This window comes from Macaca thibetana, chromosome 16 (assembly GCF_024542745.1).
Source record: "Macaca thibetana thibetana isolate TM-01 chromosome 16, ASM2454274v1, whole genome shotgun sequence".
Taxonomy (NCBI): Eukaryota; Metazoa; Chordata; class Mammalia; order Primates; family Cercopithecidae; genus Macaca; species Macaca thibetana.
The window spans coordinates 13,979,832-14,217,233 of NC_065593.1; the positions used below are offsets into that span (position 1 = coordinate 13,979,832).

At 53.5% G+C, this 237,402-nt stretch overlaps 19 protein-coding genes across 54 annotated transcripts; 10 read left to right on the forward strand and 9 right to left on the reverse strand.

Moving 5' to 3' along the window:
* Positions 1 to 3,547: 3,547 nt before the first annotated feature.
* Positions 3,548 to 8,351, forward strand: PLSCR3 (phospholipid scramblase 3). 2 transcript variants are annotated; one of them, XM_050765417.1, is made up of 8 exons: positions 3,548 to 3,602; positions 3,812 to 3,989; positions 4,258 to 4,493; positions 4,585 to 4,627; positions 4,730 to 4,950; positions 5,141 to 5,302; positions 7,297 to 7,458; positions 7,650 to 8,351. In XM_050765417.1, exons 2-8 carry the CDS (start codon positions 3,983 to 3,985, stop codon positions 7,704 to 7,706), a joined length of 888 nt encoding a protein of 295 aa, XP_050621374.1. In that variant the 5' UTR covers positions 3,548 to 3,602; positions 3,812 to 3,982; the 3' UTR covers positions 7,707 to 8,351. The 2 variants fall into 2 exon arrangements, with proteins under 2 accessions (XP_050621374.1, XP_050621375.1); XM_050765418.1 differs by having other exon boundaries at positions 3,554 to 3,602; positions 3,808 to 3,989.
* TNK1 (tyrosine kinase non receptor 1) lies at positions 8,336 to 18,725 on the reverse strand. 2 transcript variants are annotated; one of them, XM_050765315.1, is made up of 13 exons: positions 18,448 to 18,725; positions 16,224 to 16,477; positions 15,993 to 16,063; positions 15,697 to 15,888; positions 15,449 to 15,604; positions 15,052 to 15,335; positions 14,549 to 14,819; positions 11,744 to 11,838; positions 11,242 to 11,406; positions 10,938 to 11,017; positions 9,374 to 9,672; positions 9,195 to 9,290; positions 8,336 to 9,107 (listed from the first exon to the last, which is right to left on the reverse strand). In XM_050765315.1, the coding sequence occupies exons 2-13, from the start codon at positions 16,384 to 16,386 to the stop codon at positions 8,994 to 8,996; spliced, it is 1,986 nt and encodes a 661-aa protein (XP_050621272.1). In that variant the 5' UTR covers positions 16,387 to 16,477; positions 18,448 to 18,725; the 3' UTR covers positions 8,336 to 8,993. The 2 variants fall into 2 exon arrangements, with proteins under 2 accessions (XP_050621272.1, XP_050621274.1); XM_050765317.1 differs by lacking the exon at positions 18,448 to 18,725 and having other exon boundaries at positions 16,224 to 16,499.
* Positions 18,726 to 23,243: 4,518 nt separating this feature from the next.
* On the reverse strand, positions 23,244 to 23,577 carry RPL41 (ribosomal protein L41). The gene has a single exon (XM_050765593.1). It carries the CDS (start codon positions 23,528 to 23,530, stop codon positions 23,453 to 23,455), a length of 78 nt encoding a protein of 25 aa, XP_050621550.1. The 5' UTR covers positions 23,531 to 23,577; the 3' UTR covers positions 23,244 to 23,452.
* Positions 23,578 to 31,765: 8,188 nt separating this feature from the next.
* On the reverse strand, positions 31,766 to 34,278 carry TMEM95 (transmembrane protein 95). 3 transcript variants are annotated; one of them, XM_050765531.1, is made up of 7 exons: positions 34,047 to 34,278; positions 33,778 to 33,834; positions 33,501 to 33,581; positions 33,370 to 33,390; positions 33,143 to 33,223; positions 32,940 to 33,019; positions 31,766 to 32,819 (listed from the first exon to the last, which is right to left on the reverse strand). In XM_050765531.1, the coding sequence occupies exons 1-7, from the start codon at positions 34,213 to 34,215 to the stop codon at positions 32,697 to 32,699; spliced, it is 612 nt and encodes a 203-aa protein (XP_050621488.1). In that variant the 5' UTR covers positions 34,216 to 34,278; the 3' UTR covers positions 31,766 to 32,696. The 3 variants fall into 3 exon arrangements, with proteins under 3 accessions (XP_050621488.1, XP_050621487.1, XP_050621486.1); XM_050765530.1 differs by having other exon boundaries at positions 32,940 to 33,027; XM_050765529.1 differs by lacking the exon at positions 33,778 to 33,834 and having other exon boundaries at positions 32,940 to 33,027; positions 34,047 to 34,274.
* A 190-nt stretch (positions 34,279 to 34,468) lies between these two features.
* On the reverse strand, positions 34,469 to 37,333 carry KCTD11 (potassium channel tetramerization domain containing 11). Its single transcript, XM_050765488.1, has one exon. The coding sequence runs from the start codon at positions 36,446 to 36,448 to the stop codon at positions 35,750 to 35,752; it is 699 nt and encodes a 232-aa protein (XP_050621445.1). The 5' UTR covers positions 36,449 to 37,333; the 3' UTR covers positions 34,469 to 35,749.
* Positions 37,334 to 37,919: 586 nt separating this feature from the next.
* On the reverse strand, positions 37,920 to 52,530 carry ACAP1 (ArfGAP with coiled-coil, ankyrin repeat and PH domains 1). 3 transcript variants are annotated; one of them, XM_050765302.1, is made up of 22 exons: positions 52,256 to 52,530; positions 51,675 to 51,732; positions 46,709 to 46,828; positions 46,448 to 46,501; positions 46,302 to 46,360; positions 45,461 to 45,644; positions 45,284 to 45,328; positions 45,078 to 45,173; positions 44,910 to 44,984; positions 44,386 to 44,495; positions 42,787 to 42,838; positions 42,591 to 42,691; positions 42,155 to 42,278; positions 41,852 to 42,063; positions 41,125 to 41,194; positions 40,895 to 40,989; positions 40,640 to 40,809; positions 39,915 to 40,087; positions 39,353 to 39,462; positions 39,169 to 39,279; positions 38,398 to 38,447; positions 37,920 to 38,102 (listed from the first exon to the last, which is right to left on the reverse strand). In XM_050765302.1, exons 1-22 carry the CDS (start codon positions 52,306 to 52,308, stop codon positions 38,002 to 38,004), a joined length of 2,223 nt encoding a protein of 740 aa, XP_050621259.1. In that variant the 5' UTR covers positions 52,309 to 52,530; the 3' UTR covers positions 37,920 to 38,001. The 3 variants fall into 3 exon arrangements, with proteins under 3 accessions (XP_050621259.1, XP_050621258.1, XP_050621260.1); XM_050765301.1 differs by having other exon boundaries at positions 42,591 to 42,727; XM_050765303.1 differs by lacking the exon at positions 51,675 to 51,732 and having other exon boundaries at positions 42,591 to 42,727; positions 52,256 to 52,318.
* A 7,489-nt stretch (positions 52,531 to 60,019) lies between these two features.
* LOC126939648 (G protein pathway suppressor 2) lies at positions 60,020 to 76,663 on the forward strand. Of its 5 annotated transcripts, XM_050765192.1 has the most exons (34): positions 60,020 to 60,314; positions 61,471 to 61,915; positions 62,125 to 62,190; positions 62,346 to 62,644; positions 62,807 to 62,918; positions 63,012 to 63,100; positions 63,641 to 63,713; positions 63,879 to 64,143; positions 64,374 to 64,555; positions 64,874 to 64,959; positions 65,084 to 65,246; positions 65,345 to 65,543; positions 65,635 to 65,711; positions 65,796 to 65,874; positions 66,235 to 66,410; positions 66,492 to 66,623; positions 67,360 to 67,505; positions 67,583 to 67,810; positions 67,911 to 68,009; positions 68,098 to 68,259; positions 68,448 to 68,612; positions 69,915 to 70,073; positions 70,449 to 70,529; positions 73,973 to 73,996; positions 74,210 to 74,372; positions 74,733 to 74,842; positions 74,927 to 75,039; positions 75,171 to 75,250; positions 75,342 to 75,424; positions 75,606 to 75,759; positions 75,858 to 75,947; positions 76,037 to 76,116; positions 76,204 to 76,299; positions 76,484 to 76,663. In XM_050765192.1, the coding sequence occupies exons 1-34, from the start codon at positions 60,033 to 60,035 to the stop codon at positions 76,565 to 76,567; spliced, it is 4,842 nt and encodes a 1,613-aa protein (XP_050621149.1). In that variant the 5' UTR covers positions 60,020 to 60,032; the 3' UTR covers positions 76,568 to 76,663. The 5 variants fall into 5 exon arrangements, with proteins under 5 accessions (XP_050621149.1, XP_050621150.1, XP_050621151.1 ...); XM_050765193.1 differs by lacking the exons at positions 73,973 to 73,996; positions 74,210 to 74,372; positions 74,733 to 74,842; ... (6 more) ...; positions 76,204 to 76,299; positions 76,484 to 76,663 and adding exons at positions 70,759 to 70,846; positions 70,943 to 71,050; positions 71,187 to 71,331; ... (1 more) ...; positions 71,713 to 71,878; positions 72,999 to 73,694 and having other exon boundaries at positions 70,449 to 70,628; XM_050765194.1 differs by lacking the exons at positions 73,973 to 73,996; positions 74,210 to 74,372; positions 74,733 to 74,842; ... (6 more) ...; positions 76,204 to 76,299; positions 76,484 to 76,663 and adding exons at positions 70,759 to 70,846; positions 70,943 to 71,050; positions 71,187 to 71,331; ... (1 more) ...; positions 71,713 to 71,878; positions 72,999 to 73,694 and having other exon boundaries at positions 66,235 to 66,404; positions 70,449 to 70,628.
* On the forward strand, positions 73,628 to 157,146 carry GABARAP (GABA type A receptor-associated protein). 13 transcript variants are annotated; one of them, XM_050765565.1, is made up of 5 exons: positions 73,628 to 73,631; positions 155,132 to 155,317; positions 155,890 to 155,968; positions 156,109 to 156,227; positions 156,646 to 157,146. In XM_050765565.1, exons 2-5 carry the CDS (start codon positions 155,228 to 155,230, stop codon positions 156,709 to 156,711), a joined length of 354 nt encoding a protein of 117 aa, XP_050621522.1. In that variant the 5' UTR covers positions 73,628 to 73,631; positions 155,132 to 155,227; the 3' UTR covers positions 156,712 to 157,146. The 13 variants fall into 13 exon arrangements, with proteins under 13 accessions (XP_050621522.1, XP_050621532.1, XP_050621525.1 ...); XM_050765575.1 differs by lacking the exon at positions 73,628 to 73,631 and adding an exon at positions 76,861 to 76,864 and having other exon boundaries at positions 155,176 to 155,317; XM_050765568.1 differs by lacking the exon at positions 73,628 to 73,631 and adding an exon at positions 79,651 to 79,654 and having other exon boundaries at positions 155,138 to 155,317.
* EIF5A (eukaryotic translation initiation factor 5A) lies at positions 76,866 to 82,133 on the reverse strand. 3 transcript variants are annotated; one of them, XM_050765532.1, is made up of 6 exons: positions 81,915 to 82,133; positions 79,859 to 80,044; positions 78,514 to 78,618; positions 78,162 to 78,293; positions 77,682 to 77,755; positions 76,866 to 77,511 (listed from the first exon to the last, which is right to left on the reverse strand). In XM_050765532.1, exons 2-5 carry the CDS (start codon positions 80,021 to 80,023, stop codon positions 77,693 to 77,695), a joined length of 465 nt encoding a protein of 154 aa, XP_050621489.1. In that variant the 5' UTR covers positions 80,024 to 80,044; positions 81,915 to 82,133; the 3' UTR covers positions 76,866 to 77,511; positions 77,682 to 77,692. The 3 variants fall into 3 exon arrangements, with proteins under 3 accessions (XP_050621489.1, XP_050621491.1, XP_050621490.1); XM_050765534.1 differs by lacking the exon at positions 81,915 to 82,133 and adding an exon at positions 81,779 to 81,828; XM_050765533.1 differs by lacking the exon at positions 81,915 to 82,133 and adding an exon at positions 81,554 to 81,702.
* On the forward strand, positions 101,581 to 107,885 carry YBX2 (Y-box binding protein 2). 2 transcript variants are annotated; one of them, XM_050765371.1, is made up of 9 exons: positions 101,581 to 101,903; positions 102,601 to 102,664; positions 104,082 to 104,115; positions 104,973 to 105,062; positions 105,622 to 105,906; positions 106,086 to 106,189; positions 106,444 to 106,621; positions 107,314 to 107,398; positions 107,501 to 107,885. In XM_050765371.1, exons 1-8 carry the CDS (start codon positions 101,630 to 101,632, stop codon positions 107,362 to 107,364), a joined length of 1,080 nt encoding a protein of 359 aa, XP_050621328.1. In that variant the 5' UTR covers positions 101,581 to 101,629; the 3' UTR covers positions 107,365 to 107,398; positions 107,501 to 107,885. The 2 variants fall into 2 exon arrangements, with proteins under 2 accessions (XP_050621328.1, XP_050621329.1); XM_050765372.1 differs by having other exon boundaries at positions 101,599 to 101,903; positions 107,668 to 107,885.
* On the reverse strand, positions 108,098 to 114,173 carry SLC2A4 (solute carrier family 2 member 4). Its single transcript, XM_050765337.1, has 11 exons — positions 113,878 to 114,173; positions 112,476 to 112,592; positions 112,192 to 112,364; positions 111,975 to 112,099; positions 111,748 to 111,863; positions 111,458 to 111,620; positions 111,165 to 111,352; positions 110,909 to 111,013; positions 110,659 to 110,760; positions 109,928 to 110,131; positions 108,098 to 109,409 (listed from the first exon to the last, which is right to left on the reverse strand). Exons 1-11 carry the CDS (start codon positions 113,908 to 113,910, stop codon positions 109,206 to 109,208), a joined length of 1,530 nt encoding a protein of 509 aa, XP_050621294.1. The 5' UTR covers positions 113,911 to 114,173; the 3' UTR covers positions 108,098 to 109,205.
* On the forward strand, positions 133,821 to 136,892 carry CLDN7 (claudin 7). Of its 2 annotated transcripts, none has more exons than XM_050765505.1 (5): positions 133,821 to 133,874; positions 134,692 to 135,209; positions 136,043 to 136,207; positions 136,302 to 136,386; positions 136,492 to 136,892. In XM_050765505.1, the coding sequence occupies exons 2-5, from the start codon at positions 134,987 to 134,989 to the stop codon at positions 136,652 to 136,654; spliced, it is 636 nt and encodes a 211-aa protein (XP_050621462.1). In that variant the 5' UTR covers positions 133,821 to 133,874; positions 134,692 to 134,986; the 3' UTR covers positions 136,655 to 136,892. The 2 variants fall into 2 exon arrangements, with proteins under 2 accessions (XP_050621462.1, XP_050621463.1); XM_050765506.1 differs by lacking the exon at positions 133,821 to 133,874 and adding an exon at positions 134,456 to 134,539.
* Positions 137,118 to 145,139, reverse strand: ELP5 (elongator acetyltransferase complex subunit 5). Its single transcript, XM_050765414.1, has 8 exons — positions 145,079 to 145,139; positions 144,862 to 144,922; positions 144,694 to 144,774; positions 142,857 to 143,077; positions 140,633 to 140,814; positions 138,371 to 138,466; positions 138,128 to 138,228; positions 137,118 to 137,481 (listed from the first exon to the last, which is right to left on the reverse strand). The coding sequence occupies exons 1-8, from the start codon at positions 145,122 to 145,124 to the stop codon at positions 137,367 to 137,369; spliced, it is 903 nt and encodes a 300-aa protein (XP_050621371.1). The 5' UTR covers positions 145,125 to 145,139; the 3' UTR covers positions 137,118 to 137,366.
* On the forward strand, positions 146,357 to 154,032 carry CTDNEP1 (CTD nuclear envelope phosphatase 1). Its single transcript, XM_050765444.1, has 8 exons — positions 146,357 to 146,479; positions 150,316 to 150,382; positions 150,477 to 150,595; positions 150,796 to 150,867; positions 151,283 to 151,399; positions 151,516 to 151,627; positions 152,988 to 153,072; positions 153,378 to 154,032. The coding sequence occupies exons 1-8, from the start codon at positions 146,378 to 146,380 to the stop codon at positions 153,436 to 153,438; spliced, it is 735 nt and encodes a 244-aa protein (XP_050621401.1). The 5' UTR covers positions 146,357 to 146,377; the 3' UTR covers positions 153,439 to 154,032.
* Positions 157,147 to 158,031: 885 nt separating the features above from the next.
* PHF23 (PHD finger protein 23) lies at positions 158,032 to 162,510 on the forward strand. Its single transcript, XM_050765370.1, has 5 exons — positions 158,032 to 158,318; positions 159,888 to 159,919; positions 160,071 to 160,163; positions 160,779 to 161,616; positions 161,708 to 162,510. Exons 1-5 carry the CDS (start codon positions 158,285 to 158,287, stop codon positions 161,920 to 161,922), a joined length of 1,212 nt encoding a protein of 403 aa, XP_050621327.1. The 5' UTR covers positions 158,032 to 158,284; the 3' UTR covers positions 161,923 to 162,510.
* Positions 162,511 to 162,996: 486 nt separating this feature from the next.
* Positions 162,997 to 172,596, forward strand: DVL2 (dishevelled segment polarity protein 2). Of its 2 annotated transcripts, none has more exons than XM_050765308.1 (15): positions 162,997 to 163,481; positions 167,081 to 167,150; positions 167,450 to 167,595; positions 167,726 to 167,835; positions 167,938 to 168,073; positions 168,204 to 168,294; positions 168,438 to 168,507; positions 168,667 to 168,806; positions 168,895 to 168,971; positions 169,888 to 169,955; positions 170,150 to 170,278; positions 170,398 to 170,529; positions 170,664 to 170,843; positions 171,301 to 171,519; positions 171,627 to 172,596. In XM_050765308.1, the coding sequence occupies exons 1-15, from the start codon at positions 163,288 to 163,290 to the stop codon at positions 172,073 to 172,075; spliced, it is 2,211 nt and encodes a 736-aa protein (XP_050621265.1). In that variant the 5' UTR covers positions 162,997 to 163,287; the 3' UTR covers positions 172,076 to 172,596. The 2 variants fall into 2 exon arrangements, with proteins under 2 accessions (XP_050621265.1, XP_050621266.1); XM_050765309.1 differs by having other exon boundaries at positions 163,013 to 163,481; positions 167,726 to 167,823.
* Positions 172,597 to 172,671: 75 nt separating this feature from the next.
* ACADVL (acyl-CoA dehydrogenase very long chain) lies at positions 172,672 to 178,342 on the reverse strand. The gene is made up of 20 exons (XM_050765310.1): positions 178,168 to 178,342; positions 178,016 to 178,091; positions 177,678 to 177,743; positions 177,522 to 177,594; positions 177,372 to 177,436; positions 177,144 to 177,278; positions 176,550 to 176,694; positions 176,148 to 176,277; positions 175,925 to 176,050; positions 175,365 to 175,563; positions 174,992 to 175,096; positions 174,192 to 174,278; positions 174,047 to 174,109; positions 173,856 to 173,957; positions 173,683 to 173,780; positions 173,533 to 173,605; positions 173,374 to 173,446; positions 173,218 to 173,290; positions 173,048 to 173,123; positions 172,672 to 172,976 (listed from the first exon to the last, which is right to left on the reverse strand). Exons 1-20 carry the CDS (start codon positions 178,227 to 178,229, stop codon positions 172,836 to 172,838), a joined length of 1,968 nt encoding a protein of 655 aa, XP_050621267.1. The 5' UTR covers positions 178,230 to 178,342; the 3' UTR covers positions 172,672 to 172,835.
* A 1,239-nt stretch (positions 178,343 to 179,581) lies between these two features.
* DLG4 (discs large MAGUK scaffold protein 4) lies at positions 179,582 to 209,038 on the forward strand. Of its 7 annotated transcripts, XM_050765300.1 has the most exons (21): positions 179,582 to 179,680; positions 179,943 to 179,983; positions 189,970 to 190,035; positions 193,799 to 193,852; positions 193,993 to 194,043; positions 194,236 to 194,360; positions 194,459 to 194,628; positions 194,727 to 194,863; positions 195,009 to 195,153; positions 201,773 to 202,068; positions 202,250 to 202,352; positions 202,493 to 202,607; positions 204,327 to 204,503; positions 204,783 to 204,819; positions 204,912 to 204,939; positions 205,069 to 205,116; positions 205,199 to 205,300; positions 205,665 to 205,837; positions 206,772 to 206,881; positions 207,450 to 207,541; positions 208,101 to 209,038. In XM_050765300.1, exons 5-21 carry the CDS (start codon positions 194,014 to 194,016, stop codon positions 208,205 to 208,207), a joined length of 1,995 nt encoding a protein of 664 aa, XP_050621257.1. In that variant the 5' UTR covers positions 179,582 to 179,680; positions 179,943 to 179,983; positions 189,970 to 190,035; positions 193,799 to 193,852; positions 193,993 to 194,013; the 3' UTR covers positions 208,208 to 209,038. The 7 variants fall into 7 exon arrangements, with proteins under 7 accessions (XP_050621257.1, XP_050621250.1, XP_050621251.1 ...); XM_050765293.1 differs by lacking the exons at positions 179,582 to 179,680; positions 179,943 to 179,983 and adding an exon at positions 180,917 to 181,096 and having other exon boundaries at positions 189,970 to 190,134; positions 193,984 to 194,043; XM_050765294.1 differs by lacking the exons at positions 179,582 to 179,680; positions 179,943 to 179,983 and adding an exon at positions 180,917 to 181,096 and having other exon boundaries at positions 189,970 to 190,134.
* Positions 209,039 to 219,943: 10,905 nt separating this feature from the next.
* ASGR1 (asialoglycoprotein receptor 1) lies at positions 219,944 to 226,233 on the forward strand. 3 transcript variants are annotated; one of them, XM_050765426.1, is made up of 9 exons: positions 219,944 to 220,178; positions 220,712 to 220,857; positions 222,060 to 222,176; positions 222,315 to 222,410; positions 222,489 to 222,560; positions 225,196 to 225,282; positions 225,369 to 225,520; positions 225,593 to 225,699; positions 225,826 to 226,233. In XM_050765426.1, the coding sequence occupies exons 2-9, from the start codon at positions 220,788 to 220,790 to the stop codon at positions 225,998 to 226,000; spliced, it is 876 nt and encodes a 291-aa protein (XP_050621383.1). In that variant the 5' UTR covers positions 219,944 to 220,178; positions 220,712 to 220,787; the 3' UTR covers positions 226,001 to 226,233. The 3 variants fall into 3 exon arrangements, with proteins under 3 accessions (XP_050621383.1, XP_050621382.1, XP_050621384.1); XM_050765425.1 differs by having other exon boundaries at positions 219,945 to 220,182; XM_050765427.1 differs by lacking the exon at positions 222,060 to 222,176 and having other exon boundaries at positions 219,945 to 220,182.
* The last annotated feature ends 11,169 nt before the right edge of the window (positions 226,234 to 237,402 follow it).

Below are 237,402 nucleotides of genomic sequence, written 5' to 3' on the forward strand. Positions count from 1 at the left end.
GGTTCAAGCGATTCTCATGCCTCAGCCTCCTGAGTAGCTGGAATTACAGGAATGTGCCATCACGCCTGGATAATTTTTTTGTATTTTTAGTGGAGACAGGGTTTCACTGTGTTGGCCAGGCTGGTCTCAAACTCCTGATCTTCAGTGCTCTGCCTGCCTGGGCAGAGTGGGATTAGAGATGTGAAGTGCTGGAATTAGAGATGTGAGCCACTGTGCCCGTCTGAGCCTAGGAGTTTGAGGCTGCAGTGATCTCTGATGGTGCCACTACACTTTATCCTGGGTGACAAGAGCGAGACCTCAGTCTCATAAATAAATAAATAGGCTGGGTGTGATGGCCCACACCTGTAATCTCAGCAATTTGGGAGGCTGAGGCAGGTGCACTGCTGGAGCCCAGGAGTTCAAGACCAGCCTAGGCAACATGGCAAAACCCCGTCTCTACAAAAAGTACAAAAATTAGCTGGACATTTGAAGGGGTGGCTTGCCCCTCCACACCTGTGGGTGTTTCTCGTTAGGTGGAACGAGAGACTTGAGAAAAGAAATAAGACACAGAGACAAAGTATAGAGAAAGAAAAGCGGGGGCCCAGGGGACCGGCGCTCAGCTTACAGAGGACCCATGCCGCACCGGTCTCTGAGTTCCCTTAGTATTTATTGATAATTATCTTTGCCATCTTAAAGATAAGGGAGTGGCAGGACAATAGGATCATTGTAGGGAGGAAATCGGCAGTAAGACATATGAACAAAAACCTCTGTGACATGAGTAAGTTTAAAGGAAAATGCTGTGCCTTGAGATGCATATGCAAACATCTCCATAAACCTCTTAGCATTATTGTTTCAGTCTATCACATGGGGAGAAACCTTGGACAACACCTAGCTTTCCTAGGCAGAGGTCCCTGTGACCTTTGGCCGTGTATGTGTCCCTGGGTAGTTGAAATTAAGAGAATGGTGATGACTTTTAACCAGCAAGCTGCCTTCAGGCACTTGTTTAACAAAGACACATCCTGCACAGCCCAAAATCCATTAAACCTTGAGTCACCCCAGCACATGTCTCTTGCAAGGACAAGGTTGGGGGTAGGGTCACAGATTAACAGCATCTCAAATACAGAACAAAATGGAGTCTCTTACATCTACTTCTTTCTATATAGACAGAGTAACAGGCTGATCTCTTTCTTTTCCCACAGACATTGTGGCACACGCCTGTAGTCCCAGCTACTCGGGAGGCTGAGGTGGGAGGATGCCTTGATCCTGGGAAGCAGAAGTTGTAATGAGTGGAGATCATGCCACTGCATTCCAGCCTGGGCAACAGAGCAAGACGCTGTCTCAATAAACAAATAAATAAATAAACAAACCAACCCTCAGAGGGGACCTCCAGAGTGGCCTAAAGGGGCTGGGTACGGTGGCTCAGGCCTGTAATCCCAGCACTTTGGGAGGCCAAGGTGTAAGGATCACTTGAGGCCAAGAGTTTGAGACCGGCCTGGCCAACATGGTGAAACCCTGTCTCTACTAAAAATACAAAAATTAGCCGGGTGTAGTGGCTGTAGTCCTGGCTGCTTGGGAGGCTGAGGCAGAAGAATTGCTTGAGCCTGGGAGGTGGAGGTTGCAGTGAGCCAAGATTGTGCCACTGCACTCTGGGCTGGGCGACAGAGCGAGACTCTCAAAAAAACAGAAAAACCAGAGTGACCCAAAGGTCCAGTGGCAGAGCCAAGGCTGGGTCTGCAGGCTCCTTCCTCCCAGTCCACTGCTCTCACTGCATTTCCATCCTTCATCTCAGGTGGCATCTAGGGCCCAGGGGGAACCTCCACATGGAGAACCACTGTTGCAGTACTCTCACATCTCTTCTCCCTCCAGACCCTCCAACACTTACCATCTCAGGGTATAATTCAGTGAACTAAAAGGCCATGTGTGATCTGGCCCCCTGTGACCTCTCTGACCTTCCCCTTGTTAACTCCATTCCAGTCTCACTGGTCTTCTGCCTCAGGACCTTTGCCCTTGCTGTTCCCTCTGCCTGAAACACTTACCCAGTAATCTGCACAGCTCAGTCCCTCACCTCCTTTAGGTTCTGGGTCAACTATTGCCTTCTTTTTTTTTTGAGACGGAGTCTTGCTCTGTCCCCAGGCTGGAGTGCAGTAGCAAGATCTCGGCTCACTGCAACCTCCGTCTCCCAGGTTCAAGCGATTCCCCTGCCTCAGCCTCCGGAGTAGCTGGGACTACAAGCACCTGCCACCACACCTGGCTAATTTTTTTTTTGTATTTTAGTAGAGACGGGGTTTCACCATGTTGGCCAGGATCGTCTCCATCTCCTGACCTCCTGATTCACCCGCCTCGGCCTCCCAAAGTGCTGGGCTTACAGGCGTGAGCCACCGCGCCTGGCCTAACTATTGCCTTATTGGTGATGCCTTCGTAGCCTGACTTTATTTATTTATTTATTTATTTAGAGATGGAGTCTCGCTCTGTTGCCCAGGCTGAAGTGCAATGGCGCCATCTCGGCTCACTGCAACCTCTGCCTCCCGGGTTCAAGAGATTCTCCTGCCTCAGCCTCCCGCGTAGCTGGGACTACAGGCGCCTGCCACCACGCCCGGCTAATTTTTGCATTTTTAGTAGAGATGAGTTTTCGCCATGTTAGCCAGGCCTGGTCTCAAACTTCTGACCTCAGGTGATCCGCCCACCTCTGCCTCCCAAAGTGCTGGGATTACAGGCATGAGCCACCGCGCCCCGCCACGATCTTTCTAAAACACACATTTGAACTTCTTTGTTCTAAAAATGTCTCGGTGGACTCCTTGCTGCCCGTGGGGCCAAATCCCAGCTTCCGCACAACCCGCCGTGTATGTGGACTGCACTCCGTCTCTAAACTCATCTCTTGCGCCACTGAGCCAGTGCTCCCCAAGGCCAGGACTGGTCCTGGCTTAGGATCCAGTCGAAGAGACTCGTCTAGGGGGTCTTTTCTGACCGCGCGTCCTCCTCTGGCCCTCTAGGCGGCCTGAGCACGCTCACTGACACCGTTTGGCGGCTTGTCACCTGCGTGGCTTGGGCACCTGCAGAAACTGCTGTTGCTGCGAGGTGCCCGTGTGGGTCACCGCTGCGCCAGTGAGAGAAGACGGCGAGGTCGCCCCTGGGAGGCAGAAGGCGAGCCAGGAGCCAGTCCTGGAAGCCAATGAGTGAGTGTGAAGGGTGTTCCGCTGCGTCAGCGAGGCCCGACCGCCCTTGGGAGGAGGAGCCCAGGGGCCAGCGCGGCGCTGGCCGCCCTCGCCTCCCACCAAGGGCGCTGAGCACGCAAGCCGCCGACCTGGCGGGGTTCGCGGGGCCCGGGCCCAGCCGCCGCCTCCCCCAGGCGCTCCTACTCTCCGGGCATCTGCAGTCCGAGCGGAAGGGGCGGGAACGCCGGCGACGCTGAGGAGCAAAGCACACGCTCGGCCTCCCGGGGCAGCTGACCGCCTCCTTCTTCCCCGCACAGACGCACCGCCCAGGAGGGGGCGGGCCCGGCGGGTCGGGGGGCGGGGCCGGGGTCGGGGGGCGGGGCCGGGGTCCGAGCTCCGGCCCGCCTCTGCCTCCGCCAGCTCCTGTGAGCCGCCGAGTGCTAGGCACCTGGGCTGTTCTGAGGGCTCCAGGTGAGCGGGGGCACAGAGGGGTCAGGGAGACCGCCCTCGAGGTGGGGCTGTCGGTCTGACCGCGGGTCCGTCTGTCCTGCCGTCCGCCCACAACCTCCTCCGCAGGATGGGAGAACAAAGGGAGGGGGCGGTTCTGGGGCCCCCGAGGGAATCCTGGGTCCCAGGTACCCAGCCCCGCCCGCTGACACTTTGGTTTCTCCCCGAGTCAGAGGCGCCGCCCAAGAGACCCTGGGCCCGCGCCGGGCGCAGCTGCCTCTCCGCATTTGCCTGTCCGTCTTTGTGTCTGTCTCTGTGTCTGTCTGGCTATCTCCGAGTTTGCCTCCGCTTCCAGAACTAAGCCATCCAGACACCATCATCCCGAAACCTCAAGCCCTTCTCCCATGGCAGGTAAGTGTGCGCGCAAGTCCGGGGGTCTCCGTTATCCCCCCACGGACTTGAGAGCCGGGTGCGAACACATCCTCCCGGAATGTGCTCGGACTGGCTGGGTGGGGCCCCTCCCTTCCTTCCGGGGAACCTCCACCCTGCTCCCCTGCCCCATCTTTCTCTGCGTCTTGCCACCACGTTTCCCCCGAAGCCTTGCGGCCCATGGGCTGAAGAATAAGGGGATGAGGCCTTGGGTCCCTTTCTAATCCATCCTGCCCCCACCGCTTTACAGGCTACTTGCCCCCCAAAGGCTACGCCCCTTCGCCCCCACCTCCCTACCCTGTCACCCCTGGGTACCCGGAGCCGGCGCTACATCCTGCGCCCGGGCAGGCGCCAGTGCCTGCCCAAGTACCTGCCCCAGCTCCCGGCTTCGCCCTCTTCCCCTCGCCCGGTCCCGTGGCCTCGGGGTCTGCTGCCCCCTTCTTGCCACTGCCTGGGGTGCCTTCCGGCCTCGAATTCCTGGTGCAGGTGAGTGGGAAGGAGTGAGGGAGGATGACTGGGAGGGGACCTGGGCGTCCAGATGGGCCAGCTGATGTGCGCGCCGCCCCTCTCTTTCCAGATTGATCAGATTTTGATTCACCAGAAGGCTGAGCGAGTGGAAAGTGAGTAGAAGGAGTGGGAGGTTGGACCTCATGATGGTGGCCCGGATGGTGGGCTCCTGGGCGCGCGAGGCTCTATAAGTCTCCTTGTGTCACCCCGGGCAGCGTTCCTAGGCTGGGAGACCTGTAACCGCTATGAACTGCGCTCTGGGGCCGGGCAGCCCCTGGGTCAGGCGGCCGAGGAGAGCAACTGCTGCGCCCGTCTGTGCTGTGGCGCCCGCCGGCCGCTGCGTGTCCGCCTGGCCGACCCCGGGGACCGCGAGGTGCTCCGTTTGCTCCGCCCGCTGCACTGTGGCTGCAGCTGCTGCCCCTGTGGCCTCCAGGAGGTGGGAGGAGGAATGGGTCCAGGAGGGCGGGCCTTGGTGGGGCGGGACAATGATGAGGTCCACCTGAGATGAGGCCTGGATCAGGTGGGAGTGGGCAGGTGGGAATGGGAGGTTTAGTGAGGGCCAAGTAGACACATGATAGAGCTGGGAACCCTGCCTCCGCAGTGACCCTGTCTGCTTCCCACTCCAGATGGAAGTACAGGCTCCCCCAGGCACCACTATCGGCCACGTGCTACAGACCTGGCATCCCTTCCTCCCCAAGTTCTCCATCCAGGATGCCGATCGCCAGACAGTCCTGCGAGTGGTGGGGCCCTGCTGGACCTGTGGCTGTGGCACAGACACCAACTTTGAGGTATCAGGAATACTAGAGGTTCTTGGGACCTTCGTAAACCTAGATGATGTTTTCATGAGGCAGGATAGTTAACACTAAGGTCAAGACCCTGAGCTCATCAATCCAAATCCACTGTGACTCCGACCACATTTGCAGCATTCCTCCATTTGGAAATAGAATGGCCCCGTGGTCTTATAAAAGTGTAACAACGAGGATTTCATCTTCAGGAGCAATGTTGATTATTACACGTGGCCCTGAGATGGGCAGAAAAAAAAAAATCTAAGGCCAGCCTGGATTTGGGGTGAAGGATGCTTAAGTCTGTGTGGGCTGGGCCCATGTGGCTGCTGTGTATGAGTTTGTGAGCCCAGGCCCTGGAGCAAGCACGATTTTAACATGTTAACATCCTGTGGCCTGCCCTGCTACAGTAGAATCCACATGCCCCTGCCATTCTGATATCCAATATATCCTTCTCACATTCCTGTCACCAACCTGGAAGCTGGAGATCCCAAGTGGTGAGAATTTCAGAGAAAGGTGAGGCCTGGGAAGCACCTTGGTTTCTAGAAGACAAAGGCACTCCACAGACCCTTGAGTTCTTTTTTTTGTTTTGTTTTTTTGTTTGTTTGTTTTGAGACGGAGTCTTGCTCTTGTTGCCCAGGTGGGAGTGCAATGGCATGATCTCGGCTCACCGCAATCTTCGCCTCCCAGGTTCAAGCAATTCTCCTGCCTCAACCTCCCGAGTAGCTGGCATTACAGGCATGTGCCGCCATGTCCGGCTAATTTTGTATTTTTAGTAGACATGAGGTTTCTCCATGTTGGTCAGGCTGGCCTCAAACTCCTGACCTCAGGTGATCCACCCGCCTCAGCCTCCCAGAGTGCTGGGATTACAGGCATGAGCCACCACACCTGGCCGACCCTTGAGTTGTTTAAGGGATAATTCCTTGTGCATATAAGGGAGAAACAACTGGTATAATCCAGTAGACTTTCCAACGCTTCTAATGAGGTACCTACCTAAGGTTACTTTGCAAAAATGAGTCACCTTGGTAGCCAGAGGGAGATTCCGTGATGGGAACCAGTTGGGAATAAGATGTAATAACTGTGTGATCTCCGGATGGGAATGTATAGGCTGTGGGGTTCTCATAGGGCCAGTGTCCCTTTTACATAATTATAAATGATCCATACTTGAGGCTGCACCCTTAGGACCACGGCAGGAAGTGCCCCAGAGCTGTAGGACAGTGCAGGAAGGGGATGGGAATGACACAAAAGGAAATCACTCCAGTTCTAATCCCAGAGAATGAGCACAGGAAAAGGACCAGGAAGTCACGGGGAGTAACTACCCACATCGGCATGGCCTGTTGCTGTGTGGCTCAGAGAAGCCAGTGGAAATTGTGGTTCTCAAAGGCTACTGACTGCTGCCCCTCCCCACAGTAGATAGGTGTGTATCCCCTCTAGATGAGGCTCTCATGCAGTGCTGGGCAAGACCCTCCCCTACTTTGCAGATTAGAGAAAAGGTATTCTTTGGGGTAGACAGCCTTCTAGGAGCCTTCTTGGCTGGTGAAGTACAGCCAGGATTCTGGTAGCTTTCCTTGCCCTTTTGGCCAGGTTACTTTGTGCAGGGCATAAACTGTGCCAGTTGTGGGTGGCAGGGGCATTGGGAACCAGAGCAAACCTAGCAAACAGCCATACCCTAAGGGGGCTGGATGATATCATGCTTCCATTTCTCCCACCACTGATGTTCAGTTATGTCATGCATCGCCTTTGGATAGCAGCAGATCTGAGTCTGAATCCTAATTTTGGGTACAGACTCACAGCGTGATCTAGGGTGCCTCAGTTTCCCCAGCTGTCATACTCTGTGATGGGAACCTGTTGGGAAAGCAATCACTGGGTGACCTCTAGAGGGGAAGATTCACTAGTGGAGACCCTGCAAATCCATACACGCGACTGTGGGAGTGAGACTGGAGCAGGTGAGACTGGCTGCCTCCTCCTTAGTTGGGTCCTTCCTCCCTCCCGGCTAACAGGTGAAGACTCGGGATGAATCCCGCAGTGTGGGCCGCATCAGCAAGCAGTGGGGGGGCCTGGTCCGAGAAGCCTTCACGGATGCAGATGACTTTGGCCTACAGTTCCCGCTGGACCTGGATGTGAGGGTGAAGGCTGTGCTGCTGGGAGCCACGTTCCTCATTGTGAGTTGGCTGCCCCTGCCCCTACCTCCTGCCTGTCCTTTGCTGTCATTCGAAGCTTTATGCATTTCTTGGCCTCTTGCTAGGGGAAAGTCAGGGATAGGTGTTGTGGGGGTTGAGGTTCCAGAGCTGGCCTGTGACAGCTGAGCTGGCTGGCCCAGCCGAATCTCCCGTTGACAGTGGCCTCCTCTTAGGACTACATGTTCTTTGAGAAGCGAGGAGGCGCGGGGCCTTCTGCTGTCACCAGTTAGAGGCCACCATGGTGTGAGGAGACCATCACCTCGACGAGAACTCCAGATGGTCGCCTGCCCTGGCCCCTCCTCCGGGCAGCCCCTTTCCTCCATGTACACTGCAGGGGACAGAAGGGGGCCCCCATCCCTACCCTGCTCCCTGGCCTCCTGCCCCTGTGGTACCCAAGGAGGGGTATGTATGAGAGCCCCTCTCCTGCTACCTCCCACCATTGTCCCAGCAGTCCCTTGGCACACAGGCATATCAGCTTTCACACTTTCCCCATGCACTCCCTCCCACCCCCTTCCAGGGCCTCTGCTCCAAAGGAGGCCTCTGGAACCCAGGACTCTGGGGTTTTACAAGAGGGCTGGGGTGGGGAAGGGCAAGCTGCACCAAAGACGGTGGACATAGCCACTCCCCCAGCATCTGCTTGGCCAATTAGTTCAGCCTCAGACCATGGCACTTCAACGGGGTCTCCACCTCCCCATCAACAGCTGCAGGGGGACCCCAGTGCCAACTTCCTCTCCCACTAGGGCCCTGCCCTCAGCTGGTGCTTGCTGCGATTCCTGTGCCTTATGTAACCGCCCTTCCTTCCCTTGCCCTAGGAAAAAGGCTGCATCTTTATATGTTACATTCATATAAACTTTGTAACTTTTTGGACATTGAAAGATGTATGTAATAGGGGAGGGTAGAAGGAGTTGATATGGGAAAAAACAAAGGGGAATGTGAGAGCTGGGCTGGGGCAGGGGCTAGCCCATCTCATAATCCATACTACCCGCATCAAATGTCCTTGAGTGCAAGAGAGCAATCGTCATCACCCACGATGGCCCTGGACCAAATGAAGGCAGTTTGGGCCTATACCTCAAGTCAATATGGCGGCTTCCATCATCCAGGATGGCTGCCCCACAGAGTCCAGTGTGGTAGCTGATGGCAGTTCAGGATGGCTGTTCGCATGGTCCAGTGTGACCCCTTGATCCTCTGTAGTGAGTAGAAGCTTCCTCTGGATATGATGTATAGCAGCTCTTTTCCTCCAAGTCCTCTTGTTTGAGAATGTAGTGGGCAGACTAGATCCTTCTTGGCCGAGCCAAAGGAGCTTCAGCCTTCAGAAGCCAAGGAGCATAGGAGGGAGGAGACATTTGCCAGTGCCCAACCCTGGGCTCCTCCTCCACGTGCCTATAGCAGGTAGGATCTCCCCAGGTGGAAAGTCTACCCCCGTCAAGACCTTGTTCTGGTTCTGCTTAGTCCCATGTGGCCAGGCCCTCAGGGGCCTAGGTGTTTCATGCTGGTGTCCAGGCTCGCAGAAGCTGAGCTCAGGGCCTGGCTAGGACATAGCGGCTGGCAGCTGAGAGGTCCCACTGGTAATGCTCCAGGATGCGCCGGCAGTCAGCTCTGGACCGGCTACTCAGGTGGAAGAGCTGGTCTACCTGTGGAAGCAGGAGGGTGGGCTGCAGCTGACTGCCAGGTTGCAGGGGCAGGAGAGGAGGGACCCCAAGAGAAGGGACTGGCTTTACCTTGAGGTTCCGGATGGCAGAAACCACATCTCCGCCAGTGGCTCCTAGTGCTGTCTGGCACTCCTGGTGGGTGACCCCATGTACACTCAGCTCCACCTGTAACAGACAAAGCCCCACTCAGGCCCCTGCGCCTGCCTGTAGCCCCTTGTGGCCACGAGGCCACTTCAGTGAGACCTCACCTCCATAATCTTCCTCTGCAACTCAGGATCAGGCAAGAGGCCTCCAGAGAGGGCGGCGGCTTTACTGGCTCCAGGTGCTCCCATGGGGTGATTGTGTGGGGGTTTTCTTTTGGGCCAGGGAAGCCTCTCCCTAGGGGGCTGGCTGGGCTGAGGAGAGCTAGAGGATAAAGGTGGGCGTGGAGGCAGGCCAGGGGGTCCCTGGGGCACAGCTCTGGCTTGTCGAATTTCGGGGGGGCTTGAACCACCCCCTGTGGGGCGAGGACCCAGGGACAGAACTGACTCCAGACTCCTGGAAATGCCTGCACAGTTGAGAAAGAAACAACTTGATCTCGGCTCGCTGCAGCCTCCACCTCCTGGGCTCAAGCGATCCTCCCACCTCAGCCTCCCGAGTAGCTGTGACTACAGGTGCATGCCACTACGACTGGCTAATTTTTGTATTTTTGTAGAGACGGGGTTTCAGCACATTGCCCAGACTGGTCTCAAACTCCCGGACTCAAGCCATCCGCCCACCTTGGGCTCCCAAAGTGCTGGGATTGCAGGCGTGAGCCACCATGCCTGGCCCCACTCTCTGTCTTTGTCTGCGCGGAGCTGGATGGTTTTGCAAGCATTTGCAGATGAGCTAGCCAGCCCTGTCCCTGGGTGGTTCATGTGTCAGGTGGGACAATGAGACAGATGTGCAAATGGACACCAAGGCCTAGGCAGAGGGCCCAGAGAACTCAGAGCTCAGGGCCCAGAGTGTGGAGGTGCTCTACAGTAGGGAAGGCAGGAGGGCTTCCTATTTTTTAAGATTCCACAGTAGGCCGGGCGCAGTGGCTCACACCTGTAATCCCAGCACTTTAGGAGGCCAAGGTGGGTGGATCACGAGGTCAGGAGATCGAGACCATCCTGAAAAACCAGTGAAACCCCGTCTCTCCTAAAAATACAAAAAATTAGCCGGGCGTGGTGGCGGGCGCCTGTAGTCCCAGCTACTCAGGAGGCTGAGGCAGGAGAATGGCACAAACTTGGGAGGCAGAGCTTGCAATGAGCCGAGATCACGCCACTGCACTCCAGCCTGGGCAACAGAGCGAGACTCCGTCTCAAGACAAAAAAAAAAAAAAAAAAAAAGATTCTGTAGTATAGGGCTGGGTGCAGTGGCTCACGCCTGTAATCCCAGCACTTTGGGAGGCCAGGGTGGGCGATCACCTGAGGTCGGGAGTTCAAGGCCAACCTGGGCAACATGGTGAAACCTCATCTCTACTAAAAATACAAAATTAGCCGGGCGTGGTAGCGCATGCCTGTAGTCCCAGCTAGTCGGGAGGCCGAGCCAGGAGAATCACTTGAACCCGGGAGGTGGAGGTTGTGGTGAGCCAAGATCACGCCATTGCACTCCAGCCTGGGCAAAAAGAGTGAAACTCTGTCTCAAAAAAACAAAAACAAAAAAAGATTTCAAAGTATAGCTAGGATGCCAGGAGACAGAATTCAGAGGAAGGCAATAATAGATGCAAGGGCATGGATCAGGGCAGGGGGTCGGAATTGAAGGGCTGGTCTTGATCTCCTCAGGGACTCTGGAGTCCGCCACACTCACCTTTCATCCTCTCCAGGGGCACGTTTCTCCTCTGGCCCCGTGCTGGGGGCACATCCCAAACATTTGCCTTCTTTCTGTCTCTGTCAGAGAGGGATCCAGTTCGTCCTCCACACCAACCCTCCCCACCCCACAGATCAATACACCCTCCCAAAAAAACTCACGGGGGAACCTAGGAGACCCAGCGCCCAGGGTGGAGGCTGCAGCTTCATTCTGGTCCTGTCCCCAAGCTTCCTTTCCAGAGAATCTCCTGGACTTCATCAGTTTTCCCAGCCCACCCCTGTCCCCCACCCTTTCAGGTCCTCACCCATCTATGTTTCCTGGGTGTTGATCTCCCCGGGCAGGGGTGCCTCTGTGAACTGGACGGGTGACTGGCAAGCCCCCCGCATCTGCCAGCGTCACCGCTGAGGCTGGGAAGCTGCCCACTTTGAAGGTGCGACCATTCTGGCCCTTCCAGATTGTAGAGTCAGGGCTGTGGAAAGAGGAGCTGGTAAATGGGATAGGAATAAAAGCAAGAGTTAGGGCTGGGCCCTGGCCCACAGTCAGCTCACTAGGCTATGTGCCTTGGAGCTGCATCTGCCTAGAGGAAGGGAAGCATTTTTCCTAATGCAATAAGGCTCTATGGGCCAGCAGTGGCTCCAGCAGGGAGGCCAGGACCATACTGGAGCTTTCAGGACCCAGTGGGGAGAGGAGATGAGACAGAAGATCCGGGTTAAGGAGCTGGAGAGAAGCAGAGAAGGAAGGGATCAGGAATTAGGTTGGGAGGGTATCCTCCTCCTGAGGATGCTTGGGAGGTACAGGACTGTCACCTGCCCTCGATGACTGTGATGGGGTCACCAGTCTCCATCCTCAGGGCACCTGGCTCTGTGACGTCCCTCACACAGCATCCTTCCGAAGGCCAGGCCTGTGGAGACAGGAGGAAAGGGTGGCTGGGCTTGTGGCCTGAGTCAGAAAGGTAATATGGGAGCAGGAATAAAGAAAAACCCCGGCCGGGCGCGGTGGCTCAAGCCTGTAATCCCAGCACTTTGGGAGGCCGAGACGGGCGGATCACGAGGTCAGGAGATCGAGACCATCCTGGCTAACACGGTGAAACCCTGTCTCTACTAAAAAATACAAAAAACTAGCCGGGCGAGGTGGCGGGCGCCTGTAGTCCCAGCTACTCGGGAGGCTGAGGCAGGAGAATGGCGTAAACCCGGGAGGCGGAGCTTGCAGTGAGCCGAGATCGCGCCACTGCACTCCAGCCTGGGTGACAGAGCCAGACTCCGTCTCAAAAAAAAAAAAAAAAAAGAAAAAGAAAAACCCCGTTCTGTATGTCATCTGTGCTGGGCCCAGGGTGGGACTCTCCCTGTCCCCCAGTTGTAATTCAGTGAGGGAGGCAGACCTGGATCTCATGACAAACAGGTCAGGGCTCAAGGAGCAAGCGAGGGCCCTAACTACCTAGGGGGACTAACAGGAGTGTCATCCTGTACACGGCTTTCACTCCTCATCCAGGCCCATCAGATCAGCCTCCGAAGCCCCTCTGGGAAATTTCCACTGCCTCTACCCTCACCCAGACCTCCTCATCTCCCTTCTGCTTCACAGCCACTGTTGCCTACCTGGTCTCCCAGCCTCAGCATCATCCCTCTAATCCATTCTTGCGCCACACCAGAGTGCCGTCACGGGCAGAGTGGCTTGTAACTCCCCTGTTTAGTAGGCTTCCCTGGCTCCCAAATGCCTTCAGAGTAAAGACTAAACTTTAGTGGTAGAGTGTAGCAGCTTAGGGAACAGCTCTGAAGTCAAATTGACTGGCTCAAATCCCAACTCCTCCACTTACCATGTGACTTTAGGTAACTCTCAGTGCCTCAACTGCCCATCAGTAACATGGAGATAATAATAATTACCTCATCCAGGCCGGGCATGGTGGCTCATGCCTGTAATCCCAGCATTTTGGGAGGCTGAGGCGGGTGGATCATTTGAGGTCAGGAGTTCGAGACCAGCCTGGCCAACATGGTGAAACCTCATCTCTACTAAAAATACAAAAATCAGCCAGGCATGGTGGCAGGCGACTGTAGTTCCAGCTACTCAGGAAGCTGAAACAGGAGAATTGCTTGAACCCGGGAAGTGGAGGTTGCAGTGAGCCAAGATCCCACCATTGCACTCCAGCTAGGGTGACAGAGCAAGACTCTGTCTCAAAAGAAAATAATATGGCCGGGCGCGGTGGCTCAAGCCTGTAATCCCAGCACTTTGGGAGGCCGAGACGGGCGGATCACGAGGTCAGGAGATCGAGACCATCCTGGCTAACACAATGAAACCCCGTCTCCACTAAAAATACAAAAAAATTAGCCGGGCGTGGTGGCGGCGCCTGTAGTCCCAGCTACTCAGGAGGCTGAGGCAGGAGAATGGCGGGAACCCGGGAGGCGGAGCTTGCAGTGAGCCGAGATCGCGCCACTGCACTCCAGCCTGGGCGACAGAGCGAGACTCCGCCTCAAAAAAAAAAAAAAATAATAATAATAATAATAATTACCTCATCCAATGGTTGAGAGCATTAAATGAGCGAATCTGCATATGCGCCCATGTGAAGCTCACAATGCAGTGTCCTGCACAGGTTAAGTGCTCTACGTGTTAGCTTACCACGCTTTGCAAAGCCCGCCATGACACAGCTCCTGCTCACTCTGCTGCCTCATTATTATTATTATTATTATTATTTTTTTTTTTTTTTTTTTTTTTTGAGACGGAGTCTCGCTCTGTCGCCCAGGCTGGAGTGCAGTGGCGCGATCTCAGCTCACTACAAGCTCCGCCTCCCGGGTTCACGCCATTCTCCTGCCTCAGCCTCCCGAGTAGCTGGGACTACAGGCGCTGCCACCACGCCCGGCTAGTTTTTTGTATTTTTAGTAGAGACGGGGTTTCACCGTGTTAGCCAGAATGGTCTCGATCTCCTGACCTCGTGATCCGCCCGCCTCGGCCTCCCAGAGTGCTGGGATTACAGGCGTGAGCCACCGCGCCCGGCTATTTTTTTTTTTTGAGATGGAGTTTCGCTCTTTTTGCCCAGGCTGGAGTGCAACGGCGCGATCTCGGCCCACCACAACCTCTGCCTCCCGGGTTCAAGCAAATTCTCCTGCCTCAGCCTCCCAAGTAGCTGGGATTACAGGCATGCACCACCACGCCCAGCTGATTTTGTATTTTTTAGTAGAGACAGGGTTTCTCCATGTTGGGCAGGCTGGTCTTGAACTCCCAACCTCAGGTGATCTGCCCACCTTTGCCTCCCAAAGTGCTGGGATTACAGAGGTGAGCCACTGCGCCCTGGCCTGCGGCTTCATTACTTCTATTTCCCCCTCCCACACTGAGTCCTTCTCTTCCTCTGCCTGTCAACATGACTGTAACTGAGTGCTGTCTCCTCTATGCCCCTTTTCTGGCCCAGACACAGACCCCAGCCTTTCAGTCTGGGGTCTGTGTATCCCCAAGTTGCCTCCTTAGGGCCCTGATCTCCCTGCAAGTAGGGACTGCATCTGTTTCGCTCAGAGCTGAATCCCAGAGCCCAGCACAGGCATCTGGATATGTTAGTCCTTGCATGGAACCCTGGGAGAGCGAATGGAGGGAAGAGGGACTGTGTATCTAGTGCGGTAGGGGGTTCCCACCTCTTGCAGCAGCCCCTCCAGGTGGGAAAAGCTAGGCCGGTCAGCAGGGTGGGGGGCCCAGCAGCGCAAGGCGAGGGAGTAGAGGGCCCTGGAGCAGACGGGAGGCCTAGGCAGCCTGGCTCTGTCCTCCAGCCGCTGCAGGATGAGGTAGGGTGGGACCCCGGCCCAGGGTTCCTCGCCCCCGGAGAACATCTCCCACAACGTCACCCCAAACATCCACACGTCCGAGGCAGACGAGAAGGCTCCGTGGCGCAGGCTCTCTGGGGCACACCTGCGGAAGGAAGTGGAGCTGAAAGGGGGCTGGACACGTGCTCCTCGGCGGCTCACCTTCCACGGAGCACCCCCGAGTGCTCCCATCTTTCACAAAAGTCCTCTTTTCCTAGGAGGATAACCCTTCTGGTCCCAGCTTCCCTCAGAAGCCCGGCCCCCTCCGATCTCCCTCGGCTGCTGCCCTCCGGATTCGCCCGGCTCAGAGCCCGATGCCCCCGCGGGCCCGCGCTCACCATGCGTAGGGGATGGGGCGGGGCCCGCCCATGACGTAGCGGCCCCGAGTGCCGCCCAGAGGCCGCACCAGCCCGAAGTCAGCCACCTTGATGGTGCGGGGCGACGCCAGCAGCAGGTTGCGCGTAGCGAGGTCTCGGTGCACCAGCCCGCGGGACCCCAGGTACGCCATGGCTCCCGCCAATTGCCGCAGGAAGAGGCAGAGCAGGGACACGGGCAGCGGGGGCGTCGGGGCCGAGGCCGTTAGGCGCGCGTGCAGGGAGCCCAGTGGCGCCAGCTCCATCACCTGCAGGAGGGAGCACTGCGTCGCGTGAGCCGGACCCACTGGTCCCAGCTTCCCTCCTGCCGCACTCTCCTGCTGCACGGCTGTCCCGGGAACCAGCGGCTGGATCTGCTCACCATCTGCAGGGGCTGGCCCAGTACAAGGCCGTGCAGACGCAGCACGTGTGGGTGCTCCAAGTTCATCATGACCGATACCTCTCGCAGGAAGTCCCCCAGTTCTGTGCCCATCGGGCCTTGGGGACCTACCCGGAGGGACTTGACAGCCACTGGGACCTGGAGGTAGGGGGAAGCAACTTTAGGCATTGTGGGCATGAAGAACAGAGGGGACAGCCGGCCTGGATGAAGTGGGCTCCCTGGACACTCACACTCTTGCCATTGGGCAGCGTCCACAGCCCTCGGTGCACCACACCGAAGCAGCCCGAACCCAGCAGCTCCCCTCTGCAAACAGCACCCTCTGGGATCAGACACTTGAGGCCCCCCTCTGGCTCAGGGAGGTGCGCTGGGCTGTCGGAGGGCAGGGTGGGCTCCTTGTGCTCAGGAGCAAAACCTCCAAGGATCTGCAACAGGGATGGGAAATCCGGTATGCAGAGCCCTGCACCCCCCTCCCTGCCCCTCAAGCCACCTCATTCCCAGGCCCAAGCTGCCCACTCACAACACACACCTTGTAGACCCAGTTCTTAGACTTAGGCCCGGAACGTAGCCTTTTCAGAGCTTCGGACAGTCTGCGCTGGGCTGTGGGAGGCCAGAATCAGGGCTGGGGTGGAGGTGGGGGTGGGGAAGAGTGCAGAGAGACTTACAGGGAAGAAAAGGGCTGGAAGAGGGTTGTGGTGGGGGAAGGCAACTGATAGGCTGTGGACCGAGACACCAGGGCCTCGGGGCAGGGGTCTCTCACCAGGCCGGCCCATGCCAATGCCGTCCAGGTCCTCGGGCTTTACAAAGTCAAAGTGCTCTGGCCGAGTGACATTAAGCTCCTGAAGGATGGGCCAGTAAAACTGGGCCAGCTGGATGTCCCGGAGCAGCTTCAGTAGCCACAGGGAGCCGGCCTCAGGAAGCATGTCCGGAGAAGGAGTCCCGAAGGATGAGGGCACTCTCCTTCAGATGTTCGGCCCAGGGTAGGCCCTAGAGAGACCGGGTCTCCAGCTCCACCTGCACGTCATCAGAAACACTCAGGTACAGAGGGAGGGACACAGCGGAGACAGCCAGGATCCCTGCCACTCACACACACAAATACCAGGTAGAATATTCCCCGTGCCCACGGCATCTGGGTACTCTGTCCCTTCACCTCTGAGTAACCTGCCCTGCTCACACCTGCAATTTTAGCATGCTGCCTGCTCCTACTACAGACTCCAGGTATGTTACCATCCTGACTCTGAAATATCATGGCACATCATACACCCGGACACCCAGAAACACTGCCCTTTTAGACCTGAGCTACACGGTGGCACACACTCACTCATACACACCTGAGACATCTCCCTTCCTCCAACATGAGACATGTTTGCCTACCACACACACTAGAGATGCCCAGATATGACAACCACACCATACCTCAGGCATGTAGGTAGAGCACACACACACACGAAGGTACACTGCCTCCCACACACTGCCCCACACACACTGAAACCTACAGATATACTGCAAAACATGGCCGAGGCTCCCAAATACATGTCCTCCTTTTTTTTTTTTTTTGAGATGGAGTCTCGCTCTGTCGCCCAGGCTGGAGTGCCATGGCGCTATCTCAGCTCACTGCAAGCTCCGCCTCCTGGGTTCATGCCATTCTCCTGCCTCAGCCTCCCATGTAGCTGGGACTACAGGTGCCTGCCATCACTTACGGCTAATTTTTTGTATTTTTAGTAGAAACGGGGTTTCACTGTGTGAGCTGGGGTAGTCTCGATCTCCTGACCTCGTGATCCGCCTGCCTCGGCCTCCCAAAGTGTGTCCTGTTTTTTTTTTTTTTTTGAGCCAAGTCTCGCTCTCTCATCTAGGCTGGAGTGCAGTGGCATGTTCTCGGCTCACTGCAACCTCTGCCTCCCGGGTTCAAGCAATTCTTCTGCCTCAGTCTCCTGAGAAGCTGGGACTACAGGCGCGTGCCACCATGCCCAGCTATTTTTTGTATTTTTAGTAGAGACAGGGTTTCACCATATTGGCCAGGCTGGTCTTGAACTCCTGACCTTGTGATCCGCCCACCTCGGCCACCTAAAGTGCTGGGATTACAGGCGTGAGCCACCGCACCTGGTCGATATATGTCCTCTTAACGCTGAGACATTCCAGCATGTGGCCACAAAACGCCCAGGCTCATCCATGTCCTTCCATGAGATGTTCCTTGTACATACATGTCACATCCATGGGGCACAGCAGTTCACTGCCTCCAAACACCTAGATACACTGCCCCACACGACTGAGACACAAAAGTCCACATGAACACAACACAGAGACATGGAGGTACAGTGTGCACACAGCATACCTGAGCTATAGGGGCATACATAGGGCCACCTCAAGCCAAAAGAGGTCCAGGGGTCCTTGCCTCTACTCCACCGGAGGCAGCAACATTTGAAATCAAATCAGGCACTTGTGATGGCCGCTAGGCTTAGGTGCTGCCTATGGAGTCACGGAGGCTGTCAGGTACACAGTCCCACACCTACCTGAACTCAGCCCCAGGCACAGATGCCTGCCGGCAGTCTGAGTCACTAGGTCTAACTTGGCTTCAAAGCAACTCCACCAACCTTTGTTAAATAAGGCTCTGGGCCTCTGGATACTGGCAGCCTGCTCACACTTTCCCTAATACACACCTGGACCCGTCCTTTCCCCTACAATATAAGCAAGGAGGAAGAGGATCGAGGCTGGGCCTAGCTGGAAACTCGCAGGTGGGCTCAGAACCGGGCGCGAGCGGGGGTTGGGTTGGGAAGGAGAAAGCACAGGACCCTGGGGAACCCGGCCCTGCGCGCTCGGTGGGAAGTAGGGAGCAGCAGGAGAAGGGAGACAGGAGGAAACGCGGCTGCGGGAGGGAAGGACGTAGGAGAAGGGGACAGGCCCAGCGCCTCCGGGACGCGCCCCCAGCGACGGCTGCTCCGTCGGCCCGCCCCAGCCCGGGCCCCCTGCTCGGTCCGGACCCTCACCTGGTCAAGGCGGAAGCGGCGACTGCGGAACCTCCCAGGCTGCCTGGGCTAAATCCGAGAAGGCGGGACAGGAGTAAATCCCGCGGAGGGCGGGGACCTGGCGGCTGGCCCGGGGCTGGCGAGAGCCGCACCCCGAGTTCCCTGGTGGGACAAGGTGACGGTCGCCAGGGCGGCTGGCAGCCCCTCCCTCCTCTAGACCAGATCGCCCCGACTGTGAGAAGACCCTTTCCCTTCTCCTCTGCTCAACTTCCTTCACGTCTTTCCAGCCTCCTCCGAATAGCTTCCCAGCCCTCCCCAGACTTCACTCCTCTGTTTCTGTTCCCCGTGCCCTCTCGCCAAATCCTTCACCTCTCAGCCAGGACCCCACTGCTTACCTGAATAAGCGCCCGGTAGAGCTATCCTGTTCATGCACAGAGAATATAAGGCTAAATAGGACACAGTTCCTGCCCCATGGCAGGGGGTTCACTTTCCTAGCATGCTTTTCTTAATGAACCCTGGAATGGGGCCAGGGCAGAGTTGTTGGTGTTGGTAGGGAGAGTTGGCCCTGGCCTAGACAGAGTCTACAGTTGAAGCTGTTGTTGATCACGGGCAGCATTCCATGCCTCAGGGCACGCTTCCCCATTACTGACACTCCTGGGCTTCATTCCAGCATAATGCCCGCCCTCCATGTAAGCTCTGCAGAACCCAGGGCCCTGTACACTTCTACCTAGCCTGTGGCCACCGGGACTCAGTCCAAACCTTGAAGAAGGCTCTGAGAAGGAGCATTTGTCCCCGCGTCTCTCAGGGGTCCCAGAGAGGAAGCTGCCAGTCTTAGGACATCTAATCTGCCCCCTGTCCCAAGGAAGGATGCGGGAACATAGCAGCTGCTGTCCCAAGGGTCCCTTGGAGTGAAAAGCCCTCTGGGTCTTGGTAAACATGTAGGATGTTTGATCCCAACTACCACCTCCGTGTTTCCCAGCCTGGGGTCCTCTTCTTCCTCCTTGCTTATAATGAGGGGTAAGGGAGGGGTCCAGATGTCTGTAAGGGAAAGTGCGAGCAGGCAGCCAGCACCCCGAGACCCAGAGTCTTATTTAATAAAGGTTGGTGGAGTTGCCTTGAAACCAAGTTAAACCGAGTGACTCTCAGGCTGCCAGCAAGGATCTGTGCCTGGGGCCAATCCCTGTGTGGATCCTAGGTGGGATAGGAAAATCTTCATAATGCTGTTCTATGGTATTGTTTTCTTGCTGATTCTTTTGCCCTCCAACCAGGATCGCTCATCACACTATAATTGTTCCTGCACATCTGCGATCCCTGATAGAGGTTCTGTAGCTCCACAGGGTAGGGGCTTGTTCATGCTTGTGTTCTAAGTACCTAGGACAGTGTGGGCATATAATAGGCATGATACATGTTGGTTGTAAAGAAGTCTCCTCAGTCTAATCCTCATTGTTGTGTAGATGATCTCTCTTTACTCCTTGCTTTTAAGATGTCATTAGTGTTTTGCAGTTTTATTACAATGTATCTAGATATTTATTTATTCTATTTGTTCTGCTCAGTATGTTGTATTTCCTGTATGTATGAATTCACATGTTTTATCATATTGGAAAGTTCTCAGAAACCATCCAGATATTATTTTTCCTCCATCCTCTGTGCTCTCCCCTTTGCCAACTCTGATTAGGAGTGTTCTAGACCTTTTCATTCTGTCCTCCGTGTCTTTTAACCTGTCTTCTGTAGTTTTCATCTCTTTGTGTCTTGGTGATACATTCAGGTAATCTCTTCCAGTCTGTCCCAGTTCACTGATTCTCTCTTAGGTTACATCTGATGTGCTGTTTAATCCTCACATGGAAGGTTTTTTAATTTTATTTTTTGATTATTGTTATATGCATATGAAAATTACTCTACTTGGCCGGGCGTGGTGGCTCACTCCTGTAATCCTAACACTTTGGGAGGCTGAGGCAGGTGGATCACGAGGTCAGGAGATCGAGACTATCCTGGCTAACATGGTGAAACCCTGTCTCTACTTAAAAAAAAAAAAAATTAGCTGGGCGTGGTGGCGGGCACCTGTAGTCCCAGCTACTTGGGAGGCTGAGGCAGGAGAATGGTGTGAACCCAGGAGGCAGAGATTATAGTGAGCTGAGATCGCGCCACTGCACTCCAGCCTGGGTGACAGAGCGAGACTTTTTTTTTTGAGAAAAGGTGGCATGAGCCACTGCGCTCGGCCCCTACTCTACTTTAATTACACTATTTTACTGAGCTATAATCTATAGTCAGTAACATGTACACATTTAACTGTACGATATGATGAATTTCAACAAATGTACACATCTATTAATGTGGCTAAAGATCCAGAACATTTCTTTCATCCCATAAAGTTCCCTTGTATCTATTTTTAGTCAATTTCATCCCCCAGAGGGAACTACTACTCTGATTTTTAAGACCCAGTGATCTAGCCAGGCACAGTGGCTCACGCCTGTATTCCCAGCACTTTGGGAGGCCGAGGCAGGTGGATCACTTGAGGCCAGGAGTGCAAGACCAGCCTGGCCAACATGGTGAAACCCCATCTCTATTAAAAATACAAAAATTAGCCAGGCGTGGTGGCAGACACCTGTAATCCCAGCTACTTGGGAGGCTGGGGCAGGAGAATTGCTCCAACCTGGGAGGCAGAGGTTGCAGTAAGCTGAGATCATGCCACTGCACTCCAGCCTGGGCAACAGAGTGAGGCTTTGTCTCAAAACAAAAACAAAAACAAAAACAAAAAAACACTGGGCACAGTGGCTCAAGCCTATAATCCCAGCATTTTGGGAGGCTGGGCGGATCATGAGGTAAAGAGATCGAGATCATCTTGGCCAACATGGTAAAAACCTGTCTCTACTAAAAATACAAAAATTAGCTGGCTATGGTGGCGTGTGCCTGTAATCCCAGCTACTTGGGAGGCTGAGGCAGGAGAATTGCTTGAACCCGGGAGGTGGAGGCTGAAGTGAGCCAAGATTGCACCACTGCACTCCAGCCTGGGCAACAGAGTGAGACTCTATCAAGAACGAAGGGAGGGGCCGGGCGCGGTGGCTCAAGCCTGTAATCCCAGCACTTTGGGAGGCCGAGACGGGTGGATCACGAGGTCAGGAGATCGAGACCATCCTGGCTAACACGGTGAAACCCCGTCTCTACTAAAAAATACAAAAAACTAGCCGGCGAGGTGGTGGGCGCCTGTAGTCCCAGCTACTTGGGAGGCTGAGGCAGGAGAATGGCGTGAACCCGGGAGGCGGAGCTTGCAGTGAGCTGAGATCCGGCCACTGCACTCCAGCCTGGGCGACAGAGCGAGACTCCGTCTCAAAAAAAAAAAAAAAAAAAAAAAAAAAAGAACGAAGGGAGGGAGGGAGGAAGGAAGGGAGGGAGGGAGGGAGGAAGGAAGGAAATTACATCACAAAGGATACAGATGAATAACCAGGTGGATGAGATGCTTCCAGCAAGGTTTGCGGGAGGGGTATGGAGCTTCCATGCCCTCTCTGGGCATGACATCCTCCCAGCACCTCCAAGCCTTCTCCAACCTGTAAGTTCTCTGAACTCCATTGTTTAGGGTTTTTATGGAGGCTCCATTATGTAGCATGATTGATTAAATCATTGGCCTTGGTAATTGAACTCACTGTCAGCTCCTCTCCTCTACCTGGAGGCTGGGGAGGGGGTTGAAAGTTCCAACCCTCTAATCACATGGTTGGTTCCTCCGGCAACCAGCCCCCATCCTCCAAGAGTCACTCCATCAGCATCAGCTCAGGTGTGGTTGAAAGGGGCTTAGAAATAACAGCAGATGCTCCTGGCACCACTATCACTCGGGAAATTCCAAGGGTTTCAGGAGCTCCGTGCCAGAGACCAGGGTAAAGATTAACCATATATTTCCATCACAGACAGAGGGGAGGCCGAGGAGACAGGGCACCGTGGGATGGACTCCAGGCTCAGGTCCTCTTCACCCTATCTTGCCTCAGCGGGGAACCGGAGGCAGAGACTCAAGCCTGCTTTAAGTTTGGGCTTGGAAAAAAAAAAAACAAAAAACCCAGGGAATTAGAACCCTTTTTTTTTTTTTTTTTTTTTTGAGATAGAGTCTCGCTCCTGTCACATTCAGCTCACTGCAACCTCTACCTCCTGGGTTCAAGCGATTCTCCTTCCTCAGCCTCTTGAGTAGCTGGGATTACAGGCGTTGCACCACCATACCTGGCTAATGTTTTTTGTATTTTTAGTAGAGACAGGGTTTCACCATGTTGGCCAGGCTGGTCTTGAACTACTGACTTCAGGTGATCCGCCCACCTCGGCCTCCCAAAGTGCTAGGATTACAGGCGTGAGCCACTGCACCTGGCCTAGAAGCGTTTTTATTTCTCCCCTTCTCCTTATTTATTTCTTACTTTTTTTTTTTTTTTTTTTTTTTTTTTTTTTTGAGATAGAGTCTCACTCTGTCGCCCAGGCTAGAGTGCAGTGGCACGATCTCAGCTTACTGCAACCTCTACTTCCCAGGTTCAAGTGATTCTCCTGCCTCAGCCTCCCAGGTAGCTGGGACTACAGGCACCTGCCACCACGCCAGACTAATTTTTGTATTTTTAGTAGAGACGGGGTTTCACCATGTTGGCCAGGCTGGTCTCGAACTCTTGACCTTACCTGCCTCAGCTTCCCAAAGTGTTGGGATTACAGGCGTGAGCCACCGCGCCGGCCTATTTTATTTTTTTATTTTTATTTTTTTTTTAATTCTTCAGCTAAAAGAGTGGAAGAGGTGATTTATTATAGGGTTGTTACACTCGGCCACAAATAAACACAGATATAGTCCAGAATGTCACAAGTCCAGGGCAGAGGACCAACATGGGCAGTTTTGTTTATGAGCAAGGTGGGTCTCAGAGGTGATCGGCGATCAGAGGGCGATGAAGTTCTAGATCCATTGAGACAAGCTCTAGACAGTAGCATGCAGTCCCACAACTTGTACCAGCATCCCCAGCGCCCGGCATTCCCTGTTTCTGTTCCTGTGGCCTCCACGGTGCAACAAGCTAGCGGTTTACTTGGACCTCTGCCTCATCTTTCTTCTTTTGCGCTTCAGCCTGCGCATTCGCTTCTTCCTCCACTTGGCTCTCATGGCGCAGAGGTTTCCAAGAAAACGACGCTGAGGCCGCGAGGCCGGCCTATTTTTTAACTTTTGGATTTAAGTTTCTCCCATTGCCACCTTTGCCCATAAAGAGGGTGGGATGTGGGGGAAGCACAGCCTGGTCATCCTAATCGCCATTAGGGAGCATCTCCTTCAGGCTGGGATGCAGCACCCATTAACACTCACACCTGGAGACCCAGATGGGCACCGCCCACTCCGACTGCCCTTCCCTAACCTCTGCCCCGCCCTGCAGGCTCTGCATCCGGGACTGAGGACCACATTCACAGCAGGAGGGCCAATTCTTCCCCCACGGGGAAAACAAGCAGAGAGGGTACTCAGCTGCCTGGCGGCCCTCACCGCCTTGGATGGGGGTGAGATGGGGGTGAGATGGGAGAGGCACAGATTGAGGGAGGCCCATTCCTGTGCAGAGGCCTCTCCATGCCAGTGAGGAACCACATTAGTACCTCCTTAGCTTCTCCTTCCCTGCTCTGATCCTGAGATCACCGAACTCTCCTCCTTCCACCTCCCACAAGCCAGGCTCTCAACAGGGGAAAGCACTTCGGCATCTTGGCCCGCTCTCCCCTGAGCCTCTGCTGGGAAAAGTCTTCCCAATCTGGCCTACCCTTGTCTCACTTTCTAAATGGGAAACACCTATCCCTGGCCAGGCGCGGTGGCTCAGGCCTGTAATCCCAGCACTTTGGGAAGCCGAGGCAGGTGGATCACCTGAGGTCAGGAGTTCCAGACCAGTCTGGCCAAGATAGTGAAACCCCGTCTCTACTAAAAATACAAAAATTAGCCAGGCATGGTGGCAGGTGCCTGTAATCCCAGCTACTTGGGGGCTAAGGCAGAAGAATCGCTTGAACACAGGAGGTAGAGGTTGCAGTAAGCTGAGATCGCGCCACTGCACTCCAGCTTGAGTAACAGAGCGAAACTCCATCTCAAAAAAAAAAAAAAAAAAAAAAAAAAGGAGAAGATTCAAGAAGCCCTATGGAGAGCTCCACGTGTCAAGGAACTGAGGCATCCTGCTCACAGCCAACACCAACTTGCCAGGCATACAAGTGTGCCTATCTTGGAACCTGATCCTCCAGCCCTAGTCAAACCTTACATTTCTGCAGCCCTGACTGACATCTTGGATACAGCATCATGGGAGACCCTGAGCCAGAACCACGCTCCCAAATTTTTCTTTTCTGTTCTTTTTTTTTTTTTTTTTTTTTGAGACAGAGTCTTGCTCTGTCGCCCAGGCTGGAGTGCAGTGGCGAGATCTCAGCTCACTACAAGCTCCGCCTCCCAGGTTCACACCATTCTCCTGCCTCAGCCTCCCGAGTAGCTGGGACTACAGGTGCCCGCCACCACGCCCGGCTAATTTTGTGTATTTTTGGTAGAGATGGGATTTCACCATGTTAGCCAGGATGGTCTTGATCTCCTGACCTCGTGATCCGCCCACCTCGGCCTCCCAAAGTGCTGGGATTACAGGCGTGAGCCACCGCGCCCTGCTCTTTTTTCTTTTCTTTTCTTTCTTTCTTTCTTTTTTTTTTTTTTTTTTTTTTTTTTTGAGACAGAATTTCACTCTGTTGCCTAGGCTAGAGTGCAGTGGTGCGATCTTGGCTGACTGCCACTTCTGCCTCCCGGGTTCAAGCAATTCTCCTGCCTCAGCCTCCCGAATAGCTGGAATTATAGGCGCCCACCACCATGGCCGGTTGTTTTTGTATTTTTAATAGAGACAGGGTTTCACCATGTTAGACAGGCTGTTCTCGAACTCCTGATTTCAGGTGATCTGCCCGCCTCAGCCTCCCAAAGTGCTGGGATTACAGGCATGAGTCACTGTGCCCGGCCTTTTTTGTTCTTTTTTTAGACCCGGCGTCTTACTCTGTCACTCAGGCTAAAGTGCAATGGCACAATCATGGTTCACTGAGGCCTCGACCTCCCAGGCTCAAGCGATCTTTCTGCCTCACTCCCAGGTAGCTGGGACTATAAGCACACACCACCATGCCTGGCTAATATATATATATGTATATTAGAGATGCAGTCTTGCTCTGTTGTCCAGACTTGCCTTGAACTCCTGGCCTCAAGCAATCCTCCCACCTTGACCTCTCAAAGTGCTGAGATTTATAGATGTGAGCCACCCCACTCAGCCCCAAATTTCTAATCCACAGGCACTGTGAGAAAATAGTTATTCCTTTAGGCCCCTGAGTTTTAGAAAAACATGTTACATAGCTACAGATAACTAATACAGTGCATAAACTGCTTAGAATGGGCCAGGTATGGTGGCTCACGGCTGTAATCCCGGCATTTTGAGAGGCCAAGGTGGGTGGATCACCTGAGATTAGGAGTTCAAGACCAGACTGGCCAACATGGTGAAACTCCATCTCTACAAAAATACAAAGTTAGCCGGGCATGGTGGCACACGCCTGTAATCCCAGCTATTTGGGAGGCTGAGGCAGGAGAATTGTTTGAACCCGGGAGACGGAGGCTGCAGTGAGCTAAGATCGTGCCACTGCACTCCAGCCTGGGCAACAGAGCGAGACTCCATCTCAAAAATAAAAATGCTTAGACTGTCTGACACGCTGTCTCCGTACACATTAGCCATCATTAACTCCATTTTGCAGGCAGTAGGACTGAGGCTCAGCTTGCTGAAGTAATGTGCCCCGTGCACATGGCTAGGATGCACCTGGCCAGCCATGTCATAAACCCAAGACATTTAGTGCCACGTCCTAGGCTCCTTTTTCTGTCCCACTGAACCAGTTATCTGTTTTGAAGGAATAATACCTAGTGGCATAAAAATCACTGTTTGATCATTCTCCTGGACTTTGTGAGTCAGGAATTCCAGCAGGACACTGTGCGGATGGTTAATCTCTGCTTTACAATATCTGGGGTCTTAGTAGGAAAATAAAAGTCTGGAGGTAACTGGACATCTGAGCGCTGCAATATCACTCGTATGTGTTTCAGGAGATGCTGGCGTTTGGTTGGGACCCCTCATAGGGACCCTTCCTGAAACCTGGGCCTCCTCAGAGATGGTGACTAGGTTCCAGACTGAGTACCCCAAGAGACAGCGGAAGCTGCCAGTTCCTTAAGGGGTGGGCCCAGAAAGTGGCATAGTGTCACTTCTCCCACATTCTATTGGTCAGCCAGACACAGACCCCAGATTCAAGGGAAGGATCCGTAGAACCTGCCTCTCCATGGAAGGCAGGTCAGAGAGGATTTGGGGGCCATTTAAAAACGTTTCTGCACCCACAGCAGCCTCCCTTGTTTGGGAGGTGTTCAGAAAAACCAGCCCTGCAGACCATACTCCAGTAGACTGGCTTTATGTGCACAGAAAGAAACACAGGCCCGGTGCTGTGGCTCTTGCCTGTAATCCCAACACTTTGGAAGGCCGAGGTGGGCGGATCACCTGAGCTCAGGAGTTCAAGACCAGAATGAGCAACATAGTGAGATAGTCTCTACCAAAAATTTCAAAATAGCCGGGTGTGGTGACATGTGCCTATAGACCAGCTACTTGGGAGGCTGAGGTAGGAGGATTGCTTGAGCCGGGGAGGCTAAGGCTGCAGTGAGCTGTGACTGCACCAGTACACTCCAGCCTGGACTACAGAGTGAGGCCCTGTCTCAATAAATAAATAAATAGGCTGGGCGCAGTGGCTTACGCCTGTAATCCCAACACTTTGGGAGGCCGAGGCAGGCGGATCACAAGGTCAGGAGATCGAGACCATCCTGGCTAACTTGGTGAAACCCTGTCTCCACTAAAAATACAAAAAAAATTAGCCGGGCGTGGTGGCGGGCACCTGTAGTCCCAGCTACTCCGGAGGCTGAGGCAGGAGAATGGCGTGAACCCAGGAGGTGGAGCTTGCAGTGAGCCAAGATCGCGCCACTGCACTCCAGCCTGGGCGACAAAGCGAGACTCTGTCTCAAAAAATAATAATAATAAAATAAATAAATAAATAAATAAACAAAATGCTTGAGACTGTGCCCCACGTATACTGTCACTCATTCAGCATTAGCTGTTATCTCTTATTTAAAGACATGCCTGCGCCACCATGCCTGGCTAATTTTTTGTATTTTTAGTAGAGACAGGGTTTCACTGTGTTAGCCAGGATGGTCTTGATCTCTTGACCTGGTGATCCGCCCGCCTCGGCCTCCCAAAGTGCTGGGATTACGGAGGTAAACCACCGTGCCTGGCCTGGCCTCTATTTACCCTGACATTCAGGGCTCTCCATCAGTAGCTCCCACTTGTTCTATCTGCTCCTCAGGCCAGAGCTGTTCAAAGGTAGCCCTACCTGGAATCTCCACTTGAATGCCCCTGCCCGGGCATCTCAGATTCTGTATGTTCAAGCTCACCTTCCTCCCTGAGCCCGTCACCCCTCTGAGAACTCTATGGAGCTTCATGGCAGTGCCAGCTGTATCCTGGCCATTCTCTTCCTTCTCTTCCTGCCATGCCCACATGCCTGCTTCTCATCAGTTAGCAAGTGACCTACCTGTATAATACTTCCTGGAATCTGGCCCCCACACGTCCCTGTGGCTTTCTCTCTCAGCACTGCCCACCCAACGCATCCCCCACGGCCACACTGAATCACCTGTAGCTGCCCAAACACCTCCTGCTTTTTCATCTCTCATTGCCCAGGCTTGTCCTTATACCTGGGGTGTCTTTCTCCTTTGGCTCAGGCACAACCTCTTCTGAGAATCCTTCTCTGAGCCCCTGGGGGTGTCCCTTCTCTAGATGTCCCTCAGCTGTGTCACATCAAGGTGGTGCTGTTTCTTTACCAATCCATCTTCCCTCCGAACCATGCCCTGCCCTATTAAACCCACAGCTAACAGGTTTTTTGTTTGTTTGTTTTCGAGACCGAGTCTCGCTCCATCACCCAGGCTAGAGTGCAGTGGCGCAATCTTGGCTCACTGTAACCCCCTCCTCCTGGGTTCAATAGATTCTCCTGCCTCAGCCTCCCGAGTAGCTGGGATTACAGGTACCTGCCACCACACCCGGCTAATTTTTGTATTTTTAGTAGATACGTGGTTTCACCATGTTGGCCAGGCTGATCTCGAACTCCTGACCTCAGGTGATCCAACTGCCCTGGCCTCCCAAAGTCTGGGATTACAGGCATGAGCCACTGTGCCTGGCCACCTAATGGTTTATCTTTGTTTCCACAGTGTTTAGCACATGGCAGCCTCCAGGTTGTGTCCCTGACAACCCCAGTCCCTTCTCTGAACCCTTGTGATATACATTCCCCTAGTAAGCTCTTCATAAGCATGTGGCACAAGAGATTGTTGGAGTTTGTGTTTCTTTCTTTCTTTCTTTCTTTTTTTAAGACAGGGTCTCACTCTGTCCTAACCTGGAGTGCAGTGGTGTGATCTCAGCTCACTTCAGCTTCGACTTCCTAGGCTCAAGCGATCTTCCCACCTCAGCCTCCTGAGTAGCTGGGACCACAGGCATGTGCCATCACACCCAGCTATATTTTTTTTGTTTTTTTTGAGACGGAGTCTTGCTCTATCCCCTAGGCTGGAGTGCAGTGGCGCCATCTCTGCTCACTGCAACCTCCGCCTCCCAGGTTCAAGCAATTCTCCTGCCTCAGCCTCCCAAGTAGCTGGGATTATAGGCATGTGCCACCATGCCCAGTTAATTTTTGTATTGTTAGTAGAGACAGGGTTTCACCATGTTGGTCAGGCTGGTCTTGAACTCCTGACTTCATGATCTACCCACCTTGGCCTCCCAAAGTGCTTGGATTACAGGCATGAGCCACCGTGCCCAGCCAACACACCCCACTAATTTTTAATTTCTTTTGTAGAGATGGGGTCTCACTATGTTGCCTAGGCTGGTCTCAAACCCCTGGGCTCAAGCAATCCTCCTGCCTTGGCTTCCCAACATGCCGGGATTACAGGTGTGAGCCACTGTGCCTGGCCCCAAGCATTTTATATTAGCTTATTTAGACTTCACAGCAATCCCATAAAGTAACTACTACTGAATTTCATTGAATTTATCATGAATTGTAATATATCATCAATTGTAATATATACCATTATTTTATTTAATTTTTTAATATTTAAATTTATTTATTTATTTATTTATTTTTGAGACGGAATCTCGCTCTATTGCCCAGGCTGGAGTACGGTGGCATAATCTCAGCTCACTGCAACCTCTGCCTCTCAGGTTCAAGCGATTCCTCTGCCTCAGCCTCCTGAGTAGCTGGGATTACAGGCACCTGCTACCACGCCTGGCTAATTTTTGTATTTTTAGGAGAGATGGAGGTTTATCATGTTTTTCAGCTGGTCTTGAATTCCTGACCTCAAGTAATCCACCTGCCTTGGCCTCCCAAAGTGCTGGTTTTACAGTTGTGAGCCACCGTGCCCTGCTGATATACCATTATTTTATATACTAAGAAAAAAATACTATCCATTAAGCCATGGCATACCTTCAGTTTAAGATGCATTCTGACTTCAGAGATGTTCAAATGTAAACAGATTTAAAACGTTATATAGAGTCAATAAAATACATTTACTGCATTTAAAAGATGAGGCGGCCAGGTGCGGTGGCTCACACCTGTAATCCCAGCAGTTTGGGAGGCTGAGGCAGGCGGATCACCTGAGGTCAGGAGTTCGAGACCATGCCAGCTAACATAGTAAAACCCCGTCTCTACTAAAAACATAAAAAAATTAGCCCAGGGGGACTGTAGTCCCAGCTACTCTGGAGGCTGAGGCAGGAGAATCGCTTGAACCCGGGAGGCAGAGGTTGCAGTGAGTGGAGATCGCGCCACTGCACTCCAGACTGGGCGACAGAGTGAGACTCCAACTCAAAAAATAAATATATAAATAAAATATGAGAAAACAGGCACAGAGAGGTTAAATAACTTGCCCATGATCCAGTAAGAGACAAAGCCAGGATTTGATTGAAACCAGGTAGCCCAACTCCAAAGCCCAAATTCTTGATCATCATTTGATGCAGGGCTGGGGGTTGTGAGCAGTGTGGAAGTTTTCAGGGAGGCCAGCGTGGCCGCTGAGGGTAAAGTGCATTCCACGGGAGCAGGCAGTCTGGTGGCGCCTCTGGGAGACTGGGGTCCACTGTGAGAGGGTTCTGGGTGGGCTGGGGCTATGGAAGGATGGGACAGACAGGATAGAGATCCTTGAAAACTGGGCAGGACTGACCACGCATGGTGGCTCATGCCTGTAATCCCAGCACTTTGGGAGGCCAAGGCAGGCGGATCACTCGAGGTCAGGAGTTCCTGACCAGCCTGGCCAACACGGTAAAACCCCGTCTCCATTAAAAATACTAAAAAAATTACCCAGGTTCATGCCTGTAATCCCAGCACTTTGGGAGGCCGAGGCAGGAGGATCACCTGAGGTCAGGAGTTTGAGACCAGCCTGGCCAACATGGCGAAACCACATCTCTACTAAAATACAAAAGTTAGCCGGGCGTGGTGGTGCATGCCTGTAATCCCAGGAGGCTGAGGCAGGAGAATCGATTGAACCCAGGAGGCAGAGGTTGCAGTGAGCTGAGATCGAACCACTGCACTCCAGCCTGAGCAACGGAGTGAGACTCTGTCTCAAAATAATGATAATAATAATAATAATAATAATTTGTGAAAAAAAAATATATTGGAAAAAAGGGAGAGGTACGGCCAGGTGCAGCGGCTCACGCCTTAATCCCAGCACTTTAGGAGGCCGAGGTGGGTGGATCACCTGAGGTCAGGAGTTTGCCACCAGCCTGGCCAACATGGTGAAACCCTGTCTCTACTAAAAATACAAAAATTAGCCGGGCGTGGTGGCAGGCACCTGTAATCCCAGCTACTTGTGAGGCCGAGGCAGGAGAATCGTTTGAACCTGGGAGGTGGAGGTGGCAGTGAGCCAAGATCGTGCTATTGCACTCCAGCCTGGGCAACAAGAGCGAAATTCCGTCTCAAAAAAAAAAAAAAAGAGAGAGGGAGAGGTACTACTGTGGAAGGGGTACGAGTTCTTCTTCCTATCATTAGGGCCTTTCTGGGCACCCCGGAACAATGATTCTAACCCTGGCTGTGGGTTACACTAACCAAGGCCCCATATAGGACCATTTATTCCAGAATCTCTGGAGATGGGGCCAAAGCACAGCAAGTTTTAAGGCTGCCCAGGTGGCTCTGATACACAGCTAGCTGAGAACGCTTACCCTGGAGCCTCGAGGTATCCAGTTTGAAAACCCCTGGGCTGGGATCCCTGCCAGGCCTAGGCACTCAGACTGTGCCTTGTGGTTGGCAACAGACCTCTCTTCTCATGTTCCATGTCCCATGTCCCACTCCCAAACCAAAAACTCCTGATAGGAAAGGGACCAAACACCAGGGTTTCTCAACCATGCTCTGACATTTTGTGTCTTTCTTTTCTTTCTTTCCTTTCTTTCTTCTTCTTCTTCTTCTTCTTTTTTTTTTTTTTTTCCTGTCTCCCTTTCCTGGTAAACACTGACATTTTGGACGGGATAATTCTTTGCTGTGGGGACTTTCCTATGCATTGCGGGATGGTTAGCAGCATCTCTAGTCTCTACCCACCAGAGACCAGTAGTTCATCTCCCCAGTTAAAACAAAACGACTCCAGATGTTGCAAAATGTCTACCGGGGTGCAAAATCACCCCCATCTGAGAACCACTGTGCTACTCTGAGAGCCTCCCATCCTTCCCCTGCCCTCCCCAGTTGCAGACAGAGGCTAGGCAAAGGCAGAGGCCACGAACAGCAAGTTTAGTTAGGTGGCAGGACGGAGGCCTCTGAGGGAGGTCAGGGTTTGAAACTGTTAACACGATGGAAGGAGGGCATGCCCGCGAACCCACCGACGTGATCTCACTCTAGCGGGGTGAGTTTTCCAGAACACGCATTCCTGGATTCCTAATCAGTCACAGGAGGGCCTGGAATAGCTTCTGGGGCAGATGCCCCCGCTTTCCCGGAACAGGCAGAAGGGGGTGTGGGTGTGGTGGGAGTGGCGTAGGGGATTCTTTCCTTCTGTAGATATTTTCCTGGCATTGTTGACAGCTGTGTGATTGGTTGAGTGCTGGAGGGGAGGAACTTTCCAGCTGTGGGTGCCTGGGTTCCTGGGAAGCCGTCTGACACTGGGATTGTGGGGGGTCTGGGTTTTGGGGGATTTTCTTGTTTTTCATTATCTCACCAACCAGAAGCAGGGATGTCTGGGTTTTAGGGTCCGGAGACTGTTTTTGGAGCTGGGACTAAGGGGCTGGCTGGTTCTCCTCCAAGGGATGTAGAAGTTGTGAGTGCATACTCCTTAGAGCTGGAGGCTGGGAGGCTTTCAGCGTCTTCACAAGCCACTTTTTGCTTGGAGGTGGTGGGACCTGAGGGAAGACGGAGAATGGGAAGCCTATGGGAGGGGCCTGGGAGGGACAGAGGGAGGGAGGGTGGGCGGTGGAAGGCACTGGGTAGGGTAGGATTCCTGTCCTTATCCCAAAACTCACTCCACCAGGAGACTCAGAACACCCAGAAGCAGGACAGCTCCAAAGACGGAGAGGAGCAGAATCTTGGCTTCCCAAAGATCCTGACTTCCTGCAGGGCACCCAGGAGGCAGTGAATGATTGTGGAACGCACACTCACCGACGGGGGAGCCCAAGGGCTCAGGGATCTGGGCAAGGTGGGGCGGGGCCAGGGTGGGCGTGAGGACCTGGGAAGCAGCGCTTTCGGGGCCAGCAGGACACCTCCATCGCCTTGCAGGTGGAGCAGTTGTACAGCGTGGTGCTGCCCCCTGCAGGAGACAGCAGAGGCAACGCTGCGGAGGGGAGGCCGGGCCTCCACCCTGCCTGGTACCCAGCTTCTTCCTGCAGCTGCCAGGCCCTCCTCTGACACCCTGCAGGCCCCAGGTCCTTACTACCCCTTTCCTTTCCTACTCACGGCAGGCAGGGGGACAGAGAGCTGAAATGAAAGACAAGGAAGGGGTGAGGGTGTGTGTGGATGAGCTGCTCACCACACATCCCTTTGGCTGAGACGCTAGGCTCCCCTTGAGGCCCATCCCGCGTCGGTACCTTCCCTGGTGTACTCGGGGAGCTTGATCTTTCGAAGCCAACTCCAATATGAAGGGAGTGAGGAGAGAGCCTCTCTGATCTCTGGGGAGGCAGAGAGCAGCTCCGTTGCCCTGGGCCTCGATGGGGCCAGTGCCCCCTCCCTTCACCCAGCCCCCTCCCTGATCAGCCCTCCTGTCTCTGCCCCTCCACCCTTCCCCTCCCACCCCAGCCCCTGTCACCCACCCCTCTCCTTGGTGTCCTCCCAAGCCCCTAGGTCACTCTTTCCCCTTGACCTCACCCATGACCCTCAGGACTCTGTGAGTCTTCTCTGTGACTTTGTTCATGGACACCTCATCTGTGGAGATGGGCAAGGACCAGCAACTCCCTCACCAACTCAGGTTCTGGGGTCGTTCCTGACTTTCCCGGATATGGAGCTCTCTCAGAGAGAGAGGCCAGCATGTCCAGAAAGGGCCACAGATGGAGGGCACAGCTGGGAGGTCACATGCCACCCTCTGGGGGTATGGGGGTGAGTGCTTGCCGGACCCATCCCTGGATGTCTGATCCTACCTAAGGCAAAGGCCGAGAAGTCCGGGGAGGCCCCACATTCCTTCTGCCCGGCCTCCATCCGGCTGCAGAGCCGAGCCAGGCGGCCTGACAAGTCGTGGGCTGGGAGGCGGCAGAAGACACAAGCCTGGGCGGCTGCCAGGAAAACCCCGCCCAGTGCCAGCCTCCACATGAGGACCACTGGGGGATGGGGCGGGGCTGCCCCAGCTGGGCCGAGGAATGCTCTGCAGCCCTGGCTCCAGCCCTTGCCTGGAGGTTCTAGAGTGTTCCAGAACAATGGCACTGCCCATCCTCAGCCAGGGTAAAGCTGGGGCTCAAGGAACTGGGGTCCAGAAGACATCTCCAGCAGGCGATGGGCAGAGAAAACAGGGCTTCTGTTGTGAGGGGACAGCACCCCCAACCTGGCCCTCAACAGCCTTCACAAGTTTGTGGTTCCAAAAGCAGTTTTATTTTTCTCTCGTAAATCATGACCAGTGAGAAATAATGCGTGCCCCCCCCCAGTGAAGAAGCTGTGCATGAGTATCCCACCTGCTCTGGGACCCAGAAATCCCATCCTTTCCCATCTCCTCCCCCACTGTCCCAAACTCTTCATCTCCTCTCTCTGCCCTGGGCAGCCTTGGGCCTTCCCCAGCTATCTCCTAGCAACAGGCCCATGGTTGCCTCAGCAACCAAGAGTTCCATACAGGCCTCAGAGGCCCAGCTAAGCCCAGTGACTTCTCTTACCTCTCACCGGGAAGATCCCAGTGACTCAAACCCCAACAGGCCCCTCCTGGCTACGTGGTGATGCATATACATGCGTGCACATAAACACACACACACACCCTGTGATTAAACTACTAATTGTCAGCCACCTCACAGGTATACCACAGACACACCCTGTGCCAGAAGAGTCGACTAGGCAACCCCAAACAGGCCTGGACATGCAGACATCACAGACACTGTAGGCAGCAACACAGATAGGAACCAGGATGCCATGGACCTATACATCAGTCAGACACACGGGCTGATATGCACGCACACATGAGGGAAGGCCAGGACCCAACAAATACTGCCCTCTTCCCCCTGGCCAGCCCTGCCATCAATAGAGGATTCTTCCAGATGAGGGATGCTCCAGCCCCATTGCCGTGGGGACTCTCCTAGCTCCCGTGCATCAACCTAGGGTGGGTTGTGGCCTTTCCACCTCCCTCAGTAGGTGGCTTGGAACACAGCAAAGAATTCCTCTTCCCATGTTCCAGAGTGCTCTGGCCTCTCATTGGTCAGGCCAGGCCAGGCCACCCAGCTTCAGGAGGAAAAGCCATGGTCCGAGAGACCGCACTGGGGAAATGCAAAGTCCTCCCTTTTCCCCAGACCTCAATATCCTTCCAGGGTTTTGCCAGGTCTGGTCTGGGTAAAGAGATGTTCCCCCCTTTTCCAGGCCCTTAAACACTGAGATCCAGATCTAGGAGAGACTGGAAGTCCCCAGCCTTAGGTGAGAACAAGCCAAGAGAACCTTCCCTACCCTCCCAGGGGCAGCACAGGTCGAGACCTTCTGGATCCTTTGTGAGTCCTTGCTGGGCCAGGTTTGGGAATTCCTGCCCACATCTGAGCTCCAGTCAGGTGCAGGAGGACCCCGACTCTCATAGCTCCTGAAGCAGAGCTGGAAAGAGGCTTCAGAGGTGCCAGTACCCCATTCTCTCTCCTTCCCACAATCAAACTGAGAAGAGTCCTCAGTGCCGGACAAAGCGCAGAGACCGGGAGTTGAGCAGGTCTTCGGGGTCGGGGAAGACAGAGTCTAGGCGGAAGCCGTGCTCGAGAGCCACCCGCAGCACCTCCTCCAGGAAGCTCGGCGTGCCCACCACCTCCCGCCGCGCTCCTGGCCCCCCAGTCCACAGCGGCTGCAGCCCCAGTCTCCCATACTCCACCTCGGGGAGTTCCACGGGGCGGGGGGCCCACTCCAGATGAAAATGTGGGCTCCCCTCTGCCCTGTCCCCACTGGCCACACCAAATCGGGCTCGCAAAGCACCTAGACACTCCGGGTCGGTGCAGAAGAGGTTGGCTCGGAAGGTGTCCACCTGGGCGGAGCTCAGCTCATAGTGATGGGGTCCCCGGCGAGCAGAGAAGTGCACCAGGCGGGGGCTGGCATCGACATCTGCGTGGAGCAGGGCAGCTGTGGGTGCGGGGGTCCCCCGAGAGGCCTCCAGTTCCCGCAGCGCGTCCAGGAGGGGCCGGATCTGGTAGAAGTCAGCCTCTGCCCTGAGCAGCGCTGTCTCTCCGTACCCGCGGGGGAGGTCCAGGCGGCCCAGCCTCAGGAAATTGAGGATGTGCCGGAAGGCCTTGCCATCCCGGTCGATGAAGTAGTGGCCGCCTCCTTGCGGATTGAGGTTAGGAGGCATGGGGGTGCCGGCCCTAAACATGGCCCCCAGCATGGAGTCTGGGAAGCGGGTCAGGGTCTCCAAAGTGGTGGAATATAGCGTGCCCCCCACATTCAGGGTCACGGGGCCCCCAAAGGAGGGGGGCGAAGAGGGCACAGGAGGAGGAGAAATTTTGGGAAGCACAGGAGACACCGAAAGAAAAGAAAAGGCACAACTTCCTGGGTGTGTGCAGAATTGGGTCGAAGCTGTCAGATTCGCTGGGTTGGAGGCACAGGTGGAGCACACGCAGTAAGGTTTGGGGCTCACCCCAGCTACTTTGGTGGTGGATGGGGAGCTCGTCTCAGGACACAGAAATCCCCAAAGGGTTGAGAGAAGAGATTGAAAGAGCAGAGGGCAGCCAGAGAGGGGAAAGGAGCTTGAGGTTTGGACGTATCCGATTTGAGGTGGTCAGCGACACCCCTCTGTGATCTTCAGACAGTGGGTTTCCGGAATCCAACCAGCAGATGACGGTGGCGAGCACAGGGCCGACTCCGAAGAGCTGGTTTCCGAGACCCCGGGCAGATCGCTGCCGCCGTGGACGAGTTCCCCAGGGCTCTGGGGCCACTCAGAGGCCTGGCCTGGCTGCCGGCGCGGGTCCCAGGAGATGGATAGGGAACTGACGGGAGCTGATGGCGGAGCCCCCTTATATCCGCCGGGGAGCGACGATGCGTGTGCTCAGCCCGGGCTGGGAGTGTCCGAGGGCTCTGATGGAAACAGCCAGGAGTCTCGGGACCCGGCCGCGCCGCCTTCCCTGGGTGTCGCCGCAGCCGCTGAGGCCCTCTCCGCCCCCAGGAAGTGGCCTAAGGGCAGCGGCCCGGGGCCCTTTAAGAGACAGCCCCGCCCCTTGGCGCCCCGCCCCCGCCCCCGCGAGGCTCGCGCTGCTCTGGCGGAGGCGGGAGGCTGGAGGCGAGTCTCGGACGCGAGAGACTGGGCGGACTGGCTGGACTGGCAGACGCTGGCGGGACGGGGTGACTCAGGCACGTCGCCCCGGATGTGGCCGCGACCTCCCCGCCGCCCCTACAGGTGTGCTCGACCTCACGTCCGCAACTCGGCGGGGCTGGAGCCTCTAACCCCACCGCTCAGAGCCCGAGGCCCGGCCGGCCCGGCCCGGAAGCAGCGTCCCTCCCAGCGGCTCCCCCGGGGAATTCCCGAGGGGGCGGGTGCTGAGCCGCCGCATTCCGGGGATGCCTTCCAGCCGGGGTGGCCCGGGCGCGCTCTCTCCGCGGCGGCGGCGGCGGGGCCAGAGAGCCCCAGGGCCGGCCCCACCTCTCGGCAGGACTGGGCTGGCCACGTCGCCCAAGCCCAAGAGCCCCCGCCCCGCAACGCCCGGCGCTCGGGTCGCGGCCGAAGCTGCCGCCTCGCTCCCTGGAGTCGCCCCTTGCTGGACTCGAGGTCGCAAACCCCCAGCCGCTCCCCGCACCCCGGGAGCCTCAGCGCCCAACACCCTACGGGTCCAAAGGTGGCGCCCAAGAAGTGAACCAGAAGGGAAGAGCGAAGCACGGAAGCTTTAATGGCAGAGGGCCCGGTGACGGGGAGGGGAGGGAGGCGCAGACCCTTAGGGCCTGGGGTCACAGCGTGTGGAGGTCGTGACTGCGCCGGCTCAGCTTCTCCGGGTCGTCTGACGCCATGAGGGAGAAGTCGCGGAAGATGTCAAGATACGTCTCATCTCCTAGGGGAGGGAGGAAAGGCCGGGAGGCGGCTGGGCCCCAGTGCAGAAGGGCAGGGTCCAGCGTTTGGGGCCCGCCTGGGGACCTCGCGCTCCGAGCCTGGATGGGAACGTGCGCGCCGCGAGCACCGCGCCAGCGCCCATGCCTTGCCAGGGTCTGGCACGTCTCTTGCGCCCAATACGCGTTTGTTAAATAACGGAATGAATGCAGTTGGGCACTAGGGAGAGAGGTCACCGTGGACCAGAAGCCCAGAGTTCAGGTGTTGGGCCTGGGGGATGGGGTGGGTGTATTCTTTACCTGCCTGCCCCTGGGCCGCTTCAGCTTCCCTCATCTTTGCCAGTCGTAGCCTGAAGGGAAGGGAATTAAGACATGAACGACACTATCCTTGGCCGGGCGGGGTGGCTCACGCCTGTAATCCCAACACTTTGGGAGGCCGAGGCAGGTGGATCACGAAGTCAGGAGATCGAGACCGTCCTGGCCAACATGGTGAAACCCTGTCTCTACTAAAAATACAAAAAATTAGCCAGGTGTGGTGGCGGGCGCCTGTAGTCCCAGCTACTCGGGAGGCTGAGGCAGGAGAATCGCTTGAACCCGGGAGGCGGAGGTTGCAGTGAGCCGAGATCGCAACACTGCACTCTAAAGTGGGCGACAGAGTGAGACTCCGTCTCAAAAAAAAAAGTTGTCTCAAAAAAAAAACAACAACACTATCCTCACCTCCCCCGCCAACTTCCCATTCTTTGAGCTGGGTTGCGTTCGTTCATCTGCCCACCCGGGGTCACGTCTAGTGCTAAAAAGATGCCTGACGGCAATGTTGATGGGCGAATGACGCCTCTCAGGGTGGGCCAAGCGTCCTCGCACCCTGCCCGCCCTCCCGCCTGCCTTCTACTCCACGCCCCCCAATGCACACTTGGCGCAGCCTTTCTTGAGCCTGGCCCAGGCGCTGGCCCAGCCCTTCCCCAGGCCCCACCGGGCAGGCTCCTGTTTCTGCATCAGCCCGCCCGCCCGAAAGTGGGCGGGGGGTGGTGGGGCTCCAGCGCCAGGCAGCCCCTCCCCTTCAGGCATTCTCACAGGGTGACGATGTCAGCGTTGGCTGTTTCCATGGCGATGGTCAGAGGGTCCCTGCCTTCAGAGTCTCGAGCCCCCAGATCAGCCCCCCGTTTCAGGAACAGGCAGGCGAGCCTGGAGAGAAGAGCCAGGGTCAGCCGGCCACCCAACTCCTCCCAGCCTTCCTCCCCATGGCTGTCATCCCTACCCTGTGTGGCCAAGAATGGTTGCATGGTGCAGCGGGCCCCGGCCCGTACTGTCTGCTTGGTTCACATTCGCCCCGTTCTGGAGGAGAAACTCACAGGCCAGAAGAGAATTCTGCATGGAGAAATCGAGAAGGGGGGTTGAGGGTGGCATCCCTAGTGGTGGATTTCAAGATGTCTTAGGATGGCGCCAGTTCAGAGAATGGGAGGGTGGGGTGTGTTAATCAGGAGTGTAGAAGGGGTTATAGCTAACTCAGGCTTGACTCTAGCTCTTTGCATGTATTCACATATAAATCTGTAGTACAAGCTTATGAGGCATGTTACTATTTTACAGATGAGACTGAGATTGTTAAAAGTCTCCTGTAAGGGATGAGAGCCTGGGTTCAAACTCGGGTTCTCTGCCTCCAAATCACACACTCTTAGCAGCCAGTCTCTGTTGCTGGTGTCTCTCTATGGGTGGAGGCCCTAGGGAACAGGTGGTGGGAAGAGGAGGTAAGGGCAGGGCCTAGAGTCAGGAGTACGTGTCAGAGCCCTAGGGTGGGGTGGGGAGGTCGGCAGGGCTCTCACAGCAGCTGTGGCCTGGATCAGCGGCGTGGCATTCTCTTGGCCCCCATTGACCCAGTTGACATCAGCTCCGTGGGCAAGGGCATCGGCCATGGTGGGAAGAGATGGAGGATGCCCAGACGCTCGAAACAGCAAGGCCCCGGGGTGCAGGCTTCCCAGGTCCTCAGAGGGGGGCTCTGTTCGGGGGATTTGGTTCTTTTAGGGGGAAGCAGCTCTGAGTCTGGGAAGAAAACCCTCAGCACAGTGCCCGGATGCTATAACGGGACATGTCTCTTCTAAATGGTGGGGAGCTTGGGACTGTGGAGGGAATAGAGTGTGCAGGCGTGGGTATGTGTAAGTGTGAGTATGCATGTGTACGAGTCCCTAGGGTGTTGGGGAGAGACGGCATCACCACCTCATCCAGTCCAACCACCCCAACTGCTGGGATGACACAGGTGAGCTGACTGCCTGACACTCGGCCTCAGCTCTCAAGCCCTGCCGCTCCAGCCTAACCCACCCCCCCTTTTCTCATGCTGCTGGCACCCCTTACCCTACCTGCCCACACCCAGCCCCACATTCCTTCCCATTCTTCATGTCACACTCCACTGTAATCCCTGAAGACGGCAGTCCGGTCCCTCCGACATTCTCCAGGGGAGGGCCTGGGCTTCACACACTGTGCCTCCCTGCGGGACCCAGCACGGTGCCAAGTACACAGCAGGTGCTCAATGAATGCCCAACCAACCCTATACCTGGCTTGGTTCTCAAGCTCCCTGGCCGGGGCCTGATGGAAGGCTTTGGGGGCACAGGAGGCTGGCCCCTTGGGGGCCCCCGACCACCTCTTCGCCCTCGAATCTCAGGCAGCTTGGTCAGGAACTTCTTCTCCACATATTTAGCATGAATCCAGGCCTCCTTCTCCTGCCTGTGGGAGGGGAGAAGCACACAGTCTTCCCTCCTCTTGCTCCAGGTATCCCCCATTCCCCTGGGAGGCTAAACCCCAAGATTACCGGGAGCAGCTGGGCCCTGGTTTCTTCACTGCCATGGCCTCCACGCGGGCCTCATAGATCTGGTTGATGACGACATTTCCCAGCTCACACATGAGCTTCGGGAGGCCCAGGCAGAGGCAGAGACAGGTAAGGTGGGGGTGAGTGATTCTTCAGGGGTCACGCCCCTGCACCCCCATGTCCTTGCCCTGCCCCAAGTTCTTGCCCCCAATCTTCACAATACCCCAAGTTACCTTCACTAGTTCTGGCTCCCATGAGTCAAGGGTCAGAGACCGGACTTTGGAGAAGTGAACACCAAGGCTCCTGGAGGGCCAGAGGGGAGGGTTAGGCCCTGTGCGGGGCAGTGGCCTGGGCAGCTGCTGCTGCTCCTGAAGACACTGGGAGGCAAGGCTGGCATAGGGGCCCATGCGGAGGTGCTGGCCCAGGAAGCAGGGCAGCTGCGGCCATGTAGCCTTGACCTGGCCCTGGCAGGACCCTGCCTCGTCACTGATTCCTTCTTCCTTAGGTTTCATTTCAAGGCTTCAGCCACCTCCCTTCTCTAGTGACACTTTGGCCTGGACAACCTCTCCCATGTCACCTCTCTTCCACCACACTGAGGCAGGGGCAAGGGCCTTACAAGGGCCTTAGACACTTGCTAAGGCCTCATGACTGTTTCTCTGCCTAGTCTTCATTGGCTCCCCCACCCTCAGCAGCCTTGACCCCACACTTCTTCCAACCAAGCCAACAAATTCTGGGTATCCCCCAATTCTGGCCAGACTAGGACACAGAGGGGCCAGGCCCACCTGGGTCCAACTGGCACCCCACAGGCTTGGGCCCAGGCCTGGTACCCAGTGACAAAGCCAGAAGCTAAAAGAGGAAGCCAGGACAGGGAAGGAAGAGGGGCCGGTGTGATGAGCTCTCTATTGGAGCCGCACTGCGGCCCGAAGGAGTGGGGCTCCCGCCTGGGCCTCATGGAGTAACCTGTGGATGCCGGAACACTGAATGCAGAGGGTGACACCAAGGTTGATGCTGGCCCACTCCGGGGCTGGCTCCCGGCAGTCGCAGCACTGGGCATTGCCATCCACACTCTGGACCTGTGCCACCACGTGCCCAGCTCCCCCAGGCTCCCTTCCCCTGGCCATTCCACCGCAGCCCAGGGTGGCAGCAGAGCCTATGGCCAGGTGTCCCGAGCCCTGGAGAAGAGAAAAGAAGAAAGGGTGGCCTAGGGTAAGGGGTGCCCCATCTCCGTGGGCAGCCTGGCTCCACACCCCCAGGTTAATTTACCTGGCCTGGACCCCGGGGGCTGTCATCAAGGCGAGCCTGACTGAAGGCAGAAGCGATGCTGCTCTGCACAGCACTGACCCACAGCTGCAGGAGGCGCTCTGAGTCAGCCTGGAGGAGGCAGGACCTAGGTAGGAGGGTGAGGGAGATGGCAGAGGGGTCTGAGGCCTGGGAAGCAAAGTGGCAGGATGAGCAGGATTCAGCCAGTGTTCAACCAGTTCCAGTTGCATTGAAAGACTTCTGTACCAGTTGGTAATAGTCTCCTGAATATCCCCCATCACCCTGTACCCTCCTCCACAATGGCCCCCCAGTACAGCCACCAAAGGATTAAATTAAGGTCTGGAGCTGCATGGGGGGGCCTCCATTGTCGTGGGCCCTGCCTTTCAGATTGGCAACTGTTTAGATATATTAGAGTATCACCCCTGGGGATTGCACTCACTTGCTGGTGGACACCACTTCAAAGCAGAACCGCCTTTCTGAGTCAGGACAGAGTTTCACTGTGCAAAGACGAAGGTCATCCACCACCACAGTCACAGGGTCCTGGCAGGATAAGGTGATAAGGGGGCAGATGTCCAGCTGCAGGCAAGGGCTGAGTCTCCCTGGGGCCCAGGCATCCAGGACCCAGGCCCACTCACCTTGTACTTCTTCTGGTAAACCAGTTGGTTGCTCTGAATGGTGAACCAGCGTCTGTAAGAGAAGGAAATCATTATAGATATGGGCAGCTTTAGGATGAGGGACGGAAGAGAGGCTGTGCTCTTTGCCCATGAGGATCTTACTGAGAGGTGAGACACCTGGGCTGACTGTTCCACGAGACATTCCAGAGAAGGGTGGACAGTTGTGCAGCCTAGAACATCTAAAGGATGCTATTTAGTCATATCTTGGACAATCTAGATTTCATATAGTTATGAAGACAACTTTCCAGCAGATGGCAGTAAAATTATTTTTCTAATAAAATGTCTATTGCTACAATTTAAAAAATACTATTTAGGCTGGGCTCACACCTGTAGTCCTAGCACTTTGGGAGGCCGATGAGGGCAGTGGATCACCCAAGGTCAGGAGTTTGAGACCACCCTGACCAATATGGTGGAACTCCGTCTCTACTAAAAATACAAAAATTAGCCGGGCATGGTGGCGGGCGCCTGTAATCCCACCTACTTGGGAGGCTGAGGCAGGAGAATTGCTTGAACCCAGGAAGCGTAGGTTGCAGTGAGCCGAGATCGCACCACTGCACTCCAGGCTGGGCAACAGAGCGAGGCTCTGTCAAAAAGAAAAGAGAAAAGAGGCCGGGCGTGGTGGCTCACGCCTGTAATCCCAGCAATTTGGGAGGCCAAGGCGGGCGCATTGCTTGATGTCAGGAGTTTGTGACCAGCCTGGGCAACATGCTGAAACCCTGTCTCTATCAAAAATACAAAAATTAGCCAGGCATGGTGGCGCACACCTGTGGTCCCAGCTATTTAGGATGCTGAGGAGGGAGGATCACTTGAACTCAGGGGGCGGAGGTTGCAGTGAGCCAAGACTGCACCACTGCACTCCAGCCTGGGCAACAGAGTGACACCCCATCTCAAAAAACAGAAAAAAAAAAAAAAGTATCTTGGGGAAGCGGCTCCATTCTCTAATTTGCACAGAGATCCCATATGGGCTAGCAGTGGCCCTCGAAGGAGAAGGAGTCAAGTCACAGCATGCTGCCATCCTGTTCCAAACCCTATAGCGGCTCCCAATTGCCCTCAGAGTAGACCCCAAATCCCTACAAAAATCTACATGGCCCTATAATGACTCGTGCCCCCATTAGCTCCAGTTTCATCTCCTACACATCCTCCTCCCTCACTCTGTCCAGACCCAGGGCCACCACCCTGCTCTTCCAACTCCCCAGCTGTCTCAGGGCCTTGGCACTGGCTCTTCCTTCTGTCTAGAACTTTCTTCCCCCAGATATCCTTCAAGTCTTTGTTCAAAAGTTACCTTCTCATGAAGCCCACACTGCCCAGCTATTTAGAACTGCAACCCCTACCCAGCTCCCCACATTCCTTGCTTTATTATCTTTCTCCTATAGCACTATCACTTTCTAACATAGCCCGTGATTTACTGACTAGGTTTATCGTCTGCCTTTGCTGATGGAATGTAAACTCTACTAAGGCAGGGGGGTTCGTCCGTTTTTTCCTTGCAGTGCTTAGCGTGCTATTACCACTCAAAAATACATAATTGGGTGGGGTAGGCTGATTGGGGTGTCCTCTCCTCACCTGCTCCAGGTCTTAAATGCGTTGCTGGCCCGTTTGAAGAGATGTCCTTCCATCACCAGGCCACCGGGCCCCTCTCTTAAGCTTGGTTCTGGCTCCTCCCCACCCAGCTCCTGGAGGCACAAGAGGATCGAAGGGCAACTGAGATGGGCAGAGACCAAGGCCATAGGCATCTGCCTCCTGCCCACAGCCCTAGCCCTCACTTTTTGCTTGTTGAAATATTTTTAAAAATTTATTTTTAGAGACAGGGTCTTGTTCTTTCACCCAGGCTTAAGTGCAGTTGTGTGATCATAGCTACTGCAGTCTTGAACTCTTGGGCTCAAGTGATCCTCCCACCTCAGCCTCCTGAGTAGCTAGGACTACAGGTGCCTGCCACCACACCAGCTAATTTTAAATTTTTCTGTAGAGATGGAGTTTCACTATGATGCCTAGGCTAATCTTGAACTCCAGGCCTCAAGCGATCCTCCCACCTCAGCCTCCCAACATGTTGGGATGACGGTCGTGGGCCACTGCACCTGGCCCCTCACCTTCTGTTTCAGCAGCACGTGTCTCTGCTCCATGTCCCTCTTCTCTCGTGCGGAATTCAAGACCAGCTGGTGCAACTGGGCACAGGAAGGGCATCTCAGATGCCCAAGGCCCCCCAGTTAGGAGTCCCTAAGCTCCCTCCACCACCTGCTGTGCCCTGGGGGCCCCACCTGGGCGCCCAGCTCCTTTCGATACTGGGACAGCCGGCTCAGCTCCTCGTGGCCCTGCTGGAAATGGGTAGCCTGGGCTTCCACCAAACGCAGCACCTGGGGGACAAGGTGGGCAGTGGGTGGGCTGAGGAAGAACCCCTCTCCCCTTTCCCTTGTGCTGGCAGCAGGCTCCTCTCCACCCTGCCCTCACCCCCGCCACAACTCACAAACTCCATGATGTCAAACTTCCTCTTGTCCTCAATCACATTGATCTGAGGACGTAAAAAGACCCCAGGCTAGTCTTGAAAACACAGCACCCCTTCCCACTGCACAGTGGGGACCCCCCAGCCTCAAGGTGACACCTGAGGCTCTGGTACCCCAGGAAGACAGGTTGGGGCAGGCACCTGCAGGGCATAATCCAGTGCCCGTCCCCGGTAGCCAGCTCGCGCCGTCCTCAAAGCAGCTCCTGCCTCTTCTGCCTCCTGGACCCGGCGCCTGGGAACCTCCGCGTTGTGGGTCAGGGCAGCCTCCAGGCTCTCAGCCCCCCGCCAGAAATCCCGGCGAGCCTCTCGGAAACCCCGAAGACCTCTGAGGATGGGAAGATGACACAGAATCGCAGCTAACACCCACCTGCCCCAGCAGAGCATTCCCAGGGTAAAGCCCTCATGTCCTTTCAGTTAGTCTCTGCATGTGGGAAACCCAAGGAGATCCCTGGGATGGAAGTCAGGACACCAGAAACCTCCAATCTCACAACTCCACCACTGGGGTGGAGCCACCGCGCCCAGCCTAATTTTTGTATTTATTTGTTTTTTTTTTTTTGTTTTTTTTTTTTGAGACGGAGTCTCGCTCTGTCGCCCAGGCTGGAGTGCAGTGGCCGGATCTCAGCTCACTGCAAGCTCCGCCTCCCAGGTTTACGCCATTCTCCTGCCTCAGCCTCCCAAGTAGCTGGGACTACAGGCGCCCGCCACCTCGCCCGGCTAGTTTTTTGTATTTTTTTAGTAGAGACGGGGTTTCACCGGGTTAGCCAGGATGGTCTCGATCTCCTGACTTCGTGATCCGTCCGTCTCGGCCTCCCAAAGTGCTGGGATTACAGGCTTGAGCCACCGCGCCCGGCCATTTTTGTATTTATTGTGGAGACAGAGTGTCACCATGTTGGCTAGGTTGGTGTCAAACTCCTGGGCTCAAGCAATCCTCCCAAAGTGTTGGGATTACAGGCGTGAGCCACTGCGCCCGGCCCCATCTCACTCTTTGACCAGGGTCTGGATCTGCTGCTGCAGTGTGTGTTGGGTGGCATCTAGAAGCTCCTGAGGGAAGGAGAAGTTGGTAGGTTGGGGTCAGAACCACAGGCGACCTGGCCACCACCCCCGCAATCCCTACCTTCCCCTACTTACCGCATGGCTGTCCAGCTTGTGGTTCAGGCTCACGGTGAATTTTTCCAGACACTCCTAGGCAAGCAGAGGCATAGAAAGAGTACCAGGCGTGGGGTGGCAGCGCCCTCCCGACTCGAGACCCAGCCTGCTATGGCTATCTAGGATGACAGCCCAGCCCCGCTCTGGCCTGGAACCTGCAGACCCCAGGCCAGCCCTCCTCTTCCACGGCATCACCTCCTCACCCCAGACCCCTTCCCACCCAGATGCAGACCCTCCGTATACCGCCATCATGGGTTCTGGTGGACCCAGGTGGGCCAGGTCACAAATGCCGACAATGAAGGCACGGCTGGCAGCAAGGTAATGGCGTCCACTTTCCAGGAGACCAGTGCCCAGTTTCAGGAGCTGGGAAAGAAGGAGAGTAACAGGGAGCTGTGCAGTCATCCCCACACCAGGTGACGCCCCCACACCTGCCCCAATTCCTCTCCCCTTGCCCAGAGTGGCGCCCCCCCATTCCTGTCTGGCCTCACCGTCCTCCAGGTTCATCCAGCTCTCCCTGTATCTAACACACACCTGCTGTGTTCTCATCGCTGCCTCTGCTCCCACTGCCTTGGGCCTGAAACCAAATTCCTGCCCATTCCCCTCAGCCTGTCGCCAACACATCTGTCAGCCTTACCTCCAAAACATCTTTCCCTGTCCCCTCGCACACATCTCTTCCTGCCCTGCCTACCTGCTTAGATCCAGAGCTCCCTGGAGATTCCAGCCTCCTGCATGGTCTGGATGCTCTAAGTGGTTGCTATTAAATTCTACAGTATTGGCCGGGCATGGTGGCTCACACTTGTAATCCCAGCCCTTTGTGGGGCCACGGCAGACCAGTCGCTTGAGCTCAGGAATTCAAGACCAGCCTGGGCAACATGGTGAAACCCCATCTCTACTAAAAATACAAAAATTAGCCAGCCCTGGTGGCACGTGCCTGTAATCCCACGTGCCTGTAATCCCAGCTACTTGGGAGGCTAAGGCAGGAGGACTGCTTGAACCCAGGAAGCTGAGGCTGTAGTGCGCCGAGATGGCACCACGTGCCTGTAATCCCAGTTACCTGGGGAGCTAAGGCAGGAGGACTGCCTGAATCCGGGAGGTCAAGGCTGCAGTGAGCCGAGATGGCACCACTGCACTCCAGCCTGGGTGACAGAGCAAGACTCTGTCTCTAAATAAATAAATAAATAAAATCTATAGTATTTACTGCTAGGAGTTGTCCCATTCTGTGCTCACTGCACGTTCCCTCATAAATATTAATCCGTCATCCAGACCACAGGTCAGGACCAAGAGGAAATGCTGGGGTACTCCTGGGGCCCATCCTGTCTGGTCCCTTTGACTGACAAACAAAGAGACTTGATAGTCCAGGTGAGGTGGCTCAGACCTGTAATCCCAACACTTTGGAAGGTTGAGGTGGGTGGATTACCTGAGGTCAGGAGTTGGACATCAGCCTGACCAACATAGTGAACCCCATCTCTTTTTATTTTTCTATTTTTGAGACGGAGTTTCACTCTTGTTGCCCAAGCTGGAGTGCAGTGGCACGATCTCAGCTCACCACAACCTCCGCCTCCTGGGTTCAAGCAATTCTCCTGCCTCGGCCTCCCGAGTAGCTGGGATTACAGGCGCCTGCCACCACACCCGGCTAATTTTTTGTATTTTTAGTAGAGACGTGGTTTCACCATGTTGACCAGGCTGGTCTCCAACTCCTGACTTCAGGTGATCCACCTGCCTTGGCCTCCCAAAGTGCTGGGATTACAGGTGTGAGTCACCGTACCTGGACTGACCAAGATCAAATCTTACCATATATCACCATGGGTTGTCTGTGACAAGGGACAAGGATGTTCGCAAATCACTGTGTGAATCTGAGGACTCTGTCTAGTTTTTTCCTTACCGTCTCAGCCCCTCCCCCTTAGATGAGTAAGAAACTTTCATAAGACTGGACTAGTGACAAACTGGGACATCTGTACAATAGAACAGTACTCAGCAATAAAAAGGAATGAACTGTTGATACGTGCAACAACTTGGATAAACTTCAAGAGCATTAATCTTTTAAAAAATTTGTATTATTTTTAGAGTTGGGATCTCTGTCGCCCAGGCTGGAGTACAGTGGTGGGATCACAGCTCACTGCAGCCTTGAACTCCTGGGTTCAAGGGATCCTTCAACCTTAGCTTCCTGAGTAGCTGAGACTACAGGCACACACCACCACACCTGGCTAATTTAAAAACAAAACAAAGCATTTTTTAGAGACAAGGATCTTGCTATGTTGCCCAGGCTGGTCTCAAGCTTCTGGCCTCAAACAACCCTCCTACCTTGACCTCCAGAGTAGTTGGGATGACAGGCATGAGCCACCACACCCGGCAGGAGCATTATTCTGAGTGGGGGAAAAAAGCCAAATCTTAAAGGGTCACATACTGTATGATTCTATTTATGGAACATTCTGGAAATTACAAAAGTAGAGAGATGGAGAACAAATCAGTGGTTGCTACAGATTAAAGCAGTGTGGGAAGGGTATCGGGTATCACTGTAAAGGAATTCTTTGTGTCCATTTGTATGTGGTGATGGTTAAAGGAATCCATACACGTGATAAAGTGCCATAGAATTATACACAAAAACGCAAAAAAAGAGCATATGCAAAATGTAAAATCGAAGTAGGATCTATAGAGTTTATTTATTTATTTAGAGATAGAGTCTCGCTCTATCGCCCAGGCTGGAGTGCAGTGGCGCGATCTCGGCTCACAGCAACCTCCACCTCCTGGGTTCAAGCAATTCTCCTGCCTCAGCCTCCTAAATTGCTGGGATTATAAGTGCGTGCCACCACACCCAGCTAATTTTTGTATTTTTAGTAGAGATGGGATTTCACCATGTTGGTCAGGCTGGTCTGGAACTCCTGACCTCGTGATCCTCCTGCCTCAGCCTCCCAAAGTGCTGGGATTACAGGCGTGAGCCACTGCGCTTGGCTAGAGTTTACTGGGCTTTTTTGTTTGTTTTTGTTTTTTGAGACGTAGTCTCACTCTGTAGCCCAGGTTGGAGTGTACGATCTCAGCTCACTGCAAGCTCCGCCTCCCAGGTACATGCCATTCTCCCACTTCAGCCTCCCGAGTAGCTGGGACTACAGGCGCCCACTACCACACCTGGATTATTTTTTGTATTTATAGTAGAGACGGGATTTCACGGCGTTAGCCAGGATAGTCTCGATCTCCTGACCTCGTGATCCGCCTGCCTCAGCCTCCCAAAGTGCTGGGATTACAGGCATGAGCCACCGCGCCTGGCAGAGTTTTTATTTTTTTTTTTTTTTTTTTTTTGAGACGGAGTCTGGCTCTGTCGCCCAGGCTGGAGTGCAGTGGCCGGATCTCAGCTCACTGCAAGCTCCGCCTCCCGGGTTTACGCCATTCTCCTGCCTCAGCCTCCCGAGTAGCTGGGACTACAGGCGCCCGCCACTGCGCCCGGCTAGTTTTTTGTATTTTTTTAAATAGAGACGGGGTTTCACCGCGTTAGCCAGGATGGTCTCGATCTCCTGACCTCGTGATCCGCCCGTCTCGGCCTCCCAAAGTGCTGGGATTACAGGCTTGAGCCACCGCGCCCGGCCCAGAGTTTATTGTTAATTGTAATGTGACAATATTAATTTCCTGGTTTTAATAATGTACTAAAGATGTCACCACTGGGGAAACTGGGTGATGAGTACATGAGACCTCTCCTTACTAGTCTCCTGAGTCGATGATTTACTCACAATAAAAAATTCAGGCCAGGTGTGGTGGCTCACACGTGTAATTCTAGCACTTTGGGAGGCTGAGGTGGGAGGATTACTTGAGTCCAGGAGTTCCAGACCAGCCTAGGTAACATAGGGAGACACCATCTCTACAAAAAAATAAAATTTAAAAAAAGCCAGGCATGGTGGCATGTGCTTGTAGCACAGCTACTGGGGAGGTTGAGGAGGGAGGATCACTTGAGCCCAGGAGTTCAAGCATCTGGGACTACAGCTGTGGCCACCCCATCCAGTCCGTTGTTTAATATCATTATTTGTAGACCGGGTGTGGTGGCTCACGCCTGTAATCCCAGCACTTTGGGAGGCTGAGACAGGTAGATCATTTGAGGTCAGGAGTTCAAGACCAGCTTAGCCAACATGGTGAGACCCCATCTCTACTAAAAATTAAAAAAAAAAAAAAAAAAATTAGCAGGGTGTGGTGGTGCATGCCTGTAATCCCGGCTGCTTGGGAGGCTGAGGTGGGAGAATCGCTTGAACCTGGAAGGTGGAGGTTCCAGTGAGCTGAGATCGTACCACTGCACTCCAGCCTGGGCAACAGAGCAAGACTCCGTCTCAAATAAATAAAAATAAAATTATTATTTGTAGAGATGAGGTTTCACCATGTTGTCCATAAAACAATGTTGCCCACCAAATTTGTGACAATTTGGTACACAGCAATAGCGAACTAACACATAGCATGCAAATACATAATGTGTCAGAGGTAAATGTTGCAGAGAAAAGTAAAGCGAAGTAAGGGGAATGAGAGAGCATTTGTGTGTGTATCTGTGTGAACATGCTATTTGATAGAGTGCTCAGGGGACACCTTACTGTCTTGAATTGAAACATTTCACTGGTTTGTCTTCCAGTCAGCCTTTGGGCTCCATGGGAGCAGAAATGATCTTGCCCTCCCTGAATGCCCAGGGCCTGGCACAATGCAGGAGGAGCTCAAAAGCTGAACAAGGAAGTCCAAAAGTAAGTCTTTTTTTTTTTTAAGACAGAGTCTCGCTCTGTCGCCTAGCCTGAAGTGCAGTGGTGCGATCTTGGCTCACTGCAACCTCCGCCTCCCAGGTTCAAGCGATTCCTCTGCCTCAGCCTCCTGAGTAGCTGGAACTACAGATGGGCGCCACCACGCCTGGCTGATTTTTGCATTTTTACTAGAGATGGGGCTTCACCATGTTGGCCAGGCTGGTCTTGAACTCCTGACCTCAGGCGATCCATTCGCCTTGGCCTCCCAAAGTGCTGGGATTACAGGCATGAGCTACCACGCCCGGCCCAGAAGTAAGTCTTGTTTTCCAAGATCCTGAGCTTCTTGAGGGTACAGAACCACCTTTTTTGCTTCTCTGGAGTCTCCAAAATATTTCCCCTACACAGTATTCAATAATCCCTGGAACGCATTCTCTGTCTCCAGCTTTCTCCCTGGCCCTACCCCTCTCAACCTAATCCACTCCAGGGTCACCTCTCCATGTCAGGGTCACCTTTTCCAGACGGGTCTCCAATTCTGACACGTCGGCTTCCACCATTTCAATAGAGGCTCTGGGAAAGAGGGGGTCATGGGAACAGAGCTTGGGTCGGTCTGGTCTGTCTGCCTCATCAGGCGGGATGGAGCCGCAGGGCGGTGGGTATGGAGGAGAAAGCTGCAGAGTTGAGAGGCTCGCCCCCCACCCGCCCACTTGTGCTCTGCCCGCTCTGCAGACTGGGAGCTACCACAGCCCAGGCCAGAGCAGGAAGGGTAGAAGGAGGGTGGATGTGGCCAGGGCAGGAAGTTGCTAACCGCCCCAGAGCAGGTGCTGGGGGAAGGGCAGGGGTCCCACTGAGAGGCCAGAGGGAATGCCAGCTCTAGGGCTGAGGGAAACTGCAGAAGCCAGAAGGAGCATGCAGGGCCGGAGAGCATTGGAGTACCCTGCTTTGATAGCTGGGGTACCACTTTGGCCCACAGGCTCGCTCCTGCCTCTTGGAGGCCTGCTCCCTGGAAGGAGATCTGGCCTGGGGAAAGGTGTGTGTGTGCTGGGGGTGTTAGACTTTTCCCTCCTTAGCCCCCAGACCAGTTCACACTTACCGGAAACGGGGTGAGTCCTTGAGACACTCCTCGAAATCCAGCTTGACCGTCATCTCAGCTTGCCTGCTGTGGGGCCAGCGGGCCCTGGAGGCCGGACGCCTGGGGATGCAGGTGGAGGCACTTTCTGTCCCAGGAGGTGGAGATGATGGGGAAGGAGAAGAGGGACCTCCACGGGGAAGGGCCTGGGGGGCACAATTCTTTCCCCAAGGGGAAAGGGGTGTCCTAGGAGGAGCTCTCGCCCCACACTTCCAGGCAGTGCTGGGAGGGGCAGGGGTGGGGCCTGGGCGGAGGATGGGGGCCTGAGATCAGAGAAGCCACAGCCCCGCCCTCAGAGGCGATCTGCCAGCTCCTTCCTCTTGGGGCCCTAGCCTCTGTTTCTTTCTCTCTTCTTGGTTGAGTCTTGGGGGCCTGGCAGATCTAGGTTCAAATCCTGGCTCTGTCACTTAGAGGTTGTGTGCCCCTGGACGAGCTCTCCGATTCCTCAGTTTTCTCATCTGGAAGATGGGAATGATAGCCCCTTCCTCCAGGGCTGTATGAAGTGAGGAAAGTGATAGCAGTAAATTCATGCTGGCCGGGCGCAGTGGCTCAAGCCTGTAATCCCAGCACTTTGGGAGGCCGAGACGGGCGGATCACGAGGTCAGGAGATCGAGACCATCCTGGCTAACACGGTGAAACCCCGTCTCTACTAAAAAATACAAAAAACTAGCCGGGCGAGGTGGCGGGCACCTGTAGTCCCAGCTACCCGGGAGGCTGAGCCAGGAGAATGGCGGGAACCCGGGAGGCGGAGCTTGTAGTGAGCCAAGATCTGGCCACTGCACTCCAGCCTGGGCGACAGAGCCAGACTCCGTCTCAAAAAAAAAAAAATTCATGCTTCACTAGATTGATTGATTGATTAATTAATTAATTATTGAGACGGAGTCTCCCTCTGTCACCCAGGCTGGAGTGCAGTGGCGCGATCTCGGCTCACTGCAACCTCCACCTCCTGGGTTCAAGCAATTCTCCTGTCTCAGCCTCCCGAGGAGCTGGGACTACAGGTGCCTGCCACGGCGCCCCACTAATTTTTCATATTTTTAGTAGAGACGGGGTTTCACCTCGTTGGTCAGACTGGTCTTGAACTCCTGACCTCAGGTGATCCACCCACCTCGGCCTCCCAAAGTGCTGGGATTACTGGCGCGAGCCACTGTAATCCGCTGGTTCACTAAATTAATTGCATCACTCATTGTCATCCTGCAGCAGCTTGGGCCTTCTCGTGATGCTAGGCTCCTGTGGAGTCCAGCGCCCCGGACTGCTCCCAGCTTTCTTCGCTCTGCCCTCATATTCATAGCTCCTGTGTGTGAACTCCCCTTCCTCCTCCCCTCTCCTCAACGACTGAGCAGGCCCAGCCTGAGCACCCCATTCACAGCTCCCAGACCCTTGCTCTTCTGCTCTTGATCGTCCACTCATAGGGTGGCCAGGAAGGGAAGGTTGCCCCCACTCTGCCCCCAACCAGCCCGTTTCCATTGTTTGCTTTCCTTTTCTTGAGTCCATCGAAGTCCCAGGGTTTCATCTGGAGAGAAGAGTTTGAGTTCATGGCTTTCTTGCAGCAGGCATGGGATCTTGTTCATGTGACCCTGAATCCCCTAGAACCTCCCCACTCAGCTCCTCTACCTCCCTGGCCAGTGCGAGCATCCCCTTGCCTCTGCCCAGGCTTAGTCTGTCAGGCTGTGCTTGTTCTGGCTTGAGGGGTTGGGGTTGCTCCACTCTCCCTTTCTGAACTCCCTGGGCTTTGCCAGCTCAGCCCCCTAGCCACCAGCTGGATACCATTTGAGACTCACTGTCTTGGAAGGACAGAGAAATACTTGGAGTGGGGTGGCGTGGCAGAGAGGAGTTAAGGAGGAGGCGTGGAGCCAGTGGGTGGTGCCAAGCTGGAGGGGGTCTCAACCCCTTCTGAGTCTCCCTGGTTCCTCTCCTGTCCAATGTGGACCTTGGACTCGAGGCTGTTCAGGGCCTCTCCTTCCACCTGTTGCCGATGTACTGGCCTGAAATAATTGGAGGGCTGGGAGATGGGAGCTGGCCAAGAGACAGTCCCACAGAGATAACGGCCTGGTGCCCTCAACAGGCTGCAATGGTGTCACTGTCACCATCAGGGAGCTCTCTGTGGCCTTGTGATCCCTAAAGGGGCCTCCCATGTGGTCCAGTAGGTGGACCTCAGTGCTTACAGCCTTCTCAGTCACCTAGGTCAAGCTTGTGGAGCCTAGAATCAGGGATCAGGGCCGGGGTACCTATCAGGCTGTGGGTTCCCAGCCCTCCTGCCCCCTAGGCTGGCCTGCCCAGGCTCTCACCATCCTGATGCTCATCTTCCATGTCCTCCACAAGCTCTGGGTGGGAGCAGGACCTCAGGTATAGTCCTTTGCCATAGTACTCCTTGTGCTGCAGAGCAATCTCCTGCCCCGATATGATGGTGGCCACAGCTGGTGGGGGGAGGCACTGATTTCTGTAGGTGGAGGAATCTGAGGAATCAACCAAATGAATCCAAGTCTTCCGGCCATCTGGTATATCCGTGCCTCACAGGTGTCTGTCATGGGCCCTCACCAGAGGGGGAGAAGCTCAGGCCCCAGATCCTCGTCTCACTGACTTCTCTTACCCTTCCCATTTGAGAAAAACTTCAGTGACCGCTCCACCTCCCCCCATGGTTGTCTCGGACTTTTGTTTATTTTTTATTTATTTTTTGAGACAAGATCTTGCTATGTTACTCAGGCTGGAGGGTGGTAGTGCCACCATCGCTCATGACAGCCTCAAACTCCTGGGCTCAGACTATATTCTCCCACCTTAGCCTCCCCGGTAGTCTGGACTACAGGTGCACGCCACCACGCCTGGCTAGTTAAAAACAATTTTTTTTTTTTTTTTTTTGGTAGAGATGAGGTCTCCCTATGTTGCCCAGGCTGGTTTTTGAATTGCTGGCCTCAAGCAATCCTCCCAAAGTGCTGGGATTATGGAAGCGAACCACCTGGCCTGGCCAACAAACCAGCCCCCAGTCAGACTTTCTGTTCCTCAACAGCCAATAATCTCGGGGGGCTATCCTGAATTGGGTCCTTTCTCCAGCTGCCGTCTTTCTTCCCTGGGGTCACTTCCCAGCATTACCTCCCTGTCAGGCAGCAGAGTCTTGGGCTGATGGCCACTGAGGAAGACGGACTGTGGTAGAGAAGTGAGGAACGGGCTCTGGAATACAACCCCCTCTAGTCCCTGGAGCCCTCCCGTCGCTAACCCTGGGCTTCAAAGATGTGCTTCTGGGTGACCAGGCCTGGCTCATCTTTGGCTCCTCTGGCTGGTTCTCCTGCCCAGCCTCTCTGCACAGGCCTGGGCTCTGGGTCCAGCATCACACCTTGACTGCCACCGCTGATACTGATACCACCATTGCTGTCCTCTTCATCCTCCAAGGGCCAGTTTTTCTCAGCCTTGAGAAACTTCCCTTTGTCACAGTGTGCCTTGCGGCACTTGTCAAAGTCATTGGAGTCTGTGACTGTGGTGAGAGCCTGGCTTTCCCACTGCACTCTTGCCAAAGACTTGCTCCACCTCCCCCTTTCCATTCAATCCCCAACCCTTCATCTCATGTTGTGGGAGAAGGATTACCTAGGTGCCGAGGCAAGAGGCTGAAGGCACAAACTGTTTCAGTATAATAAAGAAAATAGTTAGAATAAGAATAGTCATAACACAAATTAGATATAGAGATGATCATGGACAATTATCAGTCATTATTATAAAATTATTAATCATTAGCTTTTAATATTACTCTCTGTTGCATTACTAATATAACCTAGGAATAACTGGCGGGTGTAGGGTCAGGAGCTAAAGGGACATTGTGAGAAATGACCTAGAAGGCAAGAGGTGAGCCTTCTGTCACGCCCACATAAGGGCCGCTTGAGGGCTCCTTGGTCAAGCGGTAATGCCAGTGCCTGGGAAGACACCCATTACTTAGCAGACTGCGAAAGGGAGTGTCCTTTCCTTGGAGGAGTCAGGGAACACTCTGCTCCACCAGCTTCTTGTGGAAGGCTGGATATTATCCAGGCCTGCCCGCAGTCATCCGGAGGCCTAAACCCCTCCCTGTGGTGCTGTGCTTCAATGGTCACCGCTCCTTGTTCACTTTCATGTTCCTCCCGTACTCCTGGTTCCTCTTTGAAGTTTGTAGTAGATAGTGGTAGAAGAAATAGTGGAAGTCTTAAAGTCTTTGATCTTATAAGTGCATAGAAGAAAACGCTGACGTATGTTGCCTTCTCTATCTCTACTTCGGCTACCTAAAAGGAAGGGACCCCGTCCTGTGATCACGTGACTTGCTTCACCTTGTCAATCACTTAGAAGATTCACCCTCCTTACCCTGCCTGTAATAAATATCAGCGCGCCCAGCCATTCGGGGCCACTGTTGGTCTCTGCGTCTTGATGGTAGTGGTCTCCCAGGCCCAGCTGCTTTCTCTTTATCTCTTTGTCTTGTGTCTTAATTTATTACAATCTCTCGTCTTCGCACACAGGGAGAACACTTGCTAAGCTCCGTAGGGCTGGACCCTACATCGTGTGTCTTGGAAAAGTTGTCTACAGGCCCCGAGCTCCTGTCAGCACAGTCCTGGCGGAACCTGGGGCAGATACTGTCCGTCATGGCAATCCTGAAGGGGTAGGAGACTAGTGGGGGCATCGAGAGAAGAAAATAGCAATGGGGACAGGTGGTAAACGAGGCCAAATTGGCAGACCCCCGCCCCCATCCAGGCCTGATGGAAATTGTAGCAACTCCCATTGTGGGTGTCAAAAAGCAGACCAGCTGCAGACCTGAATTCAGGGCTGAAGGGAGGAAAGAGGCCCCACACCCCGGCTGCTCTCTGGCAGGACTCTCACCTCTCTGCCAGCACTCCAGGATTCACTGAGCAGGAGGAACCAGCAGAGAGGTCCTCAAAACTGTCCTGCAGCCTGCAGAGGAGGGGGAAGCAGCGCTGGGAGGTGGGGGGTCAGGCAGTATCCAGTCCCTAAAGCTCTCTCTGCCTCCTCCACCTGTCCCCTCCTTTAAACAGAGAAGAATCTCTGGACTGAAGGGTTGGGGCTGAGGGCTTAGCCCCTGTGGTAAGGACTGTTGGGCTCATCCACTGTCATAAATCCATAGTCCTTGTCAGCAGGGAGGTAGGTGGCCAGGATATTCATCTAATCCCAATGCTGAGGCTTCCTTCTGGGGCTGGACCTTCTAGTGACCCCCCTCCTTATAGGCCTCCCTCATTTTCCCAGTCATTCAAAACAGTTGTTTGTTTTTTGTTTTTGAGACGGAGTCTCACTCTGTTGACCAGGCTGGAGTGCAGTGGCACAATCACTGCTCACTACAACCTCGGCCTTGTGGGTTCAAGTGATTCTCCTGTCTCAGCCTCCTGAGTAGCTGGGATTACAGGCACACACCACCACGCCTGGCTAATTTTTGTATTTTTAGTAGAAATGGGGTTTCACTATTTGGTCAGGCTGGTCTCGAACTCCTGAGCTTGTGATCTGCCTGCCTCGGCCTCCCAAAGTGCTGGGATTACAAGCGTGAGCTACCGTGCGTGGCCTTCAAAAGAGTTTTTGTTGTTGTTTGCTTTTTGAGATGGAGTCTTGCTCTGTCTCCCAGGCTGGAGTGCAATGGTGTGATCTCAGCTCATTGCAACCTCCGCCTCCCCGGTTCAACCCATTCTCCTGCTTTAGCCTTCCGGGTAGCTGGGATTACAGGCGCCTGCCACCACGCCCGGCTAATTTTTGTATTTTTAGTAGGGATGGGGTTTCACCACGTTGGCCAGGCTGGTCTCAAACTCCTGACCTCAGATGATCTGCCCGCCTTGGTCTCCCAAAGTGCTAGGATTACAGGCGTGAGTCACCACACCGGGCCTCAAAACAGTTTTCTTATACCCTCTTGTTGAGGCTGGGGATGGGGTCAGACTTAATGATAATCACAGTCCTGTGCAGCCAGGGTTTATGGGGCACCTGCTCTTCTCCCAAAGGCCTGGAACCTCAGACTTCCGACTCAATTGCCCTCACCTACTCTAACTCTTCGTTCTTAAGGCTCTGCCCCTTTCCTTCTGGCTCTGATCCTCCAGTGTCCTGAACCCTCCCGACTCTGGGCTGCCTGCCCACAGAGCTGGGCTCCTTACTTCTCCACATTGGCGGATTTTTGCATCAAGTTGGAGCTGTTCTTTCGCAGGATGCTCCGGGGCCGGTCCTGTTGGGAGTTTTGGGGGTTCAAGCAAGTTGATCCAGAGGGCGGACTGCACCCGGGGCTGTTTACCTCTTGCCCTATAGGCCCCCCAGGCCCAGGGCTGGAAGCCCTGGATACACTGGTTCGAGGCTCGGGGATGTTGAATCCACCAGGACCCAAGGCTGTGGCTCGCAACCTCCCCTAGGTGCTGACTGGGCCTGGAACCAAGGACCAGTATCCCCCCGGAGGGCCAGCTTGAACCAGTACCGCGAGATACGGAGACCCTGGAGTGCACGCGGGGCCCAGAACCGTGAAACAGGACTACTCCGGAGGGCTGCCCAGCGCCTGCCTCGGCTCCTGTGACCGCTGCGGGAACTCCTGTGGCTACCCCTCCAGGGGCAATCCCGGTTGAGACCGCCACCCGCCCCTAGGGACTCCAGTTTCTCCATAGCCCCACCTGGGGGCCGCTCTCAGCGATCCTGCCCCGCCTACCGGCTCCACGTAGCCCCGCCCCTGGCCCCGCCCCCACCGCTGCCAGCGGGGGATGCTGGGGCTCAGTCCCGGGTCCACCTCTCCCCTGCTCCCGAGCTGTGGCGAGCGTAATCAAGGCTATATAGAGACTCGGGCTGGGGGTCCCTCCGCTCGCCCCTTTCTTTTGTGTCCCACCCAAAGACTTTCTTTGTCTGGGCAATTTGTTCCCGCCCTTCTCCATCACCACCCTCATCCAAACCAGCCAATCCCAGTCAGGGGACCAGGCCAGGGGGCAAGAAGCCTCGATTGTGACGTCACGGTCCTCAAGCCTGAGCGTGAGCGTCGGGGAGGTGGGCTGGGGGCTTGTGACTAGCTCTAGGGGAGATCTTTTGGGGTCGTCAGCGCTGTCGCTTGAAACTGCCTGTCGGGGCTTCTCTAGACTCTTTGTGGCCTTAACATGGAATAGTTTGGTTGAGTTGGAGTTAAGGCTTGGCTTGACTTAATCATCAACGAGATTCCCCCATCCCCGCCAGTCGGCTCGCTCAGCCAATCAGGAGAGGTGTGAGGCAAAGTGGAAGGATTGCGGCGCTGTCACAAGACACTTCGGTCTCAGTGGGGTGGCGGGCAGAGACTTTCACTTAGACTTTCACTACCGCTTCTCTGGGTCCTCCAGACTCGGCTCACGCTGCTTTGGAGCGTGCATCCCGAGGGGAGATAACCCTCCCTCTTGCCGTAAAATGAGTGCTTCAAGGTGCCACCTCCCCCTAGCGAGGGCAGGGTGGTCGGTGCCGCTGTCGCAAAGCAGAAAGTGTTTGGGCTCCTGTACCCCACCGTCGTAAAGATGCCTGCGGTGGGCGTGTCTTCCTCCCACTGTCGCAAAAGCTCCCTGCCCAAGTCTTCGTACCCCTCGGAGCCAGTCCATCACCTCGCTATGCCGTAAAGCGAGGCTCCCGACCCCGTCGTCCTTCTCACCGTGGTCGTCCCCAGCTCCTAGCACGGGCTGCTTCATTGCCCGGCAGTGCCGTAAAGCATACCTGGCCTCAGCCCGTGGTCGTATCCCTCAGAGTGTCTGCCCGCCGCGGTTGCCACGGTGCCGCCAAGCGCGGCTGTCGCGCTGCCCCGGTGTCAGCGGAGATGGCGGCGGGGTCGGGTGGGAGTGGGGGCTCTGGGGGAGGCCCCGGAGCGGGGCCGGGCGGGGGTGGGGGACCCAGCGGGAGCGGCCCAGGACCGGGGTCCAACGGGGGTCTGGGCAGCGGCGGGGAGCTGCACCCGCGCACTGGGCGCTTGGTGAGCCTGTCGGCCTGTGGGCGTACAGCGCGGCGGCAGCAGCCGGGCCAGGAGTTTAACCACGGGCTGGTGTTGAGCCGAGAACCCTTGCGCGATGGACGCATCTTCACCGTCCGCATCGACCGCAAGGTGCAGCGCGGGTACCGCGGAACCGAGATGTGGAGGGTGGTGGGAGGGGACTAGAGGGAGACGGGGTAGGACAGCCAGGGTAGCCCACATCGCCGGGCACCGAGAGGGAACAGAAAGAACACAGAGCACCAGGGGGCGGACAGGAAGACAGCGTGAAGCAGAAACATTCAGTTTGAAGAAGACATTAAGAGCTTGAGTGTTTTCAAGATTCAGAACCAGGGAAGGGACACGAGGGCTAACCCACTAGAATGGCTGGGAACAGACCTCCTGGTACAATTTCTTGGGCATGGAGGATGGAGAGATGTCAGAGATGTGATGACAAGTGAAGAAAGATACCAAGGAACGAACAAACCTAATCCCAGCTCTTTGGGAGTCCGAGGCGGGCGGATCACTAGAGTCAGGGGTTCGAGACCAGCCTGGCGAACGTGGTGAAACCCCGTCTTTACTAAAAATACAAAAATTAGCCAGGCATGGTGGCGCGCGCCTGTAATCCCAGCTACTCAGGAGTCTGAGGCAGGAGAATGGCTTGAACCCGAGGGGCAGAGGTTGCAGTGAGCCGAGATCATGCCACTGCACTCCAGCCTGGGCAACAGAGTGAGTGAGACTGTCTAAAAAAAAAAAAAAGAACAAACCACTGAATGACACACTCACAGGCTGTGCCAGAAAGATAGGTGAGGAGAAGTAATCCAGGGTGAGAGAGGTGTGTGTGATTCAGTGAAGAGGTCAGGCTCACAGAAAAAGAACTTGGGAGGAGGTTAAATCTGGGTAGAGCCTGATCCTTGGAGAGAATTAGGCCAGGGGAAGGGAATGAATGATACACAAGAGCAAGAGGTGTGGGTATAGGAAGTAGGTGAATTTGGATGGTTGGAGAGCCATAGAGACTAGGGAAGTTAGAGGAGGCAGGAGACTGGAACCAAGGAATTCGTGCTTGGCTTGGAAAGGAGTGGTGTAGTAAACACTGAGTAGAGAGCAGAGTTGCTAAAGGAAAGCCCAAATAATTTCCGAGACAGAGTCCAGAAAATCACTGTCTGCATCTATGGATTAGTGTTCCAAGAGACAAAAAGCCAGCTAGCTGTCTTGAGAGGTGGGAAGATATGGTGGCCTGTGGAATGGAGGGTGGCCCATTCTAAGTCTCTGTCCAATACCCCTATCCCAGGTCAACTCCTGGAGTGGCTCCATTGAGATTGGGGTGACAGCGCTGGACCCCAGTGTGCTGGACTTTCCAAGCAGTGCCACGGGGCTGAAGGGGGGCTCGTGGGTAGTGTCGGGCTGCTCTGTGCTGAGAGATGGACGCTCTGTGTTGGAGGAGTATGGTCAGGACCTGGACCAGCTTGGCGAAGGGGACCGCGTGGGTGTGGAGCGCACAGTTGCTGGGGAGCTTCGGCTCTGGGTGAATGGGCGGGATTGCGGTGTGGCCGCCACAGGCCTGCCCCCTCGTGTCTGGGCCGTTGTGGACCTTTATGGCAAGTGCACCCAGATCACCGTGCTACCCCCTGAGCCAGGTTTCAGCCCCCCTACTCCCATCCCTACACCTCCCCTTGAGCCCTTGGCCCCCACTGAAGACTCTGCCTTGGCTGAACAGGGTACCTCTGCTGATGAAGGTGAGAACACGGCTAGGGCAGTGGTGGTGGGGTGGGGACAGAATGGGGGAAATACAGTGACAAGACAGGCTGGGTGTGGGCAGGGCCACCCTGATCCCCAAGTCTGTTGAATGGGAAAGCAGGAGCTAGAGGATGGGGGGGTCTCCTGGCTATGGGCCCTGAAGCAGGGACTGAACCCTTATTCCCCTCCCATCCTACCTGGTCCCCAGCCTTCATGGTGTCCCCAGCGCAGGCCCGGCCGGAGACGTTTCCTAACAGCCTTGAGTCGCATAATGGTGAGGGCTTTGGGGAGGCCCTGGGAAGGGGAGTGGGAAGTGAGGTGGACAAGGGAGGGCCCTCAGGAGAAGGGGCAGGGAGAGAGGCACCTGGTCTGGGGGTATAGAGCCTCATCCCAGCTTCCCAGCTTTCTTCTTCCATCCTGCTGCTGTAGACTTTGCCAGCATGGAGCTGTCTGAGGTGGTGAGCAACACCATCCTGTCTACCTACAATGGAGGGCTTCTGAATGTGAACCTGAGCTCCCCGCCAGCAGGGGAAGGCCTGGGGTCTAGCGGTGCTGCCACCTCGCCCATTCTCACTTCCAACGACGCCCTGCTCTTTCATGAAAAGTGCGGAACCCTCATCAAACTCAGCAACAATAATAAGACGGCTGAGCGCCGGCGGCCCCTGGACGAATTCAACAATGGGGTTGTCATGACCAACCGCCCACTTCGGGACAATGAGATGTTTGAGGTGTGCAAAGTCCTGTGGTCTGGTTGGCGCCTTACCCCTGGGAGCTAAAGATGGGGCTCGACCATTGGCGCTAGGAGGGTGGGCCCTAGGGAAGAACCAAGGGCTGAAGGTCTCTTTCTGCATTTACATTCCCTGCTTCTCCCTTCTGTCCCTCAATGCCAGATCCGTATCGATAAGCTTGTTGATAAGTGGTCAGGCTCCATTGAGATTGGGGTCACCACCCACAACCCCAACAGTTTGGAGTACCCAGCCACCATGACCAACCTCCAGTCAGGTACCAGCCCTGGGCAGGGGCGGGGGTGCAGGCCTGGTGTTGCTGAGGGGAAGGAAGCCCCGTACTTGAACCCGCGTGTCCACCATCACCCAGGCACCATCATGATGAGCGGCTGTGGGATCCTGACCAATGGCAAGGGCACCCGCCGGGAGTACTGCGAATTCAGTCTGGATGAGCTGCAGGTGAGGGTGGCACACAGATCCTTGGACCACTTTCCAGCAGAGCCACAGGTACTCTGTGACCCTGCCAGGGCACCAAGCAGGGTCTCCTGTGTGACCTAGAGCCAGTCCCTGTATCTTCTACCTAAAGGTTCCTTCCGAGAAGGCAGAGTTGCCCAAGAGTTCAGCACTCAGATTTTGGAGTCAGATGGTTGAATTCCTCTTACTGTTTTCCCATTTGTAGTGGCGAACCGAGGCAAGAAGCTTATCCTCTTTCATTGCTCCCCCAGCCCCTGCAATCTCTAAAATGAGCCTACAAGTAGTACTCATTCCATAGGCTGAGACTTGTAGAAGCTGATGTCTGTGAGGTGGTTTAACTCAGTGCCTGACTCACGTGGAGCATTGAGGAAATGTAGAAACTGTCATGTCTGGAAAACAAGGACCCAGGACCCGTCCTCCAGGATGGTCTGAGACTGGCGAATGCTTTCTGGAGTTGTTCCTGTGTGGAGTGGGGTGCTCGGCAGGCCTCGGGACTCCTCTGAACTATTCGTCTTCTTTGAGTAGGAGGGTGACCACATTGGCCTCACAAGGAAGTCCAACTCTGCCCTGCACTTCTTCATTAATGGTATCGATCAGGGTAAGGGTCGCTCAGAGAGGGCCTCTGGGCTGGGGCTTTCGGTGAGGCTGGGACTGGGGGCTGTACTTCATCCTCCTGCTTCTCTTTGGTGCTTGGTCTCCGTGTTTGACTTTCTCCCCTCATTCTCCCTGCCCACTCCCACACCCCCGAACCTTCCTGCAACAGGAGTGGCAACCCCCTTGACGCCCCCAGTGGTGTATGGCGTGGTGGACTTGTACGGGATGGCTGTGAAGGTGACCATCGTCCACAATAACAACCACAGTGACCGTCTCCGCCGCAACAACGCCATCCTGCGGGCGCTGTCCCCCGAGGGCGCTCTCCGCCGTGCTGCCCCTGCCGCTCAGGCAGAACCTGAGCGCCTGCTCTTCCACCCCAACTGTGGGCAGAAGGCAGCCATCACCCACGAGGGACGCACTGCCCTGAGGCCCCAGTATGGCCCATGGGGTGGGGAGAAGCCTGAAGAAGGGGTTCTAATGGGAGGGGGGCAGGGCACGGAAGTAGAAGGCAGAGGGAGCCTGGCGGGGGCAGCCTGGCAGGGTGGAGGTTGAGGTTGAGTTCTTTGGCTTGGGGTCGTGAATGTTGGCAGGCATTGCTGGGCTAAGCCTTGGCACGTTGAGAGCGTGTGTTGGGTATCTGACTCTCCACTTTCTGTTCCCTCAGTGCCACCGATGACTTCAATCATGGCGTGGTGCTGAGCAGCAGAGCCCTGCGGGATGGAGAGGTGTTCCAGGTGCGCATCGACAAGATGGTGGACAAATGGGCTGGCTCCATTGAAATTGGTGTCACCACCCACAACCCTGCCTACCTCCAGTTGCCCTCCACCATGACCAACTTGCGCTCTGGTGAGCTCCCAGGAAGGGCAGGGCCAGGACAGGGTTTTGGGGGGAAGCTGTCCCCAAAGCCCTGGCACTTGTTCTCCAGCTTCTTTTTCACTTGTCACTCTTGTGACCACTCATTCAGTGGCTAGAGAGTGCCCCGTGGGCAGGGCTGTGGCTGTCTTGGAAGCTGCAGAGTTTTCTTGTCCTGCTCAGGGAAGAAAGCTAGTCGTCAAAGAAAAGGCAAGATGGGCTGTGGGCTCAGGAGTTCTGTGGGGGCTGCTATGGAAAGGAGAGGAGCCCTTCCTTTCCCTTCATGTCCTCTACTGCTCCTTGTCCTCCCAGGGACCTGGATGATGACTGGGAACGGGGTGATGCACAATGGGACGACCATCCTGGATGAATACGGGCACAACCTGGACCGCCTCAAGGTGGGAAAGTGGGTGTGCTGCCTGGCGGCCGCAGCGGGCATCACAAACACCACAGGGCTGATGCAGGACCAGCCCCGGCAGGAACTCTGCCTGACTCCTCACTCCAGCACCCCCTTCTTCCAAGGCAGGGGACACGGTGGGCGTGGTACGGCGGGAGGACGGGACTCTCCACTTCTTTGTCAATGGGATGACTCAGGGCCCTGCTGCCTGGAACGTGCCCCCGGGCGTCTATGCTGTCGTCGATCTCTATGGCCAGGCGGCCCAGGCCACCATTGTGGACGACGTGGGTGAGGGCCGGACTAGGCTGGGGCCGGGGGTTAGGGTGGCCTTGGGAGGTCTGAGAGACACTTAGAGATCTAATGGGTGATGATGTCCACTTTTACAGAGGTGTCTCCAGTTCCTGAATCACTTCCTGAGGGGAATAACCAGGTGTCTCCAAGCTCTCCATCCTCAGGGGCAGGGGGCTCTGACCTGCGTTTCCACCAGCTGCACGGCAGTAACGCAGTCATCACCAATGGGGGCCGCACTGCCCTCCGCCACAACTGTCGCAGCGAGTTTAATGACGCCATCGTCATCTCCAACCGGTCAGTCTCTCAACTTTCATGTCCCCACCTTCCTCCTGCCCAGCCTCAGCCACCCAAGTGGAGCCTCTCTGATCACCAGTCTCCCTGGCAGGGCCCTGCGGGATGGAGAGCTGTTTGAAATTGTCATTCAGAAGATGGTGGACCGCTGGTCAGGCTCCATTGAGGCTGGTGAGGGGCGTCTGTGTGTGTTGGGGGCCGTTGGATGTCTGTGCCTTGGGGGATCGGCCTTGACTTACCTCTGCCTCCTACCAGGAGTGACTGCTATTCGGCCTGAAGACCTGGAATTCCCCAACACCATGACAGACATTGACTATGACACATGGATGCTGAGGTTGGGCTTCCTGCTTTGGGGGCCAGCTTGGGGCTGAGTGGAGCTGGCTGGCATCAGGGAAGCAAAGTTTCGGCCTATGGTGGCTGTGGGCAGTGACAGACCTAGGGGATCTGCCTGTCCCCTCTCTTGGATTCTGGGAAGCCCTGCTCAGGCCCACAGGGGCTCAGTCCTCCTTCATCTTAGGTAGTTCTTGCTTTTCCCTGAGGGGATCCCAGGGACAAATGAGATAGGACTGGGCCTTACACCCAGATCAAGACCCCAGCCCAAGGCATTGGAAGGTTCTGACAGGCAGGGAGTGGGCGGCGGCCAATGTGAAGTTGAAGCTGGCAGGCTGACTCACCCCTTCTGCCATCCCCCCAGTGGTACAGCCATCATGCAAGATGGTAACACGATGCGCAACAATTACGGGTGTGACCTGGATGCGCTGGGCACAGGTGCACGCATTGGCATGATGCGAACTGCCAAGGGCGATCTGCACTACTTCATCAATGGCCAGGACCAAGGCGCTGCCTGCTCGGGCCTGCCTCCGGGTAAAGGTGACTATGTGGCTTTCAGCCTGCCACCCTCAGCCCAGACCACCTGGCTGTCAGGCTTCTGACCTTCCCTCTCCTCCCCAGAGGTGTATGCAGTAGTCGATCTCTATGGCCAGTGTGTCCAAGTGTCCATCACCAATGCCACCGGCCCCATGGACAACAGCCTGGCAACCAGCAACACTGCCACCGAGAAGTCCTTCCCACTGCACTCCCCAGGTGCGGCAGCCGGGCGGGGGCTGGATGGGCTCTGCTTGCCTGCTGTGCGCCTGAGGAGTAGGGCTTCCAGGTTACAGCAGCTGTGCAAAGACGGTTGGCTGGGGTAGCTGCCGGCTCAAGGGAAGGGACAGCCCACGGTGGCAAGCAGCCAGTAAGGGGGAGGTTACACCTGGTACTTAGAGCCTGGACACTTCCCTGCCACCAAGGGGCCAGGACACCATCAACTGAGCATGCCAGGTTTGGAAATGAGTCTTGCTGTGGTGAAAAGAGGTATCAGGGCTGGGCGCAGTAGCTGATGCCTGTAATCCCAGCACTTTGGGAGATCAAGGCGGGTGGATCGCTCCAGCACAAGAGTTTGAAACCAGCCTGGGAAACACGGCGAAACCCCGTCTGTACCAAAAATACAAAATTTAGGCAGTTGTGGTGGCGTGCACCTGTGGTCCCAGCTACTTGGGAGGCTGAGGTGGGAGGATCGCTGGATCTCAGGAAGTCGAGGCTGCACTGAGCCATGATTGTGCCACTGCACTCCAGCCTGAGTGACAGAGCGAGACCGTGCCTCAAAAAAAAAAAAAAAAAAAAATACAATAAAGAGGTGTCAGGAGGCCCTGAGGAGTAATGGCAGATGGCAGATGGGGCGTTGGTGTCCCCATCTCGTTTCATCTGAAAGCTTTGCTCTGTTCCATCTGAAGCTTGCTGCCCCAGTCCTACCCCTTCCTCTGGTGCCATCTTTTCACAGTGGCTGGCGTGGCTCACCGATTCCACAGTACTTGCGGCAAGAATGTCACTCTAGAGGAGGATGGCACGAGGGCGGTGCGTGCCGCTGGCTATGCTCATGGCCTTGTCTTCAGTACCAAGGAGCTGAGGGCTGAGGAAGTCTTTGAGGTAGGCCGTAGCGATGTGACAGAGGGGCTGCCAGGCCCATCGCCACAGGGCCAGCTCACCTTGTCTCTGTCTCATAGGTGAAAGTGGAAGAGCTAGATGAGAAGTGGGCAGGTTCCCTGCGGCTGGGACTGACCACACTAGCCCCGGGGGAGATGGGACCCGGAGCAGGTGGCAGTGGCCCAGGGCTGCCTCCTTCCCTGCCAGAGCTCCGGACGAAGACCACTTGGATGGTATCCAGCTGTGAAGTGAGGCGTGATGGGCAGCTCCAGAGGATGAACTATGGCCGGAACCTAGAGAGGCTGGGGGTGAAGTGGCTGGCTCCAGGGACAGGGGAGGGGTTGGGAGTGGCGGTGGCAGGGAGGGGTGGGCTGAGCATCATCTGTCCTTGTCCTGCCTTGGTCCTAGGTGGGGAGCCGTGTGGGTGTTCGTCGGGGGGCAGATGACACGATGCACATCCTGGTGGATGGAGAGGATATGGGGCCTGCAGCCACTGGCATTGCCAAGGTAGACCTGAATGCTTCCTTGGGTTTTGGGAGGATGGTTGAGGTCTTCCGCTGATCTCTGATTTTTCTGGGTCTTGTGTGCCTCCCAGAACGTGTGGGCTGTGTTGGATCTCTACGGGCCAGTCCGCAGTGTGTCGATTGTCAGTTCCACAAGGCTGGAGGAGTCAGAAGGCACCCAGCCTCCTTCCCCCAGTTCAGACACCGGCAGTGAGGGCGAGGAGGATGACGAGGGCGAGGAGCATGGCCTGGGAGTAAGAGGCTGCAGCATGGCCTGCTGTGCACGTGGATGGGCAGTTGCTGGGCCGTTGGATGCCAGGCCTTTTTTGGGTTCTCTGATCGTTGGGTGGAGGCTCACACTCAGGGTCTGTGCAAACTCCAGTGGGGTGGGTCGGTCCTGGCATTGGCAACCCATGCAGCTTAGTCTCTTCCTCCACACCAGGGCCAGAATGAAGTGGGTATTATGCCCACCACCCTCGAGTTCCTGGAGAACCACGGGAAGAATATCCTCTTGTCTAATGGGAACCGTACAGCCACACGGGTGGCCAGCTACAATCAGGGCATCGTTGTCATCAACCAGCCTCTGGTGCCCCAGCTGCTGGTCCAGGTGGGCTGTCCCTCCCTGTCCCCAGCTCCTCTCGCTCCACAGTGACCCATGGCCAACCCTCCTGAAGAAAGGCCTTTTTGGGTGGAGAAAAAGAAAGCAAGCCACTTGGATGAGCTTTCTGGGCTTTTATTCATAGCCTGTAATGGGGTTTGTCAGTCAGTTACCACGAACTCCCTACCTGGCGATCGGTGAGGGAAGCAGTAGGGACAGGCTGGAGGAGTCCAAGGGAAATGCCTGATCCTATATGTGGGAGCAGAGAGGGCTTTCCGGAAGAAGGTGCCTTTTTGCTACAAACTGAAAGATATATCAAAGTTAGCCAGATGAGCCCAGGTACAGTGGCTCATACCTTTGGCCTCCAAAAGTAATCCCAGAACTTTTGGAGGCCAAAGCAGGCGGATCGCTTGAGTTCATGAGTTTGTGACCAGCCTGGGCAATATAGCGAAACTCTGTCTCTGCAAAAAAATACAAAAATTCGCCAGGCATGGTGGCACAAGCCTATAATCCCAGCTACTCAGGAGGCTGAGGTGGGAAGATCACTTGAACCTGGGAGGCAGAGGTTACAGTGAGCCGAGATCACGCCACCGCACTCTAGCCTGGGAGACAGAGCAAGATCTTGTCTCTAAAAAAAAAGAAAAAAAAAAAAAGCTAGCTAGATGAAGGAAGTCCTACGAATAACAATCCTGACAGATCGTTACAGAGGCAACAGCAAGGTCACGGCTCAAACAAGGTTTTGTTTTGTTTTGTTTTTGAGATGGAGTTGTGCTCTTGTTGCCCAGGCTAGAATGCAGTGGCACGACCTCGTCTCACTGCAACCTCCATCTTCCGGGTTCAAGCGATTCTCCTGCCTCAGCCTCCCGAGTAGCTGCGATTACAGGCATGTGCCACGACACCTGGCTAATTTTGTATTTTTAGTAGAGACAGGGTTTCGCCATGTTGCTCAGGCTGGTCTCAAACTCCTGACCTCAGGTGATCCACCCGCCTCAGCCTCCCAAAGTGCTGGGATTACAGGTGTGGGCCACCATGCCGGCTGATGGTTCTTTTTTTTATTATTATTTAAAAAAAAAAGGAAAGAAACAACTAAATTTGCATTTTCTGGTCCTTCCATGCATAAGAAAAGGCAGCATCCCAGGCCACATTCTGGGAGGTGCAGTATTCCCTCCCTGGCGGGGGTGGGGGGGGGGGGGGGGGGGGGGGGGGGGGGGGGGGGGGGGGGGGGGGGGGGGTGGGGGGGGGGGGGGGGTGGGTAGCGAGCCTGGTTCTTCCCAGGAGGCTGTGATTATGGAGTAGTTCCTTCTTCCCCAGGTGCGGATAGATTTCCTAAACCGACAGTGGACATCTTCCCTTGTCCTGGGAGTCATCACCTGCGCGCCTGAGAGGCTCAACTTCCCTGCTTCTGCCTGTGCCCTCAAACGGGCAGCCTGGCTGCTGCGGGGCCGTGGGGTCTTCCACAACGGTCTCAAGGTGAGTAGGAGCCATAGAGAAGGGGCGGGACCAGGCTTGTGTGTAGGGAAGGGCTGGCCAGAAGGGAGAAGTGGGCCCCTAGCCTTGGAGGTAGGACCACAGGTGTAAAAGGGGGACAGTAATGGGCAGGCAAGGGTGAGTGGCGTTGCCTGGTCAGTTTTAGGCCTGCTGCTTCCTGCGGTGTCCCTGCCGTTGAGAATGTGCCAGTTTTGGGGAAGAGGAGGGGCTCTAGGTAACTGCAGCGGGAGGAGAGTCTCGGCAGCAGGCAAGCGTGGAGGCAAAGCCAAGGCGCTGGCAGCAGGAAGCAGAGCAAAGGGCAGGACGGCTGCTGTGGTGGAGTGTGACCTCTGGAAGACAGCCGGTCTCTCCTCCCAGATCTGTGAGAAGTTTGGGCCGAATCTGGACACGTGCCCTGAAGGCACTATCCTGGGACTGCGGCTGGACAGCTCTGGGGGGCTGCATCTCCACGTTAATGGGGTGGACCAGGGGGTAGCTGTACCAGATGTGCCCCAGCCCTGCCACGCGCTTGTGGACCTCTATGGGCAGTGTGAGCAGGTTAGTGGCAGTGGGGGCAGGGAGGAGGGGTGCCTAAGAGTCTGGGCCGTCCAGGACGGGGAAGTCTCTGTTCCAGAATCATCAGGCCCTGGGGTCTGACCAAGCTGTCTGACTACCCTCTCCCCTGCAGGTGACAATCGTGAACCCTGAGCCAGGGGCTGCCAGTGGGAAAAGTGCTGGAACCCAAGGGGACATGGAGAAAGCAGATATGGTGGACGGTGTGCCAGCCCAAAGGGACCCCGCTCCTGCCCCTACTCCCCTGCCCCTACCCTTCTAGCCTAACTCCTGTGACCTGTGCCCCTCTGCTCCCTCAGGTATCAAAGAGAGTGTGTGCTGGGGCCCACCACCCGCCGCTAGTCCTCTAAAGAGCTGCGAGTACCATGCCCTTTGCTCTCGCTTCCGAGAACTCCTGCTGCTTCCTGGTGAGTCCCGGTCCCCAGAACCGACTTCATCCCCAGGGCCAGGCCCAGAGCCGTGGAGAGCAGCTGAAGGGTGCCAGTGTGGCTGAGATCAAGGGTGGGAGCCACAGCACCAAGCCTGCTACTTACTGTCCCGCAGAAGATTATTTCATGCCTCCGCCAAAGCGAAGCCTGTGCTACTGTGAGTCTTGCCGGAAGCTGCGAGGAGACGAGGCCCACAGGCGCAGAGGGGAGCCTCCCCGGGAATACGCACTGCCCTTTGGCTGGTGCAGGTTCAACCTCAGGTACATACGGGCAGGGTCATGCCTTTCCCCTACTGTTTTCCCCCTGGAGAAATGGAGATCCCAAGAAGGTGCATGGAAGAAGTGATAGAACTTCCTGCCTAAGGAAGAGCCTCGTGAAGCTCCTCCACTGGGGAGCCAGTGTCCTTCGTTCTATCTGCTCCGCTTGTCCACCTCGTAGAGTGAATCCCCGCCTGGAGGCTGGGACACTAACCAAGAAGTGGCACATGGCCTATCATGGGAGCAATGTTGCAGCTGTACGGAGAGTGCTGGACCGAGGGGAGCTGGGAGCAGGTACTGGGGAGCAGGCCCATGCAAGGTGGGCTGAGCCTGGGGGGCTGTGGAGGAATAAAAAGGGCTATCTTGACCCAGTTCTCCTCCCAGGTACTGCTTCCATCCTGAGCTGCCGTCCTTTGAAGGGAGAGCCTGGGGTAGGGTTCGAGGAGCCTGGCGAGAACTGTGCACCTCCTCGGGAGGAGCAGCCCCCTCCTGTGCTGCTTTCCCCCTCCCTTCAATATGCTGGGGCCGAGACCCTGGCCTCCAAAGTGCAGTGAGTACTGGGAGGGGTGGGGAGAGATCTCCAGGGGCTCGGATGAAGAGGGCCTGAGCGCAGCCACTGGGGTCTTCATGATTTGCCCTCCCCTTTTCTCACCTCCTCTTGCTAGCTGCCAGTCTCCAACTCAGCCCTTTTTTCATTCATTGAACAAATACGACTTATATACTCTTCTAGTGGGCAAGAAAAGGAACCTTGCTCTTGTGGAACCTCTGCCTTTTCTCTCTATAATGTTCATACATAATAAGTATTTATTATTTATTTATTTATTTTTGAGACGGAGTCCTGCTCTGTCATCCAGGCTGGAGTGCAGTGGCATGATCTCGGCTCATTGCAACCTCCACCTCCCGGGTTCAAGCGATTCTCCTGCCTCAGCCTCCTGAGTAGCTGGGACTACAGGCGTGTGCCACCAAGCCCGGCTAATTTTTCTAGTGGAGATAGGGTTTTGCCATGTTGGCCAGGCTGGTCTCGATCTCCTGACCTCGTGAGCCACCCGCCTCGGCCTCCCAAAGCGCTGGGATTACAGGCGTGAGCCACCGTGCCCGGCCAGTATTTAGTATTTTTAAAGGTAATAAGTAAGGACTATGGAAACAAAGAAAGAGTGGGGCGAAGGAGACAGCAGTGTGGCTGGTGTGGGCATCGTAAGAAAGAGTGGGGCGAAGGAGACAGAAGTGTGGCTGGTGTGGGCATCGTAAGAAAGAGTGGGGCGAAGGAGACAGCAGTGTGGCTGGTGTGGGCATCGTAGGAAAGAGTGGGGCGAAGGAGACGGCACTGTGGTTGGTGTGGGCATCGTAGGAAGGGGGGGCGAAGGAGACAGCAGTGTGGCTGGTGTGGGCATCGTAGGAAAGAGGGGGGCGAAGGAGACAGCAGTGTGGCTGGTGTCGGCATCGTAAGAAGGTGGGAGAGATTCGAGCAAAGGCTTGAAGAAGGAAGTGAAGGGTGTAGCTGAGCAGGCTTTGGGAGGAACATTTCAGGTAGAAAGAACAGCTAGAGTGAAGCTCCTATAAGGCGGGAGTATTTCCTAGGTACAGCAAGGCTTGTGTGGTTGGAACAGACTTTGCAAGGGGGAGGTGATGGGGAGAGAAGCTTCACTCCCTTATTTTTTCCTGTTTGACAGATTCCGGGACCCCAAATCCCAGCGGACGCACCAGGCTCAGGTGGCGTTCCAGGTGTGTGTGCGCCCTGGCTCCTACACCCCGGGACCCCCTTCCGCTGCCCTTGGAGAACCTCCTGACCCTCACTTCAGTCCAGCCGAACTTGAGTGGGTCACTAAGGAGAAGGGGGCCACACTCCTCTATGCCCTGCTGGTACGGGTGGAATGAGGGGTGACACACAAATACTACAAGCACAGTCGGGCCTCGGGCCCATGGACTCTGGCGACTGCCTCCACCTCATTCCCGTGACTCGTGGCATGCGCAGGTGCTGGAGCTTGGCAGCCACGCAGGAGCATGTAGGCAGGCTCTCAGATGTAGGTGGCAAGTGGCACAGCTCCATGTCTGGAGGCCCAGCACTCCGTCTGATGGGAGGAGCCGTGGGAGCCCAGCTCCAGGCCCTGGTACCCCTCTTCATGCACTGATTTGGGGAACATGACTCCCTTTTACTCCCCTTCCCCACATCACTTAATTTATTTCCGTTTTTGTTTCTGGTTACTGTGAATCCCAGAGGAGTCTCTCCCTGTGCCCACATGAAGCTGCTTTTTCCGGGGCCACCGGGCGGGAGTGGGGAAGGGTGGGCGCACGGAAGATGGGGGCCTCTGTACAGTTGTTACTGACTCTGATTTCTAAGGAGCCAATAAACACCGTCTCAGAGCCTCCGCCTCGGCCTCTCTCTCGCGCGCCCCTCCCCGGAGCCCGCGTCCCCTGGGGTGCCACCAGGTGGGCCCGCGAAATTAAAGAGAGCTGAGGATGCCAAGACCAGTTTACAGCCCTCGTCGCCCGCGTTCCCGGCTACGGGGTTTGGACGCCGCGGGCACCCGTCGCAGCGCGCTTCCGCTTTCTCTCACCCAACCCGTGAGGTCGGCCGCAGCCGTGACTCCGGAAGGACTTGGCCGGGCCGCCGGATGTGACGTACGGGCCAGGGCGCGCCGGAGCTGCTGAGAAAGCGCAGAGAAGGCGGGTAGGGAGGGCTGGCGTCCGGGCTGGCTGGGCAGGGAGCGGCAGCACCGAGTCGGGGATCCCGGCGCCGCCCGTGCGCGCGGTGGAGCGGGGGCTGCGGGCCCGGCCGGGTGGCGGGCTCCTGGGACACGTGACCGGGGCGGCTAGCGGGTCGGGCGGACGGGCTTCCGCCTGGGCCGGGCGCGGTCCCCTCTGAGCGCCCGCCTCCCCGCAGGCGCCGTCTGAGGTCTGGCAGTCAGAAACAGAGCCGGGCGCCCACGGCCCGAGCGCCCACGGCAGCACCATGCCCGCACTCCTGGAGCGCCCCAAGCTTTCCAACGCCATGGCCAGGGCGCTGCACCGGCACATTATGATGGAGCGGGAGCGCAAGCGGCAGGGTGAGCCGGGGCCATAGCGGGGGGACACACGGCCCAGAATGGCTCCTGTACCTCAGGGTTGGCCTCAACCCAGCGGCCAACCAGTGAGCCCGCTGCCGAGCGCAGAGGAGGGAAGGAATAGCCCCGTTGTGGTGGGATTTAAGCGTCCTGGTCCACGCTCCAGAACCCTTGAGACGGGAAGGACCTTGGAGAGCACCTGATAAAGCCTCTCCGTTCCCTATTGCAGCGATGGGGGAGCTTGTCCCCTCGAGGCAAAGAGCGCACAGGCGTGTTGGGATGACTGGGTTTTGCTGGTCTTCAATCTAACGTTGGAACTGTTTTCACTACCCTGCCTCTTCTTCATTCTGCCTGATTCTCCAGAGGAAGAAGAGGTGGATAAGATGATGGAACAGAAGATGAAGGAAGAACAGGAGAGAAGGAAGAAAAAGGAGATGGAAGAGAGAATGTCACTAGAGGAGACCAAGGAACAAGTAAGCAGTCCCTTGAACTCTCCCAGCTTTGATTTCTTCCCTTGACTCTCCCTGCCTTCATCTTCTCTTCCCACTCCCTCCCAGATTCTGAAGTTGGAGGAGAAGCTTTTGGCCCTACAGGAAGAGAAGCATCAGCTTTTCCTGCAGCTCAAGAAAGTTTTACATGAGGAAGAAAAACGGAGGCGAAAGGAACAGAGGTGGGATCAGAGTGCTAAAAACTGAAATGGGGGCCAAGTGGAACTGGGATCAAGTAATAAAAGAACTAGTGTTTAATGGCGAAAGAGAAGGCATCTGTCCTTAGCTTTGACCTGCCTTCCTCTCACTCCAGTGACCTGACCACCCTGACATCAGCTGCATACCAGCAGAGCCTGACTGTCCACACAGGAACTCATCTCCTCAGCATGCAGGGTGAGGACTAAAGAGACCACCTGATGGAACCGGCCTTCTTACAGGTTGCAGCCTCCCATTTCAGCATCATGAAGCCCTTCTCCCTTTCTAGGGAGCCCTGGAGGACACAATCGCCCAGGCACCCTCATGGCAGCTGACAGAGCCAAACAAATGTTTGGACCCCAAGTGCTTACGGTGAGAGTAGGATTGGATGCCCAGCCCCTACTGCTTCCATCCATGCATCCTTGCCACCAGTATTCAAGTCACAAACATATCAAGCACTTAAGTTTAGGGGGAAATGGGGCATACAGATATACACAAGTCACTGGGTTTCAGCTTTCAAGTTTATAGGCGAATTCTCATTCTCCCTCCTTAGACCCGGCACTATGTGGGCTCAGCAGCTGCTTTTGCGGGGACACCAGAGCATGGACAATTCCAAGGCAGTCCTGGTGGTGCCTATGGGACTGCTCAGCCCCCACCTCACTATGGGCCCACACAGCCAGCTTATAGTCCTAGTCAGCAGCTCAGAGGTGAGTAATAGGAGGGATGGGGCTTGGCCTTCCTCAACGTCAGAGGAGGAATGCCATTGAGTAAAAGGTTTTAATGGCTCTGTCTTTTCCTTTCTCAGCTCCTTCAGCATTCCCTGCAGTGCAGTACCTATCTCAGCCACAGCCACAGCCCTATGCCGTGCACGGCCACTTTCAGCCCACTCAGACAGGTGATAACATCCCATGCAGGAGCTCTAGCTCTCTGGGTCCTCCCCTCCCTGTTTCATTCTCATCTCACATGCTCCTCTTCCCCACGTAGGTTTTCTCCAGCCTGGTGGTGCCCTGTCCTTGCAAAAGCAGATGGAACATGCTAACCAGCAGACTGGCTTCTCCGACTCAGTGAGTATGGCACCTTGGGAGGTCAGGGTTAGGGATATGTTAAGGGGAGCTTCAGTATGCCTCAGGCCCTGACTCTGTTCTCTGCAGTCCTCTCTGCGCCCCATGCACCCCCAGGCTCTGCATCCAGCCCCTGGACTCCTTGCTTCCCCACAGCTCCCTGTGCAGATGCAACCAGCAGGAAAGGTAAGAATGATAATAAAATTTACCTGTCAGAATCCTTACACTAGGGATCCAGAAAAGCAGGATTAGGTAGGACCGGTGGCCCACATCACCTGGTTTTTCTTCCTCTCTGGGGGTGGTTACCAGTAGGGCATTAAGTGGGAGAGTATGCCCAGTGACAAAGCCCTCTTTTCATCACCACCGCCAGTCGGGCTTTGCAGCTACCAGCCAACCTGGCCCTCGGCTCCCCTTCATCCAACACAGCCAGAACCCGCGATTCTACCACAAGTGACGATCAGATTATATCTTCAACATCATGCCCCCTGCCCCACTGTGGGTGAGGATACCCCCCGTGTGTCCCAGGCCAATAAAATCTACCTGCCACTGACCCTGGCTGCTGCTGTTTGTGTTGCCTCCCACCCAACTGTCTGGAATAGGTCAAGGCTGCTTGGGGGGTGGGGGGATGACTGGCAGGTCCACAGCAAGTCAGTGATAGACAGCGGGTTCCAATGAACTCAGTGGCAGAGTTCAGTCTTTTTGTAGCTTCCAAATATACCCATTTAATTCAAATAAGCAGCTGAGTTGGGGGCTTCATATTAAACTTGTAGTTTTATTCAGGTTTGATTTTAACAAATGTGTCGGGGAGAGAGCCCGCAGGGAAGGGTAAAGCCCACGGGGGCAGGGCCCTCCCAGATGCCTGAGGAGGGGGCAGGTCCCCTCCCCTCTCCTCCTCTTCCCTCCCCATCTAAAGGGGTTTGGGGAGAGACACAGGCAGGGGAGGGGGCTGGTCCCCAGTCTGTTGGGGTGGTGCTCAGGGTAAAGGGCTATGGGCAACAGGGGACCAGACCAGGGCTGAGTGGGGAGGGCACAAGGACCATTTGCCAGAATCCACCACTTTCTGATTCCAGATTGAATTAAAAAAAAAAAAAAAAAAAAAAAAAAAAAAAGACTAAACCACAAGCAGCACCCACCCCCTTCTCCCCCACCAGGACTGTAGTGTGAGGGGAGAAGAGGAGGGCAGCTTCACCAAGGCCACGGCTTCGCTTGCTCCTGGCCAAGGGAGCTAGGTGAAGGGGAGGGGCTCCCCGACAGATTGAAGGGGTGGGGAAAACCAAAATAAAACGTCAAATAAATTTGTGTAGGAGGAGTCCAGCCTACGACCAGGCCAGAGCCGGGCCAGGCTGGGGGAGGGGGCCTCTGCAGGTTCAGAGGATCACTGCTGCCACCACCGCCACCCTAGGTAGGAGAGAGAAATTAGTAAGATAGGATAATACCTTCAACAGGAAGGATAAGGAGGACAGGGCCAGGCTAGGGGCACAAAGTAAGCCTGGAACAATTAAGACTAGAGCAGATCTGCTGAGGACAACAAAATGTGAAGGGGACAGTGAGGGATTTGTCACACTCACCTGGGAGCCAGTTATTTTGCCATGGCCTTGATTGCAACAGCTGCCTCCTCTGTCATGGCAGACAGCACCGTGATCTGGAGGAGCAAGAGAGAGAGCCAGGAGATGTCTGAGCTCAGGAAGAAACGTACAGAACAAAGCTGAGCACAAAAGCAGGGAGGGGGCCGGGTGTGGTGGCTCACGCCTGTAATCCCAGCACTTTGGGAGGCCAAGGTGGACAGATCACGAGGTCAGAAAATCAAGACCATCCTGGCTAACATGGTGAAACCCTGTCTCTACTAAAAATACAAAAAATTAGCCGGGTGTGGTGGCGGGCTCCTGTAGTCCCAGCTACTCAGAAGGCTGAGGCAGGAGAACGGCGAGAACCCGGGAGGCAGAGCTTGCAGTGAGTCGAGATCGCGCCACTGCACTCTAGCCTGGGCAACAGAACAAGACTCCATCTCCAAAAAAAAAAAGAAAAGAAAAAGCAGGGAGGCACCATACCAGGATCTCTTCTCCACAGTCGTACTTCTGCTCAATCTCCTTGCCAAGGTCTCCCTCAGGGAGACGAAGGTCCTCTCGTACCTCCCCACTGTCCTGGAGCAGTGATAGGTACCCATCCTGGATGCCAATCAGCTGGGGGCAGATAGGGAAGGAAGCTGAAGGTAGTAGGCCCAGGGAGGCTGAGAGTAAAGGCTCTGATAGACAAACTGGAGTGATAGCAAACTAATACCAAATACCCTCTCCTGCCATTTCCTTCCTCTCCCAGCACAAGCTCTCCTGGTCAGTCCCTATCCCCCAACTTCTCCCTCCACCATGAACGGCTAACCTATCCTCATCCAAACCATCTACATACCTGGAAGTCATTCCTTTTGATGTTGGGGACATCCATGTTATGAGTTGACGGGCAGATATCTTCATATTTTTTCCCAGTGAAGATGTCAATGCCAACCAGGTGGACCTGTATGTGAGCATCACAAAGAGAAACCCAACCGAACTCTTAAGACGGAGGAAACAAAGGCGCCAAGTGACCTTGCCTGATGAGGGAAGTCAGACTACATTGTTGGGGCAAAGACTGGAGTATTGGAATTGAACCAGTCAACTCAAGAAACAGTAAAGCCTCTTAAAGAAAACAAAACAACAGAGGCTAAAAAAACCACCGTTGAGATTGGGGTTGACAGCACAAGAGAAAACTGCATGGCAGGCTTAGGGAAGACGGTTACCTTGATAAAAGATAAGATGCTAGGAGTCTAGGGTAGTGGGAGGAGTCTGGGTAAAAGTTTGGAAGAGTTTTCTGGACACCAGGAGAAGGAGCTGAGAAGTTGGGAAATAAGGTAGAAGGGGAAAGATAAGAAAATAAGAAATGTGAAAGAGCTGAAGAGAAAAAAGGACTTGCAGGGAGATCAGAAATAACTATGTAGCTAGAAAATAAGGAAGCCAGAAGAGCACAGAGAAGGATCTAGACACTAGGGAATAACCCAAGATCAGTGTCAAGTCAAAAGATGGAAAAACTGATTAAGGAAAAACACCACAAGAAACTCAACAAGAACGAACCAAGTTGAAGTTCTAAAGAGACAGGAAAAATCTGAGGTGATGAGGGAAGTGCTAGCAAGAATGTTAAAACCCATGACAGCATGGAGGCTCAAGGAACCCAAGGAGAGTGGGATGGGGCAGGTAGGGGCAGTTTGATTCTGCATCAGAGTTCCAAAGGGAAAGCTAGAACTGGGGAACGAAGCAGCAAGGTGATCTGAAAGCTCAGAATTAACGCAGGAGTCCCTCCAGGGGAAGGTCACATTCTGGTAGAATTGGAGAAACCCTGGGCAACGTGATGGAAACAACCAGCTACAATGGCTCAAGGGAAGAAAAAGTGAAAACCAAGAATAAGGAAGGAGCAACTGAATAGCTAGAGCATAAAGGCCTATGAATTGAATGAATTGAAGTTAAGAGACTGGCACAAAGCTGGAGAAACGGAGGGACTACCAGATAATGATGGGGGGACAGAAGGGTAACCACAGAAGAGGCTGAAGACTGGGGAGCAGGTGTCGTTGTCTGAATGGGTATGAAGGCTGAGTGCTAAACAAAAAGAATCAGACAGTAAAAGCAGAGTTAAAGGAAAGTCAGCACTGTTGGCAGCTTGCTGCTGGGAGCGCCAAGGATACTGGAGGCACGGGGAAGGCAAGATGTGGAGGTGAAATTCTAACCTTGGCGTGGCCGTGCTTGCCAGTCTTCGAAGTAGACATCTCGACGATCTTACATGGCCGGCCTTTGAGCACCACAAAGCCATTCTTACGTAATGCTGAGCACTGCATTGGGAAGGTGGCTGAGGCCCCTGCATCTCCTGTCTCGAAGTCCAAATCATCTGCCATTTTAAGAGGCTTCGATTCCAACTAGAGCCAAGAAGAGAACTGAAGTGAATAAGCATGGAGGTTAACAGGACCTCCAATCTATCCCATTTCTCTCTAGAAACATTTTCCCAACTCTTTATTCCATTACCCACCTAAAATAAAGTCAAAGTTCCTGAACTTAAAATACTGACTGGGCTCAAATATACTCAAGAACTGGTGTGTGTATGGGAGGGTGGAATAGCTGGTTTCTCCCGCATAAATCAAAGTTAGAGTGGTGGCTTGGGAAAGGAAGGCTCTAGGGAGCTGGAATGTCAAATCTCAGAGATGAGAAAAGGCCTACTTCCTGGGAGGGGGGAGGACTCAGGTGTTACTTGCCACTGAAACCAACCACCCCTCTTCCCCACACACAGCCAGGGCTATAATTAGGTGAGCAGCTATGATCCAGCAAAAGGGCAGGGCTAATGTGGGGGGGGAGGGTGGAGACCGGAGGACAAGGCCCCACCCATCTGTTACACCGCCCCCCCTCCATCCACACACAAACCAGTCACTGCTACAGGAAACCACAAGGCCTCTTTGGGGGATTCCCGCCTCGCCAACATGCACTTGCAACAAGCCAAGGGGGAGAAAGCAAAGTTGTTTCCGAAATGATCCCCCTGCCAAACACCTCGATCTTGGTTCCCAAAGAGAACCCAGGAACCCAGCCTCTCCTGGAAGGCCCTCCCACTTTTCCCAGGATGCATCTGTCCTGTCGGCTTTTCAGGCCGGGCCAGTACAGTCAGTAGAAAGTGGGAGAGGTGGGGGGTGGTGAATGACAATAAAATGAAAGCAAAAGGTTGGTAGTAGTGAGTAGTAGAAAATCATACTAGGCTAGTAGAGTTAAGGACTTCGAAACCGTGGAACTCCCAAACCAGTTACAACGGGAAGACAGTGACAAGGTGAAGAATGCCTATCACGGTGGGAAACTCATCTGCCGGAGACTTTAAGGCGCTGTCCACCCGGGCCGACAGAAGAGATGGGCTCCTGTCCAAACGCCCTCAGTTTCCCCATTTCTCCGGCCTCCCAGCTCGAAGGAGTGCCACTTACACCTGGCTGGCCGCCACACTTCACAGGAGGGTTTTGCAGGAAAGCTCCAGGGGCCCTTGAGGTTGGGAAGCGCTAACATATGCCAGCAGCATGCCCTCCGGGGTGATCAGGACCCGAGCCTCCGGCTTCTCCCACTTCTCAAAATCCCAGGCCCCCTAGGACACCCCGCGAGGGCTAGCTCTCCCCGCGCTAGGGGTTGCCGGCTCCTGCAGACCATGTGGCCGTTCTGGGCTTCCGGTGGCCGGGACCTGGGGGGGAGGGGTCCCCGCGCTGCCATGCGGCCCCGGTCCAAGCTCGGCCATGCGGCCTGCGACCCCGAGGGCAGCCTCCCGTGGGGGGCACTTCCGGTGCCGCGGCCGCCCCCTCCTCAGAGACTGCGCCAGGCCGGAGCCACGCCGCCTCCCCTCCCCCCGGCCGTCCGCCAACCCCCCCCATCATGCCCTCTCACCGAATAGCCCCCTCCCCCACCTCACGTGGCCTCGCTGCGCCGGGTCCTCAACGGCCCAGGTACCCTTGCCCCGGTGGGCCGATCTGGCCCCTGGCCCTCGCCCCGGCGTGGCCGCCTGGCGGCCTCTCCCGCGTGGCTGCCTCGCGGCTCGCCGTCCCCCGCCCTGCGTCGCTCCAACGTCACCGGGCCAGCCCCAACCGTCACCCCGCGCGCCAACCGGGGCGCGCGCCCGCGCCTCTCCGCACCTCGCGCCGCTCTCCGGCCGAACCCGTGCGGCGGCGGCCGCCGCTCCCCTCTGCCCCCTCCCCGACCCCCGCGCCGTTCCATCTTCTCCCGGGCCCAAACCAAGGTACCGCGCACGCGCGCCCTGCCCGCTCTCACCTCGCGCGAACGCACTGACTCGACCCCGTCCGCTCGCCGCGAGCCCAACCGCTGCCTCCGAGCCCGCTGCCGCCGCCGCCGCCGCCTCTACCGCCGCCGCCGCTGCTGCACACGGGTCTTAGTACGCAGGCGCCGACTCCCCACTGACCAACCAAGCAGCCCTATGACAGCCGCGCAAGCGTGCTATCTCTCTCCTCCGCCCTCCACCCCCGCACTGCGCAAGCGCACACACCCTCCCCATCTCCACCCTCCCTCCCACCTACCCGGCCAATGACGCGCATACGTGACCCCGCCCCTCACAAACCCTGAGCGTTTTCAACTAATCTGCAACGCGCAGGCGCCCCCGGTTTTTTAATCTCTTCAACCTCCTCTTCCCTCCCCTTGATAGACCGCTTGTCCTACCGGACAGTCCTTGCGCCTGCGCAATACGGAGCCCTGCACTCCACACCCTCTAAAGGAAACGCCTGGGTCTCAGAACGCATGCGTGTTCGGAATCCTAAACGCCCCTTCCACCTCAGACGTCGTGTGTACGCCGGGCGTTGAAAAGACCACGCCGCTAGATCACTTGTCTCGTCTAGAACGCATGCGTCTCAGGATACGCCCCACTTCGGCTTTAACTGAACTTAAACGACTCACACGTTTCAGAAAACTTGCTCTGGGGGGTGGGCCCCTTGTCTTGGAATCAGTCCCCCCAGTTCCACACATGCGCGGAAGATGTCTTTCCGCCCCACTCTTCCTAGCGCCGTAGTGTGGTCGGGTTCCCACCCATCTCGGCTTCACTTCTCTAAATCGAACGCCTATGCTCTGCCATAGAGTTCACCCGGGAAGATAGAGCGGTGCTGCGGCGGACACCATCTTGTTTAAACCCGCAGTCCGTATTGGTCTCTATGGCATCGGTAGAGGCCATTCCGCTTTGAGGTCCTCAGTAAAGAGACTTAGATGGTATTACTGTGTTTTCCCCAACTGTGCTCTGCGGTTCCCAAAAGAATTGTCTACGAGAGCCTTCAGAAAAAATTGTCTATAAAAAAAGAGTGGTGGGCTGGGCGCAGTGGTTGACACCTGTAATCCCAGCACTTTGGGAGGCCGAGGCGGGCGGATCACCTGAGGTCGAGAGTTCGAGACCAGCCTGACCAACGTGGAGAAACCCTATCTCTACTAAAAATACAAAATTAGCCAGGCGTGGCGGCGCATACCTATAATCCCAGCTACTCGGGAGGCTGGGGCAGGAGAATCGCTTGAACCCGGGAGGTGGAGGTTGCCGTGAGCCGAGATAGCGCCATTGCACTCCAACCTGGGCAACAAGAGCGAAACTCAGTCTCAAAAACATAAATAAATAATACATAAGTAAAATAGTGGTAGGCCGGGCGCGGTGGCTCAGGCCTGTAATCTCAGGACTTTGGGAGGCCCAGGCGGGCGGATCACAAGTTCAGGAGTTCAAGAGCAGCCTGGCCAACGTAGTGAAACCCCCGTCTCTACTGAAAATACAAAAAATTAGCCAGGCGTGGTGGCGGGCGCCTGTAATCCCAGCTACTCGGGAGGCAGAGGCAGGAGAATCGCTTGAACCCAGGAGGTGGAGGTTGTAGTGAGCTGAGATCACCCCACTGCACTCCAGCCTGGGCGACACAGCGAGAGTGGTATGTTAAATTACATTGACATTGTCTTAATCATAGGAGACCGTGAGGCTGGAGACGATCTATTTTCCCAACTTTATTTTCTTTGCCCTCCCCCACTCCGCCCCCCATTTCGCTTTTCCCAACACTTAGCAGTCTTCTTCCAATTCCTGGGTTTCTTGTACTACTTTCTTTCTTTTTTTTTTTTTTTTTGAAACGGAGTCTTGCTGTGTCGCCCAGGCTGGAGTGCAGTGGCGCGATCTCGGCTCACTGCAAGCTCCGCCTCCTGCTCTCGGGTTCACGCCATTCTCCTGCCTCAGCCTCCGAGTAGCTGGGACTACAGTCTTGCACTACTTTCATGGCTGCCTTGTTGGATAACAAGACTGAAACAAGTGGTCGGGCGCGGTGACTCACACCTGTAATCCCAGCACTTTGGGATGCCAAGGCAGGCGGATCACTTGAGGTCAGGAGTTCCAGATCAGCCTGACCAACATGGTGAAACCCCATCCCCACTAAAAATACAAACATTAGCCGGGCGTGGTGGCGGGCGCCTGTAATCCCAGCTACTCAGGAGGCTGAGGCAGGAGAATCGCTTGAACCCAGAAGGCGGAGATTGCAGTGAGCCGAGATCTCGCCAATGCACTCCAGCCTGGGCGACAGAGCAATACTCCATCTCAAAAAAAAAAAAAAAAAAAAAAAAAAAGGACGGAAACAAGCGACCAAAGATCTTGGGATCTCATCCTTCTTTTGTGTCTTTAAGGAATTACTTCAGATTACTCTGCCTTAATTATTTTCCCATAAAATGAGAATAATTATGCCTGAACTTCCCAATTTTTCAGGACGTTGCAAAAATTCTGCAGCGTGGGCTGGGCATAGTGGCTCATACCTGTAGTCTTAGCTTTTTTCGAGGCGGGGATGGGAGGCTCCCGTGAGGCTAGCAGTCACAGATGAGACTGGGCAACATAACAAGGGTCCATCTCTACAAATAAAAAATTAAAAAAACAAAAACAAGAAAAGCTCAGCTCAGTGGCTGGTGCCTGTAGACCTAGCTACTCTTCTTTCTTGAGAGGCTGAGGTAGAGGGATAGCTTGAGTCTAGGAGTTCGAGGCTTTGGTGAGCTGTAATCCCCACCACTGCACTTGAGCCTGGGCAGCAGCCTTGTTTCTAAAAAAAAAAAAAAAAAGTCTTGTGACATGATACATGTGAACTGCAAACACTAGATTGAATTATTACATTTGTGTAGCCTGTTACACTAACCCCTAGCTACTTGCCCTCAATTTTCTGAAATTCATGCCCTTTCCTTTGTAAAAAAAAAAAAAAAGAAAAAAATAAAACTTTGTAAGTACATTGTTCAAAAGTCCAACACCTGCTTTTCTCAAAGTATTTATTGTTCCCGTGACCACTCCAATGTTCCACTCCAACGTATATATACTCCCCAATGAATTAAAAACAGGTACTCAGAGCAAATCTGGGCATGTGAGCATTCATAGCAGTAGTTATTCACAGTAGCAAAAAAGGTGGAGAGAACCCAAATGTCTTCAATAGATGAATGGTTTTTTAAATGTGGTAGATCTATACAGTGGAATATTATTTAGCCTTAAAAAGAGATGAAGTACATACTATATATAACTGGATGAATATTGGAAAACATTATGCTAAGTGAAAAAAGCCAAGATGCAAAAGGCCGCATATTCTATGATTCCACTGTTAGAAAATATCTAGACTAGCTGGGCGCGGTGGCTCACGCTTGTAATCCCAGCACTTTGGGAGGCTGAGACAGGTGGATCACCTGAGGTCAGGAGTTCGACACCAGCCTGACCAAAATGGAGAAACCTCATTTCTACTACAAATACAAAATTAACCTGGTGTGGTGGCGCATGCCTGTAATCCCAGCTAATCGCGAGGCTGAGGCAGGAGAATCGCTTGAAGCAGAGGTTGCGATGAGCTGAGATCATGCCATTGCACTCCAGCCTGGGCAACAAGAGCAAAACTCCATCACAAAAAAAATTTAAAAATTAAAAAATTAAAAATTAGCCAGGCGTGGTCATATGTATATGTAGTCCCAGCTACTGGGGAGGCTGAAGCGGGAGGATTGCCCGAGCTTAGGAGTTCAAGGCTGTAGTGAGCTGTGATCACACCACTGCACTCCAGCCTGGGTAACAGAGTAAAACCCTGTCTCAGAAAAAAAAGAAAAAGAGAGAAAGAAATGTTGTACATAAATGTTCAAAGCAGCATTATTACTTTTTTTTTTGAGATAGATTCTCGCCCTATCACTCCAGCTAGAGTGCAGTGGCGCGATCTCTGCACACTGCAACCTCCGCCTCCCGGGTTCAAGCAATTCTCCTGCCTCAGCCTCCTGAGTAGCTGGGATTACAGGCACCTGCCACCATGCCCAGCTAATTTTTTATACTTTTAGTAGAGACAAAGTTTCACCATGTTGGCCACACTGGTCTTGAACTCCTGACCTCGTGATTCGCCCGCCTCAGCCTCCCAAACTGCTGGATTTACAGGTGTGAGCCACGGTGCCTGGTCACTTTTATTTATTTATTTTTTGAGACGGAGTCTCACTCTGGAGTGCAATGGTGAGATCTTGGCTCACTGCAACCTCCGCCTCCTGGGTTCAAGCGATTCTCCCACCTCAGCCTCCTGAGTAGCTGGGATTACAGGCACGTGCCACCATGCCCGGCTAATTTTTTGTATTTTTAGTAGAGTCGAGGTTTCACCATGTTGACCAGGCTGGTCTCAAACTCCTGACCTCAGGTGATCCATCTGCCTCCGCCTCCCAAATTGTTGGGATTACAGGCATGAGCCACCACACCCAGCCACTTTTTTTTTTTTTTCTTTTTGAGACAGGGTCTCACTCTGTCATTCAGACTGGAGTGCAGTGTCACCATCATGACTCACTGCAGCCTCTGCCTCCCAGAGTCCGGTGATCCGCCCACCTCAGCCTCCTGAGTAGCTGGAACTACAGGTGCACACCACTGCCTCCGGCTAATTTTTGTAATTTTTGTGGAGATGAGGTTTCATCATGTTGCTCAGGCTGGTCTTGAACTCCTGGGCTCCAGTGACCAAACTGCTGGGATTATAGGCATAAGCCACGGTGCCTGGCCAACAGGCTTTTTTTTTTTTTTTTTTTTTTTAGACAAGAGTTTTCACTCTAGTGGCACAATCTCAGCTCACTGCAACCTCTGCTTCCCGGGTTCAAGCGATTCTCCTGCCTCAGCCTCCCAAGTGGCTGGGACTACAGGTGTGTGCCACTACACCTGGCTAATCTTTTTTTTTTTTTTTTTTTTTTTTTTGTATTTTTAGTAGAGATGGGGTTTCACCATGTTGGCCAGGCTGTTCTCAAACTCCTGACCTCAGGTGATCTGCCTGCCTCCGCCTCCCAAAGTGTTGGAATTACAGGCGTTAGCCGCTGCGCTCAGCCTGACAGTCTTAACCAGTTCATTTCTCTGAGACATTGACTAAGTGTCTTGACCAAGCTAAGGGTAAGGCAGAAGCTCCATGATATCAAAAAGGGGTTGGGTATTCACAGCCCCCAGGAGCGTCCATTCAATCTAGAAGCATAGATAATCTGGACAGAAGACTGAGGCATACACAGAGAAAAACAAGGGCAAAATATCATGTAGAATTGTGGCATGACAAGATAAGCCCTGGGAAGGCCACCAGTGGTGTTGTGTCTATGGAATCACCACAGTCCGCGGTACAGTCTTCAGCTTTGAAAGGTCCACATTTCTTTGGCCAACTCAAGTGACTTCCTCAGGGAATCCTTTCTTGACCTAGCATACTAAGTCAGCTTCCTGTGTTACATGCTGTCACAGCAAACATAGCATTTATTGTTGATATTCATATATTTATATAATTATTTTATTAATGTCTAGTTTTCCTCATTAGAATAAATCTGTATAAGGGATGGGAACCTGTTTGTTTTGTTCACTACCATGTACTCAGCTCCTAGAATTGTGCCTGGCAAATACTTGGTATGTTATAAATATCAATTTAATGTTGAATAAAGATACACCTGACTTAAGCTAACCAGATTCATAATAGACTGACAAAGATATGGCAGTATCAGATTATTTACAAATGAATTGAAATTACCTAAGACAATGGAATATCCATATTGGTTGGTCCATCTGTTCATTCTCTCTCTATAAAAAAAAAAAAAATGAGACCAGGTGCAGTGACTCACGCCTGTAATCCCAGCACTTTGGGAGGCTGAGGTGGGCAGATCACCTGAGATCAGGAGTTTGAGACCAGCCTGACCAATGTGGAGAAACACCGTCTCTACTAAAAAAAAAAAAAAAAAAAAAGAAAATGAGCCGGATATGGTAGCACATGCCTGTAATCCCAGCTACTCGGGAGGCTGAGGCAGGAGAATCACTTGAACCCGGGAGGTGGAGGTTGCTGTGAGCCGAGATTGCGACATTGCCTCTAGCCTGGGCAACAAGAGCGAAAATTCATCTCGGAGGGGGGAGGAGGGGGAGTGAAAAGACAAAGCTCAAAGAGCCTTGAAATCAAGGCAAGGTAATTAGCTGCACCTCCTTCAGGACTAGTACCATACAACTCTAAGAGCTTAGTACATTTGTCTTTAGTGTAAAAAAGGCCTGTCTTCTCTTCAAGAAGAATCCTGGAATATTAATAACCATGGATCAGGGCTTCTCTGAAAACTGTTGGAGAGCCTCTCTTTGACCTTCTTTTTTTTCTTTTTTTTCTTTTTTGTTTGAGATGGAGTCTCGCTACTGGTGCGTGCCACCACCATGCCCGGCTAATTTGTGTATTTTTAGTAGAGACGGGGTTTCATCATCTTGGTTAGGCTGGTCTTAAACTCCTGACCTCATGATGCACCTGTCTCGGCCTCCCAAAGTGCTGGGATTATAGGTGTGAGCCACTGCGCCCAACCTGACCTTCTGTCTAATTTACATATTAAGCATTTGTCTTCTGTTCACATAGAAGTGTCCTTCTTGAGCCGGGTGCGGTGGCTCACGCCTGTAATCCCAGCACTTTGGGAGGCCGAGGCAGGCGGATCAGAGGTCAGGAGATCGAGACCATCCTGGCTAACACGGTGAAACCCCCTCTCTACTAAAAATACAAAAAATAAGCCGGGTGTGGTGGCACGCACCAGTAGTTCCAGCTACTCGGGAGGCTGAGGCAGGAGAATTACTTGAACCCAGGAGGCAGAGGTTGCAGCGAGCTGAGATCGCACCACTGCACTCCAGCCTGGGCGACAGAGTGAGACTCTGTCTCAAGAAAAAAAAAAAAAAAAAAAGTTTCCTCCTTGAGAAATGATTCGGCCAGGCACGGTGGCTCACGCCTATAATCCCAGCACTTTGGGACACCGAGGCAGGTGGATCACGAGGTCAGGAGTTCGAGACCAGCCTGGCCAATATGGTGAAACACTGTCTCTACTTAAAAAAAAAAAAAATACACAAGCGGGCATGGTGGCTCAAGCTTGTAATCCTAGCACTTTGGGAGGCCGAGGCGGGCAAATCACTTGAGGTCAGGAGTTCGAGACCAGCCTGGCCAACATGGTGAAACCCCCATCTCTACTAAAAATACAACAATTAGCTGGGTGTGGTGGTGCTCACCTGTAGTCCCAGCTACTCAGGAGGCTGAAGCAGGAGAATGGCTTGAACCCAGGAGGTGGAGGTTGCAGTGAGCTGAGATTGAGCCACTGCACTCCAGCCTAGGTGACACAGCGAGACTCCATCTCCTAAAAAAATTAAAAAAATAAAAATCCAAAAAAATTAGCCAGGTGTGGTGGCACATGCCTGTAATCTCAGCTACTCAGGAGGCTCAAAAAAAAAAAAAAAAAAAAAAAAAAAAAAAGAGAGAGAAATGATTTGGCTGGGCGCGGTGGCTAACCCCTATAATCCTAGCACTTTGGGAGGTTGAGGTGGGCAGATCACCTGAGGTCAGGAGTTTGAGACCAGCCTGGTCAACGTGGCAAAACCCCGTCTCTATTAAAAGTACAAAAATTAGCCAGGCACGGTGGCACATGCCTGTAATCCCAGCTACTCAGGAAGCTGAGGCAGGAGAATTGCTTGAACCGAGGAGGTGGAGGTTGCAGTAAGCTGAGATTGTGCCATTGCACTCCAGACTGGGTAACAAGAGAGAAACTCTGTCTCACAAAAAAAAAAAAAAAAAAAAAGAAAAGAAAGAAAGAAAGAAATGGCCTGGTGCTGTGGCTCACTCCTATAATCCCAGCACTTTGGGAGGCTGAGGCAGGCGGATCACCTGAGGTCAGAAGTTTGAAACCAGCCTGGCCAACATGGAGAAACCCCATCTCTACTAGAAATACAAAATTAGCTGGGCATGGTGGTGCATGCCTGTAATCCCAACTACTTGGGAGGCTGAGGCAGGAGAATCAACCTGGTAGGTGGAAGTTGCGGTGAGCCAAGATTGCACTCCAACCTGGGCAACAAGAGCGAAACTCCATCAAAAAAAAGAAAGAAAGAAAGAAAGAGAAAGAGAGAAGGAAAGAAGAAAAGATTCAAATACAATTGTTTGGGTTCTAGCTTGTCTTAATGACATACACATTTATTTCCTACTTCCTTGTGGTTACACCCACTCACCATGATTAGAATTCAGATATTCTTGAAAACTGCCAGGTGTAGTTGCGCATGCCTATAATCTCAGCTACTCTGGAGGCTGAGGCAGGAGGATTGCTTCAGGCCATAAATTCAAGACCAGCCTGGCAACAGGACTTTTGCTCTGTTACCCAGGCTGGAGTGCAGTGGTGCAATCTCAGCTCACTTGCAACCTCCGCCTCCCAGGTTCAAATGATTCTCCTGCCTCAGCCTCCTGAGTAGCTGGGATTTACAGGTGCATGCCACCAAGCCCAGCTAATTTTTGTATTTTTAGTAGTGACAGGGTTTCAACATGTTAGTTAGGCTGGTCTCAAACTCCTGACCTCAGATGATCCACCTGCCTCGGCCTCCCAAAATGCTGGGATTACAGGCGTGAGTCAGTGCTCCCAGCCTGCCACAGGGATCTTGTATGTCTAATTCACTACTGTACCTTAACACATTTTAGCACCTGGCACACAATAGGTGCTCAATAAATGTTTGTTGAAGAAATAAAGGAATATGCATATTTTATTGTAAACTATGTGAAATATTTTTAGAAGGTGACCCACAGAGTTGCTAACCAGCGCTGAGATATGATAGTTACTGGTGCACTTGTCTCCCAGTCCAGATGGTCAGAGGAAAGCACTCAAGAAATCTCAGTGAAATTAATTCAAATAGGAAACTATCTCTGAAACTTTTAGAACAGAAGATTTAGTATCCTGAGTACTGAGATTCACAGAGATGGTTGAAGCCAGGCATGATACCTCATGCCTATAATCCTAACATTTTGGGAGGCCAAGGGTGAGGGCATCAGTTGAGCCCGAGAGCTAGACACCAGCCTGGGCAACATGGCGAAATCTGTCTCTACCAAAACTACAAAAATTAACCGGGGGTGGTGATGTGAACCTGTAGTCCCAGCTACTCCAGAGGCTGAGGCAAGAGGATCGTGTGAGCCTGGGAAGGTCAGGGCTGCAGTGAGCCGTGATTGTGCCACTGCACTCCAGCCTGGGCGACAGAATGAGACCCTGTCTCAAAAAAATAAAAGTAAAAAATAGAGTTGGTTGAACAGCAGTGCTGTCTGCTAGGCCTTTCTCTGAGGGTGGACGTGTTCTCTATCCGTGCTAATACAGTATCCATGAGCCTCATATGGCTATTGAGCTTGCGAAATGTGGCTGGTGAGACTTAGGAACTGAATTTTAAGTCTTATTTTAGTTAAACTGAAATAGCCACTTGTAGCAATGTCAGGAAGACTGGTCAGGAGGCCGTGCTTGAGACCTGGGTGGGCAGGGTGGTAGTGGATTAGATCTTGGGCCTTTAGAATTAAGCTAAAGGGCTTGAGCTTTACCTATGAGTTTTCAATGAGAAGTCACTGGAGAGTTTTAAGCAGGACAGAACATTTCATTCATTCCTCCATTGGCTTGATTTTTTTTCTTTTATAACACCCCCAACCCCATTTACTTCCCTGCTCCTCCGCAAGCAATTACAATGTTGCATACGTTTTGTTTTTGATATACTCTGAGAGACATGGTTTGTTGTTTGTGGGAATGATTCTTTTTATGTGTGTCATGTCATTGTGTGTGTGTGTGTGTGTGTGTATATATTTTTTTTTCTTTTTTTTTTTTTTACTTTTTATTGAGACAGGGTCTCGCTGTGTCACCCAGGCTGGAGTGCAGTGGCAGGATCATAGCTCACTGTAGCCTTTACCTCCTAGGCCCAAGCAATCTTCCCACCTTAGCCCCTCCCAAGTAGCTGGGACTGCAGGTGTGTGCCACCATGCCTGGCTAATTTTTTAAATTATTTGTTGAGACGGAGTTTCCCTATGTGGCCCAGGCTGGTCTCAAACTCCTGGCTGCAAACAATCATCCCACCTCAGCCTCTCAAAGTGCTGGGATTATAGGCGTGAGCCACCGCCCCCCACCTGTTGTATATGTTTCATCTTATTTCTCACCCTTTTTCTCTAAGCAATGTGTTTTTAGGATGCATCCTGGTGGCTAGGCGCACTGGCTCACGCCTGTAATCCCAGCATTTTGGGAGGCAAAGGCGGGTGGATCACGAGGTCAGGAGTTCAAGACCAGCCTACCCAACACGGTGAAACCCCATCTCTACTAAAAACACACGAAAAAATTAGCCAGGCGTGGTGGTGGGTGCCTGTAATCCCAGCAACTCAGGAGGCTGAGGCAGGAGAATCACTTGAACCCGGGAGGTGGAGGTTGCAGTGAGCCGAGATCACGTCATTGCACTCCAGCCTGGGCAACAAGAGCAAGACTCTGTCTTAAGAAAAAAAAAAAAATCCATCCATGTTGTCATGTGTACACCTAACCTGGTACTTCTGATTGCTGCATGACACTCCACAGTATATACCCACATTTCACCCTCACACTCTCAGAGACGGATGCCCAGGTTGCCTCTAACTTCCCAGCTTCATTCTCATGGAGGTCTTTTTTTTTGAGACAGAGTCTCGCTCCATTGCCCAGGTTGGAGTGCAGTGGGATGATCTTGGCTCCCCGCAACCTCCACCTTCCGAGTTCAAGCGATTCTCCTCCCTCAGCCTCCCCAGTAGCCGGGATTACAGGCGCCTGCCACCACGTCCTGCTAATTTTTTTGTATTTTTAGTAGAGACGGGGTTTCACCATGTTGGCCATGCTGGTCTTGAACTCCTGACCTCAGGTGATCCGCCCACCTCGGCCTCCCAAAGTACAGGGATTACAGGCATGAGCCACTGCACCCAGCCTCATGTATGTCTTCTGTAAAAGAATCTCTTCAGGTCACGTGCCCAGAGGATGAATTGCCTGATCATAGGGAATGTAAATATTTAACGTGAGGAAGTATTGCTAGAAAAAGAAATGCATTTTAGACAAACCTTTCTGCCTTCATTCATTCAGCCATATATTCACTGGTCACTTACTAGGTGCCAGGTACTGTTTCAGGAGCTGATAATATAGCAGTGAACAAGACAGATAAGATTCCAAGCTTACAAATTATAAACAAGAAAATACAAACAAGAAAATATCAAGTAATAGCTGGGCACAGTGGCATGTGCCTGTAATCCCAGTTGCTTGGGAGGTTGAGATAGGAGGATCACTTGAGCCCAGCCTGGGCAACATAGCAAGATCGTATCTCTGCAAATAAAAAAATTAAAAAATTAGGCTGGCCACGTTGGTTCACACCTGTAATCCCAGCACTTTGGGAAGGTGAGGCGGACGGATCATGAGGTCAGGAGATTGAGACCATCCTGGCTAACACAGTGAAACCCCGTCTCTACTAAAAACACAAAAAATTAGCCGGGTGTGGTGGTGGACACCTGTAGTCCCAGCTACTCGGGAGGCTGAGGCAAGAGAATCGCTTGAACCCAGGAGGCAGAAGTTGCAGTAGCCAAGATGTGCCACTGTACTCCAGCCTGGGCAACAAGAGCAAAACTCTGTCTCAATGAACCCGGGAGGCGGAGCTTGCAGTGAGCCGAGATAGCGCCACTGCACTCCAGCCTGGGTGACAGAGCAAAACGCTGTCTCAAAAAAAAAAAAAATTAAAAAGTTAGCCGGGTGCAGTGGCTCACGCGTGTAATCCCAGCACTTTGGGAAGCCGAGACAGGTGGATTGCTTGAGGTCAGGAGTTTGAGACCAGCCTGGCCAACATGGTGAAACCCTGTCTCTACTAAAAATACAAAAATTAGCCAGGCGTGGTGGCATGCACCTGCAATCCTAGCTACTCAGGAGGCTAAGGCATGAGAATTGCTTGAACCTGGGAGGCAGAGGTTGCAGTGAGCCAAGATCGTGCCACTTCACTCCAATCTGAACAACAGTGCAAGACTCCATTTCAAACAAAAAATTAAAAATTAGTCAGGCGTGGTGGCATGCACCTGTAGTCGGATCACTTGAGGTCAGGAGGCTGAGGTGGGAGGATCACTTGAGTACAGGAGGTCAAGACTGGAGTGACCTGTGGTCATGCCACTGCACCCCAGCTGGGATGACAGAGCAAGACCATGTCTGGGGAAAAAAAAAAAAAAGTTCACTGCTATATGATTTGTTGTGGTTGAGAACTGGAGGTGCCATGGGTGCTCCTCAGTGGAAATGTGAGCAGGTAAAATGTGGCACAACTCATACTGCAGAGCATGGTGCAGCAATAGCTTTGATCGTCATAGAGCACGGGTGGATTTTAACAACACAGTACTAATTGCAAATAAGATCAGAACAAAATCTATAGCAAGATGTTATTTAGAGAAACTGAAAATGCACACAAAAAGATACAGCAGATAAGACAAGGAGGTAGAGGCTAGAGAAAATGTAAAGGCTTTGACAGAGTGCTAGCTGAGCCTGCAAAGAGAGAATGACAGTGGAAAGAGCAGCTAAAGAATAAACGTGTGGCCAGGCGCAGTGGCTCACGCCTGTAGTCCCAGCTACTTGCGAGGCTGAGGCAAGAGAATTGCTTGAACCCAGGAGGCAGAGGTTGCAGTGAGCCAAGATGTGCCACTGTACTGCAGCCTGGGCAACAAGAGCAAAACTCTGCCTCAATCAGTCAATGGGAGAGGATAAGATGGACACTGTGGGTATGAAACACTGTAGCTGTTGGGAAATAAGAGAGCAGTTATTAGGAGAGAGAAGAGGTAAACTCTGATTGGGCTGCAACAAAAAAGTTGGAGTGAAAAGTTTCTGGGAGTAGATGGCACCAGGGGCTAGAGGTGACATCATCTTTTCTTTTCTTTTTTTTTTGAGCCAGGGTCTCACTCTGTTGCCCAGACTACAGTGCAGTGGTGTGAACACGGCCCACCACAGCTTGGACTTCCCAGGCTCAAGTGATCCTCCTAACTCAGCCTCCTGAGTAGCTAGAGTGCACCACCATGTCCAGCTAATTTTTTTTTTTAAGTTTTTGTAAAGACAGGGTCTTGCTATGTTGCCCAGGCTAATCTCAAACTCCTGGGCTCACGCATTCCTCCCACCTGGGCCTCCAAAAGTCTTGGGATTACAGGCATGAGCCACCACGCTCAGCTGACACCATTTTTTCAATCGTTCAAATATTATCTCAATTTGATCACACAAATCTTCACCTTTATTGTGCTAAACCTGGGCCTCCAGGAAGACTGTTCTACACAAAACGACTGTGGATAAGTGGTGATGACCTAAACTCAGTGAGGTGGGAGAATGCAGGGAGGAAAAAGAGGAGCTTAGACTTGGACTCATCAAGTTTCCAGAAGCCTTAGGAGCTGTTGGCTAGAGACTACCTGACGTGGGGGTCTGGTAGCAGGTGGGAGGGACTCAGGAGTGGAGACACAAGTTTGAGAGCCATCAGAAAGTGGTCACTGAAGCCAGGGAAATGGATAGAACAACCTAAAGAAGGGCTGTCCGGGCGCGGTGGCTCACGTCTGTAATCCCAGCACTTTGGGAGGCCGAAGTAAGTGATCACTTGAGGTCAGGAGTTCGAGACCACCCTGGCCATCATAGTGAAACTCTATCTCTACTAAAAATACAAAAACTAGTTGGACGTGCCTGAAATCCCAGCTACTCTACTCAGGAGGCTGAGGCAGGAAATTCACTTGAACCCGGGAGGCAGAGGTTGCAGTGGGCTGAGATCATGCTACTGCACTCCAGCCTGGGTGACAGAATGAGACTCCATCTCAAAAAAAAAAAAAAAAAAAAAAAAAAAAAGAAGAAGAAGAAGGAGATGACAGGAAAACACAGCCTAGGAAACACTGGGGTTGGAGAAGGAGAAAACAAGCATAACAGGAGAGGTGTGAGGTGACAGGGAAGGTTGGGTTGTGGAAGCTGTGGCAGGAATACTTCATTTGACGGTGTCCAAAGGGAACCAAAGCCATCCACTGCATGTCTCAACTGAGAAGGGACAGCGGGGCGTTGCTGAAGCTGTCGCAGTGCAGTGATGGGGCAGAAACCAGGTTTGGGTTGGTGGGTGTGAAAGAAAGTTGAAGTAAACACAGCAAAGACTGGTTTCAGGAAATCTGGTGTTCAAATAATGGAGATGTACAGGGCAATAGTCGAGAAAGCAGGAGTTTGTTTTGTTTTGCTTTTTGAGACGCAATTTCGCTCTCATTACCCAGGCTAGTGCAATGGCACGATCTTGGCTCACTGCAACCTCTGCCTCCCGGGTTCAAGCAATTCTCCTGCCTCAGCCTCTGGAGTAGCTGGGATTACAGGCATGTGTCACCATGCCCAGCTACATTTGTATATTTTTATTAGAGACAGGGTTTCACCATGTTGGTCAGGCTGGTTTTGAACTCCTGACCTCAAGTGATCCTCCCACCTTGGCCTCCCAAAATGCTGGGATTACAGGTGTGAGCCACCATGCCCAGCCTGTTTTACATTTTGTTTTACTTTTTGAGATAGGGTCTCACTCTGTCACTCAGCTAAACTGCAGGGGCACAGTCACCACTCACTGCAGCCCTGACCTCCTAGGCTCAAGCAATCCTCCCACCTCAGCCTCCCAGGTAGCTGGGGCTACAGGTGTGTGTCATGAACTTTGGTTAATTTTTGTATTTTTTGTAGAGACGGGGTCTCATTATGTTGCCCAGGTTGGTCTTGAGCTCATGAGCTCAAGCAATTCTCCTGCCTTGGCCTCCCAAAGTGCTGGGATTAAAAACATGAGCCACTGTACCCAGCCTGTTTTTGTTTTTAAGTAATGAATAAAACAGGTAGAGGACACTTCAGGTGAGCAGCAACTAATGGAAAGGAAGTGACAGAAAAAGAAGGAAGCCTTTTCACTAGAATGCCTGGAGTCCTTGTTATCTATAGTACTTAAAAATATTTAAATAACCAGAAAATTATGGCCAGGCTTGGTGGCTCTCACCTGTAATCCAAGCACTTTGGAAGGCCAAGGTGGGCAATGGCTTGAGCCCAGGAGTTCACCCAGGGTGAAACCCCCTCTCTATAAAAAGTCCAAAAAAATTATCTGGGCGTGGTGGCACATGCCTGTAGTTCCAGCTCAGGAGTGGGCCAGTTAACTATAGGGGGGAGGTTGAGATGGGAGGATCACTTGAGCTTTCAAGGTGGAGGCTGTAATGAACTGAGATGGTGCCACTGCACTCCAGCCTGGGTGACAGAGTGAGACCCTGTCTCAAAAAAGAAAAAGGCTAGGTGCGGTGGCTCACGCCTGTAATCCCAGCACTTTGGGAGGCCGAGGCAGGCAGATCACACGTCAGGAGATCGAGACCGTCCTGTCTAGCACGGTGAAACCCTGTCTCTACTAAAAATACAAAAAATTAGCTGGGCATGGTGGCAGTGGGTGCCTGTAGTCCCAACTACTCGGGAGGTTGAGGCAGGAGAATGGCGTGAACTCGGGAGTCGGAGCTTGCAGTGAGATGAGATCGTGCCATTGCATTCCAGCCTGGGCAACAGAGCGAGACGCCATCATAAAAAAAAAAAAAAAAAAAAAAAGAAAAGAAAAGAAAAAGAAAATTACATGCACAAATCCTTCAACTGAAGAGGACAATGAGCTGCATCTCTCCGTGGTATCTGCGAATTCTCCTTCATGGGGATGGAGAGCACACAGCTGTTGAGCTGTTGCCAGTGTAGCTGTTGTTACAGCCAGGAGTACATTTCCCTGCAACGCTCCCACCTCTGGTCTTCTCACATCCTCACATTTTCTTTTCTTTTCTTTTTCTTTCTTTCTTTTTTTTTCAGACGGAGTCTCACCTTGTTGCTCAGGCTGGAGTGCAGTGGTGTGATCTCGGCTCACTGCAAGCTCCGCCTCCCGGGTTCACGCCATTCTCCTGCCTCAGCCTCCTGAGTAGCTGGGACTCCAGGCACCTGCCACTAAGCCTGGCTAATTTTTTGTATTTTTAGTAGACACGGAGATTCACCATGTTAGCCAGGATGGCCTCGACCTCCTGACCTGGTGAGTCACACACCTCGGCCTCTGAAAGTGCTGGGATTACAGGCATGAGCCACCGCGCCCGGCCACTTTTTTTTTTTTTTTTTTTTTGAGACGGAGTCTCGCTCTGTCGCCCAGGCTGGAGTGCAGTGGCCGGATCTCAGCTCACTGCAAGCTCCGCCTCCCGGGTTCACGCCATTCTCCTGCCTCAGCCTCCCGAGTAGCTGGGACTACAGGCGCCCGCCACCGCGCCCGGCTAGTTTTTTATATTTTTTAGTAGAGACGGGGTTTCACTGTGTTAGCCAGGATGGTCTCGATCTCCCGACCTCGTGATCCGCCCGTCTCGGCCTCCCAAAGTGCTGGGATTACAGGCTTGAGCCACGGCGCCCGGCTTTTTTTTTTTTTTGACAGAGTCTCACTCTGTCGCCCAGCCTGGAGTGCAGTGGCGTGATCTCAGATCACTGAAATCACTGCAACCTTTGCCTCCCGGGCTCAAGAGATTCTCCTGCCTCAGCCTCCCGAGTAGCTGGGATTACAGGCGCACACCACCATGCTGGGTTTTTGTTGTTGTTGTTGTTGTACAGGCGCACACCACCATGCTGGGTTTTTGTTGTTGTTGTTGTTGTTGTTGTTGTTTTTGACACAGTCTCCCTCTGTCACCCAGGCTGGAGTGCAGTGGCGGGATCTCGGCTCACTGCAAGCTCCACCTCCCGGGTTCACGCCATTCTCCCGCCTCAGCCTCCCAAGTAGCTGAGACTACAGTCACCCGCCACAACACCAGGCTAATTTTTTGGGTTTTTTGTTTGTTTGTTTGTTTGTTTGTTTGTTTTTAGTAGAGACAGGGTTTCACCGTGTTAGTCAGGCTGGTCTCGATCTCCTGACCTCGTGGTGCTGGGATTACAGTCGTGAGCCACCGCACCTGGTCAATTTTTTGTATTTTTCAGTAGAGATGGGGTTTCACCATATTACCCAGACTGGTCTCGAACTCCTGACGTTGTGATCCACTCGCTTCAGCCTCCCAAAGTGCTGGGATTACAGGCGTGAGCCACCGCGCCTAGCCAGTTTTTGGTTTTTTAGTAGATATGGGGATTTCACCATGTTGGCCAGGCCTATTTTGAAGTCCTGACCACAGGTGACACACCAGCCTCCTCATTCCAGAGTGCTGGGATTACAGGCGTGAACCACCGCGCCCTGTCCATTTTCTTAATCTTACTCCAAAAAGAGTTCAGCTTCCCTTCCTATGTCCTCTCTTCTCACCCTCCAGCCTATAGCTAACTGGCCGGCTCCTGAGCTCCATCTGTGCCTTCCATGGGATTCTTTTGCTGCAGTGGTCACTACTGAGGTTTCTTGCTTGCCTTCCCCAGCCTTGGTCTTAGGCTTCTCCAATTCCTTGAGCTCAGAGCTAGGGACGGGTAAGTCGGTCCTTAACAGTCTAAGGCCAGTGGTCATTCTTGTATGCTTCACGGCCTCATCTTGCGACTTAATTGTTTTCTCGTCTCTTCTCTTTTTCTGTCCACTGAGCCCGATGCCCCGGAAATCAGAATCTTCAACTCTGAAAGGGCGGGAGGGGTGCAGCAAGCGACATAGCAAGTGGAGGGTCAGCGAGGAAGCGGAATCCGGCGGCCTCCGGGAGCGGCCGGCAGAGGGCGCGCCGGGACCGGGAGAGGCGACTGCAGCTGCTGTGGGCCGCTGGCCCCGAAGGGGACGCGGAGGACGCCAGCCCTTGGGAAGCGCACTTGGGGCTGGCCCAGCAGCGCCTGGGGGCACGTGTGCTGCCCCGGGGCGCGCTGCCCTGGCTAAAAATACATCGCGCATCCGCGTCCTCCCTGGTGGGGGAGGCGGCCCTAGGGAGGAGATACTGCTGGAGCCTCGTTTTTCTGGGATTACAGGCGTGAGCCACCGCGCCCGGCCCATTTTCTTAATCTTCCCAGGCTCCCGAGAAACCTGGTACAAGCCTCTCACTGCCCCTCAGTCCTCTCATCTGTGGAATGGGGGCTGTTCATGTATTCGATAAATATTGAACGTGTACGTTGTACCAGGCACTGCTGCAGGCGTCCGGCTTAACTACAAGGCTCTTACTGCTGTGGAGTTTACAGCCCACCGTGTGCAGGGAAATAAAATAAGCAAATGGTCAGGATCGTGTCATATTTTCAAAAATGCCATCAGAAAAAGAAGGAATGGTGCGATCGCGAAGAGTCGTATGTAAGCTGCTACTTGAAGAGAGCCACCCTGGGACACGAAGGCGTGTTCTCGGCAGAGGAAACTGCATGTGCAAAAGGCCTCGAGTCCGCTGGAGCTTGACGCCTGACCGGAGACCACAGCCCCCGGCAGGCAGATGTGAGAGACCCCAAAGCCAGTCTAGGGCGGTAGACATCAGAGCTGCAGCAGTCGGCATGGGCCACATAGGTGGACACATTGATCAAAACTCAGGAAGTCTGGGCACAGTGACTCACGCCTGTCATCCCAACACTTTGGGAGGCTGAGGCGGGTGGGTCACCGGTCAGGAATTCGAGACCAGCTTGACCAATATGGTGAAACCCCATCTCTACTAAAAATACAAAAATTAGCCGGGCTGTGGTGGCGCACGCCTGTCATTCCAGGTACTCAGGAGGCTGAGGAGGGAGAATTGCTTGAATCCGGGAGGTGGAGGCTGCAGTGAGCCCAGATCACGCACTGCGCTCCAGCCTGGGCGACAGAGGGAGACTTTGTGTCAAAACAAACAAACAAACACACCCAACTCAGCGAAGAGTTGCACATTGTACTACTTGTAAACTTTGTTTCCAATACAGACATAGGTAGAGGCAGGCCAGGAGCCACTTTGAGGTGGCTCAAGGCAGGAGAATCGCTTGAATCCGGGAGACGGAGGTTGTAGAGAGCTGAGATCGCGCCACTGCACTCTAGTCTGGGCGACAGAGCGAGACCCTGTCTCAAAAAAAAAAAAAGAAAGAAAGAAAGAAAGAAAAGAGTGGGGGGTCCTGGCTTATGGGAGCAAGTGTGAGCCGGGAAATCCATTCTGCTGCGCTTTCCAGCCTATCCGGCGGCGGACCCCGCAGCCCCAGGGTGTGCAGGGCCGTCTTGTGGGGAGAGGGTGCCAAGGGCAGCGGTGGCCGGAAGGCGTCTGCACCTGGCAGCATACGGGCAAGGTCGGTCTCGAGGGTGGAGGCGAGCAGTGCTACTCACTGCCAGAACCGAGGCTGCAGACTCCCGCCCCTCGCTCAGGTTGTCACGGGCAACCTTGGCGCCGCGGCCACGGCCCCGCCCTTCGCGCAGAGGCCAGGTGGCAGTTGGGGCGCGACCGGCCCGTTTGATTTCCCGCGGCCGGTGGAAAGGGGCGGAGGGGGGAGGGGAAAGGGGCCGCCGGCCAATGGGTCGGGCCGGGGGTGGTCACGTGGCGGCCAGGGGGCGGGGCCCAGGTGTACTTACTGGGCAGCCGGCGGGGGCCGGGGCCGCGGTGCGAAGTCCGGGAGGCGGGGTCGGCGTGCGGGCTGGGGGCTGCTGGGCTGGGATTGGCCCGTGGTCGGGAGGCGGGGTCTGCGCGAGCGGCGGCAGCGGGCTGCGATTGGCCTCGGCTCTGTGCCCGCTGCCGGCGTGCGGGCGAGGCTCGGGGCGCGAGGACCGAGCAGGGCGGCGGGTTCGCGAGCCGGGGGGAGGGGCCGGGGCGGTGGCGGCGGCGGCGGCGGAGGAGGCGGTGGCGGCGGGGGCCGGTACTGGACCCGGCGGGATGAGCGAGGTGGAGGCGGCAGCGGTGGCTACAGCGGTCCCCGCGGCGACGGTGCCCGCGACGGCGGCAGGGGTGGTAGCGGTGGTGGTACCGGTGCCCGCAGGGGAGCCGCAGAAAGCAGGCGGCGGGGCGGGCGGCGGGGGCGGAGCCGCCTCGGGCCCCGCTGCTGGGACCCCCTTGGCGCCGGGCCCCCGCACCCCTGGCAACCCGGCGACGGCGGCCTCGGGAACCCCCGCCCCCCCGGCCCGGAGTCAGGCGGACAAGCCGGTGCTGGGTGAGGGGGGGGCGCGCACAGGGAGGCTCTGAGGGGTCGGCGGGCTGGGGGAGGGGCAGTGTGGAGCCCGGCAGGATCCGGAAAACCAAAGGCGGCCTGGCCCGGAGGCCCAGAGCGCTAACTGGGCTGGGAGCTGCGCACCAAACAAAGTGGATTCCCCTGGTGGGAAATCCTGCCGTGCCTTCCTGGGCGGGAGGGCGGGGCCGGCAGGTTCAGCTAAGGTCTTGGGGTGGAGAATAAAGCCCCAGGGTCCGGCCACGCCCCCGGGCGGGACACAGTGCCTAGTTGACTAGGTTAGAACTAGGCAAACCTCTGAGCCCGGCAAGCAGGTGCACTGGGGACCCTTGCATTGGGAGGGCTAGAAAAACCCTCAGTTATGACCTGGGGGCGGCACTTTGCAGACCAGGTGAGTACCCAGTTCTAGGTGAAGGGTCTGGATTTGTAGGATGTGAGGAACATGCCTTAGAGTTGGAAGGCTTTTTGAAAGCCTGAATCCCCTGTGTGGGTGATTTCATTTGATGGAATAGGGTAAGAATACCTTGAAGCTACTAGTGAAACCTGATTGGCTTGAAGGCAAGCTTAATAGGTTATAAGGCAGTAGGCTAGATTTTTTTTTTTTTTTGGAGTGTCTCAAAACTGAGTTCAACTCCATCTCTTCCCCCCGTCTCACTGTCCCCACTGCATCTCTGCCTGGCAGCAATCCGAGTCCTGGGCACTGTCAAATGGTTCAACGTCCGGAATGGTTACGGATTCATCAACAGGTATCCAAGGAACCCAGGGCGGGGGTGGAATGGGTGTCTTCCGAACTGGCCTGTGGGACTGGACACCCGCCCAACCTCATCTCGACCCCTGCGGAGGCACGTGGTTGCAATGTCCAGCTGATGCTGGTTGAAAGCCTTTAACCGCAGCACAAATGTGTGCTTAGTGACAAGAGGAAGGCTCCTCCACATCTTCAAGGGCAGCGGAGGATTAATGATTCAGGAACTTGGCAAACCTGGCTCTGACCCTGCCAGCTTCTCATCTCACCTTCTGGAATTGCTTCATTACTTTTACTCTGACATGCCTTTGGGGCAGAATGTATTATAGGGTTCTCTGTGCCTCAGGGCCCCCGGCGGGAATCCTCACTGATTTGCTGTTATGGCAGCACTCACAACTCAACTCCCTTAAAGAGCTCTGGCTCATTCGAGCCCCCCACCTGTTGGGACTGAGGCTGACAGTGGGGGGCAGGAGGAAGGAGCCAGAGGCTGCTGCTTTCCTTCAGTAGGCAGCCCCACCCCTCAGCACTGGGAGAGGCTGTGGCGGTGGATTCTGAGCAGAGCCGGGTCTCCCCCAGTGGGCCCTTCCCCAGCCCAGGCATCCTGCCCGGCCTGGCCCTCCTGGGAGGCCCTAGTTCACTCTTAGCATGCTGACCTTTGTGCAGATCCATGTGCTTTAAAGCTAAAACGTTTGTTCTGGGGAATGGTCTCTGTCTGATTCTGGAAATGGCAGACTGGGTGGGGGGCAGAGCACCTCCAGGAAAACTTTTCCTTTCTCCCCTCCCCCCACCCACTGGGGTTCTTGTGATAGAGAATGGGTGAATGTTTTCTTGTCTCTCACCCTTGCACCCACGCTTGTTGAGAGTGGGCCTGACCCTGGGATTCACGTCCAGGCTGAGGATGAGAATAAAGTTTGGTGGCTGTTTGGAGCAAGTTCCTGACACGTTGTTCCCTTCTCAAACTTGTTCTGCACCTCTGGCCCCCTCTGCACTTTCTGCCTCCTTGACTATAGAAGGAAGAAGACTGGAATTTTCCAAGCCTGATGGGGGTTGGGGGAGGGGTGTTGGCCAGGGACAGTCGCACCCAGCGCTGGCAGGTTGTAAGGCTAGCCTGGGGTGGAAGGTGGAGCCCAGGCAAGGGCAGAACCATCTCAGGTCCCTCAAGGTGCCTTTGCCTCCCCAGCCTGCCCTTTCCTTGTGAAGTCCAGGTTTGGCACTGAGGTTTTAAGTATACCTCTCTCTACACCAGCTTCTGGAGGTCCTGCTGGCTCTCCCTCCTACTCCCTGGGCCCTGTCTACCCCTAACTGTGGAATGCTGGAGAGGACGGGCCTACTGAGCTTAGACTGGGCAGCTAGGGGGGCCTCAGTGAGGAGCTGAGGGCTTTGTTAAAGTCCCCTCCTTAACGACCCATCCTGTTCTGCAGGAATGACACCAAGGAAGATGTCTTTGTTCACCAGGTAAGAGCTAGGTTGGCTTTCTGAGGGGAAGAACCGGCCCTCTTTGAAGGCCTTTGCCGTAATCCTTAGCAGTGCGCTCCACCATGTTTCTCCGGCTCTTCTTCACAACGGCCCGTCTGCCAGGGAATAGCTCCCCCCCATCTGCCTCGGGTGCCTGTGTCAACCACCATTAGCCGCACTTGTGTTGGGTTACTAAACGCCTGTCAGAATTGAGCATGTCGCCCCTGGGCATGGCACGCTTACTACCTCCTGGGACCTGTTAACACTCCAGGAAGCACTGAGGCAATTTTCAGAGGGAGAAGGTACTTGGGTGCAGTGGTTCTCAAAGCGTGGCCTCTGCACCAGCGGCAGCAGCATCACCTGACATCCAAATTCTCAGGCCCCAGCCCAGACCTGGTGAATCAGAGCTGGGGCTGGGGCTCCGCAATCGGTTTAACGAGCTCTCCAGGTGATTCTGATGCACGCTACAGCTTGAGAACCACTGCTTGGTGGAAAGAGCTCTCATTGGGACTGAGGTAAGAAGCACAGTGCATTTTACCCACTTTGCAACTGAAGACTGTCCCTGCCTTTTGCTTTGGAGTTCATATTTCTTGCCTCCCTTTTGAAATCCCGAGGGGTAAAGCGGGGGCGGGGGAGGGGGAAGAGTGTGTCCTGGGGATGGTGGTAACTGCACAGTCATTGCTGAGGCCCTGAGTTCAGGACTTTTCCCCTGCTAAACTTTGACCACCTCCTTGCTCCACCTTCCAGCTCTAGACCCCAAGTCAAATGTTGAATGAAATTGGGTGGTGGCCCCAGCAGGGGTGGCAGAGACTCCTATCTTGCTGTCTCACTTTTCACATGGCCTTTTCCCCAATCAGACAGCTATTAAAAGAAACAACCCCAGGAAGTTTCTGCGCAGCGTTGGAGATGGGGAGACTGTGGAATTTGATGTCGTGGAAGGAGAGAAGGTTTGGGGACTGCTATGGGGTATAGAGTTGACTAGGCGTATGGGAGGGTGGCCTGGAGGTCATCGCAGGCTAAGACTCTCCTGGGGCCAGCTCTGACCCATTCTGCAGGAATGGGACTGTGTTCTCTCACCCTGATGTCCTCCTCCTTAACGCTCAGGCTAAGGGATGTCCTAAATATGTCCCTGTTACCTGTTGGCAATGTCTGGGTTTCTTCTCTGTAGTTCACCAAGCACTTCGACGTCCGTTCTCCACGTGGGGCCCTGTTCTAGACTTTCCAAGTCCGCCTCTGTAGTAAAAAGGTGGATGCTGGCTGCCAGGCCTTTCTCCACCCAGTCATATACTCAGGAGGGTGCAGTAGCAATTATTTCAAAAGGACACGTTGCTCCTTCCCAGATGGGTGCAGATGCACTCCACTGCCACTCCAGGGTGGGTAGAAAGAAGTTAGAGGAGCTAAAGGAAAGCTGGAGAGGGGTCTTCCCCTGGAAGAAGGGGAAGCAAGTTGGGAAATGCACGTTGGCTGTTGGAGCGGATTCTGACTATTCCCTCACCACCTTCCCAGGGCGCAGAAGCTGCTAATGTAACTGGGCCCGGGGGGGTGCCCGTGAAGGGCAGCCGTTATGCCCCCAACCGACGTAGGTTCCGCCGATTCATCCCCCGGCCTCCCTCAGTTGTCCCACCACCCATGGTGGCAGAGATCCCCTCCGGGGGGACAGGACCTGGCAGCGAAGGGGAGCGGGCTGAAGACTCTGGGCAGCGGCCCAGACGACGGCGCCCCCCACCCTTCTTCTACCGACGGCGGTTTGTGCGAGGCCCCCGGCCCCCCAACCAGCAGCAGCCTATAGAGGTGAGGGGAAGCTGGAATATGGGAGCCACTTCCCCAAGTTCAGGAGAAGAGTGGGAATTAGGATAGAGACCATGGGTCCCCAAAGGAGGAGGAACTGAGGGTTGGGCAGAGCTATGGATAACCTGACTCCGGAGCAGCTGCTGTCCCCACAGCTCACCGGGGCCTTTGCATGTTCCCAGAGCACTGACGGGGTAGAACCCAAAGAGACAGCCCCATTGGAGGGGCACCAACAGCAGGGAGATGAGCGGGTCCCCCCGCCCAGATTCCGGCCCAGGTACCGAAGGTAAGACTCCCCTGCTAGGGCTTGGTCTTCCCCTTCCAGTGTTGGCTCCTTGGGGAAAGGGACAGGAGGATGGAAGGGCGAAGCTCTAGGCAGAGCCTGGGCTTCTGGTGAGAGGTGCCTTGCGGGGAGGCGGTGCTCATGGGCTGGAAGCCTGGCTCCTGGAGGTGGGGTGGGGCAGCTGGGTGAGCCCTGGGGAGGCAGTGGTCTGTCCAGGGTGTTCCCTGGTCCCCTCAGAGCCCTGCTCCTTTCCCTAGGCCTTTCCGCCCCAGGCCACCCCAGCAGCCTACCACAGAAGGTGGGGACGGTGAGACCAAGCCCAGCCAAGGTCCCACTGATGGTTCCCGGCCTGAGCCCCAGCGCCCACGAAACCGCCCCTACTTCCAGCGGAGACGGCAGCAGGCCCCTGGCCCCCGGCAGCCCGCAGCCCCTGAGGTGAGGACTTCAGATGTGGGATGAAAGAAAAGGCTGAGACCAGCTCCACCCCACCCCCTCCTTTTTTCTTTTTCTTTCCTACTCCATCCCTTGGTTCCTTCCCTCGCCTGCCCTGGCCCTCCCACCACCCTCTTCCATGCAGCCTGCTGGGTCCACCCCTGGCAGGTGTCCCCTCCTACCAGGAAGCCCCAGCAGAGGCAATCAAGCCCATGTCATGCCCCCACCCCTCCACCCGCCCCCAGTGCTTCCTGGAGCCATCGCACCAGCTTGTGGATGTGAACTGAGGGGTGTGATTGAGGGTATTAATGGGAAGGGAAAAAGTGAAAGAGGGTTGAAGTTCGGGGCTCTGAAGAACAAGTCTCAGCCCGGCGCAATAGCTGACGCCTGTAATCCCAGCACTTTGGGAGGCAGAGACAGGCGATCACTGGAGGTCGGAAGTTCGAAACCAGCCTGACCAACATGGAGAAACCCCGACTCTACTAAAGATACAAAAATTAGCCCGGCATGGTAGCGCGTGCCTGTAATCCCAGCTACTTGGGAGGCTGAGGCAGGAGAATCGCTTGAACCGGGAGGGGGAGGTTGCAGTGAGCCAAGCTCACGCCACTGCACTCCATCCAACCTGGAGTGAGACTCTGTCTCAAAAAAAAAAAAAAAAAAAGAACAAGTCTCAATTGGCCACCGCTGTTCTTTAGACCTCAGCCCCTGTCAACAGTGGGGACCCCAGCACCACCATCCTGGAGTGATTCCAACTCAAAGGACACCCAGAGCTGCCATCTGGTGAGTGGCTGGTGCAGTTGGGCAGGTGGCCAGGAAGGCGGAGGACTGGGTGGCAATAAGTCGCTGTTGTTCACAATCTGTCCATTTCCTTTTCTCTCTCAGGTATCTGCCAGTTTTTCCAACTGACCTGTACCCTACCCAGTACCCTGCTCCCCCTTTCCCATAATTCATGGCATCAAAACACCAGCTTTTCACCTTTTCCTTGAGACTCAGGAGGGCCAAAGCAACAGCCTTTTTCTTTTTCTTTTTTCTTCCCTCCCTTTATCAAGGGTTGAAGGAAGGGAGCCATCCTTACTGTTCAGAGATACCAACTCCCTCCTGTAACTCAGGCTGAGAAGGGACCAGCCAGCTCTTACCGCCTCCTGGTTATTTTTCTTCCCGCCTCACCCCCCAAGTTTATTTTTGTTTTCCCCCGGCCCCCTACCTCTGAAGCCATTTTATGACCTGTCATTTGCCACCTGAGCCTCCAGTAAAAACAAAAACAGGCTTTCCTGTGGTCTTGGTCTCTGTCTCTTCTGTTTTGGAGAATCGCTAGTAACTCACTGTTGAAGGTGGGGAGGAGGGGATGTGGGGCCGTGGGCAGGGCCTGGCATCCTTGCTCCCGTGTCTCCAGCTGTGCCCCTAGTGAAGAGTGCCCTCATCAGGGGGATTCACTGCCCCTGTGACATGGGCTGACACCTCCTCGCAGAGTGAGTATTCTGCAGATGCCAAGAGCAGTGCCCGGCACTGGCAGCTACAATTTATTGAGCATTTACTATTAATAAAGCAATGAGTAGAAATGTGAGTAGGGGCATGAGCAATGGCATCCAGAAGATTCTGAGGCCTTGAGCTGAGGCAGGATAGAGGGAGGAAGAGGGGTGAAGAGTTATGGTCCCTGTCTCAGCCCGTCCTCAAGTGCCTCCACGACAGGATGCTTGTCTTCAGCAGTCACTTTATAGAAGTATCTATATATATACATTTAGTACAACCGACCTTTGGTTTCTTCTCTCAACCCCCTTTTCAAACGTATATAAAAATATCCAAAGGCTCCTCCCAGCCCAGTGTTTCCAGGCAGCTTTTCAAATCCCCTCTTTGCCTTAGTTGGTCAAAAGCCTGTTGGTGCAGCACCCTTCCAGGAAGGGAGAGGAGGAAAGCTAGCTAGGGCTCCTTCTTGGCAGCCTTGGGGAACAATCGGGGCAGAGCCCCAAGCCTAGAGGCGGGAGCCCGCTGTCCTTCCGTCCTGCCACACATGGGCACACACCCTCCTGTTCCCTCTCGCCCTGGAAGGCTGAGCCTGCAGTGAGGGAGGCGACTCCTTTTCCCCGGAGGGGTCAAGAGAGAACCCCCTTCGCCCACAGTCTGTGTGGGAAGAAGTCAGTGAAAGTCCCAGGTTATGGGAGGAGTCCAAGGTGGTGGGAAACTGGATTTCTTGTCCCCCGTCCTGCTCTCTGCTCTGGTTTGTCCCACTGAGAAAGTCTAGACCTGTCCTCCCTCCAATCCCCCTTCTCTAGCAGGGAAGAAGGGATTCTGGAGCTGAGCCTGCGGGGGTGGGGAGGAAAGGGGAAGGGGGAAAGAAGAGGGAGGGGAGAGTGGCCCACCCTGATGGCCACGGCCTAACCACAACACATAAGTAATCCAAAAGAGTCACACGAGGGGAATGAGGGGGTGCTCAGACCACCCTTCCCCCAGCTTCCCAATTCTCCCAGGCTGCAGGGCTGCTTTTCCACCGGGAAGTAATAGGGAAGAGAGGGTTGAAGTGCTGCAGAGGAAAGGAAGGGGCCTCTGGGGTGGGTGGAGAGAGCTGGCTCTCCCCGCCCTGCCTGGCCCCTCAGTCGTTCTCATCTGGCCCTAAGTACTCAAGTTCTGTGCTGGGTTTCACCTCCTGCTCTAAAAGAGAGGGTGTCCGGTGGAAGGCAGCTGAGATCTGGTCAAACGTCCGGCCTCGAGTTTCAGGTACTCTTAAGAAGGTGAAGATGAAGAAGCCCAGCAGGAGGACCGCAAATAGAAGGAAGACGTAGGGCCCCATAGCCTCCTGGGACAGGTGGAGAAAGAGGTGTTGACAGAGTGAGGTGGGGAGGGAAGGGGTGGTTTCAGGCAACCAGGAGCTAAAGGCCTTCATAGGGAGCTGGGGAGACGACAGACAGCAGCTGCCTCCTCCAGGGACAAGGAAAATGATCAGGAATAAGAATTTACACGGAAAAGAGGATTCTCTGAACCCCAAACACTCTTTTAGTTTTCGCCCCCTTCACCATCCTCAGTTACTGCACTCAGAGGAGAGTCCCAGCTGTTTGTAGCATTCATGCAAAGCATATCATTTTATTCTTGGACTAAGGTAAGTTATGTCACTGGTGCGTTTCGGACATCTCAGTTGCTATCCAGTCTGGGTCAGCTCCCTTCCTTGCTTTATTCTGTGTAGCAGGTGGTCCACCAAAGTGACCCAAAGACCCATGGTCCGTGGCTAGAGGAGTCCCTGACTGGGAAGCAGGTAGGCTAGCTGTGTGATGCCCACCTCTGGCCTACAGTGTGGGAGGCTGGGGTGGGAGGACCTACCGCAACATACTGGAAACCCATGCCAATGATGAAGTTGCTCGTCCAGTTGGAGAAGCTAGCCACAGCCATGGCTGCCGGGCGGGGTCCCTGGCTGAAGAGCTCGGCCACGATGAACCAAGGAATGGGGCCAGGACCAATCTCAAAAAATGCCACAAAGCCAAAGATGGCCACAATGGAGACGTAGCTCATGGCTGGAACTCGCTCCTAGGAGCCAGAGAGGGAGGGTGGAGAATCCAGTTGAGGCCTTTCTGGATCCTCCCTTGCCCTCAACCCAGAGAAGTGAAATCTATCCCCCTCCCCAGCAGCTTGGGGGGGCTGCCGTCCCGGGTTAGAGCAGGCCCTTGAGCCTTTCTGAGCACTGGCGTTCTGCTGGCTATCCCAAGTGTGTTCAAGGCAGAGGAAATGTTACGGCCTCTCAGTTCTTATGACTATCAGCTCTCCCTGGGCTCTAAAGCTGGGTCTTTAGGAATGATGGTTCCTGAGGCTTGACAGGGGCTCTCCCTCCTGGCTGCCAGAGTTGTGCCACAGCTGCCTCCCAGTGCAGCCTAAATCCCTCAGGAGCAGACCACAGTCCCAGCAGATTCTGGAGCCAGTCACCCACAGTCCTGGTCCAGAGCTGGTGCCAGGATTGAAAGTGTGTGTGTTAAGAAGGGGACCTGGCTGGTCACAGAGACTCTCAGGACCATTCCCGTGGGCTGGGCTGCTAGCCCCTCCTAGCCTCCAGGCCTTACCAGCAGGAGCAGAGCCACAGTCATCAGGATGGCACAGCCACACATGCCCGCCAGGCCCAGAAGATGGAGCGTCCGGCGCCCTGCCCGCTCCACCAACAACACCTGTGGGGAGAGTCAGAGCTTGACCGGAGCCTTTCAGGCACGGGACGTAGGAGGGGCTGCGTGGGTGAGGGCAACCAAGAGCAGGACCTCCGGGACACCCAGGGATGTGAAGCCAGTGACTCGGGCCATTCCAGAGGTGAGCAGTTACCGAGACCAAGGTGAAGATTGTGTTGACCACACCCGCTCCTATGGTGGCATAGGCAGGCTGGCCTACCCCTGCTGTCTCGAAGATGCTGGTCGAATAATAGAAAACCTAGAGGTGGGGGAGAAGAAGAAGTGATGGCAGGGATGTCCCTTCCTCTACTCCAGCCACGACAGGCTGAGTGTTGGTGGAGGGGGTTTGCTCCCAACTCCTGTCTCCCCTCCCTGGGCTGTGCCCTGCCTGGAGGCTGCTCCACACATACAGCATTGATGCCAGAGAGCTGCTGGCTCAGCTGCAGCACGACCGCAATGATCAGGGGCTGCCGGTGGGTATGACTGCCCAGGAGCTGGAGCAGGGACAATGGCCGCTCACGCTCCAGCTTCCGCTTCTCATCCTTCAGCTCAGCCAGCACTCCAGAAACATCAGCCCAGCCCGTCAGGCGCTTCAGACCTGGAGGAGGGAGGGTCAGGCCTGAAGGGACCTGAGAGGAAGCCAGGTGCTAGCAAGACAAAGTGGAGGCATGGGCCTGGGTCAGGCTGCAGCAGGAGAGCTTACTCTTTCTGGCAGGTCCCTCGAGATTCCGGATGATATAGAGGTAGCGGGGGCTCTCGGGACAGAAGGGGAGCAGGACCAGCTGCAGGAGGGCAGGTAGCACTGTGAGGCCCAAGAGCAGTGGCCACAGGCTGGCAGTGCCCAGCAGGGACTCCAACCCCAGCACCTGTGGGAGAAGGTTGGGAAAGAAGGCAGGTCACTCAGCCCTCCCGCCTTACCTCAGAAGCACACCGTATTCTCCACAGCTCCACCCCAACCACTGCCCAGGCGCCCATGAGGCCCGTCCCGGTTACCTGGGCGATCAGAATGCCAGTGACGATGGCCAGTTGGTTGAGCGTCCCCAGGGCACCCCGCAGGTGAGTGGGAGCAATCTCCCCTACGTACATGGGCACCAGTCCTGATGTCAGCCCTAGGCGAGGGAAGAAGAGAGGGCTGAGGGCAGGTGTCCACTCCCATCTGAAAGCCCAGGTGTGGTGAAAGACAGCAGGGTGCTAGGCAGGGCTGTGGTGCCCGTGAGTACCTGAGTAGGCACCAATGAGGAACCGTCCAAGGATGAGCATTTCATAGGAGGCAGCAGCATTGGCCAGGCCCATGAGGCTGCCCCCCAGCACCGCCAGGACATTGTTGACCAGCATGGCCCTTTTCCTGGCAGGCAGACAGAGTGAGGCTGTGAGGGTGAGGGCACCCAGCGGTGGCTCCCTTCCTGTTTCCCCCACCCCTGCCCTCCAGCTCCGAACCTTCCAAGCCACTGAGAGATGATACCAATGAGGAAGGAGGAAATCATGCCGCCCACGGAAAAGATGGCCACAGAGAGGGCCCAAAGGGTGGTGAGCGTGCCTGGCGGGATGGAGCTGGGTCCCTCAGGCCCCTGCCTCCCCAGCCACGTCTCATTGTAGCTCTGTTCAATCACCTGGGAGACAGCAGAGGACAGATTTACTGCAGACCCTCACCTTTCCACCACCCCTGAGACACCTGTCCTCCTCATTTGGGTACCCCCACCCTGCCAGCAGCAGGCCCTCACCTTCTGAGGGGCATTGATGACTCCAATGTTGTAGCCAAACTGCAGGGAGCCAAGCACAGCAGAGAACACAGCAAGGACCAGGGTCCCAGTCACTCGCTGCTGCGGGGGTTCCCCATCCTGGACAGGCAGACACAAAGACACAGCATGTCACATGGAACAATGATTTTTTTTCCTTCGCTAGCGGCCCGGGCCCAGCTGGAGCCTGAAGATACTGGGCTCCATCCAACATGTTGGGTGAGGGAAACTGGGCCATATTAGGAATTGCACAAAGATCTCAATGTAAACAGGAGCTCAACTTCAACCTGGGCATAAAGGAGAAACTGGATGTTTGAGTCCATAAGGCAGAGAAATGTTTCAGAATTTGTCTCAAAATTCTTCTGTGACCTTGGGACAGGCTTGGCCTTAAGAGCTCAGATTTGTGTGACCTTGGCCAAGTCACTTCCCTGCCCGGAACCTGAGTGTCCTCTGTGAGATGTGGGTGATGTTTCCTGCCTTGCCTACCTATCTGTGAGAGTGTTGTGAAAATCAACATCACATGTTAACAGTATCCGTGACAGTGCTGGTTTCATAAATTGACAAGTGCATTATTTGCATTATTATCATCAGCCACTGTCCTCTTCCCTCCCCTCTGGGGGTTCTGTCAGCCAGCTCCAGGAGGACCCCAACAGGACCAAGAAGTGCTGCTCCAGAAAGGACATCCCGGTCATCTAGGGGTGGCCTTCTCTATCTGTGTCGCAGCCTGCCCTCCCCCTGTAAACTACGTGCAGGGAGGGCCATCCAGGAGTTCTGCCTGGGAGAGCCATGCCCAGGGGAGGAGGGCAGGAAGGTGGTGTGAGGGGCGGTGGCAGTGGTGGCCGCTCGCTGGCGGCACAGACTGTCTCCAAGCGGAAACCTGAGCTGGGGGAGGGGGGGCTGACAGTCCCCTCTGCCCCTCCACCAACCGTGGGGCCAAGGGAAAGTTCAGCGTCTTGGAGGGCGGCCAGGAGTGGGGGTGGGGGCCCACGGAGAGCCTCCGGTCCTCGAAACACTGCCCGCGAGCGGAGACGGACGGACAGCTCCCGGAGGGCAAGACCCGCCTGGATCTGCTTTCCCGAGTCGGAACGAGGGCAGAGTGTCCCCAATTCCGGAGCGCCGCGCCGCCTATTAGGCAAGGGGGTGAACCCTGGCTCGCAGAATCCACTTGCTGCCTGTGCCCCGAAAGGCCCTCCAGACCCACTCTGCCTCTTGGTAGGATTGGAATCTCACAGTCACGGGTTGTCCAGGCCGGGTATAAATAGCCAGCCCCCCACCTTCACCCCCTGCGCCTGCGCATGAACCACCCCCAGCTGACCCCAACCGCGACCCCCAGCCCAAGAAAAGCGCTACCCCTGCCCCCCGCCCCGCCCCTCATGATGAATCCTACTTCAGAGCCTATCTGTTGGAAGCCCGACGGCATCTCGTCTTAGAAGAGCTGGACGCGTAGCGGCGGCGAAGATGAAAGAACAGATCCGGGAGTCTCTGGCCCCGGCCTGGCGCGCAGAAGCTGCGGGGGCCGTGGGGGTCCCGGAGTGACGAGCGCGGGCGGGCCCAATGGGACCCACAGCCACAAGCCAAGGTGTCAGAGAGCAGTGGGGCTCCCGCGGATCTGACCGAGCCGGGCTGGGAAAAAAGACGCGAGGAGCCCCCTCCACCTCGCTTCTGCCCCCGCGGGCCACGCCCTTCACAGCACCCATTGGCCAGGAGCCCGCACACCCCAGAAGGCCACGCCCCCTCCGCCTGGGGTTTAAAGTTTGGCTGGAGTTGGTGGGGCCGGCCAGTAAGGCCACGCCCCTCCGCGTGGCTGGAGAGTCACGCCTCTCGGGTTCCCGCCAACATCCGACTGAGAAGTTTTGAGAAGAGTCCCCGGAACAAAAGGCCCCGCCCACCCACGTGTTAGGACTCCGCCCACCAGCTAGGATGCCGGGCTGCAGAAGCTTCTTAAACTCTGCGGGTCTGGACTGTGGGGTCGGAGAGGAGAGGACAGGCCAGGTGTACTTGCCCCGGGGAAACTCCAGCGGCCTGAGACGGCTAGCGAGCCGGCTTGCGGGTTGAGAGAGGAGCAATGCCCCAAAGTAACCCGGGGCGGCTATTTTTAGCTCCCACATTGGGAGCCTCCAAATGTCAGGTCCCGGGCGTCCCAGCCTGTCCCAGGCGGGGGCGGAGAGACAGGGAGATGTCCGCGACATGCTTCCCATGCGAGTGTGGCCCTGGGGGCCAGAAAATTCCGTTCCCAGAGCGGGTCTGGTGGCCGGGCTGCTTGGTCCTGTCTTTCAGTGCCTCCCTGCCCCGGGCGCTGCCTATCCCGTCCTTCCCCTACACACATTCCCCAGGTTGGTTCCTGGAGCCGGTCCGAGGGACAAATGGTCACACCGACCACACCACCAGCCCTAAGGTCTCTGAGCCTCTGAGGTCTCTGAGCATATGCTGGCCGCGTGGACGACACGCTCTCTGGAGGCTGCTCCGGGTTTGGATCCTCGGCCAAATTCTGCCAGGCAGGAAGTGCGCGACCTAGGGTCGGCGCGTGGGGAGAGATAACCGAGATACCCAGAGCGTGGAGTGTCTGGCTCAGAAAACCGGCTTCGGAAGCGCAGGGCTGTGGTGCCACCTGGAGGGCGAGCGAGGAGCCGTAGTGGATTGCACTTGGAATCTCAACCCACTCTCTCTTGCCTTTCCGTCACCCTAAGGCTTCAGGGACATGTAACCCAGGCCCTTCTCTGGAGCTGCAAATCCAGGTGTTCGTTACCGCCTGGATGTGGCAGCTCTAGTGATCAGCATGTCCAAACCTGTTCCTCCTCCTAACTTCCTTATTTCAGTGAATTACCCGCCCAGTCACCTCTATGGTAGAAGTCATGCGCGATTCCTCCTCTCCTGCGCCGCTCTCCCCGTTTATCCAGTTAGTTTCCAACGTTGGTGCTTTGACCTCCAAAATTCTCTCATGTTCATCCGATATTCCCTGTGGCGGCTGCCACTTCAGTCCAGATCACCATCACCCTCACTGGTCTTCCTGCTCTTCTTTCCTTTATGACGAGGGCAGAGAACAATTTTCAAAGGTCCAATCTCATCTCTCATGCAAGAAGTCACTGTCTCTATTGCCCCAACTGTCAAGTTCAAATCCCTTTTCAGAGTGAACTCCTGTCTCTCTTCTCCGATCTCTGGCTTAACCTATCTCTCCTGCCTCTCCTTCTATCTCCTTCGCCTCCTGTTCTGGGCAATGCCTAAGTCCTTATTGTACCCAGAACACGCTGTGCCGTTACACCCCTTCTTGATCCCTTTGCTGCACTAATCCCCTGCAAAATATGGAATGCCGGCTGGGCGCGGTGGCTCACACCTGTAATCCCAGCACTTTGGGAGGCGGAGGAAGGCGGATCACCTGACGTCAGGAGTTTGAAACCAGCCCGGCCAACATGGAGAAACCCCATCTCTGCTAAAGATACAAAAATTAGCCAGGCGTGGTTATGCACACCTGTAATCCCAGCTACTCGGGAGGCTGAGGCAGGAGAATGGCTTGAACCCGGGAGGTGGAGGTTGCAGTGAGCCGAGATCGTGCCCCTGCACTCCAGCCTGGCGACAGAGTGAGACTCCGTCTCAAGAAAAAAAAAAAAAAAAAAAAAAAAAAAAAAATCCGGAATGCCAAAGGACTCCTCTTCTTCCTTCAGAGAAAGCTTCCCCACCCAGCTCCTGCTCCACAGGTTCACTTCATTTCCGGCTTCTGGGGACCTTGATCCCTGAGTTCCAGCACAGAAGACTGAACAAATGACACAGTTCTTATCACACTGTCTTCATTGATCTATTTCTCATTTTTATTTTTGTTTTTGTTTGTTTTGAGACGGAGTTTCGCTCTTGTTACCCAGGCTGGAGTGCAATCAAGCGACCCTTGGCTCACTGCAACCTCCGCCTCCTGGGTTCAAGCCATTCTCCTGCCTCAGCCTCCGGAATAGCTGAGATTATAGGCATGCGCCACTAGGCCTGGCTAATTTTGTATTTTTAGTAGAGATGGGGGATTTCACCATGTTGGTCAGGCTTGTTTCCAACTCCCGACCTCAGGTGATCCACTTGCCTCGGGCTCCCAAAGTGCTGGGATTACTGGCGTGAGCTACCACGCCCAGCAATTTTATTGGTTTTGAGTTGAAGTCTCTGTTGCTCAGGCTCGAGTGAGAGGCACAGTCATGGATCACTGCAGCCTACACTTCCTGGGCTCAAGCAGCCCTCTCACCTCAGCCTCCCAGGTAGCTGAGACTACAGGCTTGAGTCACCACACCCAAATGCTTATTTTTTTTTTTTTTGAGACGGAGTCTCCCAGGCTGGAGTGCAGTGGCGTGATCTCGGCTCACTGCAAGCTCCGCCTCCCGGGTTCACGCCATTCTCCCGCCTCAGCCTCCCAAGTAGCTGAGACTACAGGCGCCCGCCACCACGCCCGGCTAGTTTTTTGTATTTTTAGTAGAGACGGGGTTTCACCATGTTAGCCAGGATAGTCTCGATCTCCTGACCTCGTGATCCACCCGCCTCGGCCTCCCAAAGTGCTGGGATTACAGGCTTGAGCCACCGCGCCCGGCCGCTTATTTTTTTTTTTTTAATTATCTATTTCCATATCCATTTCTCATTTTTCCTCCTTCAAAAGTCAATTATTCCAGGCTGGGTGTGGTGACTCACACCTGTAATCCCACTGTTATCCTAGCAGATTAGGAGGCTGAGACAGGAGGATCACTTGAGTGAGACCGTCTCACAAGAAAAAAAAAAAAAAAGTAGATTATTGCAATGCATTAAATGTTCATTTGTTGGCCGGGCACGGTGGCTCAAGCCTGTAATCCCAGCACTTTGGGAGGCCGAGACGGGCGGATCACGAGGTCAGGAGATCGAGACCATCCTGGCTAACACGGTGAAACCCCGTCTCTACTAAAAAATACAAAAAACTAGCCAGGCGAGGTGGCGGGCGCCTGTAGTCCCAGCTACTCGGGAGGCTGAGGCAGGAGAATGGCTTGAACCCGGGAGGCGGAGCTTGCAGTGAACAGAGATTCGGCCACTGCACTCCAGCCCGGTCAACAGAGCAAGACTCCGTCTCAAAAAAAAAAAAAAAAAAAAATGTTCATTTGTTTTTCTTTGTGCTCTTACAAAATATACATCATTTTGTGTGCAAAGCTTTTTTTTCCTTCTTTTTATGAGACACAGTCTCACTCTGTCACCCAGGCTGGAGTGCAGTGGGGTGATCTCCATTCACTGCAGCCTCTGCTTCGCAGGTTCAAGTGATTCTCCTGCCTCAGCCTCCCGAGTAGCTGGGATTACAGGCTCGCACCACTGTGCCTGGCTAATTTTTGTATTTTAAGTAGAGATGGGGTTTCACCATGTTGGCCAGGCTGGTCTTCAACACCTGACCTCAAGTGATCTGCCCACCTCAGCCTCCCAAAGTGCTGGGATTACAGGTGTGAGTCATCACGCCCGGCCCAAACATTTTAAATTTCTGTAAATAGCATCTTGTTATATATTTCACTCTGATCTTATTTTCAGTAACCATGATGTTTTTAAAATCCACTTGTGTTGTATGATGATCAAAGCTATGGCTGCACTATACTTTACAGCATGAGTTGCATCACACTTTACCTGCTCACAGTCCCACTGAGGAGCACCCATTGCGCCTCCAGTTCTCAACCACAACAAATAATATGGCACTGGCTGGGTGCGGTGGCTCATGCCTGTAATCCCAGCACTTTGGGAGGCTGAGGCTGGCAGATCACCTGAGGTCAGGGGTTCAAGATCAGCCTGGCCAACATAGTGAAACCCTGCCTCTACTAAAAATACAAAAATCAGCCAGGCGTCACCAGGCGCGGTGACAGGTGCCTGTAATTCCAGCTACTAGGAAAGCTAAGGCAAGAGAACCATCTGAACCCGGGTGGTGGAGGTTGCAGTGAGACGAGATCATGCCACTGCACTCCAGTCTGGGTGACAGAGCGAGGATCCCTCTCAAACAAACAAACAAAAAATGAGATCAGGCTGGGCACAGTGGCTCACGCCTGTAATCCCAGCACTTTGGGAGGCTAAGGTGGGCTGATCACCTGAGGTCAGGAGTTTGAGACTAGCTGACCAACATGGAGAAACCCTGTCTCTACTAAAAATACAAATTTAGCCTGGCGTGGTGGTGCACGCCTGTAATCCCAGCTACTCAGGAGGCTGAGGCAAGAGAATCACTTGAACCAGGGAGGCAGAAGTTGCAGTGAGCCGAGATCGCACCATTGCACTCCAGCCTGGGCAACAAGAGCGAAACTTCGTCTCAAAAAAAAAAAAAAAAAAAAAAAGAGAGAGAGAGAGAGATCAGTTACTTGTCAGATTTAGGCATTGCAAATACCTTCTCCTTTTCTATTATCTCTATATTAATTTTTCCTTTGTGAACTTCATGAAATAGATTTATTTTTTTTTCTTTTTTTCAGATGGAATCTGGCTCTGTCACCCAGGCTGGAGTGCAGTGGCGCAATCTTGTCTCACCGCAACCTCTGCCCACTGGGTTCAAGTGATTTTCTTGCCTTAGCCTCCTGAGTAGCTGGGATTACAGGTGTGAGCTAGCACATGCAGCTAATTTTTGTATTTTTAGTAGAGACGGTGTTTCGCCATGTTGGTGAGGTGGGTCTGGAGCTCCTGACCTCAGGTGACCCACCCACCTCGGCCTCCTAGAGTGCTAGGATTATAGGTGTGAGCCATCGCTCCTGGCCAGAATAGAAATTCTTAATTTAAGTGTAATGAAAATGACCATTTTTTTCTCCTTATGGTTTGTGATTGCTGATCATTTGTATATATTCTTTCCCAACTCTGCACCACAGATGTATTCTTTTACATTTTCTTCCAGTAACTTTACAGTTTTACTTTTCACATTTAGGTGTCTTCTTGATTCTTCTGGAATTCATCCTTGTTTTAGGTGTTAGGGATCCAATTTATTTTTCTCTTTAGTGAACCACTTTTATCATATATGAAATTCTGATGTATGATGTAAGGGTCTGTCTCTGAATTTGTATTCTGTTCCATTGATGTATTTGTCTGCTCTTGCACAAGTTGATTTTTATGATACTTTGTAGCAAGTTTAAATTTCCGGGAAAGGCAAGAGATTTCTTGTTACTCTTTCTTTCTTTCTTTTTTTTGAGACAGAGTTTTCTCTTGTTGCCCAGGCTGGATTGCAATAGCCTGATCTCGACTCACTGCAACCTCTGTCTCCTGGGTTCAAGGGATTCCTCTGCCTCAGCCTCCTGAGTAGCTGGGGTTACAGGTGCCCACCACCATGCCTGGCTAATTGTTTTGTATTTTTAGTAGAGACCGGGTTTCACCATCTTGGCCAGGCTGGTCTTGAACTCCTGTCCTCAAGTGATCCACCCGCCTCAGCCTCCCAAAGTGCTGGATTACAAGTGTGAGCCACCGTGCCCGGCTGTTACTCTTTCTTTTCACTATAGACTTAATATTTGTTGTTTTTTATTGCTCTATACAAATTTGGGGATACACTTAACAAGATCCTTTAAAAAAAAAACTTGCTTACATAAATTTAATGTTTTTTTTAAAAAAAAAAACTAAAACAACAGTTGGATTTTTTTTTTTTTTTTTTTTTTTGAGATGGAGTTTCGCTCTTTTTGCCCAGGCTGGAGTGCAATGGCGCCATCTCGGCTCACTGCAACCTCCGTCTCCTGAGTTTGAGCGATTCTCCTGCCTCAGCCTCCCAAGTAGCTGGGATTACAGGCGCCTGCCACCACACCAGGCTAATTTTGTGCATTTTTAGTAGAGATAGGGTTTCACCATGTTGGCCAGGATGGTCTCGATCTCTTGACCTCATGATCTGCCCGCCCCGGCCTCCCAAAGTGCTGGGATTCCAGGCATAAGCCACTGCGCCCAGCCTATCTTTTCTTTTTTGAGATGGAATGTCGATCTTGTCACCCAGGCTGGAGTGCAATGGCACGATCTCAGCTCACTGCAACATCTGCCTCCCGGGTTCAAGATATTCTCCTGCCTTGGCCTCCCAAGTAGCTGGGATTATAGCATAAGCCACCACTATGGGCTAATTTTTGTATTTTTAGTAAAGATGGAGTTTCACCATGTTGGTCAGGCTGGTCTTGAACTCCTGACCTCAGGTGATCCACCTGCTTCGGCCTCCCAAAGTGCTGGAATTACCGGCATGAGCCACCACACCTGGCTGCCAGTTGGGTTTTTATTGGTAGCATTTAATTATAAGTTATTCTAAGGACAGTCGATATCTTTATAATATTAAGTCATCCCATTCAAAAGCATGGACTATTGATTTATATATTCAGGCTGTCATCTATGTATTTTATGAGAACTAAAAAACATTTTTCCACTAAAGTTTTAGGAATTCTTGGTTAGTTCCTAGATGCCTTATAATTTTGTCACTGATGCAAATTGAATGTTATTTATTTATTTATTTATTTATTTATTTTTGAGACATAGTCTCACCCTGTTGCCCAGGTTGGAGTGCGATGGTGAGATCTTGGCTCACTGCAACCTCCACCTCCCTGGTTCAAGCAATTCTCCTGCCTCACCTTCCCGAGTATCTGGGACTACAGGCGTGTGCCACTACGCCTGGCTAAGTTTTTGTATTTTTAGCAGAAACGGGCTTTCACCATGTTGGACGGACAGGCTGGTCTCCAACTCCTGACCTTGTGATCCACCCGCCTCGGCCTCCCAAAGTGCTGGGATTACAAGTGTGAGCCACTGGGCCTGGCCATTGAATGTTATTTTTTTTATTTTTATTTTTATTTTTTTTGAGACAGAGTCTCGCTGTGTCTCCCAGGCTGGAGTGCAGTGGCGCGATCTCGGCTCACTGCAAGCTCCGCCTCCTGGGTTTACGCCATTCTCCTGCCTCAGCCTCCCAAGTAGCTGGGACTACAGGCGCCCGCCACCACGCCCGGCTAGTTTTTTGTATTTTTAGTAGAGACGGGGTTTCACCATGTTAGCCAGGATAGTCTCGATCTCCTGACCTCGTGATCCACCCGCCTCGGCCTCCCAAAGTGCTGGGATTACAGGCTTGAGCCACCGCGCCTGGCCAAATGTTATTTTTATTATTCTTTTTCTTTCTTCTTTTTTTTTTTTTGAAACAGAGTGCCACTCTGTTGTCCTGGCTGGAGTAGAGTGGTGCAATCACAGCTCACTGCAGTCTTGACCTCCTGGGCTCAAGAAATCCTCCCACTTCAGCCTCCCAAGTACCTGGGACTACAGTTGTGCACATACCACCACGCCCAGCAAATTTTTGTATTTTTTTTTTTGTAGAGATAGGGTTTCCCTGTGTTGCCCAGGCCGGCCTAAAACTCTTGGGCTCAAGTATCCACCCACCTTGGCCTCCCAGAGTGCTGAGATTACAGGCATGAGCCACTGTGCCTGGCCTTGTTTTTTCTTTTTTTTTTTCTTAACATTTTCTGGTTGGTTATTTCTGGTGCAGTAAAATACTGGTGGTTTTTTTGTTTATTTGTTTTATAGGTTAATTTTGTACACAACAACCTTTATGAATACCCTTGTTGGTTCTACAGTCTTTCTGTTGATTTTATTGTATTTATTTATTTTAAGACGGAGTTTCAATCATTACCCAGGCTAGGGTGCAATGGCGCTATCTCAGCTCACTGCAACCTCTGCCTCTGGGGTTCAAGCAATTCTCCTGTCTCAATCTCCTGAGTAACTGGGATTACAGGCATGCACCACCATTCCTGGCTAATTTTGTATTTTTAGTAGAGGTGGGGTTTCTTCAAGTTGGTTAGGCTGGTCTCGAACTCCAGACATCAGGTGATCCACCTGCCTTAGCCTCCCAAAGTGCTGGGATTACAGGCGTGAGCTACTGCGACTGGTGATTTTATTGGTTTTTCTAAGTAGATGATTATACTACCTGCAAATAATCAGGGTTATTGTTTTGTTTTGTTTTGTTTTGTTGTTTTTTTGAGACGGAGTCTTGCTCTGTTGCCCAGGCTGGAGTGCAGTGGCGTGATCTTGGCTCACTGTGACCTCTACCTTCCAGGTTCAAGTGATTCTTCTGCCTCAGCCTCGCAAGCAGCTGGGATTACAGGTGTGAGCTACCACCTGCAGCTAATTTTTGTATTTTTAGTAGAGATGGGTTCACCACGTTGGCCAGGCTGGTCTCGAACTCCTCACCTGTTGATCCACCCACCTCGGCCTCCCAAAGTGCTGGGATTAGCCATGAGCTACTGCGTCCGGCAAATAATCAGTTTTATGTTTTCCTTTCCTATCTTTGCACTACTTGTTTCTTTTATTTTCTTGTAGTACTGCTCAAGACCTCCAGGATTTTGTAAAATAAGGGTGGTAACAGTGGACATCTTTGTTTTTTTCCTCAATAATAAAAGAGATCAGTCTAACATTATTCCTTAAGTATAAGAATTTCCTACCTAAACTTTGTGTGCTAAGGGTTTTTATGATAAGCAGATATTGAACCTCATCAAATCCCCTTTAAAATTCTCATTTGAAATAGCCATATGATTTTTTTTTCTTTTTTTCTTTTTTCTGCTTTTTTGGTTTTTTTTTTTTTGAGATGAAGTCTCACTCTGTCACCCAGGCTGGAGTGCAGTGGCGTGATCTCGGCTCACTGCAAGCTCCGTCTCCTGGGTTCAAGTGTTTCTCCTGCCTCAGCCTCCCAAGTAGCTGGGACTACAGGTGTGTGCCACCACCCCTGGCTAATTTTTTGTATTTTTAGTAGAGATGGGGTTTCGCCATGTTAGCCAGGATGGTCTCAATCTCCTGACCTCGTGATTCACCCACCTTGGCCTCCCAAAGTGCTGGGATTACAGGCAAGAGCCACTGTGTCCTGCTGATTTTTTTCCTTTAGTCTATTATTTGATAAACTACATTGATGGATTTTGTAATTTTTTTGTTTTGTTTTTTTTAGACAAAATCTTGCTGTGTCACCCAGGCTGGGGTGCAGTGGCACCATCTCACCTCACTGCAACCTCTGCCTCTCAGGTTCAAGCGATTCTCCCGTCTCAGCCTCCTGAATAGCTGGGACTACAGGCGTGCGTCACCACGCCTGGCTAATTTTTTTTTTTTGTGAGACAGAGTCTCGTTCTTTCGCCCAGGGTGGAGTGCAGTGGTGCTATCTCGGCTCACTGCAAGCTCTGCCTCCCAGGTTCATGCCATTCTCCTGCCTCAGCCTCCTGAGTAGCTGGGACTACAGGCGCCCGCCACCACACCTAGCTAATTTTTTGTATTTTTAGTAGAGACAGGGTTTCATCGTGTTAGCCAGGATGGTCTCGATCTCCTGACCTCGTGATCCACCTGCCTTGGCCTCCCAAAGTGCTGGGATTACAGGCGTGAGCCACCGTGCCCGGCTGAATTATTTGATATTTTTAGTAGAGGCGGGGTTTCACCATGTTGGTCAGGCTGGTTTTGAACTCCTGGCCTCATGTGTTCTGCCCATCTCAGCCTCCCAAAGTGCTGGGATTGCAGGTGTGAGCCACTGCTCCCAGCCTAGTTAAGTAATATTTTATTAAAGACTTTTGGGTCTATATTCATAGATTAAACGGGCCTAAAATTCATTTCTTATATTATTCCTAACTGATTTCAGGGGCAAGATTACCCTAGCCTCATAAATGAGTTGGTCACTTTTTCACTTCTTTCCCAAATCTGTATCTCAAATATTTACTCCAGAATGAACCGTAGTGGAACACTTAGCCCAGCCTCTTGTTTCCCAAGTAGGCAAAAACATTATCACTCCTATTCGATAGATGAGATGGTCAAAGCCCAAGGATGAAGTCCTGAAGGAAGCAGAATTAGAACCTGGAATATTCCATCTGCCTTAAATCTAATCAGTGACCAATTACTTTATAAATAATGCTGCAAGTTTCCAGTTAATTTATGTATCAGTTTTCAGAACTCAGAACATTTTCCTGTAGAAACAAACAAGTTGGTTGGGTTTTCATACGAGGTTGTTTAACTCATAATGTCATCATCTACCATCCCATACTGTTGTGTATATCCCCTAATATCACCCAATCTTCCAACCAGACTTGACTTTTCAAACTTTTCCATTGTTACCTCTGGACTCAATGTCTGTCATCATCCTTGTAAGTCCATCCTCTTCTCTGAACCTCCCTTTCCTAGACCTTACTGGAACCTGGCGTCTGGAGGGCACACTTCCCTGGCAACCCTCTTTACAGAGACTTGTTCATCGGTCTTTGCATATTGCAGAGTCAAGTATGAGTATTGCTCCCTAGTGCTGCGTCTAGACCCTTTTTTTTTTGTTTGATTTTTGAGATGGAGTCTCGCTCTGTCACCCCGGCTGGAGTACAGTAGTGCAATCTTGGCTCACTGCAACCTCTGCCTCCCGGGTTCAAATGATTCTCCTGCCTCAGCCTCCTGAGTAGCTGGGATTACAAACGTGCACGACCACGCCCAGCTAATTTTTGTATTTTTAGTAGAGACGGGGTTTCACCATGTTGATCAGGCTGGTCTCGAACTCCTGACCTCGTGATCTGCCTGCCTCGGCCTCCCAAAGTGCTGGGATTATAGGCGTGAGCCACTGCGCCCGGCCTTAGACCCTTATTCTTTCTTCATCTTTCAAAATCCTCTGCTCTTTGAAATTAATGTCTCAAACTATATGATCTGCTGCCTCTACTTGTTGCGAGGGTCTTCAAACCTGGTTGTTCAGCCACATTCACTGATAATGTTAGCACCTGTGGCTCATCCTCTTCCTCTTTTCACCTATTTTCCTCACATCATCGTTGATAACTTCAGAATCCATCAGGGCAATCCATCGTGGCCTCTCCGCTCCTCAGTCTCTTCTCCAGTGATCTTCCTCTTCAGCCCATCCTCAGACCTCTACCCTAGGCTTTGTTATCTCTAAAAACAAACTCTCCCAATTTTTTTTTTTTTGAGATGGAGTCTCACTCTGTTGCCCAGGCTGGAGTGCAATGGCACCATCTCGGCTCACTGCAACCTCTGCCTCCTGGGTTCAAGCGAATCTCCTGCCTCAACCTCCTGAGTAGCTGGGATTACAGGTGTGCACCACCATGCCCGGCTAATTTTTGTGTTTTTAGTAGAGACGGGGTTTCACCATGTTGGCCAGTTTGGTCACGAACCCCGGAACTCAAGTGATCCGCCAACCTCGGCCTTCTAAAGTGCTGGGAATTTCTCTCTTGTTGCTCAGGCTAGAGTGCGGTGGCATGATCTCGGCTCACTGCAACCTCTGCCTCTGGGGTTCAAGCGATTCTCAGTCGCCCGAGTAGCGGAGATTATAGGCACCCACCACCATGCCTGGCTAATTTTTTTATTTTTAGCAGAGATAGGTTTCACCATGTTGCCCAGGCTGGTCTCGAATTCCTGACCTCAAGCTATCTGTCGGCCTTGGCCTCCCAAAATGCTGGGATTACGGGCATGAGCTGCCATGCCTAGCAACAATTTTTTTCTTTTGTTTTGAGACAGAGTCTTGCTGTGTTGCCCAGGCAGGAGTGCAGTGGTGTGATCTCAGTTCACTGCAATTTCTGCTTCCTGGATTCAAGCAGTTCTCATGGCTCAACCTCCCAAGAAGCTGGGATTACGCCTGGCTTTTTTTTTGAGACCGAGTCTTGCTCTGTCACCCAAGCTGGGGTGCAGTAGCGTGATCTCGGCTCTCTGCAGGCCTCCGACACCTGGCCAATTTTTGTATTTTTAGTAGAGATGGGGTTTTGCCATGTTAACAAGTCAGGCTGGTCTCAAGCCTCAAGCAATCTGCTTGGCCTCAAGTGATCTGCTTGCTTCGGCCTCCCAAAGTGCTAAGATTATAGGCATGAGCCACTGTGCCTGGCCTTCTTCCAATTTTTTAGATTCAAGCCAGGAATGTTTCATAATCATTTCTGGCCTTCTAGTTCATTTACTCACATATTCTCACTTCTTTTTTTTTTTTTTTTTTTGCTTTTTAAAAAATTTTATTTATTTATTTATTGAGACAGAGTTTCACTCTGTTGCCCAGTGGCGCAATCTCTGCTCACTGCAAGCTCCGCCTCCCGGGTTCATGCCATTCTCCTGCCTCAGCCTCCCGAGTAGCTGGGACTACAGGAACCTGCCACCATGCCCGGCTAATTTTCTTTGTATTTTTAGTAGAGACAGGGTTTCACCATGTTAGCCAGGATAGTCTTGATCTCCTGACCTCGTGATCTGTCCGCCTCAGCCTCTCAAAGTGCTGGGATTACAGGCATGAGCCACCACGCCCAGCCCTTTCTCTCTCTCTCTATTTTTTCTTTCTTTCTTTTTTTTTTTTGAGACGCAGTCTTGCTCTGTCGCCCGGGCTGGAGTGCAGTGGCGCCATCTTGGCTCACTGCAAGCTCTGTCTCCCGGGTTCATGCCATTCTCCTGCCTCAGCCTCCTGAGTAGCTGGGATTACAGGTGCCCACCACCATGCCCGGCTAATTTTTTTGTATTTTTAGTATAGATGGGGTTTCACCGTGTTAGCCAGGATGGTCTTGATCTCCTGACCTTGTGATCTGCCCGCCTCGGCCTCTCAAAGTGCTGGATTACAGGCTTAGCCACCGCACCCGGCCCTTTCTTTTCTGTTTTTGAGACAGGGTCTCCCTCTGTTGCCCAGGCTGGAGTGCAGTGGTATGATCATGGCTCACAGTAGCCTCGACCTCCTAGACTTAAGTGATCCTCCCACCGCAGCCTCTCAAGTGAGTAGCTAGGACTACAGGTGCCAGCCACCATGCCTGGGTAACTTTTTGCTATTGTATTTTTTTGGTAGACATGAGGTTTTGCCATGTTGCCCAGGCTGGTCTCCAACTCCTGAGCTCATGTGATCCACCTACCTCAGCCTCCCTAAGTGTTGGGATTACAGACATGAGCCACCATGCCCAGCCTCATGTATCCTCACTTCCTTCACCTCAGGGGACCTCTAAACCATTGACCCTACCAGTTTTTCACTATCCATCAACTCTTTTGTGTTTGCTCTCCCTCTTACCCAATTTATATATATAATCTAACACAATCACTCTCATGAAAATATTATAAAACTCCTTCTTCCTCTTTTTAGTAACATCCAACTCTAGTTAATTTCAACTATTCATCTACTTGGATCCTTTTTTTTTACTTTTTTTTTTTTTGACGGAGTTTCAGTCTTGTTGCCCAGGCTGGAGTGCAATGGTGAGACCTCGGCTCACTGTAACCTCTGCCTCCCAGGTTCAAGCGATTCTCCTGCTTCAGCCTCCCGAGTAGCTGGGATTGCAGGAATGCGTCAACACGCCCGGTTAATTTTGTATTCCTAGTAGAGACAGGGTTTCTCCATGTTGGTCAGGCTGGTCTCAAATTCCTGACCTCAGGTGATCCGCCCGCCTCAGCCTCCCAAAGTGCTGGGATTACAGGCGTGAACCACCGCGTCTGGTCCCTACTTGGATCCTGTTATCCAACTACTTACTTCAAGGCCATTAGAGGAAAAAAATCCACAATGATGCTCACCAGTCACACTTTACTGGGACCCATTTTGCTCCTCTCCTCCCTGGGACATTTGGCAATATCTGGAGACATTTTTGTCACACTTAGGTGCAGGGGAGGGTGTATCTAATTGGTAGAAGTCAGAGATGCTCCTAAATATCCTATAATATGCAGGACAACAAAAAATTAGCCCAAAATGGCAATAGAGATAGCAGGGAGAAAAAATGTTGACAGTGTCAAAGTTGAGAAATTCTGCTTTAAATTAATTAGTATGAGTCTCAAAGGGGCAATCCATACAAGGCCTTTGCACTTGCTGTTCCTTCTGCCTATAATATGGTTCCCTCGTGGCTTACTATTATTATTTTTTGTTTTTTTGAGATGGAGTTTTGCTCTTGTCACCCAGGTTGGAGTGCAATGGCACAATCTCGGCTCACTGCAACCTCTGCCTCCCAGGTTCAAGCGATTCTCCTGCCTCAGCCTCCTGAGTAGCTGGGATTACAGGCACACACCATCATGCCTGGCTAATTTTTAACAATATTTTTAGTAGAGATGGGTTTTCACCATGTTGGCCAGGCTGGTCTTGAACTCCTGACCTCAGGTGAACCACCTGCCTCAGCCTCCCAAAGTGCCGGGATTACAGGCATGAGCCATTGCGCCCAGCCGCTGGCTTATTATTTAACAGTCATTTCCTCAAAAAGTTCTCCCTGACCTCATCCTAAAGTAGATTGAACCTCATCACATTACACTGCTTTATTGCCTTCAAAACATGCACTGTTTTGTTTATGTCTTTATTGTCTGCTTCTTCCTTCTAGAAAATAAGTTGCATGAGTTCAGTATCCTTATCTGTTTTGTTTCCTGCTGTATTGCCAGGGTCAACTATAGTGACTGATCCTTTTTTTTTTTTTTTCAGACGAAGTCTTGCTCTTGTCCCCCAGGCTAGAGTGCAATGGCGCAATCTTGGCTCATTGCAACATCTGCCTCCCGGGTTCAAGCAATTCTCCTGCTTTAGCCTCTCGAGTAGCTAGGATTACAGGTACCCACCAGCATGCCTGGCTAAATTTTGTATTTTAAGTAGAGACGGGGTTTCACCATGTTGGCCAGGCTGGTCTTGAACTCCTGACTTCCCAAAGTGCTGGGATTACAGGCATGAGCCACTGCACCTGGCTTTTTTTTTTTTTTTTTTAATCGAGACAGAGTCTTGCTGTTGTCCAGGCTGGAGTGCAATGGCGCGATCTCGGCTCACTGCAACCTTGCAGCCTCCACCTCCTGGGTTCAAGCAATTATCTTGCCTCAGTCTCCAGAGTAGCTGGGACTACAGGCACGTGTCGCCACGACCAGCTAATTTTTTGTATCTTTATTGAGACGGGGTTTCACCATGTTGGCCAGGCTGTTCTCGCACTCCTGACCTCGTGATCTGCCTGCCTCAGCCTCCCAAAGTGCTGGGATTACAGGTGTGAGCCACCTTGCCTGGCCCCCACCCCTTTTTTTTGAGATGGAGTCTCGCTCTGTTGCCCAGGCTGGAGTGCAGTGATGTGATCTCAGCTCACTGCAACCTGTGCCTCCCAGATTCATGTGATTCTCCTGCTTCAGCCTCCTGAGTAGCTGCGATTACAGGCCCCTGCCACCAGCTAATTTTTTGTATTTCTAGTAGATAGGGTTTCACAATGTTGGCTAGGCTGGTCTCTAACGCCTGACCTCGTGATCTTCCTGCCTCTGCCTCCCAAAGCGCTGGGATTACAGGCATGAGCCACCATGCCTGGCTACACCTTTTTTTTTTTAGAGATAGAATCTCCCTCTGTTGCCCAGGCTGGGGTGCAGTGGCATGATCACAGCTCACTGCAGCCTCGAACTTACAGGCTTAAGCGATCTTCTCACCTCAGCTTCCTGGGTAGCTGGGACTACAGACATAACCACTGTGCCTGGCCATGTTTGGCACATTATAGACACTTAGGAAATATTTGTTGAGGGTTGGGTGCAGTAGCTCACGCCTGTAGTCCCAGCTATTTTCCCTCCTAGAATTTTGGGAGGCCAAGGTGGGCGGATGACCTGAGGTCAGGAGTCCGAGAACAGCCTGGCCAACATGGTGAAACCCCATCTCTACTAAAAATATTTTAAAAATTAGCTGGACATGGTGGTGCATGCCTGTAATCCCAGCTACTTGGGAAGCTGAGGCACAAGAATTGCTTGAACCTGAGAGGCAGAGGTTGTGATGAGCCAAGATCACCACTGCGTTCCAGCCTGGGTGACAGAGCAAGACTGTCTCAAAAAAGAGAAAGAAAGAAAAAAGAAAAAAGAGGCCGGGCGCGGTGGCTCACGCCTGTAATCCCAGCACTTTGGGAGGCCGAGGCGGGCGGATCACGAGGTCAGGAGATCGAGACCATCCTGGCTAACACGGTGAAACCCCGTCTCTACTAAAAATACAAAAAATCAGCCGGGCGTGGTGGCGGGTATCTGTAGTCCCAGCTGCTCGGGAGGCTGAGGCAGGAGAATGGCGTGAACCCGGGAGGCGGAGCTTGCAGTGAGCCGAGATCGTGCCACCGCACTCCAGCCTGGGCGACAAAGTGAGACTCCGTCTCAAAAAAAAAAAAAAAAAAAGAAAGAAAAAAGAAAATATTTGTTGAACAGTGAATGAAAATATTATTTATTTGCAATTTATTCATTCATCAAATATTTACTGGTGATAAAACCCAGACAAATCTCTACCCTCTTGGACCATACAATACAGTGGGGTTGGGGTTATTGATACTGAATAAATAAGCACATAAAGTAATAGTATTCTCCAACTGCGAAAAGAGCTTTGAAAGCAAAGTACTGGTAGCTGTGAGAGTACTATGCAGATGATCTGACTCAGTTTGGGGTGGGGTGGTCAGGCCAGGCCTTCTAAAAGAAGTGATATTTGAGGGATAGCTGAAGGATGAGTTGGTTAGCTGGATAGAGGAAGGTGGGTGGGAGTGGATGGAGAAGAGCTTCCAGACCCAGAGAACAGACTGTACAAAGGCAATTCAGTTGGCGGGAACAGAGAGAAGTGTGGTTGAGGCCGTCAGGTCAGCCATGGTGTGGCACTTACTGGCGAGAACACGAGTGTCAGTGAAAGATTTTAAACAGGAAATGACAAAGCTCTGAGTGGGTAAGAAGCGGTCACTCCAGAGAATAGAGTTTAAAAGGATCAGTGTGGAAGCAGGGAGATTAGTTTGGAGGCAGTTGCCGTGTCCAGCCTTGGGCTGGTGTAGGGTGGCGGCAGTGAGTTTGGAGAGAAGCCGCGTATAGTGATGACAAACATTTTCCTTAGAGCTCAAAGGAAAATGTTCAAGAAAATCTCAGCTGGTCTGAAGGTAGTGAATTATTTCAATTGATTGTTCACAATCAGTTACAGATGGAACTTCTTTTTCTACTCTCGTCCCCTTCTCACTGCTGCACCTGACTAGTCTTTTAAAATTTAAAAAAAAAAAAAAAAAGGCTGGGTGTGGTGGCTCACACATGTAATCCCAGCACTTTGGGAGACTGAGATGGGCAGATCACGAGGTCAGGAGATCAAGACCATCCTGGCTAACATGGTGAAACCCCGTCTCCACTAAAAAAATACAAAAAAATTAGCCGGGTGTGGTGGCGGTTGCCTGTAATCCCAGCTACTCAGGAGGCTGAGGCAGGAGAATGGCGTGAACTCAGGAGGCGGAGCTTGCAGTGAGCCAAGATGGAGCCATTGCACTCCAGCCTGGGGGACAGAGTAAGACTCCATCTCAAAAAAAAAAAAAGGAAAGTCGGTTGCAGTAGCTCATGCCTGTAGTCCCAGCACTCTGGAGGCTGAGGCAGACAGATCACTTGAGGTCAGGAATTTGAGACCAGCCTGGCCAACATGGTGAAACCTCGTCTCTACTAAAAATAAAAAAAATTAGCTAGGCGTGGTGATGCACGCGTGTAATCCCAGCTACTCGGGAGGGTGAGGCAGGAGAATTGCTTGAATCCCAGAGGCAGAGGTTGCAGTGAACCAAGATCGTGCCACTGCACTCCAGCTTGGGTGACAGAGCAAGACCCTGTTTCAAAAAACAAACAATGCCAGAACGATGATGACACACGGCTGTAACTGCAGCTATTTGTTGGCGGGGGGCGGGGGGAACATTCTTTGAGCCCAGGAGTTCAAGGCTGCAGTGAGCTGTAATTGCACCACTGCACTCTAGCCTGGGCGACTGAGTGAGACCCTGTCTCTAAGGGTACATTAATCCAGAAAAGTCCATTAATCCAAAAATACAACAATAAAAATGAATAACAAAGAGTTCATGGCTGGGAGTGGTGGCTCACGCCTGTAATTCCAGCACTTTGGGAGGTCGAGGTGGGTTGGGATCACCTGATGTCAGGAATTCGAGATTGGCCTGGCCAACATGGTGAAACCCCGTCTCTACTAAAAATACAAAAACTGGCTGGGCACGGTGGCTCACGCCTGTAATCCCAACATTTTGGGAGGCCGAGGCAGGTGGATCACGAGATCAGGAGATCAAGACCATCCTGGCTAACACAGTGAAACCCCGTCTCTACTAAAAACACAAAAAATTAACCAGGCATGCTGGCAGGCGCCTGTAGTCCCAGCTACTCGGGAGGCTGAGGCAGGAGAATGGCGTGAACCTGGGAGGCGGAGATTGCAGTGAGCCAAGTTCGCGCCACTGCACTCCAGTGTGGGAGACAGCGAGACTCCGTGTCAAAAAAAAAAAAAAAAATTAGCCGGGCGTGGTGGTGGGCACCTGTACCCCCAGCTACTTGGGAGGCTGAGGCAGGAGAATCACTTGAACCCAAGAGGTGGAGGTTGCAGTGAGCCAAGATCACGCCATTGCACTCCTGCCTGGGTGACAAGAGCAAAACTCTGTCTCAAAAAAAAAAAAAAAAAAAGGGGTTCATGAAAGTCTTCATTTTATACAAAAGCAGGTCAATTAGCTTAGCATAAGGGAGCCTTTAATATGTTTAGCGAATAAATGAAGGAAGGAGAGAAATGTTTGAGAGGGCAAAAAAAGATAAAAAAACGTGAGAGAGTTGAGGTAAAAAAACGGAGAGAGGAAAATGAAATGAGACAGAGCCAGAATAAACAGGGTATGTGAGAATCTGAGAAGTATGAGGAGGTTGGAGGGTAGTAGGAAGATTGGGAGGAAACTGGGCAGGGTGGGTGGGGAAAGTGCAGTGTGCACCTAAGAAGGGGAAAGAAAGAGTAATTGCTGATGCTGGGTTCCAAGGAGACTGAAGACAAGGCGCAAAGGTAAACGAAAAGACAAGGAGTGGGCTGGGTGCGGTGGCTCACGCCTGTAATCCTGCACTTTAGGAGGCGGGGGTGGGGGGATTGCTTGAGTTCAGGTGTTCCAGAGCAGCCTGAGCAACACGGTGAAACCCCTTCTCCACCAAAAATACAAAAACTTTAGCTGGGCGTGGTGGTGTGCACCTGCGGTCCCAGCTACTGGGGACGCTGAGGCGAGGTGATCGCTTGAGCCCGGGAGGCGAGGCTGCAGTGAGCTGAGATTTGCACCTCTGCACTCCAGCCTGGGTAACACAGACCCCTCCCCTCTCAAACAAACAAACAAACAAAAAAGACAAGGAGTAAAATAGGGAGCTCCAAAGCAGGAAAGGCAGGAAGGGGAGATGACCAAAGATGAAGGAGGAAGGAGCAAAAGGCTGGAAGGGGTGCCAGGAGGAAGGAGGGAGCAACGCTTTGGGGAGACAGAGCAAAACTGCAGGGTGAGGGACCATGGACGACCACCTTAGAGAGCCAGATTATAGGGAGGACGGAACAGTGAGGGCGTGAGGGTGTGCACAGCAATAGGCAGTGCTCGGGAGGGAAAGAGAAACGGGCGAGTGTGGGGGAGGGATGGGAAAGGTGGAGGATAGGTCTGAAAAGACTCTAAGGGAGGGGAACGATGGGTGTGGCCAAGACTCTGACCTAGCCCTCACCCCGCTCCCCACCCTCGGCCGGCTTTCGGTCCCAGTGGTTTCTTCCTCCAGTTAGGATCCTTGATGCCGGAGGGGCTAGTGGTAGGTGGGGAGGTTGAGTGCAAAGGGTTCAGGCTGTAAGTCATGTCGGGTTGGAATGGGGGCACAGGCAGGTGGGGCTGTTGGGGAGCCAAGCTCAGAAGCCGGGTGTCTGTAGCAGAGCCAGAGAACCGGGACCGTGAAGCGGGTGCTGAAGGGGGCGACTCTCAGGGATCGGGCCAGGGTCCCCGAAGGTGGGATCGACTAGGGTAGGAGACAGAAAAAAAAGGAGAGCAGCGGGTGGGGGCGAAAGCAGGGCCGGGGAGAGAGCACTTTGGACAGAACCCGGCGGGGAAAGGGCGGCGCCGAGGCTGGTCAGGGGCGCCCCGCAGCGTCCCAGGCGCACCTGTTGGGAAGAAGGGAAGGGGCATCCCGGTGTTCGAGGGAAATCCAGTCCGGAGGGGCTGATTCGGAGCTTGGGACTCCCGGGGAGCCACCGCCTCCTCCCCAGCGGCGGTCAAAACCGGGCAAGCGAAGGGGCGTGACCCTGGTGCTCAGGTTTCTTCCTCCTCACCTGGGCAAGGAGGGGTGGGGGCCACGACTTCCGGTTCAGGTGAGTGTCCCTTCGATGACGTCAGGTCACCCTTGGCCGCCCCTCCGGTCCCGCCTTCCCCTCCCGCGCTCCCGGGGCCCGCGGGCCGCGCCCCCGACGCCCTACATATACTCAGGTGCGCCCCACCTGTCCGCCCGCACCTGCTGGCTCACCTCCGAGCCACCTCTGTTGCGCACCGCAGCCTCGGACTAACAGCCCAGGATACTTTGGGACTTGCCGGCGCCCAGAACCGCGCCCAGACGGCCCCTCCACCTTTTGTTTGGCTAGGGTCGCCGAGAGCGCCGGAGGGAACCGCCTGGCCTTCGGGGACCGCTTTTGTCTGGAATCACCCTCCCGGCGTATCCTGTTCCCTCTGCTGCGAGGCCTTCGCTTCACTGGAGGGGTCGATTTGTGTGTACTTCGGTGACAAGATTTGCATTCACCTGACCCAAACTCTTTTTGTCTCTTTGGGTGACCGGAAAACTCTACCTCAAGTTTTCTTTCGTGGGGCTGCCCCCCAAGTGTCGTTTGTTTTGCTGTAGGGTCTCCCGCCCGGCGCCCCCAGTGTTTTCTGAGGGCGGAAATGGCCAATTCGGGCCTGCAGTTGCTGGGCTTCTCCATGGCCCTGCTGGGCTGGGTGGGTCTGGTGGCCTGCACCGCCATCCCGCAGTGGCAGATGAGCTCCTATGCGGGCGACAACATCATCACGGCCCAGGCCATGTACAAGGGGCTGTGGATGGACTGCGTCACGCAGAGCACGGGGATGATGAGCTGCAAAATGTACGACTCGGTGCTCGCCCTGCCCGGTAAGGCCGCGGGACCGACGGGGCGGACGCGCCCCGGACCGAGGTGGCGGGGTGGCGCGCGTGGGAGAGCCGAAGCCCCACGCTGGGCGCCCTGGGTTGCCGGGGAGCTGCAGGACGAGGAAGTGGTCGGGTGGGGGCGGCGAGGCTGGGCGGGGGCGGGCCGGGGTTCTGAAGGCTGCACGTGGGCGCGCACCTCGGTCGCCCACGGCCCTCTTCCGCTCCCCAACCCAGCCTAGTCCCTGGCTCCGAGCAGCGGTTCTTAGGCCGGAGCCGTCCCCTCCCCAATCCCTGGGCAGGCCACGGACTCCGTCATCTCCCGCCCTTTTCTCAGACAGAAACGACCCCGGGTCGCGGGGCACCGGGCGCGCCGAGGGCCGAAGGGCGGTGCGGCTGGTCACAGTGGGCCGCCGCCTGCGGCCTCTAATCTTATCGGCCGATTAGCCGAAGCCACAAACCCGGTGGCCTCGATAGCGGGCTCAGAGCAGGGCCGCCGGCTGGCATGTGCGCCGCGCGGGGCTCGGGCCACCGTCTCGGCTTCCTTTCGTTGCCCCTTTCACCCTTCCCCCTATACAGGGCAGTTTCACCGAAACCCCGGCGCCCCGGGCGGATCCTTGAGCGGAGAGGGCGGGGCGGGAGCAGGAAGGCCGCGCTGTTGGGATGGGCGGGGACCTGCCCGTTTGGCCCAGGCCTCGGACACCTGGGCGCCCCTGGCCCGCGGCAGAACACGGCGCCGGACAGACGGGGTCCAGGGGTTAGTGGGCGCGGTCGGCTGCACGAAGGCTGGAGCCACCTGCATTTCCAGCAATGACGGCGCCCTTTCCCCTCGCCCGCAGCGGCTATGCAGGCCACTCGAGCCCTAATGGTGGTCTCCCTGGTGCTGGGCTTCCTGGCCATGTTTGTGGCCACGATGGGCATGAAGTGCACACGCTGTGGGGGAGACGACAAAGTGAAGAAGGCCCGTATAGCCATGGGTGGAGGCATAATTTTCATCGTGGCAGGTGAGCCCCAGGGTTCTCCCATCTGGGAGGAGCGAGGCTGGGCAAGGTGCCCGTTTGGGGTCCCACTATACCGAAACCCTCATTCTCTCTCCAGGTCTTGCCGCCTTGATAGCTTGCTCCTGGTATGGCCATCAGATTGTCACAGACTTTTATAACCCCTTGATCCCTACCAACATTAAGTAAGTCTGGGAACCCTGCCTCCTAAGGGGACAGGTCTGGGGTCCCGGGATAGGGAGGAGGGCAGAGGCAGGTCAGGGTTTCTAACCACCCCTTTCTCTTCACAGGTATGAGTTTGGTCCTGCCATCTTTATTGGCTGGGCAGGGTCTGCCCTAGTCATCCTGGGAGGTGCACTGCTCTCCTGTTCCTGTCCTAGGAATGAGAGCAAGGCTGGGTACCATGCACCCCGCTCTTACCCTAAGTCCAACTCTTCCAAGGAGTATGTGTGACCTGGAATCTCCTGGCCCCAGCCTGACAGGCTGTGGGCGTGTCTAGATGCCTGAAAGGGCCTGGGGCTGAGCTCAGCCTGTGGGCAGGGTGCCGGACAAAGGCCTCCTGGTCACTCTGTCCCTGCACTCCATGTATAGTCCTCTGGGTGGGGGGTGGGGGGTGGGGGGGTGTTGGTGGGAGAGACAAAAAGAGGGAGTGTGTGCTTTTTGTACAGTAATAAAAAGTAAGTTTTGGGAAGCAGGCTTTTTTCCCTTCAGGGCCTCTGCTTTCCTCCCGTCTGGATCCTCGCAGGGAGCTTGGAACCTTACTGCACCTACTTCAGTTCAGAACACTTAGCGCCCCAGTGGCCTGCACACCATTCCTGGCCCCCAGACTCCATTGACAATAGACTAAAAGATGCAGGTGCTTGTATCTTGACATCCATTCCCAACCCCCTTATTTAAATAGCTACCAAAGTATTTCTTTTTTAATAAAAAAATAAAGATTTTATTAGGTACGGGGATGTTCTACTCTCACATTATCCCATGTCTTCATCCTACCTTCTGTCCTGATGAGACGCTGCTTCCTGGCTCACAGAGCAGGGATCCATAGACAAGGGGAACCAAGGTGGGGTAGGGACAGGGTAAGGCTAACACAAACAAGAGAAAGATGGTTCTGGGCCCAAAGTCTTCCTGTGCCCCCTCCAATTACAATCTAATCAAATCTGACCAGTCAAATATCTAGGTCGTCATCTGGGTCTTCTTGGTCCAGGTCATCATAAGCATCTGGCTCATAGAAGATGTGGCTGGTAGCCTGGCCTGGCCTAGGCCGCAGGAGAGCCTGCTGTCTGAGAAGGGAAGATTTGGTGCTGGTGAGGGTAGCTGACAGGTTGGGTCTGGATACTTTCTTCCAGGTGACTGTGACTCTCATTCAGGCAACCTGTTAGGCCTCCATGTCATTTTCTTGGTCCAAGTCCCTTTCTCTCACCTCCATGTTAGAGCTGAAGCACCATTTGGTACTGGAATAGATACCCTTGTACAGCTCTCCTAATAAAACCGTAAGTTCCTAGCAGCTTGGGGGCAAGGATCTTGTAGTCTTGCTTCATCCACCCACACACTGGGCACAGAACAGCAGGCATGCACTAAGCCCTTGTTAACCAGCCTTTGCCATGCCCATATAGCCTTCTGTCCTCCTAGCACCACTGCCTAGGGATAGGGCCACCTCCCAAGGGTCTGGTCTGGCTCAGCCCAGGCCCAGGGTGCTCTGGGGACAACTGGAGCTGTGACCCAAGGGTCTAAGGGAGAGAAAAGAGACATAAAGGCCCTCGGCCATTGTAGGGGGAATGGGTGGATCAAGAACTTGGACTTGTCTCTGGAGGTGGACTTCAGCCCCTATAAAGTCAGGTTAATCAATAACCTGCTGTTGTCCCACCTCTCCGTGGCCCAGATGCTGGGCTCTACTCAGGGATCCACGTACCCAGGTCCCGACCTTACTTTTCAGAGCTGAACTGGAAGGGCAGGATCAGGCTATCTCTGGCTTCTCTCTCTTTCTTGGACAGGTGAAGGTTAAAGGTCAAATGAGTTGTGGGATCCACCTGTAGGTACAAAGGATGCTGCCACTCTGCCCCATCCCTAGAATCCCTGACCCCACCCCCAACCTCTGCAGCTTTTATTCTCTCCCCTTTGACCAGACCCTAAACTACATTTCCTTGTTCTGGCCCTGGCATTCTTAGATACCGGGGGTATATGAGGATCGGAGCAGGGCTGGGACTCTACAGAGGGTCCCTCTTGGAGATCCAGGCTGAAGTCTGGAAGTATGGAGAACCACTGAGTCTGGAGAGAAAAAAGAAAAGAGTTTTTTTCATCTTACTGAAGAAACTAGAGAGACTCTAGGACCTCACATCCTCAGCCCCCAATCACCTATTTCACTGCTTTCAGCCCCTGCCCTCAACTTTTAATTTTTTTTTGAGACAGGGTCTGGCTTTGTTGCCCAGGCTGGAGTACAGTGGCGTGATCTTGGCTCACTGCAACCTCCACCTCCCAGGTTCAAGTGATTCTCCTGCCTCAGCCTCTCGAGTAGCTGGGATTACAGGCGCGTACTACCACGCCCAGCTAACTTTTGAATTTTTAGTAGAGATGGGGTTTCTCTGTGTTGGCCAGGCTGGTCTCGAACCACTAATCTCAGGTGATCTGCCCACCTCGGCCTCCCAAAATGTGGGGATTACAGGTGTAAGCCACTGTGCCCAGCCTCTATTTTATTTTCAAAAGTGAAAGCAAGTTTATTAAGGAAGTAAAGGAATAAAAGGATGGCTACTCCTTAGGCAGAGCAGCCCCACTTACTCTTTTTTTGAGACAGAGTCTCACTCTGTTGCCTAGGCTGGAGTGCAGTGGCATGTTCCTGGCTCACCTCCACCTCCGCCTCCCAGGTTCAAGTGATTCTCCCGCCTCAGCCTCCCGAGTAGCTGGGACTACAGGCACCCACCACTATGCCCAGCTAATTTTTGTATTTTTAGTAGAGACGGGGTTTCATCATGTTGGCCAGGTTGGTCTTGAACTCCTGACCTCAGGTGATCTGCCCACCTCTGCTTCCCAAAGTGCTGGGATTACAGGCGTGAGCCACCTTGCCCAGCCCCACTTACATTTTTTTTTTTTTTTTTTTTGAGGAGTCTCACTCTGTTGCCCAGGCTGGAGTGCAGCGGCATGATCTTGGCTCACTGCAGCCTCTGCCTCCCGGGTTCAAGCGATTCTCTTGCCTTAGCCTCCAGAGTAGCTGGGACTACAGGTGTGCGCACCATGCCCGGCTAATTTTTGTATTTTTAGTATAGATGGGATTTCACCATGTTGGCCAGATTGGTCTCAAACTCCTGACCTCACGCAATCTGCCTACCTTGGCCCCCCAAAGTGCTGGGATTACGGGCGTGAGCCACCTTGCCTGGGCCCCACTTACACTTTATAATCTTGGTAAGTGACTTAAATTTAAACCTCCCTGGGCCGCGTGCCGTGGCTCACACCTGTAATCCCAGCACTTTGGGAGACCAAGGCCAGAGGATGGCTTGACCCCAGTAATTCAAGACCAGCCTGGGCAACAGGGTGAGATCCCACCTATATAAAAAACTAACAAGCTGGCTGGCTGTGGTGCTACGTGCCTGTGTTCCCAGCTCCAGCTACACCAGAGGCTGAGGCAGGAGGATCACTTGAGCATGGGAGGTCAAAGCTGCCGTGAGCTATGATTGCACTACAGCACACCAGCCCGGGCCACAGAGTGAGACCTTGTCCAAAAAAAAAAAAGAAAAGAAACAAGGAAAAAAAAACCCTCCCTGTACTGGCTTTCCCACCTGAAGAACTGTGATAATAAAACAATCTACCTTACACCATAGCTGAGAAGATTAAATGAGGTAAGTGATGGAAAACACAGAGAGATACCCAATCAGCTTTTTTTTAAAAAAGGACTCCCTGAGGGCCGGGCACACTCACTCACATCTGTAATCCTAGCACTTTGGAGGCTGAGGTGGGAGGATCACTTGAGCCCAGGAGTTTGAGACCACCCTGACCAACACAGTGAAACCCCATCTCTAAAAAAAGTTTTTTTTTTTTTTTTTTTTGAGACGGAGTCTCACTCTGTCCCCCAGGCTGGAGTGCAGTGGCCGGATCTCAGCTCACTGCAAGCTCCGCCTCCCGGGTTTACGCCATTCTCCTGCCTCAGCCTCCCGAGTAGCTGGGACTACAGGCGCCCGCCACCTCGCCCGACTAGTTTTTTATATTTTTTAGTAGAGACGGGGTTTCACCGTGCTAGCCAGGATGGTCTCGATCTCCTGACCTCGTGATCCGCCCGTCTCGGCCTCCCAAAGTGCTGGGATTACAGGCTTGAGCCACCGCGCCCGGCCCCTAAAAGTTTGTTTTTAAAGTCTCCTTGAAATATCAGCATTTTCATTGTTCTTCCCATCGTGCCACTCCTTTCTCTGCCCCAATTTCCAGTCCTTCCCTGTTGGTTCTTCTGACCTGGTCAGTTGGGCGCTGTCGGGGCCTCCGACACAGGATGTGGGCTGAGGCCTGGCCCTTTCTACCGCCCAGGGTCACCTCAGTCTGCGCAAGGCTGCTGAGAGCTCCCACAGGGCCTGGTCCGTGAAGCTCTTCATGTAGCAAGCCCAGCACACTCACTTTTCCCACCGGGGAGCTGTCACCTAGAGACGGACAAGACATGTAGGATAGTAGGGAGCATTCAGGTTGGTGGCCTGGGAGCAAACAGTGAAGAGAAAAGGAGAGAGCCCCACAATTCCATCACAGTGCTGCCAAAATCCTGACTTCCCTTGGCCAATCTCACTACTGTGCTCTGAGCCTCCTCCAGCCCACACCTTAATCTCCTCTATCATCCCCGTGTAAAGCTGATCAAGGCACCGCTCTAACTTCTATCCTTCAGCAGCTCCTCCGCCTTCAGGATGGAATGAACACTTCTAGCAGGTGGTGTCCACTTACTTTCTAGCCTCATCTCTTACACACGGAAGTACTTATAGTTTCTGGAACTTCCCAAGATCTCAGTCAGTGCCTTTAGAGAGTGTCAGGCACTATGCTAAACGCTTTAACACAATGTTTGAATCCTTACAAAGGTCAGCATTTTTAGGTTAAACCGTATGAAATCACTGACATTTAACAATTTTTTTCTTTTTTTTTTGAGACGGAGTCTTGCTGTCACCCAGGCTAGAGTGCAGTGGCGTAATCTTGGCTCACTGCAACCTCTGCCACCCGGGTTCAGCAATTCTGCCTCAGTCTCCCGAGTAGCTGGACTACAGGCGTGTGCCACCACGCCTGGTGAATTTTTGTATTTTTAGTAGAGATGGGGTTTCAGCATCTTGGCCAGGCTTGTCTTGAACTCCTGACCTCATGATCCACCTGTCTCGGCCTCCCAAAGTGCTGGGATTACAGGCGTGAGCCACCACGCCTGGACTGTTTTTAGTTTTTATTTTTTGAGATGAAGTATTTCTCTGTCACCCAGGCTGAAGTACAGTGGTGTGATCTCAGGTCACTGCAACCTCTGCCTCCTGGGTTCAAGTGATTCTCCTGCCTCAGCCTCCCGAGTAGCTGGGATTACAAAAGTGCGCCACCACACCCAGCTAATTTTTTGTATTTTTAGTAGAGACAGGGTTTTACCATGTTGGCCAGGCTGGTCTCCAACTCCTGACCTCAGCTGATCCACCTACCTTGGCCTCCCAAAGTGCTGGGATTACAGGTGTGAGCCACCGTGCCCAGCCAATATTTAACAATTTTTGATCTAAGAAATGGCAATATAGTGGTTTATCCTAATACTTCCCTTGTACCTTCCCCCATATACAGCGGAAAGTGAAGCAAGTGAAAGTCAAGCACCTTAATACAAAGCTGAGCGTCTGATTCCTAAGTCCATTCGAGTACCCACCGTGCACTTCAGGGCTAGTCCCAGTGCCCCTGCCCGGCCAAATCTGCCTGGCTGACCGCTTGCTCTTCAAAAGTGCCTTTATTTTTTGACACGGACTCTCGCTGTATCACCCAGGCTGGAGTGCAGTGGCGCGATCTCGGCTCACTGAAAGTTCCGCCTCCCAGGTTCATGCCATTCTCCTGCCTCAGCCTCCCAAGTAGCTGGGACTACAGTCGCCCGCCACCAGGCCCAGCTAATTTTTTTTGTATTTTTAGTAGAGATGGGGTTGCACCGTGTTAGCCAGGATGGTCTTGATCTCCTGACCTTGTGATCTGCCCACCTCGGCCTCCCAAAGTGCTGGGATTACAGGTGTGAGCCACCGCGCCCAGCCGAGAGGGCCCTTCTTTAAGGTACCCTGTGCATGTCCTATATCATCATGGCCTTTATCAGACCATCTTGTAACTGCCTGTTTACTTATCTCCATCTTTTATGGGACTTCGAGCTCCTGGAAGGCAAGGACCCAGCTACAGTCAGTCTGTATTTTGCCATTATCTAGAATTGTACCTGATATATTATATGTATTTACTATTGATTTGTTAAATAAATGAATGAGTGAAACAAATGAGTAAAAAAATAACTTGGAGGAAAAAAAGCAAATGGTAGATGGCATTAAGGGGAAGTAAAAAAAAAAAAAAAAAAAACAGACAAAAAGTTCAAAAAAATGAAAAAAGGTCTGACTGGAGAACCCAGATGTTTCTTCTAGGGTAGAAAGGAAAAGGGGCACACTCCTTGGCAGAGGGAGATATATGAGGGGAAATAATGAAGGAGGGGTCTCACCAGGACAGGAGTCCTGATGGCTCACAGCATGCAGGGCCTGGCAGAGTGTGGTGCAGGGAAGATGAAGCAGCAGCCAGCTGAGTGAATCGAGAGCAATGGTGACAGGACCAGGATCTGTCCTCTTGCATATGGCTCTCAAGGCTCCCAGCGGCCCCCCAGGAAGGGCCTCCTCAGTTTTTGACCAGTTGAGAGGGTCTCTGAAGAAGTCATGGTAAACCAGCCTGCAAAGGGAAAACATGACACAATATAATATTGCTCCTTCCCCCCAGAGGATCACAAAGTTCATCCTCTGATCTTTTTGGCTCTGTTTTCTCAATTTTCATGAATATCCTAAATATTAGTGAAAGAATATTACTGAGAGATAGCAATGATTGAGAGCACAGACTTTGGTGTCTGACAGCCTGACCTCCAAGCTTGGCTTTGCGACTTGTTGCCCAAGGTCAGCTAAATGATAAATGATCTCTAAGACTCAGTTGCTTCATTGGTGAAATGAGATGCCAACCTCTAAGCACTCAGCATAGTGCTTGACACATAGTGTATGCCTCATAAATGTTAGTTATCACCATTATCACATATTTCCTGAGTGTGGCACCTAAAGTTTATCACTCTGGATAAAAAATGAGAAAGCAGAGGACATGAGACTTGGTTCCTGCCTGTAGAACAGCTTAAAGAAAGTAAAAAATTAAGTCATGGAGTACCAACTACAGAAAAAAATAACAGCTCAGGAAAGGTAGACCAGCAAAGGTAGCAGAACTTTTTTTTTTCCCAGATATCTCTTTTTTATCTTCTGGTTCTCTTGTGGAATGCCCTCTTTTTTTTTTTTTTTTTTTTTTTTTTGAGACAGAGTTTCGCTCTTGTTGCCTGGGCTGGAATGCAATGGCACGATCTCTGCTCACCACAACCTCTGCCTCCTGGGTTCAAGCGATTCTCCTGCCTCAGCCTCCCGAGTAGCTGGAATTACAGGCATGTGCCACCATGCCCAGTTAATTTTATGTATTTTTAGTAGAGATGGGGTTTCTCCACGTTGGTCAGGCTGGTCTCGAACTCCCGACCTCAGGTGATCCACCCGCCTCAGCCTCCCAAAGTGCTGGGATTAAAGGCGTGAACCACCACGCCTGGCCATGGAATGCCATCTTAACATACACCACCACCTCTATCACAACAATGGCTGATGTAAAATTAGAGGCTCAACAGATAAGATGTAAACTACTATCACCATTCACTGAGTTGCCCGGACTAGGAAGTAGAAAGCATCCTACTAATGGTTCTTAATGTCTCCTGATCAGGCATGTGGCTGGGTTTAGGGACTTCCTTATTTCAATACTTTCTTCCCCCCCACATTAGTCAATAAATCCTGGAAATGCTACCCACTAAAGTCCTTTACATGTGTTCTAAACTTTCCATCTCTACTGCCCAGGTCTCTATCACTTTCTACCATTATTCCCTAAAATTCATTAGGCCAGGAACAGGTCTGTCTCATTCACTGCCAGCTCCAGTATCTTGCACAGCACCGGGTTTATAGTTGGTGCTCGGTACATATGCACCTTAATAGCGAACCTGGATTAATGGATTACTGCAATACCCTTCCCACATGTTCTCCCTATCTCCAGGCTATTTCTCTCTCAACTTCTATGATCTTTGCTTTGGATTCCCCAAATACTCATCACTCCTTATCACTCCTCTTACTAAGTCTTGCCTCCTGAAAGACCCATATCCAATTCTTCAATGAATATTTAAGGAACTGCTACTATATACCAGGTTCTGCGCTTGTTATAAATACATGTCCTTAGCAATAGACATCTCCAATTTAATCAAATCTTTTCCAACTGGTACTTACCGATTGTTGATATCAGAGTCAAAACCTCCACGAAACTCTTCCTCGCTCACTTCACAGCCCAGGATATGCACTTGCTCCCCACTAAGGCAGAGATGAGGCGGGACTGTCAAAGAGTGGGCACAGGTTCCCTATCCAGGGTAGGCTGAGGAGACACCGTGGGATACTCACCACAGTGCAGATTTCTTGACAAGCGCCTTCAAGAGACTGCGCCCCTCCCACTCCACGGAATCTGCACAGCGAGGGACGGATCGAGTGTGAGGGCGCTAGGATTACCACCCTCGCGAACCCGTCGCGATCTCCACACCTAGCCTGTGACCCATGGCCCTTCCTCTCCACTTCCGTCCCCTCAGCCAGACCCCAACCCCACTGTGCCGCTGGCTCTCACCCCGAAGCAGCACCAGGCCGCCCAAGGATAACAGCGAGTCCAACATCCCCAACTCGCGTCCGGTCCCTGCTCTGGCGCCCTCTGATAGCGTCACGACCCACTGTCCCGCCCCCTCGGGGTGAAACGGGCGGGGCACTCGAGCGTCCTCCCACCATTAAGACCTAACATAGTCTGGAATGAGAGGTGATTATGTTCACTATTCCCAGGGGGGCGCTCACGAGGAGGGCGCCCCTCCCCGAGCCCTGGCGCACAGTCGTACGGACAACGACCCCTTCTACATCTTCACTGTGACCGGGACGGGAAGAGCAGTTGGGGCAGTTGTCAGTGGGAGGGGGAAGAGGACCCATAAACCCCCCGCGAGGGTCCTAACTGCGGGGACAAGTGACGGCCTCCGCCCCGCCCACGCAGTTTGAGGCGGGGCCTGCTTCGCCTCAGGCCCCGCCCCGCGGCCACCTTCTGCGCGTGCGCAATACTGCAGCCTCGTTCGGAGTGCTTCTTTCCTTATACCTACCCTCATAGACCGCGCAGGGGGAACTTAGTCCCGGTGAAGCGAATACACGTCACCACCGGAAGCAGTGTCAAAGGGGAAGAGAGGGGGAAAGACAGGAGGAGGGAGTCCTTTGGGCGGTAAAATGGCGCCTGTCAGAGTGGGAAACCCAGCTGCAGAGGCTGCAGCCCCGCTCCCCAGCGGCTAAAGGACCCCCGAGCTTGGGGAGGGGGAGGCCGCTCCGGCCCAGTGCTCCGCGCCCTTCGGCTCCCCCTCCCCCTCCTTCCCTGCTCCTTCGCTCTGCAGGGCCGTTCTCCGCTGCCGCGGCCCTTTGCGCGCCACTGCCCCCGCCCTCCCCGTTCCTGCGGGCAGCCCCCTAGCGCGCCTGCGCAGCGGGCCACTCTCCGCTTTCCCCCTTCCCCTCCCCCTCCCTTTTCCCTTCCTCCCTTTTCCCTAGCCCCCTCCCCCACTGCCCCCTCCCCCAATTATCCTTCCCCTTCCCTCCTGGTCTCGGAGGACCCCATCCTAGCCCGACCTGTCTCGGCCCGCAACCTCCCCGAAGCCGTCGGTGCCACTCCCAGCCCATGTGGGCCCCCGCGGGCTGCCCACGCCTGTCCCCCAGCTCCCCGTTCCGCTGGGCTTTCCCCTCGCCAGGGGTGGCTTTTTGAGCCGCCCGCTCCGTGCCCCTCTCTGCAGCCTCTCCTGCCACTCGGGGCCCCCGTTCCCCCTCCCGGCGGCGGGGGGCTGCCCCCGGGGGGCTGGCGGAGCTGGGCCGCGGGGGCCCCGGGGCCGGCGGTGCCGGGGTCATCGGGATGATGCGGACGCAGTGTCTGCTGGGGCTGCGCACGTTCGTGGCCTTCGCCGCCAAGCTCTGGAGCTTCTTCATTTACCTTTTGCGGAGGCAGATCCGCACGGTGAGCCAGGGTGGGCGCTGGCGGTGTTGGGGACGTCTGTCCGTGGTGGTCAGGGGTTTTCGGAGTGTCGGGCCTCTGTTTGGGCCTAGGAAGGGAGTCCTGACTGGGGCTTTTCTCGCCAGAGAATTGGGCACCCTAAGCGGGGCTTGGGCTGGGGAGGACGGAGACCCTTGTAATAGAACCTAGCCCTTGGGGGTTTTGATGGGGCTAGATGGGTCAGGATTTGGTAACTCTTGGGGGCTAAGGTGGTGGGTGGGGCGCTCTTTTAAGAAAGCTGGAGTTGTTGCTAAAGAAACCGAGAGGCGGGGAACACCTGTTTGATGACAGCCAGATCTGTTGATGTGGGCTTGTGAAAGACCCTATTTGGAACCTCGGTGTTTGGTCCCATAACAAGGGACAGACAGACTTGTGTGTCAAGGGTGGAGGTGGGTGGGAGGGCTTGTTACAAACAAGGACTGGAACTTGGCCCTGGGTGTGAAGGAGAAACCCCTGAGGTTCCCATTAAGGGAACTCTTCCAAAAAGACTGAAAATGTATTTCATAGTGTGAGTGTAGGTATCTGGATTTCTAGAGGACTAAAGCAGATACTTTTATGATGGGCCTCTTTAATTGTGGGAGGAAGTTCAAGGTGGGTGCTGTGCCCACCATTAAAGTTTGGGTGTCCCTGTCAGAGGACAGCGCTGGTCAGTTGTAAGGCTTGAATCTGAGGACATGTTTGCTTGTCCAGGAGAGCCTAGCATTCTGAGGGATACTGTCTGGATGGACCCAAGCATCTCTGGGTCCCCTCCTCCTTAGCTTTTCTCCAAGGTCAGAGCTCCTTCAGCTAACAGCACTTTTAAATGAATGTGCTCTTGTGGTCTCACCACCACCAGGGAGAATCCTCGGAAGGAGTCTGGGGAGAATTTAGTAAGCAGAGACAAAGGTTCTGGGTCTGTACTCTGGTCTGTATCCCTTAGCATACCTCAATACAGTTTGAAAGAATAAACCCAGGTTGGGGTGACCTGGGGTCCAGGGAATTTCCAGAAAGCCCTCAGTGGTAGTGGTGGTTGACTTAACTGATTTGGGAGAATGGGTCTGATCTTGGATTCATTCTCTACTTTACCAGTCTGCTTCCACTTCCTGATTCAGGGCGCGAACAGTACAGGATGGTTGTGGCTCTAGGTTGTGGCCCAGAGACGAGCTAGGAGCCAAGAAAAATTTAGAGTCAGAGATGCTGGGATATATGTGGGGCTATCTCCTGAGATTTTCTTTTCTTTTCTGAGACAGTCTTGCTCTGTCGCCCAGGCTGGAGTGCAGTGGCGCGATCTCGGCTCACTGCAACCTCCACCTCCTGGGTTCAAGCGATTCTCCTGCTTCAGCCTCTTGAATAGCTGGAATTACAGGCACCCACCACCACACCTGGCTAATTCTTGTAATTTTAGTAGAGATGGGTTTTCACCATGTTGGCCAGGCTGGTCTCAAACTCCTGACCTCAAGTGATCTGCCCGCCTTGGCTTCCCAAAGTGCTGGGATTGAGCCACTGCGCCTGGCCTCTTGGGGTTTTCTTTATGGGTTGACTGCCATCTTCTCTGACGTTCTCGCTCTAACACATCAGTTTTCTGGGTATGGGGAGTGGTGCTTCAGCTCATCCACAGGTTACTTCCAAAATTGCTCTCCTTTGGGCAGCACTGACCCCACAGTCTTTTGTCCTCCCTTCCCTTCCAATCTGGTTTCTTTCCCCACCCCCTTTCTGGCAGATGCTTGGAGCATTCCCTACATGCCCAGCATATGCAACCCGAGATAGCAAGGCTGGACACCGGAGCTGTTTCGGACCTCATCATGGCCCAGGGAGAAAAGAAGGGCAGATCTTGACTAGCAGGACAGAGCCCTTTGGGTTTACAAGGGAGATCCTGGTTCTGGTGTGGCTTGGGGCCTAGGTATGCACTGAAGAGGCTTTGTGCCTTTGAAGAAAAGTGTGGAGGAGGGAATTGCCAGGCTTTGCATAGGGAGATGTGCGTATTAGGAAATAGGAACCTCTAGAGAAGGCTTGGAGAAGCAGAGCTGGAAGGATGAGGTGGTGACGTCCTTGTCCCTTATTCACCTCTCACTTACGGCCCTGACTTCACTCTGGCCTTCTCCAAACCCTGCCAGTCAGCCTGGCAGGGGCTTTCCAGTGTTCTTTGCCTCGCCCTGGGTACCAGGATAAGGGGACTGTTCAGAGGGCTGAGGTTCTCTGAACTTGTGACTTGGCTACAAGAGACAGAAGTGGACAGGTGGCTGGTTAAAATAGGCCTGGTGGCTTCTAGCCAGAGGAACTTAGCTGACCTGACAACCTCTGGATTCCCTTATTCTATATTCCCATTAAGGACCCAGGAATCTCCTCCTGACTCCTACTCCCTGTGCACTAGGGAATCTGAGGCTCTCAGTTCCCAATGTGAGATGATGGTAGTTGCTACAAATAATTCTTGGGGTGAAGGTTGCATTGTGGGGGTCATTTCTTTGTTCAGTGTAGCAGGATAGTATCATGGTTAAGAGGGCAGGTTCGGCCGGGCCGGGGGTTCACGCCTGTAATCCCAACACTTTGGGAGGCCGAGGCAGGTGGATCATGAGGTCAGGAGTTTGAGACCAGCCTGGCCACTATGGTGAAACCCCATCTCTACTAAAAATACAAAAATTAGCCGGGTGTGGTACACGCACCTGTAGTCCCAGCTGCTTACGAGGCTGAGGCAGAATTGCTTGAACCTGGGAGGTGGAGGTTGCAGTGAGCCGAGATCATGCCACTGCACTCCAGCCTGGGCAACAGAGCGAGACTTAAAAAAAAAAAAAAAAAAAAAAAAAAGAGAAAGAAAAAAGAGGGCAGGTTCTTGGATTGAACTACATTGGTATAATCCTGGCTCTATCACTTCATTGATTGTACTATTTTTTTTTTTTTTTTTTGAGATGGAGTCTCTCTCAACAGGCTGGATGGAGTACAGTGGCTTGATCTCGGCTCACTACAACCTCTGCCTCCCGGGTTCAAGCCATTCTCCTGCCTCAGCCTCCTGAGTAGCTGGAGCTACAGGCACGCACCACCACGTCCAGCTAATTTTTGTATTTTTAGCAGAGACAGGGTTTCACCATGTTGGCCAGGATGGTCTCCAGCTCTTGACCTTGTGATCCGCCCGCCTTGGTCTCCCAAAGTGCTGGGGTTACAGGCATGAGCCACCATGCCCGGCTGATTCTACTAATATTAACTGACCACTTTTGCTATAGTGTTCTGGGAACTGGGAATATAGCCATGATCTAGACAAAATCATATTCTCATGGAGTTTTCATTTTAATTAGGGAGAGAAACAAGATAATTCCTAGCTGTGTGGCCTCAGTTTCAACCTTAAAACAGGAATAACAGTAGTATTAGGGTTGTTTTGAGGATTACATGAAAAAGGCCAGGCGTGGTGGCTCATTCCTGTAATCCTAGCACTTTGGGAGGCCAAGGCAGGAGGATCACAAGATCAGGAGGATCACAAGGCAGGAGGATCACAAGACCAGCCAGGCCAATATGGTGAAACCTCATCTCTACTAGAAATACAAAAATGAGCCAGGCATGGTGGCGGGCACCTGTAGTCCCAGTTACTAGGGAGGCTGAGGCAGGAGAATTGCTTGAACCCGGGTGACGGAGGTTGCAGTGAGCCGAGATCGCGCCACTGCACTCCAGCCTGGGCAACAGAGCGAGACTCCATCTCAAAAAAAAAAAAAAATAATCAATCCTAAATTACATACACAGTACCTGTGGTAAATGTTCAGTATGTGCTCCTTGTTACTGTTACTGGGGAAGACTTCCTTATAAAGGGTTTCAATACTCTTTTGTGCTATTTGTAGGTAATTCAGTACCAAACTGTTCGATATGATATCCTCCCCTTATCTCCTGTGTCCCGGAATCGGCTAGGTAAGTATGTGGTGGGAAGCCTCCTTTAGGGTGAAGTAGGGGCCAGCTTTGGGCCAGAGGTTGGTCAATATTATTCTTCCCCACTGTGGTTCAGCCCAGGTGAAGAGGAAGATCCTGGTGCTGGATCTGGATGAGACACTTATTCACTCCCACCATGATGGGGTCCTGAGGCCCACAGTCCGGCCTGGTACGCCTCCTGACTTCATCCTCAAGGTGTGTGGTGGTGGGGAGTGATGAAATGGTTCCATCTGTTCCTCTGCCCAGACCTGGACTCCCTTTCCCAGTCCCAGAGCATCTGTCTCCATCCACTGGCACCAGTGTCAGCCTGGAGGAGGGAAGCAGGTGGGTGGGGCATTTTCTAGGCCTGGGTTGTGGTGGTCATGACTTCCCCCAGCCCATCTGTTCTTCTATAGGTGGTAATAGACAAACATCCTGTCCGGTTTTTTGTACATAAGAGGCCCCATGTGGATTTCTTCCTGGAAGTGGTGAGTTTTGGAGAGCTAAAGGGAGCTCTGTAATGAAGGGTGGTTTTAGGGCTCTGGGGATTCAGAGGATTTGGAGGAAGGGGTGAGGAGAAATGGGTAAGAGCAGTTTTTGAGAGGCGAGGATGTAGAATGGTGGGGAAGTGGCTTTCAGTACTTGGGGTTCATCTGTTGTGCTGATGTAATTCTTTTCTGCCAGCATCTTTCTCTTTTGCTTGCATTTCTGAATCTTAAGAGTGTAGGATGCCTAACACTGAGTTTGGAGGTTTGGGCTGGGGGTTCAGAATTTCATGTCCTCCGAGACATTTGATGTTGATGGAAGGCCTGAAGGACTATGCTGTTGCCCTTCTGAAAGATAACTATGTCTAAAGGAATCATCACCTTGTATGGCATCGCCCTCTCCCCCAATCTATTTCAGGTGAGCCAGTGGTACGAGCTGGTGGTGTTTACAGCAAGCATGGAGATCTATGGCTCTGCTGTGGCAGATAAACTGGACAACAGCAGAAGCATTCTTAAGAGGAGATACTACAGACAGGTAAGCTAGAATCCCAGTCTAAGAGTGTGACTTGGGAGGGAGGCCACCAGGGAGGGATCTGGGTTTGAGGAAAGAATCCTGGAGAGAGGCCTACTACATAATCCCCTGCCTTCCAGCACTGCACTTTGGAGTTGGGCAGCTACATCAAGGACCTCTCTGTGGTCCACAGTGACCTTTCCAGCATTGTGATCCTGGATAACTCCCCAGGGGCTTACAGGAGCCATCCAGGTACGGGGGAAGGTGGTAAGGCTGGCAGGACCAGAACATGGTTCTGAGAAGGTATTTTTCCAGGAGACCTGGGCTTTGGTCCTTGAGAGCTGGGATTGCCTAGATCATCCCTAGTTTGCGAAAAGTCCAAATGCAAGTTACTTTTCTGTTTCAAGTGAGATACCATATATGTCCATTTCATAAGTCAGATTTCTTATATCATTTTTTTCTTTTTTAAAATTTATTTTTGGCCAGGCACTGTGGCTCATGCCCGTAATCCCAGCACTTTGGGAAGCCAAGGCAGGTGGATCACCAGGTCAGAAGTTCAAGACCAGTGTGACAAACATGGTGAAACCCCGTCTTTACTAAAAATAGAAAAAACTAGCCAGGCGTGGTGGCATGTGCCTATAATCCCAGCTACTCGGGAGGCTGAGGCAGGAGAATTGCTTGCACCCGGGAGGCGGAGGTTGCAGTGAGCTGAGATCGCACCATTGCACTCCAGCCTGGGTGACAGAGTGAGACTCCATCTCAAAAAAAAAATTAAATAAATTTTTTTATTTTTGAGATAGGGTCTCACTGTGTTGGCCAGGCTGCAGTGCAGTGTCATGATCATAGCTCACTGCAGCCTCAATCTCCCAGGCTCAAGTGATCCTTTTGCCTCAGTTTCCACAGTAGTTGGAACTATAGGCGTGCACCACCATGCCCAGCTTTATTTATTTATTTATGAGATGGAGTCTCACACTGTCGCCTGGGCTGGAATGCAGTGGCGTGATCTCGGCTTACTGCAACCTCCGACTCCCAGGTTCAAGCGATTCTCCTGCCTCAGCCTCCCACGTAGCTGGGACTACAGGCACCTGCCACCACGCACAGCTAATTTTTTGTATTTTTAGTAGCAACGGAGTTTCACCATGTTGGCCAGGCTGGTCTTGAACTCCTGACCTTGTGATTCGCCCGCCTTGGCCTCCCAAAGTGCTGAGATTACAGGCGTAAGCCACCGCCCCTGGCCAATTTTTTGATTTTTAGTAGAGAAGGGATCTCATTGTGTTGCCCAGGCTGGACTCAAACTCCTGAGCTCAAGTGATCCTCCCACCTCGGCCTCTCAAAGTGTTGGTTTAACAGCTGTGAGTCACTGCGCCTGGCCAAGTGTGTTTCAAGTGAGGCACAATGGCAGTTAGTTTGACTAGAAGCATCAATAAGTATGAGACCTGGTGATTAAAACTTAATATTGGAGCATAAATCAGGAAAGTTTTACTTAGGTTGTTGACTTCCAGTAGTGGGAAGTATATGTTTTTAATAATAATTCCTCCTTCCCTCCAAGAAGGTAAAAACACCCAGTCTCTTGAATTCTGTTTCTCCTCATCTGCATTTTCACCCACCCTAGACAATGCCATCCCCATCAAATCGTGGTTCAGTGACCCCAGCGACACAGCCCTTCTCAACCTGCTCCCGATGCTGGATGCCCTCAGGTAAGGGAAGTGGGCTCTGGACACTTGGATATCTGAAGAAAGGAGGAGGTGGGGGATCCTCAGAGGGAATAAAAAACGTTTGTCCTGTTTTAACTCTCTTCCCTTAAGAATTTAACATTTGGAACCAGGTCTTCTTACTTAAAAGCTCATCACTTTAGCGGGTAGGCTGTGGGCAAATTGAACCTATGTAATCATGAATATGGTGATAATTTAGGTCCCACATCTCCAGTGATGCCGCCTTACATGAGTGTTGTGAGGGTATCAACTATAAGGTACTCTACCAATGCAAGTTATTGTCACCCTAGGTTCACCGCTGATGTTCGTTCCGTGCTGAGCCGAAACCTTCACCAACATCGGCTCTGGTGACAGCTGCTCCCCCTCCACCTGAGTTGGGGTGGGGGGGAAAGGGAGGACGAGCCCTTGGGATGCCGTCTGATGCCCTGTCCAATGTGAGGACTGCCTGGGCAGGGTCTGCCCCTCCCACCCCTCTCTGCCCTGGGAGCCCTACACTCCACTTGGAGTCTGGATGGACACATGGGCCGGGGGCTCTGAAGCAGCCTCACTCTTAACTTCGTGTTCACACTCCTTGGAAACCCCAGACTGGGATACAGGCGGAAGCCTAGGAGACCGAATCAGTGTGTGTGAAGAGGCAGGACTGGCCAGAGTGACAGACATACGGTGATCCAGGAGGCTCAAAGAGAAGCCAAGTCAGCTTTGTTGTGATTGGATTTTTTTTTAAAACTCTTGTACAAAACTGATCTAATTCTTCACTCCTGCTCCAAGGGCTGGGCTGTGGGTGGGATACTGGGATTTTGGGCCACTGGATTTTCCCTAAATTTGTCCCCCCTTTCCTCTCCTTCTATTTTTCTCTCCTTAGACTCCCTCAGACCTGTAACCAGCTTTGTGTCTTTTTTTCCTTTCTTCTCTTTTAAACCATGCATTATAACTTTGAAACCAAAACGGCCCTAGGTCCTTCTCTGGGGTTTTGGGAAGTGAAGGGAGGGAACTTTGTTTACATGCACCCTGTCCCCCGAGCAGAGGGGGAAGAGACTGCTGTTGGACTCAAGGGGCAGGGGGAAAGGTGGTGTTGAGTATGGGGATACAATAATGAATGTGGCCACCAGATGCTTTGGCGGGAAGGGCCGAGGATGTGCGCGCTGGTGGGGAGTGGAAAGATACCTTCGGAGCAGCAGGCTAGAAAGCAAGTAAGGAGAAACCTGGACGGCCAAAGGGCGTAGAGCTGGAGAAACGTCGGGCTTCGTCCGGGGTACTGACGTGGACAGGCTAAGCGGGCGCTGGCCCCAGGCGGCTGGCGCCCCGACCTCCGCAGTCCGGCGAGGCGTAGGTCCCCACTCGCCGCCGTCGCCCAGCCGGCCCCGCCTCCCCGGCGCCCTCCCAAGCCGGCCCTACTTCGCGCACCCGCCACGTGACGCTCCGCCCTCTTTGAGATCACATGATTTCACTCAAACCGTGCGGTGTTCCTCCGCGCTGGCGTAGTCCCTACCCCTCCAACCTCCTCTCCAGTCCCTATTGGTCTACTCATTCTTGAGCGTTCTGTACATCTCTCCAAACATCTGTTTTCTTTTTGACCTCTTACTTCTGGAGATCATCTCCGCCACTTGGGTACTACTTTGTTTTGGTGTCAACGGCCGCCTTCAGCGTAGCAATACGGTTCGTGAATAGCTAACCTTGTAATTGTCTCTGCTGTTCCTCTACGTTGTTTCCGAAAGGAACTTGGAGAAGCAAGTCTCGTATGATGATTACCATATCTTACTCCTCTTCAGCCCCAGCTTCGTTGAGGGGAAGGTTGGGGAACAGATTTAGAGTTATTTTCCATGACCAAAAGCCAACCGTCTTTGCTACGTCGCCTGCGTAGCCCACAAATTGATTCCAAAGCGATTACGCTAATGGCGTGAGGGGGCCGGTCAGTGGGTGGTGCTACGCTAGCAGCTTTAGCACCGCTGAGGTAGTGGCGTATCTTAGTGGGGGGGCCGTCCCCGATAGTCGGGGGCGGGGTTGGTGAATAGGGAAGTGGCGCAAATTCGTGGATCGCTCCGCTGAATCCGCCCGCGCGTCGCCGCCGTCGCCGCCGCCCCCCGTCCCGGCCCCCCCGGGTTCCCTCAGCCCAGCCCGGTCCAGCCCGGTTCCCGGGAGGATGAAGTTCGTGTACAAAGAAGAGCATCCGTTCGAGAAGCGCCGCTCTGAGGGCGAGAAAATCCGAAAGAAATACCCGGACCGGGTGCCGGTGAGGACAGAAGCCAGGGCCGAGGGCGCGGGACGCTTACGCTGACGCCACAGCCTGGCCTTGGATCTGGGACGAGCAGCGCAGGGATCAGGCTGCTGGCTGTGTTGGGGTTGGGAGCGAGCCTGAAACTGCTGTCCTTGGGACCGAGGATGAAAGGAGTGGGGTAGTGGTGGACGTGGGGTTGAGAGGGATGTGGACAGGAGAGAGAAACCTTAGCATTTGTGTGAGTGGAGGCCTTAGAGAGTTTGACAGCCTGAGCCTCAAATGGCCATACCCCCAACTAGCTAAGGTTGCGAGATTGAATCACTAGTGGACCCAGACAAGTCATCTCCGTCTGATTAAGATAGTTGTTTATGGTGACGCCCTATTCGGTGGATGGATCCTGGATATTTAAATAAGCTCCAGTCAGTGAGGTCAGGATCTCTGGGACTCAGTGCTGCACCGCGTGTACAAAGACAAAGAGATGAGTCTGGGGTAGATTTAGGTACTAGGAATATTGTTACTTGAGTTCCTGACAGGTGCAGCTTTGGCGCTGCATTCCTTCTGTCTGCTAATTTTCGTCTCTTTATCAGGTGATAGTAGAAAAGGCTCCCAAAGCTCGGATAGGAGACCTGGACAAAAAGAAATACCTGGTGCCTTCTGATCTCACAGGTGGGAACCTGACCCAAGGCTCAGGCTTGCTTCCCGTGGGTGGGAGTGCAGTCTCTGCGGGAGAAGGCTCCACCTAGCAGCTGTTCTTTTGAGGGCATTTTTGACCTCTGTGACTTTCTTGCACCTTGTATCTTTTGCAGTTGGTCAGTTCTACTTCTTGATCCGGAAGCGAATTCATCTCCGAGCTGAGGATGCCTTGTTTTTCTTTGTCAACAATGTCATTCCACCCACCAGTGCCACAATGGGTCAGCTCTACCAGGTATGGTGACCGGGAAGTGGTGGAGGCTTTGGAGAGGAATCTTGGAAGAGCGTGAGGGGAAGAAAGTGTTGTTACATCAGTATTTTGGACTAGCTTCCTCGCTTGCCTTAACATTTCATAATAGCCGTGGTTTGGGGGTTGGGACAGAACAGTAGGAGTAGAGAGAAGGAAAGAGAACAGTGAACTAGAGAAACTGTTCGGGACTCTTCCCAGTCTTCCTCCCCATTCCAAAGCAGCAGAAAACAGTTTGAGGCCTTTTTTGCCCAGGACTGCAGAGATTATATTGCTCGTGTGCTAGGCCTTGGAGTCAGTGAAGGAGTCGGGCACTGGTTTCTGGTTCTAGAAGAAAGTGTCTGGGTCGTGGTTGGTTTAAGGAACTGGAGCCCAGTTGCTGAACAGTTTTCTGCCTTCATCCCAGGAACACCATGAAGAAGACTTCTTTCTCTACATTGCCTACAGTGACGAGAGTGTCTACGGTCTGTGAAGCTGCTGTCCCTGAGCTGGAGGGGGGTCTCATTCTACAAAGAGAGAGGTGGCCCCCTTTTCTTGACCTCCTCCTCCTTCAAGCTCAAACACCACCTCCCTTATTCAGGACGGGCACTTCTTAATGTTTGAAGTTTTCTCTCCAGCCTCTCTTCGGAGGGGTAATGGTGGAGTTGGCATCTTGTACCTCTCCTTTCTCCTTTCTTCCCCTTTCTCTGCCCGCCTTTCCCATCCTGCTTTAGACTTCTTGATTGTCAGTCTCTTCACATCCAGTGATTGTTTTGGTTTCTGTTCCCTTTCTGACTGCCCAAGGGGCTCAGAACCCCAGCAATCCCTTCCTTTCACTACCTTCTTTTTTGGGGGTAGTTGGAAGGGACTGAAATTGTGGGGGGAAAGGTAGGAGGCACATCAATAAAGAGGAAACCACCAAGCTGAACTGAATTTTGCCTTGTGTTGCTCCCCTCGTCCCGCTGATTTTTAGTCTTTCCAAGGTGTCAGTGGGTTTCAGTGGTGGGGAAAGGAGTATTGGGTACAAGCTGGAGGAATAGAAGTATATTTTGGTTTATTCTGTCCATGTTGGGCTTTTCCCTGTCTGCAAAAAGAGGGTGCTTTTTTGTGATGGAATGGAATACTGAGGATCATTTAATGAAACTTTAGTTTTATGACATGTATGTGAAACTGAATGTTAAAAATGCTCAGGTAAAACTTTTGTTTTTTTTTACTGTGGGTTCCTGTGGAGAAAGTTCCAAAGTACCTGCTTTAGGTGAACATCCACATTTGCTAGAACATTCTAATTAAGGAAGATATTTTCATGTGTGTAAGCTAGTAAAACGGCTGTTCTCAGTTGCATGTCACTTGGCTAGACTTTTGCCGGTGTGTGGGATTCAGCAGAGTGGAATCAGGGAGGGAGAAGACTGGGAGGGGGAGCCATTATCGCCAGGAATACTTCATCTCCCAGCAATCATTTCTCCGGCAGGCCGGAAGTGGGGCGGTCCCTCGGGGGAGAAAGAAGCTGCAGAACGAGGCAGTATGGTGGCCGAGAGTTCTAATCCCTTCTTCCTCTTCTGTCTTGGTCCCGCCCAGCCTACATTTCCCAGGGGCCTGCGCGCGCACTTCCGCTCTCTCCTCTGGCTCCCGGTCTCCCCGCCACTCCCCGGGGGAGGGGAGCGGCTTGGGGCGCCTGCGCCAGCCTGTGGCTTTCTGGGAATCAAAGTTCCGGAGGCTCATGCGGTCCCTTTTCCGCTGTCCCCGGACGGACTACAAAACCCTTGGTGCACTGCGCCTCGGCGCCGGCGGAGGGAGGAGGGAGAGAAGAGGAGGGAGGGAGGAGAGAGGAGGAGGAGGAGGAGGAGGGAGCAGGCGGCCGGCGGCGCGGGGGGAGGGGGCCCGGTCCGGGAGTGCGGGAGGCAGTGGTAGAGGGAGGTGGCGGCAGCGGCTAGCGGACTCGAGTCTCAACCGGGCTGAGGCGGACACTTCTGTGGAGCGAAGCAGTGGGAGCATCGAGCACTAGAGGCGGCACCGGGATCCCCGGCTCCGGGGAGGGGGGCGCCGGACCGGGAGGAGGGGAGGGGGCGATGCTGGAAGCCATGGCGGAACCCAGTCCCGAAGGTGAGCTTTCGACCGGCGCGGAGCGCTGAGCCGGCGGGGGGGCGGACGAGGAATCAATTGGCAAACTTGGAGGTCGAGCCCCGAAGCCCAGCGGGGGAGTTCGGGGAGGGGGTCGGGAGGCTGGCCCTGGAGGTGGGAGAGCGACGAGTTGAGAGACCTTGGAGAAAAAGGAGTGGGAGACTGGGCTGGGGTAGTTGGAGATCAGACGGTGTGGGGGTGCGGGGGATAGGAGCTTGAAATCCGGAGCCTCGGGGGTTAGGGCCCGAAAGGGCCACCGGCAGATTGGGGCCCTGGAACTGGAAGGTTGGGGAAATCCAGTGGCTGGGAGTTGCTCAGAAGGGAGGACGTAGAAGAGGCTGAGTGAGGGGCCCGGTAGTTCGCCGAGGTGGGGTAGTTTGTGGCGGTGGTACGGGAGCTCCGAATAGTTGCCGCCGGAGAATGCCCGGTGATTGTCGGAGGGGTGGGCAGGTAGTTGTGGGGAGAAGAGGGGGTCTGGGTATTGTCTACGGCAGACGGACCTGTACCGGGGGGTAGTTGTGGAGAGAGCGAGCCAGGAAGCGAGGCGAGCTGGGTAGTTGTAGGGGGTGGTGGGGCGGGGTGGGGGGGTTAAGACCGGCGACTTGCGGGGGGGTTAGGGTTGGTCCGCGAGGGTTAGAGCCTGGGAGTTGCTGAGGGTGAGGGGGGCATCGGTGGCAGCAACGGTGGCTGCTGTGGAGAGAGAGTGGCTGGTTGGGGGGAAGGGGCTGGAGTTGAGGGGTCCATAGCCTAGTGACTGGGTGGTGAGTACGGGGGCGGAGGGGGGGCGGCGGCGGCCGGAGAGGGCTCGGAACAGGGCCGGGGGGCCCGGCGGGGAGCCCGGGGAGCTCGAAACGAGGAGGGGCCAAAGCCCCGGATGGGGGCGGAGGGACGGCGAAATTGTGGGGAGCGCGGTATGGGGGGGGGCAGGTGGGGCCGCGTCCGGGTTAGAGCTCCCGGGTCTGTCCCGGCCGTGAAGTAGCGTTGGATGCGTGTGCCTGTGTGTGTTTGGGGTGGGGGTGAGGGGCGCGCCGGGCCGCGTGCTCGAGTAGAAGGGGCCGGAGGGCGGGGAGCGGTTCGGCGTGGTCATCCTGGACCCTGGGGGCCGGCGGGCGGCGTGTGCGGTCTCGGAGGGCCTGAGGCGGTGGAGCGCGGTCGGGTAGGAACTCGGGGCTCTGGACGCATGTGAAGGACGGGGGCGGCGGGCGGCGGCCCGGACGCGGACCCGGGAGCGGTAAGGTGGGGTGGGGCGCTGAGGGATCCGAGTAGACTGGAGTCGAGAGAGACCGTGAGTTGGGGGGGGGCGGGGCGCCGGGCCTCCGGTTGGGGGAAGGGGAGCGCTATAGCGAGGCCTCAGAGGGCGCCGCGCCCAGGCTCCGCCCCTCGCGGGGCGGAAGGGGGAGCAGGGGCGGATCCAACACAGCTGGGGGCCTGCTGGCCTGGCAGAGGGACCTGGGAGAGCCGGGGGTTCACTTAGGAACAACAGGGTTTAGAGGAGGAATTTTACACAGACTGTTTCGTAGTGTCTTGACTCAGCTTTTATTGCTTTTCCAGATCCACCTCCGACCCTGAAGCCAGAGACTCAGGTGAGATTTCCTTGATCTTTGCAGCCTAGTAGCCCTGCCTGACAACGCCCCCGCCCCCTTTTCTAGACGCCTCACTTAGGGACTGTGTCTCTGGGAATGCCCTTCTTAAACTGTGTGGCTTTCCATGTGATCCATGTCTCCTTCCTTTCAGCCACCAGAGAAACGGCGGAGAACAATTGAGGATTTCAACAAATTCTGCAGTTTTGTTTTGGCATATGCTGGTTACATCCCTCCTAGCAAAGAGGTAGGGGCAAGAGAATTACTGACTTGAGGCTTGTGTCGTGGGACTAGAGAGTGGCTGTTGTTCAAATAGAACTGTACTGCTTTATAGGAGGAAGCCCCTAGAAATATGTAAGACTAGAGGGAAGTTGGAGATTCTTAGGACTGTGGTAGGAAAGCTGGTATGCAGGGAGTGGATGGCAGGGCTAGCTAGCTTGAACAGCAGTGAAAAGCAAGGGGGATCTGGAGTTGCTGGTCGAGATTTTGGCAGTCTTGAGGTGCTGTGAATAGAAGGTGTTTAAGGATAAATTTTAGGGAGATGAAAATGGTAACAAATGAGGCTACACAGAAAAAGAGCTAAGGACATATGGCTCTGGTCTGGGGGCCACTGTGTTCCACAGGCCCTGGGCGGGGCAGCGGTGAGGTATCAAGACTCGAAGGTGGAGGTAACACGGAGTGGTCACGAGGACATGCTGATGGGAATTGGGGTGGGGAGAAGTTTTGGGAGTACAGTGGGATTTAGTGGTTGAGATAGAGGACATTTTGGGGTAAATCTAGTCACTCCTTTTCAAGCTGGGTTTGTGGAGGGGCTGAGATGACACTGGGGTTCTGCTGACCCTGGTCTCTTTCCCCTTTTAAGGAAAGTGACTGGCCCGCCTCTGGCTCCAGCTCTCCATTGCGAGGAGAGAGTGCGGCCGACAGTGATGGCTGGGACTCGGCCCCCTCAGATCTTCGAACCATCCAGACTTTTGTTAAGAAAGCAAAGTCATCCAAGAGAAGGGCAGCCCAAGCAGGTCCCACCCAGCCAGGACCCCCAAGGTCCACTTTCTCTCGTCTGCAGGCCCCCGACAGTGCTACCTTGCTTGAGAAGATGAAGCTCAAGGACTCTCTCTTTGATCTCGATGGGCCCAAGGTGGCATCTCCTTTGTCCCCCACATCCCTGACACATACCTCCCGGCCCCCTGCTGCTCTTACCCCCGTGCCCCTTTCCCAGGGGGACCTCTCCCATCCTCCTCGAAAGAAGGACCGAAAGAACCGAAAGTTGGGGCCAGGAGCTGGGGCTGGCTTTGGGGTGCTTCGGAGGCCTCGGCCAACTCCTGGGGATGGGGAAAAGAGATCTCGAATCAAGAAGAGCAAGAAGCGGAAGTTAAAAAAGGCAGAACGGGGGGATAGACTCCCACCTCCTGGGCCTCCCCAGGCACCCCCCAGTGATACAGACTCTGAAGAGGAGGAGGAAGAAGAGGAAGAGGAAGAAGAGGAAGAGATGGCAACAGTGGTAGGGGGTGAAGCCCCAGCCCCTGTGCTCCCAACACCCCCCGAGGCTCCTAGGCCCCCTGCCACAGTGCACCCTGAAGGAGTCCCTCCTACTGACAGTGAAAGCAAGGAGGTGGGCAGCACTGAAACAAGCCAAGATGGAGATGCCAGCTCCAGTGAAGGCGAGATGCGGGTCATGGATGAGGACATCATGGTAGAATCAGGTGAGAGGTTTGGGCTGGGGCGAGGGGTTTGAGGGTGTTGTGGATCCAACAACTGCTCAGGCAGAATACCAAACAAACCTTTTTTCCCCAGGTGATGACTCATGGGATCTGATCACGTGTTACTGTCGAAAGCCCTTTGCAGGGCGGCCCATGATTGAGTGCAGCCTGTGTGGGACGTGGATCCACCTCTCCTGTGCTAAGATTAAGAAGACCAACGTCCCTGACTTCTTTTATTGCCAGAAATGCAAGGAACTGAGGCCAGAGGCTCGGCGGTTAGGGGGGCCTCCCAAATCTGGAGAGCCCTGACGGCACCAACTTTAGCCTGGAACTTCCAAATGATAACATGATTTGGGAACTGAGCCTCAGGGTCCTCAGCCTACCCCCTGGAGCTTGGATACTGTCCGCACTTCAAGGCAGGAATTCCCAAGGGAGACTTGTTTGAAAATGAGTGTCTCACTTTCCTACCCTATCCGTCCTCCCCACTCTGAACTTGAAATTGAACCCATTACGGTTGCGGGTGGGAGGCTGTCTGTGTCTCTAGACACATAATCTCTGTCTCTTGGACCTGCCACCATCACTTTCTGGGTCAGGATTGGAATTGGGATGGAATGGGACAGTTGTCTATAAAACTCTAGTGTAAATATTAGCACTCCCCTCCCTCATCTTTTCTTTTATTTCACTCCCCATTTATTTTCTTCTACACCGGTTGTATTTTTAATTTTGGACTTCCCCTACTGGGCATGGCAGCTCAAAGGTGGAGTACTAGAGCCTGGCCAAGCAAGGAAGGAAAGCAGAAAGGTGACGATTCTCACTCACCTCTTTTGTTTTTAATAATATTGGCCGCTGTTTGTACAGACAGCCTGCGTGTTGTAAATAAAGCAGAGTGGGCTCTTTTGTGTTTATAGCCCTCACTGTCCTGCTTGGGAGGGAGGCTTTGGTGGCTGAAGACTGGCTGGACGTGGTGCTGAAAGCCACCTCTCACAGTCCAGTCTGAAGATGGCACAGCACTGGGCCTCTCCCACCCCAAGATACTTGAGTAAGCCACCTCAGAGCTTTCATTGTATTTGGCCCTCCCCACTCGAGTCTAGGAACCCCCACAATCCCCACCTTCACTCCCTGCACGCACACTCCTGAGGGTCAGAGTTGCTTCGCGCTCCCGCCGGTGTGGGGTAAAGCCGGGTGGGAGCCGACTGTCCGCTTCCTGAGGGCACAGGCCAGCTTATCCTGGGTGCTCGGAGGACCTCGGCTGGGGTACACCTTTGGGGGCTGGGAGACCGTTGCCGAAGGCAGCGATCACATGGCGGGGGCACTAGGAGGAGTCACGCGGTCACGTGACTGGGAGGGGTCACGTGACGGGGGCGGCGGAAGAGCGCGGGGTGGGCGGGCTTAGGTCACGTGACATGAGGAGAGGTGGGCGGGGACCTGGAGGACGCTCGCGTTGTCGGTGGCGGTGGCGCGCGGCGGCCGCTGAGACCGCGGCTTTGAGTTGCACCTCGCGGCCCGCCCCCCGCCGCCACCCTTGCCGACCCCTGCTTTTTTCCCTTTGCTTCTCTCCAGTACTGGGTCCGTCCTGTCCGCGCTCGCGCGTCGGTTTGCGGGTGTGCGCAGGCGCGGCAGGGGCCATTAGCCCCTTGGGTGGGCGGTGGAGCCCGGGAGCGCGCGGGCGAGACCATGGCGGGCAGCAGCGCTGGGGGCGGTGGGGTTGGGGAGACGAAGGTGATTTACCACCTGGATGAGGAAGAGACTCCATACCTGGTGAAGATCCCTGTCCCCGCCGAGCGCATCACCCTCGGCGATTTCAAGAGCGTCCTGCAGCGGCCCGCGGGCGCCAAGTACTTTTTCAAGTCTATGGATCAGGATTTCGGGTGAGCGCAAGGCCTAGATAGGACCGACGGGGGCTTTGCTAGAGTGGATTGGGCGACGTGGAGGGGCACACATCTACTTCGGGCCACACTAGGATTTTCTGGCCTGTGGTGGAGCAGATTGTACCATGCTGAGGTAGGTTGACTCTCCCAGGATGGACAAGGTTATGCTTGGATAGATTGAGGCACACGGGCAGACTAGGATATCCTAAACCAGATTAGAGACGATTAGGCTCTACTGGAATAGGTGGGGGCATACTGGTTTATTTTGGAGTGTTCTAGACTGTACTGAGTAAATTCATCTATCGTCTGGTCGTTTAGTACGTTCTCAGGAGTCCTGTAACGCCTGTAATCTCAGCACTTTGGGAGGCCGAGGCGGGCGGATCACGAAGTCAGGAGATCGAGACTATCCTGGCTAACACGGTGAAACCCCATCTGTACTAACTAAAAATACAAAAAAATTAGCCGGGCGTGGTGGCGGGCGCCTGTAGTCCCAGCTACTTGGGAGGCTGAAGCAGGGAGAATCGCTTGAACCTGGGAGGCGGAGGTTGCAGTGAGCCGAGATCGCGCCACTGCACTCCAGCCTGGACGACAGTGCAAGACTCCATCTCCAAAAAAAAAAAAACACCAAAAAACAAAACAAAACAAACTTGGGCCATTATGGACTCTACTGGGCTGTATTGGTTAATCCTGGTTTATCTTGGGGCAAGACATGGTTTTATTGGAGCACTCAGTATGGGGGCAGACAAGGCTGTTGGTGCCCATGCTAGTACAGGTAGCTGTATTGGGGTATTCTAGTCTATATTGGTGCAGACAGCTAGCTGCGTGTGGGGACATTGTAGGCTGTGCTAGAATAGATTGGGCTATCCTAGGGTAATTTGGACATTCAGGGCTATCTTGGACTAGATTGGCATGTAAATAATGCAGAGAAAGCCCTTTTGTGTTTATGGTCTTTGGGGCTGAGCCCTCTCTGGGTCCTCAACCTCTGCTTTTTTTTTTTAAAGACAGAGTCTCGCTCTGTCGCCCAGGCTGGAGTGCAGTGGCTGATTGTCGGTTCACTGCAAGCTCCGCCTCCCAGGTTCACGCCATTCTCCTGCCTCAGCCTCCCCACTAGCTGGGACTACAGGCACCCACCACCACACCTGGCTAATTTTTTGTATTTTTTAGTAGAGACGGAGTTTCACCGTGTTAGCCAGGATGGTCTCGATCTACTGACCTCATGATCAGACCGCCTCGGCCTCCCAAAGTGATGGGATTACAGGCGTGAGCCACTGCGCCCAGCCCAACCTCTGCTTTTTTGAAGGCAGGCTGGATTAAGTTGAGATAGCATGGGTTTTAGAAGAACTGAACAAACTGGACTGTAGCTAGAAAGATTGTTTGACATGGGAAGGGTGATACTATCTTGGGAGTTATCTTGGCTTTAAGTCAAGGTTCTTCTAGTTGTCAGCAGTGCAATCTTGGACAATTAATTTAAATTTTGTGTCTTGATCTCGTCTGTGACATGGAGAAAATCACAGAATGAAATGGTTAGTTCAGGTGTGTGGTACATGGTAAATTCATGGTGAATGGTAATTGTCATTAGTATTGAGGCTGACTACTCTATAAAGGTTATGGTGATACACAGTAATTTGTCTTAAGAGTGGACTGAGCTATGCTGAGATTGTGTTATGTTGGGAAGAATCCTACATGATGCTGACACAGATTGGTAGTGACTGGGCTGTGTTGTCACATTGACAGCAAATGGATTAAGTTGATAATATATCCTGGCTCTTATGACCATATTAGGCTAACGGGTTAATTAGACAAGGTGTCCTAATTTGGCGGCAAGGGTGTGTGTGGAAAGAGAGAGAGAAACAACCAGGGCAGAGAGTCTGATGCTTTATATGTTTATTCATTTAGTTGACAGTATTTGTTAATGCCTAAGTGTCAGTGTGTGGTGTGTGGCCAGGACATGGTGTTGATCAGAGTAAGTGTTCATGGTTTGATGTCGTGGTCAAGAAGAAGGGGCAAGTCCAGTCCACCACAGGGAACCCATTGGAGAGATGACCCCAAGGCTGGGCTTTGGGATCTGTCAGGCTGAGCAGATTGCTTCGTGCCGAATTTTGTGCCAGATGAGGCACAGGGGAATGGGAGCGCCAGCTTGCTCTCTCCTTGGGAGCTTTCAGTCTAATGAGGAGCTTCCATTGTTTGTTTGATCTAATGGTGGGTGGTTTTGTTTTTTGTTGTTTTTTGTTTGTTTGAGGTGGAATCTCACTCTGTCGCCCAGGCTGGAGTGCAGTGGCGCAATCTCGGCTCACTGCAACCTCCGCCTCCTGAGTTCAAGCGATTCTCCTACTTCGGCTTCCGGAGTAGTTGGGATTATAGTGTGCACCACCGTGCCCGGCTCATTTTTGTATTTTTTTTTTTTTTTTTGAGACGGAGTCTCGCTCTGTCGCCCAGGCTGGAGTGCAGTGGCGCGATCTCGGCTCAATGCAAGCTCCGCCTCCCGGGTTCACGCCATTCTCCTGCCTCAGACTCCCGAGTAGCTGGGACTACAGGCGCCCACAACCGCGCCCGGCTAATTTTTTGTATTTTTAGTAGAGACGGGGTTTCACCGTGGTCTCGATCTCCTGAACTTGTGATCCGCCCGCCTCGGCCTCCCAAAGTGCTGGGATTACAGGCGCATTTTTGTATTTTTAGGAGAGACAAGGTTTCATCATGTTGGCCAGCTCCTGGCCTCAGGTAATCCACCCACTTTGGCCTCTCAAAGTGCTGGGATTACAGGTGTGAGCCACTATGCCTGGCCTCTAATGGGTGTTTTTACTCAAGAAAGGACAGTCTTCTGGAAATGAATTAGTGAAAACTAAAGGCAAGTATAAAAGTAGAGACTTGGTTGAGGACCGAAGCCTTTTTTTGGAAGGTTTTTTTTTTTTTTTTTTTTTTTTTTTTTTTTTTTTTGAGACAGATTCTTGCTCAGCTGCCCAGGCTGGAGTGCAGTGGCACAGTCTTGGCTCACTGCAACCACTGTCTCCTGGGTTCAAGCAACTCTCCCGTCTCAGTCTCCTGAGTAGCTGGGATTATAGGCACCCACCATCATGCCTGGCTAATTTTTATATTTTAGTAGAGACGAGGTTTCACCATGTTGGCCAGGCTGGTCTTGAACTCCTGACCTCAGGTGATCCGCCCACCTCAGCCTCCCAAAGTTTTAGCATTACAGGCATGAGCCACCGTGCCCGGCCTTTTTGGAAGGTTTGTAAGGAACAGGGATGGGGTTGAGAGGAGGCTACCAGCCAGTCTCATTAGATAGGTATCTTAGGCAGCTGCATCAGCATAGGGGATTGCCTTTGAAATTGTACTGAGAGGTTTGAATCAGACTCAGTCAAGTCTTTGGGGCAGCACTACGCCCCTGAGGGTGCGTTAGGGAGAGGAGAAATAAGGAAAGGGGATTGAGTTTGGAGATTTCTTAGGTGTCAGAGTGAGTTCTTTCAATGTAAGAGAAGACCTGAACAGGGCGGGAGAAAGTCAGCATCCTGGAGCCGGGTGAAGATTGGGAGGAACTTTGATGGGGGTGGGGGTGGGGGTGGTTGGTCCAGCTCACTGACCTCCACCTTGTCTCTTGGCAGAGTGGTGAAGGAAGAAATTTCAGATGACAACGCCCGCCTCCCCTGCTTCAACGGAAGGGTGGTATCCTGGGTAAGAGGTGCAGACGCCGAGGGCTGGGTCCCCTCTGCATTTCCAAGCTTCCCCAGGCCTCAGTCCGTTTCTGTAGCCCTCTCCCAGGCCAGGTATTAGCAGCCCTGGCTCTTTACCTCCTATCTGTTTGGAGAGCCAGTGAGAGGCCCTCAGCCTTCTCCTTCTGGAGTCTCTAATACTTGCTAGGTTATTTTGCTCTTCTCCAGCTCTCTGAGACCCTTTTTCGTTCTTTCACTTACTGCAACCTGTCACACCCCGACTCCCAGGTGAGCCACTGTTTATTGTTTGCACCCTTCTAGCTGGTGTCCTCAGATAATCCCCAACCCGAGATGGCTCCTCCAGCCCACGAGCCTCGGGCAGAACTGGCGCCTCCAGCCCCACCTTTACCCCCTTTGCCACCCGAGAGGACCAGCGGCATTGGGGACTCAAGGCCTCCATCCTTTCAGTGAGTCCTTCTGATTCTTGACTTCGAGGGAGGGAGGTGAGGAGGGAACCCAGGCCTTTTGGTAGGGTACGCCTGGGATCCGGAACCCTGTTCTCCTGATGTGGATTGGAAACCATCTCTGCCTGTCCAGCCCTAATGTGTCCAGCAGCCATGAGAATCTGGAGCCTGAGACAGAAACCGAGTCAGTAGTGTCACTGAGGCGGGAGCGGCCTCGCAGGAGAGACAGCAGTGAGCATGGCGGTGAGGGGCAGGCCTGGGGGCCGGGAAGGGCTGGGCCAGACCCCAGCCTTGGTGGGGTGAGCAGGGGGAAGTTTGGTTCCTGAGCTTCCTGTCCATATGCAGCTGGGGGCCACAGGACTGGTGGCCCCTCAAGGCTGGAGCGCCACCTGGCGGGATATGAGAGCTCCTCTACCCTCATGACCAGTGAGCTGGAGAGTACCAGCCTGGGGGACTCCGACGAGGAGGACACCATGAGCAGGTGTGGCTCCGCACAACTCTCCCCAGCGCGCCCAGCCCCCTTTCTTCTCCTCCAGTCAATCCTCTGGTTCTTTCTCTTGGCCCCATGACCACTTTGGCCTACGTTTGCTCTCCTTCCAACCTCCTGGCAGGTTCAGCAGCTCCACGGAGCAGAGCAGTGCCTCCCGCCTCCTTAAGCGCCACCGACGGCGGAGGAAGCAGCGGCCACCCCGCCTGGAGAGGGTGAGGGGTTCCCACGGGAAGGCTGGTGCTGGGAGAAGGTGGGGCATAGGCTTTGGTTTGGGTGGTGCCTGGACACTGGCAGCACCCCAGGGTTGACCCTGGGTCATTGAAGGGCACTCTAGCTCCTTCTTTTCCCACCACAGACATCGTCCTTCAGCAGCGTCACAGATTCCACCATGTCTCTCAATATCATCACAGTCACGCTAAACATGGGTATGGGGAGAGCCTGTGGCTAGGGCGTGGGGAGGGCCTGGTCTCTAGGGTTCCAAGGGTCCTGCGGCTGGGGCTCCTCTCCTCACATGGCCTCTCTCTCTAGGGTTCTGGGGGTCCTGCCGCGGGGGCCTCCTCTCCTCACATGGCCTCTCTCCACAGAGAAGTACAACTTCCTGGGTATCTCCATTGTGGGCCAAAGCAATGAGCGGGGAGACGGAGGCATCTACATTGGCTCCATCATGAAGGGTGGGGCTGTGGCGGCCGACGGGCGCATTGAGCCAGGGGACATGCTTTTGCAGGTGTGCTGGGGTGCGGCCACCGAGCTGCCCTGCACGGGAGCCCTCAGCCTCTCCCACCATGCCTCTGACCCACTTCCCCTGCTTCCAGGTGAATGACATGAACTTTGAGAACATGAGCAATGATGACGCCGTGCGGGTGCTGAGGGACATTGTGCACAAGCCTGGGTAAGTTGCCGAGCAGGTTGCAGGTCCTCAGTCCTCTTTTTTTCTCTTTTATGTTTTGTTTTGCAATTTTAATAAGTAGTAAGGCGTGGTGGCTCATGCCTGTAATCCCAGAACTTTGGGAGTCCGAGATGGGTGGATCACCAGAGGTCAGGAGTTCGAGACCAGCCTGACCAACATGGTGAAACCCTGTCTCTACTAAAAATACAAAAATTAAGTGGGTGTGGTGGCGCACGCCTGTAGTCCCAGCTAGTGAGGAGGCTGAGACAGGAGAATCACTTGAACCCCGGGGGGCGGAGGTTGCAGTGAACCGAGATCACGCCGCTGCACTCCAACCTGGGCGACAGAGCGAGACTCCCATCTCAAAAAAAAAAAAAAAGTGCTGAGACATAACGTTCAAAGTACGTGAAACAAATGTGTGACGTATCAAATAATACTAGAGTGAATATCCATGTCACTGCCACTTAGACCATCAAATAGGAGATTGCTGATATTCTAGAACTTCCTCCCCAGATGTCCCTTCCTGCTCCCAAATGCCTCCCTCCCCCAGGGGTGGCCACTCTCCTGACTTCTTTGGCTATCACCATAACAGAGGAGAGCTTTGCCTCACTCGATAGTTACCATTCTTGCATGTATCCTTGAACAGCACGGTTTCATTTTACCTGTTTTTGGTCTTTCTGTGAATGGAATTGTACAGCGTGTACTCTCTTGTCTCATTTGGCAGTATGTTTTTAAGAGTTTTCCATGTTGATGAGTCATCCGCATTGTGGTGCCTTCCACCCTCACCTTCTCCAGCCCAGCCGCGATGTGCTTGCTTCTCCTTCTCTTTGTGTCTCTTAATCCATCCTTGCTTCAGGCCCCCACTCTCCTGAGGCCTCCTCTTCCCCTGCGCCCTTGACTGGACTTCTCTTCCCCGTAGCCCCATTGTGCTGACTGTGGCCAAGTGCTGGGATCCCTCTCCTCAGGCCTATTTCACTCTCCCGAGAAGTGAGTGACACTCAGGGAGGGGGCCTGAAGTTGGGGGTGGGGGCTGGCCAGGAGGCTGGGGCTGGACCTCTGGTCATGGGGAGTGGGTGGGAGGAGGGTCCAGGCAGAGGTGGAACAGGAGGCTGAGTCAGGGAGGGACTGGGCTGGCTTTTGGGGACTGAGAATGGGTCATTTTGGTGCCATCTTTGTCCCAGATGAGCCCATCCAGCCAATTGACCCTGCTGCCTGGGTGTCCCACTCTGCGGCTCTGACTGGCACCTTCCCAGCCTATCCGGGCTCCTCCTCCATGAGCACCATTACATCTGGATCCTCTTTGCCTGATGGTGAGCCACCAGCCCACCGCATCCCACCCTCCCAGCAGAAGGCTGTCCTGCAGTGGTCTGACCCATTGCTTTTGTGGGAGTGATCCCTGACTCTCATTCCCTGTGGTCTCCTCTGCCAGGCTGTGAGGGCCGGGGTCTCTCCATCCATACGGACATGGCATCGGTGACCAAGGCCATGGCAGCTCCAGAGTCTGGACTGGAAGTCCGGGACCGCATGTGGCTCAAGATCACCATCCCTAATGCCTTTCTGGGTACGGCTGGGTCCTGGGCAGGTGGCTGGAGAAAGGGAGGAGGAGGCAGCCAAAGCCGGGAGTGGCACAGGCAGAGGCGAGAGCAGGAGTTGGAAGGAGAACCTGAGGCCTTTTTCCACTGTGGATGCTCCCAGGCTCGGATGTGGTTGACTGGCTCTACCATCACGTGGAGGGCTTTCCTGAGCGGCGGGAGGCCCGCAAGTATGCCAGTGGGCTGCTCAAAGCGGGCCTGATCCGACACACCGTCAACAAGATCACCTTCTCTGAACAGTGCTATTACGTCTTCGGAGACCTCAGTGGTGGCTGTGAGAGCTGTGAGTCCCTCTGCCCCAACTCTGGGAGTGTGGCTTTGCCTGCCTTGTTCTGCCTCTCCAACCCTAGACCTAGCCCAGAAACTGCAGCCAGGGCCACGATGGATGGTCGAGCAGCGTGTGTCCCGCACTAGGTCCTGCATTGGCCGAGGATCGTGGCTGGCATCCATCCATGCGCTGCTGGACAAGCCACGCGCCAGGTGCAGGACTGTGTCCACCGGGGGAAGGTGCACATCCTCCTGAGTCCCACAAAGACATGGGCTAGTGGTGGCCCTGGCTGTGCCCCTGCCCTCATGGCAGAAGTAGATGGGATTTTCCTGTCAAGAGACCCCTGTGAACCCCTGTTTTGAGCCCCATCGTGGGTGGGTCTGGGAGAACTTTCCAGTTCCTCTCCATTCCGTGTCTTGGGGCCTTAGCCTCTTGAAGCAGTGATTTCTTCCTCACTTCCCTTGTTTTCCAGACCTAGTCAACCTGTCTCTCAATGACAACGATGGCTCCAGTGGGGCTTCGGACCAGGACACCCTGGCTCCTCTGCCTGGGGCCACCCCCTGGCCCTTGCTGCCCACTTTCTCCTACCAATACCCGGCCCCACACCCCTACAGCCCGCAGCCCCCACCGTACCATGAACTTTCATCTTATACCTTTGGTGGGGGCAGTGCCAGCAGCCAGCACAGTGAGGGTAAGTCATCCCCACATACCTGTACGGCCAGGGTCTGAGGGTGGATCAGAGGGGAGCCAGGGAGGAGCCTGGGTGAGGACTCAGTTGCCCCTCCCCTCCCTCCACAGGCAGCCGGAGCAGTGGGTCGACCCGGAGTGATGGGGGGGCAGGGCGCACAGGGAGGCCCGAGGAGCGGGCCCCCGAGTCCAAGTCCGGCAGTGGCAGTGAGTCCGAGCCCTCCAGCCGAGGGGGCAGCCTTCGGCGGGGTGGGGAACCAAGTGGGACTGGCGATGGGGGCCCTCCTCCATCCAGAGGCTCAGCTGGGGGTGCCCCTAATCTCCGAGCCCACTCGGGGCTCCATCCCTATGGACCACCCCCTGGCATGGCCCTCCCCTACAACCCCATGATGGTGGTCATGATGCCCCCACCCCCACCTCCAGTCCCTCCAGCAGTGCAGCCTCCGGGGGCCCCTCCAGTCAGAGACCTGGGCTCTGTGCCGCCAGAACTGACAGCCAGCCGCCAAAGCTTCCACATGGCCATGGGCAATCCCAGCGAGTTTTTTGTGGATGTTATGTAGCCCACTGTGGGGCCAGGCTTGGCCTGGCGCTCCTGGTGTGTGACTGGCTGTCCTGGCCATCATGTGCTTGCTCTTACAGTGCCTGGGCTCAGCCTAGCAGCTGCTGCCATACAGGAGATTGTGGCCACTGTGACTCTCACCAGCAGTGCCTGGTTCCTCCCCCTTCCCTCGGGTAGACAAGGGACCTTTGATTATTTTTAGCTTTGTTTTTTTAATAAGTCTTTTTGGGGGTTAAAATAGAGTTTCTTACATTTTTGGGACTTTTTAAATAGGCATTTTCTCTTTTATATGAAAAATCCCGTCCGTTGGGCCCCTTCTAACCCCAGAATGTGACCTCCTCCTCCAGTTACCCATAGCCTTGCCCTGTGCAGGTTTGGGGGTGGTCAGTGGTACCCTGGGGTTAGGCACCCTAGACAGCAGCCTGAGGAAGCTGGGAGATTTGGGCCATGTAGCTGCCTTTGTTACTCTATTTATTTTAGTCACTTGTATAAAACACCAAATAAAGCAATAGAGGCAAACTCCCCACGCCTCTGGCTCCTTTCTTTGGGAGGGAGGCAGGCAGCAGAGGGAAAGAACGGACACACAGGAGCAAAGCATGACTGGTTAGAAATTTTTATTATTTTCGAGGCAGTAAGTGCTCTTGAGAGCAGGCACAGTCCTGGGAATACTAGGCCCCCTCCGGGACAAACCAGGGCCCTAAGGAGAGGGGCTTTGGCTTGAGGAAAGGCACATAACCGGGCCAGGCCCTGGCCAGGAGTATTCAGAAGCCAAGTGGGTTGCTGGTGACCACACCACCCCGCTCCACCAAGGCCTTGGAGATGCTTTTGAAGTTGCGGTAGAGCTCATGCTGCCGGGGGTCAGACTGCAGGGCGGCCATGCTCTCTCGGATCCGGGCTGCAGCCTGGGGAGAGGGAAGGAGGGTTGGGCCTGCACCTCTAGCCCTCACCTGAGCTTGGCAGCCCCGAGTCTCACCTCGATACACCAGGTGTCACAGAGCATTTTCTCATGTTGGGCCGTGTGGTGGCCCTCACTCAGGGATCTTGAAGCCCTGGCAGGAAGCAGGAGATGAAAATAAATCTGGGCCGGCTGGGATCCAGGCCCAGGCCCCCTGCGGCTCAGGCATTCCCCGCCTGCCTCCTCACCTCGAGAGAACCACCACCATGGCATAGAGGTCGATGGCCCCGTCTGCCAGCCGCTGCAGCAGAAACTGCTCATCTGCCGGGTAGGTGGGGTGGGGGTGGGGGCATTAGTCTCAAGGAGAGGAAAGGGAGGGGCGGAAGGGTGTAGAGCTCACTCACTGACAATCCCCTTCTTGTGTTTTATCAACTTGGCCTCCACCACAGTGGCAAACTGCTCCAGAGCCTGTACTGCCTGAAGAGATGGGGACAGTGCAGGGCTCAGAGGGGCTGTCGGCTACAGTCCCTGACGCAGGCTCTCCTGGACCCCTGGCCACTTACCAGCTCACCGCTGCGACTCAACTCCGGGTGGACAATTCCACTGAGACTCAGGCCGCTGCCCAGCCCTGCCCGCCTGAGAGGAAGAGGGAGAATGACTGGTTAGTTGTCATACACTGCCCTGCCCTCCCCTGGCCCTGACCCTAAGCCTACCGCCTTAGCTGTTTGCCTGCCTCTCCCAGCAGGAGGCCAGCATTCCCAAAGGGATTCTTTAGAGCACTGCCAAGCCCAGAGAGCTCCTTTCCTTTGTCCTATGGGGAAGAGGGTCCAGCAGTCAGGACTCACTGTCCTCCCCACCTCTACCCCCACCCAATTCTCCCTCTTACCATACAGCCCTGCAGAGCCACAAACAGCCGAAGGATGTCATTTGTCCCCTCAAAGATCCGGAAGATGCGAAGATCTCGGAGCACACGCTCTACTCCAGGTTCCTAGCACAGGGCCACACAAATTATATGCCCCTGCTGAGATGTGCCTACCCACCCCTGGCCCAACCGAGGCTCAGAAGACCGTCCTGTACCTTCATGAAGCCCATACCCCCCATGATTTGGATGCATTCATCTGTCACCTTCCAGGCTGCCTCCTAGGGACAAAGAACAGATGAGACTGGTTGTGGGAGCTGAGCTCCCAAACTGGACTCCCTCCCAGCATGCCTGGGACCTCACCGAGCCGAAGATTTTGCTGATGGCGGCCTCTATCTGGAAGTCCGTTGATCCCTGGTCCATGTTAGCACTCACCATGTAAGCCATGGACTGAGGTTGCATGGTTGGGACATGGGAAGGAAAATTGCAAAGGGCTTTGTCAGACTTGGCTTCATCACCCAGATCTCCAAGATTAGGGATGACCTAGCTTGTTAGGTCAGGCAAATAGTTGTTCTGGGTCAGTTCATCAGGCGCTTCCAGGTATTTGTTTTTTTTTTTTTTTTTTCCCGTAGTCTCGCTCTGTTGCCCAGGCTGGGGTGGTGCAGTGGCACAATCTCAGCTCTGCAAGCTTCACCTCTCGGGTTCGCGCCATTCTCCTGCCTCAGCCTCCCGAGTAGCTGGGACTACAGGCGCCTGCCACTACGCCCGGCTAATTTTTTGTATTTTTAGTAGAGACGGAGTTTCACTGTGTTAGCCAGGATGGTCTCGATCTCCTGACCTCGTGATCCGCCCGCCTCAGCCTCCCACAGTGCTGGGATTACAGGCGTGAGCCATCGCGCCCGGCCAGTATTTGTTTTCTTAAAAGGGGTGGACGTAAGGGATGGGGTAGAATTAACTTCTGGTACTGCTGGCAGGCACCTGAGCAGAACATCATTGCTCTTTTCCTTCGGCAGAAGCTGAGCTGACTATGCCTCCCCGCATCCCCTAGGGCATTGGTGTAAAGCTGGAGACCCACTGCCCCAGGTGCTGCTGGGGGTTGTAGTCTGACCCAACTGGGAAGAAAGCCCCAGGGCTTCAGGGAGAGGAGCTTGGGAGGCCCTCACCTCAGTTACATACTGCAGCATAACCATCCGGGCCAGCTTCTCCTGGATCAGCCCAAAGTTGTGAATTTTCTCCCCAAACTGGATACGATTAGTGGCATAATCTACCTGGAAGAGGGTCCATGTATTCCACTTTGGTTCAGTGTGGTTCTGCAGTCTCCCTAGACAGGGGCTGGGCTTGCGCCACAGGGATGGGCTTTGCATACAACCAGAGTTCAGTCTACGCTGGATGGAGACCTAAGCTAACAAGTCTGGGGCTGCTGGTAGGGGAGGGGTTTCTGGTGTAGGGAGTGCCTGCAAGTGATCAGGGACACATGGCAAGGGGGACAGTGAGACTACTGTTTGGGTTACCTGGGGACTTGGGCAGGGTACTCACCGCCTTAGTAATGATGCCTCTCATGGTACCTGCCAGGGCTGCAGCCATGCCAAACCTTCCATTGTTGAGGATGTGCATGGCGACCTTGAAGCCACTCCCAACCTCACCCAGCACATTCTCCGATGGCACCCGTACTCCATCAAAAAACACCTCTGCTGTGTTTGAAGCCTTGATGCCCATCTTCTTCTCAGGGGGCCCACTGTGTCAGGGCAATGTGGGAAAGCAGAGGTGTGTTCAACAGGTTGTCAGTGGGGAAAAACTGCTTCTTCGCTCTTTATGCACTAGGGAGGAATTACAACTCCTAGACTATTAGAGGCTACAGCCAACACTTACCCCCGGCCCTGAAGGCTAAGGAGGCCTGGCTATGTCTTATTTTGTGTTGGACTTGGTTGCTGGAGCCAAAACTTTAGCTCAGTTGCATACATATTAGTCCCAAAGGCCACATTCAGTCCACCTGCTTTGGCTTTTGCACACATCCCCAGGTGACTTGCAACAGCCATCTGCCCAGGAACCCAGTCCTGCCCCTCAGTCCTAAGCTCTCCCAACCCAAATTCACTCACTGGGTAACACCCCCGAAGCCCCTCTCCACCACAAAGGCTGTGATCTTCTCCTTCACCGCCCCCGTGGCTGGATCTGTAACTGGTGTCTTGGCAAAGACTGTGAAGATGTCTGCCAGGCCCCCATTACTGTGGAAGAATGAGGGACATTCAGGGCATGGAGGACGAGGAGCAGCGGGGCCTGGAATTGGGTGGAGGATAAGGGGAGAAATGGGAGGCAGATTGCCTGATCCAAAGCTTGCTTCCATTGAGGGTATAGTATTTTCCACAGGGGCTGGGCACAGCAGAGGTTCGGATGGAGGCTGCATCTGACCCGCTTGAGGGCTCGGTTAGACAGAAAGCGGCCAAAGTCTCCCCTGTTGGGGAGAGAGCTCCTTTACCCCAAGTTCTGACGAGCTTCAAAGTCCCCTCGGCCCACTTCCCCATCCCTCCAGCAGGCAGTTCCCCTTTAACACCTGGGAGTATCCAGTTTTCTTTTGCATGTCCCAATCAGCACACCGTGATGCCTCCCCAGAATCTTCCCCCGACTGAAATGCCCAGCCATCTGATAATCTGAGTGCCAACTGGCCTAATCTGTGCCAGGCTCAGTATACCCCCCCAATCCTTGGGTCTCCTAGGGTTGCCTCACCAGATGCCAGTTTGGGGAGGTATTTTTCTTTCTGGGCCTTCGTTCCAAACAGTAGGATGCCTTTGAAACCGATGCTCTGATGGGCCCCCAGGGTAATGCCCACGGCAAGGTCATGCATGCCCACGATCTCCACCAAACGGGCGTACTGGAGGGGAAGCAGGGATCTGGGGCTGTCACTGGCTGCAGAGGGACCTGACCTTAACAGGAGAGTGTGGGCAACAGGGCAGTTCCTGACCTAGGGCAGTGCCTGACCTGGGCCATCCCCAGTGTGTGGAAAGGAAGTGGGGCGTGCAAAGGGCACAGAAGAGAATGTTGGTCTGTCTGAGGTCTAGGTAGGAGGACGACTTGCTACTAGTCTATTGTTAGGCAATCCCCAACTTAGAGATTTGTAAGGACTTGGGAACCAGGGGGAGGCCCATGGTTCAGCCCTAGGGGACTGCATGTAAATTGTGTTATGTTTGGAGAGTTAACATCCATCCCACAGGCACCCAGGGCAGATGCTTAGAAGAGACCTTGACCCTAGAGATGGTAAAGGAGCTGAGTCTGCCAAGCTGGAGTATGAGATACTGGGATGTGGCGATGGGGTGCCCTCACCTGGGTGTTGCAAAGGCCCACACCACCCAGCTCACTGGGCACTTGCAGACCGAAGGCCCCCAGCTCCTTGAGGCCCTGCAAAGTGGTCTCCTCCACCATCTCCAGAGTGTCATTCTTGGCAGGATCGTTCACTTCCTGGGGAAGGCACAGGATCCCACATCCAGGCTCCTTTTGAGCTTAACATCTCCATCCACCCCACCAGGGACCAAGCCCCGAGTCATTCCTTACCTCGAAGAAACGGGACACGGGCTCCACCAGCTCTTTAAGAAACTCTGTCTGCTCTTGGTTGAGCACTGGGGTGGGGGACAGGCTGGTCAAGCCAGGCTGGCAGGGGAAACCACCCTGGCCCCACCCAGCTCTGATTACCCCTTCCCTTACCGGACGGGTATGGGAACACCTGATCTGTGGTGAGCTGGCCTTTGAACATCGCCACAGCAAAGGACTTAGATTCCTGGGCAGAGAGAGGCGAGTTTCAGGACTCTAGTTGGGGTGAGTGTCTCTGGCTAAGGCCCACCTGGCCTTGGGGGTACCTACCGCTTTGGCCGGTTTTTCCTTGTTCAGAGCGTCAGAGAGGTGGGAATCTGACTTGTCCAGAGCCAGCTGGGAAAAGAGATGGTTAGCAAGTCCAGGGAAGGGACTTCCGCTGTGCCAAGGGGAGCACAGGCGAGACCACGCTGGGAGGCGGCGCGAAGCGGTGACCTTTCCCCTAGTTTCGCCCTAGGGCACCCTGGATTGCCCTTTCCCCTACTTTCGGCGACAGAGCTGTGGGCAGGTGCCTGGCACCAAGAGGGAGACCCCTGCCGACGGCGGGAGGCGGGCGCCTAAGCGGACCGCTGCTCCCACACCCCCTTGCCAAGGCTGCCGCGACTTACCTGAGCGGCACCTCCGGCATAGGGCCGCCGGGCAGGGCCGGGCCGGGGCTGCCCCAGGAGCGCCGTGGGTCGCGAGCTGTGGGGAGTGGGGGTTCAGTCCTGGCCCAGTGCCCAGGGCCGCTGCCCCCCGTTCCGCTTGTCCATACACAGACCTTCCGCCCCCGAGCCTCAGCAGCTGCCGCCCCAAGCTCGGGGCTATCCGAGCTGCCTGCATCTCCGAGTCTCTCCGGGCGTCGCTGGACGGAGCGCTGACCCAGCTCTGGCGTCCTGTACGCCCAAGTCCTGGACCTCCTAGCCCTGACTCATCGTCCAGAGTGCACCGGGCGGCGGCGGTTGCGGGCCCCGGGGCATGCTGGGAGCTGTAGTTCCCTGGAGCCCGGCCCTGCGTTCCGCTGACCTAGAGGGATCTCCAAGCGTCTCTCGTCTCCCCCAAACTCCTTAATCCCGCCCGTCCGAACTAGAGTCTAGTCCTCCGACGGGGTGATGGGATAGGATGGGACAGAAGAGGAAGGGGCTTAAGTCACTGCAGCCAGAGGGATGGAGGTGGACTGAAGGGAGGGCTTCTCCGGTGGGGTTAGAAGAGAAAAGTAGGGAAAGAGAAGTGTAAGGTAGATGGCAGAAGTAGAGGCACAGAGTAAGACAGACTCTAAGGTTCCTGATGAAATCTGTCTCGGCCAACACAAAAGGGAGGGCACGGTGGGCGGGGGGGGGGGCACCCAAGCTAGGGTGTGAGTGCCCTAAGTGTATTCTTCTGAGACGTAAACCATTTCACTAACTCTTGAAGCAGCTACAGTTTCCCAGTGGGAAGGCCCCGCCAGGTTCATTGCGCTTCCCTTAATAAAGCCTCTGAGATCTTCCTGAACATTCCCTTCTGTCTCTGCCCTCTGTTACTTCCAGAGACCATGTGCCCAGGCAGATGGAATCCTCCCGGGCCTGAGAGGAACTGCAGGAATTCTCCTGCCTCTTACCTGTGAAACCCCAACTTCTCTAGCCCTAGGTCAGGAAGTTCCAAACAATTTCTACCCCTCTCTCTGCAATTCTCATTGGGGTGAGAGGAGGCCCTGGAGGAGAGAGAGCTGGGGTCAGCTTCTTTTTGAGCTGCTGGAGCCCTCTGTGAGGAGGCCCTCTTTGCTGGCTTCTTAGGAGAGTGTGGCTAGGTTCTGCCTGCCTATGGGGAGAGGGGCCAGGGTGTGTGCAGCAAGATGGTGGCGGCGCTGGTGCCTTGGGACCTGGGGGAATGGGACAGCTGGTCGGTTCAGAGATGGCCTACTTTACTCACAGCTGGAATTTAGTGGGGAGAAGCAGCTCAACTCCAATCCTGGAGGATTAGGGAGATTAAAGTGAGAGAAGAGAGAGATGTCCCAGAGACCAAGAGGTGAAAAACAGGGGTCCTTGTGGAGGGGAGGTCTGGGATTGAAGTGGGGGGCTGGGGCTCAGGGATCCTTCTCCCTGAATCTTTCCATAGGGCTTGGGGTGAAGGGCACAGGCTGGGGAGATGAAGTGACAGTGTGTTCGTCTTCCTGTGTTGGCCTCTTCCCTGTCCCAATTCTCCTTGCATCGCACTAGCTCCCAGGTCAGCCCTCTGGCTCCTGGCACCCCCGCTGCTGCGGTGGGCACCCCCCCTCCTCACAGTGCTGCATAGCGACCTCTTCCAGGCCTTGCTGGGTGAGTAGCCCGTTTTCTGAGGGACCTGGGCCTCCAAGGGCTGTCCGTTACTGAACTTCGGGGGCTGTTTGGGAGCCTGGAAATCATTTGGTCCAAGCTGGAGCCCCAAGCAGGGTCATGCCTATGGTGTCCTCCATGAGTGTGGACCAGCCTTGGCTGAAAGGGCTCCTCCCTTGCCAGCCGGACAGCAGCGGTGATGACAGGGGTGATGTGTCTGGAGAGGCCTGGAATGGGGAGGTAACTCAGTTCTGTTCTGTGGCAGACATCCTGGACTATTATGAGGCTTCCCTCTCAGAGAGTCAGGTAAGGAGGTGGGGGCGAGCGCCTTACTTCCTGAGGGGCAGGCAGGGCTGGAGGGGTGAGGCAAATATTGCTAATATTACATGGAAACTTGGGGGCCCTGCAGACGAAAGACTGAGTCGGTGGCCCAGGGACTTGGGCACCGAGAATGCACTCTCTGTGGTCCTGTACCCCCTCTCCCTTTCTTCCTCCTTTTCTTTGGCTGCCTCAATTTCAGGCACTAAAGAGTCTAAGGCTTTTTAGGTTTCCCCCTGAGAAACCTGAGGCAGAACTAGGCCCCCAGGGATTGCCTCCTGCAGCCCCTCCCTCATACCCGACCCCCTACCGCCTGTCGTGGCCTCCCTCCCGTATTCAAATAACCATGGGTGCTCCCAGCCCAACTATAGGTGCTTCCTTCTCTAAGAAATGAAATCCAGCCTCATCGTCTTTGCTGTCATCGCTGGTGGCTGGCCAGGTCTCCATGTTTGCCTCAGGGCCTCTGTGCTTCTGCTTCTATCTCCTTTCCCATTATCCGGGTTCCTGCCAGCACGGAAGGAGTTAACTCTGCCAAGGCACCCCCCCATTCTGGCTCCTAGCTCCCTCCCTCCCTCCCCCTGCTTCCTCTCTCCTCCTCTCTCCCCTTCCCTCTTCGGCTCCACGGCTCCCTCGGCCGCTGCCGTTTCCAACCCCCCCACCCCACTCCCCCGCCACGGCCCCTAGCCCCTGGCCGTTTGGCAAGATCCCCCCCTACCCCGGGGCTCCCCGAAATCCAGTTCCCCTCCCCCACCCCAGCTCATGCCCCAGCCCCCGAACTCCGGGGCTGCCAGCCCCCGGTGCCCCCGCCCCTCCTGAGAATCGGGGTGTGCTCCCCAAGCCCCCTCCCCTCCATTGGGGAGCCCCTTTTAGGGCCCCCTTCCCTCCCCTCCCACGCTCCCCTCCCCTTCCCTTCTCCAACCCCCTCCTTCCCCTCTCACCCCTCCCCCCATCCTGGCCCCCCCTGCAAAAGTGGGGTGCGGAGGGGGGAGGGGTGAGAACCCACGGAGGGGAGGAACGAAACTCCGATGAAGTCAGAGCCCCTTACCCGCCGCCGCGGCCAGGCCCCCCAACATGGACTGTCTCTGTATAGTGACAACCAAGGTAAGCATGATGGGGGGGCTATAAACTGGGGGGAGGGCATGAGTTTGTGGGGAGGGGTTAGTAGGCCTTATCTGGGACTGGCGTCCCTGGAGTGGCAGCATCAGAAGTAAGATGTATTTGGGGGTCTTAATTTAGTTTTGGGGTTCACATCTGAGAAAATGCTGGATTTGGCCACAGGTGCCCCCTGGAGTGATCCCTTTGTACCTGTAGGGAAATGGAAAATTTAGGATATTCCATGGTTTGGGGGGCCTGGCGGGTTTCGGGGTTCACCAGCGCTGTTTGAGGGAGACTTATTTAAGGAGAAGCCTGGCTCACAAGGAAGTCCTGCTGGTGTATGTGGGAAGGTGGGCTATGCTGGGGGGGTTCCTCTTTCCTCCCCAGGGAAAAGCTGGCTTCCAAGGGCCTTGTCCAGTTTTGGGGGGCTCCTGGCATGGGGGTAAAGGTTATTGGTTGTGAGTGCCTGACTGGTCTGGGGTGTTAGCTGGCAGGGAAGGGGTGGGCCTTCAGACTCTGGAACAAGCATCTCGTGGCTGCATTTAGGGATGCACTCTCAATTTGAGGGAACTGTTAATTTAGGGTTCAGTCATATAGAATGGAGGTAGTTAGAAGTTGTCAGAGGGCTGGGGCCCTGGCATGGGATTACCTGAGGGAATGGACCAGGTGAGGCAAGGATGTGGGGGTATTCCCATAGGAGGCAGAAGATTGCAGCAGCCGAGCTTGCCAGCCTCTGAGGAGGAGGATGAGAGGCTTAGGGAGAGAGGGGATTTGAGGAGGGGGACCGGGTGGGTGGTGCACAATTTGGGGGTGGCCCAAAGGCAGGGGCCCAATGTCCCCATCTCCTCCCACACTGTATCTAGCCCTGGTCAAGAAAGAGGGAGAAGAGCAGATGGGGGGACTGTTCCAGATACCCCTGACGCTTGGGATCAAGATGGGGGAGGACACCAGGATTTAAGGGTCCCTGAGGACTTATGACCGAGGGTACTGAGGTTACCGGGGTGAAAAGGTGTAGGAGGAGGGCAGGGCTGGCAGCGGTGGGGATCTGTGCAAGAGTGTCCCTCTGGTTGGAGCCTGGCAAAGGCAGGAGATCCTGGATGGAGCACAGGCGAGCTCCTGGTGGGATGCGGATACCTAGGCTCTGCTTGGAGACTCTGGGACTGGAGAGCTGGATGCCTGGTGTGTGGAGGGAGGCTTGGGCGGGTGGCAGGCAGCTGGGGGCTGGGGGGTGGGACAGGAAGTGGGGGCCGGGGGAGGCGGGGTCCGGGTGAGTCACAGGCTGGGGAGGGGGTTATATTTAGTGGGAACTGCAGCTTTTCATGGGAGGGAGCTGAGGACACACATGTTCCCTGCCACAAACTCACACATGTGTGTACACATGCATTGTGCACGTGTGAGGATGGCTGGAAGAGATTGGGGGCTGAGGACCTTTAGATTTGGAGCCCCCACACTCTCTCCACCAGGGCGACTTGCTTGTCCCTCATTCTGTGGGCTTCGGGCTTTTTCCCAGGCTGCCTCTTCCCCACATCCCTGTAGTTTCGGTGGATTTTTATGCCTCAGTTTCTCTGGCCTGGTTTCCTCTGTTCCTGCTGTCTCCTGCCCTTAGGCCTGCCACTTGGCCTTAGGCTCCGTGGCTGTGGTCCCCTGTATCCAGGTGTAAATAGAAAGCCCGCTGGAATGTGTGGGCTCTGCTTCCAACACGTGAACACACAAATGGGAGCGAGGGTGAGGGGCTTGCCTGCACTGGCAGCTATTCTGGGTGGGTGGGTGGCCTTATTCCTTACCCACTCCAGACTCCTACTTCTTCCATGGAGCCCAGGGTTGAGCATCCCTGAAGGAAGGAGGCTTACAGAGCAGATCATGCATTTGGGGTTTACAGAGGCGTGGAGACCCAGGCTTGCCACATTCGTTGGCTGGAAAACTTGTCAGCCTCGGGATGACAGGGACTCCAACTCCCATAAGGCCCCGAGGCACAAGATCCCTCAATGTTAGAGGGTTGCTGCCCATGGCGATGTTGGGAGTTGTGGTTCATCTCTATCCAGGGCAGCCAGCGGAGGATAGCCCAAGAGGAGCCTGCAGGGGGCACATGGCTCCTGCTTCCCCAAATGCTGGATGGGGTAGGGAGTGCTCAGGCTTTGCGGTCGTTGAGCTCCCCAGCTCTGCCTGAGTCTTCCATCTTTCATTGCCTATATTTAGACTCCTGCCGCAGTAATTTAAGGAACATTTATTGAAAGCCTACTACGTGCTAGGCCCTGTGTTGTATGCAAACTCCACTCTACAGCGATCACTTTGCCTTTCTTGGTGCCTTTATCTCTGCCAGCATCTCTCGTCTCTGAGCATCTCTTTCTCCCACTCCGCCCCCGTCCCTCCCCCTTTCCCCGCGCTGCTGCCGCCGTTGCCATGGTAACCGGCGACGACTGAAGCTGCGTGGCGGGCTGGAGGGCCGGGCGAGGGTGGCGGAGGGCGGAGCAGAACAAGTGGGGGTGGGGATACAGTGGGGGAAAGACTGAGGCTGTTTGCCAGAGCCCCAGGAGCGAAGCGGTTAAACCCTCCGGGTGGTCCTTATTGGGCAAAGCCGAGATGCCGGGGGCGGGGCAGTGTGGCCGACGGCCTCATTCATTGGCCGGCAGGGGCGTGGCGGAGGGACAGTGTGGGCGAGGCAGGGGGACCGAATGGGCGGGAAGTGGACGGAGGCGTGGCCTCCCGGGCAGGTGGGCGGAGTCTGGCTTACTCCTATCGAGGGAGGCAGTAACCCTCGGAAAGAGGAGGAACCTTGGGGCTGGGTTACCTGACCGAAATGAGGGCGGGGCTGACCCGGGATGGGCGTGGCGTGGTCCCCCGTGCGTAAAGGAGACAGGGTTTAAGGAGCTATTGTCCAAGTAACTTCAGGGCGCGGGGGTCTTTGGAAAGGAGAATCCGGGGGTTGGGAAGTCTGACGTCTCAATTTTCCTAAGATGGAGGTCTGTTCAGATTTCATCAGAGCACCCCTCCTACCTCAGCTCTGTGTTCCCAGGAGACGGTTGCTAGGCGACAGCAAAGTCCTTGATTGCTGCGTTGCCAGGCAACAGAGAAACGGAAAATGGAGGGAAAAGGGAAATGGGGGATGGGGAAGGGTCTTTATGGGCCATAGCGCCCACTGGTGGATAAGCAGGGCCTGTAAGTTTTCTATTCTCTAAGGAATTTTGAGTCCAGCCCCTTCTGCACTGACTCCTTGGATCCTCTGGTGATCCAAGCCTTCCTACCAGATATGAAACTAGGACATTGGGGGTCATCTTGGGGGCGCATGTAACAGATGCCGATCAACGGGGTCAATCTCGCTTGGGTGAGATTCTAGGGAAGTCGTCATTTCTACCATGTGTGAGCATTTTATAGAAGTCAGCCGATTTGAGGAGACCCCTCACTGGGTTTTAAGAGCTGGAAAGGTGGGCCTTCAATGGGAGAACCGGGCGTTCAATTGGAAGAGAGGCTTTCAGGTTAAGTTGTTTGGGAGAAAATGGAAATCTCTGAAGAGAACTGAAGGAGGAGGTTGGGAGTGTTCTGGACGACTTGTGGGTAATTGCAAATTGCCGGCCATATCTTTGGTGTGTATTTTTTGAGGCCTGAGTGTGGAGAAGATATATTTGGGAGCAATCTACCGACAAAGTTGGAATTCAGAATCGTGGAGATGTTCTGGGTAGCCAGAAAAGGGTGTAATCTATGAACCTCAGGGTTAAAGAAAAGGAGAGAAAAGGCCGGGTGCGGTGGCTCACACCAGCATTTTGGGAGCCCGAGGCGGGTGGATCATGTGAGGTCAGGAGTTCGAAACCAGCCTGGCCAACATGGCGAAACCCCGTCTCTACTAAAAATACAAAAAATTAGCCGGGTGTAGTGGCGGGCGCCTGTAATCCCAGCTACCCGGGAGGTTGAGGTAGTAGAATCACTCGAACCCGGGAGCCAGATGTTGCTGTAAGCCGAGATCACACCATTGCACTCCAGGCTGAGCGACAGAGCAAGAATCTGTCTCAAGAAAAGAAAGAAAGAAAAAAAAAAAAAAGAAAAGGAAAAGGAAAATACTTTTAATTAATTAATTAATTAATTTTTGAGACCGAGTCTCACTCTGTCGCCCAGGCTAGAGTGCAGTGGCGCGATCTCGGCTCACTGCAATCTCTGCTGCCCAGGTTCAAGCGATTCTCCTGCCTCAGCCTGCCGAGTAGCTGGGATTACGGGCACCTGCCACTGCGCCCGACTAATTTTTGTAGTTTTAGTAGAGATGGGGTTTCACCATCCTGGCCAGGCTGGTCTTGAACTCCTGACTTCGTGATCCACCTGCCTTGGCCTCCCAAAGTGCTGGGATTGCAGGGATGAGCCACTGCGCCGGGCCAAATTTTTTTTTTTTTTTTTAAGAGGTGGGATCTCACTGTGTTGCCCAAGGTGCTGTTGAGCGCCTGGCCTCCAGCGATCCTCCCGCCTAAATTTCTTTTTATAAGGATTTTGGAAAAAAAAGATGAGATTGCAATTGAATTTGGAGGGTCTGCTTTAAAGTAGATTAAATATTTCCTGAAATTGGGTTCTGGTGTGGAATTGGAGACTGGCACATTAGAAAGTCATGAGTATCTTACTAGATTCGGGGGTTTGGACAGGGGATCCCAAACAAATTGGAGGACTTGTTATTTGGATATTTATATTAGAGCAAGAGTAATATTTGCACTAACTGCAAGGTACCTGTTAGTGGATTGGGGGATAGATGTGATATGGAAAGGGATGATTTAGCATATACTAATTTGGGGGCACAACAAGGATCTGTGGTTCTTTAAACTTTTGAAGAATCATGGGCTGCCTATCAGGTGGGGCTGGACTGCAGGGGAGAACTATGCTGGTTAGAATAGGAGATGCCTTGGAATCTGAGGAGATTGGGGGGTTTGGTGGGAGAAGCAGTGTAGATCCCTTGGGGGTTCTTGTGAGAGAAGTGCTGTTTGCTTCCCTGGACTCTGGGAGTCCAGTAATGACGAGATGTCCAGTGAGGTTTCAGAATGGTTAGGGGTCTCGCGATGTTGGGGTTGGGGCATTAGATGGGATGGAATAAGGAGTCCCCGAGAACTAGAGAGATAAACTGGCAAATTTAAGTCTGTCTCTATTTGTAGAGGGGTCAGAATAGAAGTACAGTGGAAAGTGAAGTCCACAGAGAAACAGCATGAACCAGGGGAGTTGGTGGCTAAGAGGGTCTCCCCTCACCCCTCTCTCTCCCAACGTGACGCTCTCCCTTACTGCGCAGGCGCCGTTCCCCCCCCTCCGGCCGCAGCCTCCTGTCGCCGCGGCCGCCGCAGCCCCCGCCCCTCTGCCCCTCCCCCTCCCCCAACCCCGGGACCCTTGATATTCCACCCACCCCCTTCCCTCAGTCCCCCTCCCCTTCTCCATGTCGGCTCGGAACAGATTCGCCTCCATGTGTCTCTGCGTGGTACGTGCCGCGATATGGGCTCCGGCCCCGCTCCCCTCTTCCCGGACCCCCGCAAATATCAGGGTGCAAGCTTCAAGCGCTGTCGCTCTTCCTTCTGCTTGGTGCGGGGTCTCTGGGTTGCAACTTCTTGCGGACAGGCGCTGTGGGTCGTCCCTCTTACCATTCACTTTGACTCACACCCCTATGTTTTGGGGGTGCAAGCCTCCGTTCCAGGTCATTCTGTGCAACTGGGGCTCCGGTGAGGAGGGGGCCAAAGGGGAAGGAACAACAGCGACTCCGTCCGTGTCCCCCATTCCCCAGGCGTTTTACTTGTCTTAAGCCCTAATATATTGGGGGTGCAGACATGTCCCAGTAGCATCTGAGTTGTCGTGGGTTAGGGCCCTGAGTCCCAGTAGGATAAAGGGTGGGGGGGGTCCTCCTTTCCCATCCTGCTTTAATTGCCCTGTAATCCAGGACTGAGAGGTGCTGATCCGCCACCTCCCCAGCCCCCAGTATGCAGTTTCAGAATTACTCTCCCCCACCCCGACCCCTCCAGACGTTTCCCCACCCCCCACACGTACGTCGAAAATTTCCAGAGACTGAACCTAGTCCCTAACCTCTTCCAGCCACATTCTGGAAACCCTGGTACCCATTTCTTGTTCCCCATTTTCCCCATGTTGCCTCCCAATCCTGAGGAGCCTCTTCCTCAGTGCCAGACACCACCCTCCCTCCATGGGGGTGGGGCAGGGAGAGATACTGGGGGCTCGCTGAGATATAAATTTACCTTCATTTCCTCCCTAGAATAAATGATGAAATGGCCCTCCTCATGTTTCCATTTTCTTCGGGTGCACGCTGACATTTCCTCCTCAGATTCAGGAATTTTCTGAGGTGGAGTGAAGATAGAGGTGCACTGGACTCAAACCCTCCCCCAGACTCCAAAACTTGGGGCTTTGGTCCTAATTTACCTTGCAGGGAATCGGAGGCCTTGTGAAGAAAGAGTGGATAGCAGAGAGTGGCTTCCACCCCTTCCCCCAGGTCTCCTCAATTCTGGGGCTTGCCCCTCAGCTTGTGCACTGCCCAGGTAGAAGACCACCTTCTCAGGATGTGGAATGAACATTCTCTGTCGGTTCATAGAACTCCTTTATTCAAGACAGCTCAGCCTTTGAGCAGGGCTATTTTGTGTGTTCTATTTTCCTTCTCTACTTTTTGTGCCCATCGGATTGAAATCTGGAGTTCAGGATTCCCTCTCCAAGTCTGTGGCCCAGAGAATAGACTCAATCTTGCTGAGCCCCTGTTTTCCTTCTTTAAGACTCTTTAAATGTATCAGGGTGCTTCTTGATTCGCGTTGTCTCTGTCTTCTGGGTTTGAGAGTTTTCGTGCTGACAGGACCACTTCCCTTCTCCCATTCTTTTATTGTACCCTTACTCTACAGCCAGAGTTGTGTTACAGTCTCAGCCTTGATTCATCATCCTTAACATTTTCAGAATCATACTCTAGGATTGGCCATTGACCTTGATAAGCTTCCTCCCGTTTGATCTCGCAGCTGCTGCCCTCTAAGTATTAGGGCACTCTCAGCCTCTCAGAAACTTTTGGGAGGGAAATTCTGCTCTCTCTGTCTCTCTCTCTTTTTTGTTTTGGAGATGGAGTCTCGCTCTGTCGCCAGGCTGGAGTGCAGTGGCATGATCTCGGCTCACTGCAACCTCCGCTTCCCAGGTTCAAGCGATTCTTCTGCCTCAGCCTCCCATGTAGCTGGGATTACAGCCATGCGCCACCACGCCCAGCTAATTTTTGTATTTTTAGTAGAAATGGGGTTTCACCATGTTGGCCAGGCTGGTCTCTGACCTCAGGTGATCTGCCCACCTCGGCATCCCAAAGTGTTGGGATTACAGGCATCAGCCTCTGCTCCTGGCCTCTCTGTCTTTTTGAGACACGGTCTTACTCTGTTGCCCAGGCTGGAGTGCAGTGGTGTGATCGTAGCTCACTGCAGCCTCCACCTCTTGGGCTCAAGCAATTCTCCCACCTCAGGTTCCTTAGTAGTTGGGACTACAGGCGTGCACCACCATGCCTGGCTCATTTTTGTATTTTTTGTAGACGGGGTTTCACCGTGTTGCCCAGGCTGGTCTCCAACTCCTGGGCTCAAGCAGTCTGCCCGCCTCAGCCTCCCAAAGTGCTGGGATTACCGTGCCTTCTCTTTTTACCCATGTGTGCTGGGCGGTGCATTCTGTCTTCTTCAGTCCTTGAGGGAACCCTGCATATGATACCTTCCCCTTCCTGAACCTGAAGCTTGGAGGGTCTGTCTCTGTGGAGGCCCGTTCCAGAGGAGAGGAGCAGGAGAGGGCAGAGGCGGATGTGGAACGGCCCAGGCAGAATCGCTGTCTTCTTCTGCTGTCTCCATCTGCCCTTTTCCTCCTTCTCTGGCCCCCAGTTAATCTCATTTTACTGTTGTCCCTATTAAGCTAGCACAGGAGGCCCTTGGGATGGCAGCTGATTAACTGGGCACGGAGTCAGGGGCCATGTTGGACCTTTCACCCCAAAAGACCAGAGGGAGACCAGGAATTCACTCTGAGGCTCCGCATGCTACCCTCCTCCCCAACCAGGGAGGCTGGCACCCATTCTTGCCCCTGTCCTGAGCCCTGCTGTCTCTCTTCTTCCCCTTCCCTCCCCAGCCCATGCCCTTCTAGCATATCCGGATTAGCTGGCTGGGCTGTGGGCTGTTGTAGGGGTAGGGCCAGACTCCCGGGGCCCCTCTGTTGACTGCTTGGAAACCAGCAAGGGCAGTGAACTGGACAGGCTTAGCCTTGTCCTATCTCGGGGGCTGATGCCAAGTACCTTCTGGTGGAAGGGGCTGACTTCAGTCTTTGCCTAAGGAGTGCAAGGTAAAGGACAGCCAATCACCTGTGGGGTAGAGGCTGCAATGGGGATACTGAGGCCATGGAGGTGGGGTGCGGGGAGGATGCCATGCAGAGTAGGAGCAGCCAGAGGGATAGGGGAGGGGAGGCTAGAACAAGAGTGAGTTTGAGATGGTGAGAGAAGCAAGAAAGTTGGGGACTGGATGCAGAGAATGGAGGTGTGAGTGTCGGGGGCTAGAGCTCTGAGAAGCTGGAGGGACCCGAAGATGAAGGTGGCAGGGAAAGGGGTGAAGACACAGATGCCAGAGGGGCTATGCCCGCCAGAAGGCTGGTGTCCCAAGATGTGAGGAGTAGGAGTTGGGGGGTAGGATTAGGACTTGGGATTGATTGGGACCTGGAATTGATGAGAGGTGCTGAGGCCCTGGCGGGAGAGGGGGCTGTCGGGAGAGTGGAGAGAGGGGAGCCAATGGGCTAGAGGAGAGGGAGGGGGAGGAGCTGGTCAGGCCCCAGGGCCTTCCGCACTGCACTGGCTGGGGGAAGAGGAGGCGGCCAGGGCGGCCAGCCTGGAGCCTGAGGCACCGGGCCGGCCCCAGTGACACCTCCGTCCCCATCCCCAGAAATACCGCTACCAAGATGAAGACACGCCCCCTCTGGAGCACAGCCCGGCCCACCTCCCCAACCAGGTAAACGCCCCCGAGCTGGTGCACGTGGCGGAGAGGAACTTGTCCCACCTCGAGGCTGGCCACGGGGTCGTGGGCCACGCCCACCTCTCCCCCTTCAAGGTAGGAGACCCTGGTGGCCCCCTCCCCAGTGCGGCCCTCGGAGCCTCGGAGCTGCAGCAATCCCCAAGGGCCGGTAGGGTGAGAGAGAGCCGTGGTGGGGTGGGGGGGATGCTGGAACTGGGGGTGGGGGTTTGGGACGTGGGCTCCTGGGGCCTGGGGGAGGGGGCGTTTGGGGGGCTGGAAACACCTTGGTCCCACAGAGGAGAAACAGGCCAGGCCAATGGGAGTGGATGTCCAGCCTAAGGCAAGAATGTGTGTGTGCGCGCGTGCCTGTGCCTGTGTGCGTGTGCCTGTGTGCGTGTGCTGTATGCGTGTGTGTGCGTGTGCTGTATGTGTGTGTGTTGAGGTGTGTGCATCCCCCAGGAAGCCCCCCACGACTGAGACCTCCTCATTCCTTCACACCCCCAACCTCCGTTTCCATTTTCTGTGTCCAGAGCTCTGTTCCAAGCGCCTGCTGCCCTCATTTGCTCTTGTCCCTTCCCCGCCTCCTCCCCCTACCTCCGCCTCTGGGCCTGGTTCGCCCTGTCCCCGAGTCTCCAGCCCTTTCCATCTGTCTGGCCTGAGACTTCACATGGTGGGGCCTTGCTGCCTCGTCCCCTGCCCCAGCCTTTGCTCCACTCCTGAGCTCTCTCCCCGCTCTGCAGCCTTTCCTCCCTGCTGGCTGACTGGCTGGCTCTTGATGCTGTCTCTCTCTTCCTCCCACGCATTCTCCTCTCCCTCTCCCTGATCCCCAGCTCAGGCCGCTGCGGCCTCATCAGTCCTTTCCCTCATCAGTCCTCTCCCTCCATCAGCCAGCTCCCCTTTCCCATGTTCCCTCTTGCCTATTCATCTTCACCTTCTCTCTTTTCCTCCTCCCATCTCTCATCCTCTTGGGTTCTCACCTCTGCATATCTTCTTTCTGTCCCCCTCTGCCCCCTCCATCATCCCCCACCACCTGTTTCCCTTTCTCCTCTCTGCTCACAGCGTCCTCCTCTCTCCAGCCCCGGGAGGCCTGGTTTCTGGGAACTTCCATCCTCCAGGCCACTTTCCATCTTCCCCTTCCTCCGTCTCCTCTTCTGGGGACACAGGATGGGGAGGACTGGAGAGCACCAGGCAAGCTGTGAGATTGAGAGGACACCGTGGGGTCAGGGTGGGGATTCTAGGATGTTGTGGGATGCTCTGGGAAGGGGGAGGTTGCTGACATTTTACCAAGAAGATGCATGGGGAGGAGGTCTCTGAGCCTAGGGAGCGGGCAAGCAGGTTCTGGAGTGAGAACTGGCAAGATAGGAGTTGGGGAACAGGAAGGTAAGAGGTCCTGGGTCAGGGGCCAGATAGGGATAAGACTGTGAAATCAGGGTGATGAATGGAGCTGACAGAGCAAGGAAAGGAAGGCCCTGGAGACAGGGATGGTACAGAGTGTTTGTGTGAATTCTGTGGATGCTAGGAGTGAGGGAAAGAAGACTAGAGATGCTTTTTGTAAGGCAGGGCCATTAAATCCCTGAGCAGGGAGAAGAGGAGGTAGGGAGCCTGAGGGGTGGTAGTTAGTACAGAGCTACTGTGGATCAAAGCTTAGGAGCAGAAGAGGGTGGAGGGAGAGAGTGTTGGAGGCCATAAGCATGGGGTGGAGGTCTCAAGACAAGGCCTCACCTGGGGAACAAGAGAAGCCCCAATTTTCAGAAGAGAGGGGGAGTTGATTGAGAAGTGTAAGATTGTTACTTGAGAATAATCTTGAGGGTATGAAGGCAGGGTAAGGGAGAATGGTGATACACTCTCTGGGGAATCAGAAATTGAGATGGAGTAGCTGGGTGCGGTGGCATGTGCCTGTAGCTACACAGGAGGCTGAGGTGGGAGGACTGCTTGAGCCCAGGAGTTCAAGGCAGCAGTGAGCTATGATCACACCACTGCGCTCCAGCCTGGGTGACGCAGCGAGACTCTGTCTCGGGAAAAAAAGAAAAAAAGAAATTGGGATGGAGGATGAGGCCACGACATTGGTAAGGGATGGGGCTGGAGGGTGTGATAGGGCCAGGGAAGCGGATGGAGAATGGAGGCTGGAGGCTAGGGTTGGAAGATGGATGTTGAAGGGCGAGACAGGGATGGAGATGGAGCGTGTGGGATGCGGGCAGAGACAGGGATGGGAAGCAAATGAATGTCGTAGTGGATGAAGGTGGGTGTGCTGGGAAGGAGGTTCCAGGATAGGGATGGGATGGGGATTGAGGATAGGCTATGGGATGGAGGATGAACACGTGGATGAGATTTTGGCAGTCAGTGGCTGTTGGTTGGACAACAGCATTTGCTGAGATGTGAAGGGTTGGAGGGTAGTGTTAATCGATTTATGGGTGTGAAATCTGTGATACAGCTTGAAAATGGTTGGTAGTTTGTAGGCTTGGGAAATAGCACTAGGAGAGGGGAGGGACCCCTTTGGACGGGGAGAGCGGGAAGGAGACTGGGGAATCCTTGGGCTTGGGCTACTGCAAATACATGTTTCTTTAAGGAGGAAGTAGGTTGGGGACCCCGGAAGGAGGCTCTTGGCGGCCTCCCCCCATTGCCATAGAGACGTGGCTTCGGTTGCCCTGGCAATTGGGGAAGCCCCTAGGACCAGCCTAAAGCTGGCCCCGCCTGGGAGTCTAGAGACCAGGCGATTGACGTCAGGGACCTGGGCACGCCCCACTTTAACCCCTTCCCGAATGAAGTTGGGGGAGGGAATAGATGAGCGGGATAGGACCCGGATGTCTTTCACCACTCCCCCTTCCTGACGTCCTTTGCACTGCGTAGGGTGAGGGGCGTAGGGGAGCGAGGAAGGCAGGTTATTCAGAATGCGCTGCGCCCACAAACCTCTTCAGGCCGGCCTCCTCTCGGCCTGGCTAACGCTGGGCGGGGCCCAGGGCAGAAGAGGCGGGGCTAGCGGAAACCTTCTGCGCTCAGGAGTTTGGTCTGCCTCAGGCCACGCCCCACCCCCCTGTTGTCCTGACGACGGGGCCTCCTGGAGGTGGGTCTCCCCGGGTCTTGGCTGGTCCTAGATACCGTTGCTAGGCAACACGGTCCCTAGAGGAAGGGGTGGATTGGACGTCTGGTTGGTGAGACCAAGGGAGGGGTCTGCAGCTGGGGGAACCCTGGATTCCCGGGGTGCAGGGTTTAGGGCAAATGTGTGTGAAGGTGAGGGACAAGTCTAGGGGAGGATTATGATAATATCCGGGTAGTTATGGGGGGATTGGGGGGGGATGGGGCAGGAAGTGGGTACCAGGACCCGGTGGACATGATCCCTGGGTTGTCCATGTGTAGCACATAAGGCATGTAACACCCTGTGGTGTTACATCCGGTGAGAAGCTCCCTTCCCCCAAGCCTACCCCCCTCTCCCCACTCTTTGCCATCTGCTGCTCCCCTCTCCGTCTGGCTGTCTCCCTTCCCGCTTCTCCTACACCTCCTTCCACATGCAGGGGGCCCCGGGCTGGGCAGAGTTAGATCCATGTGCTTGTGCATCTGTGCGTGTGTGTGTGCGTGCGCATGTGCACGCGTGTGCGTGTGTGTGTGATGTGGAGTGAGACTGGGCCCTTGAGCAGCTCTCAGCGTGGCAGAGTGGGCTTGGCTAAGAGGCTGAAAGGGTAGCCACGCTGATGGGACCCTCCGTTACGGGCTCCCTCTCGAGTCAAGGCTCAGGTGGCTTTTTGTCTCTTGTTTCCCCAAACAGGCCAATTCTCCCCCTGTGATTGTCAACACAGATACCCTAGAAGCCCCAGGATATGTGAGTTGTTTAGATTTTGGGGCTAGGGCCATTGCAGAAGGAAGGAGGGAGTAAGGGAGGGAAGCAGATGACGGGCAGGTTGTGAGGCAGGAATGTCTGTCTCACTGCTTTTGTGTTTCTGTCCCGTGCTGGAGTTGCAGGTGAACGGGACCGAGGGGGAGATGGAATACGAGGAAATCACATTGGAAAGGGTGAGCAGGCTCCTCCATTGGCAGTCCCCTTGGCCCCCCATCTGTACCTTTCTTTCTGCCCATGTGGTCTGCGTGGCCAGCCCCTCACCCTATCCCTTCCTGCTCTGGCTGCTCCAAGCCATTTCCCACCCCACTTGCCTTGCCAGACTTGGGCAGTGAGGGGAGCTGACCCTCTTCCCCTCCTTCGCCCAGGGTAACTCAGGTCTGGGCTTCAGCATCGCAGGTGGCACTGACAACCCACACATCGGTGACGACCCGTCCATTTTCATCACCAAGATCATTCCTGGTGGGGCTGCGGCCCAGGATGGCCGCCTCAGGTGAGGAGAGGATACAGGGGTTAGGATGCTTGGTCCCTGGAGAGGGAGGGCCAGGGCAGCAGGAAGCTCTTGGCTCAGGCCCACCTTGCTGCTCCCAGGGTCAACGACAGCATCCTGTTTGTAAATGAAGTGGACGTGCGCGAGGTGACCCACTCGGCAGCGGTGGAGGCCCTCAAAGAGGCAGGCTCCATCGTTCGCCTCTATGTCATGCGCCGGAAGCCCCCAGCTGAGAAGGTCATGGAGATCAAGCTCATCAAGGGGCCTAAAGGTAGTAACTCATTTTGTTCCCCCATCCCAACTGTCCTGTGCCCCCAAGCCTGCTTCCTGGGCACCTGGGCACCCACCTCTGGCCTCCCCTCCATCCAGGTCTTGGCTTCAGCATCGCAGGGGGCGTAGGGAACCAGCACATCCCAGGAGATAATAGCATCTATGTAACAAAGATCATCGAAGGGGGTGCTGCCCACAAGGATGGGAGGTTGCAGATTGGAGACAAGATCCTGGCGGTGAGGACCCCATCTAGTCCATTTTCTAGCCCAAATCTGGGTCTCACCTACTAGCCCTGGCAGGCGCAAGTTCATCACTTCATCCCAGTCCATCTGTCTTGGGCCATTTGTGGCTTTGTCTGAGCTTTGCTTTCCTTGACTCCAGGTCAACAGTGTGGGGCTAGAGGATGTCATGCATGAAGATGCTGTGGCAGCCCTGAAGAACACGTATGATGTTGTCTACCTAAAGGTGGCCAAGCCCAGCAATGCCTACCTGAGTGACAGCTATGCTCCCCCAGACATCACAACCTGTGAGAGCCCTTCAAACGCCAAAGCTCCCCATGACCCATCCCGTTTAACCCATGACATGCAGTCCCATGACATCCCTGTAGCTGTCCCTCTTCAGATATTCCCAATGAAATAGCCACAACCGAGACGGGCGGATCACGAGGTCAGGAGATCGAGACCATCCTGGCTAACACGGTGAAACCCCGTCTCTACTAAAAAATACAAAAAACTAGCCGGGCGAGGTGGCGGGCGCCTGTAGTCCCTGCTACTCAGGAGGCTGAGGCAGGAGAATGGTGTGAACCCGGGAGGCAGAGCTTGCAGTGAGCTGAGATCCGGCCACTGCACTCCAGCCCGGGCGACAGAGCCAGACTCCGTCTCAAAAAAAAAAAAAAAAAAAAAAAAAAAAAAAAGAAATAGCCACAACCTCTGATCCTTGCTGTTGTCAGAGAAGAGATGGAAAATCAATTACCATAAAAGAACTAGAAAAGATCGTCAATGATCTCTCCCATGGAAGGCACAAAACCTGTTTGGTTTTATGGCTAATTTTATGAAATTCTCAAGGAATAGATAATTCTTCTGCTCTTCCAGAGTATAGGAAAGATAAAAGATTTCACATTTCATTTTATAAGGTCAGTTCAAATGGTCACAAGGATAACGTAAAATAAGGAGAGTATAGACCTGTTTTGCTTCTGAATAGAGATACAAGACTTTATAATAATATAGTAGCAAACCAAACATGGCAGCATGTTAAGGAAATAACATAGGATTTGTTTCAGAAAACTAAAGATGGCTCAACATTAGGAAATCTCTCAGTATGATTCATATATTAAAATGTTAAGGGAGGCCAAGTGTGGTGGTTCATGCTTGTAATCCCAGCACTTGGGAGGCCAAGGTAGGAGGATTTGAGACCAGCTAGGGTTTTGAGACCAGCCTAGGCAACATAGCGAGATCCTGTCTCTACAAAAAATAAAAAAAATTAGCACACACCTATACTCCTTGCTACTTGGGAGGCTGAGGCTGGAGGATCACTTGAGCCGAGAAGTTGGAAGCTACAGTGAGCCAATGATTGTGCCACTGCCCACCAGACTGGTGACAGAGCGAGAGGAGACAACGATACGATCATCTCAAATAGACGTGAGAAAGGCATTTGGTGAAATTCACCATCTCTTTTGGATGAAAGCTTTTAGTAAACTAGGAACAGAGGAATTTTCCTTAGGATGGTGAAGACTAGTTATCAGGAACCGGTAATGAACATTTTATAATGATACAATTTTAGCAGTGTGTCCATTAACTTATTTTTAAATTTAATTTTAATTTTTATTTTGTTTTTGAAATGGAGTTTTGCTCTTGTTGCCCAGGCTGGAGTGCAGTGGTGCGATCTCGGCTCACTGTGACCTCTGCCTCCTAGGTTCAAGTGTTTCCGCTGCCCCAGCCTACCGAGTAGCTGGGATTACAGGCACCCGCCATCACGCCCGGCTAATTTTTTTTTTTTTTTTTTTTTTTTGAGACAGAGTTTCGCTTTTGTTGCCCAGGCTAGAGTGCAATGGTGCGATCTTGGCTCACTGCAACCTCTGTCTCCCAGGTTCAAGCGATTCTCCTGCCTCAGCCTCCCGAGTAGCTGGGATTACAGGCATGTGCCACCACCCCAGCTAATTTTGTGTGTGTGTATGTATATATGTATGGTTTTTTTTTTTTTTTTTTTTTTTCAGACAGAGTCTTGCTCTGTCACCCAGGCTGGAGTGCAGTGGCGCAATCTTGGCTCACTGCAAGCTCTGCCTCCTGGGTTCATGCCATTCTCCTGCCACAGCCTCCCAAGTAGCTGGGACTACAGGTGCCCGGCACCACGCCTGGCTAATTTTTTGTATTTTTAGTAGAGACGGGGCTTCACCATGTTAGCCAGGGTGGTTTTGATCTCCTGACCTCGTGGCCCACCAGCCTTGGCCTCCCAAAGTGCTGGGATTACAGGCGTGAGCCACCGTGCCCGGCGGGCCAAACTAATTTTTGTATTTTTAGTGGAGACGGGGTTTCACCATGTTGGCCAGACTGGTCTCCAATGCCTGACCTCAGGTGATGTGCCCTCCTCGGCCTCCCAAAGTGCTGAGATTACAGGCGTGAGCTACCGTGCCCAGCCTCCGTGAACTTACAAAGAAGGCAAGGATGCCTCTTCCCACTGCTGTTATCCTTCATTGCTATAGAGCAGGGTTTCTCAGTGTTACTCCTGGCATTTTTGGACCCAATAACTATTCATTGTGGGGGGTTGTTCTGTGCCTTGTGGGATATTAAGCAGCATTCCTGGCCTCTGTCTATCATATGACAGTGGTACTCCTCCGCCTCAGTCATAACAATAAAAAATGTTGTGACAGAATTGCCCCAGCGAAATTATGGTAGTTGAGAATTGCTACTTTAGAGATTTCAGACAGTGTAACAAGACAAGAAGAATAGTTACATTTGGAAGGGAAAAAAAAAAGTTATCTTTATTTGTAAATTATACTACTGTGCATCTAGATCAAAATGTAAGTGAATTAACTGAATACCTATGGGAAGTTAAAATGTGGCTATTTGTTGGCTGGGCGTGGTGGCTCAGTCCTGTAATCCCAGCACTTTGGGAGGCTGAGGCGGGTGGATCACCTGAGGTCGGGAGTTTGAGAACAGCCTGGCCAACATGGAGAAACCCTGTCTCTATTAAAACTACAAAAAAATTTAGCTGGGTGTGGTGGCGGGCGCCTGTAATACCAGCTAATCCTGAGGCTGAGACAGGAGAATCACCTGACCCTGGGAGGCAGAGGTTGTGGTGAGCCAAGATCGTGCAACCGCAGTCCAGCCTGGGTGACAGAGTGAGACTCCATCTCAAAAAGAAAAGAAAAAAAAAAAGACCAGGTGTGGTGTCTCACGCCTGTAATCCCAGCACTTTGGGAGGCCAAGGCTGGTGGGTCACGAGGTCAGGAGTTCAAGACCAGCCTGGCCAACATGGTGAAACCCCGTCTCTACTAAAAATACAAAAATTAGCCGGGTGTGGTGCACATGCCTGTAATCCCAGCTACTCGGGAGACTGAGGCAGAGAATTGCTTGAACCCGGGAGGTGGAGGTTGCTGTGAGCTGAGATGGCACCACTGCACTCTAGCCTGGGCAACAGAGTGAGACTACATCTCAAAAAAAAAAAAAAAAAAAAAAAACAGGCCAGGCGCGGTGGCTCACGTCTGTAATCTCAGCACTTTGGGAGGCCGAGACGGGTGGATCGCCTGAGGTCGGGAGTTCGAGACCAGCCTGACCAACATGGAGAAGCCCTGTCTCTACTAAAAATACAAAATTAGCCAGGCATGGTGGCGCATGCCTGTAATCCCAGCTACTCAGGAGGCTGAGGCAGGATAATTGCTTGAACCTGGGAGCCGGAGGTTACGGTGAGCTGAGATCGTGCCATTGCACTCCAGCCTAGGCAACAAGAGCAAAACTCTGTCTCAAAAAAAAAAAAAAAGGAATGTGGCTATTTGTGAGATAAATAACAGGAATTAGTAACTTCCCAGCAATAAGAAGATGTAGTGAATAAAAAGTCCCCTTTTGCCATAGAAAAAAATTCTATAAAATTATTAGAAATAGAAACTTGACAAGAAATGTAAGATTTGTATGAAGAAAATGACAAGACTTTACTGAAAGACGTAAAACAGGACTGGAAGGGGTGAAGAGTCACACTGTTGTTTCTGGATGGAAAAACTTAATATGCTAAAGATCTCAACCGGCTCCAAATTAATCTCTACATTCCCTTCAATCCTAATCAGAATTTTAATGTTGTTTCCCTGCTGGGAACTTGGAAGGTTGATACTAAAATTCGACTGGAAAAATTTGTGTGGGGGAAAAGCTAAAACATTTTGGAAAAGAATAATGAGGTGTGGCAGCCCGTACAAAATATGAAATAATACTGTAAAACCATATTAAAATCACATGGTACTGTTCCTAAATACCATAACCTACCAAAAGGAACCTGGGAACGTCGGAAGAAGGGTCAATTTAAAATCTTTGGCAATAAATGTATAAGATGAGCTGCTAACTTCTTTCATACTAGAGAGCAAGGAAGGTATCCAAGACTAATAGGTTCTCAGCAAAGACACAGGATCCAAATCGAAGAGGCTTCTACTGGCCAGTGAAAACTCATTAAATATATTAAAACCTTTAAGGTAATAATAATACTTAAAAATATTTTGGCCGGGCGTGGTGGCTCACGCCTGTAATCTCAACACTTTGGGAAGTCGAGGCGGGCGGATCACCTGAGGTCAGGAGTTCGAGACCAGCCCACCCAACATGGCAAAACCCCATCTCTACTAAAAACACAAAAAATTACCCGGGCGTGGTGGCGGGCACCTGTAATCCCAGCTGCTCGGGAAGTTGAGGCAGAAGAATCGCTTGAACCTGGGAGGCAGAGGTTGCAGTGAGCCGAGATTGCACCACTGCACTCCAGCCTGGGGAACAGGAGTGAAACTGCGTCCCAAAAAAAAAAAATTTTTTTTTGGAGGATGCTAGGCAATCTCATTCATTCTGAAATTGGTGAATAAAGGGAGAGAGGCATGCATTTATCCTCCCTTTAGTGTGCAGACTACCTCAGAGAGTAACCAATAGGTTGACACAGGGCTGGTTTTTTTTTGTTGTCGTTGGAGGCAGGTCTTGCTTTGTCACCCAGCAGGCTGGAGTGCAGTGGTATGATCTTGGCTCACTGCAACTTCCGCCTCCTGGGCTCAAGCGATCCTCCCACCTCAGCCTCCCGAGTAGCTGGGATTACAGGCGAGTGCCATCATGCTCAGGTAACGTTTAACTTTGGTCTTTTGTAGAGATAGGGTTTCACCATGTTATCCAAGCTGGAGGATTTTTTTTTTTTTTTTTTTTTTTTGAGAGAGAGTCTCGTTCTGTCACCCAGGCTGGAGTGCAGTGGCACAATCTTGGCTCATTACAACCTCCGCCTCCTGAGTTCAAGCAATTCTCCTGCCTCGGCCTCCCGAGTACCTGGGATTATAGACATGAGCCACCACGCCCAGCCGATTTTTGTATTTTTAGTAGAGACGGGATTTCACCATGTTAGCCAGGTTACTCCTAACCTCAAGTAATCTGCCTGCCTTGGCCTCCACAGTGCTGGGATTACAGGCGTGAGCCACTGTGCCTGGCTAAGATTTTTCTTTTTTAAAGAAGAATTCCCACTAATAAATGTTCCCCACTCCAAAGAAAGAAAGAAGTAGAATATCACCGTTTTGCAGTCCCTGATACATATCAGAACCAGGCGGTGATTGTCAATGTGGCTAAAACTCACCTGAAAGGCTGATGGGGTGCCATATAATGGATGGACAGGGCTGACGACCCTGAACCTACCATTAATCTTACCTGACAGAAAGACAACCAGACATTGTATCCTGTGGTGATGCCGTAGGAAGAACATAGCGCTACCTATGAAGTATACAGGACTTACTAAAAAAACCTCTGAATTGAACTTGAAACTGATCAAGCCTCCAGCATGAACTGCCAGTTTACAGGAGATACAGGGGCAGAGGCATAGGCTAAACAAACCACAGGAGGGTAAGCAGTAATTTCCCTGTTAGAATTTCCCTCATAGGGCCAGGTGCGGTGGCTCACGCCTGTAATCCCAGCACTTTGGGAGGCATAGGCGGGTGGATCACGAGGTCGGGAGATAAAGACCATCCTGACTAACACGGTGAAACCCCGTCTCTACTAAAAATACAAAAAAAATTAACCGGGCGAGGTGGCGGGCGCCTGTAGTCCCAGCTACTCTGGAGACTGAGGCAGGAGAATGGCGTGAACCCAGGAGGTGGAGCTTGCAGTGAGTCAAGATCGCGCCACTGCACTCCAGCCTGGGTGACAGAGCAAGACTCTGCCTCAAAAAAAAAAAAAAAAAAAAAAAAGAATTTCCCTCCTAGGCTGGTCAAGGTGGCTCACGCCTGTAATCCCAGCACTTTGGGAGGCATAGGCGGGTGGATCATTTGATGTCAGAAGTTCAAGACCAACCTGGCCAACATGATGAAACACCATCTCTACTAAAAATACAAAAATTAGCTGGGCGTGGTGGTGTGTGCCTGTAATTCCAGCTACTCGGGAGGCTGAGGCAGGAGAATCGTTCGAACCTGGGAGGCAGAGGCTTCTGTGAGCTGAGATCACGGCACTGCACTCCAGCCTGAGACTCCTTCTCAAAAAAAAAAAAAAAAAAAAAGAATTTCCCTCATAGAATGTGGGAAATTCTTTTAGAGAAATGACCTAGTTTTTCTTAACAAATGGATGGCAAAGAGTTGGGAGGAAAAAGAGGGAGAAGAATTTTATGGATTAAGAGATTTGAGTGACACAGGATCCAAAAGAAAACTCCCAAAGCGTAATATTAATGTTCCCTTTGACTTCCCCATCCCTGGCATACTGAGGACATATAATGTTTAAATTCTTTATCCCTTAGGACAACCAGCCTGTGATGTCACCTCTAAATTCCTGACCCCTGACGTCACTGTGATCCGATATCCCCTTACCACCCCACCCCGGCGTCTCTGAGAGAACAACTTCCCTTCCACCTGACTTTGGCTCTCCTGGCACCTGGGGAGAAGGTTGGGTGGCGGATGCTGTTTCCCTCCAGGCACTTTCATCTCTGCCCTGTGTCTTCCTCAGCTTATTCTCAGCACCTGGACAACGAGATCAGTCACAGCAGCTACCTGGGCACCGATTACCCCACAGCCATGACCCCCACTTCCCCTCGGCGCTACTCCCCAGTGGCCAAGGACCTGCTCGGGGAGGAAGACATTCCCCGAGAACCGAGGCGAATTGTGATCCACCGGGGCTCCACGGGCCTGGGCTTCAACATCGTGGGTGGCGAGGACGGTGAAGGCATCTTCATCTCCTTTATCCTGGCCGGGGGCCCTGCAGACCTCAGTGGGGAGCTGCGGAAGGGGGACCAGATCCTGTCGGTGAGGGAAGGCCTGCCCCTACCTGCACCACCCCCTCCCCTCAGGGCAGAGCGCAGAGCTCTTGGGGAGGGGCCTGGGTGGGCTGCAGCCGAGTCCTCTTGCGGGACCACTCCCTGCTCCACCTGGACCCAGAAGTGCTGGCTTCTGTCTCTGGTGACACAGCCTGTCCTCCTCTCTCTAGGTCAACGGTGTTGACCTCCGAAATGCCAGCCACGAGCAGGCCGCCATTGCCCTGAAGAATGCAGGTCAGACGGTCACGATCATCGCTCAGTATAAACCAGAAGGTACCAGGCCAGAAGTTCCTGTCTTGTGAGCTAAAATGGCCTTTAGAACTCTGCCTCCTCAGCTGATGGCTTCAGTAGGGGAGGACAGGGGTGGCAGTAGGATGGGGACAGAGCTCAGGAACCTCCCTGTCCTTCCTCAGAGTACAGCCGATTCGAGGCCAAGATCCACGACCTCCGGGAACAGCTCATGAACAGCAGCCTGGGCTCAGGGACTGCCTCCCTGCGGAGCAACCCCAAAAGGGGTTTCTACATCAGGTCAGAGGCTCCCTGGGCTGGGCTCCTCCGCCCCTCTGCGTTCCTGGGCACTCCGTGCCTGGCCCAGGCCTCAGCCGCTCCTCCTCTCTACCCTGCCTGCTCTGACTCCCCACCCCAGGCCTGAGGCGCAGCAGGGGTTCATGGGCTTCACTGCACAGGTTAACGTTTGAAATACTCCCTGTCGATGGGAAAATAGCCTCTACCCCAAGTATCCCAGTTGCCTTCTAGCCCCTGGTCATCCCAGCACTTCCTCGGGACTCCCAGGCCACCACACAATTTGGCTTCTCGAAGGTTAATGCTTGGTGGAGCATGGTCCTCTAGGGTATTTGGAGTGTTGCCCCAGCCTTCACATCCCTGTGGGCAGTTCCAGAGAGGTGGGCTGCAGCTCTGTGGTGCCTGCCCCCGCCTCTCCAGTGGCATTTTCTCCCCTCTTAGGGTTCGTCTCCATTGACTCTTTTTGTGGCTTAGGTTTCCGCCAAAGCACATCTCCGTCCCGCCCCCGCGGGTCACCCCCTACTTCTCTCCCCGTCTGGCCCTGTGGCTTGCATGGCCTCGTCTGCCACTCCGCTCTGCAGATGTCTCTCGGAGCTGTTGGCCCTGGCTGACCTCTTTCTGGAGGTCAAGACCTGCACTTTTGGCCATCTGCTTTCTGGCCATCTCCACTGGGATGTCCCACAGGCATCCCACACTCAACGTGTCCCACACTGAGCTCACCATCCTGCTGTGGAACTGTGTTCTGTCCTGCTGTGCCAGCAGTTTCCCTCTTGCTGAATGGCATCACCGGCCACCCGGATGCTGGCTCCCACCTGAGCCCTTGCTCTGCCCTTCCTCCCTGCTTGGGGCCAGTTGGTCCCCAACGTTGTTCGGACTCCCAGTGACCACAGGGGTTATGTGGTGGCTCCCAGGGGGAGCATCATGTGGTTGTCACACTCCCAGGGGGCCCAGGGTCTCCTCCCTCCTCTCCAGGCCCATTGCTTTCCTGCACATCTTCATTCCTTCTCTGGTTCTGACCCCAGGGGTTGTGACTTACTGATGGAGATTTGATACTGGTAAGGGTAATCATTAGTTGGAAACACGGGACCTTTCTTTTTCTTATGAATTTGGGCAGATTGAAGGTTATCCTATGACTTTTTTTTTTGAGATGCGAGTCTCGCTCTGTCGCCCAGGCTGGAGTGCAGTGGGCGTGCTCTCCGCTCACTGCAAGCTCCGCCTTCCGGGTTCACGCCATTCTCCTGCCTCAGCCTCCCGAGTAGCTGGGACTACAGGTGCCTGCCACCTCGCCTGGCTAATTTTTGTGTGTGTGTGTATTTTTAGTAGAGGCGGGGTTTCACCGTGTTAGCCAGGATGGTCTCAATCTCCTGCCCTCGTGATCCACCCGCCTTGGCCTCCCAAAGTGCTGGGATTACAGGCGTGAGCCACCACGCCTGGCTGTACCCCTGTGACTTTATGACGTGCATGTGTACTGCAAACTGCTTTCTTGAGAGGATTGAGTTCGAGCCCTCCCTCTGGAAACTGGACTCAGTGTGGACTGAATGATGGCTAACAGTTGTGGTGATTATGAGTGATAGTCAGCGTTTGGTCCCCACACAGTTTTGGGTTCCTCGGTATCCATTGCACTCATGGGAGGGCCATCTGCAGACCTCTGTCACTGAAGGGTGACTGGGGCATCCTTCTTGGAGTCTTCAGCTGGGCTCTGACCAATAGCCACTTGCCCTCCAGGGCCCTGTTTGATTATGACAAGACCAAGGACTGCGGCTTCCTGAGCCAGGCCCTGAGCTTCCGCTTTGGGGACGTGCTGCATGTCATCGATGCTAGTGATGAGGAGTGGTGGCAGGCACGGCGGGTCCACTCTGACAGTGAGACCGACGACATTGGGTTCATCCCCAGCAAACGGCGGTGAGGCTTCTGGGCTCTATAGCCTTCTTGCCACAGGCACTGAAGTTTCCAAGGTCCCCCAGGGTGGGCAGCCAACAGGGGATGCGTTTGCCCTCTGAACTCCTAGCGGTTTGTCTGCTGGGCCCTCCTGGGGACCCTGGCTTCCATGAGCCTTTGGGAAGGACAGCTCCTCATTGAGGAGCACAGTGCCCAGGGCTGTCAGCTGGCCTGGAGCGTGGGGGCAGCAGGGTTCCTCACTGGGCATTCCCCTACCCGCCTATCTCTCCATGTATCCCACAGGGTTGAGCGACGAGAGTGGTCAAGGTTAAAGGCCAAGGTAGGTGGAGGAGGGCGTGAGCCTGGGTGGAAGCGTGAGGGCTCATGGAGCTGAGCTTGTAACTAACCCCGTGGCCTGCTTTTTCTTCCTAGGACTGGGGCTCCAGCTCTGGATCACAGGGTAGGTAGGGTCAGTTCGGGAAGATGTGGGTGAGAGAAGCACTGAGCTGCTTTTGATATCCTCAAGGGGGAGACAGGGCTCCAGGTCCCCTGTTTCAGAGCCCCTTGCAGATGCCCCACCTCCCACCAGGTCGAGAAGACTCGGTTCTGAGCTACGAGACAGTGACGCAGATGGAAGGTGAGCCCTGGCCCCTGCCTTGGCCCCAGCGCCTGCTGCTCCCCCAACCCTGTGCTCGGCCTAAGCCAGGCTTTCTCCGCAGTGCACTATGCTCGCCCCATCATCATCCTTGGGCCCACCAAGGACCGCGCCAACGATGATCTTCTCTCCGAGTTCCCCGACAAGTTTGGATCCTGTGTTCCCCGTGAGTGCTGGGGCCTTGGATGGAGGAGAAGGTGGAGGTGGGGGTGGGATGGAGGAGGCCCATCCCTGGGGCCATAGGTAGAGCCTTTGGGGGATTGGTGTGTAGGGGGATACAGGGTGTCTGCAAGAAGGGGTGCTTCTCAACCACACTCTCATTTCACAGTACCCATGCCCAGGCCAGAAACTTGGAGGCCCTGGAGGGTGCTAGGGGAAGCGGTTCTGGCCCTCCGCGGTCTTGGTCTCCCTGGAAGCTCCCTTTCACCAAAGGACCAGCTGGGCACTGTGGGGATTTGATTGAAGTAGGCAGGATTTAAGCTAGAGGGATGGTGGTTAGATCTTTGGGGGGTGGGGTGACTTCCTGGCAGATACGACACGGCCCAAGCGGGAGTATGAGATAGATGGCCGGGATTACCACTTTGTGTCGTCTCGGGAGAAAATGGAGAAGGACATTCAGGCGCACAAGTTCATTGAGGCCGGCCAATACAACAGCCACCTCTATGGGACCAGCGTTCAGTCCGTGCGAGAGGTGGCAGAGCAGGTAGGACCTGGCGGGCACCTGGTCCTCTTCCTTCTCCCCTCTCCCCACCCCATTGCCTCCCTCCAGCTCTCTCTAACTCTCTCTCTCTCTGTCTCTTTCCCTGCTGGGTCTCGACTCCGCTCCTCCACCTCCTTCTCCTCTTGGGCAACTCTGACCGCCTGCTCTCTGCCCCTGCTCTCTCTCCCGCCTCCCTCGCTTCCTGACCCCAAATTTCCCATCACCATCTGGCCTCTTTCTCTCCCCACTCCCTCCTCCTTGCCCCATTTCTCCTCTCTTCCCATGGCCTTGTCTTTGGTGGCTTGGCCTTCCCCACTGGGTCCCTCCCGTTTTCCTGACTCCCCTCTGGTCCTCTCCCCTGCCTCACCCTTTCCTGGGGCCCCGCTCCCTTCTCCCACTCCTCTGCTAACTCCTTTCCTTTCCCCACTGCTCCCCACCCTGCCCTCCCTCCCTCCACGGTTCCTTTCTCCATCTGCCTCCCTCCCTCCCATCTGTCTCCTTGTTCCTTCCATCTGTCTGTCCTCTGTCCGTCCTCCCCTCCCTCCTCCCTCTATCCTACTTCCTTTCTCCTTTTTCTTGGCTTTCCTTCCGGCCTGTGTCACCTCTGCCTTACACACCCCGCCCCACTCGCTGCTGCCCCGGCTCTGCCACCATCTCTTGGGTCCCTGTCTGCCTGGTGCTCCTCCCTTCCTCCATTCTGTCCTGTCCCTGCCCTCTCCCCGTGCTCTCCATCTTCCCTTTCCTTTCTCTGTCTTTTACTCTGTCCCTGCCCTCTTCCTGCCTGACTCTCTGCCCCCGTGTTTCTTGACATCCATGTCACTCCCCTTCGGCCAACCTCCCATTCCCCACCTCTCCCCGTCCCATGTCCCTCCGGCACTGCTGTCTGTCCTTTCCCGCCACCTGCTGGCCCCCCTCCGCCCACCCTGCCTGCCCCCAGGGGAAGCACTGCATCCTCGATGTCTCGGCCAATGCCGTGCGGCGGCTGCAGGCGGCCCACCTGCACCCCATCGCCATCTTCATTCGCCCCCGCTCCCTGGAGAATGTGCTGTGAGTATAGTCCTGGGGGCCTCCCCTCTGCTCCCCCAACACATGTGGCCCTGGGCCTCACTAGGCCTCTGCAGTCAACTCTCCCTTCAGAACGCTGGACAGCGGTTTCAGCAACCCCAGAGGGGGATTCCTGAAACCCAGCAGAACCTGGAATCCAGGAGACCTGGAACCCAGAGGATGCGGGGAATCGGGCCTTTCCCCTCCTCTCCTGCCTTGGGCTAGACGGGACTACATCTCCCAGCAGCCCCTGGGGTATACCAGCTGGGACGAGTCAGGGCCTCCGGGGCTGTTGGGAGTTGGAGTCCGAATCCCATCTCTGGGGCTGAAGGCTGGAAGGATGAAGTTCTGGAAATGTCCCTGGAGTAGCCACACCTGGCTGGGGCGGTTGCGGGTGGGGGTCTCATCTGTGGCCCCAGAGGATACTGGGAATTGTATTTTTTTTTTTTTTTTTTGCTATGTGCTCCAAATAGAAGAATACTAGTTGTAACTTAACATTCCTAGATAGAGGAGGTAAAAGGTAGGGTCAGGTGGGCCCAGTCTCAGGCCTGCTCTCCCTCCCTCTTCACAGAGAGATTAACAAGCGGATCACAGAGGAGCAAGCCCGCAAAGCCTTCGACAGAGCCACCAAGCTGGAGCAGGAGTTCACAGAGTGCTTCTCAGGTGAGGCCACAGCAAGGCTGTCGCCAGCACGTAGGGTGCCTTTGCTCGGATTAGAAAGAGCTCCCCCGCCACTCCCAGTGGATGGTTTAGAAAGAGGTGCCCCTGTGGGCATGGCATGGGGGCTTACGCCTGTAATCCCAGCACTTTGGGAGGCCAAGGCAGGTGGATCACCTGAGGTCAGGAGTTCAAGACCAGCCTGGCCAACATGATGAAACCCTGTCTCTAGTAAGAATACTAAAGTTAGCAGGGCGTGGTTTCGGGCACCTGTAATCCAAGCTACTCAGGAGGCTGAGGCAGGAGAATTGCTTGAACCTGGAGGCAGAGGTTGCAGTGAACCGAGATCGCACCACTGCACTCCGGCCTAGGCACTAAGAGTGAAACTCAGTCTCAAAAAAAAAAAAAAAAAAAAAGAGGTGCCCCTTTGGGCGGGTACAGCCTCATGGCTCATAGCTTGGAGAATTAGAAAGAGGTGCCCCTTCCTCTGGGCTGGTGCCACTCCCTTGGCCAGGTGTCCTCTGGCCCTTCCTTGGCCTTACTACCTGCTCCACCCCACTCCCAGCCATCGTGGAGGGTGACAGCTTTGAGGAGATCTACCACAAGGTGAAGCGTGTCATCGAGGACCTCTCAGGCCCCTACATCTGGGTTCCAGCCCGAGAGAGACTCTGATTCCTGCCCTGGCTTGGCCTGGACTCGCCCTGCCTCCATCACCTGGGCCCTTGGTCTGGACTGAATTGCCCAAGCCCTTGGCTCCCCCCGGCCTCCCTCCCATCCCTTCTTATTTATTTCCTTTCTAACTGGATCCAGCCTATTGGAGGGGGGACACTCCTCTGCATGTATCCCCGTACCCCAGAACTGGGCTCCTGAATGCCAGGAACCTGGGGTCTGGGTGGGGAGCTGGGCTCCTGGTTCCGAGCCCTTGCTCCTTAGGATCCCCGCCCCCGCCCGCCCCCAATGCACACACAGACCCACCGGGGGCCACCTGCCCTCCCCCATCTTCTCCCACACACATTCCAGAAGTCAGGGCCCCCTCGAGGAGCACCCGCTGCAGGGATGCAGGGCCACAGGCCTCCGCTCTCTCCTGAGGCAGGGTCTGGGGTCACCCCTGCCCTCATCGCAATTCCCCATGTCCCTTGATTTCTCATTTATTTTTTCCACTTTTTTTCTTCTCAAAGGTGGTTTTTTGGGGGGAGAAGCAGGGGACTCCACCGTGGGCCCCTGCCTTCCACACGCCCCCACCTTTTTTCTTTGCCGGTTTGCATGAGTGGAAGGTCTAAATGTGGCTTTTTTTTTTTTTTTTTTTTTTTTTTTTTCCTGGGAATTTTTTTTGGGAAAAGGGAGGGATGGGTCTAGGGAGTGGGAAATGCGGGAGGGAGGGTGGGGGGCAGGGGTCGGGGGTCGGGTGTCCGGGAGCCAGGGAAGACTGGAAATGCTGCCGCCTTCTGCAATTTATTTATTTTTTCTTTTGAGAGAGTGAAAGGAAGAGACAGATACTTGAAACTCGGTGTGTGGCCTGGTTATTTGGGACCTGGGTGTGGAGGGAGACGGGAGGCTGGAACTTGTCTGGGGCCCTGCAAACTTAGTCCAGCTCTGATCCCCGCTGGGCTGTCTCAGCCCTGTTGGGTAGCATAACAGTCCCTAAAGGAAAATAGAGAGGAAACTTCATTCATTCATGTTCATGGAGTTGTGGACAGAGCTAGTCTCTGGAAATGATTTTTTTTTTTTTTTTGAGACAGAGTCTTACTCTGTCGCCCAGGCTGGAGTGCCATCGTGCGATCTTGGTTCACTGCAACCTCCGCCCCTTGGGTTCAAGCGGTTCTCCTGCCTCAGCTTCTTGAGTCGCTGGGATTACAGGCGCCTGCCACCACGCCTGGCTAATTTTTGTATTTTTATTTTTAGTGGAGACGGGGTTTTGCCATGTTGGCCAGGCTGGTCTCAAACTCCTGACCTCAGGTGATCCACCCGGCTCAGCCTCCCACAGTGTTAAGAGTACAGGCATGAGTCACCGCGCCCGGCCTTTATGCCTTATCTCTATGGGAAAAATCTGAGGCAGCTTTTTAAATAATGAGGGTAGGAAAATAAGAATCTAAATGCCAAAGATGAAAACTGGAGAAATGTATACGAGCCATGAGGGTAAATGTGATCTCTGAGCTTCCTGACAGCCATGGCAAAAAAGGAAATGATCAATTACCTAGTTCTTTATTATAAGGGAGAAAGAATTTTAGTTCTTTTAGGGAGTCATATTTTCCTGGCCCTAAGTCCTAACTGAAGCTTCTCAGATCCTGCTATGTAGAATGGTGACACTCAGCCTTCTGCCTTCTTCATGTGTTTGGTAAGCTCTCAGCAGGAAGGCCTCAGCTGTGGCACAGATGAACCTTGGGGGGCACCTGCTGGGGTACTATTCCTTTCTCTCTCTGATTTTCAGGGGCTCCAGTGGGTAAGGCTGAGGCAGAGGGCCCTAAGTTGTGGTGGTTAAATCCCAAACAGTGCAAAAGGGCATTTTTTGTAGCCACTCCGGACTAAAGTTGAGAGTTGCATGCAATAGACCAGCCCAGGGGTAGTGATTGTGTGGATGGCGTGGCTGTCCAAGCCTAAACTGGTCCAAGAATAGAGGCAGAGATCGCTGAAGGGGTGTCACTTCAACCAATAGCCATGGATTGCCCTGCAGAATTTTCCATGCAGGACCGAGTCCAACAGGATCCTGGGGATGGGGACCAGGGGTCGGCATTTCTGGAAAGCTCCCAGGTGATTTTGATGTCTCACTGGGTGGAGAAGCACTGCTTCAAAGGATGCTTTTCTTTCCTTTTTTTTTTTAGATGGAGTTTCTCTCTTGTTGCCCAAGCTGGAGTGCAATGGCACGATCTCGGCTCACTGCAACCTCCAACTCCCGGGTTCAAGTGATTCACCTGCCTCAGCCTCCCAAGTAGCTGGGATTACAGGCGCACGCCACCACGCACAGCTATATTTTTTTGTTTTTTGTTTTGTATTTTTAGTAGAAACGGGGTTTCACCGTGTTAGCTAAGCTGGTCTCAAACTCTTGACCTCAGGTGATCCGCCTGCCTTGGCCTCCCAGAGTGCTGGTATTACAAGCGTGAGCCACCGTGCCTGTCCCTGGATGCTTTTCAAATAATCCTTCTCTTAGCTTGGTTCTATGTAATAGCAGATGGCTTGAGGCTGTGATAATGTTCTCTATCATGAGCAGAAGGGAGAAATCTAGGAGCTGAGGAAGGTATGTGTAGGTAATGCATCTGCGTGTTAAACTAGAAGGGGCAGAATCACATAGTTGACCTGGAAGGGGTAGAATCACATAATTTTGCATGTATTATTATTATTATTATTAGAGACAGAGTTTTGCTCTTGTTGCCCAGGCTGGAGTGTAGTGGCACCATCTCGGCTCACTGCAACCTCTGCCTTCCGGATTCAAGCAATTCTCCTGCCTGAGCCTCCCCAGTAGCTGGGATTACAGGTGCATGCCACCACATCTGGCTAATTTTTTGTTTGTTTGTTTGTTTTGAGACGGAGTCTCGCTCGGTCCCCCAGGCTGGAGTGCAGTGGCGCAATCTCGGCTCACTGCAAGCTCCGCCTCCCAGGTTCACGCCATTCTCCTGCCTCAGCCTCCCAAGTAGCTGGGACTACAGGTGCCCCCCACCATGCCCGGCTAATTTTTTGTATTTTTAGTAGAGACGGGGTTTCACCATGTTAGCCAGGATGGCCTCGATCTCCTGACCTCGTGATCCGCCCGCCTTGGCCTCCCAAAGTACTGGGATTACAGGCATGAGCCACTGCACCTGGCCTAATTTTTTGTATTTAGTAGAGACGGGTTTCACCATATTGGTCAGGTTGGTCTTGAACTCCTGACCTCAGGTGATCCACCTGCCTTGGCCTCCCAAAGTGCTGGGATTATAGGCGTGAGCCACCGCACCTGGCCTGCATGCATTATTTTGTAAATTAAAATTAATACAAGTACCTGACAACAATTCAGATAAATATAGAAATACATATTGTTTTAAAAAAAGTTCCCTCCCTGTTTCCCTCCACGCATTATTCCTCAGGGGAAGCACGGTTGCAGCTGGGGCTGTATTCTTCCAAGGCCATGGGAGCTCTTCCCTGGCCGCTTGAGAAGGCAATGTAATATAGTGCACTGGAGCCCCAGGCTCCCAAACAACGTCAGTTCAAATCTTGGCTCCTCTACTCCCCACACTTTTTATTTCTTTCAGTAAATACTTACTTGGATGTTCCTTGGAACTAGGCAGTGTTCTAGATGCTGGGAAGGCAACATCCCTGTCCTTAGGGAACTTTGGGTCCATCCAGTGGAGATGACAGACTATATAGGGAGTAAGTGAACACAGAGCGTTTAGACAATGATGGGTGCTATTATGCAAAGAGAGTGATGGCCCTTGCTGGTTTAGACCGGGCAGTCAGGGAGGCCCCTTGCAGCAGCATTTGGGTTGAGGCCTGAAGGACAACAAAGACTGGGGTGGTGAGAGTGTGCCAAGTAGAGAGAGGAACAGTCTGGAAGGAATCAATTTGAAAGGTTGAAGGGTAGAAGGAGACCATTGAAGTGGAGGACAGAGAGAAACAGAAGGTGTGTCAGACAAGTCAGAGAGGCCTGGCACACAGGACTTTCCGTGGATTTATTCAGAGTGGCATAGAAGCTGCTGGAGGGCTGTGAAGGGAACACGGGTTTGTCCCTGAGCAGGTTACTCTGGGTGTGGAGGGGAATATACAGCAGGGGGCAATGGAGAGCCAGCTAGGCTGTTGCTGGGGTTAGGATGAGGGATGATGGTGGAGTCACTGTCACTTTGGGGAGAGCTTAACCTCTCTAAGCCTCAGTATACCTAGCTGTAAAATGGAAATAACTACCTACCTTGCTGGATACCTGTGAGGAATTAATGGTAAAGTACATGTAAAGCCCTCAGCACAGTGCCTGACGCATAGTAGAAAATGGTAGCAATTATTGTCATTGGCCTCTTGGTCTATTTTCAGATATGGATAAACCCAAAAGTTAAAGCCTGGAATCATTTGGAGTTTTTACAAGTTTTACCCTCAAAAAGTAGGAAAGAGGCAGGCCAGGCCTGGTGGCTCATGCCTGTAATCACAGCACTGTGGGAGGCTGAGGTGGGCGGATCACAAGGTCAGGAGTTCAAGACCAGCCTGGCCAACATGGTGAAACCCCATCTCTACTTTAAAAAAAAAAGCTGGGTGTGGTGGCAGGCGCCTGTAGTCCCAGCTACTCCAGAGGCTGAGGCAGGAAAATCGCTTGAACCCGGGAGGCGGAGTTTGCAGTGAGCCCAGATCGTGCCATTGCACTCCAGCTTGGGCGACAGGGTGAGACTCTGTCTCTAAAAGAAAGTAGGAAAGAGGTGTAGAGAGGGTTCTGGGTCAGAGAATCCTGGCTGTCCCAAGGTTGAAAAGGTGGGTGTGCCTGGGGTGGACAGAGTGGTGTTGAGGACAGAGACCCTGCTGGAGACACGGAGCTTGGGTACCCATTTCTGCAGGCCAGCTTCTTGTCAACTGCAGAGACGGGATATTGAAGCTCTTGGGGTGGGTTGTGTCAGCTCAGATTTAAACTTGTGTGCAGAGGCCCGTCTGCTCCTCTCAGCACTGGTGATCCCGCACTTCCCTTGCCCCAGTGCACAGCCCTCCAGCCCGAAAGGTTGGAGGACAGCCTTCCTTTTCCTCACCCTCCCCTGCTTCATCTCAACCCAATTGCTGCTCAGCCTTTTCTAGATATGGGGTCATCGGCTGCCCTCTCTGGGAAGTTCGTGAAGAGCCCCTGCTTTGCCCCTCCTGCCTGTTTGTTCAGGTGCCTCTTCTTTAGCTCTGCGGATGTTAGACTCCCTGCAGGCCTGGGAGGAGGTCTAGCTTCAGCCCTTGGGTGCACAGGCCCATCCCAACCATGAGGCTGGAAAGTGCTCCGAGAGGGTTGGCAGTGACTGAGGGAGCTCAGAACCCTCCTTCTCCATAGCAGGGGAAGGGACTGTCTCAACTCAGACAACCCCCGGGCCACCAGCTCTGTCCCAGGGAAGTTGCTAACCACCCTCCGGGGTGTGGGGACAGACATCCTCTGCCATTCTGATCCCAATCTTCCCCCTTTTCTCCTCCTCCCACACTGGAAGAGGCCTTGGAGGTCTAATTATCCCGTTTAACCTTGATGAGCACTCTGAGCCGGGCATGAACCCATTTTCCAGATGAGGGCAAGGTGGAGCAGGTCCGGCTGATGGAGGGCCTCAGGCTGGTTTTGCAGCACGAGCATCCTTCCTGGAGCCTCAGGCCTTCAGCAAGCTTCCTGTTCAGCAGCCAGAAGCCCTCTTGCTTCCAGCCCTTCTCCTCTGTTCACCAGCTGCTCAGGCCTCCCCCAACCTGAAAATACTCCACTCTTCCTGATTTACCCTCATGGGAAGTTCATTTCATTATCTCTCCCTAGCAATATGTATATATATTTTTTTGGCTGGGCGCGGTGGCTCACACCTCTTATCCCGGCACTTTGAGAGGCCAAGGCGGGCGGATCACAAGGTCAGGATATCGAGACCATCCAGGCTAACGCGGTGAAACCCCATGTCTACTAAAAATACAAAATAAATAAATAAATAAATAAATAAATAAATCAGCCAGGTGTGGTGGCGGGCGCCTGTAGTCCCAGCTATTTGGGAGGTTGAGGCAGGAGAATGGCGTGAATCCGGGTGGCAAAGGTTACAGTAAGCTGAGATCGTGCTAACCTAACTCTTACTCTCTCTCTCTCTCTCTCTCTCTCTATATATATATATATATATATTTTTTTTTTTTTGAGATGGAGTCTCGCTCTGTCACCCAGACTGGAGTGCAGTGGCGTGATCTTGGCTCATTGCAACCTCCGCCTCCCGGGTTCAAGCAATTCTCCTGCCTCAACCTCCAGAGCAGCTGGGGCGCCTGTAGGCGCCCGCTGCCACGCCCGGCTAATTGTTTTGTATTTTAGTAGAGACTTGGTTTTACTGTGTTGCCCAGGCTGGTCTCCAACTCCTGAGCTCAGGCAATCCGCCCACCTCGGCCTCCTAAAGTGCTAGGATTACAGGCGTGAGCCACGGCACTCGGCCTCCCGAGCAATATTTAACTTGGTACTCACAGTCCCCAGAGCTGGCCCTGAAGCTTGGATGACTGGCAGTCCTGGGTGCTTCCTCCTGCTTCTCCCACTGGCAGGGACTGTGCTCGGCTGCTTTCTTTCCACCATGCCCTGTCACGGGGCGGGGTCACCACGGGGCACTTTGCCACACCTGGACCTCGCCCACTCTGCTTTCAGAGGCTCCTGCTCACAAGTCTCTTCAGACTCCAGACCCATCTACAGTAGCCTCTGGACCCTGGGCAGCTGTGCCACTGTTCCCCGCCTCCCTGGTCCCCTCCTGAGTGCACATTCAGTAGCTACCAGGTCTACGTCATTCCTCTACTGAAGTTCTGCTCATCTGGCCCTCCCCGTCTGGCCTCTAGCTTCACATTTTCTCACTGAGACCAACGCAGCAGCCTCCTGATCATCTCCCTGCCTCTGGGCAAACCATCTCTGAGCCATCACCCGCCCCAAGGCCAGGCTGTTGTTAAGCTCACAGATCTGACCTCACCACTGCCCTGACTGCAACTCTTTATGGGCCTTCCTTTGTTATCAGCAATACAAAATTAATACATGAGACTTTCTCCACAAGGAAAATCCAAGGTCCATATCCTTTAAAATTCTTCAATATTTGAAAACATTGTTAATTTTTATTAAAGAAAAATATTTATTTATTTATTTATTTATTTATTTATTTATTTATTTATTCTGAGACGGAGTCTCGCTCTGTCACCAGGCTGGAGTGCAGTGGCGCGATCTTGGCTCATTGCAACCTCCACCTCCCAGGTTCAAGCCATTCTCCTGCCTCAGCCTCTCGAGTAGCTGGGACTACAGGCATGTAGAGAAAGGGTCTTGGTCTGTTACCCAGGCTGGAGTGCAGTGGCATGATCTTGGTTCACTGCAACCTCTGCCTCCCAGGTTCAAGCGATCCTCTCACCTCAGCCTCCAGGGTAGCTGGGACCACAGGCATGCGCCACCACACCTGGATAATTTTTTGTATTTTTGGGTAGAGACAGGGTTTTGCCATGTTATCTAGGTTTGTCTTGAACTCTTGAGCCCAAGCCATCTGCTTGCCTCAGTTTCACAGAGTGCTGGGATTACAGGCATGAGCCACGGTGCCTGGCCAAAAAATAAATTTATTTATTTATTTATTTATTGAGACAGAGTCTCGCTCTGTCGCCCAGGCTGGAGTGCAGTGGCCGGATCTCAGCTCACTGCAAGCTCCGCCTCCCGGGTTTACGCCATTCTCCTGCCTCAGCCTCCCGAGTGGCTGGGATTACAGGCACCCGCCACCTCGCCCGGCTAGTTTTTTTTTTTGTATTTTTTAGTAGAGACGGGGTTTCATCGTGTTAGCCAGGATGGTCTCGATCTCCTGACCTCGTGATCCGCCTGTCTCAGCCTCCCAAAGTGCTGAGATTACAGGCTTGAGGCACCACGCCCGGCTATTTATTTATTTTTTCAGATGGAGTCTCGCTCTGTCGCCCAGGCTGGAGTGCAGTGGCGCAATCTTGGCTCACTCCAGGCTCCACCTCCCGGGTTCGCGCCATTCTCCTGCCTCAGCCTCCCAAGTAGCTGGGACTACAGGTGCCCGCCACCACGCCTGGTTAATTTTTTTTTTTTTTGTACTTTTAGTAGACACAGGGTTTCACCACGTTAGCCAGTATGTTCTCGATCTCCTGACCTCATGATCCGCCCACCTCGGCCTCCCAAAGTGCTGGGATAACAGGTGTGTTTTCCTGTCACCCAGCCAAAAAATTTATTTTCAAGAAAGGCATTCACATTTATTAACATACACAGGGATAAACCACAGAGTGGTTACCCTAACCAAGGTATATAATTTTTTTTTTTTTTCTCCCAAGACGGAGTTTCGCTGTGTCGCCCAGGCTGGAGTGCAGTAGCTCGATCTCGGCTCACTGCAACCTCCACCTCCTGGGTTCAAGTGATTCTCCTGCCTCAGCCTCCCGAATAGCTGGGATTACAGGCGCCCGCCACCATACCTGGCATATATGTGTGTGTGTGTATGTATGTGTGTGTATATATATATATATATATATATTTTTTTTTTGTATTCTTAGTGGAGACGGGGTTTCACTATCTTGGACAGGCTGGTCTTAAACTCCTGATCTCATGATCCACCCACCTCGGCCTCCCAAAGTGCTGGGATTATAGGTGTGAGCCACCGCACCTGGACTATAATCTTTAATTAAATTAAATTAATTTATTTACTTATTTTGAGACAGGATCTCACTCTATCATCCAGGCTGGAGTGCTGTGGTACCATCATAGCTCACTGTGGCCTCAACTCGTGGGCTCAAGTGATCCTCCTACCTCAGCCTCCCAAGTAGCTGAAACTACAGGCACGATGGGGTCTTGCTATGTTGCCCCGTGTGCCTCAAACTCCTGGCCTCAAGCAGTCCTCCTGCCTTGACTTCCCAAAGTGTTGGGATGACAGACGTGAGCCACCAGAGTCGGCCTAACATGTTCTTAAAGGAATAAATGTAAAGGATGCGTGAATTCTCAGAGGGCATCGATCTACTGCCATTGTGGCGTAGTTTTGTTTTTAGCTACTTTTTCGTTTTCAGTATTATCTCTGGTATTTTGCAGAGGGCCTGGAAGTTAGTGGCCTGGTACATGGTATTATTTGTTTCCCTTCCATCTCTGACTTCCGTTCTAAAGTTACTTGCTTTGCCAAGTGTGGTGGCACGAACTTGTAATCCTAGGTACTCAGGAGGCTGGGGAGGGAGGATTACTTGAGGCCAGGAGTTTGAGATCAGTCTGGGCAACACAGTGAGACCCTCATCTCTAATAATAATAATAATAATAGAATAAATGTTATTGGCTTTGGAGGGTGTTTTTTAGCACTGATCCAAGCCCTGCCCCCTAATCAATGAGTTTGGGGAATGAGGGTTATAGAGTAGAAATCAGATTTGAAAGTCTCTTACTCTAGTATAATGTGCAAACAGAAAAATGCACATATCATAAGTGCACAGCTTTCTGCAGTTTTGCAAGCGGAACACCACCACGGTGTAACCAGCATCCAGACCCAGGAGCTGAACTTTTCCATCATCCCCAAGCGCCTCTTGTGCTCTCGGCTAGTCACTATTTCTGCGAGGGAGGCATGGTGGCGGGCACCTGTAGTCCCAGCCACTTGGGAGGAGGAGGCAGGAGAATGGCGCGAACCCGGGAGGTGGAGCCTGGAGTGAGCCAAGATTGCGCCATTGCACTCCAGCCTGGGTGACAGAGCGAGACTCCATCTCAAAAAAAAAAAAAATTCTTTTTTTTTTTTTTGAGATGCAGTGTCTCTCTCTGCGCCCACGCTGGAGTGCAGTGGCACGATCTCGGCTCACTGCAACCTCTGTCTCCCAGGTTCAAGCATTTCTCCCACTTCAGCCTCCCATGTACCTGGGACCACAGGTGCCTGCCACCATACCTGGCTAATTTTTGTATTTTTAGTAGAGACAGGATTTTGCCATGTTGGCCAGGCTGGTCTCGAACTCCTGACCCTCAGTTAATCCGCCTGGCTCGGTCTCCTAAAGTGCTGGGATTACAGGCATGAGTCACCGCACCCAACCAGGTGACCACTATTCCGACCGAAATAATGTAGGTTCATTTGCCTGAATAAGCCAGATTGTAAGTGATTATATTAGAGGATGTTTAATTAACAGCCCAACAGTCAACAAAATCATTGGCCATTGTCCCAGCACATGTAAATGACACGGTGGTTGTCAGGACACAAAGGAGGGCACACACAGAGCTGTCACATTTTATGCAAGGGATGTGTCCCTGAATATCTCACATCATTGAAAATTCTCAAAATTCAAGCCTTGTTTTCTCACTGAAATAACTGTAAAGTAGGATTTGGATGACTTCACATTTGGACCTAAAGTGAGACTTATTACCTTTTTTTTTTTGAGACGAAGTCTTGCTCTTGTCACCCAGGCTGGAGTGCAGTGGCGCGATCTCAGCTCACTGCAACCTCCGCCTCCCGCGTTCAAGCGATTCTCCTGCCTCAGCCTCCCGAGTAGCTGGGATTACAGGCCTGCACCTGGCTAATTTTTATATTTTTAGTAGAGACGCAGTTTCACCATGTTGGCCAGGCTGGTCTCAAACTCCTGACCTCAGGTGATCCGCCCACCTTGGCCTCCCACAGTGCTGGGATTACAGGCATGAGCCACTGTAGCCAGCTTAAATTTATTATCTTTTTTTTTTTGAGATGGAGTCTTGCTGTCACCAGGCTGGAGTGCAGTGGCACGATCTTGGCTCACTGCAACCTCTGCCTCCTGGGTTCAAGCGATTCTCCTGCCTCAGCTTCCTGAGTAGCTGGGATTACAGACATGCACCACCATGCCCCGCTAATTTTTGTATTTTTGGTAGAGACGGGGCTTCATCATGTTGGCCAGGCTGGTCTTGAACCTCTGACCTCAGGTGATCCACCCGCCTTGGCCTCCCACAGTGCTGGGATTACAAGCGTGAGCCACTGCGCCCAGCCAAGATTATCTTTAATACTGCCTGATTTCCAAGTGAGCATAATTCAAATTCACATGGCTCTCTCTGAAGCTCCGTGGGGCTGTAAGGGACCATGGTTTAGCATCTCTGGGACACTGGAGCCCAGCTGTGTCAACCGGATGGGATCCTGGCTCTGGGTGTGGTTTTGGGGCCTGAACGCAGTGCCTGAAGTCAGGCTGCTCAGGTTCTAGTCTACCCTTTGCTGCGTCCTTGCAGCATGACCCTGGGCAAGCTCTTACCTTATAGGGCCTTAGCTTTCTCATCTGTGAAATGTGATGTGCTCTGGGGATAATGAGAGAAGTTCATGAACGCAGTGACCTGAGGCACAGAGTAGCAGCGAATGGAGGTTTGCTGGCACCATTCCCAGCGGAGGCTCGCCTGCCTCTCCCGGAACCAAACCGGCCCTCATGCTGCTTGGAAGACTTTACTCCCCAGGAGAGGGAAGCAAGTCAGGCCAGAGCTGGGAAGCCTGGGGCTCGGCCCCGCAGGGAACTGGGGCCTGCAGCTCATGTGCCAGGGTCACAGGCCTGGATTGGGCAAGAGCAGAGAACCGGTTCCTCTGATCCTGTTCAGGGATATTTGGAGACACCAATAGTTCTGGGGAATTTAGAGGCAGGAAGCGAAACGGGGAGGGAGGGGGGATATGGCAAATCCCACCCCAGCGCCTCCTGGCCTGGCACCCCTCCCAAACGGTGCACGGAAGAGTAAGGTGACTGGCCTGTGTGGTGGCAACATGATTCTCCTCCCTGGGGAGGAGAGCAGAGGCAACCCATCCCCCACTCCCGCCCCCACACTCCCCTAAGTCCCAATCCATTTCCACCCCTGTTTACTGTCCAAAGTCCCGGGCACTGGAGATGCCACGTTTGGCGTGCTTGGACACACAGACACGCAGACACAGAGACACCGGGGCCCAGGGCCCTCCTATGGACCCTGCCCGCTCCCACTCCATCGTCCACGGCTGTCCACCCACCCCCATTCTCCAAGCTTCAGCCCCCCTCCTTAGTCCGGCATCTGCACAGCACTGAAGAACCTGGGAGTCAGACCCTGAGACCCCGAGCAAGTAAAACGGGTCGAGAGGCGGCGGGAGGCTGGCTGGGGGTGCAGGGCTGTGGAGGAAAGCCAGGCTGTGTGGGGGGTGCTGGTGGGAAACATCAGAGGACAGATTCTGGATGTCAGGCCTGGGGGTGGACGGAGGAAAGAAGAAGGGTCTCGGCCGGGCGCGGCGGCCCACGCCTGTAATCCCAGCACGTTGGGAGGCTGAGGAGGGCGGATTGCCTGAGTTCAGGAGTTCAAGACAAGCCTGGGCAACACGGTGAAACCCTGTCTCTACTAAAATACAAAAAATTAGCTGGGTGTGGTGGCGGGCGCCTGTTGTCCCAGCTACTCGGGAGGCTGAGGCAGGAGAATCGCTTGAACCTGGGAGGCAGAGGTTGCAGTGAGCCGAGATCGCCCCACTGCACTCCAGCCTGGGGACAGAGCAAGACTCCGTCTCAAAAAAAAAAAAAAAAAAAAGAGAGAGAAAGAAAGAAGAAAGGTCTCCATGGAGCCGTCAATCAGATGGGAGTAAAAAGATGGGCCCCTCATTCCAGCTCTAGTCCTCGTGAGCCCCCACCTCAGCCCCAGCCTCAGCCTTGACTCAGTCCCAGCTCCAGCACCAGCCCTATCATGACCAAGGAGTATCAGGACCTGCAGCATCTGGACAATGAGGAGAGTGACCACCATCAGCTCGGAAAAGGTGAGGGCCGCCTTGCCCTGCCTCTACAAGGCGAGAATTTGGCTGTTCTCCACCCCCCAGCCACAGCTCCTACTCTTGCCCGTGAGCCTGGCTCTCTCTGCGTCTGTCTCCCTCTCCCAACACTGGGAAAAGTGTCGGAGCTGCCCCTCTCAAGAGAAGGGCAGGGTGTGGAGTTGGAGTCCCTTTCTTGGTGACAGCTGCCCAAAGCTTTCCTGTGCCTCCTGGCACTGGGGGTAGACCCAGGGGGTGTGGGAACAGCTGGAAGTTGGAAAGATGAGGTCACTGTTGGCTTTCTATGACGAAGTCAGGCCCCTCTTCCTTTCCCCTTCCAACACCACCCAGGGAGCCCTGGTCGTGCGTGCGTGTGTGTGTGCGTGTGTGCGTGTGCGCGTGCCTGTGTGTGTCAGTGATCAGTTTGGTGAGGTGGGCAAAGGTTTCTGCGAAGGGTCTGAGGATTCTGTGACGGGGGATGAGGGATCTCTGACCTGAGGGAGAACGACACCCTCTTGCTTCAAAAGCAAATTCCCCTTGACCCATTTCTTTGTCCTCCGAGCAGGCACTTGTTTAGGCTGGGCAAGGCTGAAGATCTTGGGGGATGGGGTGCAGCGCGTTTTGACGGAAGGAGGGTCCGCAGCGGAGGAGAGAGGCCAGGGAGAGCCCCAGGCGGGCCCCCCACCCTCCAACTCTCAGGACACAGGGCTAACGTGTCTCTTCCCCCTGCTGGGTGGAAGACTTGAGGGCCTGAAGGGTAGCTATTGCACCTTCTCTCCCTGCGCGCAGCCAAAGACGAGGGGAATTCACGGACAGAGAAAGAAACCTCCCGCCTTTTCCCACTTTCAGGGGAAGCAGCAGCGGCTCCGAGGCGCGGGTCACTCACTTGCGTTGCAAGGCGCGGGAGGAGGGGGTGGACCGAGGCTCCTGGATTGGCTGCAGTGACGCAGTCATGCCATTAGGTGTCAGCAAAAGCTCAGGGCCTCAGTGGGATGGGGCGGCTCTGCGCTTAGCCCCCCTCCCCAGCCCTCTTTTCTCCCCGATTTCCAGTTGCCTCTGGCCCTGCAGGGTCGCCCACCGCCCGCATTTTTTCATGTGCATGGTTCCTCCTAGACTACTAGGGCCGCCTTAGCTTGCTCCCCTTTCAGGACCCCGGAGCTGTGCCAGGCTCCCCTCTGTCCCCGCGCTCCTGACACCCCCTCCTCTCGCAGGGCCACCTCCTCCGCAGTCCCTCCTGCGGCGTCTCTGCTCCGGCCCTCGCCTCCTCCTGCTCTCCCTGGGCCTCAGCCTCCTGCTGCTGGTGGTTGTCTGTGTGATCGGATCCCAAAGTGGGTGCCCCAGGGGTGGGCAGGGAAGGGGGCAACATTGGGGGGTGTTGACGGGGTACCGTGGCGAAGGAGTGGTGGGTGCGGTGGTGGTGGACACAGCGCTCCCATTTTGTTCTCTCTGCACCCTCTCCCGGCCAGACGCCCAGCTGCAGCGGGAGCTGCGGGGCCTGAGAGAGACGCTCAGCAACTTCACAGCGAGCACCGAGGCCCAGGTCAAGGGCTTGAGCACCCAGGGTGAGGGCGCTGAGGCGGGGCTGGGGCTGGGGCTGGGGCTGGGGGGCTGTCGGGACGCTGAGCGAGTCTCTCCCGCAGGAGGCAATGTGGGAAGAAAGATGAAGTCGCTGGAGTCCCAGCTGGAGAAACAGCAGAAGGACTTGAGTGAAGGTCAGAGAGGGAGTGTGTGTGTGTGTGTGAGAGAGTGTGAGAGTGAGTGGATGTGTGTGAGAATAAGAGGGAGTGTGTGTGTGAGTCTGTGAGTGTGTGAGAGTGTGAGTGTGTGGATGTGTGTGAGAATGAGAGGGAGTGTGTGTGAGAGTCTGAGTGTGTGTGAGAATGAGAGGGAGTGTGTGTGTGAGAGAGTGTATGAGAGTGAGTGTGTGGATGTGTGTGAGAATGAGAGGGAGTGTGTGTGTGAGAGAGTGTATGAGAGTGAGTGTATGGATGTGTGTGAGAATGAGAGGGAGTGTGTGTGTGAGAATGAGAGGGAGTGTGTGTGTGAGTCTGTGAGTGTGTGTGTGAGAATGAAAGGGAGTGTGTTTGAGAATGAGAGGGAGTGTGTGTGTGAGTCTGTGAGTGTGTGAGAGTGTGCGTGTGTGGATGTGTGTGAGAATGAGAGGGGAGTGTGTGTGAGTCTGTGAGTGTGTGTGTGAGAATGAAAGGGAGTGTGTTTGAGAATGAGAGGGAGTGTGTGTGTGAGTCTGTGAGTGTGTGTGTGCGTGTGTGGATGTGTGTGAGAATGAGAGGGAGTGTGTGTGTGAGAGAGTGTATGAGAGTGAGTGTATGGATGTGTGTGAGAATGAGAGGGAGTGTGTGTGTGAGAATGAGAGGGAGTGTGTGTGTGAGTCTGTGAGTGTGTGTGTGAGAATGAAAGGGAGTGTGTTTGAGAATGAGAGGGAGTGTGTGTGTGAGTCTGTGAGTGTGTGAGAGTGTGCGTGTGTGGATGTGTGTGAGAATGAGAGGGAGTGTGTGTGTGAGTCTGTGAGTGTGTGTGTGAGAATGAAAGGGAGTGTGTTTGAGAATGAGAGGGAGTGTGTGTGTGAGTCTGTGAGTGTGTGAGAGTGTGCGTGTGTGGATGTGTGTGAGAATGAGAGGGAGTGTGTGTGTGAGAGAGTGTATGAGAGTGAGTGTATGGATGTGTGTGAGAATGAGAGGGAGTGTGTGTGTGAGAGAGTGTATGAGAGTGAGTGTATGGATGTGTGTGAGAATGAGAGGGAGTGTATGTGGATGTGTGTGAGAATGAGAGGGAGTGTGTGTGTGAGTCTGTCAGTGTGTGTGTGAGAATGAAAGGGAGTGTGTTTGAGAATGAGAGGGAGTGTGTGTGTGTATGAGTCTGTGAGTGTGAATGAGATGGTGTGTGTGTGAGTGTGAGAATGAGATGGTGTGAGTGTTGTAAGAAAGAGGGAGTGTGGGTGAGTCTGTGTGTGTGAGAATGAGAGGGAGTGTGTGTGAGTCTGTGAATGAGAGGGAGTGTGGATGGGTGTGTGCGAGTGTGAGTCTGTGTGTTTATGTGTGTATCAGTGTGTGTATGTGTGTGAGAACGTGTGTGTGTTAGTGTGTTGCGTGTGTGTGAGACTGTAAGTATATGTGTAAGTGTACGTGAGTGTAAGTATATGTGTGTGAATGTGCATGTTATGTGTGTGTATGTGCGTGTTGTGTGTAAATGTGAGTTGTGTGTGCTTGTGTGAAAGAGTATATATGTGTTGTGTATGTGGCTGAGGGTGTGTGTGTGGTGTGTGTAGTGGGTGAGGGTGTGTTGTGTGTGTGTTGTGTGAATGTGTGTATGGTAGTGAGGGTGTGTGTCTGTGTGAAGGTGTGTTGTTTTGTGTGTTTGGGTGAGTGTGTGTGTGGGTGTGTGTGTTGTGTGCGTGTGAGTGTGGGTGAAGGTGTGTGTTGAGGGTATGTAGGTTAGGGTGTGTTCTGTGTGTGTGAGGGTGTGTGTTGTGGGTGTTTTGTGTGTGAGTGGGTGTGTAAGGGTGTGTGGTGTGTACGTGGGTTAGGGTGTGTCTGTGTGAGGGTGTGTTTTGTGTGTTGTGTGTATGTGGGTTAGGGTGTGTTATGCGTGTGTTGTTTTGTGTATTGTCTGTGTGTATGTGGGTTACGGTGTGTTGTGTGTGAGGGCGTGTTGTGTGTGTTGTGTACGTGTGTGTTGTGTGTGAGGGCGTATTGTGTGGCTGTGTATTTGTGTGAGGGTGTGTTGTGTGTCTGTGTTTGGGTGTGTTCTGTGTATGTGGGTTAGGGTGTGTTGTGTCTGCATGTGTTTTGTGTTTTGTGTGTTGTCTATGTGGGTTAGGGTGTGTTGTGTGTGGGTGTGTTGGGTGTGTTGTGTGTTTTGTGGACGTTTGTGGGTTAGGGTGTGTTGTGTCTGTGGGTGGGTTAGGGTGTGTTGTGTGTCTGTGTGTTGTGTGTTGTTTTGTGTGTCTGCGTGTGTGTCTGCGGGTTAGGGTGTGTTGTGTTTTGTGTGTTGTCTGCGTGTGTATGTGGGTTAGGGCATGTTTGTGTGTGTGTGAGGGTGTGTTGTGTGTATTTGTGTGTTTTGTGTATGTGGGTTAAGGTGTGTTGTGTGTGTTTTGTGTATTGTCTGTGTATATGGGGGTTAGGATGAGTTGTGTGTCTGTGTGTGTGTAAGGGTGTGTTGTGTGTGTAGGAGTGTGTGTGTATGGGGGTCTCTCAGGCCAACTCCACTGCTGTTTGTGGCACTGCGATGGGTGTTCGGGTCCCAGCAGGAGGATGTGGGGCTGACCTCGTTTCCCTCCCCGCGGGTCCCGCATCTCCTTTCGCTCCCCTCCGCCCGTCTTCCCAGATCACTCCAGCCTGCTGCTCCACGTGAAGCAGTTCGTGTCTGACCTGCGGAGCCTGAGCTGTCAGATGGCGGCGCTCCAGGGCAATGGTGAGGAGGCCAGCCCGGCCCGCTCTCTGCCTCCCCGGCGCCCCCGGGCAGCGCCTTAGCCCCTGCGCCCGGTTTCTCCCGCTCAGGCTCGGAAAGGGCCTGCTGCCCAGTCAACTGGGTGGAGCACGAGCGCAGCTGCTACTGGTTCTCTCGCTCCGGGAAGGCCTGGGCCGACGCCGACAACTACTGCCGGCTGGAGGACGCGCACCTGGTGGTGGTCACGTCCTGGGAGGAGCAGGTGAGGACCCGGAGGGTCTGGGAGGCCGGCTGGCCTCGGGGAGAGATCACCACCCGCCTCCTCTCTCCTCAGAAATTTGTCCAGCACCACATAGGTCCTGTGAACACCTGGATGGGCCTCCACGACCAAAACGGGCCCTGGAAGTGGGTGGACGGGACGGACTACGAGACGGGCTTCAAGTGAGTGCGCGCCCTCCCTCGGCCTGGGTCCGGCCGCCTTCCCGCCTGGGGCCCTGGGCGGAGGGGTCTGGAGCGACCTGGCCGCGGGTCCGACCTCCTGGGGCCCACAGCTGGCTCTGTCCCCAGGAACTGGAGACCGGAGCAGCCGGACGACTGGTACGGCCACGGGCTCGGGGGAGGGGAGGACTGTGCCCACTTCACCGACGACGGCCGCTGGAACGACGACGTCTGCCAGAGGCCCTACCGCTGGGTCTGCGAGACAGAGCTGGACAAGGCCAGTCAGGAGCCACCTCTCCTTTAATTTATTTCTTCAGTGCCTCGACCTGCCGCAGGGGTCCGGGGTTGGGAATCCGCCCGTCTGGGGGCCTCTTCCGCTTTCTCGGGGATTTTCATGTAGGATTTTAAGGGAAGGGGAAGGATAGGATGATGTTGGGAAGGTGGGGGGCTTGAAACCCGTGGCGCTTTCTGTAGTTGGCACGTTATCATTGTCAACTTTTTTTTTTTTTTTTAAGAGTAAAAAGAAATATACCTAAACGTTCTATGAGTTATCTGGTTATTGGGGATTCGGAAGCAGGAGTGGGCTGGTTGGCATTAGGAAGCCTTGGCGGGCGTTGTAGCATCATGATAACTGTGTGGGCTTTGGGCCAGAATGGCCAGACTTTGTTATTTAGAGATATGTGAGTTTGGGCAAATTATTCTGTTCTCTGTGTCCCAGCTGTAAACAAGCCATCTTACTGGAGACCATCCTACTTGGAGCGATACCCCCAGGAACAGAACCACCCGAATTTTTTTTTTTTTTTTTTTTTTGGTGAAATAGTCGTGCTCTGTTGCCCAGGCTGGAGTGCAATGACACGATCTCAGCTCACTGTAACCTCCGCCCCCCGGGTTCAAGTGATTCTCCTGCCTCAGCCTTCCAAGTAGCTGAGATCACAGGAGTGCACCACCACACCCAGCTAATTTTTGTATTTTTAGTGGAGATGGGGTTTCACCATTTGGCCAGGCTAGTCTCGAACTCCTGACCTCAGGTGATCTGCCCGCCTCAGCTTCCCAAAGTGCTGGGATTACAGGCGTGAGCCACCACGCCTGGCAGAACCACCCGAATTTGTTGAGTGCTTCAACAACTTTGAATGAAACTCACTGGTGTCCTTTGCATTCATTACAGCAAACAGAAGCAGCGTTCACAGACATGGAATTGTGAACAAAAATTGCCGAAGTATTCACCCATAAACAAGACCTCAAGTGATTCCTAAAAGGAACAATGCTCTGACCACAGTAAAATAAGGTTAGAAATGAACATGAAAGTACAGCCAAGAAGAGATCTATCAACATACAATTTTCTCACCATCTTTTTTTGTATTACTTCCTAAGTAATTCTGAGTTTTTAAGAGAAAATCGAAATGAAAAAGTCAAGCGATTTAGAAATGAATTACAAGAGTACTATATATGCTGAAACCGTGAGGTGGTCAAAGTAGTTATCGGGAGAAAATGTAGGTAGAGATAAGCACTTTTATTTTTTATTAATTTTCATTTTTATTTTTTATTTTTTTGAGATGAAGTTTTGTTCTTGTGCCCAGGCTGGAGTGCAATGGCGCGACCTCGTCTCACTGCAATGTCTGCCTTCCGAGTTGAAGGGATTCTTCTGCCTCAGCCTCCCAAGTAGCTGGAATTACAGGCACCTGCCACTACGCCCGACTAAGTTTTTATATTTTTAGTAGAGACGGGATTTTTACCATTTTGGTCAGGCTGGTCTCAAAGATAAACACTTTTATTAAAAGCAACAAAGGCTGACTTGAAATATGCTGTTTCAACTCAGGAAACTTGAAACAGAATAAGATAAATCCCCTAAAGTAGAAGAAAAGAACTTACAAAAGTATAAGCAGATATAATAAACTAGAAAATAAAAATGTACATATGGTCAATAAAAGTAAAATTTGATGCTTAAAAAAGGCAAATGAGGCCAGGCGTGGTGGCTCACACTTGTAATCCCAGCACTTTGAGAGGCCGAGATGGGCGGATTGCCTGAGGTCAGGAGTTCATGACCAGTCTGACCAATGTGGTGAAACTCCATCTCTACTAAAAATACAAAAAAATTAGCCGGGTGTGGTGGTGGGCGCCTGTAATCCCAGCTACTCAGGAGGCTGAGGCAGGAGAATTGCTTGAACTAGGAAGGTGGAGGTTGCAGTGAGCCAAGATTGTGCCACTGCACTCCAGCCTGGGCAACAGAGCAAGATTCTGTCTCAAAAAAAAAAAAAAAAAAAAAAAAGGCAAATAAAATAAATATGAAGGAGAAAAAAAGGAGACACAGACATAACTTTAGAAAGGAGAAAGATTACATAAGTAGAGACATAGGGGATATAATTACATAACACTTCCCAATTTAAAACAGTAAAGCAAATACAGTGTTTTTCCTGCCATTATTGTAATTTTTAGGCAAATCTCTTAGAAGCCGGGTTATAACTTTCAAACTTATAAGCAGGAAAAACGAAGAAAAAATATTAAACTAAAGGAACAGAATAAAGGAGAAAAAAACTCAGAAGAGGTAGATAAGAAAAAACACAAAAGGTTGGTTATGAATCCACGTATGTTGCTGATTTTATTAAATGCAAAATACCAAGTTATCTTGTTAAAAGACAAAAAAACTTTCCAGACAGAATAAAAAATAAAATCCAACTATATGCCCAAGAACCACATCTGAAACAGGCTGGAAGCAAAATGATGAAAGACACATTGGTCAAATTCCAACCAAATGACTATCATACGAAGCACACTTTATTTTATTTTATTTTTATTCATTATTATTATTTTTTTGAGATGGACTCTCACTCTGTTGCCCAGGCATGATCTCGGCTCACTGCAACCTCTGCCTCCCGGGTTCAAGCAATTATCTGCCTCAGCCTGCTGAGTAGCTGGGACTACAGGCGCCTGCCACCACGCCTGGCTAATTTTTGTGTTTTTAGTAGAGACAGGGTTTCACCATCTTGGCCAGGCTGGTCTTGAACTCTTGATCTCATGATCCAGCCGCCTCGGCCTCCCTGAGTGCTGGGATTACAGGCGTGAGCCACCGCACCCAGCCATGAAGTACACTTTATGACAAAAAGTATTATTAGAGATAAAGAGGATTGGCCGGGTGCGGTGGCTCACGCCTGTAATCCCAGCACTTTGGGAGGCCGAGGCGGGTGGATCACAAGGTCAGGAGATCGAGACCATCCTGGCTAACATGGTGAAACCCTGTCTCTACTAAAAAAAATACAAAAAACTAGCCGGGCGAGGTGGCGGGCGCCTGTAGTCCCAGCTACTCGGAGGCAGAGGCAGGAGAATGGCGTGAATCCGGGAGGTGGAGCTTGCAGTGAGCCGAGATTGCGCCACTGCACTCCAGCCTGGGCGACAAAACGAGACTCCGTCTCAAAAAAAAAAAAAGAGGATCACTTCCTAATGATAAAAAGTTCGATTCAACAGGAAGATACACCAGTATTAAATATGCATGCACTGAATAACATAGCCACAAAAATATGTGAAACAAAAATTTTAGGGGTATAAGAAAACAGACAAGTTTACATTCATAATAGATTATAAAATATCTCTCTCAGTAATTGATAGATCAAGCAGACAAAACAATAAGGACAAAGATGTTTTGAATCCCAGATTGAACTATTATGATCTAATGGACACATTTAGTACACTGTACTTGTCAAATACAAAATACCCCCCCCCCTTTTTTTTTTGAGATAGGGGTCTTGCTATGTGGCCCAGGCAAGTCTCAAACTCCTGGGCTCAAGCGATTCTCCTGCTTTAGTCTCCCAAACAGCTGGAATTATAGCCATAAGCCCCCATACCCAGTGGAATACCTGTTCTTTTCAAGTATACTCAGACATTCTCAAAAAATTTAGCAAATACTGGGCCATTAATCAAGCTCTAACAATTTCCAAATGGAGGCTTTTCATTATAATGACCAGGAATGTAAAATTCTATTTTTTTTTTTTAATTGAGACAGAGTCTTGCTCTGCTGCCCAGGTTGGAGTGCAGTGGTGTGATCTCAGCTCACTGCAACTTCTGCCTCCCAGGTTCAAGCAATTCTTGTGCCTCAGACTTCCGAGTAGCTGGGATTACAGGGGCACACCATCATGCCCGGCCAATTATCATTATTATTATTATTTTTTGAGATGAAGTCTCACACTGTCACCCGGGTTGATGTGCAGTGGTGCAATCTCCACTTGCTGCAACCTTTGCCTCCTGGGTTCAAGCTATTCTCCTGCCTCAGCCTCCCAAGTAGCTAGGATTACAGGCGCCCACCACCACGCCTGGCTAATTTTTTGTATTTTTAATAGAGACAGGGTTTCACTATGTTGGCCAGGCTGGTCTATTGCAGGATCTGGCCAGCAACCCACAATGCAACGGAACTCTTTCATTGTTCCCAAGTGGATTGGCAGGTCGAGACACACACAAGATAGTGAAAGCTGGGTCCAGGGAGTCACTGCCTTCTGGTCCTGTGATGCTGCAAATGCACTGGATATACCAGTATTTGTTATTAAGTTTAGTGAGGGCAGGGGTAGGTTAGTGAGGGATTTAGGGTCGTTTGATTATGAGGTGAGATGATCACATGGGGATGAAGTAATTCTTTAACATAACATCTGTATGCAGAAGTACAGTATACAGAGAAAACAACTTACAATATAGTGTGTGCGTCAGCAATTTCTAACAGAGCCTTAAAACAGAAACACAGTCTATCCCTAACCTATGATGAGCAAGATATTAATCAGCAGTAACAGATGCAGCAAAAGCTGGTTGCAAACAATCAATAGAAACAGGACCTGAAGCTAGACAACCGGTTAGACCAAAAATTCTCAGGAGTATGCCTTAATGCTAGAGACCTAGAAGAGCTGTGGCAAGATAAGGGCGTTTATAACCCTATCTTATGAATATGAACAGGCGCCCCTCATGCGTCCATTTATAGGCTCTACACAAGGGTCGCATTCCATTCCCAGAGCTATGAACATCTGCTTTTCTGGGATAGGAATCTTGGTGATGTGAAACCTCCCTGACTGCACGTCCATTCATAGATCTCTACAGGGGGAAGCACATCACGCGCTGTTGGCTCATTCTGGCATCCCAATCTGGCATTGTCTTTACACAATTCTGCATGCAATTTTGTATTTACAGTAATCAGGAGCATTTCATCTTTATTCTGTAGCAATAGTTTCAGGGAGTCTCCCTCCACTGGTCTTGAACTCCTGATCTTGTGATCCACCCGTCTCGGCCTCCCAAAGTGCTGGGATTACAGGCGTGAGCCACTGTGCCCAGCCAATTTTTGTGTTTTTAGTAGAGATGGGGTTTTGCCATGTTGGCCAAGCTGGTCTCAAACTCCTGGCCTCAAGTGATCCGCCTGCTTGGATCCACCTTCAAGTGTTGGGATTACAGGCACGAGCCACCACGCCCGGCCTAAAATTATTTTATCAGATATTAGCCTATCAAATCAAATGCAGCATTAAAAAAGAGAACATGGCCAGGCGTGGTGGCTCACACCTGTAATCCCAGCACTTTGGGAGGCTGAGGCAGGCAGATCATGAGGTCAGGAGATGGAGACCATCCTGGCTAACACGGTGAAACCAACTCTCTACTAAAAATACAAAAAAAAAAAAAAAAAATTAATTGAGCACGGTGGTGGGCACCTGTAATCCCAGCTACTTGGGAGGCTGAGGCAGGAGAATTGTGTGACCCCGGCGGCGGAGCTTGCAGTGAGCCAAGATCGCGCCACTGCTCTCCAGCCTGGGCGACAGAGCCAGACTCATTTCAAAAAACAAACAAACAAACAAACAAAAATAAAAAAATAAAAAAGATAACATGTTCAAGTAGTATATATGCCAATAATTCAAAGATGGTTTAACATAAGAAAAATCTGTTAATGTTAATATAGTAGATTTAGAGAGTACAGAAAAACAGATTAAAGGTGTACAAAAGAAAACAATTACACAATGCAGAAAAAACACTCAGCAAAAGTTCAGCTCTGATTTATGACGAAATCTTTCTGGACTCTAGCTGTTTCCACCTTGTTGCTCCATCGTTTCAACCTATGGCTTCCATCACGTGTTTCAAGATGTTTGCCCCTCCTGTCATGACACATTCCGTGGAGTGCAATGGCAAAATCTCAGCTCACTGTAACCTCTACCTCCCAGGTTCAAGCAGTTCTCATGCCTCAGCCTCCTAAGTAGCTGGGATTACAGTTGTGCACCACTATGCCCAGCAAATTTTTTGTATTTTTTTTTTGTAGAGACGGGGTTTTACCATGTTGGCCAGACTGTTCTCGAACTCCTGGCCTCAGGTGATCTTCCCATCTCAGCCTCCCAAAGTGTTGGGATTACAGGTGTGAGCCACTGCACCTGGCCAGCTTTTTTTTTTTTTTTTTTTTTTTTTGGCGACAGGGTCTGGCTCTGTCACCCAGGTTGGAGTGCAGTGGCATGATCTTGACTCACTGCAGCTTCTGTCTTCCAGGCTCAAGTGATCCTCTTGCCTCAGCCTCCCAAGTAGCTGGGATTAGAGGTACAAGTCACCATACCCTGCTAATTTTTGTATTCTTTGTAGAGACAAGGTTTCACCATGTTTCTCTTGCTGGTCTTGAACTCCTGTGCTCAAGTGATCTACCCGCCTTTGCCTCCAAAGTGCTGGGTTACAGGCATGAGCCACGGATCCTGGCCTGTAAATAGAGTTTTATTGGAACACAGCCATGCTTGTTTGTTTATATGTCATTTATGACTGCTTTTGTGCAGCAACAGCAGAATTGAGTAGTTATGATAAAGACTGTATGACTTGGTAAGCCTAAAATATTTGCTATCTGGCCCTTTATAGGAGATGTTTCTGGACCCCTGGTGTAGCAAGAAGGAGATAATTGATATTAGGGGTAATTAGAAGCCTCCGTTATACTGCTGTTATTGCTGTTCAGAATCATCCTGGGCATGCTAGCCAAACTGTGCAAGACAGAAAAAGACATTAAAAGTTGCAAGAATTGGAAAGGAAGAGATAAAACAATATGCTCATCCATACAGAAAATCAGCACCATCAACAAACAAAAAATTCGACCTAATGAGAGGCTTCGGCACGTGTATTAACCTGCTGTCACCACAATAACACATGAAGAACATACAAGAAAAAACTTAAATTATTTCCACATTAACATATACATTCAATACAATAAAAATAAAATTTTCAATAGTTTTTTTTTTTTTTTTTTTTTTGAGATAGGGTCTCCTTTTGTCACCCAGGCTGGAGTGCAATGGCGGAATCTCAGCTCACTGCAACCTCTGCCTCCCAGGTTCAAGCAATTCCCCTGTCTCAGTCTCTCGAGTAGCTGCGGGTACAGGTGCCACCACGCCCGGCTAATTTTTGTATTTTTAGTAGAGATGGGGTTTCATCATGTTGGCCAGACTGGTCTTGAACTCCTGACCTCAGGTGATCCACCTGCCTCAAGCTCCCAAAGTGCTGGGATTATAGGAGTGAGCCACTGCGCCCGGCCTCAACTGGGTTTTTAAAAACAATGCAACAACTTTAAAAAAAGTATATGTGGCAAGATAAAAGTCAAAATGGGGAAGAAAGGAGAAATTGGAGGAAGGGGGAACTAGCCTTATTAGACATTAAAATAGATTACAAAGCCATAGTAATAAAAATAGCACAGTAACAATACAAGAACAGACAGATAAACCAATGTTATAGAATAAAGAGCTTAGAGACAGAACTGTGCATACATGGAAACTTAATATACAATAAAGGTAACATCTCGAATTGGTAGAAGAAAGACATTATTGGGAAAGCTGGCTCTCTATGAAGATAAGTAACACCGGATTCATACCTAACATCACAGACAACGGTGGATGCTGGATAGATTGAAGACCTAAACATATAATGTAAAATTACAGAACTAGTAGGAACAAAGAAAGAAAGAAAAATCTATACTACCAGTATAGAAGGGCTTCTTCTTCTTCTTCTTTTTTTTTTTTTTTGAGATGGAGTCTTGCTCTGTCTTCAGGCTGGAGTGCAGTGGCGCGATCTCGGCTCACTGCAACCTCCGCCTCCCGGGTTCAAGCGATTCCCTTTCTTAGCCTATCAAGTGGCTGGGAATACAGGTGTGAGCCACCATGCCAGGCTAATTTTTTGTATTTTAATAGAGACAGGGTTTCGCCATGTTGGCCAGGCTGGTCTCCTTCTCCTGACCTCATGATCCACCCACCCCGGCCTCCCAAAGTGCTGAGATTACAGGTGTGAGCCATCGCGCCCGGCTGAAGAGCTTGTTAAATAAGGCCTCCAAGGCACGTTCCAAAAAGCCAAAAAAATTTGTGAAATTGCATGAAAATTATAAATTTCAGTTCAACAGCAGTGTATCAGGTACGCTCCCAGCAAGCAACAGATGGCACACCCAAAAATGGGTAAGCGCAAGATTTCATAATATAGGGACTAGCTGCAAAGGTGTGAACAGGCTTAGGGAAGCCACGAGAAATGGTGCAAGAACCCAGGCATCCCAGAGTGGGGAGCTGTTACCACCTCCAGGACCGCAGGGAGAGGACCTCCCAACAGCAGCTGTGATACTCAGTTGCAGGGGTCAGCTAGCCCACAGCCACTCTGCAGGGAGGGGCCAGGGAGTTAATATCCTCACTTCCCTCTCTTCCTGGAGGGCTGGAAGCCAGATGGCAAGGGAGCAATTTGATGCAGTCATACCGCTCAGCCTCCCAGGCCACAGAACAACCTGGAGAAGGATAGAGAGTGGATCTGGAAGGACAAATGGAAGACATTCAACACAGAAGGAGCCTGAGACGAAGAAGTCCACAGGAACCCTACTGGAAAAGTAGCACCAGGTATAAACAAGCAGTTCACAGGTGAGGAAGCCTGGGGTTCTAATGCATATATGAAGACATGCTTACAATCGCTAGTGACTAACCAGAGAAATCAAACACGCGCGAGCCATCTCTTTACACCCATCCAATTGACAAACATTAGGAGGAAGTCAAGTGCTGTCAAGGTTGTGGGAGAAGCTGCTGATGGGAGGACACATTGGAATAGACGTTTTGCAAGATATTTAGTGGAATTAAGAGTGCATATTTTCAGGCTGGGTGTGGTGGCTCACGCCTGTAATCCCAGCACTTTGGGAGGCCGAGGCGGGCGGATCACGAGGTCAGGAGTTCGAGACCAGCCTGACCAACATGGTGAAATCCTGTCTCTACTAAAAATACCCAAATTAGCTGAGTGTGGTGGTGGGCACCTGTAATCCCAGTTATTCAGGAGGCTGAGGCAGTAGAATCGCTTGAACCCGGGAGGCGGAGGTTGCAGTGAGCTGAGATTGTGCCATGCACTCCAGCCTAGGCAACAAAGGGAGACTCTGTCTCAAAAAAAAAAAAAAAAAAAATGCATATTATTGGCCAGGCATAGTGGCTCATGCCTGTAATCCCAGCACTTTGGGAGGCCGAGGTGGGTGGATCACTTCAGGTCAAGAGTTCGAGACCAGCCTGGTCAACACAGTGAAACCCCGTCTCTACTAAAAATACAAAAAAAAAAAAAAAAAAAAAAAAAAAAAATTAGCTGAACTTGGTGGTGGGCACCTATAATCCCTGCCACTTGGGAGGCTGAGGCAGGAGAATTGCTTGAACTCAGGAGGCAGAGGTTGCAGTGAGCTAAGATTGCGTCATTGCACTCCAGGATGATCCTCGAAAATCTTCCAAATATATACACCAGTGAGATTCTCTGACAGGTCCATTATGGCATTATGGGACACTGTGAAAATATTCACTGCAGTGCTGTTTGGGTAACAAGGAGCTGGAGGCAACCTGGGAGCCTACTGAGAGCAGAATGTGGGAAACATGTCTGATGGGCTACTATCTAGCATTTAGGACGGTGACTAGGGCTGGGCCCGGTGGCTCTCACCTCTAATCCCAGCACTTTGGGAGGCCGAGGCGGGTGGATCACCTGAGGTCGGGAGTTCGAGACCAGCCTGACCAACATGGGGAAACCCTGTCTTTACTAAAAATACAAAAAGTCAGCTGGGTGTGGTGGCAGGAGCCTATAGTCCCAGCTACTTGGGAGGCCGAGGCAGAGTACTCCAGCATGGGTGACAGATTGAGTGAGACTCCGTCTCAAAAAAAAAAAACAAACAAACCAGTGACTAGATATACACACAATAACATTAATAGACCTAATACCAGCATTAAATGAGAAGTAGAAAACAGAATGCAGTCTAGAACACAACATTGATTAAAGTCAAAAGCCTATGTACATGACTCCACTTCATAATTTTCCAGGATCCAGCTATTTTCAAGGACATACATCAAACCTATTCAAATGGATTTTTTTTTTTTTTTTCGAGACAGAGTTTTACTCTTATTGCCTAGGCTGGAGTGCAATGGCGTGATCTTGGCTCACTGCAACCTCTGCCTCCTGGGTTCAAGTGATTCTCCTGCCTCAGGCTCCTGAGTAGCTGGGTTTACAGACACCCGCCACCACGCCCGGCTAATTTTGTATTTTTAGTAGGGATGAGGTTTTGCCATGATGTCCAGGCTGGTCTCGAACTCCTGGCCTCAGGTGATCCTCCCACCTTGGCCTCCTAATGTGCTGAGATTACAGGCATGAGTCACTGTGCCCAGCCTCAAGTGGGTTCTTAAGGAAGGGAGGGGAATTCGAGGGTGCAACGAGGATGAAGAGGAAACATGTAAATGAGGAAAGGCCTTGAGCATACGGATGCCGAGAGCGCACCTGGAACTGAGGATGGGAGCAAGTCATACCTCACCTCTGCCCAGCAGGAGCAACCCATAGGTGTATCTCAATCCCCCACGCCTGCCATCACCCTTAATGGAGAGAGATGATAAACATTTCCACTAAACACAGGATGAAGAGAAGGAACGCATTGTCACAGTAGTTCTGAAGGTCGATCCTGAGAAGAAAATCAAGATAAAAAGATCAGGAAGGAGGAGGTCAGGTTTTGTACATTTGCAGACACTGTGTACTTACTATTGTGATGCAGTAGGGATGCCACAGTAACGCCTGGGCAATGTTGTCACAGAACCTTGAACAGAATCTGATTAGCACTACCTACCAGCTTATTGGAAATGCAGTGGGAGGGGAACAGCCGCACAGGCATGCATGCCGTCAGATCCAGAAGGCGGAAGCTTTTACAGCCAACTTATGCTTTCTTCAACAACAAAAAAAAATGGTAAGAAAAAAAAAAGAGGGGCCAGGTGCAGTGGCTCACGCCTGTAATTCCAGTACTTTGGGAGGCTGAGGCAGGCAGATCACTTGAGCTTAGGAGTTCGAGACCAGCCCGGGCAACAACCCTGTCTCTGCAAGAAATACAAAAATTAGTTGGACGTGGTGGCGTGTGCCTGTAGTCCCAGCTACTCTGGAGGCTGAGGTGGGAGGATCACCTGAGCCAAGAAATGTCAAGGCTGCAGTGAACCATGATTGCACCACTGCACTCGAGCCTAAGCAACAGAGTGAGACCCTGTCACAAAAAAAAAAGAAAAAAGAAAAAAAGAAAAAAGCAATAGACTCAGATGAAATATTTGCAATATTTATAACAATTAATTAATATCCAGACTATAAAGAACCCATACACAATTACAAGAAAAAAACATCAACAACCCATCAGAGAAATGGGCAAAGAATATTACAGTAAACATTCATCATTTGTATTTTAGACAGCCCCTTATAATGTGCATACTTCAGGGGGCGCCA

Bases quoted from the DNA above. Each gene is read 5' to 3' on its own strand.
- ASGR1 (XM_050765426.1), top strand. From the start codon at position 220,788: ATGACCAAGGAGTATCAGGACCTGCAGCATCTGGACAATGAGGAGAGT. The intron at 220,858-222,059 runs GTGAGGGCCGCC...CTCCTCTCGCAG, and splicing joins CCACCATCAGCTCGGAAAAG to GGCCACCTCCTCCGCAGTCC. The intron at 225,283-225,368 runs GTGAGGAGGCCA...TCTCCCGCTCAG, and splicing joins GGCGGCGCTCCAGGGCAATG to GCTCGGAAAGGGCCTGCTGC.
- CTDNEP1 (XM_050765444.1), top strand. From the start codon at position 146,378: ATGATGCGGACGCAGTGTCTGCTGGGGCTGCGCACGTTCGTGGCCTTC. The intron at 150,596-150,795 runs GTGTGTGGTGGT...GTTCTTCTATAG, and splicing joins CTCCTGACTTCATCCTCAAG to GTGGTAATAGACAAACATCC. The intron at 150,868-151,282 runs GTGAGTTTTGGA...AATCTATTTCAG, and splicing joins TGGATTTCTTCCTGGAAGTG to GTGAGCCAGTGGTACGAGCT.
- TNK1 (XM_050765315.1), bottom strand. From the start codon at position 16,386: ATGCTTCCTGAGGCCGGCTCCCTGTGGCTACTGAAGCTGCTCCGGGAC. The intron at 16,064-16,223 runs GTGAGAGACCCC...GGCCTCCCACAG, and splicing joins CATTGGCATGGGCCGGCCTG to CCCAGCGCAGACTGTCCGAA. The intron at 15,605-15,696 runs GTGAGTGTCCAG...CCCTACCTCCAG, and splicing joins CGCTGCCCAATGGCAAGAGT to GTCCCAGTGGCTGTCAAGTC.
- ELP5 (XM_050765414.1), bottom strand. From the start codon at position 145,124: ATGTTGGACTCGCTGTTATCCTTGGGCGGCCTGGTGCTGCTTCGGG. The intron at 140,815-142,856 runs GTGAGACCCCTC...GTCCGTCTCTAG, and splicing joins CCATCAGGACTCCTGTCCTG to GTGACAGCTCCCCGGTGGGA. The intron at 137,482-138,127 runs GTAAGGTCGGGA...TTCCCTTCTCAG, and splicing joins TTCCAGTTCAGCTCTGAAAA to ACAGCAGGCTCTCCTGCGGC.
- LOC126939648 (XM_050765192.1), top strand. From the start codon at position 60,033: ATGGCGGCGGGGTCGGGTGGGAGTGGGGGCTCTGGGGGAGGCCCCGGA. The intron at 66,411-66,491 runs GTGACTATGTGG...TCTCCTCCCCAG, and splicing joins GGGCCTGCCTCCGGGTAAAG to AGGTGTATGCAGTAGTCGAT. The intron at 70,074-70,448 runs GTGAGTAGGAGC...CTCTCCTCCCAG, and splicing joins TCTTCCACAACGGTCTCAAG to ATCTGTGAGAAGTTTGGGCC.
- CLDN7 (XM_050765505.1), top strand. From the start codon at position 134,987: ATGGCCAATTCGGGCCTGCAGTTGCTGGGCTTCTCCATGGCCCTGCTG. The intron at 135,210-136,042 runs GTAAGGCCGCGG...CCTCGCCCGCAG, and splicing joins CTCGGTGCTCGCCCTGCCCG to CGGCTATGCAGGCCACTCGA. The intron at 136,208-136,301 runs GTGAGCCCCAGG...TTCTCTCTCCAG, and splicing joins CATAATTTTCATCGTGGCAG to GTCTTGCCGCCTTGATAGCT.
- PLSCR3 (XM_050765417.1), top strand. The intron at 4,628-4,729 runs GTGAGTAGAAGG...CACCCCGGGCAG, and splicing joins GAAGGCTGAGCGAGTGGAAA to CGTTCCTAGGCTGGGAGACC. The intron at 7,459-7,649 runs GTGAGTTGGCTG...GCCTCCTCTTAG, and splicing joins TGGGAGCCACGTTCCTCATT to GACTACATGTTCTTTGAGAA.
- KCTD11 (XM_050765488.1), bottom strand. From the start codon at position 36,448: ATGCTGGGGGCCATGTTTAGGGCCGGCACCCCCATGCCTCCTAACCTC.
- DVL2 (XM_050765308.1), top strand. From the start codon at position 163,288: ATGGCGGGCAGCAGCGCTGGGGGCGGTGGGGTTGGGGAGACGAAGGTG. The intron at 167,596-167,725 runs GTGAGTCCTTCT...CTGCCTGTCCAG, and splicing joins TCAAGGCCTCCATCCTTTCA to CCCTAATGTGTCCAGCAGCC. The intron at 171,520-171,626 runs GTAAGTCATCCC...CTCCCTCCACAG, and splicing joins CAGCAGCCAGCACAGTGAGG to GCAGCCGGAGCAGTGGGTCG.
- ACAP1 (XM_050765301.1), bottom strand. From the start codon at position 52,308: ATGACGGTCAAGCTGGATTTCGAGGAGTGTCTCAAGGACTCACCCCGT. The intron at 44,985-45,077 runs GTGGGGCCCCCA...TCCTGTGCCCAG, and splicing joins GAAAGGAGCTGGGCGCCCAG to TTGCACCAGCTGGTCTTGAA. The intron at 44,496-44,909 runs GTGAGGGGCCAG...TTGTGCCTCCAG, and splicing joins ACGTGCTGCTGAAACAGAAG to GAGCTGGGTGGGGAGGAGCC.
- RPL41 (XM_050765593.1), bottom strand. From the start codon at position 23,530: ATGAGAGCCAAGTGGAGGAAGAAGCGAATGCGCAGGCTGAAGCGCAAA.
- SLC2A4 (XM_050765337.1), bottom strand. From the start codon at position 113,910: ATGCCGTCGGGCTTCCAACAGATAGGCTCTGAA. The intron at 112,593-113,877 runs GTAGGATTCATC...CTGCCTGTCCAG, and splicing joins TCCAACAGATAGGCTCTGAA to GATGGGGAACCCCCGCAGCA. The intron at 111,014-111,164 runs GTATGTGTGGAG...CCCCACCTCTAG, and splicing joins AGCTCTCTGGCATCAATGCT to GTTTTCTATTATTCGACCAG.
- YBX2 (XM_050765371.1), top strand. From the start codon at position 101,630: ATGAGCGAGGTGGAGGCGGCAGCGGTGGCTACAGCGGTCCCCGCGGCG. The intron at 102,665-104,081 runs GTATCCAAGGAA...CCTGTTCTGCAG, and splicing joins GGTTACGGATTCATCAACAG to GAATGACACCAAGGAAGATG. The intron at 106,622-107,313 runs GTGAGGACTTCA...GCTGTTCTTTAG, and splicing joins GGCAGCCCGCAGCCCCTGAG to ACCTCAGCCCCTGTCAACAG.
- PHF23 (XM_050765370.1), top strand. From the start codon at position 158,285: ATGCTGGAAGCCATGGCGGAACCCAGTCCCGAAG. The intron at 159,920-160,070 runs GTGAGATTTCCT...CCTTCCTTTCAG, and splicing joins CCCTGAAGCCAGAGACTCAG to CCACCAGAGAAACGGCGGAG. The intron at 161,617-161,707 runs GTGAGAGGTTTG...TTTTTTCCCCAG, and splicing joins GGACATCATGGTAGAATCAG to GTGATGACTCATGGGATCTG.
- GABARAP (XM_050765565.1), top strand. From the start codon at position 155,228: ATGAAGTTCGTGTACAAAGAAGAGCATCCGTTCGAGAAGCGCCGCTCT. The intron at 155,318-155,889 runs GTGAGGACAGAA...TCTCTTTATCAG, and splicing joins AATACCCGGACCGGGTGCCG to GTGATAGTAGAAAAGGCTCC. The intron at 155,969-156,108 runs GTGGGAACCTGA...TATCTTTTGCAG, and splicing joins GGTGCCTTCTGATCTCACAG to TTGGTCAGTTCTACTTCTTG.
- TMEM95 (XM_050765531.1), bottom strand. From the start codon at position 34,215: ATGTGGAGGCTGGCACTGGGCGGGGTTTTCCTGGCAGCCGCCCAGGCT. The intron at 33,224-33,369 runs GTGAGTAGGAAA...TGTCTCCTGCAG, and splicing joins TCTCTGTCCCCCTGCCTGCC to GGGGCAGCACCACGCTGTAC. The intron at 33,020-33,142 runs GTCCTCACGCCC...GCAGGAAGTCAG, and splicing joins CCGAAAGCGCTGCTTCCCAG to GATCTTTGGGAAGCCAAGAT.
- EIF5A (XM_050765532.1), bottom strand. From the start codon at position 80,023: ATGGCAGATGATTTGGACTTCGAGACAGGAGATGCAGGGGCCTCAGCC. The intron at 78,619-79,858 runs GTTAGAATTTCA...GCTCACATACAG, and splicing joins GCAAGCACGGCCACGCCAAG to GTCCACCTGGTTGGCATTGA. The intron at 77,756-78,161 runs GTATGGTGCCTC...TTGCTCCTCCAG, and splicing joins ACTGTGGAGAAGAGATCCTG to ATCACGGTGCTGTCTGCCAT.
- ACADVL (XM_050765310.1), bottom strand. From the start codon at position 178,229: ATGCAGGCAGCTCGGATAGCCCCGAGCTTGGGGCGGCAGCTGCTGAGG. The intron at 174,110-174,191 runs GTGAGGTCCCAG...CTTTGTCCCTAG, and splicing joins TCAGCAAAATCTTCGGCTCG to GAGGCAGCCTGGAAGGTGAC. The intron at 173,958-174,046 runs GTACAGGACGGT...GCCCTGTGCTAG, and splicing joins GGGGTATGGGCTTCATGAAG to GAACCTGGAGTAGAGCGTGT.
- DLG4 (XM_050765293.1), top strand. From the start codon at position 181,067: ATGGACTGTCTCTGTATAGTGACAACCAAG. The intron at 190,135-193,798 runs GTAGGAGACCCT...TTCCCCAAACAG, and splicing joins CCCACCTCTCCCCCTTCAAG to GCCAATTCTCCCCCTGTGAT. The intron at 207,542-208,100 runs GTGAGGCCACAG...CCCCACTCCCAG, and splicing joins GTTCACAGAGTGCTTCTCAG to CCATCGTGGAGGGTGACAGC.